Source organism: Phocoena phocoena, chromosome 16 (assembly GCF_963924675.1).
Source record: "Phocoena phocoena chromosome 16, mPhoPho1.1, whole genome shotgun sequence".
NCBI classification, from domain to species: domain Eukaryota; kingdom Metazoa; phylum Chordata; class Mammalia; order Artiodactyla; family Phocoenidae; genus Phocoena; species Phocoena phocoena.
In genome coordinates, this window is record NC_089234.1 from 7472915 (window position 1) to 7757520 (window position 284606).

Here is a 284606-nt window from a genome sequence, read left to right on the forward strand (position 1 = left end):
TCACGGCCCTTCTCGGCCTCCTGCTCAGGTTCAGTGGAGGGGGGGAGTCGGCCCACAGCGGCCTCCCTCCCTCAGTCGTATTCCGTGCCTTCTCTCCCAGGTCTCCCACTTGGGGCCTGGGCGGGGTCGGGAGAGGCTTCCTTCCGTGGTGACACCAGAACCGTTTAGCCTTAATGCCAAGTGCGGGGCACAGCAGCCCTGGGCTGCCGGGCGGCCTCCACATCTGGACTCTCAGGGTCCAGGGAACAACTCGGGGCGCTCGTTAGAGGCCGTCTAGTTGGGGAGACATTTGGTGGCTCTGTTGTCCGCAAAGGCAGAGCCACGAGCCCCTCCTGCGGCGTGGACGGCCTGGCCCCGGGCTCCCTGCTGCTCTGGGGGCTGCTCTGGCAGGGTCGGCAGTTGGCAGCCATTCTCCGTGACCAGCCTGTCATGGAGTGTCAGGCGAGTGGAGCGATGTCACCATAGAAGGGCGACCTCTTGAAAACGTCCTCAGGAAGCAGGACTTCTGTGCAGGCGCACAGCCCCAGGCCCTGCGCTCGTTTCGGGACGGAGGGCGTCTGCTGGCCGCTCTGGGGCCCCGCGGCCTTCACGCGCAGGCTCGTCTTCGGTGGGCCAGGTGGGCCAGGGAGCAGAGGGTGGTGAGTGCCTCTCCCCGCCGCAGGCGTAGAGCGAGACGCGCGCGTACCCTCCCCGGCTCCGGGCCCCCCCCCGTCCCCCGCCCCCCGGGGTTGCCGAGGAGCCCCACCCCGCGACATCTCCCTCCCAGACAGCTCCTCTCCAGCCCCGCTTGCACACATGCCACCTGGGCTCTGCTGCCTTGGAATCTGGCTTTTCGCAGCTTGGCACCTTCCTCAGACGATAGCAGTTGGGTCGGCTTGTGAGCGAGTGGGTCTTTTTCCCGTGAGGCTAAACACATCTGTGCGTTCTCTGGAGCTCGCTGCCGCGACAGAGGCTCTCTCGGAGTCACTTTGCCCCTGCTCATGTGTTCACGGCGGATGCCTCACCGCTGCAGGTCGAGTACAAGTGGCTCTCGCTTTCTTTCCACTGAGGAGACAGACAATATTTGGGAAACTTTACTTAAACCTTTACTTTTTTACATCAAAAGCGAGGGGGCTCAAGTTCTCATTTATACTTGGCTTTTCTTAAAAGTCAGCCATAAGATGCTTGCAGAAAACCCCAACTCCGTGGCCCCCCAAGATTGTGCCGAAAGCCTCAGGTTGTAGAGCGTAACGGGTGTGCGGGCGCTGGGCAGGTCCCTCCAAAGGCACGTTCCCCTGGGGAGTCGGACGAGGCAGCCAGCGGCTCTGGGTGGGGAAGGACGTCTCACCTGGTCCCTGCTTGGTGGCTCGTCGTCTTAGAGCTGATCCAGAGGAGGCTGGGGCAGCTGTTCGGTGGCGTCCAGCGACCAACGTATGAATTCACAGAGTACATGCTGGCGCCTCTCGGCCTCAGAAAGCCTGGGGTGGGAGGTGTTGACACCTGGCCCGCACCAAGAGTGGCCATAGAGGGCGCATGCAGGACAGCAGTCCTTCCTGGGGAAGGACAAGCAGGATCCCGCCTCCCTCACCCACCGAGAGGGGCGAGACTCAGCCAGGATGGGCCTCTCCTCGGGGCTGAGAGGGAGGGCACATGGCGGTGGGTGGGTGTCACGGGCCTGTGGCACAGGTGACACCCTTGGACCCTGCCGGTCACCTCCCCCCTTCCCAGGCCTGGTGGCAGGGAAGGACAAGCAGTGGCCCCATCGTCCCCACCTCCCCGCAGGCTGGTCCTGTCAACCCAAAAGGCAGAAGGGATCCCAGCCCAAGGCAGGGTTTGGCCCTTTCCAGCCACCTCAGGCCTCTCTTGGCTGTTCTGCCCCAACCGAAGCTCCTCGCCAAAGCCCACGACAGCAGCAGGGAGGGGAGAGGATGGCCAGTGACCCCTCTCAGAGAAAGAGACGGCCTTCCGGTGGCTTCATGTCGGTCTTAATTGAAGGCAGCAGGCCTCATCTAGAAGGTGCTGCCACGCCGCCAGAGGCCATCTGTGCTCTGCTTCTCTGGCACCGGGAATTTGGTCTTGGAGGGAGGCTGCCTCTGACCCCAGCGGGCTGCCCCTGGGGGGCAGCAGGCGGCCTGGTGGGCTCCCCGCAAGCCTCACTTCTGCTGGGGCCCTGCCTCTTGCAGCCCATGAACTCCTGCCTCTGAGGAAGTTCAGAGCCGGGAGGGAGGGCCGTGCCAGGCCGTCCGCCGGCCCCGGGGGCCCTGAAGGACTAGAACGGGGTCGTGGGTGGGGTGGGGTGGGGGCTTCCTGTCCCGGGGCATCCCTGCTCACTCCAGAGGGAGCGCCTGCTAGAGCCGCTGGACTGACGGGCTGCTCCCTGTGAGGGCCGGGCCGGGCCGGGGGCCGGGGCCACAGCCTCGCCGTTTACATTACCGCAAACCCTCTTGCCTTACGGTGGAGGCCGGGGTCCAGCCCAGGGCCCACAGGCAGACACGACATCCAGGCCACAGGAGAGCTTGTTCTGATCATGCATATGAATTTTCATTCTCAGAAAGCCTTACTTTTCAGCAAAATTTTTGTAGCAGGAAAGTCTTGTGAATTTGTACGCGGAAAGAAAATTTAAATAAAGGAGAAGTCCACCTTAGAAAAAAAGCAAACCCAACATCCAAATGGGTCTCCAGGCAGGGTTGGCGTGTTCGTTTCCGCGCTCCGGCTGGCACTGCCGGGGGCCTCAGAGCAAGCCCTGGGTGCCCCACCGCAAGCCCTGGGTGCCCCACCACGGGCTCAAGTCGCGTGTGCTCTGGCCTCGGGGCCGGTCACCCGAACGATGACCGCTTCAGGCCCCGCGGCCTGGGGCGCGAGCGGTAACCCCCCCACCCCGGCGCTGGGGCGGCAGCCCGGCCAGGGCGGTGCCTCCGCGTAGGCAGTTGTGCCGCGTCTTGCCACGGCCACACAGTTGGCCAGACCCCTCCCACTGGTGCCAGAAAAAACCATTCCTCTTCAAAGAGAAAAGAAGAGAAAAAGATTTAAAAAAAAAAAAAAAAGAAAATCCCAGACCGCAGCGGAGATCTTGTAGCCTAGGTAGGATAGTCTGACCTTCTAGCATAGTCTCTTTGGCAAAGAAATTGTGTTTCAGTGCGGGGGTGGGCGATGCCCCGGGGCGCGGGGACGGCGAGTCGGCGGTTTCTGGGGCCGTGTGCGCTTTCCCAGCTGTACCTCGTGGGCACTGGGGAGCCTCAGGAAGTGTGGCGGCCAGGACGGGCAGTGTTGGGCCAGGCCCCTGCCCAGGGCGAAGCGCTGGGTGCAGAGGCGCTGGGTCTGTCCCCCACCTCCACCCACCGCAGCCTGTCCTCCGCACGGGCCGTGACTGTCTTGCACTAGAGCCGCTCTAGTCTCTCAGGAATTTGCTTGTTACTTTTACTGTGTAAATAAAGCTTCCTGGTTCAATACCCAGCTGCTGGGAGCCGGCTGTGTGCTTTCTGTTGGGTGTGGCAGATCGGAGGGTCCCCCCTCTGCCTATGGGACCCTTCGCTCTGGACTGGCATGGGCAGAGCCTGGGCCCTTCTATCCCCTCCGAGCCTCAGGGTCAGGTCTGTAAGACGGGGAGAGTGGACATCTCAGAGCTGTCGAGAGGCTCAGGTGCAGGAGGCTGTGAGCGACCACGATGGGGGTGCTGGCCACTGCCACGGCTGTGATCCCGGGGGCCCCCAGCACCGGGACAGTTAGTACCTGTGTGCTCCGGATGGAGATGCCTGCCATGCAAGGCCACGCAGCAGTTGCTCCGGGATGCACTGCTGCAGGGCGCCTGGCCTGGAGCCCTGTGGGCCTGCGGAGCCCCCTGCCCACCAGGGTCACCAGGGAGGGGGCGCAGGCTGGGACCCCACGCTCCTCGGAGGGCAGCACGGCTCAGATCTGTGCTGCTCGGGCCGAGGGGTCGCCAGCACTCACGGCGTAGCTCAGAGTGGGCTCCAGGGCACACGGTCCCTGTGCCTGGCCCCCAAGTCAGGGACCCCTCGCTAACCAAGCTCAGGAGACCAGGATGTTTGCAGCCTCGAGGACAGGCTGAGGGAGGCTTCTGTCACTTCTATAACCCAAGGTTGGCCCACATCATCTGACCGCAGAGGTTCTGCCTGGAGATCTGTTAGGTCCTGAGGGGATGCCCCCTCTGCGAACGAGACACAGGGGCACCCCGTGCAGACTGTTCTTGTTTCCTCTTTAGCAGCCGTTCCTTTTTCAAACAAAATGGTCCGTGAACGTCTAGTTTACGAAGCAGGTGAAGCAAGGCTGCTGTGGCAGAGGCTGGGGGTGTGAGGTGCAGCCTTGCAGCCCCAAAGCCCAGGGGCCCCGGCACCCAGCCTTGCGTCCCCCACGACTGGCAGGGGAGGCTTCCACAGAGTGGCCCTGGATGGACCTACAGCCCTGATAGCTCCTTACCAGCCCCGCTCAGGTGACAGCCCTGGCTGTGCTCGGGTCTGGATCTGGGGTTGGCGCCAGCCCTTCTGTCAGGGCACGGCCCGGGTGGAGCGTTATCTCCCTGGCTCAGCCCACCCAGTGGTGCCTCCCCTGTGGCAGGGGGAGGACACCGTCTTGGGCACAGGCTCTGGGGCTCACTGGGCAGCAGCTCAAACGCCCTGCCGTTGGGTCCAGCTGCAGGTCTCTGGGCCTGGCCCCGCTGTGGACCGCCTGCAGCTGACACGGGCCACCAGGAAATACGCTGACTCCAGGCAGCCTCCTCATATGCAGACAGGGCTTGTGACTCTCGGGGCTTAAATGAGAGAATCAACACCAAAACCCCCAGTACCACACTAGACAGACAGTCCAGTCCAGACTGTGTTAAAACATTTATCTCCATGTGGAAAGAGGGGTGAAAGGAAATGCATCCAGATATTAACAGTGGTCAGGCTCTGAGTGACCCGTGTGGCTCCTTTGTAAACTTTTCTGTTCATGTTCCTATAGTAACACATTGCTTTTAAAATCTTATTTAAAAAAAATCAAAACAAGAAAAAATGAGATGATACAAAGTGTTCAGTTTGTTTCTCATCTAAAGCGGGACAGTTCTGAGCGGGAAGGCGGGACCTAGTGGATACTCAGGCTGGGTGGAGGTGGCACCGTGAGCGCCCAGCAGGCACCCACGCGTGTCCCTCCCAGCGTCCCCACCCCTGTGCCCCTTCCTCCTGCCGCTGCCCGCCCGCTCCCCTGAGAGGTGCAGGTGTGGCCCAGCGTGTAGGCCAGGGCTTTGCAGGGACCTCGTTCACCTGATCTGAGGAGGAGAGAAGCGCCGCAGCTGTCTGGGCCCCATAGTGGGCACACACCTGCCGGCGAGGACTCGGACCCCTCAGCCTGGCTCCCAGCTCCCTGCAGGGCAACGAGAGGATGGTGTGGATGCCCTCCTGGTGCCACGCCCCCCTCCTCTCCCTTGCGAATTTGGCTGGAGCCGCCATTGCCCTGCCCCAGGGTCAGCCTGGGACTTTCTTGGGACCCGGATCCAGCCAGGCCTGGATTTGGAAGCCTCGTAGATGATGATAAACTCCTGCTGGATTAACCCAGTTTGGATCGGGTTTTCACGCAGGGCTGGTACCATGTGGACGCTTGAGTTGGGAGATCTGGGGGTAGGTGAGGCCCTTGTGCCCCCGTCCTGCCCTCTCCTTTGCCCCACCCGTCCCTCCCCCTTCCAGCAGCTCTGCTGGGTGGCCCCAGAGCCTGGAGTGTCTGCTGGCCCTGTGGCAGATCTGGGGCGCATCTCCTGACCACAGACAGGTCCTCAGGCCACTGCCAGCTCTGAACTCCAGCCCTACCTGTGGCCTGTGGCTCCGTCTATCTCTGGCCTGAGAACTGTCCTGCTTGGGGGTGGGGAAGGAGGGTGGGCATCAGGCCAGGGCCCGACAGCTGGAAGGACCCAGGGGTGAGGCAGGTCATCCTCACTTCTAGGCAGCCCCCGGCGCCGCAGCAGGAGAGGGGTCAGCATCCCCAGTGGGGCGACGGGGCACCCTGGCCTGGCCGGGCCTGGTCCCCGGCAGGGCTCAGGGAAGGATGAGATAGCTGAGGCTCGGGGGTACGTGGCGCCCCCAGAGTAGGGCTGGACCTCAATCCCGAGGCACGTTTCATCTCCACTGGGAGGATGCCAAGGTGCTCCTCGCCTGGAAAGACAGCCACCGGGGCCACCGCAGGTCATCCCCTGTGGAGGGATCGTGGACGGGACTAGAAAGGGCATGGAACGCAGGGTCAGACCTTGATTTGAGCCTCGGCTCTTATCCTTGCCAGCTGTCAGCCCGTAGGCAAGTCAGTTTCTCTGCACCTCAGTTTCCTTATCTGTAAAATGGGGAGATGACAGTGTCCACTTCACAGAACCCACAGCTCGGGGGGGGGGGCAGCGTGTTCTCCACCCAAAGCAGGGGTCTACGCCTGCCGCCCCTCTGAGTCCCTCTCCGTCCTCACTCGCGGGCAGCAGCTCGCAAGGGGAGGCTCCACTTGTCCATGGAGAGCGGGGCCCCCCCAGCCTCCTTCCTCCAGAACCATACTGCCCTGCCTGCAAGCCCCTGCTGAGGACAGCAGGCAAGGGCAGCCCACGAAAAAGGAAAGAAAGAAAAGAGGGAACAAACCCAACAGAAGGCTGCAGGCCCGTCCCCGCACAGTCGCCTTCCGAGCCCCGGTGCCTGCTGCCCACACTGCGCTGGTCACCTAACGAGCTGGAATTAGGGGACTCCGTCCAGGAGCAGGCCATCTGCATATCTGCCAGCTAACAGGCCAAACGCCCCTCCTCCCCTGCAAGCCAATGACCCGAGCGTGGCCGGTGGCCTCTCATCTTGATGAAGAGACTCAGCCACCACCATTTCTTCCTAATCCTGATTAAATGGTGGCCGGCCTGGCGGGCAAGGCCTGGGGAACCGCACAGACCCCCGCCGGCCCTGGGCTCCCGTGCTGGGGACTCAGGTTCAGGGCGAAGCGTTCTGTCACCATCTGCCTTCGTTTAATGGAAATCCTGTTACGGAAGACTCACGACTTCTTTCGTGAGGGGTCTCCCAAGATTTGTCAGTGGGTTCTGGATGGATGTGGGGAGAAACAGAGCATTCAAGTTATCTGTTCTGCTGATTGATGCTGAAATTTGGGCCGTGAGTGACTCTGGGCAGCCCGCGGCTCACTGCCCGCCACCTCGGGCTGCTGCGTGAGGGAAGGCCCACGCTTGCCCTGTGCACCCGGTCCCCTTGGGGCCTCAGTTTCCCCCTCTGTTAAACAAAGGGTTTGAGGCAGGTGAGGTGTCTCAGGGCCCTGGCCCCCTGACGTGCAGGGGCTCAAGTCCAGGGCAGGATCAGGGACGGTGCCTCCTCCCTGCCGCCCGCCCCGCGCAGTCAGAGCCGGAGTCGCCGCGGGTCAGGGCAGACAGTTGATTTAACCGTTAGTTTCCTGGGTGTGACACATTCAAGTCTATCGACTTAAGGCTCCAGAAGGTACCCTCCACCTGCCACCTGGATTCCAGAGCTCACAATTCTCACTCTGAAGGACGGCAGTCTTTAAAGTGCCCCTGGGAGCCGCTCCATTTGGGTTCCAGAGGTGACTTGGGATAGGAAAGGCGGGCTGCATTGTCTGGGGGGTTCGTGGGGAGCGCTGAGCGGTCCCGCTGACACCAGGTGAGGGCAGGGGCCGCTGGGCAGTCCCGGGGAGGCTGGCTCAGCTCTGGCCGCAAGGACTCTGCTTGGGAGTCCCCGCTTTCTCCAGGTGCCTCCCCAAAACTCAAGTGCTGTTTGAAAAGAGGCAGTGGGCAAACGCCAGAGTCCAATTCGGTAGCGCATTGAAAGGACTGGCCGACTGGAGAGAGAATGGGTTTGGGGATTCGACAGATGTGCCCCACCTCTTGAGTTCCACTAGGGGAGCACAGGCAGGGGATGGGCCAGCAGGTGGGGATCAAACTTCACCTAGGAGGCTGGGAGATGTGACCGGAGAGGAGGAGGGAAGGGGGGTCGGCAGAGGGAGACAGAGGAGGGGCTGGTGGCTCAGGGGCAGGGCAGCCCAGAACTGCCTGGCTGGCACCCTCTCGTTTGCCCGTCCAGGCCAGGGGGCAGTGCCTCGGATGGTGTGGGCACAGGGGAGGGCGGCAGGAGGCTAGGGGCCCTCCCAGAAGGCCTGTCACTTGTCCGCGTGCTGCAGCAGCAGGTCCACAGCCTCCGCCAGGTTGTCCACATACCCATCAGCCTTTACTTCCGGGTGGTGCTCGTCACTGGGCCTGCGGAGAGCAGGACCGTAGGTTAGTGGATCAGTAACCCCAAGGTGACCCCTGCGAAGCCACTGCCTCCCAGCATCTGGCACGGGCCCGGCCTTGCCCTCGGGAGACCTGCAGGCCCTCCTGTGCCCCATCGGGCAGGCTGGTCTTGGCCAACAGCTGTCCCTGTCCGCCCCAGGCCCGGCCGCCGCAACTCAAGAGCACACACACGTCCCTCCTGACTGTCGGTCCACCTCGACTCCTCCCTGTGCCCCTCCCGTTGGAAGCTTGCTCGGAGCCCCGTGGCGGTGACCCCTGGCCCCTGCTCCGTCCGTGCTGCCAGCAGAAGGATCACACCTCTGAGAGCGGGGCCCTGAGTTCGGTCCTTCTCTGAGTTTCCTGCCCAAACCCCAGGGGGCTCATGTACCGTCTGCTCAGCGCCCACAGAGGCTGCTCCCACCCAGCAGAGGAAGGCTCCTGGCAAAGCTGCTCTCTGGCTGAGATCTCGGGGGCTAGAAGCTCCCAAAGGCTTCATCCAGGCCCCGCTGTATTCCCTGAGGTCCTGCTCGATGCTGAGGACAAGGGGAGCGAGACCACACGGCGCGCGTGGGGGCCTGTGGGGTCCGTGCAGCACCAAGGGGACCCCGTGTGGGTGCTCCATGGTGGGGGCTGCGGGCTGGGCTCCAGGCCACGTCCCCCGGAGTCTTGACAATTGCGGGAGGAAATGGGACCTCATCTCGGGGGCTGGGGGCAGCCTGGAGGGCTGTGAACCGGAGCGTGGGGTCCTGGCGACAGGAAGGGCCGTCCCGCTGCTCGCGGGCTGGAGCTCGGCGGGGGTAGGGGCCACTCCGACTACCCCAAGGTCTGACCCAAGTGCCCTGGGAAAGCACACGGCGCCCTCCCAGCACCGGGCCCTCACCTCGGAAGCCCCGACCCTGGCCTGGAAGGAAGTGGTTGAAGTTGGCTCTGACACCATCATTAAAGTCAAGTTGCCCCTTTGAAGGGTTTGGCATCTATGAAGCACGTGACCCTAAAATGCTGTCCTGGGCAACGGCACCTTTCCTTTTAAAGAGCTTTCAGCCCAGGAGCCTAGAGGCCCCCTCCCCAGGGGCTGCTGAGGCCTGGGACCTGGGCAGGGGTGCAGGGGGAGGGAAGTGCGGACACTCCTTATGACTGAGGAGGGCCCACCTTTGACTCTGCGCGGTCCCCCTTCCTGCTGTAGTCCTCAGGCACGGCCCTCCCACGTCTCCCATCATTTTCTCCTTCCATCCTCGGGGAGGAGGCAGGTGCCCCCCTCTGACAGGTGAGGAAATGGGGGCTCAGCGAGGTTCAGAGACTTGCTCGAGGCCATGCCGCAGGGGGAGCAGAGCCGGGCATCTGACCCGGTTCCTCTGATTCCCAGCGGTACTCTGGGTGCCAGAGCCTCCAAGGGCATGCGCTGCCACTGGGCACTCCCACCCCCTCCAGGAAGGTCACAGTGGGCAGCGCCCACTCCACGCAGAGGCCACCTACAGACGCCAGGGCCGGCAGGCATCGCTCCTCTGGTCTTCTCGAGCGGGGCCACCCTGCGGCTCAGGGATCGACACACTCACAGACAGGTGCCGCGGAGGGCACACGACTCCCCCAGAGGTGAGGCCCCAAACATGAGCCTTGGGGACAAGACAAGGGGACGAGTGCACAGGGACCCTCACCACCACCCACAGGATCAGCAGCTCTCTCGTGGCAGTGGAGGTATTTTAAGGGATCATTATTTCGTTCTTGCCAGATCCAGACAGCCTACAGTGAACATGGGAATTAAGATCCACGTTGTTCTGCATCAGTGCTGAAACACTCCCTTGTTAATAGCGAAAGGTTGTATGTGGCACACACTCGGGAACACCATGTGGGGACCTACTTGTGACACACAATTCCACTCCTAGGTATGCAACACAGAGGGTGGTACGCGCACACGTCAGAGCAGCACGGGACAGCACCACCCGCAGTGAATCACCCGCCACACGCTGCAGCGTCTCCCCACCCCCACCCCCCCACAGACGTCACGACGGGCAGGAGAACCAGGCGCGAAGAACCCAAACCAGACCACCTGTCTGTATCAGGTTCGGGAACGGGTACGACCAGCCTCCCGTGCAGAGGCCAGAAGACGGTTCCTTCCTGGGGGAACGGGGTGGGGGTGCTGGCAGTGTTCTAGATCTTGACCTGGGTGGTGATTACAGGGGTGGCACATGGCGGAAAATGCATCACATTTTCCACTTTCAGTGCACTTTATATGCACATCAACATGCATACGGAACACACACTTGAGGTATATGTTATACCTCGAGAATTTAATTAAAAAGGTCGCATATAATCTCACATATATAAGGTGTCTATCTCCCATCACTGCGGCTATTCTCTATGGCCTATGGGTCACATTCCTCCGGCAGCCTGTTTTCGTACAACCCTTGAGCTAAGAATGGTTTTCATATTTTTAAAACTTTGTAAAAAGAAGAAAATGTGCGACAGAGACCACAGGTGGCCTGCGAGCCTCAACCAGCTGCCTCTTGGGCCTCTGCGGCAAAGGCTTGGGGAGCCCTGGTCCCGGCTGTCCACCCTCCGTGGGCCCCTTCCTTTCGGTCCTCCCCGCGGCGGGCGCTCACGGCCTCCCGGCCACCCAGGTGCTCGGTGGACAGCCCTTCCTGCGGGAGGGTCTTCCTCCTTGGGAACCCAGGCCTTCCTGGTGTGCAGACAACTCCTCCCCTGTACAGACTGAGGGGTGCCCCCTCCCTCAGGTCTTTCCAAAGCAGGTGGGGGAGGGGATAATTCTCTGGGCGGCTCCACCTGAGAGGGGCCGGCCTGGCCCAGGGCACAGCGAGCTGGGCTGGCAGGTGGGCAGGAGGCGCCCTCTGAGAAATGGAGACGGAGCACCTGAATGGGCAAACCATCTCTCTGCCTCAGTTTGCTCATCTGTGCCCTGAGCGTAACAGGCTCCACCCCTCACCCACCTGGTGACCTTGGGTGAGCACACACACCTCCATGCCGCGGCATCCCTGTCTCTAGATGAAGGTAACCCCGGGAGAAGCGCGGGAGACACGCGATGCTGGAGGGGCCCCGCAGGCCTCGTGCGGGCATTCAGCACGGTGATCACAACCAGTGAGGACGCAGTCAGCCGTCGGGAGGGCACTGTGTGCCGGGCAGGGAGACTGGCCAGGACCCGGCCTTGGGCCCTGCCCTGGGCACACAAGCTGCTGGGGGGACAGACAGAGGGACACGCGGATCCACATCAGCATCCGAGGCGCAGGGAGGACAGTGAGTTTGGTGGGTGGGGGGTGGGGTGGACGAGTGTAACCACGGGCATTGCCAGCAGGAGGGGCAGGGAGGCCGGGACCCTAGGGGACGTCCCAGTGGCGGTACCAGCGAGCGCCCTGGCCCCCTGGCCCGCGGTCTTGCCTCGTGCTGGCCTGTGTGCGTGAGGTTGCAGCCCTGCATGGCCCGGGATGCGCCCTTATGGGTCTCCCTCAGCTGCCCCTGGGGCTGGAGGGCAGCCCCGAGGCCCGGCTCCCCGACGGGGCAGTGCCCCAGCCACCACTCAGGAGGGGGTTGTCAGGGGAGGGGGACATCTTCAGGCTGCACCTTCCCAGGCGCTGACACCCCTTGTCCCCGCTCTGTGCCCCCTCCCACCAGTTCCCATCAGATTCCTGACTTTTCTCTCCTGGACAGTGAGGCCAGTGGCTGCTCAAAGAACCGGAACTTCTCCCAGCAAACACCCCCACCCCAACCCCGATTCGTCATCTCCGTCATCCCCTGGGCGGCTGGCCCAGGACTGTCCTCCTCGGACCTTCACTGGCCCTTGGGCCAGGTTTACTGTCCAGTCAAACGAACTCCACCCCAAGAAGGAAGAAAAAATCCACCCATAAAGTATGCTTCATAGGGCTTCCCTGGTGGCACAAGTGGTTGGGAGTGCGCCTGCCGATGCAGGGGACGCGGGTTCGTGCCCCGGTCCGGGAGGATCCCACATGCCGTGGAGCGGCTGGGCCCGTGAGCCATGGCCGCTGAGCCTGCGCGTCCGGAGCCTGTGCTCCGCAACGGGGGAGGCCACAACAGTGAGAGGGCTGCGTACAGCAAAAAAAAAAAAAAAGAAAAAGAAAAAGAAGATGCTTCATAATGAGATTCAAGGCGGCCCCAGCGTACGGTACCAAGCCGAATGGGTACGTGGCTAATTACGTTTAATTACATATCATTTAAACTCAAGAATCCATTAAAAAAGAAAGGATTGCATTAGCAGCCGGCCGCTGTTTGCCAACAGAGGAAATCGTGGACTTTCATGTCTTAATTACGTGATGCTGCTGTGGGCTGTGGCTCTCAGGGAGCCGGGGTACATGGAGGGGACTCATCCTGGGCCCGCCCCCCTCGAAGCCCCTGAGACAGCTATGCATGGCCTAACTGGGCAGGAGAGGCCTCCACTGCACGCTGGCCAGTGACCTGCAACCCACGGGGCCTCAAAGATGTCACACTACAGAAGCTGAACCAAGAAACCCAGCAAAGACACGCCCTTTGGCAGTGGGAACAGAAACAGAGGATAATGGACAAAGGGGCCAAGAGACGCCCCTAGCTTTGAGCAGGCCCTGCCAGGACAGGGCTGCCCGCGTGGGGAAGGAAGGGGAGAGGCGGGCACGGCTGGGCCGGGAGGGCTGAGACGGGAGTGGGGAAGAGACAGGCAGACAGAGGACACAGAGAGACACACAACTCAGGAAGAGAGACGGAGGGAGGGAGGGAAGAGAGAGGGTCAGACAGGCAGACAGAGGGGGAGAAAACACAGCAGCAGAGGAAAGAAGGTGGGAGAGCAGGGGGCAGAGAGACGCACGGAGGGAGAGGAGCAGAGAGAGGGATGGAGGGAAGGAAGCGAGATAGAGAAACAGAAAGTGGGCACATAAAGGTGGGGAGCAGAGAGCGGGCTGTGCCCTGATTGCCCCTCCGCCCCACTGGGACTTAGGAGAAGCCCCCTCTCCCTGCACCCACAGGCTCAGCTCAGGCTCGGCCAGGGCCCCCATGGGGGTCATGGCTGCGCCTCCCCTGCCCAAGGCCCACACAGGGTGGGCTCCCTGCTCTGTCCCCAGCCAGCTGTCTCTTCACTTCCCTGAGCCTCATCTTCCCCATCTGTAAGGTGGACATATGGCCTGGCTCTCAGGGTCACTCAGAGAATGAAGCACCTGGCACCTCGCCTGCACGTGCCAGCCCTCGAGCTGACGCCAGGCTCGGCCTCCTGCCCTCGGCCCTCCCAGGGCTCACTGTCCAGCCCCACACAGTCGTGACCAGGGCTGGGAAGGGAAGAAAAAGGTGCGGGGTCTGAGGGAATTTATGGGGGGATGTGCGGGGGTCAGGGAAGCTTCTGGAAAAGGGGGCACGAGGCTGGATCCCTGCCCCCGCCATCCATTTGAGCATGGCCCTCAGGTCCCTCCCCAAAGTTGGAGGCAGAGGCAGGTTCCCTGGGTGCTTGTATGGCTGAGGGGCAGCGGGTGCCTCTGCTCTCCTGGGCTCCTGTGTGGGGGCGGTGTCCAGGTGTCTCCGGCCGAGTCTGAGCCTGGGGACCTGTGTGGCTCCTCCCCGTCTTGTCAACAGCTCCCACCTCTCCCTGTGTAAGCTCTGCTGTGGCTCCCTATCACCCATGTCACAGCCCAGCTCCTCAGCAGAGCAGACAAATCCGTCCCAACTGGGTGTCCTCCCAGTAACCCAGTGTCCAGGGCCCACTGCTCTTCAGACATTCCACGCTACGTCCTGGAATGGCATGACCACTAGGGCCTGCTCCACCTGCAAACTCCTATTCATCCTTCAAAGCCTCACCCACTTGTTCCCATCTCCAACTCTATGCTCCGTGGCGAGCTGCTCTCTTTTCTGAGCACCCAGAACTTGCCTGCCCCCGCCAAACCCTCGTACCATTCTGGCTGGGCACCAACTGACCTGGGCTGCCTAGAGGGAGGGGCCAGGCTTCCTGCACCAGTGGCTACCCACACAGGCCTGGCCCACACAGGCACCCAGGAAGTGTCTGCCAACCAGTAAATGAACAAAGGCCCCCACCCAGCAGGGCGCCGCCTGTCATTAGTTATTCCGCCCCCTCACGCCCCTTGAGCCGGGGGAAGGAGGGAATGACAGAGGCAGAGAACAAGGCCAATCTGTGTCGGCCTGGACAGCCTCACAGGGACGATCTTTGTAGCAGCCCAAGGAAAATGGCAGCTGGACGCCCAGCAAGGACCGTCTCCGTGCCCACCTGGTTCCGCCGACCGAGGGGACAGAGGTGCAGCCTCTCCCCGTGAAGTTCTCGAGGAGACAGCGCCGCCCACCACCAGCTCCCCACCTGGTGTGCTCCAGGGCAGGGCCGGGCAGGGGCTCCTGAGACCGGAGGCCACTGCACTGCCCGCACAGGGGGGGGCATGCGGCCTTGTCCCAACTGTTATCCAAGGGCCGGCCACACCCCTGGTGGCTGAGGGCCGGGCACTGGGGCGGGCTGGCCACGTGGATTCAGGGAACCGGGCCGTGGCTCTGGGAGGGTGACGCCACCGAGACTGACGCCAACTCCGGGCTGTGCTGACGAAGTTGGAGAAAAAGGACAGAGGGCTTGGATTCACATGGGGCCGGAGGTGACCTCGGCTGGGCCGAGGGCATCTTTCCATCTGAGCCCCAGGAGTCCCAGAGCCAGGGCCAGGGTGCTTGTTTCTAAGACGGTACAGGCCTCCAGCAAACGCCCGGGAGAGGGTGCCTGGGATCTGCCGCCTCCCGCCCTCATCCACGCTTTTCTGAAGGCTGATTATGGGATTCCTGCCACCAGCCGTGGCCCAAACATGAGACCTGTGGCACGGGGCTTCCTGCCATCCACCTGCTGGCCCAGGACGCTCACCGTCAAGACGGCAGCTTGCTGGGACCCAATGGGGCAGCCAGCGATCCCTGGCCTGAGCTGGCTGCTGGCAGGTGCCACGTCGCAGTGGGGTGGCCAGGAGGGTGCTCACTGCCACAGATCTCAGAGGCGGAGCAGGGAGGGCGGGGCAGGCCCAGGCCTGGGCAGACACCCCGGGCACCTCCGGGAACCGCTATGCCTGCTGCTGACGCAGAAACCTACGCAGGACCTGCTCCCCGCGGAGCCGCACCCCATTCTGCCAAGGTCCGCCGAGCCCTGCTTCGCGAGGGGACTCTGACCCATCCCTGCTTGCAGGGAGGCCACCCCGGAGATGAGGACCCAGGCCCTGTGCCATCCTGCCTGGACCGGTCATCAGCTCCAGCCTCAGATCCCTGTCCTCCAGAAACCTGCTCAGGCCTCAGGCCTGTGTCCCCCCAGCCCCACCCACCAGACCCTCGGCTCCCACCGCCCACCCTCAGACCACGTGCCTGGTCTGAGCCCCAGACTCGGCCCAACACCTGGTTCAGGCCAGCCTGGAGCCCCCGAGCCCCACCTGGGGACCCTGCAGCCCGGGGGCCCCTCCTGCCACTGATGGGAGAGACCTGCCCTCCCCCCGCCCAACCGGCTCAGGCAGACGGGCACTTCTTGGGATGCTTTAAAATCACAGAGGGGGAAAAATACTGAGATAAAAACCCAGGCCTAGGGCAGTCCTCGCCTCGGGCCCCTCTGAGGACCACGGCTCCCTGGCCTGGAAAGGGGATGGGGACACGCTTCTGTCGCCTGGGATCCCCCTTGAGGTCAGAGCTCTGCCAGGGGAGGTGGCCGCGCCCCAGAGCTCCCTTTCCTGGTGGGCACCTGGGCCTCTCCCGTCCGTCTGGCTGTCTGCTCATCTGTAACGGGCAGGGGTGGGGAAGGGGGAGAGGTAAGCTTCCCCCAGAGCACCCCCTACCCCTGGGAGTCTTTGTGCAAATGAGAAAGAGGCGTGCCCTGGTGAGCCAGGCCCCTCACCGAACTAACAGTGGACATCAGCCGGGGAGGGGACAGGGCATTGCAGGTTGGCTGCCTCCCCCTCCCCCTCCCTCCAGCCTCTGATGGGAGGGGGATCTAAAGATGGGGGAGGGTTCCTGTGCCCCCACCTGGGAGACACACTCTCCTTGCAAGTGCACATGGGGGCCTGGGGTGGGCCAGGGGTGCTACCCAGAGAGAGGGGAGGCCCACGTCTGTGTGTTCCACCTCGCGGCCTGGGCGGGCCCGGGATGCCCCTTTCCTTCAGGCAGGTGGCGCCCCAGGGCCCAGAACCCCACCCTGGCTGACCCATCCTCCAGCTGGGGAGGACCAGGAGTCTCTCCCACCAGAAGGAGGCACTTGCTGGACCAGTCCCAGAGGCTCTGAACCCTGGTGTGTAACCCGAGGCAGGGGAAGGAACCTGCCGCAGACTAGAGGTCCCACCCAGCCAGCAGGCAGGCTCTGGGATGCGGGCAGAGCTCACCTGGCTTGGGGGATGGGTGAGCCACAGACACTGCACCAGAAGCACAAGGGGGACAACTGGGCACTGGCCCCCACAGCTGCTGAGGGAGGGCTTTGAGGAGCATTTCCCATGTACCCTGTACAACGCCCCATGATGGGCACCATGACCGGCCTGTTCTAGAGGTGATGACACAGACCCAAGATGGGGAGGAACTTGCCCAAAGTCCCACAGGCAGTAAACGGCAGCGCTGGGACTTCAATCCTCTGTGTCTGGATTTAAATCCGGGCTCATTTTAGGGATTCTTCCCTTGGCACGCAGGACATATTCTGCATCTGGGAATCACTGATGTTCTGGTCAACCTCCGGCCAGGCCGAGAGCCCTGCGGGCAGGGGTGCACCTCACCTTTGGGTCAGCTCCAGGCCAGAGGCGGGCCCTTGCAAGTGTTTGCCAGCTCTGACTAACGCCCAGAGGACAGCGCGGTGTTTGTGAAAAACCAGTGAGGAAAATGAAAGAGGAAATGAACGAGGAAACGGTCCACACTGGAGCTGCACAGCCTCCCGTGGCTGGGCGTGCCCGGGCAGAACGGCGGAGAAGCCAGAACTCCTTACCTGGGCCTCGGGGTCGCCAGCACCCAGCGCCAGGCCTGCTCCGGCCGGGAGCAGCCGGGCAGAGGGCACTGGGGGCCTGAGCCCAGCGGGGAGGGATTTCACCGTGGACCCTGGCACCCGTCCTGGGGCCCCTCTGCCCGCAGGGAGGAAACGGGCCTGTTTACGGCGTGTTTCAGCCTGGTGACACCCTGTTAACCAGAACTGACCGGACGCACCAGCTGCTTCCTGCACGGCTCTCACTGCCCATCGGCTGCAGGCACCTGAGGTGCCGAGAACAAAGGTGGGACACGCAGAGATGCGTGGGTGGTGCCGCACGGCCGCCCACCAGCACGTCGGCGGACTCGAGAAACTCCCTCACACTGACAAACGAGGTCCCTTGAACCCCCAGCCCTGGCTGGAGCCCCTGCCTCAGCCTTTGCCCAAGTCCTATGCACAGTGAGGCCAGAGCCACAAACCGGGGGCCCCTGGACATGTGTGGTTGGGCCCACACAGTGTTTTTAAAGAACAGGAGCTGGAAATTTCGCTTCTTCTGAAAATCTGAAAGATTCAGTAACAATGGGCCGGGATTCCGCAGGCAAAACTGAGCTGCTGCGGTGTGGTAGCCGCTCCCCTGAGCGCGGCTTCTAGTTTACCACACGCCCAGCACTCTCTATTGCCTCCCGATTCTTAGACCAGGACCAGTCAGTCCCCTGCATTTCCTGCCTGCCCCTGCGGGCCTCTGAATTTGCTGCCCTGCACCGACCACTGGTTCTCTGGGACTCATTTCCCAAGGAACGAGTCACCTCCTCTAGGAAGCCTTTCCCCAGCCCTCACCTCGGTTAGGTGCCCATTCTGTGCTCCATGGCACCCGTGTCGACCCCATCGGAGCATCTGTCACTCTACTGTAGTTGTCTGGTTACCTGTGTGACGCTCCCTCCAGACTGTGAGCCCCCTGAGGTCAGGGGCATCCCTGTGGTGGCCTTATGCTGGGAGCTGGCAGGACAGGAAGTCAGCCAACTGCCTGAGCAGACGAGCAAGTGGCCTCCTTCCTTCTGACCGTCCGGAAGCTGTGTGCCATCACCAGGCATCTGGCTCCCTGTGAGCCCGAGCTGTCCTAGAAATCTAGGCGGGGGTGGGGCCGGTCCGTCCCCATAGCCAAAGGGCGATGGGAGAAAGGCGGGTGTCTGAGGCTCAGGGCCAGGGAGCCCCCGCCTGGCCTCACGATCCTGTTCCTGCCTAGAGCCCAGGCCCCAGCCTGCAGGGCACATGCAGTCTGGATCCTCACCTCCCTGGGGAGGCCCCGCTGCCCAGCCCCCAAGAGCCGGAGCTCTCAGTCTGGGTAGCAGCGCCAGGCCACAGAGAACCTTCTGGAGAACCACTTACCAGAATGAAAAACGCCCTCTCCCCCAAACCCAGACTCTTAGAAGCATGAAAATGTCAACAGCCAGCCTGGGCCGGCCCTGTTCGTGGCCAGTGTAACTGAACTCTAAGAGGCGAGCCTCCTCCCCACACCCCAGGCCTGCGGGGCTCTGCGTCTTCGCGCTAAGCGGGCTCCAGTGTCCGAGGACAGCGTCCTAAGCAGACCTGAGGTGCGGGTGTCGGAAGCAGAAGCGCGTGGCAGCTGGGGCTGCACAAAACCAGCCGCGAGGGGTCTGAGGGGGTCTGGGCAGGGTGCCCGTCACCCTGCGGTTCCCCACCGTCACCAAGACTAAATGCCGTCTCCCTAACATGGCCCATGAACTGGCTCCAGAGCCCGCCAGCACCGCCCCCTTCGCCCCTCCCCACGACCCCCCGGCTCTTGTGTTCGTCCTGTCGTGTTCCCCGAGCCGCCCGTGCCACGGCCTGGAACATCCTCTCACTCCCACTCCCCTCAGCAAGGCCCGACGCAGAAAGAACCAGCCCCACCATGGTCTCCAGGACCCGTCCTACCCCCTGAATGAATGAATGAATGAACACCCCCATGGCCTCAGGGACGCTGGGAATCCAGTTGGGACCTTCCAGTATCATGGGAAGAGCACCCCAAAGTGGGTGGCTCTGTCCATGGAGCAGACATAGCTCCCTGGGAGGCAGGGAACCCCCGGGGCACCCCAGGTCAGGCCTGAGTGGTCAGCCATCACACATCCCCGTGGCTCCCACAGGCTGTCGAATAGCGAGGGCGGTCTCTCCCTTCTTGCCCCTTTCCCATTCCCAGAAGGCATGTCGGGCCTGACCCCAGAGGTCCCTGATGACAGCCACACCCGGGCCAGGGCGCGGGAAGGAGCGCTGCGGAGGGCGGTGGGCTGGCTGCTGGGCGTGGCGGGGATGCCTGACCAGGGGTTCGGACTGGGCTGGCCCTGACTGCTGTGTGACCTTGAGCAAACACTTGGAGACTTGAGTCTCCTGTCTGTAAGTGGGGCTGAAAAGACCCCCCTCCCAGGGCTGTGGTGGAGACGCAGGGAGATGACGCATGCTGGGGCCCACCGCAGATGCGCGGCAGGCGCTGGACAGGGCTGGATGAAGAGCCCTCGTGGGCCTCTCTGGCCAGAGGGAAGGGGCAGGGCCTCATCTGTGCACGGGAAGTTCACCTCGGGCTCGGTGTCCGGAGAGCACGTACCACCTGCAGAGAAGGTCCTGAGGTCCTCAGGACCACGAATCTCAGGGAGGCCTTCCCCAGGGGACGGCCAGGCCCCGGGACAAGTGCTGTGCGCCTGCTCGGCGGGGGAGGGGTGAGCGGGCAGCAGGTGATGCGAGACCTGCAGAGACGCCGCATGGCTGGGCCCAGGGACTCTGGACTCCTCTGAGAGGGAAGGGGCAGCCTCTGGGGGACGCTGATCCATCCTTGCGGCCCGCTTCTCCAAGCTGACGGGATGCTCTATTCATGATATTATTCATAGTAGTGGCAGTCACTGAGCGCCCCCCCCTCAGGGACCTGGTGAGGGGACATACGTGCTACAGCTGCTCTGGTTTGTGCAACAACCCAGGAGACAGGTGCCACTGCCCCCATCTCACAGCTGACAAAACAGGTTCAGAGAGGGTAAGTGGCCTGCCCGGGGTCACAGAGCAGGGCTGGCAGGCCTGTCTGCCTTCCCAACCTGCCGGAAGCACTGTCCAAACCCCACCGGGAGCCAGAGGGCTGGGCTAGCAGGCGGCGGGCAGGGGTCCACCTAAAAAGCTCACTTAGGCAGAGGGACGGGCCTGCTGGGGGCTGGGCATCTGGCCTCGCAGCAGAGGAGCCCCTGACAGCTGTTCAGAATATTTTGATAAAAACATGTTGAACACCTGGTGTGTGTTTAGACTAAAACAAGCTGGCCCAGACCCTTTCGATGTGCTCTCCAATGGCCAAATCCCCCGAGAGGTCCACCTGCACCCCGACCTGGGCCCACAGGGGCACAAGGCGGGGCACTCTCCCCCGCCTCCTCCACAAATGCCACACATCCCCCTCCTCTGGAGGCTAGACCAGGTCAGGGAGACCCCGCGGTTAGTTAGCGCAGCCAGCCCTGGGCCTGCACACCCAAGCTCTGGTTCTCACGAGGTGGCCCCGGAGAGAGGGAGGGCATGGAGAGGTGGTGCCCCTCCCAGTCCTGGGGATGGGGGTTCGGACCGTCCCACTCATTGGAGGCCTGGTGTCATCTCCACCAGGCGCAGACCTGGGTGTCCAGGCCGGGGGAGTTTGTGGACGACGGGGGTTCCTATACGTGGGGCACCACGCTGGCACCGCCCAAGCTGTCCTGGGAGGTGGCACCCATACCCCGCTCCCAATAGGTGAAGAAACCAAGGCTCAGGACGGGTGAGGAACCTGCCCAGAGCTCATGGCAGAGCAGGGCTCGCACCCAGAACCTCTGTCAGCTCGGGAGGGATGTCTCCTAAGGCGATGCGCCAGGCTGCGCCTCCTGGTGTGTTTGGGGACCAGCGTGTGGAGCTCTCATCCCGGGGGCTCACGTGGGACTTCTGGTCTACCAGCCTTTACCTACTTCGCTACGCATGTGCCACTTAAAAAGGGTCAACATCGGCACTTCACAAACCAGGAGGTCCCGTGGCCACAGGGAGCTCAAAGGTGCTCAGTATCAAGAGCCACTGGGGATAGGCAAGTTCAGAGCAGTACACCCCGCACACCCACCCGCACGGCCAGAGGTACAGCACCGAGGGCCGGCAGGACATGAGCAATGGGAACTCTCACCACAGGGTGGCGGGGGGCGTGTGAGAGGGTGCAGCGTTCCAGAAAACGTTTGGCAGATACAGTATCTCCTAATGCTAAACACATGAATACGCGTGACCCAGGGATTCCACCCTGGTGTGTGTCTGAGAGAAGTGAGGCCATGTCCACCAAGAGACGTGGACAGGAATGTTCCACCAGCTCTGTTCATAGTGACCCTGAACAAGAAACAAGGCAAGTGTCCATCAATAGCAGAGTGAACAATAATTGTGATCCAGTCATACAATGAAACAACACACACCAACGAAAAAGACCAGGCTCCTGCAACGTAGAACGACATGGATGAAATAAAGAGTTGGGTTTTTTTAATGACCCAGGTAGCCTAGAAAGGCACACAGTGACGTTTAGGACAGTGCCAGAGGCCCAGGAGTTTAAACAGCAACAACAACAAAAACGTAGCTTTGAGTTCCCTGGCAGCCAAAGCAAAGAGGGAAACTCTGTAGGTTACAGAGAAGCAGATGACTGTTCATGAGGGACAACCTTCCCAGCAGCACAGACCAGGAAGGTCTTGCCCCTGCCCATGTGAGGGTATGCATGGCTCATGCATGGCGAGGACCCGGCAGGGGGTCTCAGAAGCTCAGAAGGTGTTCTTCCCTTACAAGCAGACCTCGGGCCCTCTCACCCCAAGGTAGCTATTGCGTGGCTCCAAGACTGGCTTGACCCACTCCCCTGACTCCCTAAGGTCTGGCTCAGTGGGTCACTGGCTTATTCAGCCAAGGTTTTCCTAAACTAGCTCCCACTTGCTCCCAAGCTCCCGCCTGGACAGGCCAAGGTCAGAGAAGTCCCCTCTCCTCTTTGGACTTCAGATTCTCCACTCATAAACCCGGGGGCTTCAGCTGACCTTCCTGGCTCTCCTGCTCCCTCCTCCCATCTGGGGGTGGACATTCCCACCTCAGGGGCCAACAGAAGACCTAGGCGGACGCTGACCCCGGACAGATGGTATGCGGGGTAGGGATGGGGGCGGGGATGGGTGGGCCGGTGCAGTGCACATAGTGGCAAAGGTCCCAGGAGCCAAGTGAAGTCTTAGAGCCTGTGTTTAACGAGCCCCACAGAGGGATTTTACTGCTCAGTTCCAACCCTGCAACATCACAGGTCTCAGAGGGCACCTGCATGGTGGGGTGGCAGTCCCTCCCTCCCTGACAGCCTGCTATGCGCCCCCCTCCTTCTCTCAGCCCCCCCGGGGCCCCTGCAGGAAAAGGACCCGCAGCCAGATGGCTCAGGACCTGCTCCTGGTGTCAGCTGCCCCCTGGCACCTCTGCCTGGTCCCCACATGCCACTGAGCTCGGAGCATGGGCTCCTCCCATGCAAAGGGAGGGAAGGAGACCCTCCCGGCCCCTCGGGGGTCAGCAGGGGCCACAGTGGGGCGGGCCTGGAGGGAGCACTTGGCACAGGGGCCCTGGGCTGGTGTAGCTGGGGTGCAAATCCCGCTGGAGCAGGTGACTTCCCCTTGTCCCCGTGAGGAATGAACAGGACAGTGTGCACTGGTCGGGCTGGTGATGAGGTGACAGTGCTGACGGCTATCACAGACCAGAGGCCGGCAGTACAGAAAGGGCCAAATCGTGCCAAGTGGGCATCAAGAAGGCTTCCCAGGGGCTGCTCACTGAGACTGATGCACCTGTTCACGAGGACTGTTCCCCCACGGCGGGGGGGTCTCGTTGGCAGCACCCCTGCCTCCGGGACAGCCTTCCCGACCCCTGCATGTGACTGCAGCAGCCGTGCGGCTTCTCCGTTTGCCAGGATGTACCATGCCTGGGGCGCAGACACACCCTGCTGTCCTCCTCCCCAGGGATGCAAACACTCGGTTGGGGGGTAATGTGGCTGCAGATGTTAAGATGCATTAAAAGAATCAAGTTTTTCAGCCCCATTCCTGGAAATCTGTCCTAAAGACTTCATTCTAAAGAGACCTCATACAGAGCCTGGCATGTGGGAGGTTTTCAACAAAAGTGAGCTGAACGGAAGGACAAAAGCTACAGGTACGATACAGATGCTCACGACAGCAAAGGAACCAGTCCAAACCAGTCCAACCACAGGGGAGTATGGTTTATCTGCTCCATAAAATAAGATGCGGCTATGAACAACGACCAGGGGGAGACAAGAGTTATACATGCACGTGACCATGGCTACAGAGGGGGGCTGGCAGGAACCCAGAGGAGATAAACGGCGGTCTAAGCGAGGTGGGATAATGAGTAAGACCGTTCCTCCAAGTTCCCTTGGAGGCTGCAGTAAAGCTGTCTTAATAATGTACACAATAAAAGCAGCAAAGTTTCTAGCTTGGCTTTGCCACCACTTCACCGGAGGTATTAAGGAAAGTCAAGGTTATGCTCCAGCCCAGCCAGATAAACAAGAGGCGCAGCGGTTCCACCTTGGTCCCGCAGCTCACCAGCCGGGGGAGGGACAGTCCAGGCCAGCCCAGACCTTGGGGCCAGAGACCCAGCCGGGCATGGCAAATGCCATCTGCTCTGCAGAGCATATCCGTTAATTACAGAGCACCCCCAGGTGAGCCGAGGTAACCTTGGGGCCGGTGGTACCTGCCACGTCCAACGAATGCCACCTGGAGACCACCCAGGGCTGGCCTTCACCCCGTCCCCTCTGCCCACCTACCCACAGTGCCAGATAGGCCTGAGGGACAGAGAACACTGGGGGTCCACCCCCAGTTTACCCGAGGGACAGAGAACACTGGGGGTCCACCCAGCACGTCCTTGGTGGCACCTCCTTCAGGTCCACCTGGACAAGGCTTTGCATCTCAGCCCCTGGAGTGGGGAACACAGGAGTGGCGGTTTGCTTCGGGCCACCTGGCCAGCACGTGGTGGGGCTGGGACTCCAATGCTGGCATCTTCCCTGTACCCACCGGCTGGAACAAGCCCCAAACATGGTAAACGAGCCCCCAAACCCAGGAGCTGGAGGGACTTTAGGGTACAACCCCTCATTTCTCAGGTGAGAAAACTGAGGCCCAGGGAGGGCAGATGCTGGCCCGAGGCAGCCCACAGAGGCTGCACAGAGATGGGACGAGTCTGTCCTTCCAGAGAGCTGAGCCGGCCACCTGCCGGGCACAGGCCCGCGCAGATGGGGTTCCTGGGCTCCCTTCTTGCCAGGACTCTCACCACCTGCACTTACAACACAGGGCCGGGCATCGGGGAGTGGGCGCAGACGGGGAAACTGAGGCACGGTCTGGAGGGCCTGGAGAGAACCAGCGGGGAGACCAGCGCCCCTCCCCCATATTTACTTGGCACCTTCCACCCCGGCTGGGTTCCCCGAAAAGCTGACGGATGCCACCTCATTCATCACAGCCCAGACAGCACCTCGTAAATGGTCAAAGCCGCCCAGTGAGGGGCCATTCATCCCGGCGGCGTGCCCCACACTGGGCCGATTGTGTGTGCAGGGACCCCGTCCAAGCTGCCCTGGCTCCTGGCGGGCCGCCGCGCCCTGGACGATTCCTAGACGGAACCTTGTTTTCTTCGGTTTCGTCTCCAGCCCAGGAGGACCAGCTGCTCCTCCAGAACATTCACTCAACACTGCTCTGATTTTCCTCAGACCCTGGTCCTGCCCCACGACTCACTGGGAAGCCATAAACCAGCCCTGAACAGTCTGGCCCTCTGGCCTCCAGAAAGCCCTGGAAGCAGCTCCCATCTGGCTGCGGGTGGGGATGGTGGCAGCAACCCTCAGATGCATTCGCTCAGTGATCCTCAGGGGGGCGCTGTCTTCTTTACAGATGGGGAAGCAGGAGCAGAAGCGGGAACCTGGCTGATGGCAGTGGTTTAGGCTCAGGAATCAGGGGTCAGGACATTCCCCAAGTTCGGGGAAGCCCCAGTGACTCATCTTCTCTCTCAACCCGCTCAGCCTTGGCTCCCCTCCAGTGACCTTTGGGACTTGAGCCCTAGGCTCAGTGTATTTGAAGGGCTCAGGTTGCCAGGACTGGAGAATGGGCAGGCTGGTCTGGCGATGGGTAGAAGGAAGCTGTGTAGGTTGAGGATCCCGTGGAAAGTAGGGCCCCAGGTGCCGTCTGAAATGCTATTCCTTCCTGGGCACCCGATTCTGGGCACAGGGCCTGGCACTGCAGGAACACCGTCCCTCACTGGTCCCTCAGCCCAGGTGTGTGTCAGGACTATACAGTTCCAGGGACTGAGGCTTTACACTATACTTAACATCTGATAGGGCCCCTCTCCCTCCTGCCCCCCTCCCCCTCCTTCCCACCTCCCCCCGCCCCCCGGTTTCCTAATTACTTGCTTATTGCCATACAAACTTAAGAATTAACTTTTCCAGTGTGCATTACAAGGCCGGAGGAAGGTGTCTTAAGTTCCCCCTAAACAAGGTTCTTCAGCAGGAAAAGCCTAACTTCTTCCTCAGAACGCTAGGGAGTTGACTGGGAAGTGCTGTCAGCTCCATTTCCAGAGGCCCACGATCAGACAGGAGATGAGAATGCTGGTTCTCAGGTCCAGCTGCTTATCGGAACCACCTGCGGAGCTTAGAACAATGACTCGTGTGCGGTATCAAAGCTGTGGGATGCAGCTAGAGCAGGAACCAGAGGGAAATTTATAGCACTAAAAACACTTACGTAGGGGACTTCCCTGGTGGTGCAGTGGTTAAGAATCCGCCTGACGATGCAGGGGACGTGGGTTCGAGCCCTCATCCGCGAAGATCCCACATGCCGTGGCGTAACTAAGCCCATGCGCCACAACTACCGAGCCTGCGCTCTACAGCCCGCGAGTCACAACTACTGAGCCCATGCACCAGAACTACTGAAGCCCACGCCCCTACAGCCCGTGCTCCGCAACAAGAGAAGCCACCACAATGAGAAGCCCACGCACAGCAACGGAGACCCAACTCAGCCAAAAATAAATAAATTAATTTTTTTAAAAAATGCTTACATAGGAGGAAAGTTCTCAACTCCATCATCTAAGCTCCCACCTTAAGAAATCAGAAAAAGAAGAGCCAAACAAGCCCAAGGCAAGCAGAGGAAGGAAATAATAAAGATCAGAGCAGAAAACAATGAAATCGAAGACAGAAAAACAACAGAGAAAAATCACCGAAACAAAGGGCTAGTCTTTGAAAAGATCAATTAGGGATGCTGATGCCTGAACCCACCCCCCGCCCAGAGATCTCCCTTAGTTGGTCTGGGGTTGGCCCAGGGGCTGGCTGGTCTCATGGGCAGTGAGGGCCACCTTGCTGCTACATGCAGACCACTTGGGGGCTGCCCAGCAGGAAGAAAGAGCAACCTGCACAAATGCTGCCTCAGTTTCCACCCCTGTAAAACGAGGGAGGCAGCACAGTGCCAGCCACGGGCCATGTTGTTCTGGGCAAGTCTGCTTCCCACTCTGGGCCTGTTTCCACCCCAGACTCTGTGCTAGACCTGACATTCTCCGTCTGCGCTGCTTGGAGCCCCGGCTCCCGGGAGGGCCCTGGGGGCAGCAGGGTGGGAGTCAGGAGCCCTGCCTCCTCCCATCTTCCACCAGGGGTGGGATGGACCCCACCCTGTGCCCCGGGCCCCGGGTCTGTGAATGAGGCCCCCCAGCTCTGCCCCACTGTCAGGCGCCTCCACCTGGTGCTGTGGTGGCCTAAATGGCCCTGATCACCTGGTGGTGGCCAAATCCATCTCCTGCCACAATCCTGCATGGACCTTCCCCGTGCACATTCCTTCCTCCCTGTAAGCCGCTGCCCCGGCTGGACACTCAGGACACATTTGTACACCAGGACACTAACCGGATGCTTGCTGGCAGGCAGGCCATCCTTCCTGCCCTGCCTCCCCTTTAATTAACAAGTCCAGACCCCGAAATAGCACTGAACACAACACCCACCTCGACCTCCCTTTGGAGGCCTTGTATTCTGCAAGCGCCACATCCTCCTTTAGCGGCTGCTGTGTCCCCACGCAGGGAGCCGTGGAGACCGGATGGCCTCACGCTCAGGTCAGGTGGAAACTTCGCAAAAGAACAGTGATCTTGGGCCTCAGGACAGGAGAGATCTTTTCTGTCTGGGACAGGGAATCCCGTTTCCTGCAAAGAGGTGGGCGACGGTGTTTGCTAAAAACCACAGGGCCTTCTTGGACGTTACAGGGCACAGCCAATATCACAAGCCCACTCTGCCCCTCAATTTGTGCAGGATTATGATCTGGCCTTTGATCTGTGGATGAGGAAGCAGGCTCAGAAAGGGGCTGTGAACCCCTTGGTCCCAGAGCAGGTAAGTGGCAGTGCTGGGCCATGGACCAACTCTGTCTCCCTTTCCAGCTGAGTCACTGGGTGCATCCCGTGGGACAGGCCCCCTGGGCAGATGGGACGGATGCTACCCCGCCCTCCTACAGCTCCCAGCCTGGGGCTACATCCCAGTCTCAGCACAGTGGCAAAGGGGTGGGAGTGGCTGTCTGAGGAAGGCCTGGAGATGCTCGCCTTTGCCAAGGCCCATGTCACACCTTGATTCAGAATTCTGGGCCAGGAAAAGTTCTCTTGGCTCTGATGGTGCCCTCGGAGCACAAGAAAGACCCCTCTGACTGTGTGTGCCCTCGCCACCAGGAAAGGCAAGGCCAAGTCCAGAGCCTGCAGGGCGCCGTCCCTCCCACCGTGGGGAAGAGGCGGGAGTATAAATATATAGATGGATTATTAACTAGGTCAGGTTTTTAAGACATCACAGGCATTAAGAGGGATGCCAACAGGCACATCCAGCTGCCGCAAAGCCCTCATGGAAGGTTCCAGCATTTCCCCGTGGCCACCCATGAGTACCTCCATTTCCTGGCAGCCAAGGGCTCTTTCTTTCGCACAGACCACAGCTAGCACTTGCTCTGCCGCCCCCATCCCGAAATGCTCAGAGTCCATACTCTCCCAGTTCCATCTCATGTGCATTTGGGAGGAGAGAGACAGAGAGACAGAGACGGAGAGAGAGAGAGTTATGTGTGTGAACGAATGAGCGGTTCGCGCTGTTCTTCGGAAAGAATGACGGATTAAAAACTTGCACAGCCAGTCAACTGTACATCTATTTTTCTAAGGGGGGTGGGGTGGGCATGGAGAGAACTTTCCTGAAAGAACTTGGCCTTGAAACATTAAGTCAAACAACTGGATTTGGCAGTGGCCAGCTCCCGAGCACTGCCAGCCTGGAGAAACTGGCGGCCCAGCACGCTGCGTCAGGCTTGGGAATAATGAGCTCATTCAAAGCCGAGCGCAGGGGCTGGAGAGCCAGTGCACGCAGGGGGCCTGCAGATCAGAGGGGCTGTGGCACCAGGGACCCCCGGGTCTGAACCGAGAGCCTGACCTCAGCTCTGCAGCCGCCGGCCAAGGCTGCCCAGTGGGGAACCCCATAGATCTGACCCCACAGATGCAGGAGAGCCAATGGGTCTGTTGGGATGGAGAGGAGAAGCCATCGTTCTGTGCTGTTAACACAGGAAGGAAGTACCAGTGGACGAAAATTACAGGGGCCAATCCCTAACTGGTGATTAACATTAGAGGGGTGGGCCCCCCAGCACCGTGGCCTTCCTTGGAGGGGGTCTCGTGTGCCTTAGCGGTCCAGCTCCTTTGACCCTGGACAAAGGGGACATGCTGAGCCCACGTGGCTACTGCCCACACCTTCTCTCGTCTGCCATCCTGCGTGGGCCCATGGGATGGTGACGCTGTGGCTTGAGCCCACGTCACCATTTTGAAACTGAATTTTAATTTTTGCTGACTGGCCTTTGTCTTTGGAGGTGGCTTAGGAGCCAGAAGGGTGGGCCCAGCTCGATCCAGCAGTTGGCAGCTTTTGGAACAGATAAAAAATTAGGACCTGCGATGCATGCTCTGAACAAGTCTGGCCACCGCCACAGAGGCGCCGTCTTTAAGCTCCGGGCCGCCTTCCTCAGGCGGGGGAAGGCGCCACCACACACAACCCACCCATCCGACCGCCTGCGAGGAGCGGCCCTGGTTAAGGCCGGACAGACACTCCTGCACACAGCGTCCCGGAGGCTGTGCAGAAACCCAGCAGCGCAGGGACGAGGTTTTGCCCAGGTCTGTATGAGGCTCGGGAGAAGCCTGGGTCCTTGCGGGTGACGCCCCGTTTTCTCTCCAGTGGTTCAGCAGAGGGGGCACCACGAGATCATTTCAGAGCCCTCACCAGCTGCGCTGCTGGGGGAAGCCTTGATGTGTGCACGCTCCACCGTCTCATAAATAACCGCCCTGCTGGCACCACAGCCGGTCCAGAAAGCGACGTCTGGCTTTCCCTAACCTTTGCTCCTGCATCCTCGGCTCCCAGAGAACAACGCAAGCTGTGGGCTGGGCCCTGGGTGGGGGCTGCCCCCTGATGCCCGGCCCGGCAGGCCTCGGTGTGTCTCCCCCCGCCTCGGAAGGCAGATTTAGCCCCTGCGAGCTATTGTCACGGCGGGTCCTGAGGAGCAAGAACCCACCAATACGGATGTTTCTGTGCAGACATTTATAAAAACTTCTCTTTTAAAAAATTAAACAGCCTAGGGCTTCCCTGGTGGCGCAGTGGTTAAGAATCTGCCTGCCAATGCAGGGGACACAGGTTCGAGCCCTGGTTTGGGAAGGTCCCACATGCTGCGGAGGAACTAAGCCCGTGTGCCACAACTACTGAGCCTACGCTCTAGATCCTGCGTGCCACAACTACTGAGCCCGCACGCCTAGAGCCCGTGCTCCGCAACAAGAGAAGCCACCGCAATGAGAAGCCCGTGCACCTCAACGAAGAGTAGCCCCCGCTTGCCGCAACTAGAGAAAGCCCACGCGCAGCAACGAAGACCCAACACAGACAAAAATAAATTCAAAAAAAAAAAAATTAAACAGCCTAGCTTGCTGCCCTAGAGAGCAATGCTTCAGGTTGGCTGGGGATGTGGTCACCTTGGAGGCGAAGGGACAGGTGCCGTGTCCCTGGCTGCTCTGGGCTGGGAATGCAGAGTCCCTGAACTCTAACACACGCCCGTCCAGAGGCTCGTATTTTCTCAGCCTTTGACTCTCCCCACACGAAGCAGTTGCGGTGTGGCTCACTGAGGGGGAGGTGGGGGGTGGGGGCAGGGCTTCCCCTCAAGACTGGCAGGCTGAGTGGCATTGTTGGTGTGGGACCTGTAGGTCTGGGAGGCCCATCACTACAGAGCCTGGCAGCCCTGCCCCCAACCCGCACCTGTGCTCAGCCAGGGCTTCGACTGTGCAAGGTCAGCACCAGACCCCGAGGTGTCTCTGGGATTTTCTTTTTTTAACTCAGTGTGGGTTCCGCCCTCTAGAGAACAAACAGCTAGAGCAAAGGCCCTGGAAGCAGAGTGGGGGACAGTGGTGACGGTGGAGGAAGGGGCAGAGCAGGGCCCAGTGGGGCTGGGGCACATCTCGTGCCACAGGGGCACCAGCTGGGGCACTGGCTGCTACATGAGCAGGGTCACCCTGCATCAGGCTTAAAGGAAGGGATGGAGAAGAAAAGCTGGTCAGAAAGGGAGAAACAAACATGCAGACCGAACTCAGGAGCAGAAGGTGAAGTTACTGGGGCTGCTGTGAAAGAAAGAAGATGGCTGTGGCCAACACAACAGGGCGGGGGTGCCCCCGGGGAAAGTCTCCCCCTGCCACGACGTGTTGAGTGAGGGGAGCCTCACTCTTCTGGGGGGGTCCGTCCCCTGCCACCCAGGGGCCCACACCCCATCCCTGGCTCCCACACATTCTGGACCTACCTCCCCATTCTGAATCCCGCGTGGCCGACACTCGGGAAGGACCGAGGCGAGGGCTGCCTGGGAGCCCTCGTAAAGCCACCAAGGTACTGACAGGGGCCACTTCAGGGCCCTCTGCGCCTAGGCTCGAGGACAGACAGCGGAAATGGGCACTCTGCATGCCAGCTCCGATGCGGGCTCCAGCTGGAGCTATGTCTTAGGGGCACTGCTGGCTGGGACCGGGGTCCAGACATCAGCAGCAGAGGTGCGTGGCTGTTCTCCAGATACCTGGCTCCCCCTCTGAGTGCTGCCCAGAGTATCAGACTTGGATGGTGCAGGGGTCAGAGCCCAGCAAATGCTCTTGCTGGGCAGCATTTCTTACAGAATTGGGAATTCTTAGCTCTTTCTCCTCCCCTCCCCTCCCTTCTCGACAACTCCCCCCAAACCCCTTTGCTCTGTTCACTGCTGGCTGCTCTGTGCTCTGCAAAGGTGAGACATACATTCTCCTCTCTGTGTAATCCCCATCCATCCATCCATCCATCCATCCATCCATCCATCCATCCATCCTCTCTCCTGGGGCTACAACAACACAACCATAACGGCACACTGGGGATGAAATCAGCTGATGTCTCCATTGCTGATACTGGTTTCACCCCAGAGAGAGTCGTGGGGTCCCATTTTCTTTACGAGAACATAAATTAAGTGAGTTGCACACAGCCGTGTGCTGCCCTGGTCTATGCTGACCGTGCACGTGTCTCTCCAACTCCATGTTCAGTGACATCATGCTGGTGGCTCAAAATCAGCCATGATGGGAGAATTTACACCATGGCAAGTGGCAAGTGCTACCAATCAGGACTTCTCCCCACCACTACAGAGCTAGTTGTTACATTTAAAGCACTTGAACTTGTTAATTCTCCAAGTTAACTATGTTTCCTCATAGTTAAAAACAACAGCATGAGATAATGATTTATACGCTTATATATAAATAAGCCAGGGTTCACAGATGCATGGTAGGGCAATTCCCAAGGTAATGACAATAAAACTTAATTACTGTTAACCCTGGGAAGGTCTTTTGAGATGAGAAAACCTTTAGTTTACAACATTTTTTGAGTCATTTAATATTATATTAGCGAGGCGGGGGCCACAGGAGAGCTGTGGCCTCTTTCTCACCTGTGGACCTCCATGTAGATCTTTTCCTCTGCTGGAAAGACTTAACCTCTCTGCCTGCCAGAGAATCTGCCTTTCCTTCAAGATTAGGCTCAAATGTCATCTCCTCCAGGAAGGCTTCCTGGACTTTCACAGACATTGCTGGCTGTGCCCTTCACAAGCAAACTCAGTCCTTGGCAGTGTGGTGTCCCCAAGGCAGCCTTACCATTCTGTGTTGAGTTTGTGTCTCTCTTCCTCACAAACCTGGGGGGATCCTCCAGGGCAGGGGCCTGTCTCACTCACATTCATAACTGACCACAGTCCTCACCAGATCAGGTTTAGATGGTGAGGGCAATCTCCCCTGACCTTCTACTCCCCTGCCAGGAGAGATGAATACCGAGGGAATATTTTGGGCCTTTCTCTCCATCAGCCCCACCTCTGGAGAGAGGACTGATTAATCTCATTGATTTCCCCCCTCCCCCCGCCTCTCATTTAGACAGAAAGGAAGCAAGGCAGAGACCCAGCCACAACATCTGGAACAGCTGCTGGGCTAGGAGGGGGAGGGGCAAGATCCTTCAGGACTTACCTGCTTCACCACCTGGGACTTTTAGCATGTCAGCCTTCAGCTTAAGAAAAATTTACTCTAAAATGCTGTCTTAAAAACACATCTAGGGCTTCCCTGGTGGCACAGTGGTTGAGAGTCCGCCTGCCGATGCAGGGGACACGGGTTCGTGCCCCGGTCCGGGAAGATCCCACATGCCGCAGAGCGGCTGGGCCCCGTGAGCCATGGCCGCTGAGCCTGCGCGTCCGGAGCCTGTGCTCCGCAACGGGAGAGGCCACAACAGTGAGAGGCCCGCGTACCGCAAAAAACCAAACAAACAAAAAAACCCACATCTAACAGGAATGCAATTCCAATTACAGGAGTATCAAAAAGAATAAAATATTTAGGAATAAATGTAACAACAGAAATGCAAAACTTATACTCTGAAAACTACAAAATATTGTTAAAGGAATTAAAGATCTAAATAAATGGAAAAGTATCCCACGTTCATGGAATGGAAGACTTAACATGGTTAAGATGGCAAAGTCCCCAGAACTAGACTCAAGGCAAAATCGCTATCAGATCCCAGCTGACTTCTTTGTAGAAACTGATAAGTTGACTCTAAAATTCACACAGAATTGTGAAGGACCCATAATAGCCAAAAACAATCTTGAAAAAGAGAACAAAGTAGGATTCACACTTCCCTTTCTCAAAACTTACCACAACGCAACAGTGATCAAGTCAGTGTGGTACACGATGGATATAAAACTCAATGGAATAGAACTGAAGGTTCTAACAGAAATAAAACTGTGTGTGTAGGTTAACTGATTTTCAACGAGGGGGCCAGGACCATTCAAAGGGGAAAGAATAATCTTTTCAGCAAATCGTGCTGGGACAACTGGATAGCCACGTGTAAAAGAATAAAGGTGTACCCTTATCTCACGTCACAGGCAAAAAATGAACTCGATCAAAATGGCTCAAAGGCAAGAGTTAAAAATAGAAAACTCACAGAAGTAAACATAGGGGTACATCTCCATGGCCTCAGATTTGTCAAAGGATTCTTAGATATGACACCAAGAGTATGAGCAACAAAAGAAAAAATAGGTAGTTTAGACTTCATCCAAAGTAAGCTTTTGTGCCTCACAGGACACCATCAAGAAAATGCAAAGACAACCCACAGATGAGAGAAAACATCTGCAAATCATATATCTGATAAGGGCCTTATATCCAGAATAAAGAACTCTTACAACTCAATGATAAAAAGACAACCCAATCTAAATACAGGCAACAGATCTGATATATATCTCTCCAAGGAAGATACGCAAATGGCAAGTACATGAAAAGACTCCTGACGTCGTTAGTCACCAGGGAACTGCAAATCAAGACAATAATGACTACTTCATCACCCGCTGAGATGGCCAGAATCTAAAAGTCAGATAATAACAAGTGTAGGAGAGGATGTGGAAGAACCAACGCTCACACGATGCTGGTGGGAATGTAAAATGGTACAGCTGCTTTGGAAAAGAGTCTGCCAGTTCCTCAAATGATTAAAACTAGTTACCATATGACCCAGCAATTCCACTCATAGGTATATACCCGAGTGAAAAAAGCCAGTCACAAAAGAGCACATATTATATGGTTTCATTCATGTATTTCCAGAATAGGGGAATCTGTATAGAGAGAAAGTCGGTTAGGGGCTGCTCAGGGCTGGGGAGATGCGGGGAGGGTAGCTAAATGGTGAGGGAGGTACACGGTCTCTTCTAGAGGAGATGCAAATGTTCTCAAATTGACTGATGGTGATGGTGTGTGAATACACTAAAACCCCTTGAATTGTACACTTTAAATGGGTGAATTGTACGGTTGTGGATTATATCTCAGGAAAGCTGCTTTTTAAAGACCACATTTAAAGAGAGTGATAAAAGCTAATATGGAAAGCTGACATATGACAGAGGTGGCATTACAGATCAGAGGGGAAAGGGTGGGCTATTAAAAGATGGTGTTGGAACAGCTGGCTATCCACACAGAAAATAAAATTAAATCCCCCGCCTCACGCCATGCACACACAGCAAATGTGTGTGTATTTAGAATCTGAATGTGCAAACCACAACTTTAAAACTTCTGGAGAACAATGTAGAAGACCAGTTTTCTAACCATGGGGAGGGGAGGATGTCTTAAACAAGATACAAAGTGCACAAACCATAACAAAATGAAAAGGAAAATGGATCAGATTAATAAATCTGATTATAATTCAATTTAAAACTTTTGTTCAACAAGGCACCATAAACAAGGTGAAAAGACAGACCACAGACTGGAAATAAATGTCTGCAATACAGGTAACTGACAAAGAAGCAGGAGCAGAATGTACAAAAGATCATTACAAACTACTTTTAGATAGACAAGCATCCCATGGTAAAGAGAACAGAGGATATGAATAGGTAATTCACAAAAAGGAAACTTGAATGGTCATTAAACACTGAAAAAGCACTCAACCACACTGAAAGTACAGGGAACGCAAATTATATTAAAACAAGATATTATTACACACTTTTCAGGTTTGGAAAAAGTTTTTTTAAAATAAATACCTCATGGTACAAAGAACTGGCAAGGATGTGGGAAAATGGGATTCTTTTCCACTGCTGGAGGGGACAGAGCTGGGCGCATCCACTTCGGCGTGATTGGCATATCTAATTAGTAAACTGTGAACCACGTTTGCTGAGCCAGTTCTCCTGCTTTGGAATCAGGGCTTGGCTAAACTTCCCTGATGACAGTAATCACTGAAATCCTGTTGAAAGAACGAAAAGATTCCCCGGGTCTAAACCTCAGACCCACCAGGGACAGACCTGGTAATATGTATATTTAACAAGCTCTCCAAGGTGATGCTTATTACCCAGCAAGTGTGGGGAAAATTGTTCTAAAGAAAACCTAGCCCGTTTTCACAGGAGGCATGCCAACACGGCTCACCACAGTATGACTTATAATCGTGAAAAAACCGGAAACCATTTACACGTCCATCAACAGGAGACTGGAATACAAATTGTGGGACAGCCATACATTGAAATGCTCCCACGTAACTCCAGCCTCTTTCCTGGCCAGCCCTGAAATGCTCATTTCCAGAGGCTGGCCAGGACTCTAAATAAATATGTCCTACGTGTGATTTTCCCTGTCGGTGCCATGTTGCATGAACACGGCTGAGGGAAACGGGCAGGATTTCAGTGCTGGGATTCTTCTACCTTTCCAGTAGCTGACTCTTTCCATCAAGAGGCGGAGGGACTCACCCTCGCCAGCTCCAAGATGGCGGCGGGCCGCCTAGAGCAGGAGGGGCCCCAAACCCTGGTGCGTAAGATGCTCCTACAAGAAGGGTTCTGTGGTCAGATGTGTCTGGAGATGCGGGCTGCCCCGCCCTCCTCAGCTTCACAATGCCTGTCTCCTTACTGCAGGCACCGGGAGACCCGCCTTACAGAGACTCAGACGCAGCGACAGCGTCGGGACACCTTCGGGGATGCGGCTGGAATCGTGGGTATATTAGCCTAAAGCAGCCCAGCTTCTCCCAGATTACTCGCCTGCAGAACCCTTTCCACGGGACCGCCTTTCCTAGAAATCCCTCTGGCCCTCGATGGGGCCTCCAAGCAGCCAGACGTGGGTGGGACCAAATATAAGTGATGCCTTTTTCCAAAGGCCAGAACCTAAGCGCGTGCGCCATGAGCAGGTGGCGCTGGCGGCCGGGCCGCCTGGCTGGTGGAGGCGCTGGGAGCGCCAGGGCGGAGGGCAGAGGCCCAGCCCTCCGGGCGCTCAGAGCTGCAGCGCAGGTCGCGCCAGCTTCAGACACGCAGCCGAGCGTGAAGCTCCTGCGGCCGGCAGCCCTACCTGGGTCCCCCGGGGTGTATGCCCCCTCAGCACCTGAGCGCAGTTCATACATGGCACACAGGAGGTGTCCTTCCTGACCCCCTCTCTCCTCACCCCTGCCCGGGACCCCAGGCCACGACTGCGCCCCGCGGCTCACCTGCCAGGGGAGGGCCTGGCAGAACGTGCGTGAGGCCCTCGGCCCCCGCTCAGCACACAGCCGGCAGCCCCGTGTGGAGGTGCGCCCCAGGAACCAGGGCGGGTGACGGGGACGGGTCTGCCAAGGATTCCTGGGGTGACACACCTGGTCGCAGGGGCAGGGGTGATGGAAGGGGAAAGGAAACTGGATGCACGGCCCAGTGTGCGAGCATCAGCTCCTGCCCCGAGGCCTGGGGCCTGGGGGCTGGGGGCCGGGCAGTAAGGCCTTCAGGCACCTCAGCTCCCCCCAGGGGGCACCGGGGATGGCTTCGTCCAGCCTCTGGAAAGAGCACTGGGGCAGAGACAAGCGGCCTGACCCTCTGAATCCTGCTGTCATCACTCCCTCAGCCGGCTTCTCCAGCTGGACCGGTGCTGGGGACCTCGGCGACAACGATGACGTGGCCTCGCCTAGGGAGCTCATGCATGGGTAGGGGGGAGACACGCATGAACGGACCGTCACAGGAGCTCGAGTAGCTAATCCCAGCATGAGGGGCCGTGAGAGGGGAAGTGCCGACTGCTGCGAAGAGGATGAGTGAAGGAAGGCGTGTGCATGTAAATGTGTCCGTGTGTGCATGTGTGCACGTGTGTGTGTGTACGCGCGTGTGTGGGCATGTGTGTGGGTGTGTGCATGCACGTGCACCTGTGTAGGGTGGGAAGGAGCCCGTCACAGCCTCACCGTGGAGGGGGGGAGAGAGGTGACCCCAGCACCATGTCTCGAGGTGGGTACGGCAGGGCCAGGCCCAGCCTTGAAGGCCACCTGGTGTTGCCTGAAGAGGGAGGGACGAGGGTCAGACGTAGGCACTCGGGCTCCCCGGGGCCCTGGAAATCAGAGGTGGCCCCCGGAGAGTGTCAAGAGTGACCGTTTATGAACCTAATTCAGTTTTTTCTTTGGATCAATAAAGTTTCCAGGTGGGCTCATTCCAGAGGACGTCTTGCTTTAAAGAAAAGGTTGGACGGAGCACAAAGCCGCGTGGGTGGGCTGGGGTGGGAGTGCACCCCCCTGCCCAGGGCGCTGGGGTGTGGCCAAGGGGCCAGGCCCGTCTCCGGCTAGAGCTTGGGTGAGCCACCCTGGCCTTGGGCCTCAGGGCCCAAGGGGGCCAGGAGCAGCCAGCCCACCTGGCTCATCTCCTGGTCAACCACAAACCGGGCAGGCACCTCTCTGGTCCTCGTTCCCCCAGCTCTAAAGTGGGGAGGATAACGGTTCCTACTTCTTACGCACTCAAAGGGGACTATTATTATTATTCAATGTCCCGATCATTAGAATGCAAATAATAGTGCCTGCTTTGTCTCCTTTAGTGGTCGAAAGGACACGCACGCACGTGAGAGCTCAGGATGACAAATGCTGGCCGTCACCTTGACACGGGCAGATGGAGAGTTGGCCTTGGTCTGGCGTTCCGCAGCCCACCTGGGGCACAGGCCAGATTGGGGGGTACGGGCAGGCAGAGCCTGGGGGCTCGTCGGCTGTGGAAGGAGAGAGTGGGGGATGGCAGGGCTCTCCCCAGGCCGCACAGACGCTAGCCATGGGTGCCCCGTCTGGGACAGGCCTTCCTGGGACCGGCACCCCAGCCTGGAGAAGCTCTCCCCGGACCTCTGGCCATGCCCTGCTCAGGCAGGAAGGAGGTTTATGTGTGCATGTGCAGGGGGGCCCGGGAGACCCCTGCACCCACGTTCCTGGCAGGCCTGGGGGCAGGCTGTTGGCGGGGGGGCTGGCCTCCTGCATCTCCTCGCTGCCTCACACTTCGTACCAGCACTTTATGTTCTGCCGGTTCTTAACATTTTTTTCTTTAAATATATTTCTGGAAAAGCTGTATTTTCACTCTTGTCCTGCCAGGTTTGTGTGCACTCCTTTAGGCAGTAAAATCTCACACGAAGTCATCCTCAGCAGCTCATAATCAAAACGCTGGGTGTTCAGATAACAAAGCGATTAAGAAAACCAGGCCTGAGTGCTCTGGACAACGTGGAAATGACCAGTGCAGGTGGGATCCACGTTTTCCTTTGGCTCGTACCTCCGTTTTACGAACGGCTGATGGCTGAACATCGCGGCAGACGCACAAGGGCTGTGAGCCTCTCCGTGGGCCAGGAGGCTGCCTGGAGTCCCTGTCCAGCCCTGGGCCCTGCTGTCCAAATGCGTCTCCCCTCCTCTGCTCACACCCCTACTACACCAACAGGATGGAACACCTACTACTGGGAGAATTTTACTCACTCATCCACACGCATGACGGCTTTGGAGGCCAGGCTGTGGACAAAGAAGACACAGCCCCCGCCCGCCCCCCCGCAGAGCAGGTGACGCAGGTGGCAGTGAGTCTGGGGGAAGCCGGTGCAGGGGGAGGAGAGGACAAAGGGGACCAGGGACTCAGGGGAAAGAGGAACACAAGAGCCGGCACCTCCTTAATCATTCTTCCTACGGATGCAACACCTCGATCTTGGCTTTCCAGCCTCCGGAACTGTGAGAAGATGCATGTCTGTTATGTAAGCACCCCAGTCTGTCCGGCCCGAGCAGACTAAGACATGGCATCTGAGTAGAGGAAGGGAGGGAGGCCACGTGGCACGCCCCTGGGAGAACAGTGACCATTGTGTAGAACATCCCTCGATTTTTTTGTTTTTTTAAACAGATGTATTCACATACCACATCAATCACCTATTTAAAGTGTACAAATCAATGGGTTTCGGTGTATTGCATTTCTAATTTTTCTAAATCGTGGTAAAATATGTAGAACATAAAATCTGCTATTCTACATAGCAACTTACATTTCGAACAGCACAGTTCAGTGGCAATGTTGTGCAACCATCACCACTATCCAGCGCCCACAGGTTTAAAAACACCCCAACAGAAACCGTGCTCCCATTAAGCAATAACTCTCCATCCCCACCCTCCCCCAGCCCCTGGCAACCACCATGTGACTTTCTGTCTCTGTGAATTTGCCCCTTCTGGGAATTTCACGTAAGTAGAATCATAGAGTATTTGTCCTTTTCTGTCCGCTTACTTCACTGAGTGTAATGTCTCAAAGGTTCATCCATGTTGTAACATGTGCCAGAAATTCATTCCTTTTTATGGCTGAATAATACCATCATAAGGTGTGACCAACAAGGGATCAGTCTCCAAAATTTACAAACAGCTCAATGCAGCTTAATATCATCAAAACAAACAACCCAATCAAAAAATGGACAGAAGACCTAAATAGACGTTTCTCCGAAGAAGACACACAGACGGCCAAGAGGCTTGTGAAAAGCTGTGCAACGCTGCTAATTATTAGAGAAATGCATATCAAAACTACAATGAGATATCACCTCAGACCAGTCAGAATGGCCATCATCAAAAAAATCTACAAACAATAAATGCTGGAGAGGGTGTGGAGAGAAGGGAACCCTCCTACACTGTTGGTGGGAATATACATTGGTACAGCTACCATGGAGAACAGTTTGGAGGTTCCTTATAAAACTAAAAATAGAGCTACCTTATGATCCTACAATCCCACTCCTGGGCATATAGCTGGAGAAAAACATGGTCTGCAAGGATACATGCACCCCAATGTTCACCGCAGCGCTGCTTACAACAGGCAAGACGTGGAAGCAACCTAAATGTCCACTGACAGAGGAATGGATAAAGAAGATGTGGTACATATATATAATACAACGGAATGTTACTCAGCCATTAAAATGAATGAAATAATGCCATTTGCAGCAACATGCATGGACCTAGAGATTGTCATAGTGAGTAAAGTAAGTCAGACGGAGAAAGGGAATGCAGAATCTAAAAAAAAGAGATACAAATGAACTTATTTACAGAACAGAAACAGACTCACAGACTTAGAGAACGAACTTAATGGTTACCAGAGGGGAAGGGTGGGAGGAAAGGATACTTAGGGAGTTTGGGATTGACATGTATACACTCCTATATTTAAAATGGATAACCAACAAGGACCTACTGTATAGCACAGGGGACTCTGCTCAATATTATGTAACAACTGAAATGAGAAAAGAATTTGAAAAAGAATAGATACATGTGTACATATAACTGCATCACTTTGCTGTACACCTGAAATTAACACAACATTGTTAATCAACTATACTCCAGTATAAAATAAAAAGTTAAGAAAAAAAAATTCCATCATAAAGAAAGACCACATTTTTTTTACCCATTCACTGGCTGATGGACATTTATTTGGGGTTGCTTCTGCCTTTCAGCCATTGTGAAGAACGGTGTGCTATGAACATTCGTGCACAGGATCTGTTCACTTCCCTGCTTTCAACTCCCTCCTCACTGTGGTACAACAGAGTCTCCCCATGTTTATGGGGAAGGGCACCCAGGGCTGCGGTGCCCTCCTCAGCGCAGTGTCAGGAGTGCGTGATGTCTTACTGCAGCTGACATCCACTTTCCTCACCTGGCTAAGGTTGAGTCTACCAGAATCCTCCACTGTAAACTCCCCATTTCCCCCTTTATAATTGCTGAATATTCGGTGAGGGGTAGTTTAAGGCTATGCAAATATCCCGTTTATGCTTAAACTTCCAAAGGGCTCTGTTTTGAACCTGCCAGGTTGGAGATGTTGAATGATGGGCTAGGGCAGAGGTCACAAGGCTACTGACGTCAGAGGCAGGGAGGGCCGGCTGCGGGCCGAGGTTGGGGGAGCATCCCTGGCTGGGTTTATGGCCACAGGCCTGGGCGGGTTGCCTGGGGGGAGAATGAAGGAGAGCAAGCGGCCTCAGCCAAGCCGGCCTGCAGCCTGCGGCATCTGAAGACCAAGGAGAGGGGCTGAGAAGGAGCCCCAGGGATGACCGTGTGCTGAGGGCCGAAAGGACAGCGTAGCCTCAGCGCCGAGACCCTGGAATCCGTCCTTAGTTCTTCAAGATGACAGGCCCGCAGTTTCTCCCCCCAGCCCTGCACCTCTGCCCGCCTCCCTCCCTCCCAACCTCCAACTCAGACGCTGCATCAGGTGCCCAGTGGGATGTGACCACTCCCTTCCCTTGGCCCAGACTCCTCAGGACTTTGGTTGTGCCCTTGGGACAGCTCAGAGGCCAGGTATCGCTCGCCGTGAACTTGGACCTCGGATGCAGGTCCCGTGTCTGATCTTCCACAGTCCTGATGCCCCCACCACTTCTGCACACAGGACACCTCGTGAAGTTTAAAGCCAAAGGTATGCCCCCAACAGCCCCGAGTCAGGCTCTGCGTGTGTGGAGTTCTGGGGATCCGAGGTGACTATGACAAAGTCCCCTGGGGCGCGCTGCTCTGGGGGAGGGAACCAATCCCAAGGGCACTTTCCCGCAGGGAGATGAGCCGGCGTGGTTCCCGACTCCCACTTTCCGGGGAACCTGTAACCCTCGGCACCGTTCTGCTGGTTTGGTGTAGCTGTGTGTTGAGAGCCATATGTCAAAAAAGACTTTCTATTCTGTGCAACAACAAATACTTGGGCAGGAGGGTCTCATCTGCTTGTCTTGCAGGTTTCACACACGTGCACACAGAGAACACACGCTGTCCGACGGAAGATGTAACTCACAGAGGAGCCAGCACTGGGGTGTTGAGTCACCTGCTCCGAACCAGGTGCGACCACGGACACAGCTCCCAGGGCACCGGGGCCGGGGGTGGCGGACCTGAGCCTGGTGTGTGCACGGTCACAGCATGACGACCCCAGGCTCAGGGCAGCTGCACCGCCGCACCCGGGCCTGTGTGCCTGCAGGCTGTGAGGGTGGCTTTTCGTTTCCCATGTCTCAGATGTGAACCTGGACCTGTCCAAGTCTCAGGCGTATGAAATCACTGTTTGGGAAGGTAGAATCTTCGGTGTTTCGGGCTAGGAGTGCGAAGCTGCCCCGCTCCATCCTGGCTCTGAGACTCAACGCTCCATAACTGGGAGCAGGGACCTTCCCTCTCGGGGCCTCGCTTTCCTCGTCTACAAAACGACCGAGATGACACAGGCGACCCAGAGTCCAGAGCTGCATGCTCTCACCCTGGTGACAACACAATGGGACCCTCCTCCACTCCGCGGGATGACGACCAGCATCATCTTTCCTGGAAGCAATGAGGCAGGACTTAAACGACACGTTCCCTCTGGCCCGGCCATTCCACTTCTGGAAACTTACTGTATTTTATTTTTACTTCTTTTACTTTTTGGCTATGGCACGCAGCATGTGGGATCTCAACTCCCTGACCAGGGACCAAACCCACGCCCCCTGCAGTGGACGCGCAGAGTCTTAACTGCTGGACAGCCAGGGAAGTCCCTGGGAATTTATTTTAAAGTACTAATCAAACAAGTATACAGAAATATATGTTTGTGGTGAAATCCAGACCAAGTTTGGAGTTTAGTTAACAATGTATGTACCAAATTCGGTTTCTTAGTTGTGACAAGTGGACCGTGAAATGTAAGTTCCTAACAAGAGAGGAACCTGGGTGGAGAGAGGACAGGAAGCCTCTGTGCCATCTCGGCAACTTTTCTGTGCCTGTGAAATTATTCCAACATGAAAAGTTTATTTATTTATTTATTTTTGGCTGCCCTGGGTCTTTGTTGCGGTGCACGGGCTTCTCATTGCGGTGGCCTCTCCCGCTGCAGAGCACGGGCTCCAGGAGCCCGGGCTTCGGTAGTTGTGGTGCACGGGCCCAGCTGCTCTGCGGCATGTGGGATCTTCCCGCACCAGGGCTCCAACCCCTGTCCCCTGCATTGGCAGGCGGATTCTTGACCACTGCGCCACCAGGGAAGTCCCCAGAAGTTTATTTTTAGAAACATCCACACATATGTCTATATAAGAATTTTCACCTCAACATTGTTTAAAATAGTGAAAAAGTAGAAACAGCAATGTCTTCGAGTCTGGGAATTATTAAATACATAACAGCCCAACTGTGTCATATGTGCCTCGCAGCTGCAAAAGGACGGTGGCTCCATATACATCGACACAGACACCCAGGGTGTATTAAGGGGGAAAACAAGATTACTGAACTTTATACTTACGGTATAATCCCATTAAAGTAAAAAAGTGTGTGTTTATATACACGTAAAAGAGTCCAGGGGGACCCATGTCAAACGGCAACAGTGATGATTATCTCCAGAGCACAACGACGATCCAGTGGACGTATTTCCGTGTTATTGGAACAGGTATTTTCTTTACACTGTGCTTCCACTACATGGAAAAGGGACCACCACCTCTCAGTGGACTTCTGCAGAAGCCTCCTAACCGGTCTCCCTGCTCCTGCCCTCACCCCCCAGTAATCTCTCAACACAGCGGCCAGAGGGACCCCTTCCAAACCTGAAGTCAGCTCTGTCCTCTGTGCAAACCCCACCATGGGCCACCCTGGCAGAATAAAAGTAGAAGCCCCGATGCCTCTCACTCCCTGTACCGCTGCACCTGCAGCCACGGCAGACGGCATCCCTGCACACTGCTCACGGTCTAGAGCCCCTCTTGTCTTCTCGCATAGAATATAACCTGCCAATTTACCCTCGCCATCGCCCATCCTCCCCTGCTAGCCCGCGAGCCCACGCAGCAGGGACTTCAGTCTCCCCAGCATGCTGACGGCTCCCGAACACCCATCCCACGAGAGCTGGTTAAAGGAGTGAACTCAGAGGAAAAACCATGAAAATACTTCCATTTATGAGTTTCTTTGATCTCACTGATGGGCTGGACTCTGTTACCACCAACACCACGACGGCCCCTCTACCTTCCGAGGTCCTCCTCCCAGGCACGTGGGGACACGGCTCCCAGGTAATGCGTGTGGACCTTTGGGGATGTTTGGGCCGAGGCTCAAAAGGTTCTCACATTTACCATATGTTATGTTAAGTTTCTTGAATGGAAGTGGATACATTTGGTCTTCTCCTTACACAGGCTTATCCAATCTTTAAAAATGACTGCTTGTTCCTCAAAAAGTTAAACATGGAATCACCATTTGACCCAGAAATTCCACAAGTAGGTATATATCCAAGACAATGGAAAATATATGTCTACAAAAACTTGTACCTGGAATTTCAGAGCAGCCTTATTTACAATAGCCAAGAAGTGGAAACAACCCGAGTGTCCATTACTTGATGCATGCATGTGATGAAACAGCCAGTCACAATAAGGAATTAAGTTCTCAAACGTGCTACAACTGTGCTTTCAGGCTGCCCTGCCCTCCACATTCCCGCCTGCTCTGGAAACCCAGGCTCTCACCTGGCAGGTGTGTCCCCCTCACCGGACTCTGATGACGAACAGCAGCAGACGCAGGGCTCCCAGTGCCAAGCACACACCCAGCAGAAATGCATCTCACGTGTGCACAGGACGCATAGGAATATTCCGGTGCCCCATTCCAAATGGCCCCCAATGCCCACATCAGTATAATGGAGAACCAGCAGAAACTGAACAGCAATGAATGGACCACCCACGCCTACACACAGTCACGGGAGGATGTCAGAGTCGGTGCCGAGCAGAAGAAGCCAGGACACAAGAGAGAGCTCACTGCGTGGGTCCATCTCATAAAGTAAACACGTGGAGTCAGGAAAGTGGTCGTCCTGGTAACGGGGGAGTGACAGGAAGGGGGAACGTGGGGACTTCTGGGGGCCTGGAAATGTCCTGATTCTCGGCCTGGGGCTGGTTACTGAGATGTGTTTCACTCTGTGAAAATACATCAAGTTGTGCACTTAGGATATGTGCACTTCTCTCCACTGTTATTTTCCAATAAGGTTAATTTAAAGGAACTTTAGGAAGAACCATGGAACATTATACAGCTACTGAAACCATGTGTTAGAGGTTACAGGGAGCAGCTGTGTGCATGTTGACATGTGTGTACACAGGTGTGCAAGGGCATCCACACGTGTGTGCATGTGTGAGTGTGCTTGTACATGGTGTGCCTGAATGCGTGCATGCGTGTGCACGGGTGTGCGCACAGGTGTCTAACCCAGGAGAATATCACTCCTTCAACCACAGGAGACCACGAGCCACAGCTAGTAACACGAGTAGCCACGTGAGGCTGCCCCGGAATATTAACCAACAGTACTGTCCTGTGTCACCAAGACTGCTGCTTTGTGGTCATCCGGGGATATTAAAAGACTCAAAACTGCCCACAGAGGAGACTATAAAGGACGTTTTCATTAATAACAATAATACTAGTTACTACATATTAAGCACTGCTAGGAGACAGGCAGTAGACCAAGAACTTTACTTGTGTCTTCTATCCTATTATTTTACACCCATTTATGAGCAGAAGAGACCAAGGCTGAGGAGGACAGCCAAAGGCACACAGAGGGCGGCAAGTGGCTGGGCTGGGATCTGACCCATCTGTGCCTCCGGTCACCACGAGCACATGCTAACTCCCTGGTGCGTGTCCTCTCCCTCATTTAAGGAACATTTATTGCGTCCTGCTCTACCCAGGCCTGTGGACACAGAGCTGACCAAGGCAGGACTGGCCCACAGGGAGCTTGCAGTCCACTGTGAGGACAGACCCAAGCACACTTAGCCCCAACAGAGATTGGGACAAAGGGCTGGGGTGTCCAGAGGGTGGAGGTGCAGGGTCCACGCCCTTTGGGACTCTGAGACCAGGGCAGGAGCCCCAGCTCGAGCTTCCGGAGTCGCAGCGAACTGCCCTCTCCCCTTCCCCTCCCCTGCTGGGAGCTCTGCCTGGAGGATAAGGCAGTGTAGCCTGGGGGCCCTCACTCCTAGAACTGGGGGTCGTGAGGTAGGGCACTGCTCCAGGGCAAAGCGAGGCTGCCTGGGGGCATCCACCAGAAAGGGTATGGGGGCCCAGATGAACAAACCGCCCTCCAGGCACAGCTGCGGACCCTCAGACCCTTGGCCTCCTTGCCGAGGTGAAGAGCTCGGCTGCCCACCCACCCCTCACCCTAACAGCCTCACGGTGACCCGGCCAAGCTTCTGCTGGATCCCATTAACTCTGCACAAAAGACCCCAAAAGGTAGAGGCGGCTGGTAAACTGGCTCCTGGTGGGGTCGGGGATTATCCCTACTTTGCAGCATTGCTGACTGTCCATACTTCCAGCACGGCTGATTCAAGCTACCGACACGACACGGCTGGCCAGGGCCAGGGAGATGCGCACAACTGACTTTTATTTTTTTTAAAGATAGACCCACCTTATTGATTGATTGATTGCCGTGTTGGGTCTTCGGTGCTGCGCAGGGGCTTTCTCTAGTTGCGGCCAGCGGGGACTACTCTTTGTTGCGGTGGCTTCTCTTGTTGTGGCTCACGGGTTCTAGGCGCGCAGGCTCAGTAGTTGTGGCTCGCGGGCTCAGTTGCTCCGCGGCACGTGTGATCTTCCGGGACCAGGGATTGAACCCGTGTCCCCTGCATTGGCAGGTGGATTCTTAACCACTGCGCCACCAGGGAAGTCCCCTGACTCTTGCAAGCTGGGCCCAGCTGCTCCAGCGCTCCAAAGGCCTACATTATAGTTATGCCAGCAACACACATCACCTAAGCCAAACAGCTTAGTGTCAATGTTGGGAAAACCGGGGAAAAGCGGCCCCGAAGTGGTGGCTGGCACCCAAGGTCTCCCAGCTTACTGCCCCACCAGGAAACAAGTAGCAGTGTGCCCCTGGGGTGCAAGGACAACGCTTCCGAGAGTGCTGTCCCGGGGGACCCAATGACGCTAACTAGACTCCGGGTGCTGGGAGGGCACCTGGGCGTGCAGAGGGGATATGATGACATGTCCTGTCTCCAGGATCTGGCCCCTAAGAGACACTGGTGAAGGTGCCACCCCGGGCCAGGTGTGCTGGGGAACCACCGGGCTCAGCGCACCTGTCCCTGGGCCTCACCCGCTGAGTGTAGCATGGTGACTGCCCACAACCAATAGTGCATGGTGGCCAGGCCCAGCTTTGCGGCCACCCAGGGGCTGAGCGGGCCGCACTGAGCCCACCCCCGCAGAGGCCCTCTGAGGACAGCAGGGGTTCTCTCCACCTGGTACCTTTGTTTTGTCAGGTTTCTGAAGGTATAAAGTCCAATTTTCTCCACCACACACAAACGCAGAGGGGCAGCAGTGGTCCTCCGAGCCAGCTGGACCCGCTGTAACACAGTCCCTGGGCTGGAGCAGGGAGCTGGCAGGCACAGTCCAGGCTCTGTTTGCCAACCTCTTCAGCTGCTGCCCGGTGACTTTGAGCAAGGCCAGATGCCCCCAGGTCTGTGACTGCATGCGCGGACAGTGGGAGCTGGGCTTCCTCCCCGCCCGACGGACCCAGACGTGCCAAGAACTGATACCAGAAAAGACCTTGAAATTCTTGGATGAAGGTGGCCACCCAGGAAGCAAGGCAAGGGGCCGCCTCACTTCCATGTCAGGTCTCTGAGCACTGGGCCGCTTCCCAGTGCTGACTCTGAAGGACAGATGGAGACTCAGCTGGCGGTTCTCAATTTAAAAATAGTGCCCTTTCTAAAAATAGGTGCAAAACCCAGAAACCCAGCTTGATGGGTCCCACTCCCCCCAAGCTAAACCGTAACCCTAAATCTAAATGCATGTCAGCAGAGAAAGGCCAACAAGGGACTTCTTGGGGACAGTGACCTACAAAGCCGGCCAGCAGGACCTGTGCTCTTTACTGACTTTCAGTAAAGGATGCAAGGCCTTACTTACTAGGTCTTACTTCTGCACTCGGTCCAAGAACAAGCAAACAAACAAAACCCTCTACCTCAACCAAAAAGTATTTCCAAGGGAAGAAAAATGCCCTCCTTATCCACACTTGCCTCTCAGTGCCATGGGATGGTGCAGGCAGGGGCAGCTCGCCCAGAGGAGGCCTTGAGCATCTCAGGTGGGCCTCGCCCGTCACCCGGTGTGCCGTTTGTGCACATCTGAGCAGAGTGTGCTTTAAGAATGCGTGGAGCTTCCAACGCCAAGCAATTCTCCCACACCAGCTGGCTGTCCTACAATCCAAGTCAGTTCTGACACTGTCTACCTGGAGAGAGTGTCAGCTCCCACGGTTAAGGGCTCAGTCCCACAAGACTGTCCCCCACCCAACTTCAGATACCAAGGTCCAAGTGCTCCCTGTGCCTCTGATCTACCCGCTATAAATCAGAGGTGTACACAACCACCTCCTCAGGGTCAATTAATTAATTCACCAGGGCCGCTCACAGAACTCAGAGGAACATTGGCCTACGTTTACGAGTTTATTTTAAAGGGTATTACAAAGGATACAGAGTGAGGTAGGAAAAAAGGGGCAAGGAGCTTCCACGGCCTCTCCCAGCACACCGTTCTCCCAGCTCCTCCACGTGTTCACCAACTCAGAAGCTTCCAGAAGCCCATCCTTCTGGGTTTCTACAGAGTCTTCATTACGTAGGCATGAATGACTAAATCATCGGCCACTGGTGACTGACCGCACCCCCCAGCTCCTCTCCCCTCCACTGGGGTGTTAGGGGGAAATGAAAGTACCAGCCCCCTAATCACAACGTTGGTTCCCCTGGCAACCAGACCCATCCTTGGGACTTTCCAAAAGTCACCGTATTAACATAAACTCAGAGGTGGTTGAAAGGAGTTTGTTATGAACATGAGATACCTTTATTGCTCTTTATCAGTTAGGAAGTTCCAAAGGTTTTAGGGGCTCTGTGCCAGAAACAGAGAGGAAGACCAAATATATGTTTCTTATTATAAACCTCAATATCACAGAACCTAGCATGGGACATGTTTGGGTGAGGACATCACCGCTGAACGGAGACGTGGGCTCCTGTGACAGCCGCTGCCCCACTGCTGCCTGGGAATTTCCTTCTGCTTTATGGCTTTGTGGGAGAACAGTCTAGAACAGGGGTGTCTGGCCTGTGAGGCCCACCACCAGCCATCTGGTTCTGGGATGCGCTTGTGTCAGGGAAGTGCAGGGGAAAGCCCTAGCCGCAAAGGGCTCAGAGCAAATTCCACCCCACCCCGCGAGTCCCTGGAAACCAGAGCTGTTGTCAGACGACTGTGCAGTGACCCGTGCACCCTATGAGCTCCCCCAAGAACGGCTAGAAGAAAGGCCTTACTTTGCTCGTGTGGTTTCCTTTTTTAATATATAACTTCCTCCATCATAAAAAATTAACATAGCCATATCACGTTTGGAACTTGGAGATAAGAAGAAAACATAACCCATAATTCCACGCATAGTGCACAGACCCACCCCAGACTCAGCACCCTACACTGCAACCACCCTCTTCCTCATCCGTCTCCCACTGGAGAACCAAGAAGGACCGAAGGAGACCAGTGTTCAGACAGACAGACAGACAGACAGACCAATAAATAACAGGTTGATTTCAATCCTCTGACTTGTACGTTGCCTTCCAGTCTCTCTCCCCCAACAAGCATGCTTATTCCTGAATTGTCATCACTCTGAAACAAGAAAGTCTGTCATCGGCTCCTGTCACTTCAGGTTATATCATAGGCATTTTTCTGGGTTGCTACATACAAAGGGGTTTCCCCCACCCCGCCCCAGTTTCATTGTTTTTTCAGTAAACTTTTATTTTGAGATAACTGTAGATTCACATGTGGTTTCCCCTAATAATAACATCTTGCAAAACGACAGAACAATATCAAAACCAAAGTACTGATACACTTACAGTCAAAATATAGAGGATTTTCATCACCACCAGGATCCCTCATGCTGCCCTTTATAACCACACCCACCTCCCTCCTACCCCATCACACACCTTAATCCTTGCCAGCCACTAATCCGTTTCCATCACTATAATTTTATCATTTTAATAATGTTACATACAATGGATTAGACAGCACATAATCTTTGGGGATAGGCTTTGTTCACTGGAGATCTATTTACTGTATCAATACTTTCTTTTCCTTGCTGAATGGTATTCTGTGCAATGGATATATAGTTTAACTATTCATCCACTGATGAACATCTGAGCTGCTTCCAGTTTGGGGCTTGGAGAAAAACTGCTATGAACATTCATGTACAGGTTTTTGTGTGAACGTAAGTTTTCATTTCTCTGTGATAAATGCCCAGGAGTGCCACGGCCAAGTCCTGTGACAGTTGCATGTTTATTTATTTATTTAGGCCATGCCACGTGGCTTGTGGGATCTTAGTTCCTCAACCAGGGATTGAACCGGTGCCCTTGGCAGTGAAAACACAGAATCCTAACCATCGGACTGACAGGGGATTCCTGATAGTTGCGTGTTTAGATTTTTAAGAAACTGCCCAACTCTTTTTCCAAGTGGCTGCACCATTTCATATTCCCACCAACAACGTCTAGGTGATCAGATTCTCAGCATCCTCGTCAGCGTTAGCTGTTGTCATTATTATTTTAGCCATTCTGATAGGTATGTAGTGACAGCTCATTGTGGTGTTTTGCATTTCCCTAATGACTAATAACATTGAACATCTTTTTTGCAGCGGTCCCCAACCTTTTTGGCACCAGGGACTGGTTCTGTGGAAGACAATTTTTCCACCCACCAGGGGAGGGGGGCGGGATGGTTCAGGCAGTTAACGCAAGCGACGGGGAGCGAAGGGGAGCGAAGGGGAGCGACGGGGAGCGACGGGGAGCGACGGGAGCAGTGGGGAGCGACGGAGAGCGACGGGGAGCGACGGGGAGCGGTGGGGAGCGACGGGGAGCGACGGGGAGCGGTGGGGAACGACGGGGAGCGACGGGGAGCGACGGGGAGCGACGGGGAGGGACGGGGAGCGACGGGGAGCGACGGGGAGGGACGGGGAGCGACGGGGAGCGGTGGGGAACGACGGGGAGCGACGGGAGCAGTGGGGAGCGACGGGGAGCGGTGGGGAGCGACGGGGAGCGGTGGGGAACGACGGGGAGCGATGGGGAGCGGTGGGGAGCGACGGGGAGCGACGGGAGCAGTGGGGAGCGACGGGGAGCGGTGGGGAGCGACGGGGAGCGACGGGGAGGGACGGGGAGCGACGGGGAGCGACGGGGAACGACGGGGAGCGACGGGGAGCGACGGGGAGCGGTGGGGAGCGATGGGGAGCGACGGGGAGCGACGGGAGCAGTGGGGAGCGACGGGGAGCGGTGGGGAGCGACGGGGAGCGACGGGGAGGGACGGGGAGCGACGGGGAGCGACGGGGAGCGACGGGGAACGACGGGGAGCGACGGGGAGCGACGGGGAGTGGTGGGGAACGACGGGGAGCGACGGGGAGCGGTGGGGAGCGACGGGGAGCGACGGGGAGCGACGGGGAGCGGTGGGGAGCGGTGGGGAGCGACGGGGAGGGACGGGGAGCGACGGGGAGCGACGGGAGCAGTGGGGAGCGACGGGGAGCGACGGGGAGCGATGGGGAGCGGTGGGGAGCGGTGGGGAGCGACGGGGAGCGGTGGGGAACGACGGGGAGCGACGGGGAGCGACGGGGAGCGACGGGGAGCGGTGGGGAGCGACGGGGAGCGATGGGGAGCGGTGGGAAGCGGCAGATGAAGCTTCGCTTGTCCACCCGCCGCTCACCGCCTTCTGTGCAGCCCAGTTCCTAACAGGCCATGGACCGGTACCGGTCCACAGTTTGGGGGTTGGGGACCCCCGTTGTTATGTGTTTATTTGCTATCTGTCTACTTGGTGAAATGTCTATTCATTTTTTTTCAGTCTATTTTTTTCTCTTCTCACTGTGTAACCTCTATTTTTCTATCTTCATGTTCACCGATGTTTCCTCTGTCCCCTCCAAGGGGCTATCAAGCCCACTCAAGAGTTTTTTATTTTGGCTACTGTACTTTTCAGTTCTAAAATTTTCGTTGGTTCTTCTTTGTATCTTCTATCTGCTGAGACTTTCTACATTTTTGTTGAAATTTTCTACTTGGTCATTTGTTTCAAGCATATTTGCAATTGCTTGTTGAAGCACTTTTAAAGCAGCTGCTTTAAAATCTTTGTCCTGGGCTTCCCTGGTGGCGCAGCGGTTGAGAGTCCGCCTGCCGACGTGGGGGACACGGGTTCGTGCCCCGGTCCGGGAAGATCCCACATGACATGGAGCGGCTGGGCCCGTGAGCCATGGCCGCTGAGCCTGCGCGTCCAGAGCCTGTGCTCCGCAACGGGAGAGGCCACAACAGTGAGAGGCCTGTGTACCGCCAAAAAAAAAAACAAAAAAATCTTTTTCCTAACATCTGTGTCATCTCATTGCTGGTGTCTACTGATTGACTTTTCTCATTCAGGTTGAGATTTTCTTGGTTCTTGGTATGACAAGTGATGTTGTATTGAAATGTGGACATTTTGGGTATTATGGTATGAGACTCTGGATCTTATTTAAACCTTCTCTTTAGGCTGGCTTTTTGGGGAACACACAACTCCAGCAGTTGAAAGAGGGTAGAGCTGCCAGTTGGGGTAGAAATCCAGGTTCCCCACTGGGACTCTGTTGACACTGAAGTGAGGGTGGGGCACTGGTTGCTGCTGGTCCAGGGTGGAAGTTCCACCCTGGCTGGAAGGACCAGGAATGCCTCATGATTGCTTCCCATATGGCCTCCACCGACACTGTGAGTGGCAGTGGGTGGGGGTGGTCTTTTTACTGCTGGTTGGGGTAGAAGCACAGGATCTCCATGTGGTCACCACTGACCCCCCAGCTGAGGAGCCCTCTTTTATCACCCTGGCTCCCTACCTACCTGGCCTCCTCTGACACCCCCCCACCCCAGTGGTGAGGGGCTCATTACAGCCTCAAGAAGGTGGAAGTCGGGCTTCCCTGGTGGGGCAGTGGTTAAGAATCTGCCTGCCAATGCAGGGGACACGGGTTCGATCTCTGGTCTGGGAAGATCCCACATGCCGCGGAGCAACTAAGCCCGTGTGCCACAACTACTGAGCCCACGTGCCACAACTGCTGAAGCCCACGCACCTAGAGCCCAGCCTCCGCAACAAGAGGAGCCACTGCAATGAGAAGCCCGTGCACCGCAATGAGGAGTGGTCCCCGCTCACAACGACTAGAGAAAGCCCGCACGCAGCAAAGACCCAACGCAGCCAAAAATAAAATAAAATAAAAAAGGTGGGAGTCTAGGCTCCCCACTGGGCCCTTGCTGGCATGGATGGGAGGAGACCACAGTTGATTCTATGGTATTTGGCTGGTGTAGAGTGGCTATGGTCTGTAAGTTTCTGTCTTGCTAGGCTGCCTGAGAGGGCAGGCTTCTGTGGGGGCTTTTCCTCTGTGCCCACTGGTGTTTCCGGGTTGCTGGCCTCTTCACTTCCAAGTCTGGGGTCTACGAAGCAAAGAGGAAACCCAGGGAACCCACCGTGGTTTCATTCCTTGGGTCCCGCGGTACCTGGCCGGCCTGCCCTCTGCTCTCCACCTTTCAGAGTCTTCTATTGTTTGTTTCACAGCTAATGTCCAGGGTTTCAGTTGCACTGAGCTGGAGGAATAGGGAAAGGACTTCTACTCCATCTTGTCAGAAGCAGAAGTCCCTCCAAGTGCTTTTCGTGGTTTACATTGTTTTCTCTTGTAACCAGGGTGGGTCTAGGGCGAAGAAGTAGTGGGTGTCTGGCAGAAGACCCCTCAGCTCCCTGTAAAGTGTTTGCTTTCCAGAAGACCCTGGAGAGCTCTCGAGGAGCTCCTCAGGAAGGGGCTGAGCTTGGCATTCCCCCCGTGGCAGCCCCTTCCTCGTCTATGGTCTCGACCGAGAGCACAGCACGCAACTCTGTGAGCGTTATCACCAAGCGCCCATCGGGGAGGGGATCACTCTTAGTGGCTAATTCGGCCTTTATTTTACTAGAAGGAAAACATGAGGCCGTGGTGCTCCTTGTGCAAAGCCAATGAGAAGGATATTTTTGGATTTCCTTCTTCCACAGCTTCGGCTAAACCTCAGCAATCTGGTCTTCTCCCTGCAGCCCATATAGAACATGCAGATGAGCCTATCTCAAGGCTGCCAAGTACAGGCTGTAAGACCGTACGTAAAACACAATCTCAATTATGCTTAAAAATACTAAAAAGAGGAGGGGGCTGGAAGGAAATATGCCATAATGTTAATTGATGTTATCGGCGGATTACAAAAGGAATTTTTTTTTAAGCTGCTTCTTTCGGATTGTTCATAATTTCCAAATTTTCCAATGTGAACATATTACATTTATAAAATTAAAAACAAATTTTTAAACCAAAATAAAATCTCTCCCATGAAAAACTAACTAGTGAGTATACGAAGCCATCACTGGCTGCTTGTCTCATGCGGACCTGGGTTTATACCTTGAGATCATAAGCTGGGGCCACTGCACGAGACACCAACCAGATCCAGGACCTGGAAAGTGGAAATTACGCCTCCTCCCTGCGTGCCTGAAGCTGCCGCATTGCCAGCCTCGAGGCTTCCGGTTTTGGTGGCCCCTCGGGTGGCAACACCACTGCAGGGAGTCACTCTGCAGCCTCCTACTCTCCACAGGCCCCGGAGCCAGCACTACGCACCCCACACAGGCACCCTCGGGCCCCACAACAGACAGTCAGTGCCACCAAAGGACCAAAAGTGCAGTAAAACCCAGCACTGCCAAGAACCAACCTCTCCGCACCACAGGCTAGACCAGACTTGCCGAAGGAAGTCCTCCAGCACGAAGGCAAAAGAACGGCTCGTTATCCTGTGTGAAATAACTCCACAGCAAGGTGGCCTCCAGCCCGGGCAGACCGGGGCCCACGTGTGCCATCTTTACCAGCAGATACACCTTCAGCCCCACCATCACACCCCCTCTGTGGCCTTGGTGGGTGGCCTTCGTGTCGGCAGGCAACTCAGGTCCTGGCTTCCCTGGAAGGATGTGGGCTCTGGGGAAGCCAGCTAGCCCCCCGGCCAGGAGCCTGGGACCCACAGCCAGGAGAGTGCAGGAGAGCGAATGCTGTCAGAGCCAGCTGGGATGCATGGCCAGCAGGTGCCCTCGGACCCACCCAGACTCCTGCAGCAGATGGTCAGTGCTGCCGGAGAACCAGAGGGCAGTAAAGAACCGACACTTCCAAACTCCGGGACAGACTGAGCAAACATTCTCAGACGCACCTTCCGATGGTGCCGTCTAGGGGAAGCCCACCCCTTGGGCCTCCTGGGCGCTGTCCTCTGCCGCCTCCCCTCTTTAGGCCTCCCCTCTTCGCTACTGTGGAAGCCTTGCCCTTGGTCCCTCTGCTGTCTGGAAATGATCGTTAACTTCCTCTCATGGAGGCAGGGCCACCGCGGGACCCCTGTGCTTGGTAACAGCTGCAGAGAAACCATCAGTGGCCAGTCGGGAGAGCAGGCCAGGCCTGGCCATTGGCTGCGTCTTTATTTATAACTTCTTTTACTTCCAGTGTTAAGGCCCCGCAATTTCAACCGAAAAGGTCGAGAGAAAAATGAATGCCTTGACATTTTCCCAAACATCCTCCCCAAGAGCGCCTGGCGAGAGAACTTGGCTTTGCTGAGTGCATGAGAACGCCTGCGGCCGCAGAGCCCTCCTTGCAGCGGATCTATTTTTGTTTGGTGAGACATCTGTGCTCCGCTAGGCTCGACACTTGGGACTATAAAGGAAGAACAAAACATGTAAATGGGGACTAAAAGCTCTACCAAAATAAAAGTGGGTCGTGAGCCGTTCTGTCACATGTTGGGCGGCGAGCGGCGGGGAGCAGCGGCAGCGTGGCGAGTGCCCCCTGCCTGCTCCCCCCGGCCCCGCCCAGCGTCGGGCTCTGCCCCGATGTCCTCCAGCGAGCCTTCCCAGGAGGTTCCGCATCTGAACCGGGCAAACCCCAGCCAAGCGCCGCCCCCCACGGGAGAGGCTGGGGCCCCCCACAACTGAGAGGGAGGCGAGACGAGTGGCTCAGAGCACAGACGGCCTCAGAGTCACACTGCCGAGGGCTAGGCCCCGTCCGACCCCCCGTGGGACCTGGGGCAAGTGGCTTACGCCTCCCACCGCCCTTGACCTTCTCTAGAAAGTGGGCTGTGCAGAGCACAAGGCATGAGCTGCATGTAGGCGCTGTGAGTGCAGGGCGGACGGCAGCTCCCTGGGGATGAGGAGGCCCAACAGCCCTGGGAGGAAGCCTTCCAGCCGCTCCCTGACTTGGGGCTCAGATTCCAGAAGGGTCACTGTGCCTCCCTCCCCCAGAAAGGCTCTGAGAACACTCCCAGGAAGCTGCTGGGCCCGTTCCCCGGGCCAGGTGGCCCGGCAGCTGCAGGGCGGCCCCCAAGGCAGCTGATGCAGTTGTCCGTCCAGCTGCGGCGTGAGAACTAAGGGCCACGTGGCTGCTTCTCTCACAGCCTCGTGCGCCCTCGACTGTCACCCAGAGTCGTCAGGGCACCTCTCTCCTGTGACTCTGCAGCGTCAGGCAGACAGGACAGGAAGGACAAGGGAAGAAGCAGGTGCAAGAGGACAAGCTGAATGTGAACATCCGAGGTGTCAGGACACACTGATGGGACGGGGCCGAGGTCACACCCCTCAGCTACCTCTGTGCTTCCCCTCCCCGACTCCTGCACTCTCCCCAGGCTCCCTGGACTCCCCAAGGTCTCACGTGTTCCATCTGTGTGCCACGTCGCTCAGCCCCTGCCCAGCACATGGGCCCCACCACCGATCACCCACAGTCCACTCCTGCATAGCTTCCCCGACCCAGTGCCCTCTGTGCCCCCTTCCCTGGTCAGCCTGGCCTAGCACCTCTGCAAGGTAGGGATGACACCTGGCCCACAACGGCCTCCCCAGGGGTGAGCCCACCAGCTGGGTGATGACAAAGTTACATGAGGCTTCAGCCCTACCCCAAGACCAGCACCCCAACCCTCCTCTAGGAAATGGATTTTACTAATGGACTGCAACTTACTCCAAGACAGCCATCATTTAGTTAGACAACCTTGTCTCTCCCATTCCTGGGGACACAGAGGTCTGAGTACAAAGCAAACTACATGAAGCTACCTGTTGGCCTGAATTTCAAACACAAACGAGGGGGCTGGTACGCATGTGTTCCGAGGTGCATCCAGCGTGCTTCTGGGGCTGCAGCACGTGCAGGTCCCCTGGGCCACCACCCCTGATCCAGCCGGCATTTGCCGAGCACTGCTGAGCACCCCCGAGGCCCGGATCTGCCGACCACTCGCTTGTACGTCCGTTCGTTCATTCATTCATCAACTCAGAATCAGGTCTGGAGTGGAGGCCAGCCCAGAGGACAGAGAAATGAAGGCGCCCTGGTCTGGGAGTCCAGGTGCTCTTGGGCTAGTGCAGAGAGGGACCTGTCACGAGAACTGTGATGAAGAAAAGAATGAGGTGTCTTGGGGGATCAGATGAGGAAATGCCTAAATTTCCCCCGTGGCACCGGGGAAGGCTTCTTGGAGGAGGCTGCACTCACAGGAACAGTAAGTGTGGAATCAGGGACAGGAAGAGCGCATTCCAGGCAAGGGAGGCCTGGCGTAGCCTAGCTGTGGTTTGCCTGCCTGGAATTCAGGGTGTGCGGTAAGGAGAACGGACAATGAGACCAGAATGTTTGGGGGGGCAGTTCCAGGAGGATCTCAAATGCCAGGCCCAAGAGTTCAGGCTCTGCCCTTTGCAGATGGTGTGGCAGATCCAGGATGAGTGGCCTCACCTTATAGTGGGACCAAAGGCCCCCTGGGTGAAGGCCACAGTCTCATCATGTCCACTGAATCAGACTCTGCACAACGCCCGACGTGGTCTCAGAGCTGCCTCTGCACCTTCCTCCCTCTCCAGTCTGATGCGGTCTGACCCACAGTGCACACACTTAGCACGAGAAGCAGGTCGGGGAGGCACTTGCTGGGCACAGACCTCAAAGACCCTTCACCCAGGGCCACATCGAGAAGGAGCCATAGTCCCGGCTGGGCCACTCCCCAGCTGTGCTGTCTTGGGCAAGCTGTTTTCCTCTCTGTGCCTCAGTCCCCTCATCTGCAGAATGGGGATAAGGCAGCATTTACCTTAATGCTCAATAAACATTAGCGATTATGAGGAGACCACCGGCGGCAAACTGCAACACCCACTCTGCCCATCACTCAGCTGCAGGGTTTCTCTAGTTTTCCCTCTCCTTGCCTCGGCCTTGGCGCATCCAAGGGCCCTGCTGGCTTTTTTATCACTGCTGATCTAATCAGCAGTGCGGGGTGGGGTGGGGGGGCGCCCAGCTGGTCTGAGACAAGTTATTTAAGCACTTCACCCTTCCTTCACTTGCCCGGCCTCTTACAGCATCAGGAGCGAGTCCTGACCCAGGACCAGCGACAGCTGAACCCCCCTCTCCCCTCCTAGGTGTCAGGCACAGCACCAGGCCCATCACATCCACCCAGACCTCACGTAAACCGCACGGCAACCGCAGCGGTCCTCATTCTACAGCCCAGAAAGTGAAGGTTTTCAGGGGCTGAGGAGCATTCCCAGGTCACAGGGCTCGAAAGTAGCCGAGTGGGGATTGCAACCCTGGTCAGTGTGACACCGAGTGGCCTCACAACTTTGAGTAACTGGGATTAAAATGTAGTCTTCTCGGCTAGGATCCTTATACACACCGACAGTCTCACACGCAGAAATTAATTTGCCAAAATCTTGTAGTCTCAGTATCTGATTGGATTAGAGGAACAAAAAAGAAGCATCTTCTCTGGAGAATAAATGAGCCATAGACTCTGCATTCCGTCTTTGATGAAATGCATATTTCTTATTAAAGAAAAGCCTTGGTTTTTAAAATACACAATAAAGAATAAGAAAGGATATAAATATTCAATTTATATTTAAATCAATTCAATTTACAGAAGGAGAAAAAAATCAGTGACCAAGGAAGATGAAAACAAACTTGAGTCTCCTTAGCAATCAAAGATGGTAGCTTTCTTCTATCAGTGGAGATGATGTTTTTAAAATATATTTATTTGTTTATTTATTTTGGCTGCACCGGGTCTTAGTTGTGGCCTGTGGGATTTTTAGTTGTGACATGCGGACTCAGTTGAGGCATGCGTGCAGGATCTAGTTACCCCAGCAGGGATCAAACCTGGGCCCCCTGCACCGGGAGCGCAGAATCTTAACCCACTGGACCACCAGGGAAGTCCTGGAGACAGTATTTTTAAATGATGGTATTATTTGTTGGCAAGAATGTAAAGAAACAGAGCACTGCCTGTACTGGGAGCACGACTGATATTGGGAGGGAGAATTCGGCAGAAGTACCACAACCCTCAGAATTTTGCATGTCCCCTGACCCAGCAAGGCCACATGTGAGAATCTGTCTTAATGCAAAAAATCACTAATAAGTGCAAGGCCCTGCTCCAAGAATGTTCAGTGCAGCCCTGTTTACGCTAAGGAAGAGCTGGAAACAATGGAATGTCTGGCAACGGCGTGTCCACGTGGAGTAGGATGCAGCCACTGAAACGGGGATACAGGAGGATGCTACTGAGGTGGGACGGTGTTTGCGAACTGGTCGCTGAAGAGAGGAATTTCAAAAGCAGCACGTGCTGGGACTTCCCTGGTGGCGCAGTGGTTAAGAATCTGCCTGCCAGTGCAGGGGACACAGGTTCAAGCCCTGGTCTGGGAAGATCCCACATGCCACGGAGCAGCTAAGCCCGTGCGCCACAACTACTGAGCCCATATGCCACAACTACTGAGCCCGCGTACCACAACTACTGAAGCCTGCGCTCCTAGAGCCTATGCTCCGCAACAAGAGAAGCCACCGCAATGAGAAGCCTGTGCACCACAACCAAGAGCAGCCCCCGCTCGCCGCAACTAGAGAAAGCCTGCGCACAGCAATGAGGCCCAACGCAGCCAAAAATAAATAAATAAATAAAACATTAATTTTTTTTAATCACCTAAAAAAAAAAATACAGCATGTGCTCCTAATCTCATTTTTGGACGGAACACGTAACCCACATACTCTGCGCAGAAGGTGGACCTCCAGATGTTATCAGAAATCACCTCTGGATGGTGGGCTGGTCCGAGGTTTACTTTCTTTTTTTTTCACTTTTCAGGTTTTCCTAAATTTTCAACAGTGAACATGAGCACAGGTTAGGGAGCTGGACGGCCTGAGTTTGAATTCTGCTGCTGTCACCTCATAGCTATGGCCTTTGAAGGTGGTAGGGATCAAAGGAGCCAGTGCCTGTAAGCAGTGGGGTCAGCATCCCCACAACGTCCCAGCAGTGTGACCCCAGGCAAACGGCTTGACTCATCTCTAAGGGGGATAATGACAGCACCCACACTGTGGGCTTGGCACGAGGGCTCAGCGAGGCAACACATGCGAACAGCTCAGGGCAGAGCTGGGCCTGGAACTCAGGAGCTCAGGAATGCCCACAGTTTTATCAATCAACAAGAGAAAATACAAATTATTATACTGAATTTAAAAAAACGGCTAACGGTCATGATAGAGACCCCGGGCAGGGTCTCCAGGGTACAGTTCTCATCCCCCTGGAGAGGGCGGCTGCCCCCAGCATCCTGCAGGCTCCTCCATCTGGCCCCCTCCCTCCCCCAGCCCCACTGGCCCACCCACAAGAGACAGCGGGTAGGGGGCTCCCCTTGGGAGGGAGAGAGCACAGTGGTGATGAGAATGGCTGGGTTCAAACCCTGGCCCAGGCACCCCCTGACTGGATGAATTCGGGCCAACGACTCAACCACCCTGAACCTCAACTTCCTCATCCATGAAATGGACTAAAATGCCAGCTACATCCAGCTGCTGCTGGAATCCGCGAATGAGTCTGTGCGGCGCTTAGCCCAGAAGCTGGCATACAGCAGGCGCTCGACTGTCGCTAGGATTTTCATCTTCTCCCCCGACGTGCGTGTGCTGCCCCTGAACTACCACCTGGTCCCGGTGGAGGAGTCCCCCACGCTCGTTTGTCTCATTCCTCCATTAAAGAAACTGGTCCCACCTGGCCATTTCTGCCAGGTTCAGAGTCTCTGGGCAGAGACAGGAGAGTGTGCAGAAATGAAGGGAGAAGAGCCAGTGCTGGGCCCCCAGGTTTACCAGACCCAGAGACGCAAGGTGGGGAAAGCAGAGACGCGGCCCCGCTAACAGCCCACCTGGTGCGCCACGCCCGCCCCAGTGCCCTGCTTCTCCACTGCTCCTGTCAGCGACCGTGACGACAGCAACGGCAGCAGCAGCGCTGGCCGAGCGCTGTGTGCCAGGCACTACGCTAAGCTTTCGTGCACGTTACGGAATTCAGTCATCATCTCTCCATTATGTAAAACAGAGTCTTAAAGTGGTTAAGTAACTTCTACCGGGCCAAGGTCATACCAGCTCCAAGCGGCAGAGGCAGGGCCTGCAGCCAGGCTGCCCAGGCTAATCCACACTCCCCGCTACCTACGCCAGCACCCCTCCCAAAGGATGCACGTGGTGCTGTCTAAAGAGCACCTGGTTCCCGGAGGATGGGACTGCAGGGACAATGGGACGCCCCCGCGCCCGCCCCCGGCACCCCCCCCCCCCCCCCCCCCCCCGAGTGCCACTGCCTTCCTGAGCAGGAAAGCGGCAGGTTCCAAAGAGATTAGCCTGCGATTATCCTGCCGCGGACTCCGCCTGCTGGGGCTGCCGCTTATCTGCTGCTCCAGACGGGGTCGGGGGCCGGCGGGTGGGCCTCTGTGGGGCTCACCAAGCTGCAAACATGACCAGGAACCAGGCAACACACAGGAACAGGGGCAGTCCTGGCCCTAGCATGCAGCTGCTGGACTCTTCCTGGGGTCGGGCAGGGGTGGCCAGAGGAGAGGGTTGCGGACTGGAACATTCTGCATCAGAAAGGGTTCCTTTTTCCTGGACACACAGATCTGGAGGCCGTGCAGAAGCTGTGGGCGATCACGGGCGTGCGGATTTCCGGGCTGGCTCCCCTGAGCACCGGCCCACGACGCAGCCCCTGGGCACTGGCTGTGCCTCCCTGGTCCTTGCACAGCCTCCTCACCCCGCCCCACCGCCTGCAGCCCCACACCCACCAGGCCCAACTCCCCCTCACTGGATGGACCTGGGGAGGGAGGGCCCATGGGGACAGAACGCGGGCACAGCCAGGCCAGCATTGGGGCAGTCTCGTTCCCACCCCACTTCCGGCCCCAGGGCAGCGGAGGGAGCACAGGCGTAGCCCAGCTGCAGGTGCGGGGCGTGGGGCAGGAAGAAAGCCCGGAGGTGGACCCTCTGAACCTTGCGAGGCTCATCGCCACCACGGGATGAGCTAGGGGAGGAAGCTCCCGATGCCCCGGAGTCTGGTCTTGCCTCTACTTCAGCACGCAGATTTCTCGTTCTCTTTTCTCGAAGAACTGCTTTCTCAGGCTGAGTCCGCTGAGCCAGAGCAAAAGGTGAGCGCTAGGGACAGCCGAGTCACAAGGATCTGGCTCCCCTGGTGCTACCGCCACCAGCCGGGTGCCTGTCACAGAGCCCGGGGGTGGTAACGGCGGGTGCCGACCCCACCCCGGTGAGGTAAGGCGCATACCGGAGGCCCGGTGTGCCAAGTCAGAGCCCTAGGAGGCCACGGAGCGCTGAGCCCAGTCTCATTATCAACTCAGAAGGCCAGCTTAAAGGATATTCCAGTAATTGCAAGGTTTTTTGTAAATGTTGACTACGGCTGCCTTAATTAGCACTGAACCCACTGACCTATGGATTATATTAGGTTTATAAGTGTAATTACCTTAACAGGCATATGGATTACAGTTATGCTCCAATTAAACCCCGAGCGCATAGCGTACAAATCAGCAGAGGGGGCCCTCCTAACACTCAGGGTCAGGCTGTTAAAACGCTGGTGCTTTAAGGGCCCTACATGGGGCTGGCCCTTCACAGGCTTGGGAGCACTTGGGAGGCGGGAGGCGGGAGGCGGGGAGGGAGGGCAGTCCACGCGGTCTCTGGTGTTTTCCAAAGGACGGCAGCCACACGTCCAGTCCATCTAGGCGTGAGATGACCGCAGGACGGGCTTGGGGGGGACGGCGGGATGGCAGGGCCTGGCCTGCGAGGCAGCGACTGCAGGATTAAGAGCTGTGCCCAGCTTGTGCTCCTCCGTGAGGACAGCCGGGAGCCCCCGCTCTTCCCCCAAGGAAATCAGGACACTCATGAGCTCGTTAATTATGACTCTCAGCCCCTCCAGGCTGGAGATGCTTTTATCTCCTTATCTCCAGAGAGAGGGGGTGAATGTTACTGGCCCACTTTCCACGGTGCGGAGTGCGAGGCTGCAGGGCCAGCGGGGAGCGGGAAGGCGGGGCCCCCTCTTCCGAGGGAGCGTGGAGAACCCCCACTGACAGCCTGGAGGATGGACGGGGCGATGAGGAGGACGGCAAGGGAAGGTTCGAGAAGACAGCCCAGCGGAGCAGGGGGCGAGGACAGGAAGTGCCTGCAGGGGGTGGAGGGGATGCGGAGTGTCCCGGGGCCTGAGGACGCCGGACCCGCTCACAGAGTCCGTCGGAAAACCCGCTGTCGGGACGCCGGCCGCGAGACCGCAGTGCTGCCGGCCCGCACGCTCCCTGGACATCCTCCGTGCGTCCTAGCAGCGTGCAGGGGCCCCCTCGCTGGGGTGGAGGGGCTGTGGCCCCCTCGCAGCCGTGGAGCCCAGCCCGGCGCGAGGGACCACGGGCATCAGAACTCCGGAGGCTGCAGCTCTCTGCCACCCCAGGGCCCCAGGAGCCCTTGCCGCCTTGGTTCCCGCGGCTGTGATGTCCCACTCGGGACGGTGTCGCACCACCTGGCCCTTACCCTCACGTGGTCAGGACGAGAGAGGACCGCCCCCGGCGAGGCTGTGTGGGGAGAGGGCTAGCTGGGCATCCGCGCACCTGGCCTCCCCCTCCGCCTGGTCTCAGACGCAGGCGAGTGTTGAGGCTTGGGGGGGGGCTGCCCCCTCAGGCACCCCAGAGGGCAGGTGGGCGCTGCTGGGCACGACAGTGATGACAGAAGGCGCCATCTCTGGGAAGAGAAGATTTCACGGAGGCAGTGGCTCCTTGTGGCCCCATTTGAGAGCTGGGTTATTAGAAATGGAGGCCCAGCAGGGCTCACACAGAGAAGGTTATTCAATGGTGAACCGGGCATCTGCACCCAGGCTGTCCAGCTCCAGAGCTGGGTTCCAGATCCCACCGAGACCAGCCCTCTCTCTGGGGCAGCCCCGGCTCCGAGCACGGACGTTACCCTCGGGGCACAGGGAGGGCAGCAGGGCTATGGGAGAGGGGCTCGGCCATCTCAGGCCTCTGTGGGCCGGCGGGCCACTCCCCACTGCCCTGGCTCCCCTCTCCCGCAGCTGGCATTCGAGAACCCCTTTCCCAGAATTGCGGCCTGGAGAGGGGAAGCACGACTTCTCCATGATCAGTCGCTGTGGAGAGAAGTCGGGCACACGCCCCTGTGCGCACACATCCTCACCAGGACGGAAGGGCCCTGTGCATGTAAACACGCTGAGGCTGAGCCACGGCAGCCGGACCACCTCCTGCACATGCAGCACACGACGCCCCTCCCCCCACCCGCACACGCTTCCAGGGATCGTACGAAGGAGCAAAAGCAGCGGCACAGTCTGGGCACAAGAACTACAGAGACGGTGGAGGTGGGGCCTCTCACCTGATGGCACAGAAAGGGGTGTGTCGTGGTGGAGGGGGTCATTCTCAAGCAAGGGCCCAACCACCAAGACCAGGGTCACCCAGGAGCCCCCTGCTCCACAGCTGCCTGAGGGCAGAGGCCACAGGCACAGGTCGGGAGACGGTACAGGGAGACCAGACTCCCTCTGCCAGGAATGAGCCCCCAGTCACTGGGGGTGTTCAAGCCCAGCTTGCAGGCAGGAAGAAGGAGAGGAGTCTGTCCAAGCCCCAGGCCTCCGAGGGGCTGGGAGCTGGGCCATCAGCCTCGCACGCCAAGGTTAGGACATCTGGGCCACCCTGCAAGGCAGCACGGTCCTTGTGGTCAGCAGTTACCCTTCCAGATGCTTTACAGACACAGCGCAATTTGATTTGCTCCTCGTGACGCCTGACAAAGTAGGCATTAGCATCCCCGCTTACAGACAAGAAAGTCAAGGCTCACAGGGTTTGTCACTTGCCCCAAACTGCCCGGGTAGGCAGTGACTGAGCCAGGATGCAAACCCGGGCCTCCTGATTCCAGAGACCACATCCCTCTAGGCAGCGGAGGCCGGCCTGCCTGGCCGACTACTCCACGCACGGAAGGTCCCATTCCTGCAAATCACACCACTGGTCACCACCGGAATCCATACCCTGTGCCCCAATTAAAGGAAAAGAGTACCAATGGTTTCTTCTATGAATTTATAAGGCTTTACAAATAAGATTAGCACTAAAAAAGAGAAAGGCTTTTTTTCAGAACTAGGGCTTAGGAACTGAGTTCCTTCCTTTCCCTTAAACTTCTGAATTTAGCTAGTCATTCATGAAGGAGCTTTCATGTCCACGATGCATTGCTGGGAAATTGTTTTGTAGGAAAAATCTAATTAGACTAGATTTTCATATTAGAAATATCACTTCCCATTCAGGCCTAAACACCACTGCTACTTAGAAGTTGAGAGAAGCCATGTGTTTAAAAATGCACATTTTCATTCTAAAATGTCCCCCTTCTCTGTTCTCTTCAGGGAGGCTTCAAGCCACCGACCTTGGCCCATGGGAAGGCCACGGCCGAAAGAGCCGACCTCGCCGTCCAGGGCCCAGGTTCCGGCCCAGGCTTTGCTGCATGAGATTCATGGCTCATCTCAGCCCGGGCCTGTCTCTCGGAGCTCCAGACTTGAAAACCCATCGTCCGCCAGGGTTCTCCACCTGGAGGTCCAACACGCCTCTCCATCATAAGGAGGCGAAGGCAGGACTACCCACAGCCCCCAGCTGCCGCGAGGGCCCAACCCCTCACCCTAACCCCCACCAGCTGTCCAGGCCCCAAACCCGCAGTCTCCCTGACCCGCCTCCCCACCCCTCCCCAGCCTGTCAGTCTCCAGCTCTGGACTGAAATGTCGTCCGACTACATGGCACGACGTCTGATATTTGCTTCAATGAGTCTAGACAAGACTGGCTAATACTAACTGTTACAAAGTACCACAAACTAGGGGACTTCAGGCAACATGAATTTCTTCTCTCACAGTTGTGGAGGCCAGGAGTCCAAAATCAAGGTGTTGGCAAGGCCGCACTGCCTCCAAAGGCTCATTCCTTGTTTCTTCCAGCTTCTGGGGCCCCAGGCATTCTTTGGCTTGTGGCCGCATCACTCCCATCTCTGCCTCGCCTTCACATGGCTGACCTTTCTGTGGCTTCTCTTCTTAAAGGACACCAGTCACATTGTGTTAAGTGCCCACCCTACTCCAGTGTGGCTTCAGCTTAACTAATTAAATCTGCAGGACTTCCCTGGTGGCGCAGCGGTTAAGAACCGCCTGCCAATGCGGGGGACACAGGTTGGAGCCCCGGGCCGTGAAGATCCCACATGTCGCGGAGCAACTACTGAGGCCACAACTACTGGGCCCGCGCGCTGCAACTACTTAGGCCACGTGCTGCAACTACTGACGCCCGTGCACCTGTGCTCCGCAACCAGAGAAGCCACCGCAGTGAGAAGCCTGCGCGCAGCAACGAAGACCCGACCCGGCCAAAACTAAAATAAAATAAAAAATTAAAAATAAATAAATAAATCTGCAACGACCCTATTTCCAAACAAGCTCAGGTTGACAGAGCTGTGAGCACCTCCCCAGGGTGCGCAGCACCTCCCCAGGGTCCTTCCCCTGGAACTGCTTCTTCTGGGGGCAGCCCGGCAGCCCCGAGCTCTCCCTCACAGCCAGGGAACTCTGTCCTCTGAGGTGATGCTAGCTGGAGCCACGTCGGGGGTCTCGGGGGCCGAGGGGACTCTTCATGCACTCAGCACAGGCCAAGGGGAGAGCCGGCGTGGAAACCTCACCCAAGAGACTGGGGACAGAGGCTGCCCACTTCTGCTCCTCAAACCTCCACCTGCGGACACCATGAACCGGGACAAGATGCGGACTTCTCCAGAACTTTGCCTTTCCTCCACAAACACATTAACAGAACTGTTAGAATCATTAATCGAATCTAAAGTCCAAACCATTAAGTGAGAAAATGGAAACAGTTTTAAAATATGAAAACAGCTCAAGAAAGCACATTTTCTTGTTTGTAACGGGAAGAAAGGAAATATCCCAAATGTCTATTAACAAGGGGGCTGGAGGAGTCACCAGGAGCACCCACACCCAGGACCCACACGAATCACCACAACACTTGGCTCGTGAAGGGCGTGAGTTAGCACTGCTGCTGTGGACTGGGCGGGTGCCCTGGATGTGAAGTGAGAAAAGCAGCGTGCAAAGAAAAACAGTATGATTCCATTTTTAAAACAACAAACAGGACGGCCCCCACCCCTCATGACGTGTGTGTGTGTGTGTGTGTGTGTGTGTGTCTGTGTGTGTGTGTGTACAGTTGGGCAGAGACAGAGCATGGCAGGTTGTTAACACAGATTATTCTGGGATGGAGGTGGGAATAGGAGAGAGGAGGGAGGGTCCATACAGAAAACATTTCAAGACCATAGGAAAATAGAATAATACGCATGGTGTGATGTTAAGTGAAAATGTAGAGTACCTGATTCTAACCATAATATTATAAGTGTCTAAAAACTGATATAAAGGAGACCTGGATGTGCACATGGAGGGAGAATGGAGTGACAGGTTCGGGGGACTTCTGGGAAAAGTGATGATGGAGGTGAGGCTGGAGGCAAGCAGGACGCGTAAAGACCCGAATACTCCACGGGCCACGGGAACCCCACAGGGTGTTCAAGCCAGGAGGTGCTTCATCGAATTTGCATGTTGGCTCCTTCTGGCTCCCAGGGAAGATGGACTGGAGGATGGGGGTGGGATGGAGACAGGGGGCCAACCAGCCACCATTGCCGACGTCAGTGTGACTGAGCTTGGTGCACGGGTCGCGGTACATAGGAGGGACGAACTCAGTGTCCCAGGAGGGTCACTGCAGGACGTGGTCTGGGTGAGCAGTGGCACCGACAAAGGCGCCAGGGTAGGGGGAGGAGGCAGAAGGGGCCATGCGCTCAACGACAGGCGCGTCTCCCGTGAGGAGCCCCAGGTGGAAAGGGGCAGGGAAGCGCAATCCTGGATGAGGTGCAGGAGGTGGGGGAAGGCTTCGGGGTCCAGGGGGCGGCATGGCCACCTCCCCAGCGTGGGCACCCGCAGGGCCAGCTGGGCAGGGGCCCTTCCCTGCCGCAAACTCCAGCCTCCGGTTTGCAGCAAGGTTTTCCGGAACAACACGGCCAGAGAGGGTGGGTCTGAACCCCACCCCTCGGCCCCTTAGCTCTGGGACCTTGGACAGCACGCTGCGCCTCTCAGAACTGCCCCCGACATTCAAGCGAGAAGAGCAACGGCCCCACTGGGTGGTTTATGATGATTGGGTGACCCAGCAGAGCAGTGCCCGTAGCCCGTAGCCTGGCCCAGGCCAAGCTCTCAGAAAACGGGAGCTGTGACTCTCACTGTCGTCAGCACCCTCACCCACACGGGAGCAAGGCGGCCTGGGCGGGCACCTGTACTGTCGCTGCTAGCCACGTGACTGCACAAGCTGCTCAACCCAGGTGCCCAGGTCCCTCATCTGTAAGACGGGGGTGAAGACATCGCCTGACTGTGGCCTTTAAGTGAGGTAGAGACACAGAAGCACCCCGACCAGTGGAAGCGCTCCCTCCGTGCCGGCGGCTGTCACAGTCACCACTGTCGACAACATCCCTGTGAAGGCCCACAGCCAGACAAGAGGAGGCGGGTGGGAATTCCAGGTTCCGTGTGGAGAGGGGACTGGCCAGAGCTAAGGCTGGACTGGCAGAGGCCAGCCAAGGAGAGTCTAGTGGACGATGGAGCAAATGAGTTTTGCGTGGTTTGGAAGGCAGCAGGAGGCGTGGGGTAGCTCTAGGCGGGGGGTGAACTGTAGATCTGAACATAGAGAAGGCAAGCCTGGCTGCTGTTTGTCTGAAGGATGGGGTGGGCGCGGGTGTCACGGAGGCAGAAGGGCTAGCTTCCTGGCTACCCTAAACCCAGTCTTGTTTGAGGCAGCCATGGGCCATTCTTAGGCAGAGAATCATGGCTGCCTAAGCCAGCTGTGACAATTCCACTGCCTTTTGCCAGGTACTTCCTTCCCGAGAAGCCCTCGTCAGGCATGGTCACGTGATCCAGTTCCAAAGATACATCTGAAAGTTAGAAAAGGGACACTCATGGGGGGAATGCTCACTAGCACTGCCTTGAAGGTGACCATGACACCCAGTGCCATGGCAGCCATCTTATGACCATGAGGTAACAAACAGAATGAAAAGCCAACATGCTAAGCAGGGGTGGACTTACCACAGAGTTAATGACTCTTCAGTTTCAGGCCCCACGATGGCATAGGCACCTTCTAGGGTCCCAGAAATTTGTCCACATAAATAAATAGTCATTTCTTAATTGAAGTAAAATTCACATAACATGAAACTCACCATTTTAAAGTGTACATTTCAGTAGCTTTTAGTGCATTCACAGTGTTTCACAACCATCACCTCTTTCTAATTTCAGATCATTTCATCACCCCAAAAAGAAACTCTAAACACATGAGGTAATCTCTCACCATTCCTGGCTACCCTGCAGCCCCTGGCAACCACGAATGTACCTTCTATCTCTTACAGACTCTCCTGTGCTGGACATTTCCTATAAATGGAACCACACAATATGCGGTTTCTGTGTCTCTGGCTTCTTTGATTCAGCATAACATTTCCAGGGCTCATCCGTGTCGCAGCACGAGTCAGTACCTCATTCTCTCCTGTGGCTGAATAACATTCCACTGGCTGCATAGGCCACATTTCGCTGTCCATTCATCAGCTCAGGGACATCTGGGTTGTTTCCACTTTGGGGATATTATGAATAATCCTGCCCTGAACATTCGTGTACACACTTGTGCGTGGACATATGTTTTCAATTCTTTCCAAACTAATTTTATATTCATTAAACCTAATGTATTCTTTTTCTTAAAAAGCCCCTCTCCTGCAAGTTGCCTAAACTTCAGGCCTCAGAAAGCCTGGATTTACCCTGATATTAAGGCTGGTGGATCAAAAAAGACAGACGAGACAGCCCCTGTTGAAGTGCAGTGCCAACCCTGAGTCTGAGAGTCACCAACTGCTTTCTTCGGTAAACAGCTACCCCAATGGCTGAAGCCACTGTTAGTGCTCTTTGGCAGCTGAGGCCAAAGCGGTCCTGACAGGTACTGGAGGTGACTGCAGGACACGGGAGAGGAAGCCTTCAGGATGACTCTGGACTCCTCTCGGTGACTTCTCGGGCACGAGTATGATAGAGTCGTTCACTGTCTTACTATTTAGCTAATAATACGAGTGAATACTTGGCAGGTACATCCCAGCGCGTGGCAGGGGGCTCACACAGAGCAGACCTTTGATAAATAACATGTGAGGGGCTGACTGCCATCAAGTGGCCTGACGTGTACGGCACCCAGCACAGCTCCGGGCACAGCTGGCATGAAGCGATCCTCCCCGCCCTGTCTGTTAGCCACCACCCAAGGTCAGCATAGGGTGGCGGTCCAGCAGAGCGTCCCTCCCACCCCACACTGCTCCTACAGAGATGCCCCCTATGCCCCCTACGGATCCCGAGCCCCTCAGGAAGTCGTGCACACCTCGGACCTTCCCACCAACTTGGCTGGGAGGACCGCCTGGCGAAGCCCGGTTCCATCAGCATGCTCTGAAACAGACGCCGCATCAAAGTCCCTCCCCACCTCCTGCCTCGTCCTGAAGCGCAGTCAGAGCTCAGACGCCGCATCAAAGTCCCTCCCACCTCCTGCCTCGTCCTGAAGCGCAGTCAGAGCTGTGATCATTAGTGTCCAGAGCTGGACTTAATGAACGCCTACTGACAGCAGGGGCGGTTGCACTTTCTCCCCGACTGAGCTTCCCATCTCACTTGAAGCAGAATGCCAATGTCAGCCTTAGAGACCCAAATTGCACCTGAAGATTTTGTATTGATTTTCAGAAACATAAGAAAATCGAACACCACAGGAGATACGTTTGAAAAAAATATTTCTTTATCCTCCAAGTGCACACTTACACATACACTTATGCACTCCCGCACACACACTCACACACATACATATACATGCCCCCTCACACACAGGCGTACACACGCACACACACACACACACACACACACACGAGTGTGCGCCCTGCTGCGTCTTTCATGCTGCCTGTGGACTTCGGCCCTTCCTCTTGGTGACCTGGGAGCAGCTGCTTACATTTCCAGGCTCCAGAAAGACCCAGCAACTCCCTACCCATGAACTAATGATCAGAGCATCAGGAATAGACGAGTGGCCTGGCCACTAAGGGCCTTAGAGTGGGCGGTGGGCTGCCAGGGTCACCGGTGGTGAGCCACAGAGGGGAGAGGCAGGGCCCCACCTGGAGGCTGAGAAGGTCCCTCAGCCCCCCAGGAGGAGAAGAGCTGGAGGCTGACACAGGACTGCAAGATGGCCCCGAACAGGTGAGTTGAAACAACTATCTGTTTGGAGGCAGCAGTGGCCGCCTGTGGCGCTTCCACCTCGGGCCAGGCAGGACTCTTCACTGCGGCAGGAGCATTCTCTCATTCAATCCTGATGCCCCGTGAAGTCCGAACAATCCTCTATCCCCATTTCCAGAGGAGGAAACAGATGCCGAGGGAGAAGAAGGGCCAGGTTCACACCTGGCTCATTCACCTGCCCATCCCCAGAGCTTCCCGCAGGTACGGGAGCCACGCAGGGGCTGAGGGCTTCTCTCTGCCCTGGGAGGGGGTCCCTGAGGGGAGGCTGCTGGCAGAGCTCCCCCGGGAGAAGCTCCATCATTAACTCGCTCTAGGTGCCCACATCCCTGGGGGAGGGACGCGGCTGGGAGCCACAGCCACGCAGGGGCTGAGGGCTTCTCTCTGCCCTGGGAGGGGGTCCCTGAGGGGAGGCTGCTGGCAGAGCTCCCCCGGGAGAAGCTCCATCATTAACTCGCTCTAGGTGCCCACATCCCTGGGGGAGGGACGCGGCTGGGAGCCACATTGCAGCACAGCGGTGCACACTGATTGCACCTCCGTGGATGCAGCCAACCCACGGGGCCCAACTCCACGGATGCGTGAAACAGTTGGCTCCCATGTACTGGTATCTGTGCCAAGAGGGACGGCCACACCCTGACCGAAGGTCTGCTGGGCACCGGATGCATCACACCTGCGATCTCATTTACCTGGGAGGGCCTGGGAGGTGGCACGCTTCTCCCCACTTCAGAGGCCCAGCCAGCCGTAGAGCTGAGGTGTGCGCTCAGAGCTCTGGCCACCCTCTTCCCCTCACCCCACACAACCTCATGGTGATAGAGCATAAAATCAGGTGCCGGGTCTCCTGCAGTGAGGGGCTGCCAGCCAGCAGATGAATTGGGGTCTGTTGGCCAATCAACCGCTGTGTTGGCCTCAACAGACTGGGCCAGCCTGATGCCAGCATCCCAAAGCAGGTCCTGGGAGGAGGCTGGGCCCGCCCAGCTCCCCAGAGACGCTGGAGGGGGAATGAGGAGGGGGCTCCTCTCTCAAACAAGGACAAGATCAGTGGCCCCCTCAGAGCGTGAACCTGTCTCGACTCGGTGGCACTCCTTACATGTGCCCTGGCCTCTGCCAAGGTCACCACCCATCCAGAGCAAAAGTGCAAATGGGCCACTGGCCCCTCCTGCCCCACCGCCTGCAGAGCAGAGCCTGTAATTCCAAGAACACAGCGATTCCGACGACAGCCCCTCCCACAGACCCCTACCCCAGGACCGAGCCCACCTACGCCGCCTCTGCACTCGGTCCCCTGAAGCCCAGCCACGGCCCCAGGTGACAGCTGTGCCCCAGCCCCAGCTCTGCCCCCCAGTCTTTCCTGTGTGCCCACTGTCCCTGCCCACCCACATTCAGGCACCCATGCCTTGCAAGGGACGCTGCCCTCCCGCTCAAGCACTCACTGCAGGAGACGAATCCTCAGTCATTCACACCACACGTCTAATCAGGGGGTGGCAGAGGAGGAATGGACCTCAGAGACCCCTCCACCCAACTCCTGCTTCTTCCGGTCACAGCAGGGCCGTGGAACCCCATCCCCCGCCTGCCGTCCTGTACTAGGCTGTCCCTTCGTAGAAGCATCTGCCCTAAGCCCTACATCTCAAGGTGGAAGAAAGAAGATGGGGAGATGTTTCTGATCAGCAGTTTCTTTCTCTTTCAAGGGCTAGGTGGGCAGTGAGGACCACTCCGGCCCCTGGCTTGACTTGGTATGTGATTTCCTGATCCCAGTCTCAACGGGGACCAGGCAGGGCATGTGGCCAGGTCCGCGTGAGCCAGGGTCCCCCTGGGAAAACAAACATGCCCTGCCTTCTTCTGGCCTTGCCCTTCCCCCAGCTCTGTCCCTCTGGCAAACTCTCCTTCATCCTTCAGAGTCTCACTCAGGCTCCACCTCTTCCAGGGAGACCCCGATCTCCCTCCGGGCTAGTTCTGAATCCCATGGGCTCGGCCCCAGAAGGAGAAGCTGTCCCTGCCTCATGGCCTGAGAGTTTCTGCAAAGCCAGAACTTGGTGTCCCTCACGCTGAGCCGGCATCTTCAGGAGCACCACACATGGAGTGACCGAACAAGCCCGCGGCCGGAAGTGGCGTCACTGCCCACCACAGATGCCAGGATGACAACGCACGGCCCAGCCACCGCCCAGCAGAACCTTTAAGAAGAGCATGATTCCATTTATAGAGTTCCAGAACAGGCAAACCAACCTCTGCTGTTAGAGGTGGTCAGCGTGGTGGTTATCTCAGGGGTCAGGGTGACTGGAAGAGACCCAGTGGGGTTTCTGGGGGGCTGGGAATGTTCTGCTTACACAGGTGGGTTCACGCAATAGGAACTGAAGCTGTGCACGTAAGTTCTGGGCAACTCCCTGTATGTCGTGAATCAGTAATAGGTTTAAAAAAAAGACCCCTGACCACAGGAAACGAACGCCCCGCCCAGGGGCTGCTCACCACTCCTGTCAGCCCAGCCGACTCTACGACTCAGGGGTGGCCGGTTCTCTGTCCCCTGCCACTGCTGCCCACGGGGGTGCGGGTGCAGGCCACCCCAGAGGAGGGTAAGTCCAGGCACATGCCGACCCTCCCCCGGATCTCCACGCCCACCCCGGACAGACACTCACTCCTTGGACGATGTGGGGACGTGGACACTGGAGCCTGCCTCTCACCACCCGCCTCGCGTCCATTCCACTGTGCCCCCAGCCGGCCTGCTCCTGGCCCCCAGACACCCAGGGCTGGCAGGCTTGCCCAGAGCCATGGAATGTTCATGGCGGTCGGTCACAGTCCCCCCACGAACTGTGGGGTTCCCACTCCGTTCCCAGGAGACACGATGGGGCGTGCAGCTTTCCTCTGCACCCGGGGGAGGGGGAGGGGGAGGGACGTGCTTGACCCAGACCTTCTCTCTCAGGTTAGCCCGGGGCAGGGGCGGGGGGTGCCTCCAGCCTGCCCTCCTGCCCTGCTGGGCTGGTGGCCTCCTAAGCAGGATCCACCCTGGGGGGCTTGGCTGGGCAGCCAGTGGGTCACAGCCATGCCCGAGGGGGGAACACACTCAGATGTCAGTGACTCTTGGTCCGTTCTTAAACCCCAAACCATGCGCTATAAATAACTGCATTTAATGCGACTTTTTAAAAAAGAAACAGGCAGAACAAAATGCTAATAGCGGTTCCCTCTGGAAGGTGGGATTATAGATTATTTTCTTATTTGTGCTTTTCTGTATTTTCCAAAGAGGGCACTTATTGTTTATATAATTAGAAAAATTACATTAATTTTTGAAAAGAAAAAAAAAACCATTGGAGGCATAGTCAAAAACATAAAAATGAGGAGGACTGACAGGAGTTCTTCAGGGTAAAAATGGCTTTTCATGGGCTACTGTGCTCGGGCCCAGACAGGCCCCACTAAGCCCATCCCACGGCAGATGAGAAGCGTGAGAAAAACCCCAGCGTGCGCGCCACCAGCGGCGGCATTCTGTGCTGTGAGTGGCCCTGGCAACCAGGATGCTCCATCTTGAGAGAAAGGCCCCGAGCCCAGAAAGACTCCGTGTTCCCAAGCTCCTAAGTCTTGGCCCTCGTGGGGCCCCCAGACTTTGCCTTGCGGGGGTATCTCTGCAGACACAGCCGCTGGGCCCCTGCTTGTCCCATGGGGGTAACTATTCCAGGATGGAGGTCGGGTGACGGGACCTCAGGCTGGCCTGGGCCGGCTGGGGGCAGCCAGGGGCTGGAGGACGGGCAGTGTCTCCCCCAGGTGGGTCATGAGTTCGGGACCCTCTGGGGCATGCATTAGCCAGGGAGACAGCGGACCCCAGTGCCGAAATGCAGGCACCCCACGAAAGTGAGGGGAGGTCAGACGAGACGCAGGGTGGGCACAAGCACGGAGGCCGTCAGGAAAGTAGCCTGCAGGACAGCGAGAGCACGAGGAATGGGCACGGAGGTTGGCTTCTAGGAAAGATGGGCCTCCAGCGAGGCTCAGCCCCAGAAGGGCAGGGGGCAGGGTGGGGGCCAGGGGAAGACCTGTTCCCCCTGACCATCAGCTCCCCCAGGCTGGACCTGTCCTGCCCCTCTCTCTGGTCCCCACGTGCAGAGGCAGGAGAACTTCCACGAGGGTGGGAGCCCCTGGGAGCCCCTAGATCCCCCTCGGTACCATGTGCCATGGAGAGCCCCAGCCTCAGCACACAGACTGGAAGCAGAATGTCAGGGTTTAGATCCCACTAGCTCCTGGGTGTCCTTGGACGGGTCCAACCACTCTGCCTTAGTTTCCTCACCTGTAAAATGGGGATATATTCGTACTTGGCTCTTGGGCTACTGTGAACATACTTGTAAACATGTCAGTAAATCAACAGAAGTCACCCTGCAGCTGAGCCCCACTGACAGCCCCATTCAGGGTCGCAGTCTGGTGCTGTGGAAGCCACAGGCACCCCTGGGCCACAGAAGGCATCCAGACCTCCCTGCTGGCCCCAGCACCAGCCCTGGGCTCCGACCGCCCATCAGGTCTAAATGCGGGTCACAGGTACCAAGAGAAGGTTCGGAGGGCAAATGTGTGACGATGGCCTTTGGTGACTCAGCCCTCGGGACTGCAGGGCCTTCCGGTTCCAGTAGTGTCCACTGGAGATGTGTCTCAGGAGAGCCCCTCAAAGGCCCCTCGCTGCTTCCGTTGCATCTCGGCAGGGACCAAGTGGGGGTACAGGCTACCCTGCCACCGAGCAGATGGCAGCATCTCCCCAGCCCCCTGGGGAGGTGGCACCCCTTCAAGATGGGAAGGTGGGGTGAAGGGGACCACCTCGCTCTGCCCTCCAGCATCACAAATTTGTGCAGATAACATTAGAATCCCCCTGGTCCCCAGTGTGTTCTAGGAAGCCCTTGCAACGTGTTTTGAGGGATGAGGTCACAGGAGCTCTGAGTTGACAGGACCATGATGCCCCCCAAGAGGCCTTGGTGCCCCTCGCAGGCCCAGCACGTCCCCATCCTGGGTCCCCACTGCTGTTGTGCAAACAGGCAGGAGACTCGTGAACGTGTCTGCCATTGGAGCTGCTGCGTGGACCCCACCAAGGTGCCCGTGGTCCCCCCTCCATCAGGTCAAGGGCTAGCTGGGGCTGGCTCCTCCATGAGCCTTGGGGTTCAGAATTTCCATCACAGGTGGCCACTTGGAGCCAAAAGCAACATTCCTGCAGGCCGGAGAGCCCCGTCCCTAGTCTCTCCACAAAGCAGCTCTGGATAAAAGTTCACTTGATGGAGTTAAGCTCAGACCTAAACTACCATCTGGGCCCCGAGGGCCTGGTGGGCTGTCCCCTCCCCGTGGCTCGGAGCTCTCACTTCACAGCGGATGCACCCTAATCCATGGCACTCAGGCCCACTGAGTGGGCGTGGAGGCTCTCACACAGCAGGGCACGCCTGGTGCTTCATGACTCTAGGGGCCCCCTTTTCCATAAAAAGAATTTAAATAATTTAACAAATTTCCGTGAGCCTCAAAAGTATCATGTATTTCTGATATGAGAAAAAATTTTAAAACATTTTCTTTGACCTTAAAAGTTTGGGTTTTTTTTTTTTCCTTCTAATTTTAAAAGAAATTAAAACACCTTCATGAGCCCCTTAAGGTAGCCGTGGCCCCAGGCACTGCAACCCCTGGCTCCAATTCCTGGGAGGGTCTGGAGCCCCACCGGTGGCCAGAACCTGGGAGTGGGCTCAGGGGCCGGGAGAGGGTATGAGTGTCCACTATAAACCACCAGGCACTCTGACCCACTGGTCTTGGTACCCCACCTGTGCAGACCCTCGGGGCTGCTGGAGAAGACGCTTGTGTTCCCACAGCCCTCGGGCCCCTAGCGAAAAATCCACTCAACTTGCCAACAGCAGGACGGAGTAAGCAGAACAGGCTGCGCGGGGGGCCATGTCCACGGAGTCTGGGGCGCCCGGTGGAAGAAGCCAGCTGTCCGAGGCTCCGTGCTCTGTGTTGGCAGCTTCCCTCAGAATACTGTGTGAGCAGCTCCAGAGGTCAGAGAGCAGGGGCTCCAGACTACAGTGAAAGGCCCCTCCTGCGGGGGGCCTGGAGGGACAGGGTGGGGCCACATGCCTGGGCTGCAGGTCCCTGCTCGGGAGTGGGGGTGGGGTCCCTGTCTCTGGAGGCCTGACAGCACAGGCACACCTGCTGCCCACCCAGAGCACCTCCCCAGACACCACGGAGGCTCCCACAGCCACAGAAGTACAGTCACGCCACAGGGACAGTGGGCCCAAGGGCCTGGGAAGTCAGGGGTAACCCGGGGCCTCCTTCCCAGATGCTCGCACAGATGGAACACCAACAAAAAGAACAACAGCTGGTATTTGCCGAGGAGCACTCTATGTGCCGGGAAACGCGCTGAATGCTTCAGCGTAACACGCCTTTCTGTCCTCCCTCCACCTGGGGCGTCGGCGCTCTTATTATCCCCATTTTAAAGATAAAGAAACTGAGGCCTGAAGTGACTGGAGCAGGACATGAAGTCAGGCAAGTGGCTCTGACTGAAGATGCTTTGCTGCCTCCCCTTGAGGCACTCAGGGGATGTGGCGGGGCGGGGGGGCGGGGGGGGCATTTCAGTTTCAACATGGCTGATGAGGCACAGGGAACACTTGGGGGGCCCGGCAGGCCTCGGGGGCACCCCACACTTCCTCCAGCCATCCCACTCCCCCCAGAAAGAGGCCCTGAATAACCGTCCTATGCTTCAAGCTGCAGCAAGCGTACCCCCTGCTCCCATGAAGGCAGGTTAAAAATAATTCAATGCCTACAATGTTCTGAGAAATAAAGTGCCGGGAAATATCACGGGAAGGAAGTGCCTCCTTCCTTCACCATGTTTCCTTGCAGGAATAAGAGGCAGTAAGAGCCCGTGTTGTTAGCAGACCCAGGCTCTTTCTCTGGAAGCTTGAGTCAGCTTCCAAAGAGCTGTGTCACCTGGGCAAGTCAGAAGCCGCTCTGGGCTTACTTTTCCGCAGGACAGAGCGGGAGGGGAGAACCTAGACAACTCCTAAGGGTTCCTAGACCTGCGAGTCTCTCAAGAAATGGAATGTCTGCACGCAACCTCATCATCACTGGTCTCTTCCGGGTCCGAGTAGCAAACTCCTCGTGGTCACCAGCATGGTTCAGCGCGGACGTGTGCGGACTCTGTCTCAGGGGAAGTAGGCCTGTCCACCACCTCCCCTCCGGCCAGAGCAGCAGCTGCTCTCCTGAAGCTGCTGGATGTGAGCAGACAAGAGCCTCTCCTGTCCTCCCAGAGAACGCCCTGATGCGTCGAGAAGAGAGGGCAGCCAGGAGGCCACGCGGCCGGGAGGTAGGAAGGCAGCGCCGTGCTGAGAGCTGGGACGGCCCACAGAGCGGAGACCTGCAGATGGCGGGGAGCCCCTGCAGACGGCCGCACCCTGTGTGCTGAGTCCCGCCCTGGGCACCAAGGTGGGAGGTTCTGGCGGGTCACCCAGGATGGGGGAACCGGAATGGCGGTGCCCAGAAGAGGACTCAGTCAGAGAAGAGTCCAGGACCTCTGGAGTCCTAAGAGTGTCTTTCATCCACCATGGCTCCTGGGCCACACCTGCCCATATCATGTCTCTGCTCTGTGGTGGTACAAACCCACACACACTTATCCGAGGGCTAAAGAAGACGCAGCCTGAATTACTCACACCTGGCTGATACCGCCAAAGTCTTGGGTAATCTCGGCCTCCACTCTCCTCAGGGCAGTGGGCACAGAAACGGGGTCCACAGGAGCAGCAGATGGGGAGCCCGGCTCTTGGGGCAGGCCCTCACGCTGGCCACCTGGCTCTCTGGCCTTGGTTTCCTCATCTGTGAAGTGGGCGCAGTGTGTTGGGTGAGATGAGGCCCAGCTATTATCTCTAATGGGAACGGCCTTTAGATGCATCTCTTGATGGACCAGTGGAAGGGTTTAGGGGGGCTCTGGGCTCCTGGCCTGGGGCTGGGCCGGGAGGCAGAAGAGACTCTGAGCCCTGGTGCCAACAGCCGTCAACAGGTCCCGGCCTCCCCACCTCACCCAACTGCACAACCGGCTCCGGGCTGGCATGCCTGCCACCCACTCCCTGCGGCCCGATTCATGCCACCCGGAGCCTCCCACCTGGGTCCCCACTTCCAGCAACAACGAGGAGCCCTGCCACATGGGCAGAGCTCTGACACCCCAGCATCTCCCTGGGCCCCGTGATACCCTGAGCACCATGTTCCCGGGACCTCTCACGGGAGCAGGGAGACGGAGAGGGCAGGTGGGGAAACTGAGTCTGGGCAAGCTGAGTGAGGGCCGCGAGCAGGGCTCTGGAGTCAGACCTACCTGGTTCGACTCCCGGGCCCACCAGGTTGTCACTATACGTCTCTGATGCTCAAAACGCCGAGACACATATTTACCCTACAGGCTTGCTGCACAGAGGAAAAGTGCTCGTCCTGCACCAGGTAAGTGTTGGTTTATTCTAAAAAGATGGGGACTTCCCTGGTGGCGCAGTGGTTAAGAATCTGCCTGCCAATGCAGGGGGACGTAGGATCAACCCCTGGTCCAGGAAGATTCCACATGCTGCAGAGCAACTAAGCCTCTGCGCCACAACTACTGAAGCCCGCGTGCCTAGAGCCCGTGCTCCGCAACAAGAGAAGCCGCCGCAACGAGAAGCCCGTGCACCGCAATGAAGAGTAGCCCCCGCTCGCCACAACTAGAGAAAGCCCGCGCACAGCAACGAAGACCCAATGCAGCCATAAATTAATTAATTAAAAAAAATAATAAAATAAATTAAAAGATAGCTCTTATTTTTATTATCACAGAGGACAAGAGGCCTGCGCCACCACTGGGTGGTCCATAGCAGAGCCAGGACCACAGTCCAGGTGCCCAGACCCTCACAGCTCAGTCCATCCATCTCTCAGCAGCAAAAGGAGGGCTGACAGCTTCCAGCATGACCCATCAAGGGCCGCTGTCCTAACCCAGTCCTTGCCTGATTCTCCCAGGCTTGGAGCTGCCGCACAGGACCTGTTCTGAAATAACTCAGGTTCCCAGTGGTCTTCAGTCAAATGGGGCCCTGGCCTGCTTCCTGCCTTCAGAAAGCCACTTCCGAAGTGGCAAAGAAGCTTTCCCTGCCCTTCTCGCCTCCCCTCCCTCAGCCTCACCAGCCCTGGGCTCACAGGACCTCCGGGAGACTGCTATGGGGGCTCTGGGACACACCAGCTGGTCCCACCACCGGCCCCTGAGCTCACTCAGGCCGGCAGAGAGGAGCTGGGACACTAGGAGGCGCTCATGAGCTGCCATCCTGCCCTGGCAAGAGCTGTCTGGGGCAGCCTCGCTGGGGCTGGACAAGAGTTTATTTTAAACCATTTCAGGTGGAAACACGGATGGTTCGTCTTTACTGGCAGGTTCCAAAGAAGGTTAACTCCTTCTTCTCCCTCTTGGCTGACGCTGGCCAGAACAAAACAAGGAACATCTCAGACATGTCGCCTGGATCCTACCAGGCCCCAGTCACAGCCTCCGTGAGACCGATGAGGCCTGGGGGTGAAACACCCAGAAACGAGCAGAGGGACAGGCCTGAGCCCATTCGGCTGCGAGGCGGGGGCCCTGGGGCCAGAGCCAGTGGCAGCCCCCGACTCGGCCAGCCTCAGCCTACTCACCTGTAAAAGGGCCCAGGGGTTGGGGGGCACGGGGGCGTAGTCGGGAGAGCCACACTCCTCGAGTTTTAAATGCTTTTAAAGTAAAACTTCCACCCCAGCCCAGCGGAATTTGCAAGGAACCCCGATACAGACAAGGGAGCTGCTCGGGCTGAACCAGGGCAGGGTCTGGAAGCCCCACTTGGTCCCCCTAATTCCCTGAGGGACCAGAGCAGAACTGGGGCTTGGGCCCCGGCCTATGGACAGACCCCGAGCCAGCCGTTCTCTCAGCCCTGGGCTCTGAGCTCCTCTGGCAGCAGGGAGCAGCTCCTCTTGGTGCCGGCCCCCCCGCCCAGCAGGACTTCACAGCAGGCACCCCTGGAAGCCAACGCGATTTAAAAATCTACTGGACTAACCTAGAACGCTCCAGAAACAAAAGAGCAGTACTCATAGGTAACGCTGCACACGGTGGAGGGTTCAGAGCACCGGCTATAGAGTAGACTCCTAGGGTTCAAAGACGGGCTCTCATCAGCTCTGTGACCTTAGGGGAGTTACTCAACCTCTCTGATATAATAGGTTAACCATCCCATATCATTGTTTTGAGGGTAAACGAATGGAACAATCTCTGATGAAGTAGGTCCTGTGTCTGTCACTGTCACAATTAGTGTTTTCCCAAAAAACTTAGGAAGGAAACACATCTACAGTGAGGAAGCTGAGGCACAGAGAGGTTTAGTAACCAGCCCACAGCCACACAGCTGAGCATACGGGGGCAGCAGGTCCCAGAGGCTCCAAGGACCAAGGCACACGAGACAATACCCAGATCTCGTGAACATCTTTATGTGGAACTATGTGCGAGTCCTGACTGCTACTTTCCACAGCCAGATCAGCGAGCTCTTCCCAGCCCTGTGTGAGCCAGAGCCAGGCTACTGACAGAAGCCATGAGAGACGTCTGCTCAGGAACCAGAGAGGAAGGGGACAGGGCTCCTCACAGCCTCACCCGCACCTGCCCAGCTCACCTGTATCTCACCTGTCATTCCTGTGGGATCTCACAGCACCCCGCAAAAGCAGCAGCATGTTTTTCACAGGTGGGAATGGAGCACGGAGAGGTAATGTAGCCCGTGCAGGGTCACACGCCGGCTAGGCGGTGGCTCAGAGATGTCATCCCCTGCCACAGACCCCAGAACCCACGCCCTTCCCCCTCCCCCCGCCCAGGCCCCACCCAGGCCGGGGCTGCTCAGGCTGAGCCCTGCACCCAGGCCTCCTCCCCACGCTGCTGCAGCTTCCCACGAGCCAGCGCTGCCCACTCCCTGCCACTGGATCTCTGCAATCTCACATACAGGAGGCTCCCAAAACTGAAAGAAAGGGCGACAGGGCTGAGGTGGAGGAAGAAATCCAGGCAGATCCAGCACCTGAGCTCCCAGCACCGGGGCAAAGACGGTGATGCCAATCTGAAACTCAGGGCCACGCAGCCTGCCCCACCCCCTCCGGCTCAGCACGCCCTGGGGCCTGGAGGGCAATCCTGCCACGGCAGGGGGCTCTGCTCCGGCGCCCAGCACCCCCGGGCTCTTACCCATCCCCACACTCTTGCCGCTCAGAGCCTGCCGTCCTGTGACCACCCGAGATAGGACATCAACCGGGGCAGACGCTGTCCCTGCTGAGCAGGCGATCCCCAGAGTGCCACGTCCCCCTTCCGCCTGCACTCCGCTCCTCACGGAGTCCTCCTTGGGCACCCCAAGTCCCCAGGACACACACTCCGTGCCCAGCGCTGGGCTGGGGACCCTCCAGGCCACTCAGTGCCCGTGCCTGCGAAGCTGAGCGCCTCCTGGGTGCCCTCTGGGTGGCAGGAGCAGGCGGCCTGGCAAGGGTGGGATGCGTCTCCCTGCATGTGGGGGGGGGAGCAGCGGCCCCTCCTCCCCTTGCGGTAAGCCAACTGCGCCCTATTAACAGAAAGGTCAACTTTGCTAATCCAGCATCTATCATCTCGGAGTGGCCGGCCCCAGGACATGCCACGCTCTGCCCGGCTGCCACAAGGTCGTGAGCAGCAAGAAAAATCTCACGTGGTTGCACCTGCATGTTTCCCTCCCCCCATCCGACTACGTAAACTTGTGAGCTCTGCCAACAATTCTGCCACAAAAGGGGAGGCTGGGAGCACATCTGGGAGAATGGGTTGGAAATCTGAGGACGTGGGCGTGAATTTTCAAAGCGGTGTCCTGAACGCCCCGGTTCGTGATACCCTGTGATTCGACCCAGGAGCGCGGGCCTGGCCAAGCCTGCCCCCAGGAATGCCCGGGCATCTGGAGGGTCAGGCCAGCAGCCTCGGTTCTCTGCGCTCTGCACACATGTGGTTTCACAGACCTACCTGCCTCCTGCACCTGTATATTCCTTCAGCTCCTCCTGCACCGAGGTGCTGGATACTTCCCCCAAGTCTCCATTTTACAGATGAGAAAACTGAGGCTCAACGGGTAGGTGGCGGAGCCAGGATTTGAGCCTGAGGTCTTCTGTCTTCGGAGCACACGATCGCCACAGGAGAACCAGTCCAGGTGATACTCTTACACCACGTAGCTAGGCTTTCATGGGGGCAAAGGGACAACCTTGACACACATGCTGGCAACTGCCCCGGAACACCTTTACCCTGGGCACGGTGGGCGGCTGCTCCCACCCCTCTCACCCCCATGCAGGCGAGGCAAGCCTGGGCGAGTCAGCATCTTCCCCGGAAAACAGAAGACTTTCCCTGCCTACCTAGGAGGCTTGGGTGAGAACCACAGACGTGAAAATGGTGTGGGAAGCTGAAAGGCCTCTCCCGATGGGGAGTGTCCACCACATGCGAGGCACTGGGGCCGGGGTGTTGGGGGACAACGAAATTGGCAAAAACCCAGTCCTCTCACTCAAGGAACAGGAAGGGTGAGAGGAGGGAGACAGATCAGCCAGCAAGGTCTGGGGTCTTCCTCCCTTGCGGAAGGCAGCCCGGCGCCCTGGCATGGGAGGGGGCAGTGAGAGGGATGGCAGGCCAGCAGGGCCAGAGACTGGCCACATACAGGGGGACTGAGCAATTAGGAAAACAGAGAGAGAATAACGGAAGCAGTCTTCTCCCCGTTGGCGGACAAAGGTACAAATGTGCAAAGGCACAAGGCTGGGATGAGCCCTGTGGTGCTGGACCAGAATCAGAGGCATCGGTGTGAACCCATGGTTTTCTATGGGTACCGACAGAAACGGAGACACAGGGGGATGGACGTGTGAATTACACATGCATGTTTCCCACCTCTGTCCACAGAGAGGCTCTGAGAGAAGAGACATCCAGAGGCAAGAGAACATCTAGCGCCCTGGTCTTTCATTCTAAATATCACTTTCCACTCAAAGGAACGGGGTCTCCTTGGAGAAATGGCTGACTCCAGGGCTGATACAGAGACAGAACACGATGAGCCTGAAACATCTTTTGTGCCAGAAAGTAAGGAAGGGCTGGAGAATCGGTTGGGGCGGTGGGCGGGGGGGGGGGGGGGGGGGGGGGGGGATGTTGTCAGAAGTACACAGATCCAGCTTCGAGAGGCTGCCACTGGCCACACCAGGGACCGTCTGAGCATCAAAATCGATTATGGTAGTAACAGATTATAACCCACTGGGTTAAATAGGAATCCATGAGTCTGCACTGGTATAAATGAGTAAGCGGGGAGAAGAAAACATTCTTCCCTACAGTGGAACATCAATAACAAATGTAAGAACAAATGATGGAATTACTTGGTAACCATCATAGAAATAAATAACTCAAGAAGCAGCAACAGACATTAAAACTAGTGGATGAAAGTACGATGAGGCATGCGATTTTTACTCAAAGTATCTCCCCACGAGCAGTTATTAATTACAAAGGGAAGAAAACCCATAACTTTATGTAACTCTATGGCAGCCACCATCTTAATCAAACCACGTTAACATCATCGTCATTTGGGGCAAACTGACACCGCAAGCCTCCTAATATGCTGCAGTGAGATGTACGCAGCATCACGTCTGGGATATTCTGGCCCCGAATGCGTAACCTGGGTCATTTCACAAGGAAGCATCAGACAAAATGACTGTCCTGAAATCTTCAAAATGCTGGGACTTCCCTGGCGGTCCAGTGGTTAAGACTCTGCGCGTCTACCGCAGCGGGCACGGGTTCGATCCCTGGTCGGGGAACTAGGAGGATAGGATCCCACATGCTGTGCAGCGAGGCCACACACACACACGAGAGACAGCAACACGGTCAACACGATGATAGTCGAGGCAAGGCCTTAGTGTCCCAGATCAGAGTCTAGAGACAGGACCACGGAGCTGCTTGCCCCCGGACTGGATCCCCCTGTCTATAGAGGAGTTAGTGGAATAACCGGCGAGACCTGGACCTGGGTCTGGCTCTGGGAGAAGGATACATGGAATCTGTCTTCTTTGGAAATCTCAAAAAGGGTTTGGAAATAAGAAGACTGTGGGAACTCAAGAGAGGGCCAGATAATTCCACCGGAGGCGAGGTGTGTTTGGGGTACAACAGAAACGACGCTGGAGTGGGAACCCACACAGACCCCAGACTGCCACAGGATCCCCTTGACCTTGAGACAGCCCCTCTGCCACACTCAGCTGCCCATACAGAGCCGGGGGTCCCCTAAGGCCCTTCTAGCTAGGAAGACCCTGGGAATTCCATCATCAGAGAAGACCTTAAGGACAGCAGGATTCAGGCCAGCCAAGGATGGGGGTGTGGGGACGGACAGGAGGGGAGCCTGAGGGGCTGGGAGGCCCAGTCTCCCCAGTGCCCACAGGGGTGCTAGGAGGCCCCTGGCCAGGAACACTGGAAGTTCTCAGGCCCCCCTCCCCTGGGCCGGTGCCAGGGGAGCTGGAAAAGGAAAAAGACCCTGGAGAGGATGGTGGGGGGTGGCTCCACCTGCCTCGGGCCTGGGATCCCGCTGCCAGGAGGGTCTCGCCACAGCTGCAGGAAACCCCCAGGCCCAGCACCTCCATGTTCTCCGTGAGGGGTGGCAGGGGAGGGGGGAGGGCTGGGGAGGCCTGGCTCCCGTGTGTGCAGGGGGCCTGGGTGTGAGTGTGCTTGAGTGTGCAGGTGTGAGCGGGTGTGCATCCCGGCCCTGGCATCGAGGCGCCCTCTAGCGGCCCCAGCGGAAAGTGGCGTGAGGAAGAAGGGAAAATGAGCGCTGACCCTGAAGGATCTGGAAAGAGGCAGCAAAGCCAGGGGCGCAGACGATGGACAGGAGTGGGGACAGGAGGAAGGACACAGAGGGGAGAGGCTGGAGGAGAAAACAAGCCCTGTGCACGCTCCCCTGGCATCCTCCTCAGGGCACAGCGCGTCTTGGAGGCTGACCCCCTGCCCAACCCTCTCAGGTCTTCACCAGGCCCCTCCCTCCCCGGGTCATAGGACGCTCCCAGATGACGAGGGGCAGGTGGGCTTGGACTGGACACATCCGGGCGGACCTGGGCCTGCAGCAAGGGGAGTCCTGAGTCCACCTTCTGAGCCCCTCTGTCCAGCGAGGGCTGACTCAGGCCCCTCTACCCGGACACACCCTCACCCACCACCCCCAGCCTGGGGCCCACCGTGCGCGAGTCCAGACACGACGGCCCTGGACGCCCATCCCGTGCTGGGGCGGCTGGGATCCCGCCCTCGGGTGGCCACCCTCCCGCAAGTCCAAGTGCGTGCGTGCGTGTGCATGCGTGCGTGTGTGCGTGTGTGTGTGTAAGCCAGGGCATGGGACCTGAGCGTGTAGGGTTACGCTGTGGGGAGGAGGTCACAGACGGCTGCGTATGCGTGGTGGCCCAGAGAAGGTGCTGATTTCAGTCGCAGGGACCGGAGCCCTCACCCTGATCCCTTCCGGATGAAACACCTCAGAGGGTGTCCTTGCACCATGCAGGGAGGCAGGAGGGGCTGGAGCGCCCACTTACAGGCCAGGGATGGGACTGCACTACAAGGACACCTGTGTCCAGAGGCTCACGGTCCTGCGTGTGAGCGGGGAGCCCGGCTGGGCCTCGGGGGTCAGGGCAGAGCTGTGCGCGGGCTCAGGGGCCTCAGGGTACTTGGGTTGGTTTCTGTTCTTAAAGGAACAGTGCTGTACTTTCAGGTGGTCTTTCTTCTAAAAAATTCCCCAAATTCACAAAACTATGGGGGTGTGGGTGGCACAAGCGTACTTTAAAAGATAACTGTTGTTCTGATGGGAGCGCTATACTTTCATCATACAATATTTGGGAGACACCCGGTGATGCAAAGATATAACCAAATCCTGCGTAACAAGCAGCTGTCTTTCCTTCCCATCTCTGCTACTCGTGCACCTATACACCTGCATCTACACTTGTGGTTTTAACCGCTGGGCTCCAGCTCTGATGCTAACAGCCCAGGACCTAGAGGGGGAAGTCAGGCTTGAACGGCAGGCCCAGCTGGAATAACCGAGTACAAGTGCCCCTGCCCTGCCTGGGCCACAGTTTCCGCAACTGCGAGCAGGAGGTGGCGACACTGACATTTCAGGGTCTGTCAATGGGGAAATGGCACCAGAGGTACAGAAACGACCTGGTGCCCACAAGTGCCCATTAAATGTCAGCAGACTCAGAATGGGTGTGCGGCTTTATTTAGCCCTGGCCTCTGGCCACTGCAGTGCCGTCTTCGGCCTCCCCAGCCGGAGGTCTGCCAGCCTCCCCGGGTCATCTCTAGTGACGAGGACTCACCCCTCTCCAGGCAACCCGTTCTATTTCGGGACAGCTCTGACGCACCTTCATGGGCAGCTTCCTCTGAGGTTAAATGAGGTTCCTTCCAGCACCTTCCAGTACCCCTTCCCCCACCCCACCCCCACACAAGAGGCGAGGGGAGAGCTCAGGGTTAGCTGGCTTTAACCACAAAGCCAGCGAACATGTGACTGCTGGGGCTGCCACCTGTCACCCCCCGCAGCCAGGCCCTCGGGTGTGGTCACATGACCGACTTCGGGGCCAGACCAGCTCAAGTCACAGCTCATCCTCACGAGGCCCCTTTCCTCGAGCGGGGCTGAGTGCAGAGTGTCGTGAGAGAGAACAAGGACAGGAGGGACCCACTCGGTCCTGAGAGCCCCACGGCGGCCACTCTTGGTCGGTGAGACCCAGCGCGGGCTCGGAGCTCCCGCGAGACTGGGCTAACTGGGGGCAGGGTGCGAGAGTGCTCAGGACACAGGACCTGGAGTCAGGCAGAGCTGTGTTCGAATCCCGACTCCCACACTGGTGGGCTGTGTGGCCTCGGGCAAGTTACTCTACCTCTCTGGGCTTCCATTTCCACACGTATAAAGTGGAGTGAGAAGAGAGGCAGCCTCCAGGGCGGTTGTGAGCTTTAGATAAGCTGAAGCAAGATGAATGTGAGCACCTGTCACAGGCTCTGGCATGTGAGACACCCTCTGGGAGGCACTGCCCTGTTCTCACGTCTTCCTCGCCAGCTTGTGGCCGAGTGGGGACCGTGACCCCGGCCTCCTTCTCAGGGTGTCACACGGTTGAGGAGCAAGTGCGAGCGGCAGGTCCAGAGCACACACCTCCCGAGGTTTGTTGAGGGGCTCCTGGAACGTACTAGCTGGGCTCAGGGGGACTAGAGAACCTGCTGGGCCTTCCTCCAACCCCGTCCGCCCCGTGAGCCGTCCAGGACCCCCCGAGTACCTGCAGGTTCCTAGGAAGCAAGTTCCTCGGGCTAGGAGGCTGCTGACGGGGTCCTAACTGGGCCCCCCACAGGGCCTCGTGGCCTCACTCTGCAGCCACCTCCTGGCTTCCACCTGGGATGCCCCCCTCAGCCTGGAGCCCCCCGCCTCAGCCGGCTGGTTTCTCCAAGCAGGGTGAGGAGTCCAGCAGGGCTGTATACAGTTTGGAAACCTTTCCCCTCTTGCCCTGGGCATGAAGCAGCCTTGGTCAGGGACCAAGAAGGATAATGAGAGTCAGGGACCAGAAAGTGCTACTAGTTCTGTCCCCCAGCGAGCAGCGAGTCAGAGGGCAGGGAAGCCAAACCAGTGCAGAGGAAGCAACTCAACCCAGGAAAGCGGTGGGTGGGAGGGGATGGGGAGACGAGTGGGTTGGCCCTGCCGATCCCACCCTGACCCCCACTGACCCCACCACCGGTGCCTACCTCTGCCTGCCCAATGCCCTCCCACCCCAGGCCCCCAGGGGTCCCTCCTCAGTCTCCCACAGGGCCCAGGGTCTAGGCAGACTGAACCGCTGGGGGCTGGCATTGCCCCCCGCAAAGCCCTAGGATGCAGGGGATGTGGGAAGGATGGCTAAAGGGTTCAGAATGATGGAGTGGCGTCTGCCCAACTGCGGTGACGGCTGCCCAGCTCTGTGAACATTTGAAAAACTACTGAATTGTACAACATACGAGTTATTTCTCAATAAAGCAGTTAGCAAAAATCCCAAAAGGAGGCATATAGGCTCAAATCTGGGTGTGCCCCCCTTCACTGTGTGACCCCCAGTGAGCTAAGGGACCTCTCAAAGCCCAGGGGTGCCTCCCACAACCTCTACCCCCGTGCAAGACCGAGGCTGCCTGCTGGGCTGACCGGCTGGCCCACCAACGTTCCACAATCGATTTCCCCGAAGATTGGTTCCCGGAGCCCTCCCCCAACTGGCAGCCAGGACTGGAGTCCGAGGGACCCAGGGGGGAGCCCCCACGCCCAGCATTAAGCCGTTCTCCCCAGCTGGGCAGGCTGCAGCCAGGCAGTAGCTGGTCACCTCCTGTTTCCCTGAAGCTACGTGGAGCCTCCTCCCCAGCTGGGAGCGTCTTCCAGAGGCCTGAGGCTCGGGAGTGTTCATCTACTCGGGCAGGAGCTCCCTCCTGGTGCACACGTGGCAATGCTCCTCGGCGGGACGGAGGGCTACCACCCACAACCCCAGCCTGCAATAGCCTCACGGTGACAACGGTGACTGCTGAAAAATTAACACCCAGGATCACTCACTTCCCTCAAATACTACCTGGCACTAGAAGAAAAATCCATTTCCTTCCGAAGGGAAACCAGAGCCTCCTCTTAAGGAAACTCTTTGAAGTCACTGGCTGCAGAGTGACGAGAGACGGGGTCAAGGGCCACACTTTGGCGGCAGCTGTGTCACGAGTGCAGCCCTGTCGGGCTCTGGGTAGCTCCACTCCAGCGTCTGGTTCCACCATCACATTCTCTGTACCCCGCATCCTTCAGCCTTGTGCAGCGTGCCTGGAACCTCAGACCCGCCAGCCCCGCTGTCCACGGGCACCCCAGCCCAAGCTGAGCTTCGGTGCGGGCGGAGCGCCAGTCCCAGCCCAGGGACACCTGGAATCCAGGCCCACTCCCTCGTGAGTCCAAAACGGCAAACTGCTCGTCAGGAACGTTCTGGACTCAGAAAACATCTCCCACCCGTGAGTAAATAACAAATAAGAGGATACCCAAAGCAGGCTCCACGTAGCCGGATTATTTACACAGCATGACCAGCGTGGGCCTTGGGCAGTGACGCCTGCCACCGTGCTTGAGAACCAGGCGCCAGCTGTGCCTTGCAGCGTGGAACGGAGGACAGGGTGACGGGGGAAGCGTTCAGGGTGTCCTCGCTCCACTTCTGGCATGTCTCCAGGAGGGGGGTCAGGTGGGGACACAAGCAGGTATGAAGGGACAGCGAGATGTCCCGACCGCTTCCTCCTCCACTGGGGACACGCAGGGCATCGGGCTCCTGAGAAGGACGTCCCTCACCTGAATTTGCCAGAATGGGGGTACACAGGGCCTGGCCCCAGCCCCCATGGAAGATGAGGCCTGTCCTTAGGAGAGAAGGAGGGGGGCTATGGTGCCTGGGGGTGGGGACAGCAGTCCTCCCAGACGAGCCTCCCGTTATTCAGACACTGAGCCCTGCCTGTGCCCTGAAGTGAGCCTGGGACCGTGACTCCTGCAGCTCCTCAGAAGCTGAGCCCCAAGGGCTGGATGTTCCCAGCAGGAAAGCAGTGGCAAAAGCACCCACCTGGGGTAAGAGAAGGCTCCAGCCCAGCCTCTGCCTAACCTCGCTAGGTGGCCTTGGGCGAGGCTTTAGCCGTCTCAACGGGAAAGGCCTCTGGCAGCGGGGCAGCCAGCACCCTCTGGGTCTCCGGGACTCACTGTGACCGTGAGGATGTGCCAGCGATGGTCACAGGGCCCTTGGAGTCGGGATGGCATCTTGAGGAGACTGGAGGAACAGCAGCCTCCTGGCCTCAGGCTGGAAGGTTCTGCCAGCAGGCCCAGTGCGTCAGACATGCCAGGAAGGGGCAGGTGGGGAAAACGCCCGAAAGGCCTTTACCTGCCAGCCAGGTGAGGGCCACACCCTGGCTGGGCTGGACATTCACGTAGAGCAGGTATGAAAAGAAAACCTTGTATGGCTCTGTCTACAGCTCGGCTGCCCGGCTGGGCGGGGGTGTGTTTGCAAGCTGTCTGCCTCGGGAGCCTCTCTGGCTCCAAACACTGGGGTTGCTGGAAGGGATCCAGCCTCCTTCCTGCAAGGGGCCTGAGCCTCCCGCTGGTCCTGGTGGGGCAGGCCCTGTGAAGCCCTCCTTCCAAAGCTCAGGGGCCGCTGTAACCTCTCCCCACTCTGAGACTTCACACTTTTCTCTTTGGGCCATTTTCTGATAAAAGTAGAAAGAAGCGGGCTTCCCTGGTGGCGCAGTGGTTGAGAATCCGCCTGCCAATGCAGGGGACACGGGTTCGAACCCTGGTCCGGGAAGATCCCCCATGCCACAGAGCAACTAAGCCTGTGCGCCACAACTACTGAGCCTGCGCTCTAGAGCCTGCGAGCCACAACTACTAAGCCTGTGCGTCTAGAGCCCGTGCTCCGCGACGAGAGAAGCCATCGCAGTGAGAAGCCCGTGCACCGCAACCAAGAGCAGCCCCCGCTCACCACAACTAGTGAAAGGCCGCATGCAGCAAAGAAGACCCAACGCAGACAAAAATAAATAAATTAAAAAAGAAAAAATAGAAAGAAGTGAGGGGAATGAAGATATGGAAGGTCACAGGGAGATCTCACAGCCATGGGAAAGTCCAAATCCCACACCCCCAGCAATGCCGTGGCCTCAGACAACCTCACGTGTGTGTGTGTGTGTGTGTGTGTGTGTGTGTGTGTGTGTGCGCGCGCGCACAAACGACTAGAAGACGCTGGCCTGAGGGGCACCTGCAGCGGGGCTGTCCAGAGGCCCTACACGGCCCCCTCCAGCCTCCCTCCCTTTCCCGTGCCAGGACGGGCAGGACATCCCGGTTTCACTTGCCTCAGCCTCCCCATCCGGCCCTTGGCCTCAAGCCAGTGGAGAAGCCATGTGGCCAGGTATGAGCGCCAAGCTCCCTCACCGCACGGCTCTCTGCCACCCGTGCCCAGTGACAAGGTCATCCTCCACCCGCCTCACTCCTCCAATTCAGTCAAGGCTGGACCAAGGCCACCAACAGGGGACACGGTGCACAGGGCTGATGCCCTGCTGACCCATCCAGTGCCCCTTGGCTCCTGTGAGGCCACTCAGGGCCACTCAGAGGGAGGCCCAGCACAGTAAGGACGCAGACCCTGCCCCTGCCCGGCTCACGTCTGGTGCAGACATGGGCCACAGTGAGCTTCAAACCTAGTGCCGCCGGCTCACAGAGGTGGCCAGAGGGGTGGAGAGCTACAGGGGCAGGCAGGGCAGCCCCAGAGGGAGGAGCTAGGTGCTGCTGGGTGACGCTGGCCCAGTCACCAGGGTACCAAAGTGCCAAGGCTGCTCACTGGCCCCAAGCCGGCTACGTCTACAGAGAGGCCCGTGCAAGGTGCCATGGAGATCTCATGCACCGAGACTGCCATCTGCAGGGAGCAGGGGGCGGTGCAGGGGCCCCGCTGCCCACCAGAAATGCACTAAGCGCCGATGGATGCGAGCCGTGGAGGCAAGCTAGGACCTTCTAGTGGCCACGTGAACAAAAACAAGAACAAGCAGGTGAAATTAACACAAGGCATCAGGATTGCAACACGCAGTCAGTGTGAGATATCACGAATGAGTCTGTCACATTCTTTTTCTCCCGCTAAGTCTGAACTCTTGTGTACATGCACTTTTAACACGTCTCAATCTGGAACAGCCACATTTCAAGTGCTCCCCAGGCACCTGTGGCTCGTGGCTTCCGCACTAGACAGTGAGGCTCTAGAGATCGGCCAGGGGCAGAGAGGTCCTCCGCCTGCTTTGACGGCACGGAGCCCAGCCTCCTGTCCCGCCACGCGGCCTCCCCCTCGGGTGGCTCCATCACCACCTAACCTGCACTGAGGCTCTTCTCCCTCCGCCCTGCCTGCTAACAAAGGCAGATTTACAACCCCACAACATACAAATCAAAGGGTCTGAAATCTTAAATACCTCCACGAAAAGAGACGCTAAGCCCCACCCTCTCCACGCAGAGCCAGGTGGGGCTGCACCGGGAAGCAACAGATGTCACCAACAGCACCGGCATCACGTCCCCGTTGCTGAGGGCTCCCTGTGCACCACGCGCTAAACAGTACTTACCTACAGCATTTCCTCAGCAATTTAAAATGATGAAGAACGGTCACGGGCAGATGCCACAAAACATTGTTCAAGAAAAGGGCAGGTTGTGAAATAATATAATACCGTTTTTATAAAGAGAAAAAAACAAAGTACTATCCTTACATTATCTACACAGAGAAGGCAGTCTGGAATGATCTGGCCAACTGCTGATGGGGTTTGTCTCTCTGGGAGACGGGGTGATGGGGGACTCAGAAAAGTGCCAACCCCGGTGGTGTACGGTAGGACACAGCCGCCTGCACGCCCACCTGCCCATTCGAGGGCTTCCCGACTGTGTGTGCGGACCTTCCTCAGTGACCCAGCGACCTAGTGGCACGCTTGGGGCCTGGGGCAGGGGCAGTACCTTCTCAGTTTATAGGGCCATGGCTTAGGCTGGGCCAGAAAGACCCCAGCTGTGGCTACATTTAATCGAGACAGACATGTTTTTCTCCCTAAGAAACCAGAAGAAGCAGCCCAGCGCAAAAAGCTACATGGCTCTCACTCTTCACCTCTGCCTCACCACCGTGCTCTCAGTTACGGAGGTGCCACTCCTGTGCTCATGGGTCAAAGGTGCTCACTGAGCTAGGCTGGCTACTGACGGGGCGGCACCAGGGGCCGGGCGGCACCGCACAGCAGAGCATCAACCACAGGGCGCTAAGTCCCACTGCTCCACAGCTTCGGGGGAAGCGGGCGCTGGGACCTCAGGCTTCCAGGCTGGCCTCTGGGAGAGAATGCTGATGCGGTTTCGGGTGGGGTCTCCCTCACTCCCTTAGGCCGGAGAGAGCCCAGGAAACCCAGGAAACCCTCGTTTGAGGACCTGGGGAAGAAAGGAGGTCCATATTTCGGGTGTGCTGGGGGCTTCAAGGTGGCCTCTGGCACCCTGGGAGGTCCAAGAGGTGGATGGAAGGGCCTTTCTGGCCCTGGACCTTAGGAGTACTGAGACTTCCTCACTCACCTTGTATCCACCTACGTGACCCAAACCCAAAGGCCGCGTGTGTCTCTCACACAGGAGCGGGCCTCGGAGTGAGGGTCAGGCCCTCTAATCTATTCCTCTGACCCCGTCTAAGCAGACCACCCAGGACTGATGTAATCCATCCCTCCCCCGACATCCAGACACCCCAAGGTGACCATGTTTTAACTAAGCCTCTCCAGCATACACAAAATGGTACTTTCTCTGAATGGCGACAATCAAAACCATCTAGAATAAGCCAAGACAACACTGATGTCTGAGATACTCTCAGGCTAAGCAAGCCAGGCCCAGACACCGCAGGGCACATCCACACGCCCCCGACGGGTGCCCGTCAGCAACCTGCCCGAGGCTAGGCTGACTTCTGACCCAGCAAAGAAGACACTCTGGAGACAGAGGTTCAACTCCAAAGTGTCGTTGACTCATCCCTGACCACAGACCCGTCATCTACAGGTGAGAGATGGATACGGTGGAGGAATAGGAGCGAGAAGGTGACCAGAGGAGCTGGGCGCCCAGGAGCTGTCCCCTCCAGGCACAGTGAAGCATCAGCCACGTTGAGGAGAGGAGTGTGGCTCAAGTTCAAGCCGGCTCTCTGTGGGAAGCAGGCTCGACGGCTGGCCAGAGCCTTCCATTTGCTGTCTCCGCGCTACACCCTATTCAAATCTCGGTTCTGAAACTCAGACCCTTTTTATCTACCACTCTCTGCTACAAAAAGGCATCCAGGCCCGTCCGTAGGGGACAGTTAAAAAAAGTCATCAGATGCCCACATACTGCTCTTCCACTTGGGAAAAAGTAACCCCCTTCATTTTGGAGAAGAAAACAAATGAAAACCTGGTCACCCCAGGAATCCACGAGGCAGGCAGGCAGACGGCGGGCAGGCTGGCGCGGGGCACTTACCTGAACTTCCCAGTCCGCACCTGCAGCGCTCTCATCCCACACCGCTGGGCACCGCTGACGTCACCCACGATGTCGTCCCCGATCATGATGGCCTATCATGCAGTGAGTGAAAGGCACTCAGAAGTGATGTCAAGACAGTTTTCTTCCTGTGCTGCCTCATCTTTTTTGACATAATAAACCTCTTGACTTCAATGCTTAAAACCACCACCATACAAAGGAAACGAGGTAGTATCGTCATCATATCGATTAAAAGTCAATGTACTTGAATATATCTCCCACTGCCCATCATGGGCTGCGGCTCTGAACGGTGCATATCTGGGCAATTTAAAATCAATCAGCGGGTATTAAAGTGATATAGTGCCACCAGGACACACGGCGAGGCTGACGCTATCTCACCTCTAGTCGAGCACAGGCTGAATTTTACCTTCAGCTAAATACTCTGTAACCAGGTTATTTTGCCAACCGTTGGTTCTGTGAAAACTAAGTAAATTTCTGGCAAATCTTTGCAGTCCAAGTTTAGGTTTTGCTTTCCATGCTGAATTTACTACCTATAAAAAGCAACAACAACAACAAAAAAAACAAAAAGAAGAAAGAGCAAACAAAAATACACACTCTAACACACACACACACACACACACACACACGAAATGCTCACAGCCTGGATATCATTTCAAAAGGCAGCCCCTCCCGCCTGAAACAACTAGAGAACCAGACAAACCAAATGCAATAACAGTTTTCAAGACACTGGACATCAGGCAATGAAGGAGGATTCCTGAGACACAGGAAACCAATGACATGGATCCTACAAATGCCGCAGCTCACTGCCTTCAGAGTTTCCAGACTGTGAGCACGGACAGGAAGAACTAGGTACAGCCCAGACTCCCTGAATTGAAGACACGGAGCTAAGAGCTGGGAGATTAAGGCGGGGCGTCCGAGAAGAGAGGGCTACCCGGAGAACTGTGGAGCTCTACAGAGGGTCCCCCCGAATGATGCAGTGTTGGGTAGACTTCTAATGAGCACAGGCAAGTGAGGAAACCACCCGAGGCCAGGGAAAGAATCACACCAAAGATTAAAACAGTGCCGGGACCTCACACAGGGCTGGGTTTAGTGTCTGTTCCCACCAGCCAGACTGGAAAATCTCATAATTCACAGGGCACTGAGTAGCATTCTCAGAAGCGTCTTGCCTCAGCAGTGAGGAAGAATTAGCCCTGGACTAAACGCTGCTCTGCCTCCCAAACCTTCAAAGCAAGATCTGGAAGGATCAAATTGTTTCCAAGTGATTTAACTGCATCCCAGAACAAAACACAAAAATATTTATTGGCGTATAAAAATATCTTGCACTCACAAAAGGTACAATTCACAGTGTCTGGCATCCAATTAAAAAAATAATCAGACGTGCAAAGATGACAGATATCACACGCAGCGAAGAGGAAAATCAACCAAAACAGACCTGGAACGGACACACATGTGGGAATTAGCAGACAAGGGCATTAAATCCGTTACTGTAACTGTATTCCACACGTTCCCAAAGTTAAGTAGAGAGACATGGAAGGTAAAAGAAAAGATCCAAACCAAGCTTCTAGAGGTGAAAACTACAATGTCTGGACTGAAAACAACAACAACAACAACACTGGATGAGATTAAATCCAGATTAGACAATGCGGAAAAAAGATTTATGAACTTGAAGACACAGCAATAAAAACTATCCAAAATGAAACACAGGGAGAAAAAATAACTTTGTGTGTGTGTGTGTGTGGTACGCGGGCCTCTCACTGTTGTGGCCTCTCCCGTTGCGGAGCACAGTCTCCGGACGCGCAGGCTCAGCGGCCATGGCTCAAGGGCCCAGCCGCTCTGCGGCACATGGGATCTTCCCGGACCGGATGGCTCAAGGGCCCAGCCGCTCTGCGGCACGTGGGATCTTCCCGGACCGGGGCACGAACCCGTGTCCCCTGCATCGGCAGGCGGACTCTCAACCACTGCGCCATCAGGGAAGCCCCCAGAAAAAATAATTTTTAAAAAATGAACAGAGAAACAGTGAGCTATGACAAAACTTCCAACAGCCTGGTGTAACTGGAGTCCCAGGAAGCAAGATGAGAGAGGGGGAGACAGAAACAATATTTGAAGAAATAATGGCTGAAAAATTTCCAAAGTCAACAAAAATGACAAATCCGCAGCTCCGAGATCCCAATCAGTACCAAGCACAAGAAACATGAAGAAAACGGTATCAAGGCACAACATAATCAAACTGCTCAAAGTCAGCGACAAGGAGGAAATCTTTAAAAACAACTGGAGGGGAAAAAAAGGCATGTACAAAGAGAAACAAGGATAAGACATCAGATTTCTCGTTGAAAACATGCAAATGAGCAAACAGTGGAACACCACCTTGGTACTGAAAAGGGGGGAAATGCTTACCTAGGATTCTATATGCAGCAAAATTATCTTTCAGAGCAAAGATGAAATAAAGACATTCCAGATATCTGAAGCTAAAAGACTTCATCACCAACAGATCCACACACAAGAAATGTAAAAGGAAGTTCTTTAGGCAAAAGGAAAACGGTACTTAAATAGAAATACGGATCTACACAAAACGGAATGGACAGCACCAGAAAGGGTACCCATGGGCACAGGGTGACCTTTCTGCCGCTTCCCTCTGTTCTTCTACTGGCCAACTCCTAACAGTCTGTCTGGACTCAGCTCAGGTGACCACCACCTTTCAACCCCCGGCTGGGTTTGGGGAGTCCCCAAAACATTCTGTGATTACCCCCTTGAATTGTATACACCTCCTGTGTTATAATGTTCCCTTCACTTATCTCTCTCCTCCAAAACTGTGTGAGTTCCTTGAGGGCAGGCTCTGTGCTGATCCTGGAGCTCAGCTGATGACCAACACGAGTTTGTTGAGTGAGTCAGTGCTCTGAAATAAGGCATGGCTGTCCATGTCTGGAGACACTTAGGAGGTCCAGCCAACAGAACTGCTCAGTGTTCGCCAACCAAACGAGCGGGAGTGGGTGGCATAGTCCGCATCCGTGTTGCCAAAACTTTAGTCACCAGTGGGTGCCCATTCGACATATCAACCTGTATTAATATTACTGTTTAAATTGATTCATAATCTTTACATAAATAAATGTGCTTCTTTTAAGAAAAAAGGAGCAGCCTCCCTGACTCAACTGCCACACTGATTAAAAGAAAAGCTTCAAAATATTTTCAGGAAACGATCCTGCTAGCGGAAGAAAAGTCTAATGCCTCAGACACCAAATGCATTCCAGATACGCTCCCAAGTCCGATCAGAAATGTCCTTGGTGGGAGGTCAGACAGGCCTGACAAACCGGGCTCCCCGTAGCAGGGTGAGTGTCCTGATGTTGATGGGATAGAAATTTTGAAACTGACAGTTATTCCACAACTTTCCTCTGGAATTCAGACGCTAGGTAGGGCTAACCAATGAATAAATACATAAACCGAAACCAAGAAAACTAAAAATGGTGACCATGGACTTCCCGGGTAGCACAGTGGTTAAGAATCTGCCTGCCAATGCAGGGGACACGGGTTCGATCCCTGGTCTGGGAAGATCCCACATGCCACAGAGCAACTAAGCCTGTGCGCCACAACTAGTGAGCCTGTGCTCTACTGCCCGCGTGCCCCAACTACTGAAGCCCGCACGCTTAGAGCCTGTGCTCCGCAACAAGAGAAGCCACCACGATAAGAAGCCCATGCGCAGCAACAAAGAGTAGCCCCTGCTTGCCACAACTAGAGAAAGCCCACATGCAGCAACAAAGACCCCATGCAGCCAAAAAAAGAATGAATGAATTAATTTTTTTTAAAAAAAGTGATGACTGTGAAGCATTTGCAAACCAGGGGACTCTTACACATTAATTTGGACTCTGCCTGTGAGGAGAGGAGTCCAGATGGAATTTGCCTTCCAGCTCGGAGTGGGAGGGGTGGGGGGCAGTGAATCCAGAGGCAGGCCCTATGCGACCAGCAGAATGGACAGACTGAGCTCAAGTCGCAGACGCGGCCAGAGCAACTGGGCCTGAATCCCAGCTCTGCTATTTGCTAGCCCTGTGATCTTGTGATCCACTTCAGTCTGTAAAATGGGTACAATTGGTGTGGTGTTTAAACAAAATCACGTAAGTTAAGCATCAAGGACAGTGCCTGGACGTAATAAGTTATCTATACATGTTTAAAAGGAAAAAATATTAGGAAATGTTCTGCTGAGGAAACTCCTAATCTAACCCTATTGGAGACAGTCCACAGTCTTTACGACAGGGCTCCAGTGCCTCAGCTCCTTTGTATCAGGTCCTCTATAGGCCAGGCAGTGGGGACACAGTGAGTCAGAAACACAGTCTCCACCTTTGTGAAGCTCCCAGTGGAAGGCAGAAGACGGATGTTCATGAGGTAATTTCACAAACACAGAGCCGGGACCTGTGATAAAGCACAGGGAGGAAAAGTGCAGGAGGCTGTCACGTCTAACCTTGTGGGGCTGGTGGTGGTCAGGGAAGCCTTCCTAGAGGAGGTGAGGTTTTGAGCTTGGATCTGAAGAGCAAGAGGGGTCAACCAGGTTAGGGGGTATAGGGGAAGGGGTGAGAGCCTTCTCCGAAGAAGACACCCCATGTGTGTTAATCCTCTACCAGGGCAGGCCACACACGAATTCCCCAAAGCACAGACATTAAGCCTGAAGCACATGTCCTCGGAAACATCTCCCAAACAGGACTTCAAATAACGAGGAATCACGAGGAGCTTATGGACGAGGACAGAGACTGAGCTGGTGCGGCCCCAGATGCCAGGGAGGTAGTTTCAGGCAAACACGAGGCTTTTCTAACAATAAGCATGGGCTGCCTCGGAGGTACCAGGCCCCTGTCACTTAATCACATTCCAGCAGAGGAGCTACTGGGGGACACTGGCCCCCGGGGGAGCTTGAGCAGGTGGCTGATGACCACCAGGGCTGAGAATTCTGCCAACTGCTGGGAGCCACCGCCCCTGAGAGACATACGAGGTACCTGAAATAAACTGTACTCTGTCCCCGTGAATCTTCTAAACTTCATACTTCTCACCAATTTCCTCTGGCCTTTCCTCCACCTAAACCCATGTTTCCCAATGTGTGTTATGCATACTGGTGATATGCTATCTGATTTTAGGTAGAACAGGATATAACTTTTTTTTTTTTAACATCTTCATCGGAGTATAGTTGCTTTACAATGTTGTGTTAGTTTCTGCTGTATAACCAAGTGAACCAGCTATATATATATACATATATCCTCATATCCCCTCCCTCTTGGGTCTCCCGCCCACCCTCCCTATCCCTCCCCTCTAGGTGGTCACAAAGCACCGAGCTGATCTCCCCGTGTGATATAGCTGCTTCTCACTAGCTATCTATTTTACATTTGGTAGTATATATAAGGACAAACATTTTTTTTTTTTTTTTTTGCAGTACGCGGGCCTCTCACCGCTGGGGCCCCTCCCATCGCGGAGCACAGGCTCCGGACGCGCAGGCTCAGCAGCCATGGCCCACGGGCCCAGCCGCTCCGTGGCATGTGGGATCCTCCCGGACCGGGGCACGAACCCGTGTCCCCTGCATCGGCAGGTGGACTCTCAACCACTGCGCCACCAGGGAAGCCCAAGGACATACATTTTTAATGTAATCCTTTGTATTTATTTTTAGAGTAATCTATTTACGGTGAGTGATTCTGGTCTTCCATTTATAGTAGAGATCCAAAGTTTTTTTAAAAATACATTTAAGTTTATAAAATGAATCAATTTAAAGAAACATTAAGTAAATAATAGTGCCAGGGGCAAGTACCCAGATATGGTAAAATTGGAATTTTTTTTCCTAGAATGAGTGATGCTGGGGAAAACACTGCCAAATCCAAATGGGTTTAATTTTCGTGTCTACAAGCTCCCATGCAGCTGTGTGGAAATCATCAGTCACCCAAGAGAAAGAGCCAGTGGCGACGCATGTTCCTTGAAGTGGGACCCGCCATGAGACTGCTGCACGCACACGTGAGTCTAAGGGTATCTGCAAAGCCAGGGTCACCTGGGCAACCACACAGCTCACCTGGGAGGAGAGGGCTGGGGCAGGTGGGCACCTGGCTTAGGCAGCCGGACCAGCCACAAGCCCCAGTGTGAGACCCTACTTTGCCCTTCTCAAAGAGTTGTCCTGACACTGTTAGGTCAGCCTCTAAACGTCCACAGCATTCCAGCTTAGGACCCTGTCCATTGCTGCCAGGGGTTCCGGGGGCCACCTTTCTAGAAGGTTCCTTGGAAATGGAACCGTCTTCCTATGATTAAATGTCATGCCTGGCATCTTCCACGCTCTGAGGAAAATAAAATTTTGTGCATGCGCACTTGTGCATGAAGCAGAGATTCCTCCCCCCTCAGAACAGAGACTGCTGGGTCTGCCTGGGCGAGGGCATTTTTCGGTGTGGCCCACGGAAGTGGAACCAGAGAAATCTGGGCCATCGGAGGAAGAACACCAGAAGCAGCAGCTATGGTTCTGCACGATAAGCCACTGGTCAAGCCCAGGCAGAGCCCAGAGCCGCGTGTGAGGGCAGGGGCAGGGTGCGGGGACCCGGTGGGTGTGCGGCCGCCCGCCGCAGTGAAGCCTGTCTGGGCCAGCCTGTGGGCTCCGCATACCAAAACGCGTTCCAGCCCCTGGGGATTTCACAGATTTACTATCGGTGAAGGGCAATAACCACGAAAGGAGGAGCAATTATTGCCAAATCATTTAGGATTTAAAAAATCACTGGCAAGAAGATAGAGGTCAAGAGGTGCGCCGTCAGGGGAAATAAAAAAACCCTACCTGTCAGGTCTGGGTTGCACTTCCTTTCTGACTGCAATATGGTTCAGGGAAGCCGGGGATGCACACCAAGAGGTCGGACTCCAACAGAACAGAGATCCAAGAGCCAGAGGCGGCACCAGAGCCCTTTAGGCAGGTTTTCTGGTTTGGGTTCAAAATGCAGATTCATTCATCCTTCTTAAATATTCGTCTGCCCGCCATGGTCTCCTCTTCGCCATCCTAGGTGCCAGGGGCAGAACCCATTCCAACAGGCGGTGACGTCTGGAACGCAACTTCCAACGCCAAAGAGCTTTCCCAAGAAAGCCCACGTTTCACGAAATTTCTGATTATTCCCAGGGCTCTGCCAGGAGGAACACTTCTGCCCCCATGGGGCAACGAACAGCAGGGCTGGTGGTGAAAGAGCAGTGGGCTTGGCCTGCACTTCAGCCCCGAGGGACAGACACCCCCACTTGGAGAGGCCTCGAGATGACACCTAGCATTGGGAAGAGCCCTAGACCCTCAGCCTGCAGGCTCAGAGCAACCGGGCCCCCTCCGACACCCAGAGGTGGCTCGTCACTAAGGAATTTCCCCCACCGTCTGACACATTCGTAAGGAATAATACCAACACAGCAAAACTCGAGGAAACTATTTTATAAAAAGTAAGAAGCAATGGTGTTGGTGAGGCTGTTGGAAAATGAGCACCTGCTGGTACGGCTGGTAAGGAAGCTGAATTGACACGGCGTTCCTGAAATAGAAACGAACGCTGTGCATCGTGGCCTGACAACTATACCTCTAGGATTTCTAAGAAAATAATTTAAAATATACAAAAGGACATATACATACAAGGGTGTTCACTAGGGTTAATGTACAAGAGGGAAATTGGAAGTAATCTAAATGTCCAACAACAGCGGACTGGGGAAGCACATTACGGTAGCGAGGGGATGAAAGGTAGCCTCGGCTAAAGAACATTACGGTGGTCCCTATGACAGAATGCTCTGTAGCCACAAAAATTACTTTGTGGAGGTGCCTGAATTCGCACAAAGGAAATGGTTCCCAATATTAAGCCGGGGCGGCGGGGGAGGGGAACGGGAATTGGGTTTCAAATAGCAGATACGGGATTATCCAATTTTGTGTTAAAAACGTGTATACACAGGGACTCCCCTGGTGATCCAGTGGATAAGACTCCGGCTCCCAGCACAGGGGGCTCGGGTTTGGTCCCTGGTCAGGGAACTAGATCCCACATGCCACAACAAAGAGCCCTCATGCCACAACTAAAAAGATCCTGCATGCCGCAACTAAAGACCCTGCACGCAGAAACGAAGATCCCGCGTGCAGCGACTAAGACCCAGCACAGCCAAATAAATAAATAATTTTCTTTTTAAATGTACATATACAGGAATTCCCTGGCAGTCCAGTGGTTAGGACTTGGCGCTTTCACTGCTGGGCCTGGGTTCGATCCCTGGTCAGGGAACTAAGATCCCGCAAGTCGAGCAGTGCAGCCAAAAAAAAAAAGTATATGTAGACACCAACAAATTGGAAGGGCTAAGCGTGAGTTGTGTCATCGCAGGTTAGTGGAAGGATGAACATTTTTTTCCCTTGTACTTTCTGAACTTTATTCATCCCCTTAACAAACATGAGCTACTTCACAATCAGATTAAAAAACTGTGTTTTGAGGAGAAGAAAATAAAATCTTTAAGGCTTTAGGGGAGGAAGTATCTTAGGGAAAACTAAGACATGAGGCTCTAAAGCTCCCTTATGACCGAGACGGGGCACAAGGCAGCCCCAGAGCTGGCATTTCCTGGAAACCCCCGCCCGTGGCTGGTTGAGGCACCACTCAGGTTCTCTCTGTCCCGGGGCTCACACCGTCCCAGCAAGTGGTCCCTGAACTGACACCCAAAGACCATGCACACCGCTGTGGGAAAGATGGGCCAGGCGGAGGGCCCAGCCCACGAAGGGGAGAAGACAGGCCTTCCACGCACAGACCTGAGGGAGAGGAGGTCCCCACGCAGACGTTCACTCCCCACCCACAAGGCCTCCCCACTGAGGGTACAGACTGTCCCCATAACCCCATAGCTATAATTAATGCCCTGAGAACCAGGGAGCAAAATGATGGGGCAAAGTCCATGTTTTATGCCCGGCCCTCTTTGGATAAACCCACAAACCTCGCCCCCTTTTTTGATAGGCTGTCCTGAGAGTCCTCACCTTCACCACCCAAGATCTTGCTTAACTTTACTTTCTATATTGGGCCAACAAGACAGATTTTAATGTTTTTCACAACAGAAAATGATATTGCACTGCTAACTACGCTTTTTCTAACCTAAGCATTCTGCTGTGTTGCTGGCCTCTCCTTGAGAACTGGGGAGCAGCAGAGACCTGGAGGGGGCTGGGTCCTGGCCTCACCCCACAGCGGCAGAGTAACCCTGGCTTCAGCAGGAGACGTTCCTGTGACTACTCCTCAGTGCCCTGGTTCTCAACTGGGGGCGATTTTGCTCCCCTGGGACATTTGGCAACGTCTGGGGACATCTGTGGTTTCACAGCTGGGGGAGGAGGGCAGTACCCCCCACCACAAATAATGATCTGACCCCAAAATGTCAGTAGTGCCGAGGCTGAGAAATCCTTAACCTTAACCTTAAGACGGGAATGAAAGTACCTACGACAGCGGATTGGAGTGAGGATTTCACGAAGTAAATGGGTATGTGACAGATCCTGGGTGTGCCCAGCACAAGTGCTCAAAGTATTCAAGGTCCTTCCTCTCGAAGCCTCGGGTTCCTCATCTGTGAAATGGGCACCCCCAGCTTCCAGGCTGCCTGCACGCTGGCTTCTGGTGCTGACTAAACACTCTGGTCTGAGCAGACCCAATTTCCACTAAACCTGCACAATTCGTAACTGATGGAATTTCTTATGATTATGGAAAACTGCCAAAACCTTCACATCATTCGGGCTTTAGTATGAAGCTGTAAAACCACCCACCGATTCGGAAGCCTTAAACCATGAGAATTAGGTATTTCTTGAAGTAGCCTTTAAGGTATGTTATTCTTTGCCTTATTACTGAATCCTAGAAAGGGCCTGGTTACCGCTAAGAGGTTTGAATTTCCAATCTATTAGAGTAATACCAGCAATCTGTTATTTCTAGGCTATTGAGGAAAGGTTAAAATGAAAATTGGATTTGGGGAGTTATATCCATTCTGAGCGCAGGTGGAAAACTCCTCAGCAGCAAGAAGCAAGTCTGGATCTGGGAAGAAGCAGTTACCGAGGGAAATGACTGGTGATAACTTTATTGATTAAAGCAGCTTGAAAATTTTAAGGTTTGCCACAGCCCGGCACTTCAGCAGCAAGACAGCCCCTCAAAGCCATTTTTCGTTAAAAAGAGAGAAGCAGGAGCAGAGAATTATTACCTTGTGCATAACACACAGTTCGTTCAAAATGGCCTTATTTTGAAATACTGCTTTAAAATGTCTACACATCCCGAGGCTCAAGCAGTATTTCAAAATGTTCTAAATTAACATTTTAGAAAAACGGTGAGGTGGGGTGTTAAGAACATGCAACCACCGCTCAACTGTGTGTCAAGAGGGGAGACAGAGACAGCGTGATAATGTGGCAGGTAAATAAGATTCAGCTCTGCCACGTGGGCTCAGAGCCGCCAGAGAAAACAATTCCTTAGCGACCCAGGGCCACAGATGCTCGCGATGCCTGGACAGCACAGGGACCCCAGCCTCAGCCGACACGCCAGGAATCCAAGCTCCTGACCCGCCACCAGAGACTGCACGGCCCGGCATCCGCCAAATGAGAAGCCTGATCAACCTGACCCCCAGAAGGGCCTCAGCTCCTCTTTGGGGTGTGGGGAGCGCAGTTTCTCTTTCAGAATGTAAAAGACACTGACCGTGAAAGTAACTGGAAAACACCAAACAAATAAGCAAACAAACAAAAGGGGGGGAGGGGATTAACCAAGGTCAACTCTACAAAGACAACCAAAGATAAGCTCTTAATATTCAGTTCCTCTGGTCTTAATTTCTAGGCAGTGACAGCTTTTTGTTTTGTTGATTGGGGACGGCAGGGGGTTGGGGGGGCGCCGGGGGATGGTTGTGGCCACAGTGCGTGACAGCTTTTTGTTTTGTTGATTGGGGACGGCAGGGGGTTGGGGGGGGCGCCGGGAGATGGTTGTGGCCACAGTGCTTAAGTAATTCTAAATACTCAGATTTTTATCTCAGATTACAACAGTGGCGTTCCTCCCACTCTATAACAAATGATCTTAAGAATTTACTCTCTCAGGGACGTCCCTGGCGGTCCAGTGGCTAAGACTTCGCCTTCCAATGAAGGGAGTGAAGGTTCGATCCCTGGTCGGGGAGCCAAGATCCCACATGCCTTGCAGCCAAAAAACCAACATACAAAACAGAAGCAATATCGTAACAAGTCCGATAAAGACTTGAAGAATGGTCCACATCAAAAAAAAAATCTTTGAAAAAAAAAAGAATTTGCTCTCGCAAATTCACCCTGTAAGTAGGATACAAATGTATACATAGTGGGTCATATTTTAAAAATGGAAAGATAAGCCATGATATTTATAAAAATGGCTACGATGAGAGATGGGTGGGAAGACAATAGAAGGAAAAGGACAGGAGCCAGACTTCCTTGAATGTATCTTGTTCCGTGGATTTAATTTCAGAACCACATGAATTTTTACATAACTACGAAACAAGTTTAAATGTTGAAAAACCAACTCCTTAAAAACTGGAAGTAAAGTGACTTCAAGGAGGGTCCTGTTGGTGACACACTTACCCAGCGGAATGATGGTAGCTTTAAAAACAGTATTTTGGCTGTAAATCTCTAGAGGGATATATTCTAAGCCAAAAAAGAACTGTCAAAAAAAGAAATCTTGAACAGCACCGGTAATCAGCCTTATCATATTCAGGAATCAGCAGCCACAGTGATGCTGTGTCTCACAGTCCAGTCCACGGCAATCACAACCCTGACCCAGCCTTGGTGGCACTGGTAGAACTGGTGGTGGCACCCACTCTTTTGTGCCTGGCTTCTCTCACACAGCATAATGTTTTTGAGATTCAAGATTCTTGTGTGTATTATGGGCTAAAACAAATGATTATGTCGGCATTCTCGTGAGCCAGGATTTTTGACATGGCAAAAAGGAAATACAGACACAAGATGGGTGATCCAGTAAAAACCCACAGGCCTAAATCTGGATCAGAAGTTTCAGTATGAACTCATTATGCACTTCATCTTTCTTTTTTTTTTTTTGCGGTACACGGGCCTCTCACTGTTGTGGCCCCTCCCGTTGCGGAGCGCAGGCTCCGGACGCGCAGGCTCAGCAGCCATGGCTCACGGGCCCAGCCGCTCCGCGGCATGTGGGATCTTCCCGGACCGGGGCACGAACCCGCGTCCCCTGCATCGGCAGGCGGACTCCCAACCACTGTGCCACCAGGGAAGCCCTGCACTTCATCTTTAAAGATACATATTTTTTCAACCCTTGTAGACTAAGTCTTGGAAATGATGACCAACCCAATAACAGTAAGAACGGTTAATATCCCGACTATGGTTTCTGAATACTATTTTCCACTAAAGGTAAGCGTGGCTCCTTGGAAGGATGGCAGACTCTAGGCCTAGGGCAGGAAGTGTGCAAGGCAGGTGTTATCCTGTCATAACAGGAGTAAAGCACCTCAGAGACCTCTGGGGTCAGGACAACAGGACTCAGAGGGCAGCTGGAAGAGGCTCCCACTGGTCAAAGATGCAGTACTTTGAATACGAATAACTGCAATGGATTGGAACACGTCAAATATGCTTTTGTCTATTTATAGTCATATATGTAGTTTTAAACCTCCAAGGTATTGGGAGGGTGTTAGAGAATCAATCATTCTGAAAACTAATAAATAACAAGAAAGAAATAGGCATTTATCTGTAGTTTCCTATATGAACTGTACTTCAGGGGAACGCATAGTTCGTGGGGCGTTTTCCTATACAGAGGTAATCCAGAGAAGAAATGGAGAAGGAATGACAGAATTCAAATATCACCATTTTGCAGCCCTTAATGAATGAATGGGGTTAACGCACCAATCACCAATGGCTGCTAACGCCACCGAAGGAGACACCCGGACATTCTGAACCTCCTAAGGGAGGCCACAACACCACCCAGAAAGCAGTCATCAAAAAAACTGAAACAGATTCTGCCTAAGCTTCTAGATCTAACTATCAACATTCAGGAAGCAGGGAGAACAGGGGAGCACGAGACAGGACACCACTGAGGCGCAATCAACAAAATCCTCACTGTGGGAAATTCTACAGGACAAACAAGCCAGCTTCTTCTCCATAAAGCTGCAAGAAGTACAAAAGGGAGACGGGGGTGGGGTTGGCGCGGGTGGGTGGGAATGGATAGATTAGAAGACACTTAAAATCACACCGGCCAATCACAATGCGAGGACCTCATGTGGATCCTGATTCAAAGAAACTGCAAGCGACGACGTAAACACTTGTAAGACAATCAGGGAAATGTGAGTAATGGCTGGATATTTGATGATATTAAGGAATTATTGTTAGTATTACTTAGTTGTGATAATGGCATCATCCATGTTTTTAAAAAGAATTCCTATCTTTTAGAGACACTTAGAAATACTTACAGATGAAATGATATGATTTCTGGGAGATGATTCAAAATAATCTAGGTGAGAGGAGCAGGTGGGAGCACAGATTAAACAAGGGGTTATTAATCTTCAAAGTGGTCCCAATGGCCAAATAGGGGACAATCTGGGCAACAAAGTAACAACAGGAATGGATTGTGACTCGTGGAATAAAACAAATATCCTTAAGTACATGTTGGAATAAATAAAAAAGTAAATGGGAGAAAAAGGAAAGCTCTCTCTTACAGTAAATGCTAATCAATAAATATAGAGGGAACAATGGAAGTAGAAAACCGCCATTTGGCACCATGGTGACAACTGTTGCAGGTAAGAGGATGCTGCAATTAGGAGGGGAAAAGAATGTCGGGAGAGCGAATATTTACACAGTGTCAAAGTATTCCCACATAAGATACTTATTAGTCACAAAGGGACAACAGTAACTCTGCAGTGCAGAAATGGGAACCTCCGACAGGCATCAAAGTGACCACAGCCTATAATGCGCAGGGCGCCCGCACGTGCCTCCTGATGGGACACACCAGAGGGCACGGCACTGTCTGTGAAATGTATAACCAGAATTACATATGCCAGAAATGCATAACCTGAAATTAAATCATGAGGGAACATCAGGGACATTCTACGAAAGAACTGGCTAGTACTCTTGAAAACTGCCACAGTCCTGAAAGACAAAGACAGACTGAGGAACTGCTCAGAATAAAAGGTGCTAGGGGGCGTGACACCAAATATAACGTGTCCAAAAACAGAGGGTCCCTGGGCTAGTCAACATCTGCATCAAGGCTAACTTCCTGAGTTTATAATTGTCCTGTGGTTGTTACATAAGATGTTAGCCTTTGGGGAAGCTGCAGTAAGGACACAGGGGAATTCTCTGTACTATTTTTGCAACCTCTTTGTACGTGGGAAATTGCTTCAGAATGAACAGTTAAAAACAATTTTTAAAAGTGCTTATTAGTTGATAATTACTGAAGCTCAGTGATGGGTACCTGGGGGCTTATGAGGTTACTCTCGCAATTTGCACAGATATTTGAAATGTTCCATGATAAAAACGTTAAAGAGGTTTAAAACACAAAACCACCTTATTTGGATTTGATTTTTTTTTAAATCTACATTAAAGACATTTCTGAGACAGCCAGGAAAATTTAAATATGGACTGGTATTAGATAATACTAAGGAATTACTATTGATTTTGTTAGGTAGAGTTTTTTTGGTTTGGTTTTTTTTTCAATGTGATAAAATAACATAAAATTTACCAATGTAACCATTTTGAAGTATACAGATCAGTGGCATTAAGTACATTCCCAATGTTGTACAACCATCACCACCAGCTAGTTCCAGACATTTTTTATCAACCCAAAATGAGACCTCATACCCACGGGCAGTCACTCCCCATTCCCCCATACTCCCAGCCCCTGGCAACCTCTAATCTATTTTATGTCTCTGTGGATTTGCCTATTCTGGACATTTCATATAAATGTTAAATATATAAAATGTGACCTTTTGCAACTGGCTTCTTTCACTTACCATAATGTTTTCAAGGTTCATACACATGGTAGGATTTATCAGTATTTCATTCTTTTTATAGCTGAAATATTCCACGGTGACAATAAACCACATTTTGTTCACCCATTCATTTGTTGATGAACATCTGCATTATTTCCACCTTTTGGCTATTGTGAATAGTGCTGCTATGAATACTCACGTGTAAGTTTTGTTTGAACACCCGTTCTCAATTCTTTTGGATATACACCTAGGAGTGGAATTGCAGGGTCATACAATAATTCTACATTTAATTATCACAGAACTGTTTTTCATACTGGCTGTTTTTCATAGTGGGTGCTCCACTTTACATTCCTACCAGTATTCCTATATGAGGGTTCCAGTTTCTCCATATCCCTGCCAATGCTTGTTATTTTCCTTTTTCTTTTAAAATTTTCGTGGCCATCCAAGTGGGTGTGAGGTGGGATCTCACTGTGGTTTTGATTTGCATGTCCTGAATGAGTGATGAGGCTGAACAGCTTTTTTGTGTGGTTTTTTTTTTGCCACGGTTAGATGTCTTAATGCATTGTCAAAAATGCATTAATGATGGGCAAAAACAACCATCTTTTTTTGAAAGGCACACTATAATTTGAAAGGATAAGATAACATTAAGAATGGGATTTGCGGGCTTCCCTGGTGGCGCAGTGGTTGAGCGTCTGCCTGCCGATGCAGGGGACGCGGGTTCGTGCCCTGGTCCGGGAAGATCCCACATGCCGCCGAGCGGCTGGGCCCGTGAGCCATGGCCCCTAAGCCTGCGCGTCCGGAGCCTGTGCTCCGCAACGGGAGAGGCCACAGCAGTGAGAGGCCCATGTACGGCAAAAAAAAAAAAAAAAAGAATGGGATTTGCTTTAAAATACAACAGAAAAAAAAAGTAAATTTTTCAAGAGAAAGAAATGGGATAGAAGAAGGGAATGTGACAAAATCTTTTAACTGTTGAATCTGGGTGATGGATATATGAGGAGAATCACTGTTTCCTTGTCTCTGCTTTTGTATATATTTGGAATTTGTCACAATAAAACAAATTTAAAAAACTGTCACTGTGAAATGAAGTCATGAAAACCGAGTTATTTATTCCTGTAGTCTTCACACGTTCAAAACACAAGCCTCTCCTCTCTACCAGCCTCACAGGGCATTTTCTAGGTGTTTCCTGGGTACCCCCGAGAACTGTATTTTCTGGCATCTGTGAATCTCAGGGGAGGTTTGGGCGCAGAGGTTCCAGACTTCCATGGCTTTGTGCTGTCTTTCTCTAAGCACCGTGAGAGACCAGTGCTCTAGACCGGAACACACATGGGAAATTCCGGTCCCAGAATAAGGGAGCAGCACGGCGATCCTGGGGGCACCAGCCTCACCACAGGGTGCTGACACTGTCCCCTGGTGCCACGTCCAAAACAGACAGCAGGACAGCCCTGACCGCCGGCAGACACGTGCCCACTGTTTCTTCAACAATGCCATCAGGAACCCGCCAGCCGGAGGGGACCAACTCACTCTACCTGGGAAGGGGAGGTGGGAGGATGGGCACTGGGGACACTAAAACCATAACTGCCTTTTTTCCTTTTAAGATGTATGTTTGGAAGGCAACGTGTCTCAAAAACAGTTACAATGTTAAGGTGGCCAGATGTATGATTCTACTCCAACATGTTCTGTTCGTCTTGCTGTGCACTGTCTTTCCATGAAATATTTTTAATACATTGATAGGACTTGTCAATCCTCATCCTTCCAGAGAAGAAACAAAAGTCGCTTGAAAAGAGCCACAGGCATTTCTTTTTCTCACTCTTATACTGATACTAATTAACCAGGTGGAAAACATTCAATGGGCCTCCTTTGCTGTCTTTTTCCCTCTTTCCAGTCAGATCAGCTCTCACGGGGGGCGAGAGGGAACCTTCGCAGGCTGCCTGAGCCCTCAAACCCATCTCCGGCGCCGAGGCCGCCCCGGGAGCACTCTGGGCCTCCCTCAATAGCTGCCCCCACACACGTGCTTCAGGACCCACTGGCTTACCTGGTGGGCTTCCACCCTCATCTCCCGCAGAGCAGACTTGAAAAACTCAGGGGAAGGTTTCCCCACCAGCTCAGCTTCGATACCACAGGCATACTGGGGAAAGACAGAAGGACATGGCATGGGTTTGGGAGCAAGTACAGGTGAACACCTGCTCTGCAGTGAAATCCTCCCTCCGGGGAATCAAGGAGAGATGCCCCAAATGTGCACCTGCAGGCCAGGGACCTCCAAGAGGCAAGACACATGGGCCGAGAGGCACACCTCGTAGGCAAGTGTCACAACTCCACATCGGGCTGCCCGGGATGCTGGGGGCACCCACCACCAGGCACCCTGCCACCTGCCCCAGTGCCGGACCTCAGCAGCAGGCGGTCCACAGCAGGCCACCCCGACAGTGCTCTCATCTGCATTCTTGTTTCTCCTCCCTTCCCTTCTCCCCCGACCACCCCCAGCTCTGTCATAGGCCCTCCAGGGGAAAAGGTCCAGGGCCCCATCCACCAGCCTGTCCGTCCCTCCCACCTGAGTGCAAGTAGGCAGGGACCAATGTAGCGGTGAGTACGGGACATGACATGGGCTGACCTGGGCCGGGAGCCCGGGCTGGGGCAGCTGGCTAGGCGTGAGTCAGAGCGGGAGCCCCATCTGAGCCCAGACTTGGAAACTCGAGGAGGGAACTGGGAAGGAGTCTAATCAGGACACATCAAGCTCAGGGTGCTGCAGAGGAGGGTCAGGAATGAAGCAGGTTCACACACATCCAGAAGCCAAGAATCCGAGAGGAGAGCTACAGAGCGTGCTGGGAGGGCCAGCGGGGTCAGCGGCAGGCAGTACGGGCTGTGGGGAGGAGAGGGAGAGACTGGGGGGCAGAGTGATGACCAGGGCAGCCGAGAGGCCAAGCTCCAGAGGAGGGGGAGAGCCGGGCTTGGAGCCTCAAATGGGGTGGGGTGGGGGTCGAGCTGGAAAACATAGAAGGCACTCAGAACACTGAGCACACCCTCTTCTCCAGAAAGGCCAGAAACATCCCCGAGGGCCCTGAGACGTGAAGAGGGCTCGGGCAGACCCAGGGCAGGTACCTCAAGCGCCTTCGTGTAGGGACCAACATCCAGCATCAGGCCAGAGGTCTCCTTGTAGTAGCGTCTAGAAAACAGCAAAAGGGGACGAGGGGAGCTGAGCCCAGGGGCCTGGGAAGTGCCAAGAGAAACTGCCCTGTCCCGGTTCTGGAGCTCAAGAGAGCTGAGTCACCGGCCAGGGTCAGTCCAGACACCACGCTGAGAGTGACCGACGGAGGTCAGCTCGACAGAGCCCAGGGGTGGCCACCATGCCTGGACGAGAGGGGGAGAGACGGTGAGTCAGCAACTCTCAGTCAGAACGGCCCCCTGCTGCCAGCCTCGTGGGGACCTCGCCACAGTGGGGGACCCCAGGGGCAGCTGGATCCAGTTGCTAACACAGAGAAACACAAGTGACCTGTGTTCTCAAAAGGACAGCTGGTCCACAGAGCATGTGGTGAACCCCTGATTGCTAATAATTAACCCCTAATTGCCGCCTGGAGAAGAAAACTCCATTAGTTCCACAGCAACCTGCCGCATCTCCTAGTAGCTGGAGGTCAGGAGAGGGGCCAGGTCTTCCAGGCGCCAGATGCTTTTAGGACAAGACAACTATCTGTTCCCCGTCTCACTGGGGCCAAGACGGCTTGGCTCACAGCAGGGCCTCCCAAGACGGTTTCACATCTTCCCTCCTGTGAGCGCTGTGCTAAGGCCCAGCTGCCACTGCCTGGCCACCCAAGGCCACACGCAGACCCCTTGGGACACACGGTGACCAAGCCCAGTTCTCTCTGAGCAAAGCCATTCGATTATAAAGTGAGAAGGCAGTTGACTCTGTGCTGCTCTGAAGACAGGGTTAACGGAAACCCAGGACTGTCACCATGTTTTCAGACCCGTCACATCAGCTACCCTTCTCCCTCCCCTCAACCTTCAAATTTGGGAGACGTTAAATAACATGTATGTGACCTAAATGTCCACAGACATGAATGGATAAAAAAGATGTGATATATATACACACACATACATATATAGGTACACACACAAACACAAAATGGAGTACTACTCAGCCATAAAAAAAGAAACAATGCCACGTGCAGCAACATGGATGGACCTAGAGATGATCATACCAAGTGAAGGAAGTCAGACAGAGAAAGACAAATATCATATGATACCACTTATATGTGGAATCTAAAAAAACGATACAAATAAACAACATGTATGTGGAAAAGCAAAGAGAAGGCTAGTGAAGCACGCTGACCTCAGGGTTTCAAATCCTCTTTCCACTTCTTTTTAACTGTGGGACTTTGGGTTGCTTAAGCCCTCTGGGCCTCGGTTTCCTAATCTGTAAAATGGGCAAAAAGAAACTCCAGTATCTACCCTTATGGGCTGCTGTGAGGCTTGAGCAAAATAATGTACGCGAAGTCCCTAACATGATGCCTGGCACGCAGAGACTGCTCCAAAAATGTTAGACAATATTGTTATAAATAACTGCTCACCCAGACTGAGATGGGTAATAAGATATGAGCTGGGGGGACTTCCCTGGTGGCGCAGTGGTTAAGAATCCGCCTGCCGACGCAGCGGACACGGGTTCCATCCCTGGTCCGGGAAGATCCCACATGCCACGGAGCAACTAAGCCCACGTGCCACAACTACTGAAGCCCACACACCTAGAACCCATGCTCCACAACGAGAGAAGCCATCGCAATGAGGAGCTCGCGCACCGCAACGAAAAGTAGCCCCCGCTCGCCACAACTAGAGAAAGCTGGGACACAACAACGAAGACCCAACGCAGCCAAAAATAATAAATAAATGAATAATAAATACATAATTTTTTTAAAAAAGAGATATGAGCTGGAGAAGAAAGGATGAACACAGGTCTTTCCAGTTTGTGGGAGCTGAAGCCTGCTGTGTGACTACTGGAAATGGTAGCACAGCTCGGGAGCTGCCCCAGGGCTGTGCCTTTCCTCCAGCTCTGCGGCTCCCAGGGACTCTGCCTGTCCCTCTCTGGCCCACCTGAGGCCTCCAGGGCTGCAGGAGCCTTGCTGTCCGCAGCGTTCACCCGGTGCTCAGGTGGGACTAGCGCTCTCCCACCCTGAATCCTCCACTGTCCACCTTGGAAGCTTCCGTCTGGACGCAGGCTGGGCTGCAGGGCTGTAGCCAAACCCTTGACCTTGGCAAGGGCTGGTCCCCTGCTACTCACTCCTGTCGGGTGGATTAGAGCCTGGAGCCCGACTGTTGACGCCATGAGGGCATCTCCCATCACGACAGGACTCGGTCTCCAAGTGACCCTGGGCCTCTCAGCCAGGTTCCGAGGCTCTGTGCTCTTGGGGCCGTGCCACGAGGATGTGGCTCGGCTGGGATACCACACACATGCAGGAAGGTACCTGGTAGCCAAGAGAGAACCGCCGCTGCTTACCAAGCTAGGACCTGCCAATGCTCCCATTTTTAAAGAGTGACCCTAAATCACAGGCTTAGAGGTCCCTAATCTCATTTATCTTAAATCTGGAATCTGGACATCTATTTTGCATTTATACAGCCTCAAAATAGTGCTTCCTTTTCTTTTTCCACGATCAACTACTTTGGTATGACGCTTTCCTCAGGTCATGGGTCCAGGGTTTCCTAGGTCCAGGGTTTGAAGGAATGGCCAAGTAAAGCAAAATTTGCCCAAGAGGCAGAGGGAGATGCCGGGTGCTGAGGCCTGGGCTTGCCGGGGGGCAGTGACATCCGCTAACTCAGTCCCCCAAAACATTTAGGACGCAGCTGCCCCACACCCTTTGCAGGGGACGCTCTCAGACCCAGGCTGCTCCCCAGGGACTCTCGGTCTCGGGGGGGAAGCAGACAAGTCCACAGACAAATATAAAAGGGCAGGACATGGGTGACAATAGGTGGAACCCCATGCTCTGTGCACTCTGCTTGAGGAGGGCTGGACAGGCTGGGGACAGGAAGGCGGGGAGGTGGCCCAGAGGACACGTCAAAGCTGAGACCTGAAGGTCAAGGGGGAGGAATGCAAGAGCCCAGGCCTGGAGCCTCCTGGACTCGGCACCCTGCTGAGGGCCCCAAGGGCCGGACGCTGCTCTAGGCGCACAGGGGTCTGTCAGGCTCTCAGGGAGCCACCGCCTCGTCCCCTGGCCCCCCATGAGATGCCCGCTGCGGGAGGGGCCGGACTGGGACGGCCTCCCCGAGGACAGGCATGTTGAAGCAAGCCAGGCACGGAGGATGGAGCTGAGGAAAAGAATGTGGCCGGCATAGGAGAGGCTTAGCCAGGCACCAAGGAAACAATTATAAAACAGGCCACTCTGTCGCGATAGACACAGCTCTGTTTGGAGCTGAGGGCTCCAGGGTCCTCTGGCCCAGCGCAGCCTCAGCTCGGAGCGGCGTGGAGGCGGCAGGAGCTGGGGGCCCCTTCCCTCGGTAAGGCCTCCCGAGGACACCCACGCGGCACCCCTTCTGCCCGCCTCAGCCTCCCCCCAAATCTTTTTTCCAGAGTGACAGATACCTGCGCTTTCTTAAATTTAAATTTAGTTCTGGTGGGAAGAACTGAACATGCAGCAGAAAATACGCAATTAAAACCCTGTCTTTGCTACACTGACTTTTAGAACCTAAAGGAAAAACTGACTTCCATAAATCAAAATTGGAGAGCTTAGTATTTGTGGGGGTTTTTTTTTTGGCTGTGTTGGGTCTTTGTTGCTGCGTGTGGGCTTTCTCGAGTTGCGGCGAGCGGGGGCTACTCTTCGTTGAGTGCGCGGACTTCTCATTGTGGTGGCTTTTCTTGTTGCGGAGCACGGGCTCTAGGCGCGCAGGCTCAGTAGCTGTGGCGCATGGGCTCCAGAGCTCAGCTCAGGCTCGGTAGTTGTGGCTCACGGGCTTAGTTGCTCCGCGGCATGTGGGATCTTCCCGGACCAGGGCTCGAACCTGTGTCTCCGGCATTGGCAGGCAGATTCTTAACCACTGCGCCACCAGGGAAGCCCTGGCCTTGTTTTTATAGTGCCCAGAATTTGTCTTTATTTCTTCTTCATCCAGGAAAACAAAAAGGCACCTTGGGGGCTTCCCTGGTGGCGCAGTGGTTGAGAGTCTGCCTGCCGATGCAGGGGACATGGGTTCGGGCCCTGGTCTGGGAGGATCCCGCATGCCGCGGAGCGGCTGGCCCCATGAGCCACAATTACTGAGCCTGCGTGTCTGGAGCCTGTGCTCCGCAACGAGAGAGGCCGCGATAGTGAGAGGCCCACGCACCGCGATGAGGAGTGGCCCCCACTTGCCGCAACTAGAGAAAGCCTTCACACAGAAACGAAGACCCAACACAGTCAAAAATAAATTAAAAAAATAAATAAAATTTAAAAAAAAAAAAGTCACCTTGAAGGCCATCTGTTAGCTGAAAACATTTTTAGAGATACAGTAAATACTAGCACCTAAGTTAACTTTTTTTTTTATTATTATAAAGGCCCAGGTTATTCCTGAAACACAAGAGATCTGATATATTTATCTTTTGTTACTGGCATAATAAAAGCAACAGCAGGTCTGGTGAGAACCTAAGTGTTCTGGCCACAAAGAAGAAACTGTGGATTCTGGAAAGACAGGGAAAAGCCGGAGAGAAGCAGTCAGATAGATTTTATGCTTTATTTCTTCTGCCCTTCCGATTACGCAGCACAAACTCCCTTCAAAATGACCACTTGACCTTTCCCACAAGAGCCATTAACCTTCCATAGGCTGTCGCGTAAACAGCTTAATTTTCTGAGGGCAGCATGACAGAAGAAATTACAAAGGCAATTCCCACTCTCGGTCCAAACAGATGCCAAATGTAAATCACACCGTTTCTAGAAGGACACTGTGCCCCAGTGCCCCCGCCACCCTGCCTCCTTGGGGACTCCGCACAGCCCCACTCCAGTGGAGGACAGCCCCTCACCATCAATGACCCCCACGTGGATGTGACAGCAGCTCTTCATGGTTCCTTGGGCTGTCCCAGGAAGCTATGACCTAGGCCCAGAAGCTGTTGGTCCCTTTCTCTGATTTTTGAGTACCCAACCCATAGCCTAAGCCAGAATCCCCAGCAGCTAGAGACCCCACTAATTGCTTATTTGGAAAACAGACACTTGCCTACTGTTGAATTTGTTACAGAATTACAAAGCTAAAAGAAACTGATCTCATTTTTTTTTCGTTTTCAACAACATACCTATTTTGACTACTACCCCTTATCTGGAATAGTAACTTTTAATAATTAGAGACAATTTTAAAGAAAAAAATTTTAACATAAATGAGTTATAACAGAGTTTCTTTTTTTTTTTTGGCCCCGCCGTGTGGCAGGCAGGATCTTAGCTCCCCAACCAGAGTCCGAACCTGTGCCTGCTGTGTTGGGGGTGTGGAGTCTTAACCACTGGACCACCAGGGAAGTCACTAAAACAGAGCTCCTTAATTGTGTTGTTCTCTAGTGAGGGGTTGGTAACTTCAGGGATGCCTACAGGACCAAGCCAGGAGTGTAAAAGAATTAAGCAGGCCAGGTTCTGTGGTTTGCAATGACCTAAACTGAAGAAGGTAAGGTTTGGAAGGGACTGTGACAGTTCATTTTATGTCAGCTTGGCTGGGCCAAGCTCCCCAGATATTTGGTCTAACAGTATTCTGGATGCTTCTGTGAAGATGTCTCTTGGGTGAGATTAACATTTAAATCAGTGGACCTGAGCAAAGCAGACTGCCCTCCAGAGCGTGGCGGGCTTCGTTCAGTCAGTTGAAGGCACAACCAGAACGAAGTCTGAGCTCTCTGAGCAAGAAGGAACCTGCCAGCAGACAGCCTGGCATTCAGACTGCAACTCTCTCCTGCATCTCCAGCCTGCCGGCCTATGCTGCAAATTCTGGACATACCTAGACTCCACAATCAACTTCTCTTTATATACACATCTTCCTCAACTTACCATGGGGTTACGTCCTGATAAACCCATCATAAGTTGAAAATATTGTAAGTCAAAAATGCATTTAGGGCTTCCCTGATGGCGCAGTGGTTGACAGTCTGCCTGCCGATGCAGGGGACACGGGTTCGTGCCCCGGTCCGGGAAGATCCCACATGCCGTGGAGCGGCTGGGCCCGTGAGCCATGGTCACTGAGCCTGCGCGTCCGGAGCCTGTGCTCCGCAACGGGAGAGGCCACAACAGTGAGAGGCCGGCGTACCACAAAAAAAAAAAAAAAAAAAAAAATGCATTTAATAAGCCCAAGCTACCAAATACTATAGCTTAGCCCAGCCTACCTTAAATGTGCTCAGAACACTATATTAGCCTACAGCTGGGCAGCATCATCTAATGCAAAGTCTATTTTATAATAAAGCATTGAATATCTCATGTATTTTATTGAATGTTGTACTGAAAAACAGAATGGCGATCTGGGTACAGAATGGTCGTAAAGTGTATCCGTTGTTTGCCCTCGTGGTCGAGTGGCTGCCTGGGAGCTGCCACCTGCTGCTACCGCCCAGCATCACACGAGAGCATCATACTGCATGCGGGAGAAGATCAAAATTCAAAATTCGAAGTCTGATTTTTACTGAATGTGCGGAGCTTTCACACCGTCACAAAGTCGAAAAATCATAATCCGAACCATCGCTAAGTCAGGGACTGTCTGTATATACATCTCCACATCCTGTTGGTTTTGTTTCTCTGGAGAGCACTGACTAATACAGGACACATTTTATTTTCATCATAAACACACTAGAGTATTTGTAGCTCCGAAAAGAAGTATATCCTCTCTTCTCTTTCTTTAAATCTTTCATTTGCCTATTTTGAAAGAGACATAGCCATGAAAAGATATTTCTCTCCTATGAGAAAAACAACAATTGGTACAAGATGAACGGCAACCAACTCTGACACTCGGAGAAGGGGCAGGAGGACATGGTCAGGTCCGTGGTGCACCGGAACTAACGGACCAGTGGTTCCAGCCAAGCTGCGGTGCCCTCGGGAATGTGGGGCCAGGACTGCCAGATCTTCTGATTTCTCAAGAGGATCCAGAAATCTGGTTATTTTACGTAAAATCTCCCAATTTTTAAAACATCCTCAAAAAAATTTAAGATCTGTGCGGACCAAATGTCTGCTCTTGACTGTAGCCTAGAGGCGACAGAGCACAGGCTCTGGAGGGCACTCCTGGCCATGCTGGCACTTACAGACGGGGGGACCATGGCTTACTTCACCTCCCTATGCCTCAATATGCCCATCTGTAAAATGGCAATGACACTGCCTACAGCTCACAGTGTTGTGGTCAGAATTAAACATGGAACTACATAAAGTACTTAGCAATGGCTGGCGGCCAGATAAAAAGCCCCCTGGTGTCACCTGGAATAGCTGCCCTGCTCAGCAGGCAGAGAAAGGAAGTTCCCAATCACCAGAAGCACCTAAACTGAGAAAGGCTCCCCCAGAGACGGCCACAGAATTCCTGCCCCGCACGAGAAGCTGGGATAGAGCTCCACAGCATCCTCATGGTTCTAAAATCCTAGTGTTGCTTCCATTGAGGGCAGAATAAATCTGCACAGCTTTCTGGAAAGCAGCTTGGCAACATACATTAAGAACCTCAAAAATACACATCAAAGATACTGATCACAGCCTTCCTTTGGTAGAAAACTAGAAACAACACAAATGTCCATCAGCAGGCGTTGGTTACAATAACTATAGGAGAGTTATTTTTTAAAAAATAACTGTAGGGGCTTCCCTGGTGGCGCAGTGGTTGAGAGTCTGCCTGCCGATGCGGGGGACACGGGTTCGCGCCCCGGTTCGTGCCCCAGTCCGGGAGGATCCCACGTGCCGCGGAGCGGCTGGGCCCATGAGCCATGGCCGCTGAGACTGCGCGTCCGGAGCCTGTGCTCCACGACGGGAGAGGCCACAGCAGTGAGAGGCCCGCGTACCACAGAAAAAAAAACCCAAAAAACTGTAAAAACAATTGATAGGAATAACCTCACCACAGAGACATCTACTTATTGTATGGAAAGTGGTTCACAAAATGTTTGGTGAACAACTAAAAATGGGTGACAGAAGTAGGTCAAGTTTGACACCGATGTAAATACACGCATGTGTAATGATCTCTCTGCACAGGAAACCACTTGGAAGGACGTATATCAATACGTTGACAGTTGTTTTCTCATGCGGTGGGACTGGAAATCCTTTTTGTTTTCTTCTTTTTGCTCATCTGTATTCTCTAATTTTTCTTCAGTGAATATGTGCTGTCTTGGTGTTAAAAGATGGTAAGAAAAATAACCAACATGGTTTTTTAAACGAGACAGTGAGGCTCAGGCTGAAGACTCGGACAAAAACGTTGGTCACAAAATCACAACTTTACACAGACTGTGCTGTGCGGCCAGAGATATGGGGCCCGGACAAGAGCATCCCACAGGCCCTCGAGCCTATTTTCTACTACTTAGGTGCCCCCTTGGCCCAATCCATCCAAGTCTTGTGCTGTATCCTGTGAAAATGCACCTAAAGTCAGGACAGTCAACACAGGCCCCTGAGATCTCCAGGGGTCTCCTCTGCAGTGACCCTCCCCTGCCCCTGGCCTCTTCCAGCCTCGGACCCGCAGGGAAGCTTGACCAACCAGCTCCTAAAGACAGGGAATTTCCTCAAAAATTATCAAAAGATAGAAATGAAGGGGAAAAAAAAGCAAGAAAAGGGGAGGGAAGGAAGAAGGAGTCACCCTGCATCCACCCCACACCCACTTTTCCCATCTTCTCTGCTGATTCTGTTAAGTCAGAGACGCACAGAGCATGACCCAAAGTGGCCATAAACGACTCTCCCTGCAGCTGACTCACCCTTTTCCCAGTGAGAAGAGCACAGGATTCTCCAGCTCCATGAGCACCTGGAAAGCTTTATTCATGTTTTGATAAGAAAAGCCTTCTCCTGCATCTGCAATTACGACACAGTTTGGGTTGGACGTGTCGATCTGATCAAATTCCGAGCGGACTCCTGGTGAGACAGAGAGAGAGAGAGAAGGATAAAGCCCTGGCTGACATGGTCCACCTCGCATCTCCTTCCAGGAACACCTGTGTCTGCCTCATCTGCCCGGCCCTTTCTCAGATGCTCTTTCTGATCGTCAAGCTGACATGAGAGGTGGGCAAGGAAGGGGTGCTATTCCCATTTTACAGATGAAGGAATTCTGGCTCCACACAGAGTGTGTGTTAGGATCCTGAAAGATGATGGGCCCGCCCCTGGCACCCCCACTCCAACACCAGCATTACCCCAGAAGTTCCCTTAGTTCAAAACCATAGGCAGGGGACTTCCCTGGTCATGCAGTGGTTAAGAATTCACCTGCCAATGCAGGGGACACGGGTTCGATCCCTGGTCAGGGAAGATCCCACATGTCGCGGAGCAACTAAGCCCGTGAGCCACAACTACCGAGCCTGCACTCTAGAGCCCTCGAGCCACAACTACTGAGCCTGCATTCCAGAACTACTTAAGTCCATGCGCCTAGAGCCCGTGCTGTGCAACAAGAGAAGCCACGGCAAGGAGAAGCCCGCGCACCGCAACAAAGAGTAGTCCCTGCTTGCCGCAACTAGAGAAAGCCCATGCACAGCAACAAAGACCCAGCGCAGCCAAAAATTAAATAAATAAATTTAAAAAAACCCAAAACTCAGGTATCTATCAACAGGGGAACGGATAAACAAACCATGGGATGTTCACTCAATAGAATGCCACTCCCCAATCAAGAGGAAAAGACCTACTGACACATGCAACCAAACAGTATGTTGGGTGAAAGAAGCCCTGCACACAAGGAACGGTTAACTCAGTAGGCCTGGGCTGCTCAAACCCTGCACATCCAAAGAAAGGCTGTCTTCAGATCAGGCCCACCACCACCTCCCGGGAGATCACCTCTGAGCCCTTGGAATATCCTGCCTGGAAAGAGTGCTTTCGTGTGTCTGGGGCCCTGGGCCATGCTGCATCCGTTTGACACCTGGGGGCCTGGAGACAGAGTAGCCAAGGTCAGTCACACGGGCGCTGCATGCCTACCTGACTGACCCTTAATAAAAAGCCTGGGCACAAGGCTGCAGTGAGCTTCTCTGGGTGACCACACCTCAGGCGTACTGTCACGCATCGCGCTGCCGGGAGAATGAAGTGCATCCCAGCACAACGCCCCCGGAAGTTCGCGCCTGGATTCTCCTGGTCTCTGCCCACGCATCTCTTCCCTTCGCTGAGTTTAATCTGTATTCTTTCGCTGTAATAAACCATAACTGTGAGTAGGACAGCTTTTCTGAGTCCTGTGAGTCCTTCTAGCAAATCATCAAGCCTGAGGGTGGTCTTGGGAACCCCAAAAACTAGATGCTGTGTGATTCTATTTATATGAAATTCTAGACACAGTAATCTGATTTATAATGGAAAAAAATCCAAACAGTGGGTGCCTCTATAGGGGTTGGGGATGGGGACTAATAGGGAAGGGCCTTAGGGAACTTTTGGGGTGATGGTAATGTTCTAGGTCTTTTTTTTAATATATATATATAATATATATATTTTTTGCGGGGGGCTGCATTGGGTCTCAGTTGCGGCATGCGGACTCTTAGTCGCGGCATGCACGCGGGATCTAGTTCCCCAACCAGGGGTCGAACCCGGGTCCCCTGCATTGGGAGCGTGGAGTCTTACCCACTGGACCACCAGGGAAGTCCCAGTAATGTTCTAGGTCTTGATAGGGGTTTGAGTTACACAGATGTGTGCAGTTTTCAAAACTCAGCAAGAGTACACTTGAGATTTTTGTATTTCGTTGCATGTAAATTTTACATGAAAAGAAAAAACTAAACAGATTGAACTCTAGTTAACGATGTGAAGTGTTTAGGGGAAGTGTACCAATGCCTGCAAGTTACTTTGAGATGCATCAAAAAGATAAAGATGGATAGATGGCTGGAGGGATGGGTAGATATATAATGAAGAAAATATAGCAAAATGTCACTGGTAAAAATCAAGGTTAAGGGCACACAGATATTCCAAGTAAAATTCTTCCAGCTTTGCTGTACATTTGAAAATTCTCGTAATAAAATGTTGGGGGGAAGATTTATCGACAATAAAACTTGAAAAAGATTCAAAGTCTGAAAAGTCAGGTACACCTATGGAAAACACAGACGCAGGATTACAGGTGAGGAAGGGCACCTGGCTTGCCCTTCAGCCTCTCAAGCTCTAACATCTGCCTGTTGGACTCACTGATGAACGATGCCTTCAAGGCAAACTCTGAGTTTCCCTCTCCCCTTCACCCTGGGGAGGGGAGGATTTTCTTTCTTAAGTTTTTCTGTTTCTTTAAGGACCTGTTCTAAAGACACTGGCAGGGATCCTAGATCACAGTGGAAGCATTTGGAGAAACATGATTTCTAAAGGCTGGGCATGTCGCCCTCGACTGGCGCCAGAGTCGTGGACTGGACACCCGGACCTCCAGGGAGCTCCCTCCATCTCTTGGGAGGCCCACCCCTGTCCGGAGGCGGAAGAGCATTCTTGTCTCTGCCAGAGGTTGGTAAATCAAAACACCAAGTGCAAAGGAGGGAAGAAGGCTCAGTGCAACTAAAGAAAAGTGTCCTGAATTCTGAAGCGTTGCTATGTCTCTTCTTTTTATCTTTCTGGCCGCACCACGCAGCATGTGGGATCATAGTCCCCCGACCAGGGATTGAACCCGCGCTCCATGCATCGGGAGTGCAGAGTCTTAACCAGTGGACTGCCAGGGAAGTCCCTCTTCTTTTTAAATATTCAGAAGGCACCAGGTAATACTGCTCCTTCCTCTCTGTCCCAGCAAAACTCCCCGCTGAGGGTCCAAGGGGCTCTTTTCCTTCATTCAGACCAATATCAGGAAGGAAACCTATGCAGTTTGCCAGACAGCAGGGCTGGTTTTCACAAATATAGTTCAGAAATCTGTGGACCTCAGTCTAGCTTTTCATCCCCCCCATCTGTCTCTCTCTGTCTGTGTGTGTGTGTGTGTGTGTGTGTGTGTGTGTGTCTCTCTCTCTCTCTCTCTCTCTCACACACACACACACACACACACACACACACACACACACACACACCCCAGAGGCTAAAATCTTGCCCCGTTGACAATTCCTTGCCACCGTGCTTCATCCTAGATCACAGAAAGCAAATTCAGGGTTTTCCTCTGAGGAGCCACCTGGAACCTGCCTCCAAACACCCTCCGGTATGAGGCCGGGATGGATGGGCCAGGTCCCCAGCAGGGAGCCCACAGGTGTCAACAGGAGCCACGTGCTACCTCTGTGTCCTGCCCAGTGGTCTGGCTCAGGCGAGAAGGAGCCCCTCCCCAGCCCCCACCTGGAAAGGAGGCGCCTTCACCCCAACCAGGTCCCAGGGCCCGGCAGGCCTACCGTCGTGGATGAGCAGGTGTGGCCGCAGGCCTCGCTCCTTCAGGATCAGGCAGGTGGCAGGGGCCGGGGCGGTCACCTCGTCCTCTGAGATGTCGAAGCCCAGACGCCGAAGCAACCCCACCAGGTCCCCCCGGGACTTCTGCGACTCATTGGTGCAGAACCTCACCTTCAGCTGGGACCGCTTCAGTCTGGAAGTGGGGAGACAGGTGGAGGGGCTGTCAGCAGGCAGTGTGGCCTGCTGCGGAGGGGGCTGGACAGGCGCTTCTCCGAGGGCGCAGGCCAGGTCGCCACGGGCCCCTGAGCTGGGCCTCGACTGACCCCGGGGGTTTTGGAGCTGGAGCAGACCATTCTCACCCTCACTGTGCTTGGCACAGCTGAGGCTCCCCAAGGTCCCCGCCTGGCCTCTGCCCACACCTCCCCTTCTGCCTGGGACACGTCCCCACCCTCCCCTGGGACACACTGCCCACGCACATGCCAGCTCTCCCGCACTCGACACCTCCTCCACCATACCATGCCGCTCAGCCTCGCAGGGGTCACCTCCGAGCATCCTGGCCACCCCTCTGGACCTCCCATCACAACGAGCATTTCCACTTAGCAACTGAGCTGACTCTGTACCCACACTTTCCCAAATACAAAGGTCAAGGGGCCAAGCTGAGGTGTGTCTCCTCATCACTGTCACCAAACAAAGGTTTGCCAGACAGAGTCACCAGGCACACGGGCGAGTTAACGTGAGGTGAGCCTGGGATGCGTGCAGAGTGTCAGCGGCACCGACATCCTTCCCGTCTGAGCTCACAGGAGGCTCCGTATCCCAGTTGCACCTGGGCAGGCTCACCGAATGCAAAGCCACAAAGCTGATGCCTGAAGAAACGCCAATGAAATAACATTCAACCCGTCTACAGGCAGCTACTGAGCACCTACTAAATGCCTGGCTGGGGTGGGTGCACAGAAACGCCACGGTGTCCGCAGGCAGGCTCTCTGACTCCCAGAGCCCTCGGTCGGCAGGTGGGGCGGAGACCACGCAAAGGAAGGGGGAATCGGGGATTGAGAACAGAGAGGTGCTGGGAAGGACCAAACAGGTGAAGAGACAGAGTGGCCAGGGAGGGTGGGAAGGTCGGGGAGGCCTCCCTGGGGAGGAGAGAGCTCCGGAGCTGAGACCCGAAGGGAAGCAAAGAGGCAAAGGCAGAGCGGCCGGCAGAAGGAAGGGGGGACCTGGTAAGCGTCAGCACTGCAGGTGTGGCCGGGCAGGAGAGGAGGCCGGCGTGGGGGCCGAGCAAGGGGGCCAGTGGGCCGGGGGGAGTGAGAAGAGGTGGGCTGGCCACACCTCTGGCCTGGCCCAGAGCGCACAGCCCTCCCTGGATGAACCCCGGGCCACAGCGAGGGAGCCTTCATATTTGGCGTCTGCAGAGAGCGCGGTGGGGGGCCATGGAAGACACCAGGCTGCAAGTCAAGAGGCCCGAGAAACCCTAGGGAAAAGGTGGAGGGTCTGTATGTCCCTGTCTCCAACCATCCTGTGGGACGCTGCCCCTACCCTGTCTCTATCCAGGTTTTTCTTTCTAACACTAATCAGTATCTCCAGGCGTCTCATTTCTGTATCTGTTCACCGTCTCTCTCCTGGACCCATGTGCTCCATGCGGTCAGGAATGGGGCCTGCTGGGCGCTCCTCAGCACCCCCAGCGCTTCACACAGGGCTTGGCACACGGCAGGCCCCCGATAAGTGTTTGCTGAATGACTGAGGTATGGAAAGTCCAGATGACAGCTGGTGAGGGGGACCCTTCCTTAGGACCACGCCTACTGCTTCCCCCAAGGGTGCCCTGACGGAAACAGACAGGATTCAGTGGTGAAGACATGCATTCCCACGCTACAGTGAGCTTTCAGACCCTCTGAGCACTGGAGTGGACAGGTGCGATTTGGAAAAAAATTGGCAGATCTACTGACAAGGCGAACGCAGAGAGGCTGACAATGTCGTAATCAATTCTTTCTTAGTATTTGTCTTTCCTAATCAGGGGGTTATGAATTATCAATTACATTTAGTGGTTAATTGCCCTTCATAAAGACAGCTTTTGTATTTTTAAATTAGGCAGTTAATACATTGTAACTAATAGCATCACCTTGTACATTACGGGCAGATCTTCACTGATTGGCACCCGGGATGTGCGATTGCACCCAAGTTAATGGAGCAGTTGAGAGAAGAAGGCAGGGGGTGCCGGGGGACTACTTATTCCTAATGGATTATGATGTGACCTTCTCAGAACAGTGAGCGATCGGTGTGACAGTGAGGTGACAGTGCCTCACATCTGCTATTCCAAACACGACTTCGATGCCCATAAAAAAACGAGTAAATAACAGAACTCACTTCAGGACACTTCAGCCACTGTTCTCCTTTGAAATACAACATAAGTTCATCCAAAACACATGTTTTAAAATCAAAGTACTAGTTTTAGGATTGAATCAGTCCCTGGAAAGTGGCGGGAAATGCTTGGGGAAGGCCCCTCCCTGTGGGTCTGTCCCTTCGTGCCCCTGACCGCACCCCCTTTTGACTTTCTGGCACAAGTCCCAGGTCCTCTCTCTTCATTTTTCTTAGTTACTAAAAATAACAGAAGTAGGGCTTCCCTGGTGGCGCAGTGGTTGAGCGTCTGCCTGCCGATGCAGGGGACACGGGTTCGTGCCCCGGTCCAGGAAGATCCCACATGCCGCGGAGCGGCTAGGCCCGTGAGCTATGGCCACTGAGCCTGCGCGTCCGGAGGCTGTGCTCCGCAAGGGGAGAGGCCACAGCAGTGAGAGGCCCGCGTACCGCAAAAAAAAAAAACACAGAAGTATTCATTATTATTATTAAAATAGTAAAGCATGAATACAACATTACACTGGACCTTGCCTTGGGGCTCAGTATCCATGATCTGATTTCATCCTCACCCCCTAAGGGAAGAGCCCCCTACAAACACCCTGTGTCCCCTACATGCACCCCCCAGGGCCCGGTGCCTGGAGCACAGGGGGCCCTAAGCACATGTTGAGAAAACAAGCTGAGGAGGCAAGAGCCACGGTCCCCGTTCCAGAGACAACAGAACAGAGGCTCCGGGGCGGGGGGTGGGGGGGGGGGGGCAGAGACCCGAGAAGGTTGCTTGGCTTATAAGCAGCGGAGCCCACGGGCCCGCAGCTGGCCACAAGGTGGCGGCCCAGGCTCTGGTCCAGGGGGTGAAGGTGCTGGTGCTTCCCCAGTAAGGGAGGCACCTGCCGGGGCAGGCCCAGCTCAGCCCTGCTGGGCAGGACACTGAAACCTTCCCAGCGTGCGGAAGGGTGTGCATGGGGCACACATGTGCGTGCACAGGGGACAGAGTGTGAGAAGGTGGGTCAGCACTGAAGGGGAGGCCCTGAATGGCCAGGGCTATGAGCTGAACTGTGTCCCTCCCACAAAATCATATGTCGACTCCCTCAGGAGGTAATGAAGGTTGTTAAGTGAGGACAGAAGGGTGGGGCCCTGATATGACAGGATTAGTGTGCTTATAGCAAGAGACACCAGAGATCTCCCTGCAAGCACAGAGAACAGGCCGTGTCAGGACACGGCAGAAGGTGGCCACCGAACAAGCCAGTAAGAGGACTCTCGCCAGAGACCCACCCTGCCGGCCCCTTGGTCTTGGATGCCTAGGCTTCAGAACTGTGGGAAGCTAAACCTCCGTGCTTAAGCCCCCAGGCCGTGGTATTCTGTTATGGCAGACTAAGACAGCCAAGGAACCAAAGCCTCGGCATCTCTTGGAGGGGTCTGCTGCCAGAGGTCAGATTCAGACTTGGGAGGCCTGGAACACGCGAATCCAATGTCAGGAAAGCCGGAGCCAGGCGTGGCTTCAGGGCCACGGCACAGTCTGCAAAGGGCCTCCCGAGGGGAGTGAATCCAAAGGATTTCAACATCGGACTGGGCCCAGCTCCAGAACATGACATGTCACCCCATCCCCTGACACCCAAGAACCCTGGGCACAGGGGGCCTACTGCAGGGTCCTGGCAGCCCAGAGCCGGGCTCTGGCCAGACGGCCCCTCTGAGACCACGGCCTCAGTCCACCGCACCCTCCCCAGACCCCCTGAGAGGGTGGGTACTTGCCCCTACTTCCCGTGGCCGCAACGGCTCTTTGAACTGACCTTTACCTCATCCCGGAGGCCAGGACAAGCTCTGAGTGACGACGTCGCCTGATGCAATTACCAAGCATCACATGAACTGGTCCCTTGCAAATCACCTCAGACCTCACACATCTGCTGGCTGTCGGCATCTGCCAGGGGCGCTCATCCGAAAATAATGGAGACCTTCTCATTATCGCTCGTAGCAGGTAGAGTGCTAGGACGATTATTGGACATCCTGACTGACCTTGGCATTGCTCCACAGCCTGATGCCCTCTGGGCTCGCCAAAGAGGGGCTGGGCAGGGGGCGAGGAGGCTGCCCTGGATAAGGCCCCTCCTAGCTCGGTCCCCACCCCACCCCACCCCAGCCATCTGTCACCTTCATCTGACCCGGAAGGCCCTCTCATCACCCTGAGTCTTTGCGTTCACCCTCCTCTATGGCCAAATCCTACCCATCCGTCAAAGCCTGGCTCGTATGTCCCCTCCTCCAGGAAGCCCCCCAGACCCCGGCCCCTGCCCGGGCAGAGCCCGTCCTCTTTCCACTTGGCTTTCACAGTCCTTGAAGCACAGCAGTGCTTTTCTATGAGAAGCACTTAACTGATCCAAACTCTGGATCTGATGGGCCCACCTGGTAATGCAACCAAGTCATTCTGCTTTCCAGAGAACTTCAGGAAGAAACCCCACGCTCACTGCTGATCCCGCCTGTGGACGGCACTGCTCCAGCGCCCGTCTCTAATCCTTCCTGGGACAAGGTTGTTAAAGGGTTCCAGAAGAGAAAGCACAGTGGAGCCGGAGGATGGGCCTAGGCACAAGGGTGAGGAGTGAGTCACGCCTTCTGCAGGCGGAGGAACAAATGCCTAAGAAAGATGCTCTAATACTGAGCGGGAGGCCAGGTGGCCGAGAGGCGACCAGGAAGTGCTTCCGAGTCTGATGCCTGTGGGCTGGTCCCGGTTCTGCCACTTAATGGCTGTGGGACCTCCACAAGCTGTTTCTTCTCTCTGTGGCTCAGTTTCCTCATCTGGAAAATGGGGATGATAACAGCCTCACATTGTGAGGATCCAGTGAGATCTGCAGTGCACTTGCTCGGGCCTGGCCCACAGTAAGTGCTCACGGAACGTAAGCCGAGAACATCGGCCAGTGGCTGGCAGGCAGGCTCCCCCAACCTAGTTCCCTCCCCGCTCTACCTGACCCAACTGCCCAGAGCAGGCAGGGCACTCACCCACCTCGCCCCAGCCACCCTGTGACCAAGCAGCGAGGCGCATGGCAGCTGCCACAACCTCCCCTCCCCCGCTCTCACCACCTGCGCCCACGTGGGGCTCCGAGAGGCACGGGCTGGGTCCTACAGAGGGGGCACGTGTGGAGGGTCTGGGAGGCCGGGCTGATGGCGACTCCCAATCTCACCCCCGCCCCAGGGGAGGGAACCCAACAGGACGGCGACGGGGAGGAACCCTCAGGCTGGGTGGGTTCCTGGGTGGGAAGGTGAGGCTGCAGGCTGGCAGGTCAAACGTGAAGTGACGAATGAGGTTAGCACCCAGAGGGGATGCGTGACTTCTCCCCCATCGGAGAGGAAGCAGGGTTTGTGTTTTTTGATTTTGCTCATCACAGGCCCACCCTGGGCTGAAATTCTGGTCTCCTACCAGAGCCACCTCTATGTCAAGTAGCCTGGAATCCTCTCCTGAGACAGAAGAAACTCATACCAGGAGGGAAGGGAGGTGTAGGGGAGGAGAGGGGCGTCTCCCCTCATTCCTGCCTCCCTGACCCAGGCCCGCTCTGCCCCTGGGGCTACAACTCAAGACGCTACCTGATGGGGAAGAGGCCCCTGTTACTACTGAAATGGCCACAGCTGCAGATATGCTTCAGTTTCTCAGAGAAGGAAAGAACACCCACAACACCTCGGGGGGACATTATGAACCGAAACTCGGGCAGCAGCGCCCAGCCGAGACCTTCAGAGAACATCAGTCTCAGCTTCCCCATCCACCAGCATCAAGATCTCGTTACCTAGCAGAGCTCCACGGCAGCGCCGGCCACTGTCTGATTTTGAGGTCTGTGGCTGCTTTCCTTTTAGAAAGCCACAGAGATTGAAAACACACATTTGGAAAATTGAAACTCGCAAAGTGCATATTTGTTCTAAGAACCCAATTTTTTAAAAATAGAAGGTCAAACAGGAGCCCATGAACAGAGCAGGGGCAGTTCTGCAGTAGAAAAATACAGTCATAAAGGAAGGGATGGAGGGAGGGAGGGAAGGAGGAAAGAAAGAAAGAGAAATATAGTCACACACACACCAAGGGGCACCCACGTTGATTCTGAGAGGAACCAGGTCCAGCTCCCCATGTGCCCTGATGTAGGGCCTCAGCTTCGGGGCAGGGAGATGCCTTCTGGCTGGAGCAGCAACAGAAGGGCTTTTCCCCCATGAGAATGGGGTCTGGCTCCCCAGTTGGGGTCCGGCACCTGCACCTTGCACATGCCCTTGGCCAGGCATCCATAGGCCAGACTCTTGGGAGTCTTGAGTCCCAACCATGAAATGGGGTAACAGTAGCGTCTAGCCTTCTGGCTCTCCAGGGTGGGGCACAGAGGACGCGCCATGAGCCCTATCATGTGCCGGCATCACCACGGGGCCACGAATGCTGAGGGACACCGGTAAGGCCTCTGCCAGTAGCTCTGGCTGGGCCTGCTGCATCTCCCCCTTCTTTCCACCAACCCACCAGAGTAGACATTTTGGCCAGGCTGACAGCCAGCTGCTAGGTCCCTGGAGGTCCCTCCCACTCTCCATCAGACACTCTGCTGGGCAGACTGTGTCGTCAGAGTCCAGGCAAGAAACAGAGTGCAAAGTCTGGACAGAGAGAAGAGAACAAGAGCAGTGGTGACGCATGGAGGTGGCCCTGGCTGAGCCTCTCAGGCCGGGCTAGCCAGCCAGCGACCTCAGGGGGACAGCAACGAGGTCAAACAGACATCGGGCAAGCCTGAAGCCAGGGCCCTTACGAAACACGTGGCACACCTTCCACACCCGTGGCTACCTCACCCGCCACCCAGTATGTTCTCTCTGACCTGCCTGGGCCTCTGAGCTCAGATCAAAGGGACACGCGGAGCCCGCAACATCACCTTACTAGTTACTAATAAATTCCATTTAGAATGAAGTGCATGGGAGCCTAGAAGCCAGAGGAGACCCTGGAGATTATCCAACCTAGTGGCTCCTTTCGCAGAGGGGGAGACTGAGGCCCAGAGGGATACAAGGAACCTAAGGGCACATTTCTGGGAGCCATGGGTTTTTTGGTCCACTCCCCACCAGCTAGCCCTCCCCTGACGTGGTCACAGGCTGGTCAAGTGCTGGGCGCTGCAGGGGACGGAGCCAGGCATTCTCAGGTAAGGTGGGAGCCTGGCTCGGGAAGCAGACACACCCTCAGCACCTCTGCCACCTTGTCCCTGTGTGACCAAGGCTTGTCACCTAACCTTCTCCAACCTCAGTTTCCACATCTGTAAAATGGGGCACCAGCAGTAGCTACTTGACAGGACTGTCCTGAAGCAGCTGGCATGTTGCAAATACTCAGTGAATGACAGTGAAGACGATGGTGGTGACAATGACAACCACACCTCTAGCAGGCTCGGGGCTGGGTGCTGGGGACATCTGGGCCCTTGAGGCAGGTAGTCGGACAAGAAGACAGATGCCCAGGGAACTGGGACAGCCGGAGGAGCCAGCTGGTGAGGGAGGCCTGCTGGATGGAGCCCAGAGAGCTTCGCCCAGGGCCACCATTAAGAAAGAGGGCAAAGTTCAACCCAGCAAATGGAACCTGGGGTAAACTGGTGCTGGCTCATCCTAGCAGACATCCCAGAGTGCCCAGGACAGAGGGAGCCCCAAGAGCAGTTACAACAGCTCCCCACAAGAGGAAACTGAGGCACAAAAAGGCTAAGGAACTTGCCCAAGACCACATGACAACCACAGGGCAGAGCTGGGACTCGAAACCCAGGTCCTCGCCCACAAGAGCTGACACCTACCTTCCTTTAGGGGCAGCACCTGCCCTGCTAAGGGTCTGGCCCCCACTCTCCTTCCTCCTGAGGTGGCTTTGAGCAAGCCCTATTCCTCCTCTATAAACAGGGCTGCATCCTGCCAGCCCCAGGGTGGCGGGAAGTCACCCTGCACAGCGCTACAGGCAGGGGCCGGGCAGGGCTTTGCCAGTACGGCTTCTCTGTATACCCTTGGGGGGCTGGGGGATCAGGACTCCACCTGTGGGCCCCATGAGTGACCCGTGCCATGCTCACCTCCTAATCAGCCAAGGCCTTCCTACCAGAGGCAGCATCTTTGGCATAAACCGTTAACTCTGCTCCAGAACCCCCAGCCTGGCTGCCCTTGATTTCCATAGGGTGGCTCCTGCCCAGCGAGGCTGAGATCAGAAACCCAGAAACAGCCCTTGTCGTGACAGTGGAGCCGTGGGTGGCTTCACAACAATGTCCCTCGGTTTCCCTCCACGCAAGTCAGGGTCACAGTTCTATTACTGCTCTACCTGAGGGCGGTTGTGTCTCCTTTAAGTCTCAGAACAAAAATGGTATTTCACACATTACTCTGTAACTTTTTCACCGGCTATATGCAACATTCACCTCATATAAACTAATGTCAACACCAAACAGAGCTACCTCACGCTTTTTAACTGCTGGGGAATATTCCGCAGTCTGGATAAACCATAATTTATTCCCTTGTCCCCTCTTGATAGACACGCAGGTTGTTTCCAGCCACAAATATAAAATTATTCACATATGTACTGTTGAGCTGTCCACTGCCCCAGACTTTAGTACTGTTATTTTTTTTTAACATCTTTATTGGAGTATAATTGCTTTACAATGGTGTGTTAGTTTCTGCTTTATAACAAAGTCAATCAGCTGTACATATACATATGTTCCCATATCTCTTTCCTCTTGCGTCTCCCTCCCTCCCACCCTCCCTGTCCCACCCCTCTAGGTGGTCACAAAGCACCGAGCTGATCACCCTGTGCTATACGGGGAGGGCGAAGGGTAAGCTGGGACAAAGTGAGAGAGTGGCATAGACATATAAACACTGCCAAATGTAAAATAGATAGCTAGTGAGAAGCAGCCGCAGTGGTTAAGACTCCGCCTTCCACTGCAGGGGGCGCGGGTTTGATCCCTGGTGGAGATCCCGCCTGCCGTGGGGTGTGGCCAAAAAAAAATTAAAAAGACACTTTCATCATTTTCACGGACTGACCTCATAATCGGTATTACAGATTTGAACAGAGAAAATACACACCATTCAAACATTGCTCTTTTATTTGTTTTTAAAATTGGGGGGATTCTACCTCAGATTTCATTTAGGAGATAAATGCTCTGAGGCGACATAAGTTTGAGACCACTGGCTCGGGATCTGCGGGGAACTCCAGCCTCCAGTGACCTGTGAACCAACAGAACATGTTTTTTGAGCATCAGTGCTGCCCCAAGGAGTGGAGGGTCGTGGGGGGTGTGATGGGGAGACCATGGAACTGGACGAGAGCCAGCCAGGGGAGGGGCGGCTTCTTAAAATTCCCTGCGCTTTGGGGGAAACACAGAGGAAAATGCGTGGAAGGAGCTACAGGGTCCCCCTGGGGGGATGACGAGGATGGGGCTGGTGACGATTTGGACTTTTTACTTAGTACATTCCTGCGCTAGTGGGATGGTTTACAAGAAGGAAGCCACGTCTGCCTTGGGAAGCCTAAACTGTGGATGTTATGAAACCAGTAATCGGTCTGGGAAGAGAGCATCGTTCTCTCACCTGGCCCCCAACTCTGAAGTCAGCCTCGTTCACCTGCAGAGAGGAAACGGCAGCACAAGTGACAGGGCATTTTCAACAAACACACCTTGTCCAAGGTCCAGGGTGAGTCAGGAAAGCTGTTGTTGGCCTAAACGAACTCAAACAAACGGCCCGCCCCCTCTGATAGCCTTAAGAGCTCCCTCTGGCAGGTGCTGGGCCACACGGGGGATGGGACGAGGCAACGCAGGGAGGCTCCCAGCTCTCTCACAGTCCTGGTAGCTACTATTATTACCGCCACTCCTGGGCCCGATGGAGCCAGGGTGGCCGAGCATCAAGGAGGGCCTTGGTCCTAGGCCGCACTTCAGACAAGTTCCCGGGCCCTGTTCCTCTGGCTCTAAGACCTGCTGGGAGGGGCCTGGGTTTTCACAGGGTCCCGGGGCTCCTGGCGCACACTGGAGGGATGGGTCGCGGGTCCGTTAGTCCTGGGTGGGAATTGCTTTATGAGGCTGCCCTGGGCCGAGGCCCAGCCTGCTTCCTTCCGCCGGCCGCAAAAAGGCTGGGCCGCGGTGGGCCCAGCAGATGTGCTTTAGTGGCCCGAGACAGGATGCAGTAAATGCCCACCCGCCTTTCACATGCAGATGTCTCTGGGGCTCCCCTTTGTGCTGACCGGCCTGGGGGCCGGTCCCTGCAGCCCCCGCTGTGCCCAGCCCTGCCTCTGAATGGCTCCCCTCGGGGAGCCCAACTGCCCAAGAATGGACTCCAATAAAGGGCCTGATGGGGGGACCCAGGCCGGTTACAGATGTCCCATGACCACGCCCACCCACAAGTCCTAGCACAGTAAGAGGGCTCCACCTGGCCAGCACTGTGCCCAGCGGCTCCAGGAAGCCTGGACCTCCTGTTCTCCAATCTGGGACGTTCCTGGCCCAGATGACAGCTTCAGAGCCCAGCTCACACATCACGGGCTCCCCATCTCCCTGGCGGCTCAGTCTCTCTCCACCTGACACTAGCCTTTCCGGGTGCTATTTACGCTGCTCTCCCCATACTGGACGGTCAGCTTCCCGAGAGTAGGGACTTCCATCTGCCGCACTCACTGCCCCTTGTCCCAATGCCTACAGCGGTGTTTTTAGTATAAAAGAAGCGCTCGATAAATATTTGTTGGGCGAGTGGATGAATGAACAAGTGCATCTTTAATGAGAAGCAGTGTGCTACTGCGGGGAAACTGGGGCTTGGAGTCAGGAGGACCGGGGCAGGGCGGGGGACAGTGGGCAGGAAGGGAGGGAACCCTGGCCCAGCCACTTTCTCCACTTTGGCCACTTCCCAAATCTCTCTGAGCCTCTGTTCCGGCTTTGAAAAGGGCTGGTTTTGAAGGTAGCTTGATCATCAGTGACTGCTATTACGGTGGTCGGTATTGTTTTAAAAAGCAGAGCTAATACTCCCCATGTGCTCTGTGTCCCCAAACAGGTGGGAAACTTTCCAAAAACCTGAGGACACCTGTCACCACAGAAAGTCTAGGAAGAGAAGTGGTGAGTCACCCCCTCCGGGGTTCCCAGAACAGAAGGTGCTGTTTGGGAACCCACGGCAGCTGGGGAGATGCCATGGAGGCAAACGCCCCCCTGGGCCCCGGGAACCCCATCAAGCTGCCCCTCTGCAGCGCTGCTCTCACCCTGGGAACTTCCTCTGAGCTCCCTTGTGACTTCAAAGCCAGCCTTGCATATCAAGGAGGCCACAGAGTGGCTGCAAAAACTACACAAAGTGGTGGAAGCCTGGCGTTATTCACGTTGGCCAGCAGGGCCTGGCCCGGGAAAGGGCCGTGTCCCCAAGTCTGACATCCCCAGGGAAACTCCAAAAGCAGGCGGATTTTACTGGGGGAAGTTGCCCACATACACTCACTGCCAGGAGGGTCTGGATCCTGGGCTCCGGGGGCCCCACAGGAGGGCATGGGCGGCTTCCTTGGGCCTGAGTGTGATCAGCTGGCCACTGGAGGCCGGGCCTGGGCGGAGGGGCCTAGCCTTTAAAGAGCCAGCACAAGAGCTGAAGAGAGAAAAGGGACGTGGGTGAGAGCCAGAGGCTGCTGCAGCGTGGAGGGCCCAGGCACTGCGGGTGCTGGGCTGCTAAGGGGCTGGTCAGTGAAAAGCCCCCGAAAGTCTGTATAACTGGAAGCAAGGGGGAGAAGTGGGCAGAGGGAGAGAAGGGGCCACAAGGGTCACTCGGGAAGGCCTGGTGGAGCAGGAAAATGCATGGGGACGTGGTCCTGTGGCATGGAGTCCCAGGGAGGGTTCAGAGGGGCCAGGCCTCATCCTCCAGGACGATCAACTCCCCTGATATAATGAGAACTACGTCCCCTCACTGGAAACAGTGACACACACTATGGGGAAGGCACTTCTCCCCTCCCTCAGCTACAAAACTGGCTGGGATGTATTTTAGGACTGTCAGTATATCCGGTTATCATACCGCTGCTAGATTTATACAGTGTAGTTGCTACCAAAGACACTCCAGCTAGATAAACCAGTTGAATTAAAGCAAATCAAGACAAACAACTCCTGGGGATCTGTTGGAAGATGCCAGCGCCAAACCCACAGAGGTTAAAGGACCAGGGATCACCCTCCTTCGAGTCACAGCCTGGAATCTGTGCAGGTGTTAGTTGGACAGTGTATCGGGGGGAGCATCACCCAGGGGAGACTGCTAGAAAGAAGCCCCTGACCTTTTCCAATGCCCGCTTCTCCCTCAAAGGACTCTAAGTCCAGCACAGCGGTTAGGAGTCGCGCAGACCTGGGTTCCCATGGTCCCTGGGCCATCCCAGCTGAGACCCTAGCAAGCCCTGAGCCTCAGTGGCTTCAGCTGATTGAGGGAGATAACCTCCTCCCACCCCGACGCTGTTAGGGGGACTACATGACATAAACAGGGACGCCCAGCATAGAGGAAGCACTCTCTGAGAGCAGCCAGCTTTGCTGGTGCTGGGAGACGCCTGGAGCCTCACTGGCCCAGGATGGGTGCACACCAGACCCACATTGCTGACTGGAAACAAGGGCTCACAATCAGCCCTACCTATTCCAAAGCCACTGCTGAATCCATTTTGTGCACCTCAGCAGAAGGCAGACAGGGAGGGACCGAGGCTCTGTCCATATCCTTGACCTACTTTATTTCTCAGGTTTTTGAGGCAAAAATGACCCCGCTAAAATGCAAAGGACTTCGGAACTTCCCTGGTGGTTAAGAGTCTGCCTGCTAACGTAGGGAACACGGGTTCGAGCCCTGGTCCGGGAAGATCCCATATGCCGCAGAGCAACTAAGCCCGTGCCCCACAACTACTGAGCCTGCGCTCTAGAGCCCACAAGCCACAACTAATGAAGCCCATGCACCTACAGCCTGTGCTCTGCAACAAGAGAAGCCACGGCAATGAGAAGCCCGCGCACCACAAGGAAGAATAGCCCCCGCTCGCCGCAACTAGAGAAAGCCTGCATGCAATGAAGACCCAAAGCAGCCAAAAATAAAATTAATTAATTAACTTTTTAAAAAATTTAAGAATTAAAATGTAAATTAGTTTAAATAAATAAATAAAATGCAAAGGACTGACAAACCCACGTGTTGGTGAGGACACAGAGCCACGGGGACTCTCACATATACCACTTTGGGAAACGATTTGACAGCATCTTCTAGCAATGAACATATGCCTATCTTATGACCAGCAATTCCACTCCTAGGCCTGTACCCAGCAGAAATGCATCCATGCATTCACCAGACATGTTCTAGAATGTTCATGGCAGCATTATTCAAAATAACTGAAAACAGGAAACTACACCCCCTCAACAGAAGAACAGATGTGTACTTTAATATAAAGTTGTTTTTTTTTAAGTGGCCCTGATTTAAAAAAAATTAAATGCACGTGTAACAGGAATTCCTATATTAACATGGGACGTGCTCTTTCGGCCGCACTCCTCAGCAGACTGCTGCCATGGGCCGCGGGATCTGTGGGCAGAGGAAGGGCACCAGCTCCACGTTCCGCGTGCACGTGAAGCACCGAAAGACGCCGCGTCTCTGCACACCATGGACTTTGCCAAGCAACACAGCTACATCAAGGGTATCGTGAAGGACACTATCCACGACCCGGGCTGCAGCGTGCCCCTTGCCAAGGTGGTCTTCCGGGATCCATACCGTTTTAAGAAGCGGACAGAGATGTTCATCACCACCGAGGGCATCCACACCAGCCAGTTCATGTACTGTGGCAAGCAGGCCCAGCTCAGCATCGGCAATGTGCTCCCGGTGGGTACCGTACCTGGGGGCACCATCGTGTGTTGTCTGGAGGAGAAGCCTGGTGACTGGGGCAAGCTGGCCAGAGCCTCTGGGAACTATGTGACTGTCATCTCCCACAACCCTGAGACAAAGAAGACCAGAGTGAAGCTGCCCTTGGGCTCCAAGAAGGTCATCTCCTCCACCAACAGAGCTGTGGTCGGTGTGGTGGCTAGAGGTGGCCACGTTGACAAACCCATTCTGAAGGCCAGCCGTGCCTACCACAAGTATAAGGCAAAGAGGAATTGCTGGCCATGTGTGCAGGGGGTGGCCATGAACCCTGCTGAGCATCCCTTTGGAGGTGGCAACCACCACCATATCGGCAAAGCCTCTACCATCCTCAGAGATGCCTCTGCTGGCCAGAAAGTGGGTCTCACTGCTGCCCACTGGACTGGGTGTCTCCGGGGAACCAAAACTGTGCAGGAGAAAAAGAATTAGGGCTGAGGGCTCAATAAAGTTTGTCTCTTTCACAAAAACAAACAAACAAACATGGGATGTGACGTTTAACTGTCATACTTATGGGGTGTATAGTGTGCCAAGCACTGTGTCAAGGGCCATCATGGCACCTGCCTGCACCCTTCTGCGCCCCTCTCCATCCCCTCAGGTGCTCCAGTCCAACACCGGAGCCATTCTTTATTTCATCTTCTCCCTGTTCCCCACAATATCCAATACATAGGCAGGTCCCATTGGTCCTACTCCCAAAACATCTAATTCACCCCCTTCTGTTCATCTCCATTGCCACCCCCTAGTCCACGCCCTATCATGTCTCCCTGGACCACACAAGGGTCTCCCAACTGGCTGTTCCCCTGTTTCCTCTGGAGCCCGGCCATCTGCCCCACTGCCAGCTCATTCTCCACTTTGCAGCCAGAGATCTTCTTAAAATATTTTGTTTTCTGGTGCAGTATTTTTTTCCAGCACTTTCTGAGACAAAATTGACAAAATATTTGAAATTTGATATCTTGAATGGGAAATACATCCACATGGTTCAAAACTTTAAAAAATGTTTATATACAAAGTTACCGAGGGAAGAGCCTTGCTCCCATCCCTACCCCCAACCACCTACTTCTCCCCAATCACTTGCCTTCCAGCTCTTCACAGGTTGAAGCTCTTCCCTCCGGTTTCCTTATACAAACACACCAGCAAGAATACACACTTGCATTTCTGCCTTTTCCACCCAAAAGATGGCACAGTGCACATCCTGTCTTCACTGACAGCACGTCTACATGGCAGGCATGCTCTTTCTTTTTTATGCAGCATGGAATTCCACTGTGTAGAAGGATAGACTGTAATACTCCCCTAGCGATGGACAGTTGAGCTGTTTCCAGTCTTTCGCTATTTCTCAAGGCACTGCCATGAATGACCTCCCACCTATGCCATTTCTCATGTATGAGGCAGTACGCTGATAGATCATGCCAAATGCATCTTCCACAAGCAATATAAGACAGCGTCTGCTTCCACAAACTCTCACCAAGAGAATGCGTTCCCAAAGTTGTGGATTTTGGCCAATTTTCTCAAATTGATGGAAAAAGGCATCTCAGGATAGTTTTAATTTGCACTTCTCTTATTCGAGTAAGGCTGAGCATCTTTCCTATGCTTTTCCTTTGTGTTTCTATTTGTTTTCCTTTCCCATGAATTGTTTATATCCTTTGTGCGTCTTTCTATTGGGCTGTTGATTTGTTGCTGTTGTCGATTTCTAGATTTTGAGGCATAGCTACAAAGGTATTCTCCTACTCCAAGATTTCAAAGGGAATCTCTCCTGTTTTCATTTACTTATATGGTTTCACTTTCTACGTTTAAATGTCTTGAAAACATAAATCAGATCACACGACACTCCTGCCTAATCTTCAGTGATTTCTCATTGCACCCAGTATGGAATCCAGACAGCTCTCTGTGACCCTCAGGTTCCTGCCTGCTGTAGCCTTGAGCACCCTCGCTAGTCCCCACTCTCTCTTCAGTTCCGTGAGTACATGCGATCTGCTGAGTTCTCCCGAGCTCTCCTCCGAGCTCTCCTCCACCTCAGGCTTTGCAGCCACTGTTCCCTTCAGATGCAAGGCACTTCCTCCTCCACTTCACCCCATGCCCCCTCTTACCCTCTGGTTCTGCGATGCCAGTGGCAATTACAAAGCCCAGGGCCCAGTGGTGCCAACAGTGGTCCTGGTAGTGTCCTCTGTGCACAAGACTTGGTGGGCAAGACGCCCTCCTACCGTCTAAGCAGACAGTCAAGGCAGTCCAACTGAATTACAATGCCAGCCACGTATGTAATTTAAAGTTTTCTGGTGACCACATTAACAAAGGTTAAAAGAAGGTGGAATTAATTTAATATATTTTATTTAAGCTAACATATTCAAATTACTATCGTTTCAATATGTAACCAATATAAAACAATATAATGAACTTTATACATTTTTTCTCACTAAGTCTTCGAAATCCAGTGTGGGTTGTACACTTACACCACATCTAAATTCAGACTTGCCACATTCCAAGCGCTCAAAGGCAAGGAATGGGGCTGCGCTGCTGGACAGGGGCGCAACTCTAACCAGCAGTGTCCCGGTGCTCATCCAGGGACGCCGTTTTGCCTGTCACACCCGGCGGCTGCAGCGCGATCCTCCCGGGACCAGCCCTCCGCTCGCCGGGCGGGGCGGGGCCAGAGCAGCAGCCCCGCCCCGCCCCCCGGTAGCGGCCCACAGGACCCGGCTGAGCACAGCGCCGGGCGCTCCAGGCGGCCTGCGCGGCCCACTCACCTCGCCAGCGCCTCCACAGAGCCTACGATCGGCGCGCCGCCGCCCTCACCGCCGTCGTACAGCACGCCTGAGATGTCGAGCAGCACCCCGCGCACGCCGGCCAGCCGCTCGCCCCACGCAGCCATTGCGTCCCGCCTGCGCCTCGGCCCCCGCGTCCCAACAGGCTGCTGGAAGCTGCGGCCGCGCTCGCCGCGCAGGGTTGCCTGGGAAGTGTAGTCCCGCGGGCGGGGCGGGGCAGAGCAGAGCTGGGCCGGTGGGGCGTGGCCGGGCGCAAACCCGGCAAGACGGGCGCTGCTTCCCGACTCCCGAGTCACGCGCTCCCAAAATGGGAGCCTTTTCACCTGGAGATCAGTGGATAAAGGGTCAACCTCCCTAAAATTGGAGCAAGGCAGATTGGGACGAGGAGGCAACCGGAAAAGTAACAAAAATTAAAGAGAACAGGCAAGACCTTCATTGGTGTTTTCCTGTGGCCCGATGACACTCCTAACAGCAATGGAGATAGTTGGGCCCACAGACTGGACGATGCTGCGCGCCTGAGAAGCAATGATAAGGTAACGAATCTCTAAAGACATGTCTGAAGTGTAAGCTATGATGCCAGAACAAGGTGGAAGAAAAATAAATGTTCAGGGACCGGAATTGTTCAAGAAGTGACAAGATGGCTACTGACAGAAATATTATGCCATGAAAAAAGGAAGACTAGGTTACAACATGAAAAACGCTCACGATATAACATTGTGTGAAAAAGCAGAGGGACTTCCCTAGCTGTCCGGTGGTTAAGACTCGGCTTCCAATGCAGGGGGCGTGGGTTCCATCCCTCGTTGAGGAACTAAGATCCCACACGCGGAGTGGTGCAGCCAAAAAAAAAAAAAAGCAGAATGCAAAATTGTATGTAGACCTCTGCCTACAAAAATAAGGCATAGGGGGGCTTCCCTGGTGGCGCAGTGGTTGAGAGTCCGCCTGCCGATGCAGGGGACACAGGTTCGTGCCCCGGTCCGGGAAGATCCCACATGCCGCGGAGCGGCTGGGCGCATGAGCCATGGCCGCTGAGCCTGCGCTCCGCAACAGGAAAAAAAAAAAAAAAAAAAAAAATAAGGCATAGGAATGGCTGAGAAGAAAATGGGAATATTTCAACGTGTTAGCCCAGTGAGATTTTGGATGAATTTTTACATTCTATTTAATGTTACATCATTTTTGTAATAAATAAAAGTTGGTAGAAAAGGGGAAGAGTTTCCTTAACTGCCCTTCTGACCCTTTCAAGTGTTTAAACTGAAACTTCAAAAAATTTGACTTCTGGGACTTCCCTGGTGGCACAGGGGTTAAGAATCCGCCTGCCAAAGCAGGGGACACGGGTTCAAGCCCTGGTCCCGGAAGATCCCACATGCGCGGAGCAACTAAGCCCATGCGCCACAACTACTGAGGCTGCGTTCTAGAGCCCGCGAGCCACAACTACTGAGCCCATGTGCCACAACTACCGAAGCCTGTGCACCTAGAGCCCATGCTCCGCAACAAGAGAAGCCACCACAATGAGATGCCCGTGCACTGCAATGAAGAGTAGCCCCGCTCGCCGCAACTAGAGAAAGCCTGCGCACAGCAACAAAGACCCCATGCAGCCAAAAATAAATAAATTTATTTTTTTAAAAATTGACTTCTCTTAGCCTGACTTAACTTTAAGTTTTCAAAAAAAGACCATATTAGGGTGGCCATTTTGTTTCAGGCTCTTGATTCACAGATGGGATGAAGAATTCATCAGAATATTAGAACTTTAACCCAGTTCAATGAATCGTGCGTGTCATGTTGATAAGTTTACTAGGAAAACTGTGTACTCCGCTGATTTTACAGGAGAAATATAAAATATAGTTCCTGCCCTTTGGGGATTTACAATCTGGTTGGGGGAGAAATGAATATGAGACCTCATATTAATCATGGTTCTTGGGCTTCCGTGGTGGCGCAGTGGTTAAGAATCTGCCTGCCAATGCAGGGGTCATGGGTTCAAGCCCTGGTCTGGGAAGATCCCACATGCTGTGGAGCAACTAAGCCCATGCGCCGCAGCTACTGAGCCTGCGCTCTACAGCCTGTGAGCCACAACTACTGAGCCAGTGTGCCACAACTACTGAAGCCCGCGCGCCTAGAGCCTGAGCTCCGCAACAAGAGAAGCCACCGCAATGAGAAGCCAAAGCACCACAATGAAGAGTAGCCCCTGCTCGCTGCAACTAGAGAAAGCCCACACACAGCAAAAAAGGCCCAATGCAGCCAAAAGTAAATAAATAAAATTTTAAAAAAATCGTGGTTCTTAGTTGCAGACAATAGAAACGTCTCCAGCTAGAGGGGTATGTTTATACAAGGCATCAAGGAGCTTACAGATTTCCAGGGGGACTGGGTAACCAAGCTCAAGTACCACACAGCAAAGAGCCGTGCAGCTCTGAGAAATGCCCAATTTCATTGTTCCACTGAGACCACTCCCCATCACTTGGCTCTTAAGATGACAGGGACCTGATACTACTGCCCCGAAAGAACCAAATCCACCTACCATACCTTCAGAGAATTCTCCCTCTCCACCTATGGTCACCAACTCACTTTCACCATGTCTGGCTTGCTGGAACCTAGTGCAACCTGCAAGGGAGTCTGGGAAATGCAGTGTTTGCATTCCAGATTCTGTGGTACGGGAACTGAGTGAGTCAGTCTGGCTAATCTACCACGACCATCACCCATGTATAGAACTTCAACGCTGTGGGCTCAGTGGGTCCCAGGGTCCAAAAAGGTTTAAAGTGTGATCTTTGCCTTTGAGTCAAGACTGGGCAGAGAACAAGATGTACACGTTTAAGATTACTGATCAAACGTGTGCAGAGTGCCAGTGAGTGACAGACAAAGCCAAGACGATGGACTCTGTGGGCTGTGGAGGGCAGCTGTGGTTTCTGAGCAGAGGGGCAGCCTGAAATGGACCTTGAAGCATGGCTGGGTTTTAGCTTCATGCCAAAGAGGAAGAGGAGAAAGGGCACTTCTGCCTGTGGTGGTGAGTCCACGCGTAGTTCTCCCTCTCCCATTAGCTGGGCATGACCTTGGGCAAATCACTTTCTATATCTAAGATTATGGAGACAGAATAATGGCTCCTTGAAGATGCCCACGTCCTACTTCCCAGGACCTGTGAGTGTGTTACCTCACATGGCAAAGGGGACTTTGCAGGTGTGATTAAGCTAAAGATCTGGAAATGGGAGATTATCCGGGATGACCCACATGGGCTCGATCTAATCACAAGAGTCCTTATAAAGGAAAGACGGAGGCAGGAGAAGAGTCAGAGGAGACATGATAACACGTCATGCCGAGGTGAGAGAGAGATTTGAAAATGCTACGCTGCTGGGCTTGAATACGAAGGAGCCACGAGCCACGAGATGCAGGCAGCCTCTAGAAGCTGGAAAAGGCGAAGAAATGGATTCTCCCCTACAGCCTCCAGAGGAACACAGCCCTGAGAACACCTTGATTTTAGGACTTCTTGCCTCTAGAACTGTAAGAGAACAAATTTGTGTTTTTTAAGCCACTAAGTTTGCAGTAATTTGTTACAGCAATAATAGGAAATGAATACAGGGACCCGAGTCTCTCACCTGAAGAATGACATGTTGGTCCAAGGCAACAGACCTCTTGAAGTGTGGGCTCAGACCTAACCCAAAAGTCCATGACCTTTCTTTGGATGTAACAGAAGAGCACTGTATAAGTTAGAGCTGTTTTGGCTGCATGTAACAGAAATCCACCTGTAGTTGCTCAACCAGATAGACTTACTCTTTCTCATATATCAAGAAGCCAAGAGGACAGGAGAACGGACTTGAGGATATGGGGATGGAGAAGGGTGAGCTGTGACAGGGCGAGAGAGAGTCATGGACATATATACACTAACAAACGTAAGGTAGATAGCTAGTGGGAAGCAGCCGCATGGCCCAAGCTCGGTGCTTTGTGACCGCCTGGAGGGGTGGGATAGGGAGAGTGGGAGGGAGGGAGACGCAAGAGGGAAGAGATATGGGAACATATGTATGTGTATAACTGATTCACTTTGTTATAAAGCAGAACACACCATTTTAAAGCAATTATACCCCAATAAAGATGTTAAAAAAAAAAAAAATAAAGAAGCCAAGAGGAAGTCAGCCCTGGGCAGGTACAGCAGTTCCCAGGAACATCAGGAAATAGTCTACCTCCAACTTTCTGCTTCACCATCCTTAGGCTTTCACCCTCATGCTGTCAAGATGTCTGCTGTACCCCCAGGCATCATGTCTGCATTTCAAGAAAGAAAGGAAAGGAAAAGGGAAAAGGGCCTCTGACAACTGAGTCTTGCCCTTTATACCAGGAAAAACAAAAGCTGCCCCAGAATCCAGACCCAACAGATTCTTGTTTATAACTTTTGGGCCACAGCTAGTCAAGTGGCACATTAACACTCCAGTGTGCAGGGATGTAAGAGCTTGGCCTCTTACATTTCCAATAACAAATCTACAAATCATGTCTGAATTTCAGCTTAAATATGAATCCTTCCAATCCTCTTTTGCTGTAGTAGATGTGTGTATAATCCTTCCAGACTTGCTTGTATTAGCTAGGACTCTTTGGTTGCCAGTGACAGAAACCCAACGGCAAATGGCTTAAATTTAAAAGGAATTTACTGGCTCTTGTAACCAGTCTAGCAATTGATGGCTTCAGATGTAGCTGGTTCTAAGGCTCGAATGGTGGTGTTCTGGGCTCTCTGACTCTCCATTTCTTGGCTCTGCCCCCTTCTCTGGGTTCACTTCCTTCTCTCCGTGTGGCCAGGCTCTCTCTAGGCAGTGGGGAGGGAGGGCTGTGGCAGTTCCAGGCCACAGAGCCCTGGGTAAACCATATGGTAAAGAACATTTTCCTTAATTTGGCCTGATAGTTGCAGAAAGAACTCTGACTGGCCCTCATGTCTGTGTTCAGGGGGAAGAGGTACTGTGATGATGCAGCCTGACTTAGGTGCCGAGGAGGGGCACTTGAGTAGAGCCTCACCACGGCCACATAGAATGGGGGAGGAATGCCCCCAGCAAAAGGCAGGGCGCTGTAACAAGAGTGTTATGGTCTGAAAGTTTATGTTCTCACAGAATCATGTGTTGAAATCCTAACCCCTAAGGTGATGGTATTAGGAGGTGGGGCTTTTGGGAGGTGATTAGGTCATGAGGTTGGAGCCCTCATGATTGGGACTGGTGCCCTCATATAAGAGACCCCCGGGACTTCCCTGGTGGTGCAGTGGTTAGGAATCCACCTGCCAGGGCTTCCCTGGTGGTGCAGTGGTTAAGAATCCGCCTGCCAATGCAGGGTACACGGGTTCGAGCCCTGGCCCGGGAAGATCCCACGTGCCGTGGAGCAACTAAGCCCATGTGCCACAACTGCTGAGCCTGCATGCCACAACTACTAAAGCCCGTGCACCTAGAGCCCGTGCTCTGCAACAAGCCACTGCAATGAGAAGCCGGCGCACTGCAACACAGAGTAGCCGCCGCTCACCGCAACTAGAGAAGCCCGCACACAGCAACGAAGACCTAATGCAGCCAAAAATAAATTAAAAAAAAAAAAGAATCCACCTGCCAATGCAGGGGACACGGGTTCGAGCTATGGTCCGGAAAGATCCCACATGCCGCGGGGCAACTAAGGCTGCATGCCACAACTACTGAAGCCTGCGTGCCTAGAGCCTGTGCTCTGCAACAAAAGAAGCCACTGCAATGAGAAGCCCACGCACCGCAACGAAGGGTAGCCCCTGCTTGCCGCAACTAGAGAAAGCCCATGCGCAGCAATGAAGACCCAATGCAGCCAGAAATAAAAATAAATAAAAAGAGAGACCCGAGAGAGCTAGCTCATTCCTTCCACCATGTGAGGACACAGTAAGAAGTCAGCTGTTTGCAACCTGGAAGAGGGTTCCCCCCAGAACCCGAACATGCTGGCACCCTGATCTTGGACTGCCAGCCTCTAGAACTGTGAGCAATACATTTCTGTTGTATATAAGCCACTCAGCCTGTGGTATTTTGTTTTAGCAGCCCAAACAGACTAAGAGGAAGAAAGCAGGAAGAGACACTGTGCAGGCAAGATTAGCAGGTGTCTACTACCCACAGAGACCCTTCATTCTGACCAAAGTCTGTTTTCCCTGGAAAGTGAAACCAGACCAAGGGAGGCCTACCTGAGCCAAGCAGTTCTGTCTTATCACGGTGGGCCTCAGTGAAAGAAAAAAGTAGAGATCCATTGATCCAGAAGTGTCTCTCCAGCTTTAGTGTGCATTAGAAGATTCCTGCGGGAGAGGGCCTGATTGGTCCTGCAGGAGGCCACTCCCACCCTGGGGCCCTTGATTGGCGATCCCACCACTACCACATGTAAAGGGGGATATCTGAGCAAAGTCAAATTACCAGTACCAGAAAAGGGGATGAGGATGCTGATCCCGAAAAGCAAGAGATGTCCACCCGGGCTGGATGGAAGCCCACTGCCCACTCGCCAGGACCCAAGGGCTGGCCAGAGTCTCTGAGAAGGTAGCATGCATGGGCAGGGGACCCATACACATCTTACCCAGAACCTAGCTTGTCCAGGGACCAAGGCTGCACAAGCAGCTGGAACAGATAGTGAAGAGCCTGGCATTCAGTGCAGAGGCCTTTAGTCTTCACCCCACGAACCACAGGAGCCATGGAAACACCCAAACAGTGAAGGTGGGGTCACTTGACGTATGCATGGCTGGAGTGGCAAACTTGTGACCCACAGACCTGTTTCTGATGGCCTGATTTTCAACACTGTGAACTGATTACCAGCATTGGAGATGTCACATAATAGTTCAGATTTCCAGGCTTCCCTGGTGGCGCAGTGGTTGAGAGTCCGCCTGCCGATGCAGGGGACACGGGTTCATGCCCTGGTCCGGGAAGATCCCACATGCCACGGAGCGGCTGGGCCCGTGAGCCATGGCCGCTGAGCCTGCGCGTCCAGAGCCTGTGCTCCGCAACGGGAGAGGCCACAACAGCGAGAGGCCCGCGTACTGCAAAAAAAAAAAAAAAAAAGAGTTCAGATTTCCAGTTTCTCTGAGGCAATGTGGAGATCTGGGCAGCACTGATCAGCCTTCCGGCAAGGGCACACCCACCAGCTGGAGCAGCAGCCCTTCAACGTGAGTTGCAGGTACTCCAGCCAGCCAGGGTCCTCGGCCAGCTGGCTTGCTCACGGAGGCCAGGGCTGGCCCTCCAAGGGCTGGAGTTAGCGTAGCCATGTGAGGTGAACAGCCTGCTGGGGCAGCAAGGCTGCAGGCAGGGAGGCCAGGAAAAGAAGATTAAAGGCATGAATAACAAAGGACGAAATAATGCCATTTACAGCAACATGGATGGACCTGGAGATTATCATACTAAGTCAGTCAGACGGAGACAGACAAATATCATATGATATCACTTGCATGTGGCATCTAAAATATGATACAGGTCTTCCCTGGCGGTCCAGTGGTCGACTCCGCACTTCCACTGCAGGAGGAGCGGGTTCAATCCCTGGTCAGGGAACTAAGATCCCACACGCCGCTTGGTGTGGCCAAAAGTTTTAAAAAATAAAAAATAAAATAAAATAAAATAGGATACAAATGAACTTATTTACAAAACAGAAACAGACCCACAGACATAGAAAACTAACTTATGGTTACCAGAGGGGAAATGAGGTGGGGGAGGGATAGACTAGGAATTTGGCATTAGCAGATACAAACTACTATATATAAAATAAATAAACAACAAGGTCCTACTGTATAGTACAGGGAATTATGTTCAGTATCCTGTAATAAACCATAATGGAAAGGAATACGAAAAAAATATATATATCTGAATCACTTTGCTGTATACCAGACAAAAACACAGCATTGTAAATCAACTATACTTCAATTAAAAAAAAAAAAGATTGAAGGCATGAAATTTGGGCACAGAGGTGGGGAACAGACGACTTTGTCCCCTGCCTTGCAGGAAATCACCCAAGAATGATAGATTATACAGATCTCCATTCAACCGGGAAGCAAGTGCTTCATATACTTGCCAAGCCCTACCTTTCTCCCTTGTCTATATTCTGCCTGTGCCTCTCTTTGTACGGTATGAACATGGCGTGCGATGCTCACAGAAAGAGCCTGCATTGTGTCCCTGTTCCTTCTACCTCTGTCCTTCCCCAAGTCTCTCCTCATGTGTCCTCAGCTTGTCACTTGGCATTTTTCCCCCATTCTTTTTCTCCCAATGACATGTCTCTACTTTTCCAGGTGCCCAGAGCAATTTGGTTTGCCTGGCAATTCCCTTCTCTTGGGTTTCTCCTGGGAATATCTTAAAACGTTAGAAAACACTGAATGTAAGAGCTTCCAAAACTGCATCCCAAAACCTGCACCACGGTATCCTCCCAGGCAGTGCCAGGGCTCTAGTCATTTTCTCAGAGGTCATTTTCCATATCCCATTTCTGTGTGTAACTTTGAAGGAAAGCCGTTCGATAAATGTCTACAATTGGACTTCACCCTGGGGCAGGAATGTGACTTCCTATAAGAGAAGAACTTTACCGAACCAGGCTCTGAAATCTCACTTCCCTGGTTCAAATCTCAACTTCACCACTTCCTAGCTCTGGGGTCGTGGGCAAACTTGCTCTCAAGCTTGGTTTTCTCGACTGTAAATTGAGGATATAATAGTGCCTGCTTCATGGGGTCGTGCATGGGGAGGGTTAAATGAAATAACCCCAAATAAGCAAAAGCTTAGCCAAGTGCCTGGTCCAGAGCAAGTGCCCAAGAAAGAAGAGCAATTACTGTTAATACTAATTGTCGCTTTCAGGACAATACCCACTCCCATTGTTTTCTCACCTTCTTTGATGCTTCCTCCAAATTTCTGAAATAAAGAAATAGATTGTTTTTTTAACCTGTTGATTTCCAAAAAGAAATACCGATTTCTTAAAGCAAGATATATTAAGTAAACATTTTTATTTGGATTGCAGACTGGGGACAGGTGGGAAGGCTACACTTTAAGCTTTCACAAATCAAAGCCTCCGAAGTAGGTTTTTAAGAGGAATACTTGCTCTGCTTGGCAGTCAGAGTTCAAAGCCCTGGGGGGAAATGGTAAACTAGCCTTTAACTGTAAATGAACTCTCCAGCAACAAGAGATACAGAGTCAAGTAAACATTTAACAACTGATTCTGCTGCTCCCAGTAGTTTCTTTTGAACATCCAGTGCCTCGCGCCCCTCCCATTCTGCAGCCAGACTTCAGTTAAAGAAGCACGCAGTTCACTACTCTCCCTTTGTCACCGAGATATGCCTTATGAAGCTGTCTCTTGGCATTAATGTCCTACCCCGTGGGCTGGCCCAAACTGCAGGGTTTTACCTAGAGAATTTAAGTTGTATTTTATTTCAGGAACATAAGATTTTATCTAAGGTGCTTTAACACAGCTCCTAAGACTGCTCTCCCTCTGCATGTACTGCAAATTCTCTCCATTGTTAACGCTGTTCACGGCTCTGGCAGCAGCTTCTCAAGGCTGTGCTGGAATTATAGGCCACTTTGTTTGTGGAATAGCTCGGGAAGCTTGGCACCATTGATTTGCATCAGTGCCTCCAGAATAGACTTTGCCTTCTCCTTAAAGATACTATCTAAACTGTGAAATTCATTAAATAGCCCCAGAAATGGATCAGGTTATTTAACACGACATCCCTAATGGCGCAATATCTCAGCTGTCTGCACTGATAGTGAACATTGTCTTGGATAGTGTTATCAGCCCAGGACACCCGCTATGAATATTGATCCCGAGCTTGTTACAGCCATCACTTGCCATCAGGACAGGTCAGGGATGGAACCCACCTAGCATCAAAGCAATTTAAAGACAGCACTCAGGCGGAATTTTAATGCCCACGCTGAAAACACAAATCAACTCCATGCACAGGGGGAAAGTGGCTTGCTGGCTATGGATATCCTTATTATATAGGAACACCTTGTGTATAAATACACGCATGAGGACGTTAGCAAGTCAACACATCTCCAAATTGTTCCTATATGAAGTCTCACTGCCTTCTAGTCATTTACAAAGCAGGTGGCCAGAAACACAATTCCCCAAGGCACGCTCTCCCCTCACCAAGTTGAAGAATTTAACCTGTTCTTTGGGTGGGGTGCTTCTCTTTAAGCTGTGGGTGAATAAGAGGGAGGATTTTCTATTCCTGCAATGTCGATGGGAGACACTGCTTCTTGTGGCATCTGTCTCCAGATGCCAAGTCCTGAGTGCAAGGGTTCACATAACCTTGTGCTGCACTGAACACACATATCAGAAATAAAGGACAAGGAAAAAAGAAAGACAACTAACAGGAGTTCTTAAAGATTCACAGTCTTAAAGCACATGGCCTTTATGTGTTCTTGACTTTCCAATTTGTTGCTTCTACTCTCTCTGCTCCTTTTCTGTATTTAACACCTGTGGACCTCAAAGGAAAAATGATTCATATCATTTGAACAAAATTTTTGGAGACAATTGATAAAGTGAAATGAAAATGACCCAGGTTTGGCCTGCCCTGGCTTCTGCGCCTTACATGTCCCTCTGCTTGGGGGCATTCGGTGCCCTCTGGAATGCCAGCCCACCTTCCTGTGAAAGTGGTTTCAATATTTCTTACAGAACAGATAAGAAGAGGGACCATGGGATGCCAGAAACGTCCATTCTGGAGCTCCCTTAAAGAGATCTATTTCTAGCTACCTTGAAGAACCGAAATATGAAAAACTATGAATGTGGGTGGAAAAATGTAAAAGGGGACTGGGATCAGTGGGGAGGGAGAAAGAAAAGAAAGATTAAAAAAAATTTTTATTTTATTGAAGTATACTTGATTTACAATGTTGTGTTAGTTTCTGCTGTACAGCAAAGTGACTCAGCTATACATATATACATTATTTTTCATATTCTTTTCCATTATGGTTTATCACACGATATTGAACACAGTCCCCTGTGCTATACAGTAGGATCTTGTTGTTTAAGAAGGTTTTTTTTTGTTTTTTTTTTTTAATCAAGTGAGAACTGGGTGAGAAAGACTTGTCAAAACAAAAAACAAAGTACCCTATCTGTGATCTGGAAGGTTCTGTGATTGGCAATCCATGTTCCTGGGCACCACGGTTTAGTGCCATGGCCACCTGCTTTGGTTTTCCCAAGGCCCACATTCCCTCTGATGGGAGGTGGTCCATTGGGCTTGGCCAGGGCACTTCCTGTTCTGATTTCCTTTTAAAAGCACAATCCATCTCTGCTTTAGGACTGAAGCTGGCTTGAATTTCGGCAGGGCTTTAAAGTCCCCAGGGAATACAGTGGCCGCCTCTGGGAGGGGCCACGAAGTTTGAATGAGAAAAGCTCCTAGAAGCTGGCCTGTAAGACCTTCTCTACAATAACGGAGGGGATTAGCAGCACACACCCCTCCCTCCTCCCCCACGCACTTCAGTGAGAAGGTTTCTCCTCCCCTTCCTACTCCTACCTGACCGGACAATCTTAATTGCCAAGTCATTGTTTGGAAACCCCATGGGGCAGGGAAGAAAGGGACAACAGCCTTAGAGGTAGTTCTGGGCAGAGGGGTAGAAGCCTCAGAATCTGCCGCTGAGATAAATGCTTAGCGCTCAGACTTCTCCCCAAACAACAAAAGGGAACAAAAGAATGTTAAGAAGGGCCTGGCTGGTGGAAGCTTCCCCGAGGACTGATGTACACCATCCCACGGGACTTGGTGGGGCAAATGGAAGCTTTTACAATTGTCTCTGTTCTTTGACCTTAAATCCAAACCAGGCAAACACCTTTTAACCTTTTTCTTCTTGGGGCTAGGGGGAGGATGAGGGTCAAAGATGCAGCCTGATTCCCAGAGACCCAATATCTGTGCACGTGATCAAACCTGTGACTCTGAAGAAAGCCTGAAGGGCATCAGGCATTGTGCTTGGCGTCCCTGCACGCCAGGGCAGCCACCCTCACCTGGCTCACCTGCCCTCACCAGGGCATCTCACCTGGCTCTGAGACCGCAACCCGCAAGGTTTCCAAAGCGGCAAGTCCTCTTGGTGGGGGTTCAGACATCTCTCCAAAACCCCTGCTGCCCTCTGACCTCCAGAGTGGAAGGGAAAACCTCTGACACAGTGCAGGACTTTCTTTCGTTATTTCCTAGCGAGCAGGACGTACTGAAAAGAATAATGGTCCGGGAAAGAAGCCCTGGGTTCGAATCCGGACTCTGTCACCAACTAACAGTGACCCTGGGCAACGTCACTTCTCATCTTTGAACCTTAATTTCCTCATCTTAAAGCTGGGATAATAGTCTTGCCAGGCCACGCCCACCGCACAGGGATGCTCAGAGGATCAAACGAGATGGCGCAAGTCTAAGGGCTTTGTAAACTGTAAACTGTGAGAACATGAGGGCTTTTAAATCTGAGGTGATCAGGTCTGAGGCCATTGCTGTGATTCACTGGCGAGGCAGGAGATGTGCTGAGCGTTGCCTTGAAGTTATCAGTGCTGGCCTCAATTGCATTTCCAATTCAAAGGCGGGTGCACTGGGGGAAGGGTGCAAATCGTAGCCCAAGTCAGGGTGGGTGTATTGGGAGGATCTCCGGGACGAAAGCGTCCGGACTTCCCTCCCTCGCGCACCCCGAGTTTCCGCAGGTTGGGCGGAGGAGCGCTGAGCCGGCGGCGCTGTCCCGGCGGGAGCGCGCATCAGACTCACCAAGGCGCCCCTCGCCGAGGCTAGAGGTCCCCGAGCCTTAGTCTTGGGGCTGCTGCTGCGAGCGCGCCCTGCACTTGGCGGGGGCCTGGGCAGCCCAAGTGCCAATCCGCGCTCAGCCCCCCGCGGCTCTCTCCACGCCCCCCCTCCACAGCTTCTCTTGGCCGTCCCGACCCTCCTACCGGCTGAGAACTGCGGCCGAGCCACAGCCGAAGGCAAGCCCGAGCGCGGCCATCCCGGACTCCGCGCCGCCGGCCTCCGGCCCGCGGGCGGCGGGCATGCTGGCATGGCAGGACGGCGGGGCCAAGGCGGCTCCCTCCCACCACAAAATCTCCTTCTCGGTTCTGGACATCCTGGACCCTCAGAAATTCACCCGCGCTGCGCTCCCAGCCGTGCGCCCTGCTCCCCGGGAAGCCAAGAAAAGTTTGGCAGAGGCCGAAGCAAGGAAGGACTCCAGCCGAGACCCGGCCCGGCAGCGAGAGACGCCTGGTAAGGATGCGAGGCGGCCTCCGGCCCCGGAAAGCCCCAGCTTACATGATACGATGGGAAGGTGGGAGGGAGAGCCGTGGATCGGGTGAGTAGCCCTTAGCGGCGTCTTCCCCAAGGGGAGAAGGCGCACAGGACCAGGCGCATAATTAAATTGACGCAGAAAGGGGGCCTCCAGCATCCTGGGTCAGGGATTTGCCACCGAAGCCTGTCCCTGCTTACCCGCCAAGCAAGCAAGCACCCCAGCTCTGATTTACTCGCAGAGGAAACTCTTACCCAGCGCCCACCTCGTCCAGGCTCATTCATTTATTGGGCATTTAATTGCCCCCTATGTGCCAGGACCTGGGCTAGAGACTGAGATAAAAGTCAGCAAAAACTTCGAAACCTGCGAGGTAGACAGCATCCTTAACGAGGTAGACAGCATCATCTCTCCATTTTCTGGATGAGGAAGCTGAGGCTGAATCACGTGTCCGAAGTCTTAGTAGGCAGTGAGGTCCGGTTTTCGCACCCAGGGCCCACTTCCAACCATCCAGAGACAGCTGCAGAGACCCCGCTGCCCCGCACGCTCACTCTCCCCAGATCCAATCGTTGACTGGGCTGGGGCCGGAGTGGGGTGGGGTGACGGGAGGCTGTTGGTCTTTTCTCCCCAAAACCCTTTTTGATTTAACCCCTAACTCTGGGAATTCCTTGGCGGTGCAGTGATTAGGACTCCACCTTCCACTGCAGGGGACACGGGTTCGATCCCTGGTGGGGGAACTGGGATCCCACAAGCCGCGTGCGGCAAAAACAAACAAACAAACAAAATAACTCCTGACTCTGGAGGACACCTGACGAGGGGTCCAGGAAAGTTTGTGTCTGAAAGGAAAGACAAAAAACAGCAGGGCCCAAGCTGGGTGAGGCGCGGGCACGAGGTTCCCTGGAGGGACGCCAAAGATCGGGGGCTCAGGTCAGGGAGAGAGGCTTGAAGTCTCGGCAGCTCCCCCGCTTCCCTTCCCCAAGTTTAGCGGTGATTGTCTGGGGGCTCTGGGCGCCTCTGGCGGCTGCGCTTGGGCCTGGGCGGTCTGCCTGGTAATTGTTCGGATCGCCCCTCACAGGGGCCGCTCTCCCCTTTCCCCACCCCCATGATCGATATTCTATTACTGGCGCCTGCATATCTCCTGCCCGCAGCTTGCAGATACCGACTTCAAACCCCCTTTTCCCTGTCTGATCCTAATATTGTTCGATTAAAACTTACCTTTAATAGATGACATCTATCGATCCGGCCCCGCACAAATCTGAAACTCTATTAACACGGCAGGAGAGAGAAGATGGGAAAGAGGGAATTTCACTTTAAAAGGGAGGAGGGGGCGCTTAATAACTTCTTTTTTAATTGCTGGCAGTTCCAGGCCAAAATAGGCTTCTAGGGACTGGGGAGACAGCCCCAAACGCACTTGACATATAGATGTCTTAATGTACAGCGATAAGGTTGTCCAATAAGGTCGTTATTCTTTCTTAATGCGGAGTGCCACTCATTCATTCGAAATACACTTCTCGGACGCCTACTAGGTAGTAGGTGGGTGAAGAGAAAGCGGGCACTACAACGCTAACTCCCACCTCCTGGAAAGGGCTTGCAACTAAGAGCGGTCGTGGGGGTGAGGGCAGGGAGCGCGATTCCGGAGAGGGGCAGGGCTGGGCTCAGGGTTGGGCAGAGAGAGCTGCCTGCTCTGGGGAGGACGAGGGCCAGGTCTAGGGACCAGGACCGGCCGGGTAGTTCCGGGCTTCTGATCACCGTCCCCTTCTCCCCTAGATGCTGCGGGCCGAGGCGCCGGCTTGGCGTCTCCCCTGGAGGGCTCTGAGGCGGAGGAGGCGGAGGACGAGGACTTGGAGGACGCAGGGCGGCGGCAGCTGCGGGAGCGGACTGCGCGCCTGCAGGAGGCCCGGACGCGCTCCCCCGAGGCCCGGGCCGCGGCATCGGCGGCGGGAGAGAGCAGCGCGGGCGTTCTCGCGGGCTCCCCGGGCTCCCCGCGGCCCCGGCGCCGGCGCTCAGAGCCCAGCTGCTCCAAGCCGCGGCGCGCGCGCACCGCCTTCACGTACGAGCAGCTGGTGGCCTTGGAGAACAAGTTCCGGGCCACGCGCTACCTGTCTGTGTGCGAGCGCCTGAACCTCGCGCTATCGCTTAGCCTCACTGAGACGCAGGTCAAAATTTGGTTCCAGAACCGCAGGACCAAGTGGAAGAAGCAGAACCCCGGCGCTGAAGGCGCGGCGCAGGCGGGAGTTGGCGCGCCCCAGCCTGGGACTTCGGCGGGGGCGGGCGGCGGCGGCGGCGGCAGCGGCGGCGCGGGGGCCAGCCCGGGTCAGCTGGGCCCGGCCGCGCATCCTTTCCAGACTTTCCCCTCCTACTCGGCGGCCAACGTCCTCTTCCCGGCCGCCGCCTCCTTCCCGCTGACGGCCGCCGCCGCCAGGGGCTCCTTTGCGCCCTTCCTCGGGCCCTCCTACTTGACCCCTTTCTACGCCCCACATCTATGAACCCGGAGCTCCTCGGGCCCCACTTCGTCCAGATTCACGAGTGATTGGCGTGGACTTGTGGTCCCCACCCCACGGAGGGGCGCCAACGCGCAGGGACTGCCCCCTCCTGGTGCGCGGGTGTCTGCGCGCCCCCTTCCCTTCCCGCTGCCGCGAGGCGCCGCCAGAGGGCAGGGAGAGGCCGCCTGCCGACTCCCCGCCGCGCGCCTCCCCGCCTAGCTGAACCCTGGAATTCACGCGGTCCACTAAAGGGGGGGTCAAGGATCTGCCATCTTTAAAAGTGTCCGGAGACGGAGGCTGTCCTTAAACCTTCCCGTTTCTGGACCTTGTTCTTCACTTTCGGTCAGGCTTAATTCAGTTCAAGGGTTCTTTCTGAGGGTCTGGATGTTCGGCGGCGCGGGGCTAACCCAGAGGCGGGGATGGTGTCCAGAGGGAGACAAGACCCGCCCTCCAGCTGCTCACACCTAGGATGGAATCTTCAAAGGCTGTGGCTCACTCGGAGGGTAAGGAGCTTTCCCTTTTCACAGCTGATTGTTTCCCATTTCATACTCGATTACTGGCCCAAACCCAGCGATTCCTTCCAAATACCGAACAAAGTTGGAGAAAGCTGAGTCTGTGAGCGCACACTACCGCCGTGAAATGGACTATTTTTTAAATGCGTAATACTCTACATTTTTAGGTCTTCGTTTAAGGTTAGGACTTGAGCGCAGCTCTCATTCCAAACAGTCTCTCCACAGGCTATTCCTGATAAAATGTGTACCTGATTTTTCGGAGAAGACCGGAAGTTCTTTTGGGAAATGCAACAGCTTTATTTCTAGACTTGTCAGCTGAAGTAGACGCACTTCCACATCATTGCAAGTTTTTTTCTCTTTTTTTGCGGCACGCGGGCCTTTCACTGCTGTGGCCTCTCCCGTTGCGGAGCACAGGCTCAGCGGCCATGGCTCACGGGCCCAGCCGCTCCGCGGCATGTGGGATGATCTTCCCGGACCGGGGCACGAACCCGTGTGCCCTGCATCGGCAGGCGGACTCTCAACCACTGCGCCACCAGGGAAACCCCCACTGCAAGTTTTGAGAACAGCTTTGATAAACCACGGCTATGGCCCCAAAGGCATAAAGATAACAAAGAGACAAATGGCTCAACTAAAATCTTGAGGTCTATGCATGAGACTGCCCATTTGGGTATGCAGTATTTGATACTGTAAAACTTCAGTCTTGGCTAATATGTTTGTCCCAGCAAATCATAGGCTCCCAGTAGTGATCGAACCTGGGGGAGAGTTCGCGCCTCCAGCACACGCTGCAGTCATGAATTGGACCATATATATATATATATATATATATATATATATATATATATATATATATATATATTTGCAGTACGCGGGCTCAGCGGCCATGGCCCACGGGCCCAGCCGCTCCACGGCATGTGGGATCTTCCCGGACCGGGGCACGAACCCGTGTCCCCTGCATCGGCAGGCGGACTCTCAACCACTGCGCCACCAGGGAAGCCCTGGACTACTTTTTAAAAGCACAAACTCAACGTTTTTAGAGCTTCATCTAAGATTCTGACTTAAAAGATACTCTGTTCCACACAGACTCTCCAAGATGGCATGGTGAACAAGCAAAAGGTCGTTAGGAGCTGTAAAAGAAGTAATTTTGGGGTGTAAAAAGCTACCATGGAAGCAAAAAGCATATTTATGATGGATTCAACTGCAGTAACTTAATATATGGATGAGCATTCTAACTGCTGCTTTTGTTATCTCCCTTAAGAATTAGTTCTGTAAAATTCTCTTGCCAGCTTTGTTTGGAATACCCTTCCTTTAGTTTTTTATGTGATATGATTTGTAGCCCGTATCTCAGAAAACCAGACCTCCCCAACTAGGTCATGTATGTTTCACTCTCACCTTTTTTCAAGGACTTTAGGCCCGGTGATATCTATATGGATACCATTCCTTGCTATTTCTTGATAGCCTGTGTCATTAATAATTAAATTTAATGATCAATGGCTTCTTGTAAAGTAAGAGCATGCTGTTTGGTATTATGAACACATGATATTATTATAATATTGAAATGTCTACTTCAGTTATTATCGGGAATGAGAAAATATTCCTTTCTTCCAAATTAAATGAAGACTTCACATTCGTGGGACTCTCATAAGATTTGAGAATATGTATTATTTAATTATAATTTGTTAATTAGACTCTTTTCCTTTTATTCTGAAGGAGAAAAGTGTCCCCAAACAATGCATTATGACTTTCTAAAAGACAACTGATGCCAAATGAGATTCAAAATGCAGTTACTATAGTAGAGAATATTATTTTATTCACTTTACATTTCGATAAACATTCCTTCAGTAACTATTTCTCAGTTTCTCAAAAGCAACATTCCATGTATCCCAGTAGGCAATTCAAATACACAGAGGCAAGTGCTGTAACAAAGAAGCTGAATTTCCGTAAGACTCGGGAAACATCCTATTCCTCTCAGGTACCAGAATCACAGGAGACTCCATTTGGAGAGAGGGACTGGGGAGGGAGGTGGGAGGCTTATCTGTCTATGGACTAGCATGGAGTGCTATACTTCCTGACGTTTCTTGTTTCTTCGGATTTTAACAGAGTAATGCTCGAAGTGTGTGACTTTGGACTTCTGCTGCTTTAAAAGGCCCAGTGGCTTTCCAACCAAATTCTTAGACTCAATCTATTGATGTGTTTGTCTAATAAATTTTGTTTGTAATAATTTCTTGTTTAATTATTTCTTGTTCTTTATTAGCAAAGCTTTTAAATAATTTTATAATTATCAGAGGTTGTATATATATATTCCCATTCCCATACCCCACCAACTAGCATTCATCAGTAGAGGGTATCTTTACCCTAACACGACTTTTTCTTTTTTGAAAATCAATTTCAGGGGCTTCCCTCGTGGCACAGTAGTTAAGAATCCGCCTGCCAATGCAGGGGACATGGGTTTGATCCCTGGTCCAGGAAGATCCCACATGCCGTGGAGCAACTAAGCCCGTGCGCCACAACTACTGAGCCTACACTCTAGAGCCCACGAGCCACAACTACTGAGCCCTCGTGCCACAACTACTGAAGCCGGCACGCCTAGAGCCTGTGCTCCTCAACAAGAGAAGCCACTGCAATGAGAAGCCTGTGCACCGCAATGAAGAGTAGCCCCCGCTGGATGCAACTAGAGAAAGCCCATGTGCAGCAACGAAGACCCAACACAACCCCCTCAAAATAAATAAATAAATAAATAAATATTTTAAAAAAAGAAAAGAAAATCAATTTCAAAGCCCCAAAGACAGCCGGTGCAGAAGGTCACCGAACACTAACAGTTGCTTTGTGGCTTTGGAATCTTTTTTTTTTTTTTTTTTTTAAGACTTTTTTGATGTGGACCATTTTTAAAGTCTTTATTGAATTTGTTACAATATTGCTTCTATTTTATGTTTCAGCTTTTTGGCTGCGAGGCATATGGGAGCTTAGCTCCCCAACCAGGGATTGAACCTGTACCCCCTGCACTGGAAGGCAAAGTCTTAACCACTGGACCGCCAGGGAAGTCCCCCTAACACGACTTTCTTAAGTCATCTTTTTCAGATCCTTGCTAGATACACACATAGTAGCTCCATTTGTAGGCAGTATACACAAAAACACATTTAAGGCCATTTCCATAGTGAAAGCAAAGCATCTTTACAGAATTTTAATTAGTGGCTACAAATTAAATCAACACCAGGTTTCCAGGACATTAACTTCCTAGCCTTACTTTACAAGTTCTGAATACCCCATATAGAGTCTGGTAGATAACTTTTCAGACTTGGGCCATCCACTGGTCATAAATTTCTGATGTTAAAAATGATCATTTTAAAATCAACTTGTTTACAAGCCAGAAACAGACCCACAGGGGTGGGAGAGGGATAAAGTAGGAATTTGAGATTACCATATACAAACTACTATGTATAAGAAAACATAAACAACAAGGTCCTACTGTATATCACAGGGAAATATATTCAATATCCTGTGATAAACCATTAAGGAAAAGAATATGAAAAAGCATATATATATGTATATATATATATCTCTCTCTCTCTGAATCACTTTGTTGTATACCAGAAATTAACACAACATTGTAAATCAACTATACTTAAAAAAAATTACCATTTCAGATTCCCACTTGAAAACATGTAGCCAGGGAGCCTTATTTAAAGGAGTGATTAGAGAGCATTTTTGCATTGAGAGACCCCCAACCATTTTATGGGCACAGGTCAGCTTAGCGTATTTGTTCTTTTAGGAATGACTCTTAAGAACCTATTTAACTAGGTTTTTAAAGTTATGAGTAGGCTAGCATAGAAATTCTTCAATACATAATAAATACATTTCAAAACATAATTCCATATGGTCAATTGAAGGGAAGCATCTAAGAGCCTAAGGGGAGGTGGGAAGACACAGATTCAGAGAAAGAGAAACAGGGAAAGAAAGGCCCCCTTCTCCCTCCAGCAGAAGGAAAGCTCGGGAGGAGCCGGGCTGTGGAGACAAAGGGGGAGACGCCCAGTGGGAGACTCCCAGGAGGGTTGCCCTTGCTGCACCTGACTCCTCCTGGTTCCCTTGGGCTGTGGTTTTCAAGGACGAGGTGAAGGCCTCTGGCCTCTGAGTGGTTGGGTTCAAAGCCACCTCCACCCCTCAGTCGACAGATGAACTTGGCAAGCTCCCCATGTCTCTGGGCCTCAGTTTCCTCACCATAGTTCCTGGCTCGGAGGACTGCACAAGAGTCTACGTGGAAGGCACTTAGTTCAGTGCCTGACACAATGAGGTAGTTATTATCCCAGTTGAAGCTGGAAAGGACATTAAAGATGCTGAACCTAGGCCAACCCCCTCCTTTACAAAATTTTATTGCAGTAGAATAAACACAGAAAACTGAATATATCGGATGGGTACAGCTTGGTGCATCTTCACAAACAGAACATCTTCACAAATAGAACACCTGTGTAATCAGCGCCCAGATCAAGAGCAGAACACCAGGGAAGCCCGGATAAGGCGTATTTAAAAGGATAAGATAGGACACAGTGGCGCAGTGGTTAAGACTCCGTACTCCCAGGCTTCCCTGGTGGCGCAGTGGTTGAGAGTCCGCCTGTCGATGCAGGGGACATGGGTTCGTGTCCTGGTCCGGGAAGATCCCACATGCTGCAGAGCGGCTGGGCCCGTAAGCCATGGCCGCTGAGCCTGCGCGTCCGGAGCCTGCGCTCCGCAATGGGAGAGGCCACAACAGTGAGAGGCCCGCGTACCACAAAAAAAAAACAAAAAAACTCCATACTCCCAATGCAGTGGGCCCGGGGGTTCGATCTAGATCCCACATGCATACCGCAAGTAAGAGTTCCCGTGCCACAACTAAGGAGCCCTGGAGCCGCAACTAAGGAGGTCGTCTGCCACAACCAAAGACGCAGCACAACCAAATAAATAAATAAATATTTTAAAAAACAATAAAAGGATGAGATAATAAAATTAAATAGAATTTATAACATTTTCTTCCTGCATATCTCTATTTCATCTTACATCTCCTTCCCACTTTTTGGAGATTGGTGTCCTGGCAGACAGGATGATTCCTGATACACTGCTTTTCTGCCTGGGTGGCCAGATGATTTTGTAAAAAGGTGAGGCCTCACCGTGTCACTTGGCACCTACTACATTTTATATTGTATCATTATCTACTTGTTTCATCTGGGAGACCCTCCCCCCTGCACCCGCCAGCCCCTGTCTCTGGCAGTTCGTCCACATATTTTGTAGGTCTTATATCTCTCACATCGGAATCTGCTGGTATTCTACCAATTCTGTAGGCAGATAGGGTAGGGGGTCCCCAGAGGAAAAGAACCAGATACAGCTTTTTGACATAAGAGAAGCCATTCTGACCTAAACCGTTTTGTCACCTAAGCCTGGCCACAATGCTTCTCCTTGAACAGGTCTTAGTAATTAATGATCTTAAGGGAACAAAGGAAAGCAAGAACAGAAGAAAAGCAGTCAAGAAACAATAGTGCAGTAATAAAACAGAGTCCTAGTTCCTCCTCAAGGGATATACATAACAATCTAATACATATCTTTGAGTTGTTCTATGGGAATCAAGGCCGCCATCCAGGTGGAGGATGGTTAACTACTTGCTAAGACCCCAGACTGGTCGGAAGCCAGGGAATGATGATGTTGACCTTTCTTGACCCTCAGGACTAAAGTTTAGACTGTAGACCTTTGCCCCAATTGTAAGCTGAATCCTCCTCTACTCGAGCCCCTTCATGAATATGCATGTCCCCTTAGCTTAAAACCCCCAATTTTGCTGTTCAGGAAGACACTGATTTGGGAAAGATGCCCAGTGTTCTCACTTGCTGCAAGTAATAAATCCTTCCTTCTCCCGATCTTCAGCTTCGGTAGGTCTTTGGGCTCAACACGCCCTAAGAGGTGAACCCAGTTTTTGGGTAGAACTGCTGTTAAATGACTGAGCTATGTTTTCACTTCTTGTTTAGTCTAATTTTGTTTTACTCTTTCATGTTTAGGGGTAGTCCTATTTTTCAACTTTTTCAGAAGTTTGGATAATAAACTTTCCTGAATTTAAAATGATTTGAAAGGAAATCTCATAATAAAGAAGCTACTGGTGATTTTGCATAGTCACAGAAGTCATGTTTTCTTTCCAGTCATCACAGACGGATAAAATCGGTAAAACTCAACTACTTAGAAAAATGATTATGCACTTGGATGACACGGCAACGGAAAATTGCTCTAAGTTTTCTCACTTCTCGCAATTTCTGCACCATTTCATTGCAGAGACTGGCGCCAGTCCACAGGCACAAACTGAGTAGTCTGCTTTATTTGCTCTCGCCCGAGCCCTGGATTTAGAAGTCTTAGCCTTGAAACTGGAAATGTAGGCCAGTCCTCTGAGCCAGCAATCTCACTCCCAGGACTTTATCTTATAAAGTCACGAAATGTCAGAGATAAGGTTCTCTATTGTGACACTGTTTGCAATCCCAAAAGACTGGAAATAATCCAAGTGTCCAGTAATATGGGGCTATTAATGCAGGTATAAACAAAAGAATGAGGGTGATCTCTCCATATTGACACAGAGAGAGCTCCAGGGCATATTAAGAGGCAAGGTACAAAGAGTACATACAACCTGCTGTCTCAGTTGTTATAAAGTAGAGGAAATAATGACATGTTTTTATTTTTTATTATTTTTATTTTTTTTTATATTTATTTGGCTGTGTCGGGTCTTAGTTGTGGGTCTTAGTTCCCCCTCAGCATGCGGGCTCTTAGATCGAACCAGTGTCCCCTGCATTGGAAGGCGGATTCTTAACCACTGGACCACCAGGGAAGTCCCATGTTTTTATATTTACTTCTATTGCATGAAGAATCATTGGAAAGATAAACAAGATGCTAATGTGAAGGGCTGCCCTTGGTGGCGACAAAAGCTAGATGGGCTTGGGGTAGGAAGAAGCCTTCTCAGTGTGTACTTTTTAATTTGTTTTGATTTGTAAATGAAGTAAATGTATTAACTATTTACAAAACAAAAAGAAGTTGCTTGGGGGAGAAAATGTCAGAGAGGAAAGTAGTTCTACAGATACTTGTAATTCAGATGTTTCCAAAGTTCCTTCTAGTATCAATCTTTGGATATTAAAGGGAGAATGGCAACTCTCTTTTGACCATCTGCCCAGTGGGGCACCGGGCTACTTACTATCCTGGATTTATCTCAAGCTTTCTTTTAGAAAATTAACACATGTGGGAAGGTGTTACCAAAGTTTGTTTATCGACCAGAAGAAGGCCAGTTCAGAGTGAAGTTCATCACATATAATCTAGCCCAACAGGGCTTCCCAAACTCCAGGGAGAGGCATAGGGCCAGAATGGGAACAGGTAGCAGTAAAAAAATAGTTGCCTTTTCTAAGTAAAATTTACTTCAGTAGATCCCAGTGATAAAATATTCTTGCATTTTCAATCAACACTTTTCTAGCCTTCTAAGTGTAATATATGATTTACTCAGATTTCAATAGGAATCTGTAGAAGAGGGAAGATTCAAGGCCAGATGATGATCACGATGACTTGGAAAAGAACCTTTACTCCTTATTGTAAATAAAAATAATAATGCTACGAGACACTGAGCTGCCATGTGGCTTAGAAGTGGCTGGATGTTTTAGAGTGCCACGTCTATCAGTGATCCTCTAGATAAGCCATTTTACAAGGTGAGTAAGTGAGCCACAGGGTCTCCGGTTACCCAGGTAAGGATCAGTGGAGTTAGGAATGACTTCTGGGTTGTCCGATTCCAACGCCTGCATCTTAGCCACTATATGGTCTGGATGCTAGGTGCTCTAACAAGTTCATTAGAACATTGATCACAGTCAGAGTCACACCCCCTGAAGTCAGGAGCTACATTTTATTGAATCTCTTGATTCTCTCGGAACTCTGCACAGTGTTTTGGAATTAGGAGGCACTACATAAATAGTTCAAATTAAATTAAAAATGGGGAGACCAAGATCGTAGACATCTTCTGGTGCTTTAATCTATATTTAAATTAATACAGATATCAGAAAACAAAAGTAATTTGTTCAGTCAATGAACTAAGTCAAACTTGAGGTGTCAGGGCAAAATATAATCTCTCATCCCTAATTTAAAGACTTAATTCATCTTTATCACTACAGTCCTTTTGGAGGAGAATCCAGGTCAAAAGAGAAGGGAAGGACCATATACCACTATTAAGAATGTGACAGCCACAAACACAAAGCATACTGGTAACTCAAATACCTGACTGGCATTGCTGTCTGTGACTTGACTTTCCAATATGTGAACAACTCTTGGCAGAATTCAGAGCAAAACAAAGTGTCTTCGACAAAGATGAAATGATTTTATAATATATTCTCATATATTTATTTAATAACATTTAACTCTGAAATTTAAAAAATCTTACAATTACATTTATTTACGTCAACAATGTTAGGAGAAAAGTTTAAATTATTTTCAATTAATACATCAGGTTTTCTGCAGGGGTGGGAGTTGTTGTTGTTTTCTTTCTTTTTTAAAAAAATAGATGTGGTACATATACACAATGGAATATTACTCAGCCATAAAAAGGAACAAAATTGGGTCATTTGTAGAGATGTGGATGGATCTACAGACTGTCATACAGAGTGAAGTAAGTCAGAAAGAGAAAAACAAATATTGTATATTAATGCATATATGTGGAACCTAGAAAAATGGTACAGATGAACCGGTTTGCAGGGCAGCAATAGAGACACAGATGTAGAGGACAAATGTATGGACACCAAGTGGGGAAAGTGGCGGGGGTGGTGGTGGTGGGATGAATTGGGAGATTGAGATTGACGTGTATACACTGATGTGTATAAAACTGATGACTAATAAGGACCTGCTGTATAAAAAATAAATAAGATTAAATTTTAAAATATAAATAAAATAAAAAATATTCTTGTGGCATGAGGGATCTAGTTCCCGGACCAGGGATTGAACCCAGGCCCCTTGCATTGGGAGCATGAAGTCTTAACCACTAGACCACCAGGGAAGTCCCACTGTTGTTGTTTTCTATAGTCCAACTAAAAAGAGTCAAATTTAAAGTTTTCAAAAGAGAAGTAATAAAAGTTATCAAAGCTCACACCTAGTTGGCCTCCGTGGAATCAATAAAAAAGAAAAATTGCAAAATACACTGAACTTCTTAGTATCTGGATAGATAAGGATGTAAATGTTTAGCTAATACTTGAGGTTTCTATTATTTTATTTTTTTAATTAATGAGCAATGTATTTTCCAAATAAACGCTGCTGCTAATTCACTACTTAATATTTTGTCAAAAATTTTTACTTTAACTTTTTTTATTCTTAGTTAAAATTCTTACTTCTGATTAAGTGTCAAACACAACACATGATGGGGTGAACACTTGGCTTCTTGGCTGTCCCATCACCTATGTCGCAACTGGCTGGGGCCCTTTACCTTGGAATCTTGGATTTCTCTGTCCTTAAAAGTGCTAGATTAGATCTTTAAGACTCTTCAGTTCTGGGCTTCCCTGGTGGCGCAGTGGTTGAGAATCTGCCTGCCAATGCTGTGAACACGGGTTCGAGCCCTGGTCCGGGAAGATCCCGTATGCCATGGAGCAACTATGCCTGTGCGCCACAACTACTGAGCCTGCGCTCTAGATCCCGTGAGCCACAACTACTGAAGCCTGCGCGCCTAGAGCCCGTGCTCCGCAACAAGAGAAGCCACCAGAATGAGAAGCCCGCGCACCGCAATGAAGAGTAGGCCCCACTCGCCGCAACCAGAGAAAGCCCGCGTGCAGCAACGAAGACTCAACGCAGCCAAAAATAAATAAATACATTTATTTAAAAAAAAAAACTCTTCAGCTCTATTTTGCACTTATATCTCTAATTCGTATCTTCAAAATAACTTACTTATTATGTCTCAGTATTGATAATTAGCTGACTTTTTAGCCCCGTGAATTGAGTCTCTTTTAAAATATTTGCTACTGAGTTGATTTGAATAGCCTTCACCGAGTTGACCTGGTTCACCCAAATCCCTCTTCTGGTATTTTCTGTTCTCTTTCCCTGCTTAGGCTCCCAGGCATGCAGTATCCTCCATCTGCAGCCACTAACCCCAAAGATCCTCTCAGAGCCTCCCCTTCTGAATTCAGCTCTGTTCCCAATCTCATGCCTCGCGCTAAGACTTGGTCCATCCCCTTTTCTCTAGCACATAACTTTATAAACTTATCAGGCCCAGGTGACAATCCTTCAGCGCTTGGACAAGTAGCAAGGTGTTAATGGACAATAATGGTTTGAAGTATCCTTCTTTCAATCCAAGCTTCTGGGGTTTTGAATGGCTGTTATTATTCTAAGAGTGGGAAGGGCTTTGCCATCTAGGCTTTTAGAATCTCAGGATTGTAGGCCTGCCTCTACTCTGCCTCTAATTCCTGCCCCGGGGAATAAAGATGAGTTGGGGCAAGTGTAGAATAATAGTTCCTACTAAAAGCAACATGGAGATGGGTTCTGGAAGGCTCTAAAAGTCCTGCAAGACATGCTGCAAGGTAGCTTCAAGAATTTATAGTCTGGGGACTTCCTCGGTGGCCCAGTGGTTAGACTCCACGCTTCCATTGCAGGGGCCATGGGTTGGCTCCCTGGTTGAGAAACTAAGATCCTGCATGCCACGTGGCATGGCCAAAAAAAAAAAAAAAAGAATTTATAGTCTGGGTGGGAAGATAAAACATAGAGCTAGAAATATACAGTAGTCAAACAATGACTGCAGGCAGCTCTGTGACAGGTGGACAGGCAGTGCTGAGGGTGAGGGGGGACTCTTTTGACCTGGGGAGTCAGGGAAGGTATCATATGGGGATAGATGGAAACTGCAGCTGGAGGTCTTCGGTGGAATTCAGCTACGGACGAGAGAAAATAAGTGCCCCTAGCAGGCATATCCTCGCAGCAGAACCAGTATTGTAACTGCACAATTTCTGAATCTCTGCCTATTGTCCCCAGTTCAGATTTAACTTCAGAACATTTACCAGGTATATCCTTCTTTAACTTTCCTCACTATTTTGCTTACCCTGCTCCTGCCAGATTCCTGCTATTCTGGATGTAAGGAGGTTTACTCTCCTCCAGATTTTTTTTTTTAAGATTGTTTTGTTGTTGTTGTGGACCATTTTGAAAGTCTTTATTGAATTTGTTACAATATTGCTTCTGTTTTATGTTTTGGTTTTTTGGCTCTGAGGCATGTGGGATCTTAGCTCCCTGACCAGGAATCGAACCCACACCCTCTGCATTGGAAGGGGAAGTCTTAACCACTGGACCGCCAGGGAAGTCCCTCTCCTCCAGATTTAAATGCCTGCCTTGGCTCAGTGCAGCAACAGCAGGAGGCATGAGCTATGTATATTGCCAAGTATTCTGTTGGAAGACCTCTTTTAGGGTGAATATAATCTGGGGAAAAATGTTTCTTCTGCTGGGTAAAAATCACCAAACATCTTCTGAGTCTCATCACAAGACTTTCTCCTTGATGGTCAGTGTGGATTTTCCTTTTTAATCATTTCGAGTCCACCTACACTTAGGCTATGCTAATGACAAGTAAAAACAAATTGGGCAATAGAGGAAGTGATGGAAAGCAAGAGGCTGGCATAATCCATAAATTGCTTTTCTGGTCACTGAATAATTGAGAGTTGCCTGTATAAGAAAATGAATTCTTTCCTTTTTTGTGTAGTTGCAGTTTTTCAGATGGTCAAAGTTGCAAGACTTCAGCTCACACCTGTTGAAGGAGCATTTCCTGAACTTCTCCCTCCTACTAAAGAGACCCACATACTCTTGCCTGATGTGAAACCCCTTGCAGGGTCAGGCATGTAGGCACTCAAGGAACATTTATTGAATGAACTAAATAAACTAATTTAGGTGTTGGATATCTGTGATGGGGTCAGTCTTCATATCATCCAGTATTATTGTTCCCATATAATTAATAACTTGAATCTATAAGTGGTTTTAGAGGCTCAAAAATCTTTGTAATGTATGCTCTGTCTTTACGTGTTTCTAGACTATAAATAAAATGCATACAAACAGAGCAGCTCTGTTTCTTGTTTGAAAACAAGCTGCTTTCAAGTCTAGGTCTCCAAGGGCACATTAAGCTGAAAAACAACTGATAGTTATTTTTCAACCAGCTAGAAAAACCGTAAAGTATTTCATGCTGTCTGTACCTCTGTTTTTCTGATAAGAGATAAAACCCAGACATTCTAAGCAGTTTCTGGCCTATGAAAAGGTTTTAGTTAAAGAGCACCTTATCTGTAAGTCCAAAAGGCATTGCAACACATTTTGATGTTACTCAGATCTTGGGTGTCATGTCCCCTTCATGAATTCAGAAGCACCTGTTCCTACTTGCCAAGGCCAAACTGGGGATTCCTGGGCTCTCTGTAAGTGTTCCAAGAGCTGGGCTTGGCTTGACACACCTGCCCAGATTTGTAAGGCAGGACCATGAAGAAACAATTCCTCTCTGATCCTGTGAGCACAAGGACCTAACTTCCAAGAAATTAATCACATTGTATTCAGGGTTATGGAGGCACATCAAAAAACTAAAAGGCAAAGTCCTACTCTCAATGAGCTCTAGAGAGGGCATGGCCATAGCAATCAGAATAACTGACCTTGGTCTAAGGCAGATGGAGCCACAGAGGACTGAATCCCTTTTGGTGTGTTGCTCTAGACATCTGTAGACATGGGCTCTGATGTTTACAGCTTGGCCTTGTGCCCACACATTTTCCAGCCCTTACCATATAGCTTTGACTTTCCTTTCTACTTGGCTAAGGCTTATCTTAGCTGGTTCTCTGTGTTGAATGAGTTCCATTTGTCCTCCTACCCCATCTACTCCCCACCCTTCCCTACCCTGCCTGCATCCCAGGAGGCTGCCCTGCAGGGACTGCCCTCACAGGGCTCCTTAGGTCTCTGGCTTCCTAATGGGCTCAGTCCATAGAGAACCCTGGCAGGAGATGGGAGGTCAGGATCTTCCTCACCCCAGCTCCCGTTCCTGGAGGTCACTGATGACCATTGCCCAGGCAGGTGGTCTTTCCTTTCTTTTTGTCTTTGGGTTCTGAAAACAGCTCCCTGTAAGCCTAGGGTTGACAATGGTCTTCCCTGGTGCACTAGCCCCGGGTTACTTCTCTACCTCTTGTGGTTTACACTTAAATAATTCCTGTAACAAATACACCTCAATTTTCCATTTTGGAGTGTGCCACCTGTTTCCAGTTGGGACCCTGATTGATCAGGACAGTCTAATGGAACACGGTGCTGATGTGCAGTTCTGTCCCTGCAGCTGTCTGTGATCACCCTCAGAGAAGGGGGGTGGCACACAGGACTGGGCTGCCCCTCACCTGTGGGATAACCCTGGGTAAGTCATTTTCTCACTCCCAGCTCTGTTTCCAATATTTAACAAAAATGCTGTAGACTGGGGCTTCCCTGGTGGCGCAGTGGTTAAGAATCCATCTGCCAATGCAGAGGACACGGGTTCGAGCCCTGGTCCAGGAAGATCCCACATGCCGCGGAGCAACTCAGCCCATGTGCCACAACTACTGAGCCTGCGCTCTAGAGCCCACGAGCCACAACTACTGAGCCCGCGTGCCACAACTACTGAAGCCCACGCGCTTAGAGCCCGTGCTCCACAACAAGAGAAGCCACCAGAATGAGAAGCCTGTGTGCTCGCTGCAACTAGAGAAAGCCCACGAGTGGCAGCGAAGACCCAACACAGCCAAAAATAAATAAATTTTAAATAAATAAAGTTAAAAAATTTTTTTTAATGGTGTAGACTTCACGGTGTCCAGGTCTCTTACGATTCTTTAAAAAAAATAAATTTATTTATTTTTGGCTGCATTGGGTCTTCAGGCAAGCAGGGGCTCCTCTTTGTTGCGGTGCCCACGGACTTCTCATTGCTGTGGCTTCTCTTGCTGTGGAGCACGGGCTCTTGAGCACAGGCTCAGTAGTTGTGGTATATGGGCTTAGTTGTTCCGAGGTAGGTGGGATCTTCCCTGACCAGGGTTTGAACCCATGTCCCTTGCATTGGTAGGCGATTCTTAAACACCGCGCCACCAGGGACGCCCTCTCTCATAATTCTAAAATGAGTTTATCCTGGCCTATCCATTCTCAGTTCTGCGTTTCTAACGGGTTGTGGAGGGCGCCGCAGACAAACTTACAGTGTGTTGCCATCATTTCAGTATCTGCCAGCAACCACGAGGAGGTGGACAGTGCATTTTCCACTGCAGTGATGACTTATGCAGATGGCTTCAGAAGCGCAACAGCATTACAGCACACCAGGGTTCAAGGACATGGTGGGCGCGACTTTGCCTGGGGCCGGGATGGGCTGGCGCCGCACACACGTAAGGCTCGGCGAGGCAAAGGCCTGGGAGCGCGGCCGGGGAACGCAGGGCTGGAAGTCCAGCCTGCCGTCCAGCCCCGCGAGGCGGGGGCCCAACCAACGTTTCATCCCTTCGGACCTTGTTTTTCCGCCAACAAAGGGAGGGCAGTGAGCGACCGAAGGAAAAGCACTGGCTAGTCAGGCGCCCAAACGCAGTGAGCCGATGGCGGCCCGGAACAGCTCGGCCCTGAAGGCGCGGGAGGGGCTCGAACCTGCGATTCCAGTCGGAGTCTGGGATGCGCAGCGGCGGGGCGGAGGGCGGGCCCACGGCGATTGGTGCTCAGCTCTCCGCCGCTAGCCAATGGGAAGCGAGGGCGTCCCGGGGGCGGGGCAAAAGCTTCATCTTAAGGTCTGTGACGCCTTACCGTCGCGCAGTTGCTCAGTTGACGCCGCGTGTCCCGGTCTGGCTTCCGAGATACCGCCAGGTATCCGCGCAGGCGCCGCGGGGCCGGGCCTCGGGTGGGTCCCCGGCGCCCCGGGCCGCGGCGGGTCGGGGGTCTGGCGTGGGCGGCTCCGGTCCCGGGTTCGGGGGGAGCCGGCTGAGGGGGCGTGCTGGGCCTTGACCGGCAGGCAGGCTCCGCATCCGCAGCGGGTTTGCGCTGCCGGCAGTGGGCACCGGGATACCGGGGGTCGGAGAGCAGCCGGCCCGCGCGCAATCCGGGCGGGCAGGGGTGCGGCGCATCCCGGCAGGGAGCAGCGGGCGAGGGAGGCAGAAAGAGAGAGGCTGTGGATGTGGCACCTCCGCCTGCCCGAGCGGGCGGAGCCGGGCCGGCCCCTCGGCGCGCGGCCCATGGGGGCGGGCGCTCTGCCCTCCCGGCCCGCAGTCCACGAACCCGTGCCGCGGCCCCAGGGGCCCCGGGGTCTCTGCGCCTTGACGCTGAGCCTCTCGGGCGCCTCCGGGTTTCCGGGGAGGAAGCCTTTAGGGCGCCGGCGCGTGGGACCGGGGCTGTGGGCCCCGCGAGCACACTGGGTTCCTGACGTCGGCCAGGAGAGCGCATTCTGGACACGCGGGACTGCTCAGTAAACGGTGAATTTTTGCCTCTGGGGGCGGTGCCGACTATCGAGACTGGGTCCGAGTCCTTCCGGGCAGCTCCTTGGCCCTGCAGCCTACCTGCTCATCTCTCCCCTCCCCCAACCTATCTTTTCCCTTCCAGCCTTTGTCCAAATAAAAAAGTCAGAAGTAGAGCCTTACCTTACAGTAAGTGCAGGTTTAATTACATGGTGTCAGGGGATTGGGGTCAACAGGGCTTTCAGCACGAACACTTCCTCGAATTCCTTTGCCAACAGTGCTGAGCATGAATAAATTCTGGTTGATTTCACTGGGACACTTGTGCTCGGTGACCCACAGCCTCCTCCCTTTGTCACTGTATCTCTTGGTGTTCAGTTTTACCTCTTTGATAAGGTGATAAATTAAGGCGGAAAAGACGGAGGAGTGACTTTGGAATGAAGTGGCTTTAATAAATTACTAAACTCCAGGTTCTCAATTCTAAATCTCCGGATTTCTAAGAGTAAGAGTTTCTGTAGGTAAACTAGTGCTCTCAATTTGAATTTGGAGCTGTTCTTTAGATACGTAATCCAAATTCTTCATCTTACTCATCTGAAAGAAACAATAGACTTCTTTCATTAAAATATCCTGGTAAAAAAAAAAAAAAATCCTGGTACCGTCTTCAGAGAATCTAGTTCCTGACTATGAAAAAGATCCAAGTAGGAAAGTAAAATCGTTTAATAAGGACAAGATTTAAACAATAAAGCTTATTGTTTTGGGTTTGCAGTTTTTCCATGGTGTTCAAGATAAGTTTTGAATCTGCTCCCCCCAAAACCCAGTATAACTTAAAGTTATTTATTTATTTTTGGCTGCATTGGGTCTTTGTTCCTGCATGCCGGCTTTCTCTAGTTGCGGCGAGCAGGGGCTACTCTTCATTGTGGTGTGCAGGCTTCTCATTTCGGTGGCTTCTCTTGTTGCGGAGCACGGGCTCTAGGTGCGCGGGCTTCAGTAGTTGTGGCACATGGGCTCAGTAGTTGTGGCATGCAGGCTCTAGAATACAGGCTCAGTAGCTGTGGCGCACATTAGTTGCTCCGCGGCATGTGGGATCTTCCCGGACCAGGGAGTGAACCCGGGTCCTCTGCAACGGCAGGCGGATTCTTAACCACTGCGCCACCAGGGAAGTCCCAGACCCAGTATAACTTTGAATGGTAAAAATTCTTGAAAAGACTTTTTTTTCCTCAAAGAGACTGTATTACCACCCCCACTCTCTGCCTTTATTACAGTTACTTGGCATATTTTATGCCCTTTCCTGAGTTCCTGGGGATGGGTGAAATCTACATTTAAAAATAGTGATGAATGGATTTTGGAGGTGTGTGGAGGGAATGATCTAATGGAGCCAATCCTTTTTCAGTAGTAATGCTAACGGTGTTTGCCAGTGGCGCACTTGAGCTGACTTTGAGCCAGATTATGTAAAAAAAAAAAAAAAAAAAAAAAAAAGGGCCAAAAAACTTTTGTTGGCAGAACTTTCCAAAAAAGACTGTACTTTTGAATGGTTGCCTCAAGAAAGGTAAATATTTGACAGATGTAGTAAAACCAAATTTATTCCTCAAGTGGAATATTTTAAGTGGCTTTTTGATGAATTTAATGCTGGTTTTTCTTTTAGAGTGATTTTAAAAAATAGTATTTCATAAGTGCATGCTAAATTAACTCTTCAAAACGCAGCGTTTTATGGAATTCTATTTTAGGTATGTTCTAGTATAGATAAGATGGATTAGATTGGCCAATAGTAGCTTGAAGAAGGACCTTGTCAATTGTATTACTGAAAACATTTAGTGTTAAAATTTTTGCTGTCAATGACAATTTGTCCTCTTCTCCAGGACCTGAGTGTGGGCCTAAGTTAAATGCACACAGCCTGGAGTGAAATGATCTAATGAAGTGAACTCTTTTTTTTTTTTTTTTTAATGGAAGTGAACTCTTGATAGAAAGATCGTTCTTGTTGACATCTTGCTAGCCTCCTGTTAGAGTTAGACTCAGCTCTGTCTGTTAGGAGTGGGTGATTTAATCATCTCTCTGGATGGCCTTGCTATTTGTCACTGCCTTGACTCCCTCGCAAGTCCTAAGTCTGTTTAGGAATGACCTCGTTTATTTGACACACAAGGAATCCCCAAACGTGGGCTAGGTTCTGGGGATGCAAAGTGAATTTTAAGACATAGTTACTGTCCTTTTAAGGAGCCTAGTAGCATTCTAGTAAGGGGACAGGTGTGAAAACAAGAGTCCTGAAGTGTTAGGACCTGTGACAAAAATCTGTGCAAGGGTCCTGGGAGCCTTCAGAAGGTCTAATGTGGTAAATTCCCTAGGGAAGGGTGAAAAGCTAATGTGTATAGTATTTATGCATAGAAAAAAGTTAAAAGTTAATGGTTACCTCCTAAATATGGAACTGCAGGTCATTTTCTTGTGTTTCTAATTTTTTTTTCAATAGAAAAAAATTTTTAGAAGAGCAAAAGCTGCAGTTTAAAAAAGAAACCCTGGCACTGTTTTCTTTTTATATTGCAGAACTTGGCTAATTCCCTTATGAATTTAAGAGGGAACTAACTGAGTGGCTATTTTGTGCTAAGTTTGGTGCTTTAAAACAATCTCATTTAATCCTCAGTAATGGCCTTGAATGGCTTCAACTTCACTTTGCAAATGGGGACATTGAAGCTAAAAAAAAAAATGGACAAAATCATCCAAATAGTTACTCTTAATAGCCTCAGCTAGAATTTACATCCTAGTCTCCAAACGCTGAGGAACTTACGCTCTCCTCTCCTGGTTTTCCAGGCCTTTCTGGAAGGGGAAGTTGTTGAAGTTGGCTGGTTTAAGCCCTCCTTGATTCTGTTCTAGTATTTCTTGTGTTGTGCCAGGCACAGTAACTTGAACCCAGAAGGTTTTTGAATAGAAATGTGCCTACAGGGCCCTAGTGCATCTGATGGATCGGACCACAGGACCCCTCGAATTAAATATTCAGAGTTCACCTTAAAAACCTTAATTAAGCACGAGTATTAGTAATGTTTTGGATGTTACTCTTTTGTTAGTAAGTTGTAGTTATATATGTATATTTTTAATTTATTTTATTTCTGGCTGCGTTGGGTCTTCGTTGCTCTGCGCGGGCTTTCTCTAGTTGCGATGAGTGGGGGCTACTCTTCTATGCTGTACGCATTCTTCTCTTTACGGTGGCTTCTCTTGTTGCAGAGCACAGGCTCCAGGCATGCGGGCTTCAGTAGCTGTGGCACGTGGGCGCAGCAGTTGTGGCTCATGGGTTCTAGAGTGCAGGCTCAGTAGCTGTGGCGCGCAGGCTCGGTAGTTGTGGCTCGCGGGCTCTAGAGCGCAGGCTCAGTAGTTGTGGCGCACGGGCCCAGTGGCTCCGCTCCGCGGCATGTGGGATCCTCCCGGACCAGGGCTCGAACCTGTGTCCCCTGCATTGGCAGGCGGATTCTCAACCATTGCGCCACCAGGGAAGTCCACACTGTAGTTATATTTTAATAAGACTGCCTGAACTCAGCATATAAATGGATATGTTGTCCCATTTCTTTTGTGAATGAGCTGAGCAAGTGTGTAAAATGAAAATGTTGAATTTAGATAATTTCAAAGATTCCTTTCACTCACAATATTGTGTCAACCTGTTAATTAGAAGATGCTGTTTAGAGAGTTTCTAGTGTATTTTTAATACCTCTCTTTTTTAATTAAAAAAAATTTTTTTAGTGCCTCTCTACCAGGTTCTAATGAAGTCACAGAGCTGTAGACCCTGATAGCAAAATCATAGAGAATAGTTTTTATTTTAGAATTTGACCCTGCCCCCTAGAAAGAGACGAGTTTTTTTTGTTGTTGTTTTGTTTTTTTGCGATACGCGGGCCTCTCACTGTTGTGGCCTCTCCCGTTGCGGAGCACAGGCTCCAGACGTGCAGGCTCAGCGGCCATGGCTCACGGGCCCAGCCGCTCCGCGGCATGTGGGATCTTCCCGGACCCGGGCACAAACCTGTGTCCCCTGCATCGGCAGGCGGACTCTCAACCACTGTGCCACCAGGGAAGCCCTAAATACAATTTTTAAAGGTTACTTTCCATTTACAGTTATCACCTTAGTTCTCTCTTTATTTTTCTGATTCTTTGGTAAATGTTGAACACATAGTTCATGAGTTGACATTTGTCTGCTCTGGGAAGGTTCTTATTCTCTACGCCTTCTCTTTTCTTTGGACAGGTTGGTGATATTCCTACTTGAAGGACATCATGTTTTCCAAACTAGCACGTTTGCAGACTGTTGCTGTCCTTCGTGGATTTCATTCTTCAGTGGCTTCTGCTACATCTGTTGCAACTAAAAAAACAGTCCAAGGCCCTCCATCCTCTGATTACATTTTTGAACGGGAATCTAAATATGGTGCCCACAACTACCACCCTTTACCTGTAGCCCTGGAGAGAGGGAAAGGTATGTTCCAACCCTTCCCACCCCCACCCCTTTTACTTGCTTTACATTTTTGTAAAAGTTGCTTTTATATTTTCTCACTATACATTTTTCCAGATGCATTTAATTTCTGTATTGCAGATACGATTAATTCAACATTTTTGAGTGTCTGTTGCTTGCTGTGTTAGGTACTGTAGGGACTACAAAGTCATGATGGACCTTGCCAGGAGGGAATGTACGATACATAAATAAAGCACTGTAATATTGCTGTCATTTTTTCCTTTAACTTTTATTTTGGCATAATTTTAAACTTAAAAGCTGCAACAGTAGTATCTAAATTTTTCTTTTACTCTTCACCCAGATTTCTCAAGCGCTAACCGTTTTACCACATTTGCTTAATCTTCTTTTTCTCTCCAGACACACATACACAATACATTTTTTTTCTTGAACTTGTTTGAGAGGAAGTTGCAGACATGATGCCTCCTCACCCCTAAATAGTGTGCCTTTCCTGAAATACAAGGACTTTTTCTTACATAAGAAAGTGTAAGTATCAAAATCAGGAAATTAACATTGACACTGCACTATTCTCTAATCTACAGCCCTGATCCGCATTTCACTTGTTGTCCTGAGTAGCAAAAGAAAATCTCAGATCATGGGTTGCATTCAGTTTTCAGGTCTGTTTAGTCTAATCCAGAACCATTCCTCAGTCTTTGTCTTCTTGACCTTGGTATTTTTGAAGAGTACGGGCCAATAATTTTTCGTATAAACCTCAATTTGGGGTTAACTGGTAAGGTAGTGTCTGCCAGGCTTCTCCATTGTAAAGTTCTATTTTTCCCTTTTAAATGTCTTGTGGAGACATGATTTGAGACTGCAAATATCCTGTTACTCATCAAATTTTTGCTCCCACTTTTAGCATCCATTAGTGATTCTTACCTGAATAAATGATTACTGATTGTTGCCAAATGGTGATTTAATCCACATTTTGAAATAACAGCCCTAGCCAAATAAAGCCAAAGTTTATTACTTAGCTTTTGGCCAGAAGATGATGCATAAGAGTATTAAACATTTTAATCATTTGCCTGTATTTTTTATTTGGGACCAGTACTGTAGTGTAGATAAAGCTCCTTCTGAACAAATGAAAATCTAGGTTTATGTATTACAAAATTGGAAGCGGTTTGGTTTGCAAAAGTATTCTTTACTTACAGCAGCAGAGTGCACTCTAGAATCTGACTGCCTGGGTTCGAGTCCTGGTTGCATGTGTGCCAGCTGGGGCTAGTTATAATCTAAGCATCTACTCTGTACTATAGGGATGGTAACACTCATAGGGGTTTTTTGATGAGATAAGGGACAAAAGCACCTACCACAGTATGTTAGGTACATGGTAAAAATTAGGTGTTAGGCCCCTAATACATTTTAATATCTATGATCAACTTAAAAACATTGCTGTAAAATGTACATGACATAAAATTTGCCATTTTAACCATGCAGTTCAGTGGCATTAAGTACATTTACAATGTTGTACAACTATCACCTCTAGCTCGTTCTGGAAGATTTTTATTATCCCAAAAGGAAGCCCCATACACATTAAACAGTCACTCCCCATTCCTTCCTTCCCCTAGAACCTGGCAGCTACTAATCCGTTCTCTGTTTCTACAGATTTGCCTGTTCTGGATATTTCATATGAATGGAACCAGACCACATGTGACCTCTTGTGTCTGGCTTCTTTCACTGAGCACAGTGTTTTCAAGGTTTATCCATGTTGTAGCATGCGTTAGTACTTCATTGCTATTTATGGTTGAATTATATTCATTTTATGGATACGCCACATGTTCGTCCACTCATCAGTTGATGAATGTTTGGGTTATTTCCACCTTTTGGCTATTTCGAATACTGCTGCTGTGAGCATTGGTGTACACATTTCTGTTTGAACACCTGCTTTCCACTTCTTTTTTCTTCCCCTTCTTCCTAGGAGTGGGATTGCTGGGTCATATGGTAGTTTATGTTTAACTTGTTGAGGAACCACCAAGCTGTTTTCAACAGCTCTTGCACCATTTACATTCCAACTAGTGATATATGAGAGTTTCAGTTTCTCCACATCCTTGTCAATTCTCGTTTTCCTTTTTAAGAAAATAACCATCCTAGTGGGCGTAAAATGCTATCATTGTGGTTTTGGTTTGCATTTCTCGAATGACTAATGATATTCAGCATCTTTTCATGTGCTTGTTGGTCATTTGTATATCTTCTTTGGAGAAATGTCCATTCCAGTTCTTTGCCCATTTTTTAATTGGGTTGTACGTCTTGTTGAGTTGTAGGAGCTCTGGATACTAGATCCTTATTAGATAGATATATGATTTGGAAATATTTTTTCCCATTCTGTTGGTTTTTACAGTCAACCAGTTGATTTTTATGTTATGCATAACTTCTTCCTTTAAATTCCAAACTTCAGTTTTCCAGGAATCAAGGTTCCAGTTTTCCAGGAATAAAGGTTTCACTCCAGAGTTATAAAATCTCTTCTTGTTATGTGGGTTTTTTTTTAAATGGTGTGTTTTTGTTTTTATATTTATTTATTTAATTAATTTATTTGGTTGCGCTGGGTCTTTGTTGCGGCAGGCGGGCTCCTTAGTTGCAGCTCGCGGGCTTACTTAGTTGTGGCATGGGAACTCTGAATTGTGGCATGCGTGTGGGATCAAGTTCCCTGACCAGGGATTGAGCCCCGGCCCCCTGCATTGGGAGCTCGGAGTCTTAACCCCTGTGCCACCAGGGAAGTTCCTTGTTATGCTGTTTTTGTTAAATGTGTAATTTGAAGCTGGACAGATAAAATATAATTCCTTATAAACCAAGGTTTATTATGCTTGAGCTAAAACATGCCTTAACCACAATTCTATGTTAACGAAAGGTTCATATGTAGGTATTCAGAGGGCTGGCTAGCAGTCTTAGTCTGTTTTTTTTTTTTTTTTTTGTTCCCAGACCAGGAATCTAACCCGTGCCCCCTGCAGTGGAAGCGCAGAGTCTTAACTACTGGACCTCCAGGGAAGTCCCTGGCTAGCAGCCTTAGTCTTTATGTAATGTGGTGATTTTTTCTAGAGTTACTTTCCTTATCTATTTTAGGTATTTATGTATGGGATTTAGAAGGCAGAAAATATTTTGACTTTCTGAGTGCCTACAGTGCTGTCAACCAAGGGCATTGTCATCCAAAGATTGTGAATGCTTTGAAAAGTCAGGCGGACAAATTGACCTTAACATCCAGGGCCTTCTACAATAACGTGCTCGGTGAATACGAAGAGTATGTTACTAAACTTTTCAACTACCACAAAGTTCTTCCTATGAATACAGGTAAAATACTTCCTTTTTTTTGTTGTTAAATAGCTGAGAAAATCTTATAATTTTCTGATAGTTTAAAACATTTTTTAAAACTGAGAGGTGTTCTCTTTTGGTAGGAGTGGAGGCTGGAGAGACTGCTTGCAAACTTGCTCGTAGATGGGGATATACCGTGAAGGGGATCCCGAAATACAAAGCAAAGATTGTTTTTGCAGGTATGTGAGATTCACCATTAACTGCTGTGATCGAAACGTACAGTATCAGTTACCATTTTAATTTACTGATGAAATATTTCAGATGTGTTTGCCTCATGAATCATATGTTAATTGTTGAATGTTTCATAAAAATGGAAGGATTTCCTTTTCTTGGGTTTATTTCCACGTATTTCTTCATATGTGGGATTTTTCTCTCTGAAATAACTCCCTACTCCTCCCTCCCTAAAATGAGTGACTATATGACTTGTTTTCCATCTGCTTATCTGAGTTTTTTCATAGCAGTTTTCTGGTTAATTAGACCGTCTTGCCGATGGAGCACTTTTTTGTGAGGTTGTTGATGTTGGGTTGTGTTCAGGTGGGGCCATGCCTTAGGTATGATCCGGTGATTGAATCTTAGTATTTGAGGATTACTGTATCGTGTCATTAGAAGCTGCTGGAAGAGGAGGGCTGGAGTTGCCCTGGGTATATTTCTGTGAATGGTTGAGAGGAATGACTTGCATCCTGACTGGGGAGACCAACAGTTAATCCAGATTATCCATATAGACTGACTTTGGGGATCTTGATAATGATGTCAGTGGATAGGTTCTGACTTTTTTTTTTTTAAGGCTCTGATTTTAATTTTTTAAACCATAAAGTGTGGGTAAATTTGTCACTGCGCATGGTCAAGATTCATTTTTGTGATGGTTGGAATCATTAAATATTTTGCCTTGTGGACACACGCAGTTAAATTATAAACCCCATAATATAACAGAATCCGGAGTTCATCTAATGGCCAGCCGTAGCTGGTGTTTGGGGGTGGGAGCGACAGATACCTGTTTCCGAAGTCTCTGCACAGCTCTGTGGTCTGCCATTTTGGAATCTTGGACCTTAGTTGTAGGACAGCAGAACTGTCTCTTGCAAACAAAAATGGCATTTCTGGTGATTTCGTTCTTACAGACTGTGTCCAGTCTCTCTCACATTAGCACAGGGTGCAAAGGTGTTTCACCCAGGTGTTGAAAGAAGCTGGTGAGTCAGTGGGTGGAGACAGAAGACTGTCCCCAGCTGCACGTCCCTTATACTGCAGGGTAAGCTGTGGGGCGTGAGACTCCTGAGGCCGATGCAGGAGAGCAAGCAGGCTTATGGTCTAGTGTGCGTTTTGTCTTAAGTCTGAGCAGAATCAATACGCTGTTGCTTGTGGACAAGTCAAGTGGGGATTATTCATAGTACTCATAGCTGAGAGAGGCTTTGCAAGGGTAGTATTTATGGATGCTTTGAAGCCAACTTAGAATAATTCAGTACTGGGTTAATTGAGTTGCAGCTGGCAGAAGTGGTGGGAAGATACTAAAAAACAAAACAAAACACAACAGGTGGGAGACCCTCCAAGCCGCTCTTATTCTACTGTTTCTTTTCTTCCTTGGGTTTAACCACATTGAAATTATGTTGTGCATTTGCTTCACTAGTTTACGTTGAGGTGTTTCTTCCCTATTAGCATAGAAGCTCCTTGAGGGCAGGGAGCTTGCCAGTCATCATTCTATGCCTGACACCTAGAACAGTGCCTGACATTATTATTATTTTTTTAAATTAATTAATTTTATTTATTTTTGGCTGCATTGGGTCTTCGTTGCTGCGCGCGGGCTTTCTCTAGTGGCGGTGAGCAGGGGCTACTCTTCATTGCAATGTGCAGGCTTCTCATTGCGGTGGCCTCTCTCGTTGCAGAGCACGGGCTATAGGGTGCGCAGGCTTCAGTAGTTGTGGCACACGGGCTCAGCAGTTGTGGCTCGCGGGCTCCAGAGCGCAGGCTCAGCAGTTGTGGTGCATGGGCTCAGTTGCTCCACAGCATGTGGGACCCTCCCGGACCAGGGCTCGAACCCGTGCCTCCTGCATTGGCAGGCGGACTCCCAACCACTGTGCCACCAGGGAAGCCCCGTGCCTGACATTAATCAGTCCTAAAATTATTAATGAAATAAATTAATGGGTAAAAATTGTTCCTGAACAAAGGCAGATGTCTGTCTTTTAGCATATAAAAAACTTACAACAGCAAGGAAGGCAAATTGAAAGTGTTCGGACTGCTTGAGGATATTCTATCCAAATGAAAATTTAAAATTCATTCTATTGAATAGTTAGCCTGTAGTGTTGGATTTTTAAAAGGAAAACTGCTAATTCTCTATGAAGGGTAGTCTCTTTCTCATATCACTATAATAAATGTGTCTAGAAAAACCGTCTCTAGAAACACAAGCATCGAATGCTTCACTTGTTAGGGCTTGGGATTATTGAAAGAAAAGAAAAATACCTATCCTTAGGGGCTATATATTACACTTCGGACGCTCAGTAGAGAAGTGCCTAAAATAGTAATTGCAAGGCCAGACCTCAGTCATATGAACCAGGGTGTTTACTATCAGATTTTGTTTAAACAAATGAGCTCACTGGAGGCTCTCTAAAGCAAACCCTTGCTTTTTTGAAAATCAAGCTTCCTAAGGCATTTTGGGGGGAACAGTGCTTATTACATTAGGGAGGTTTGATTGAAATAATGACTGTTTATTTCTTCTTTCTAGCTGGAAACTTTTGGGGTAGAACATTGTCTGCTATCTCCAGTTCCACAGACCCAACCAGTTACGATGGTTTTGGACCATTTATGCCGGGTTTCGAAATCATTCCATATAACGATCTGCCTGCTCTTGAGGTACTTCATTTAGCATCATGGTGCTTTAGTTCATAGTAAATAGGACTTAAATTTGTTGAATGTATGAATTAAAAACAGATACATGATTGTACTGAGAATCTGTTGTATTAAAGTTAGGCCAAGATTCACCCTTGTTCTCTGTAATGGTCAGTTAGTTTCCAACACGGGGAAACCAGGTTCTGTGGTCTAATCCTGACAACCAACTAACCACTTCAGATTTATCTCCTGCGTAAGTATTAACTTGGGTATTACCTGTTAATTACTTTAATAGACAAAATTAGTCAGTTTTCAGCCATTCAGCCAGCTTTTTAAAATTATGAAGTGGAAGAATTGTAAAGTAAAAAGATACACTTTTAATGTATCTATTTAATTTTTTTTGTTCTTTGGCTGCGGGGCTTGTGAGATCTTACTTCCCTGACCAGGGATCAAACCTGTGCCCCCCTGCAGTGGGAGCAAAGAGTCTTAACCCCTGGACCACCAGGGAATTCCCTTTAATGGCGTTTTAAAAGGCCACTTTCATTATTTTTTTTTTTTTTTTATTTTATAAATTTATTTATTTATTTTTGGCTGCGTTGGGTCTTCGTTGCTGTGCGCAGGCTTTCTCTAGTTGTAGTGAGCAGGGGCTACTCTTCGTTGCGGTGTGTGGGCTTCTCATTGCGGTGACTTCTCTTGTTGCGGAGCACAGGCTCTAGGTGCACAGGCTTCAGTAGTTGTGGCACGCGGGCTCAGTAGTCATGGCTCACGGGCTCTAGAGTGCAGGCTCAGTAGTTGTGGCGCACAGGCTTAGTTGCTCCGCGGCATGTGGGATCTTCCCGGACCAGGGCTCGAACCCGTGTCCCCTGCACTGGCAGGAGGATTCTTAACCACTGTGCCACCAGGGAAGTCCCTCATTCGTTTTTATTTACAGTACATTTAAGTATATATTAGAAAATAAAGGATGGAGTAGCTTAAAGCTGAGGTATTTAGAGCTTTTGGTAATTGAATGTCAGTCAGAAAAGTTATACTTAAAAGTCAGAATATAAGTTAGTGTGAAAACTTAATTTGCACACTTGTTCTTAACGGGAAAATATGCACATTATGTGATTTCAGATTTCCAAATAGGTTTGAAAGGAAGTTACTAAAAACATTTTCATGCTGTTTTTGTAGCGTGCACTTCAGGACCCAAACGTTGCCGCGTTCATGGTGGAACCAATTCAGGGTGAAGCAGGCGTTGTTGTTCCAGACCCAGGCTACCTTGTGGGCGTGCGAGAGCTCTGCACCCAGCACCAGGTCAGCCACCTGCCCACCTGCCCACCTGCCTGCCTCTCAGTAGGGTTTGGCCGATAGGATAAATGCAAAGATTACATCACCTCTCCACTAGAGGGAGACTTCATTCTGAGAGCTGCAGAACTTTCTAGTGGTGATAGAACTTTCTAGCAGCAGGCTGCAAAGAAGCTGACTTTCTACTGGCTGGGCCCTGGCAGAGCTGCAGACTTCTGGGCGCTAACCACGGTTCCTTCCTCTCTGCTCCGGCAGCCTGTACTCTGGTCCTTCTCAAACCCTCTGTCGTATCCCTTTGCTCCAGAATTTAAGCTCTCTCTCCCTCTTTACTAATAAATGTTGTGGAATAAACAAGGGAATTTAGTCCCAGACAGTAGTTATGTTCAGAACCCCCCCACAAAACCCTTTGTCTAAGTGCCTTACCACTTTGTAGAACAGTGCAGAATGGGCCTCTGGGGACTGAGTGGCCTGACACAGAAATAACTGTGTGTCTACAGGGTTTTCACAGGTCACTCTTGAAGTTGTGTGGGTAATTAAAATGTTTTCACAAATCTGAGGGGATGTCAGAATGACAGATTTGTGTAGGGAAGAGTAAAATAAAGATCCCTATTTCCCTATGGAAATGAAAATGATAATTGATGCTGTTTTGTTGTTTTCCAATAGGTTCTGTTTATTGCTGATGAAATACAGACAGGATTGGCCAGAACTGGTAGATGGCTGGCTATTGATCACGAAAATGTCAGACCTGATATGGTCCTGTTAGGAAAGGCACTTTCTGGTGGTTTATACCCTGTAAGTCCAATGTTCAACCTCTCTTTCTCTTCCCTATTCTCATGAATCCTTAAGATATTTTTACATTAGCCGACTGTGACAATAGTGCCTTTCTGATGGTTTGGTTTTACTTAGTGATATCTATATCTATATCGGTCACCTGGAATATGTGTAATAAAAACATTTCAGAGTTCCATGGGGTGACCCACTTAGTTATTTTAACTGAAGAATTGAGTGTGCCTTGGGATTTGCTCTGCTGCATTTGTTTTGGATGGAAACATTTTATCCCAAAAGTACTCCTGTAGACCTTTATGCTTTTTTCTGAGACATAGTATTACTAATTGTTTAAAACCATAACCGACCAATTAATGTAGAGATTGGAAAAATTAATGTTTAACTGTAATTCTTTTCTTGGGTTTGCTATTCAGAGCCAACAATTGGTATGGACTAAAGGGCTCTGAATATATAGTGCAGAACGTTGTTTTCTAAACAGTTAAACAAAGCATTTCACCTTGAGAGTGGAAAGAATTCTAAATTTTATCACTGCAGAAGTAGCTTTCTTCTTTTGGTTCCAAAGTGCTATTCTGTGCCATTGAAGTGTGCCTGATGTGCTTGGAACGTGTTAGGGCATCACTCAGTTTGTCACTGCTAGTTAAGGTGGCAGATGTGTAGCACTTGTTGGTTGAAAGTTTATGTCAAATTTAGTATCAGCTTCATAAATATTTGTGTTCCTGGTAAGAATAAGAAGAGTTCATCTGAGAAAAGACTTGGTCAGCGCTGAAGTCTCTGTCTTTCAGGTATCCGCAGTGTTGTGTGACGATGAAATAATGCTGACCATTAAACCAGGGGAACATGGTTCAACGTATGGTGGCAATCCACTAGGCTGCCGAGTGGCCATCGCGGCCCTGGAGGTAAAAACTGATCACAGCTGTACAGTAGCTAGTCCTGGAGGTAGTGTTGAAGTGCTTTTTAGGTTTGAGCCCACCGGTGTGATAAGAAATGTGATAAGATTGCCGAGTATTACAGAATATGAAGTACAGAGGAAAGGGTTTAGGGGCAAGGCATTCTCAAAAAGTAATTTAACCTTGGCCTAGTAGACGGGAATCCTCCAGGGGCTTCCCAAGTTTGCAGTCTCCTGGGACTTTTGGCCTGTAGGCCCTGGCCTGTCCACATCGAACTCTCACTCTGTGACCGGGCCTGGCCTGTGAAGCCTCTGACGTAGCACATGTGGCTTTTTGTTTTTGTTGTTGTTAAAGTGTGGATTTGAATGCTTTTAGACTTATTCCTCAAGTGCCTACAAAAGGCATAAAATTATTATCTCTGAGGATGGACTTTTTAGTGAAAAAAACAAAGGGAACTCTATTGCAGTTAAAAAGTTAAAGTATATTTAGTCCATTGATTTATTCACCTAAGAAGAAAATATATCAGTTGCATTAAACAAATTTTAGTCCTTATTTTGTCACAGAATCAGATTGCTTATGGGTTTATGACTAAAGCAAGGCTCTGTCTGAGCTAGCGTATGTTAGATGATTAGAAATCAGACTGGTACAGGCTTTGGAAAGTAGCAATGGAAGGTACGTTACTCTGGTCTGTATCTGATCATGTTCTTCCTGTGCTTACGGTCCGCATTCCCCTCCAAAGAACAATGTAAAAGAAAACGCAATCTTAATATTTGTGTAATTTCTTTTCAAACATAGGTTTTGGAAGAAGAAAACCTTGCTGAAAATGCAGAGAAGATGGGTATCATCTTGAGAAATGAGCTCATGAAGCTACCTTCTGATATTGTAACGGCTGTAAGAGGAAAAGGATTATTAAATGCTATTGTTATTAGAGAAACCAAAGGTACGGAGACAAAATATTTTACAAGATATTACTGTTATAGGAAGAGCTCAGAACACGTTTGCTATTTTATCTGGTCGTTGGTTTCCTCTGTTTGAAACTGTTGACTGGCCTCCTATTGACCAAGTCTTTTAGGCTCTGCCTAATACTCTTATTACCTGATTTATATTAATGGTCTTAAAAATATGGCTCTTTCCGGGCTTCCCTGGTGGCGCAGTGGTTGAGAGTCCGCCTGCCGATGCAGGGGACACGGGTTCGTGCCCCGGTCCGGGAAGATCCCACATGCCGCGGAGCGGCTGGGCCCGTGAGCCATGGCCGCTGAGCCTGCGCGTCCGGAGCCTGTGCTCCGCAGCGGGAGAGGCCACAGCAGTGAGAGGCCCGCGTACCGCAAAAAAAAAAGTATATATATATATAGCTCTTTCCTACATGAAGGCACATATAACTAATTTCACCTGTTTTCATTTCTTTCAGTCATTTGTTATTCTGCCTTAGGTTATTTATGCAGTACTTGGAGATTTCAGTTTATCTTCTGTTAGGAAGTCTGCACAGAGCACTCTGTAGTCCCATTTCCTCTTCGCTCTCCTTTCCTCACTCACTTTCATACTTCGCATATCAGTAGAGGTAGTAGGAGCAGTAGTGATAATAGGAATGGTGATGATGATGTTGACGATAAAAACAACCCCCGCTGCCACTTAACTGAGTGTGTGTGTCTAACACATCATTTCTAATCCTTAAGCGTTCCTTGCTGGATTTTCTTGCCCTAACCCTTCCTTTTAAAGCAGTGATTTTTTAACCTTGACTGCATTTTAGAATCACCTGGGGAGCTTTTTAACAAATTAATCCAAGCCTAGCCTCGCTGCAGAGGTACGGATTTGATGGGTCTGGAGTGGGGCCCAGACATTGGCCGCGACCCTTTCGGTGATTCTGATGCAGCCAGGGTTGAGGGTCGTGAGAGTGAAAATGATGAGAGTCTAGTTGTGCCAGCTCAGGAAGCAAATCCAGGTTAGGAATGTGTAGCGTTCACTACGTTTTGAGTATTGCTTGTTCTATGCCAGTTAGTTATCTGTATCATATCCCAGTTCTTTTTGTATTGGTTCCTTGCGTAATTAATTACATCTGCCTTAGCATGTAAGTTTTTTGCTTGGTCTTTTTCACTTACGAAAAACTAACAAAAAACCATTTCTAATCATACCATTCAAACCACTGCTGAAAAATAACTTCATTTTTAAGGGTAAGAACAAAGCAAGCTTGCAACTCAGAGCTGCGTTTCTTGAGCTAGGTCCTGGGAATTCTGTTTTGCCAGGCTGCCCTGGCCCATGCACGCTGCAAGGGAATGTTTAAACGTTTATCTTGGATCAGCATACAAGTCTGACGGTTTTTCTTTAGATTATGATGCTTGGAAGGTGTGCCTGCGACTTCGAGATAATGGACTTCTGGCCAAGCCAACCCACGGCGACATCATCAGGTTTGCACCTCCACTTGTGATCAAGGAGGATGAGATTCTGGAGGCCGTGGAAATCATTAACAAGACCATCTTGTCTTTCTGAGGGTGACAGTTTTCAGTGGTGCCTGGGAGCCAGCTGGAGACGGGCAGTTCGTAAAGCTCTGAGTTTCTGCACTTAAAGCCGGCATATTCCACTCCCCCATGTCAAGGGCTTTTAAAAAGTATATGCTTTTCAGTTCATACATAATAGAATGACATTTATAAACGTGCAGTTTGCTGTGTAACATAATTAAGAGAATGTCCTGGCATCTTATTTTCGATTAAGAGAGAGAGAGAGAGAGAGAGAGAGAGAGAGAGTGTGTGTGTGTGTGTGCACGCGTGTGCTTTCTAAGGTGAGATGCATCTCTCTATATAGACAGCCTTTTAATCAAGCCCCTCAGCATAATTTATATATGCTTTAATAATTTCCTCGCTGGTATAAATTGTATTTGAAAAAGTTATAGGAGAGTATTGCATAGAAGATTAGCTTAACCTCATAAAGTTGAGTGATAGACATTGAATTTTAGGAAGGATTAATGGTTAAGCTTATAAAAAATACTAGATTTAAGTAAACTCCATATTGGCTAGCACCAAGATGTAGCCTATGAATGTCATTACTTTGAATTAAGAATTATTGTTACAAAAAAAGAGAATTATTGTTTAACATTCCTAGATTATGTTTTATGTTTTAAGTGTTTGATATAATTTGTAAAAAGTGTTTATTTTCAGTGTTTCTTTAAATTTAAAATAAAGCTCATATTTAAAATGTCTGCGTTGGGACCAGTGTGTGATTACTGCAGTGTTATCAATTACCTCACATTTTTTTTTTTTTTTTTTTTTTTTTTTTTTTTACCTCACATTTTAAAGCCCTCTGAGAATGTTCTTAACCTGATTTATTTCATGTGTTTTCTAAGAACATTTTGGTTTCTTTGGTAATCTCTAGAAAAACAAATTATAAAAAGTCTCCTTTAGTGTACTACCTTTTCCGCTTTCAAAATAACTGCTTTTTCCCCATGTGTATACTAGTATTTACCATTTTTATTAAAGTATCCTTGTCATGCATGGTATTGTTTCTGTTTCTTAGTTTGTTTGTTTTTACACGAACAGAGTATTTTGGATGCTTTTCTATGTCAGTAGTCACAAGTTTATGTCCTTCTCTTTTTGATGAAAAAATTAATCAGTCTATCTAAGAAAGAAATGGAAAATTTTATTTGGGCCAAATTGAGGATTATAACGCGGGAACAGCTTCTCAGAAAGCTCTGAGAACTGTTTCGCCGCCTGTTAGAAGTCAAAACAGGGACATAAATATTGCTCTTTATGGTTGGCACAGTGGTTAAGAATCCGCCTGCCAATGCAGGGGACACGGGTTTGAGCCCTGGTCCAGGAAGATCCCACATGCGGCAGAGCAACTAAGCCCGTGCGCCACAACTACTGAGCCTGCGCTCAAGAGCCCGCAAGCCACAGCTACTGAGCCCGCGTGCCACAACTACTGAAGCCTGAGCGTCTAGAGCCCGTGCTCCGCAACAAGAGAAGCCACCCCAATGAGAAGCCCACACACCACAACGAAGAGTAGCCCCCGCTCTCTGCAACTAGAGAAAGCTGGCGTGCAGCAATGAAGACCAAAACACAGCCAAAAAAAAAAAGTCAAAACAGTTTTACATAAGTTTTTTGAGAGGGCTGTACACTGGATGATGTATTATTGACAGCTTACAGGATCTGTCGAGTAGTGGGTCATGGGTCATCTTGGCCCCTTACAAGATTAGGAAGGGATGCAGGACTTCCCTGGCGGTCCAGTGATTAAGGCTCTGCCCTTCCACTGCACGGGGCATGGGTTCCATCCCCGGTCAGGAACTAAGATCCCGTGTGCTGAGTGGTGTGCTGCTCCCCGCCCCCCATCCACCGCCAAAAAAAAGCGGGAATGTTATCTTTAAGGAGTTGTCTTGGTGGTGCTAGAAAATATTGCTCTTTATGGGTGAGCAGTTATTTCTGCCGATGGGGAGGTCTGGTTGCTGCTTGATGCAGATACACGATGCACAGTAGAGAGGAGAGAGGAGGCCAAAGGGCAGAGAGAATGTATGTTTAAATTTTTCTTGTCTTGCCATAAAATGTGAACTTTATTTCACACTCTGATGACTATAGTATTTTATCTGAAGTGGGTATATTATAATTTCATATCAGGAAACATTTGAGTTGTCTCCAGTTTTTCACTCATTTTTTCTTTTAGAAGTGGAACGAATTTTAATAGCATTTTTTCCAGTTTTATTGAGAAATAACACATTAGACATACATCACTGTATAAGTCTAAGGTGTACAGCGTGATGGTGTGATTTCCGTACGTTAAGAACACTTTTTCACTCTTTAAATAGCTGGACGTGACCACTTTGTATCTTACGTGTGTCTCTGTGGAGTGGATCCCTAGAGATGGATCACAGTGTCAAAGGGAACAAATTAATTAGTGCCTCATTGCACCCTGCCCCCACCAGGTTCTAACGAGTCACCTCGTAGCAGCATGGGAGTTAGTGACCAAATTTGTGAGCCACAGGTTACAGGAGGGTCTGCTTATACCAATGGCAACACGTATTGGTCCGGGTGGGAGGTTCTGGCTTAGGCCTGCCTGGCCCCTGAACGTGAGGTCCCTCGTCAAACACCACAGGCTGCCAGTACTCACCGCTGGTTGGGACTGCGGGACAGGGGTTCCCAATCACATCACCTCGTGCATGTTAGAATCACCAGGGCTTTCTCAGGCCTTACTCCAGAGCGGAATCTCGGGGGTGTCACCAGGCATCAGTAACGTTAAGCTCCCCAGGTGATTCTGGTGTGCACTCAGGGCTGAGAACCTGTCTTAGGAATCTCACCTAAATGCAGATTCTGGTTCAGCGTGTGTGGCTGACGGGAGATTCCGCCTCTCCTGTAAGCTCCCGGTAGACGGAGGTGCTGATGCTGCCTTAAGGCACAACATCATTATCAGGAGTAAGTTTTTGTGGTTTTTTTTTTTTTTGCGGTACGCGGGCCTCTCACTGTTGCAGCCTCTCCCGCTGCGGGGCACAGGCTCCGGACGCGCAGGCCCAGCGGCCATGGCTCATGGGCCCAGCTGCTCCGCGGCACATGGGATCTTCCCGGACCAGGGCACGAACCCGTGTCCCCTGCATCGGCAGGCGGACTCTCAACCACTACGCCACTAGGGAAGCCCCAGGAGGTACGTTTAATTTGCATTCAGCAATTCTCACCCATCAGAGAAGGCCTCAAGGCAGGTGAATTTAACAAATCAACAAGCTTCCTGCTAAATTCTTTGAGGGCCTTAATGGTTTGAGGAAGGCCCTGTAGAAAGCATAGTTAGAACCTGGGGTGCAATAAGGTGGCTGAGGGTGTTGGAGAGTCTGGAATCCTGGGCAAGCAGCTGGGGCTTTAATTGGTCAGCAATGGGATCCCTGAGGGGAGGGAGTGAAGTGGGGAAGTAGGATGATCCCAAATGAGTTAGGAAAGCCCACCAGCTGCACAGCTGCTCACCCAGTGTATGCTTACTGTTTTTTTTTTTTTAATTTATTTATTTTACTTATTTATTTTTGGCTGTGTTGGGTCTTTGTGGCCGTGCGGGGTCTTTCTCTAGTTGCGGCGAGTGGGGGCTACTCTTCCTTGTGTTGTGCGGGCTTCTCATTGTGGTGGCTTCTCTTGTAGCAGAGCACAGGCTCTAGGCGCGTGGGCTTCAGTAGTTGTGGCACGCGGGCTCTAGAACACAGGCTCAGTAGTTGTGGCGCTGGGGCTTAGTTGTTCCGTGGCATGTGGGATCTTCCTGGACCAGGGCTCGAACCTGTGTCGCCTGCATTGGCAGGTGGATTCTTAACCACAGCGCCACCAGGGAAGCCCATGCTTACTGGTTTGCCAGCCATGTTTGGGGCTGTGGGTGTGTGGACAGCGAACAAGGCAGGAAGGCCCTCACTCTTCTGAGTCCCCCTGGGGATGAAGCAGGGGAGCCTGGGTGGTGGGGAGGCAGGGAGGAGGTAGAGGCTTTGGAATTGGACCTGGTGTGGAATGTCAGAGCTATTGCCACATCTTAGAGCCTCACTCCTCATTTGAGGAGGTGGGATAATACCCACCTTTCAGGAGAGGTCTGAGGACCAAGATGGTGTAGGCAAAGCCCTGGCACAGCACCTGGCAGAGCTCTAGATCAGTGAATGAGATGCTCACCTTTGTGGTGCAGATGCTACCTTATGGCATATGATCATTAGCAGGGGGCCCCAGCACACAAATTCAGGTGGGGGAGGACCTCTGGAAGGGTGACAGCCAGAGGAGGGGAGACGGGACTGGCTGGGCCCTGAAGGAGAAGAGTGGCCCAAAGTAGAGGACCCACAGTGAGAACGGGATGCCCAGATACAGGCCCTGGGTTAGAGTCATCCAAAGAAATAATCCAGGAGCTCTTTTGTATATACACACAAACCCTGTGTTAATTTGCTAGGGCTGCCATAACAAAGCACCACAGACTGGTGTCTTTAATGACAGAAGTTTACCTTCTCACAATTCTGGAGGCTAGAATTCTGAGATCAGGGTGACTGCAGAGTTGGTTTCTTCTGAGACCTCTCACATGATCTGTGTGTCTGTGTCCTAACCTCTCATAAGGACACCAGTCATATTGGCTTAGGGCCCCACCCTAACGACCTCATTTTAGCTTCATTATCAACTTAAAGACCTGATCTCCAAATGCAGTCACATCCTGAGGTCCTGGGGGTTAGTTCTTCACCGAAAGCGTGTGGGAGGGCGACATAATTCAGCTCATAACAAACTCCAGTGATGACTTGTTCTTTGGATTCTGACCATCTCGGACACCTCATCTAAATGAATCATTGCACACCTAAGAAAACTGAGGTTGGGACAAGATGTCTGATTTACCCAGGATAATACACGAGGAGGAATTACAAAGGTGAAATTACAGTGTGTTTCAGGCACTAGGAATTTAAAGATCCCGGCTTCCTCCTGACAGGAAGGGGACACACCACGTGGGAACCACTTGTAGGTTTAGATTTGTTTCTCACACTGGCTGCCTATCAGGGTCACCTGGAGCGCTTAAAAATTAATATCAATGTCCAGGTCTCACCTCAAATAAATTCCATCAGAATCTCAGTATATTAAATGCTCCCTAGGGGAGTCTGGTGTGCAGCCTTTGCAAAGTGGACATTGAATGTGGATGCACGAGTGGATATTGACTGTAAAGCAGCGTGTCATTCACTAAACCTACCATTCCATGCACTGGGCTTGCACTAGGGTCTACTAGTGAAAGAGAGGGACGTAGTCCTTGACCTCATGGGGCTTTTTAGTCAGTATGTTACCGAGTCCAAGCTCGTGTTGCTCGCTGCACAACAGGCCAGTAAATGGAGAGAGGAATCGATGGGGCAAGGAATAGCGACTTTATTTGGAAAGCCAGCAGACAGAGAAGACTGTGGATTAGCGTCCCAAAGAAGCATCTCACCACAGCCCCTTCCCTTTCAGTATAAAAGAAGCTAGAGTTCAGGCTGCTTTTATACTAGAAGGGGAGGGGGCGTGGCTGGTTGCTGCAAACTTCTTGGTGTTGGAATCCTTCGTTCTTGCAGCTGTCCATGTAGGTCAGGTCACGATGTTCCTGTAAACCTCTAACAAGAAAAACGTTATTCTCCATTCTGCAACTTTTTACCTCTATGTGATTGAAAGCGTTACATACTTTTAAAGGTCAGAGCCTTGACAGTGAGCTATCCTGTCTATCTCAGGATATAGGTAACATTCTTCACTTGTAGCAAAAGCAATAGCATGCAAAGTTTAAAGAAACAGACCCAGCATGGGGTCAGATTTGTTCTTCCCTATTACGAGTACATTTATTTGAAAAATATTATGTACTGCGTGGCTAGCCCCAGAGGAGAGGCAGTGCTTCCAAGAAATAGCATTAAACGGTATGTGCCAGGTGCCATTCCAAATGTGTTAGGTTTCATCACAGGTACTAACATCCCCATTATTTTACGGACGAGGAAACCAAGGCTTAGAGAGACAAACTTGTCTTGGGTCATTGGAATAGTAAGCGGTGGAGCCCTGGAGCCCTGGGTGGGCTGGACCAGGCTTCTGCAGGGAGGCAAGAGGTAGTCCAGGTGCTCCAGCGGCTGGGGGCACAGGGGACAGCTCCTCCACTTGGCTCAGGAGCATGGCTGAGGGGCCCTAGGTGTGTGTAAAAGCATTTCAATTTGTTTCTGACTTGGGGGATGGATTCTGAAAAGTACAAGCAGGAGCCGTTCAAATGAATAATAGATACACGAAAGAAGCTTAGTCCTTTTAGGAAAAACTCTTTAAAATCTACTTCGGGACTTACTCTCCTGTTCCCTGCATGTACAATAGCTTAGAGGAGTTTATTAGCTCCCCAGCCTTTGTTTTGATTGCCTTGGAAACGAGATTTCTCCCTCGATGCATTGGTCCAGTCACTCAAGTCGTTAATGAAATATCTGAGCTAGTACGGTTTTTATAATTTGTATCACAATACTTAAGTGCAGAGCAGATGGTAGCTAAAGATAAATGGGAGTAAGGCAGAACCTGGCTCAGAGCATCCTGTCCCACTGGACTGTTTATGACTCTGGCTCCTGCATACATGGGCCGTGGAGGGCCTGGGCCCCTTCTGATCTTCGTGGCCTTCCCCCCAGGCCATCGGGGTGCATATTCCTCTCTGAGATAGAAAGTGGAGGATGCTACTAAGTTCTGCCAGTCCTCAATTTCTTCTGCCTTCCTTTTTATCACAAAGCACTTAAATTTGGTGGTTCCCGAGGGCGGAGCCATGTACTTATTAATGATCTGGAAGTAATTACTCTTGGGAGTAATTTAAAAATACATACGCAAAGAGCACACAAAGCTGCAGGACCTCACATGGTGACCTAGGAGCTCAAACCTGGGTGAGGGTCTGTCTCTGCTCCAGGAATTCTAGAATCATGGAGGGGACGGCCACTGCCCATCATTTCATGCTAGAACACAGACCTGGGAGACTTGGAGAGGGGAAGGGACTTGCTACAGTCCACACAGTGGTAGCAGAGCTGGGACTGAAGCTGGTGACAGCCTCCTGGTTTCTCTAACTGTGGGATGGAGGTGGGGTGGTAGACATGCTGCCAGAGCTTCCGTTTTGCACTTCCCTCTGAGGAGCTGTGTGATCTTAGGCAAGTCACTGCCTATCTGTCCTTTCTGAAATGAGGGGGTCAAATTAAGGCAATATTTCTTAAAGAGTGGTCCTGGCTGAGTTGGTGTCTGGAGGTGGGCCCTGGGACTGATCCTGCTGGCCTGAACCCCCAGCCACTGAGCACACGATTCAGGTGGTCCCTTAGCACGCCTCGTGAACCCACAGTGGAGCCGGGGTCTGTGACCCCAGGAATTAGATTTCAAACGGGGACGGCCCAAGACAGCCACCTAGTTTTGTGCATTCCCTATATCCTCTAGTGACTTAGTTTCCCCCAAAGTCAGTTCCTCGGTCGTAGACAAGGGGCTTCAGGCTCTGGGTGGAGGAAAGAGCCGTCCCCTCGCCTCCAAGATCGAGCCCCTCCAGGGCAGCTCACCAGGAGTAACTAGGAGTCGGGTTTGGCGGCAGCCGCTCGCAGGAGCTGGGCGCCTCAGGACGGCAGGGGGCGCTGTCCGAAAAGCTTTGGTCTCGCACGAGCGGGGCGCCGCGCGTGCGCAGGGGCCGGGGGGCTCTGACGGCCGAGGCGGGGCGGGGCGGGGCCTGGTCCCGAGCCTCGCAACCGCGCGCCGAATGCAGTGTACTTTTGCAAAAGTTGTTTCATTATTAAATGGGCTCCTGGTAGGAAAATCGGAACTGTAGACACAGATCTCCCACGGCCACTCCCCGCAGAGACGGGCGCTGCTGCGTGGGGCCCCGGTTCGACCTCTGTCGCCTACAAGGGGGTCTGTGTGTCGCTTGCACCCTCTGAGAGCCCAGGCGCCGTCCGCTGCCCCCCTCTGGAGCCCCTTTCAGTTCACTGTGCAGGGCAGCGGGAGAATCAACCACCGCTCCGGGATGGTGAGTTTTAAAGAGTCTCGTGGCCAACCTGACAAGTGATGGTCGCCTGTGAGTCCACCCGGAAGGGGGCAGGGGGCGCTCTGACCCCGTGGGAAGGGCCTCCCGGGACCTCTTGGGAGCTCCTTGGACGGCTGCCGTGGCCTCCGAGGGATTTGCAGCTTGAGGTCCTGCAAGGACAGGGGCTTTGGACTGGAGGGCGGGGAGAGGAGTGGAAGGAGGGGGAGAGGGGGGAGAGGAGGTGGGGTTAGTAGTAGTCGCCCTGGTTGGGGGAGGGGAGTTGTGCAACGAGTGTGAGGATGTGGGGCCCGGTGCTCACCTGGCTGTGGCTGGATGACACTGGCACCTGGGCACTGAGATACTGACAGTCCTGCCCGCCAGCGAGGTCTGGCAGCCCTGGGTTGTATGAGTGCCAGGGGCATGGCCAGTGCCTGGGCCCAGAGCTGGACTCAACTGAAGTCTTCCTTGGCGGGAGGTGGGAGGGAGTGGCCCACCCCGACTGCCCCTCCTTGCTCCTGCGTCCTTCGTCCAGTTCTGCAACCTCTGCAGTCTCGGTGTCCTCATTTAGGAATCGGGAGCAGGGTGCTGGTGGGGCAGTGTTGGGTCCTTGGTCCTGCCTGTCTCCTCCTCTGCCCCCTGACCTTGTCCTCTGGGAGTTCGCAAACTCCAGAGGGTGCTGGCGTTACCCGAGACCTCATAAACGTCCTGGTGCCCAGGGCTCTGCTCTGACAGATGGTTGCTGTAGGTCTGGGTGGCGCAAGGAACCCCCCTGGGAACACTTCTCCTGGGGTCTGGTTGTGGACCCCATCGGCCCCAGCACTGGGAATGGAGGTGCCAGGGTAGTGGGCTGTGGGCGGTACCCACCCCAGACTCATTAACCTGCAAGGCTCTGTGGAGAGTGAGGGATTTTAGTGGTTTCTGTGGGGAACATTGGGCAGGACCCTGAGTTGATATTTCACTTAGGTGTCATTGCTCCCAGGAGGTGAGGACACCCCTGGACTTGGACAGCCCAGGGGGCCGGGTCCTAACCCTGACTTCACTTGCGCAAGGCCTGGGGTCTGACCTGGGCTCGCTTGTCTGGTGCCTGCCTCTTCCCACGGGTCTTAGCTTGATGAGTGAATAGTGATAGCCATCATATCCTTCCTTCCCAGTTGAGGACCAGTTCATGCTTTAGTTCATTAATCCCCACAGCAACCCTGCAAAGTTGGTAGCTCACAGGCCGAGTCCGAGGGACGCCAGACAGCTTGTAGAGTCTTCAGGTGGGAGGTGAGGCTTCACCCCCCATGGAGCCTGGTGCCCAGACAGCCCCATCCGTGCTGTGGAAGTAACTGAAACTCCAGACCCTGCCCTCATGACCACGGTGGCCCTGAGTTCTCCAGCCTGGGAGACTGGGGCTGGTTTGGTAAGCGGAGCTCAGGTGGGTCTGGGTTCAGCCAGTTCTAGAGGCCAGGGCTGGGGGTGGTAGCTTCCTCCCCTGGCTCCCATGCCCCTGCCTGTTCCTGCTGCTTGGCCCAGCCCGGCCTCACCCTGCCACAGCCTGGCCCTCTCTGGAGGGGCTCCGCCAGCTTGCCCTTTATTATAACCAGGGCTCTCTGCTGAGGTGGGGAGGGACTGTGCCCCATCTGGAGGGATGTGAGCCTCAGTGGAGCCTTCTTTGGGCTGCCTCAAGGAGGGGGGCTCTGCATCCCTGGGTTGCAGAGGGGGGCTTGGGGAGCGCTCGGCGGCAGGAGCTGTGGCCGGCCCCACTGGTCGGAACTCTGTCTCCCAGGCTTGGGCTGTTTGCGCTTCTCAACTCCAGAGCGTGGAGTCGTGGCTCCTGACGGCCCTGCAGCCAGCCAGCCCAAGGTCCGTGTGTGTCACCAGGCGTCCCCCGTGGGCAGCCGCTTTCCCAGAGGACACTGCAGCCCCACGGGAGGCCACACACTGCCCCATCACGGCTTTGACGGTGGGAGCCAGGCGCAGAATCAAAATTGCATGGAGAGTGAACAGCTGAGGACCCAGTTTGGCCTGGTCAGGAGGATGGCCGGCCACAAAGGGACACTGTGAGGGATGCCCGGGGAGCAGAAGGGACCCATTCAGTTCTCCCAGAACGGGATTTGCCTGCTAATTAGGTGGGGAGGACCCTAGCAGTGGGTGGGCTGCAGGAAAGGGTGGGATGGGTGGGGGAGTGAGTGATCCCATTGGGGAAGAGCCTGCTGGCTCTGATCAGCTAGAACGGAAAGTCCAAACCTGGCCCTGCACACCTGCTGCTGCAGAACTGTGCAAGGCGCTGGTTAAAAAATGGTGATGTGCCAGCCCTGTCCCAGACCGCCCTGGTGAGACAAGAAAATCCTGCACTGGGTGGGGGGCTTACACACAGCAGAACCCTGTCTGGTGCTTGTCGGGGATCAGGCCTTCGGCACGCTGCCCCTCAGCGTCCTGCTGTCTGTGAGGTGGGGGCCCTTTCAGCTCTATGGTGGCCGGTGAGGCTCAGGGTCAGGAGGAATCCTGCAAGCAGCCTTGTTCCTTTACTCAGTGGGCTTCCACGTTCTCCGTGTGCTCTGTCAAGAGAGGTTGGGAAGCACCAGATTCTGTGATTTCATCTCATAGCAGAATGGTGCTGTATTATCCCCACTCCACAGATGAGAAAACTGAGGCTCCAGGAGCATAATGACTTGCCCAAGGTCACACTGTGCTAGGGCTGGGCCTTTCCCTATGATTCTGCCTTCTGGGGGTGGATGGAGCCTGGGCACGTGATGTTGACTTCAGGGTGCAGCCTGGTCGGGAGCCACAGTCCCGATAACTTCTTGGTTACCACTCCATGTGGCCTCACTGTACGTGGGACGCACTTCAGGGCCACCCAGGGCTCTGGATAGGGGAGGTAAGGGAGAATCCCCTGCAAGTGCTGATGGACAGCATGAAGACAGGCCCAGGGAGGGTCCTGGGCTTCCTGGGAAAGGGGCCCACCTCTCTTGGGGGATGCCCACCCACGCACCCACGCCCACTTCTGTTGTCCCAGGTGGCAGTGGTGGCAGCCGAGAGTCATCTCTAACCCTTCTGGAGATGCTGCTGTTCCTGTCACAGCACCAACCTGTTTGCTTAAAAATGGCCTGAATGACTCTTGGTGGGCCTCTGGTGGGTCATTCGGGGTCACCTGGCTTTGTGCCCACCCTCTATGCCAAGGGCACTCGTTTTCAGGGCTCGTTAGGGGTGCGGTTAATGGATCCCAAGGGCGGGACTGAGTGGGGTGTGAGCAGGGGCATGGTAGTCCCGCCAGAGGTAAGAGTATGAGTGGATCAAACAGGGCCGAGGAGTCCTGGGTGGCTCCCTGCCATACACTCGGGTCCGGGTGTGGGGCAGTGATGGATGGACCGTGGATGGGGCTCAGATAGCTGGGGCGGCCCTGGCAGTACTTGGTCTTTGGTGCTCCCTGACTGCACAGCTGCACCCCAAGCCTCCACCCCTCCCTGCTGCGTTGCTGATGGGGTCAGCCGGGGAGTCTTGGGGACGTCCCTGCCATAGGCTTCTCATCCTCCTGGGCAGAGCCCTGCCCAGAAGCCATGGGCTCAGTGAATTCCTGTGTGAATTATTCCTTGGTGGGAGTGAAGGAGAGCTGCGATTTCCATTGTCTTCTCTCCAGGCTCAGAACAATGTGCTCAGACAGGAGAAAAATGGGAGAGGTTTGCTTAGCTAGCAGGTTGTTCCCAGAGCATTTCACAATTTGGATTGAAAACCGGGTTGCTGTTTCTTAGGCCATCTCTTGAGGCCTGATGGGTTTTCCATTCCAGCTTGAGGCAGGAGAGGGAACTTGAGTGGGGGCTGGGAGGCTGGATGGAGCCCAGGAAAGCCCCCCAGGTGTCCGAGTCTTTGGGGAAGCTGACTTCTGCGTTTTTCCCCCTACCCTCTGCTCTGGTTTCCTTCTTTCTTTTTTAAAATATTTATTTATTTATTTTGGCTGCGCTGGGTCTTAGTTGTGGCACTCGGGATCTTTAGTTGTGGCATGCGGGCTTCTTAGTTGTGGCATGCGGGATCTAGTTCCCTGATCAGGGATCGAACCCGGGCCTCCTGCATTGGGACTGCGGAGTCTTACCCACTGCACCACCAGGGAAGTCCCTGTGCTCTGGTTTTGAATGAAGGCTCTGTGGGCGGACGGAATTGAAGATGAGAGAATCTGGAAGTAACTGTGACCTCCTTAACCCCTAAGATCTTACTCTTGAAACTAGAGTCTCCGGGTTTCAGAGCTAGAAGACCCTACAGAGCACCAGGCAGCTGACACTTGCTCAAGGACACACAACAGCTTAGCAGCAGGAGCTGAACTTGAACCCAGATCTTTGAACTTTCAACTTTCTGGAGTTGGGAATCAGAGCAAAGGGTCCTGGTTTGTGTCTGCTCCCTTTTACACCCAGACCCTCATGTGCTACCTGACATATTCCACTCAACATGACAAAATAGGAAAGAATTGAATTTGTTTTCTATTGCCAAGTAACAAATTACCACAAAATTAGCAGATTAAAACACATGCATTGATAGTCTCACAATTTCTGTGGGTCTGGAGTCTGGGAGGGCTTAGCTGGGTCCTCTGCTCAGGGTATCCCAGGCTGTAGGTCAGGTGTCACCTGGGCTGTGTTCCTTTCAAGACCTGGGAGTGGGGGGGCCTCCTCCAAGAAAATGGGGTTGTTGGCAGAATTCAGCTCCTGCCAATTGTAGGACTGAGGTCTTGCTTTCTTGCCGACAGTGGGCCGGGGGCTGCTCTTGGCTCCTGGAGGCCTGCAGTACCTTGCCACGCAGCACCCACACGGCCCCTCACACAGTCTGGCGGCTCACTTCCTCAAGGCCAGAGGAGGGTATCCCTCTCCAGTCTGCTAAGACAGCGTCTCATACAACGTGATGTAATCAGGCGAACCAGCTGAGTGACTAGCCCATACCTGTGGCTATTCTACTGACCAGAAGCAAATTACAGGTCTGTACTCAGGGATTTAGACAAGGGTGTGACCCATGGGTGGGTGTCTGCCATAGAAGTGGAAGTCTGGACGAAGTAAACACACAAGAAAGAGCGAGAGTGTTTCTAAGCGGTGCATCGACTCAAGGCATCCTCTCCCCACCCCCGCTCCTGCCGGCCCAAGCTTGAAATGTGAGCTGTGCTTTATCTGACTGACACGGGTGCTGATACGGCCAGTGGCTTTGCCGGGATATAACGCTGGACTACGGGAGACTGTAAATAATGCAAAGGTTGATTTCCGCTCTGTCGGCCCCTCTTTTTGGCTCTGTGTCCCGAGTTGGCTTCCTTGGGCCAGGAGGTAGATGAGCAGTTTCTTTGTATTTCCAGGGCCACCCTAAAGACAGGCCCCCTCAGCCTTTCTTTGGGTCTACGGAGGGGGAGGCTTTGTGGGCATTGGGGAGGGAGGCCTTGCGTGCTTTGGGGGAAGGGCTGGGGTTTGGTTTCTGGGATTGACAGACACTGGTGCCCTGATGCCCCCCCAGATGGGAGAGTGGCTGCATGGATGTTGGCGGCGGGCAGGGGGCTGGATACCAGGAGCAGCAGCTACAGGCCCCGTGGCCAAGCTCATGGTCAATATAGCAAAGGTACAGTGGGGGTGAGTGGTCCACAGCGGACCAAGGACAGGGCCTCTCTGCTGTGGCCCTGGGTTCATGCACAGCTGAGTCTTTGTGGGGGCAGAAGGAGGGCCCAGTGCTACTAATTTTGGGGGTCTGTTCAACCCTGGTGAGTGAGGTGTTGGAAAAAACCCCAGCCCTCGTGAGTTTGAATGCTGAGTGGCAATGTTTTACTGTCAAGTGGGGAACAGTCTAGCCCAGAGACCAGGTGCTGGGGGCTGAGGTTTGGGAGAGGAAAAGTAAGGTAGGTTTTCCAAAGCCCAAACACCTTGAACTGTGTCTGTCCCTTATCAGGATCGCAGGATCGCAGGGTCGCAGGGTGATGGCCAGTGATACCACGGGCCGGCTAGAGGGGGCTTGCTGCGTGTGCGAGGTGTGGGATGGGATTACAGCGTCCAGCTAACTCAGCTGTTCATGGGACGTACCTGAGTTGGGACTGTGACACTCAGCCAGGTCTGCCCTGGGCTGGGCAGGCTAGGTGGCCAGGTCTGGGTTTGTCACGGGCCCCATCTAGGTTTAATTTTATGTAGAAAAATTATCAAATGAGATGTTTCTCAAATCTGAGTGTCATGGAGCAAAGCCATGCTTGTTAACATAAATAATATTCTAGCAGGCAGCTGCTTTATAAGGTCAGCAGAGTGGGTCCCTGTACCTTGGTGGGCCTATGTGGTTAGAGGGGCACAGGGTTTTATTACATCTGTTTTAGAGATGAGGAAGCTGAGATTCTGAAAAGAGATTCTATGAAGTACCCAGCATCAACTCCAGAAGATTCCAGTGGCAACTGGGGGAGTGTCCCCTCACCCCCACCCCACAGCCCTTCTGCGAACCCAGTGGTCCTCTGTCTTTGGAGGCTTCTCGGGACACACGGGAGGAGCTTTTACAGCCCCCGTACCCAGTCTGGGTGGGTCCACCGCATGCATCTTTGTAACAGACTTCCAGGTGCCTCTGATGCCGCGGCTGGGTTGAGATCCCTTGGAACAAAGTTTCGATGATCAGACCCAGAAGTTTTGGTCAGTGATGAGATGCAGAGAAGCATCGTCCACCCACTGAATAATGAATGATTTCATGCCCGACAGCTGCTGACACATTTCTTTTCCTGGGACTGAATCAGACCATGCGGTTGTGATTATGTGTTCTGTTGCTGACCCACTGCCAGCACTGGGAGTTTAGAATCTGTAATTTGGCAGACTTTATTGAGTACCTACTGTGAGCGTGGCAGGGGATGCTGAGCCGGGTACCACAGAAAGCACCCCCCCAGAGGCGGGGACGCTCCCCTTGGCTTTGCACCGTTTATCTGTTCTGCTTAGAGGTGCCCAGCAGGGGTAGACAGCGGATTAAGAATTCTGGTTCTTTGAAGGACACAGAGAGAGTGACAGGCTTGGGGGTTGCTGGGAGGGTGGGGCATGTGTTGCCGCCTGCAGTTCTGACCTCAGGTGGAGCTGATCTTCACCCTTGGGCGCCTGTCCTGCTCTGACACCGCTGGCTGGACGTGTGACCCGCAGTATTTTTAGGTCTCTCCAATCTGCATTCATCACAGCCCTAATCCCTAATGAACGCAGTGCATCAATTAAACAGGATCCTCAGTAGAAAGAGCTCTGAGTTCCCTGTGGGCTCTGACGGGTGGCGGTATGGGTGTCGCTGACTTTCCGACAGTGCTTGAGAAAGCAGTTCCCGCCCTCCACCGCGAGGGGCGTCTCTCGTTTCTAGTGATTTATTGTGCTTACAACATGGATGTTCACAAGCAAATGCATGTTTATCCAGGCTCGGAAGTCTGCTCCCCCGAGCATGTACACGTGTGAAGGAAGAACAGAAGAATCAGTCTGGAAGGTTTTTAGAGGAAGGGGAGAGGCCGGATCCCTTGATTTCCTCTGCGCACCTGCCGCCGCCCCAGCCGGGCACCTTGAATCAATTTACCGACAACTGCCAAGAAAAGCTTGAGTTGGACTAATTTAAGAAATCGATCAACAATTTCACTTTCAACCAGAGTTTGTAGGGTGCTTATGGTGCCAGGAACAGTGCCAGGGGCTAGCGGGCAAGGACTAAGAGAAGACAGATGGCATCTCACGGTCATGGGGAGGGAGAGGCCGAAACAATAAAATTCACGCAAGTCAGGGGACTTCCCTGGTGGTCCAGTGGTTGGGACTCCGTGCTTGCAATGCAGGGGGGCGCAGGTTCGATCTCTGGTCGAGGAACTAGGATCCCGCATGCTGCATGGCGTGGCCAAAAAATAAAAAACTCACGCAAGTCAGGATGGAAGAGCAGCTGGGGCATAGAGGAGCACAGAGGGAAGGAGCATAGAGGAAGGCGCATAGAGGAGCTGTGATGTCAGGAGAGGAGTTGCTGCATCAGGGCAGGTGCCTGGAGGAGCTGTGATGTCAGGAGAGGAGACTGGAGCCGCTGGGGCACTGGGGCAGGTGCATGGAGAAGGTGGCATTTAAATGGGGCCCTGTAGCCTGGGCAGGAGTGTGCTTGGTGAAGGAAAGGGGGTCAGGCCCATAGGCTTGCTGGTGGGATGTGGGTGCTTCCTCTTGGCCACAGAGCAGGCAGAGCTCATTAAAGGGCACACCAGCTGACAACTGCCCGGGCCACGCATCTAGAGGGTACAACAGTGTCCCAGAAAATAAACCTAACTGGTAAAATGTAAACTTGGGTTTGGGAGTTAGAAGTGAGCAGCCTTTCAGCTGCCTCCGAGGCAGTGTCTCGGTTGGAAAGTCACATGCAGTGACGGCTCTGTTTTGCACACAGTGTACGAAGTGTTGGTTCCTTCCCTGCACTCAACAAATAGATGTGAACACGTGTATCAAGGATGCCAATCAGAAGACACTAAGTCATCAGCCTTCCGGGTACCTGCTGCTTCTCCGGCCCTTAGAGTTGAGCACATGCTCTGAGCTATAGGAAACCAAGCTGGGTCCCCGACCGTCGGGTGCACGTTCCCATGTGGCTCCGTATCCATGAAGTGAGGTGGTCCAGCACTGCTCTCCCAGGTGGTGATTTGGAATTGAAGGGACCGGGAGAGAAGCTGCATCGAACCAGTGATGCTTTTGACCGAGTATCTGGCTCCTTGGGAGAGCCCGTCGCTTTCTGCAAGGCTTTCTCATCAGCTTTCTTTCCTTTGAGACAGTCTTTGTGTTGGGCTAGGACTCCTACCACCCTTGGAGTGGCCAGGGAGCTGATTACACACGCAGCACCTGGGATGTTTGATACTTAAAGGGGGCAAGTCCCTCTCTCCTTGCCCCTTGGCGAATCTCGCCTGCGTTAGGATACGGGTCCGCCGCCAGCTTCCTACCCTGTGGTTTCTGCTGACAGTTGGCAAACTGTCGAGGAGACCAGAGATGGATGACTAAACCTGGTTAGTTTCATGCTTCAGCTACGCCATTGGTGTCTGAAAGGCTAAGTGGCCTTGCTCGGCCGTGGAATGTTTCTGTGATGCCTGGCGGGCGGCATGCATGCGTGCGGCTCAGCTCTGCCCCGAGCTCTCCCTGGCGGTCTCACCTGTTAAGTAAGTGGTTCTCCTCTGAGTGGACGAGGGAGGGAAAACCTGACTATGTTATATTTGTTCTTCTTTATTATAAAGGTCCCATATGCTCACTGAAAAGCAATATAGGAAAAAAGAAAAAACACCCCAGGAGGGCGGAAGAATCATCCATACTCCCACCTCTCAGAGAAAGCTCCTGATGACGTGTTAGCACCTTTCCTTATAGGTTTTCTGTCTATACACTCACATAACTCTTCTTTCCAAAATTGAAACACCGTATCTGGGAAGGCAGAAGTTCGTTTGCTGTGTTTACCTGGCGAGTCCCATCCATGGTCGCCCTTAGTTATGCAGATGTAGAGCAGGCTGGCACCCAGCTGGGGCATGAATCTTTTTTTTTTTATTTTTTAACATCTTTATTGCAGTATAATTGCTTTACAGTGGTGTGTTCGTTTATGCTTTATAACAAAGTGAATCAGTTATACATATACATATGTTCCCATGTCTCTTCCCTCTTGCGTCTCCCTCCCACCCTCCCTATCCCACCCCTCTAGCTGGTCACAAAGCACCCAGCTGATCTCCCTGTGCTGTGCGGCTGCTTCCCACTAGGTATCTATTTTACATTTGGTAGTGTATATATGTCCATGCCACTCTCTCACTTTGTCACAGCTTACCCTTCCCCCTCCCCATATCCTCAAGTCCATTCTCAAGTAGGTCTGTATCTTTATTCTCATCTTACCCCTAGGTTCTTCATGACCTTTTTTTTTTCCTTAGATTCCATATATATGTGTTAGCATACGGTATTTGTTTTTCTCTTTCTGACTTACTTCACTCTGTATGACAGACTCTAGGTCCATCCACCTCACTACAAATATCTCAATTTCGTTTCTTTTTATGGCTGAGTAATATTGCATTGTATATATGTGCCACATCTTCTTTATCCATTCATCTGATGATGGACACTTAGGTTGCTTCCATGTCCTGGCTATTGTAAATAGAGCTGCAATGAACATTAGAGAAATACAAATCAAAACTACAATGAGATATCATCTCACACCGGTCAGAATGGCCATCATCAAAAAATGCTGGAGAGGGTGTGGAGAAAAGGGAACACTTGCACTGTTGGTGGGAATGTAGATTGATACAGCCACTATGGAGAACAGTATGGAGGTTCCTTAAAAAACTAAAAATAGAACTACCATATGACCCAGCAATCTCACTACGGGGCATATACCCTGAGAAAACCATAATTCAAAAAGAGTCATGTACCACAGTGTTCATTGGGGCACGAATCTTGAGCCTCCCGGAGAGGAGGCATATAAGGAGACAGGGACCTCTGGGAGGAGGCTGGACACCAAGGTCCCAATCCCAGATGCCCAAGATTACAAGTTGGGGAGAACTGTTGGGGGGCTCAATGTAGCCCTAATATGGTTCTAGGCTTGGGGTAGGTTCATTATGTCTCTAAAGAAAACCTATCTTGAGGAAAGGGGGTATGTAGCCTGGAGAGCTAGCCTCCACCCTGGGGCAGAGTGTCCCTGTGGCCCACTTCTGGTCACTCTTGTCCATTAGGACAGTGCCACAGTGTCCCAGGTGACCTGAGGTCTCCGGGGGGTAGTGGACATCTGTGTGCGGTGGATGCGTTAGCTAGAATTGCCTTCCCTACATAGTTCCAGGTTCATGTGGGCCGCAAGCGATGCTTTGCATGAGATTTTGAAGGCGGAAATGAAATAGCAGCCGTATTCCTTTCCATCTGGGAGACTGGAGCACAAGGCCCCCTGGCAGCTCGCAAACTTCGTTGCTCACCTCCAGGCTCACCTGGCTGGCAGGGGCTGCCAGCTCTCCTCCTTCAGCCTCCGCAGCTTCTGGGCCCGGGGTGTGTTTAGCTCTGTGATGAATGGCACCAGAGTGCAGGACACCCCCATCATCCAAGCTTGTTCTAGTCCATCCTGTGGGCTCTGCTCATTCTGTTTTCCTTGACCTTCCCCACCTCACATCCACCTTCCCTTCTTGATGGCTGACTTCAGACTGTGGCACCAGATGTACAAGGGACAGCTTCCCAGAGACGGTTTAATCAGCTCCCACAACTGGGCAACAACAAATCCCTATCATATATATATAATATATACGTATCTGATATGTACTTATATGATAATCATGTAATCTTATGATAATAAATCATATATTTGTATTTATCATATAATTCTTGTGTTCACTTTAAAGATGTAGAAGCAGACGCCTGGGAAACTACCAGGCCAACATCACGCCTGTCCGACGCCCACTCAGCACTGGCCGCGAGGGGCCCACAGTCTGCCGGCGAGGATGTTCTCCTTCTCTGGCTGGGAGTCTCCAGCCTCTTCAGGAAAGAAGCCGGAGAGGTAGGGTGCTCCCCAGCACTGTCTTCTTACCCACCCCCCTTCTCCATTTCCTCAGAGCTGTCAGCTCCCAGAGCCGGAGCTGGGCCTTGGGCCATCCGCCATGAACACTCATGAGACTCAGGAAAAGGCAGGAGGGTGGTGCTGGGGAGGAAGCACAGGGAGAAAAGAGCTCAGAAAGGAAAGGCAGTCGCGGGGGGGAGGCCCCAAAGACCAGAGGGTGCCCCCCACGTGTGGTCTTCACCTCGAAAGAGGGCACAGCATTGGGGTGCTACTTGGTGCCAGCTGCCAGGCCCTCTGAGATAAGCACACAGCCTGGCAGGGAGCCCCTTCTCTGTCCCAGGAGAGCCAGAGCCACCCCAGAGAGAGGGACAGAGACACAGTCTTCCCAGAGAGGGGGGCGGAGCCACAGTCTTCCCAGAGAAGGGGGCAGAGCCATAGGCTCCCAGGGTCGGTCTCTAGGGGCTTTGTGCTTGAGAGAAAACTCAGGTGTAGCCTCTGTGAAGAACGCCTGCAGGGGTTTGGGGGGCTGGGAAAGACACCCACCTCCAAACCCTCAAGAGTGGGTGGGGGCTGGAGCACGAGGAATAAAAACAAACAAACCAACCAACAAACCTTTATAGCTAGGTTCACAAGTCTGTAACATCACATGGGATAACCAGTAGGGGGAGAAAGACTGGGGTCTCACTTTCCATTTTCTAAGCCAGGAAGGGGCATACAGAGATGCTGAGTGGCCAAAAAGAATTATATAAATATGTATGTGTTATATATATATGCTATATATATATTTGCTCTCCTATGGGTACTGTAACAAGCTATCACAAACTGGGTGGCTTAGGACAACAGAAATTTCTTTTCTCGCAGTTCTGGTTGGGCAGAAGTCCAAATTCAAGGTGTCAGGCAAGCTTTCTTTTCTGGTTTCTGGCGACTGCTGGTAATGCTTGGTGCTCCTTGGCTTGCAGCTACGTCATTGTAATCTCTGCCTCTGTCTTCATGTGCTGTCCTCCGTCTGTGTGTCTGTGCCTTCCCATTGTATTCTTCTTTCTGTGTGTGTCTCTGCATCTCTTCTCCTTCTGAGGACTCCAGTCATGTGGGATTAAGGGCGCATGTTATTGCAGTGTGTCCTCCTCTTAATTTACAACTAAATTACATGTAAAGACCTTTTCCCTTCATTACAAATACCCCATTTCCAAATAAGGTCACATTTATAGATACCAGGGATTAGAACTTCAACATATTGTTTTGGAGGACATAATTCAACCCATAGCACTCTGGCTTTCCCCATATCTTCCCTGTGCTTCCTGGGACCACCTCCAAAATAAGCCACCTGCATCCAAGGCCTTCTCTCTGGGCTGTCTTTGGGGTCCTAAAACAAGATAGAGGGTAGAGATCTGAAAAGAAAAGAGAAAGGGGAGCTAAGCTCAGGGAAGGAGAGAGTTAAGATTAAATGATCCATTGGCCCTAATATCAAGAAATGAGGTCAAGTTCAAGGAGACCTCTGGGAGATGGGGGAGCAATGGGAAAGGAGCTTCTTTTTTTAGAACTTGGCAGATGCTCTGGCTGGAGCTGGGCCACATCTGGGAAGGCAGTGGGAGAGTGAAGCTGAAGATGGAGCCAGACTTGAGCCTGAGGACCTGGATGAGGAGGCCAGGGCCCTCAGACTGGGTCCTCTAGTCCAGCCAGCTCTGGCTCTGGCTGGGGAATCTGAGGCCCAGAGATGGGCAGCAGCTCTCCTTGGCTCCCGGCAGAGACTAGAAGCTCTGGTCCTCTGGTCTGTCTCTAGTCCTCCTGTTTTGGCCTCTCTTCCATGGTAGGGTTGGTGGGCGGCAGGATGCAGTCAGAACTGTCTGGGCTCTGCTGACCCAGGCCATCTCTGCTTGGGCCAGAGTGGAGGAGGGCAGACTCCACAGCAAAGGACCGATGCCCACCCTGGTCCAGGACCATCCACCGACTCTGTTTTGTATTGTGTGGGAGTTGGGGCAGCATCTCTGTGGCTCTGCCTTCCCCCCACTCCCATGCATTTTCATTAGGCTTATTAATAAATTGTGGCCATATCCCCCTGCCCACAAAGTCGACTTGTTATATTCATAGCTCTTGGAAATCTCCCTGCCTAAAACCTCCACCCCTCCAACTCTGCCAGGGCCTCTGCTTGGTCAGAAATGTGCCTTTTCTCAGCACTGTTATTTCAGCCTGGCTCTGATGGGCCGTGGTATCCACGGGCAGAGGAGCTTACTCGGTGACAGGCAGCGGACACCATCCAAACAGGTCTGGTTTTGTCAGAAAACACCTTAGGGCTTCCCTGGTGGTGCAGTGGTTGAGAGTCCGCCTGCCGATGCAGGGGACACGGGTTCGTGCCCCGGTCCGGGAAGATCCCACAAGCCGCGGAACGGCTGGGCCAGTGAGCCATGGCCGCTGAGCCTGCGCGTCCGGAGCCTGTGCTCCGCAACGGGAGAGGCCACAACAGTGAGAGGCCTGCGTACCGCAAAAAAAAAAAAAAAAAAAAAAAAAAGAAAACACCTTAGAATCACCCTTGGAGAAGAAAATGTATTTCATTTGGGGGCAGTAGGAAGACACTGGTGCTGTTTAATGTAATTATATATCTTTCAGCTCCTTTAAAACATTTTTTATTTTAACTCTCCACGGGAAGTTGAATGGAATTATCTGAAGCCTGTTTTCTAACTCAAGGAACAGCAGTTGGAATCATTTTTTTCTGACCAAAGGAGACACTTGTGTAAAATTTTCTGGGTGCGGAGTCCAAGCTGGAATCACTCCCGAGTGAGTGGGATATGAGGTCTGGTGTATCAGTTTCTTCTTGCTGCTGTAACAAATGACCACAAACTCTGTGGCTTAGCACAACACAAATTTATTAAGTTACAGTTTTGTAGTTCAGAAGACCGAAGGGGACCTCAGTGTGTTAAAAGCTGGGTGCCGGCAGGCTGATTCCTTACTGGAGGTTCTAGGCGGGCATCCATTACTTTGCCCTTTCCAGCTTCTTGAGGCCGCCTGCATCCCTTGGATGGTGGCTCTTTTTCCCCTGTTTTCAAAGCCTGTCACTCTGACCTCTGCTCCTGTCATACCTTCTCTGACTCTGACCCTCCTGCCTCCCTCTGATATGGACCTTTGTGATTTCATTTAGCCCATCGGATAATCCAGGATAATCTCCCATCTCTAGATTATTAATTAATTGCATCTGTAAAGTCCCTTTTACCATGGAAAGGGACAAATTCACCATTCTGGGGAATAGGATTGAAGACCCTTGGGGCTGTAATTTGGCCTATCATAGCCGGAAAATCGTTTCCATGGCCTGGCTTCTCCAATCCTTCCACTGCCCTGGGAGGCAGAAGGAGAGGGGGTTGTGGGCCCCCTTTCATGGAGATGCCCAGAGGTGAAGTCATTGCCCAGGATTGAGAAGTGAGTGCCAGAGCTGAGAGTGGAAGCAGGGTCTCCCCATGGCGATGCCAACACTGTTCCTGTCAGCTCCCGTGAGCCCCTGTCAAAACAGGCTCTCTGCGTGGAGACTGAGTGTGTGGATTCTGTCTGCAAATGGAACCTGCGCCGTGGACCTGGCTCCATGATTCACCTGAGATCACAAAGTCCGTGAGTTTCTTAATGTCCCTGGGTCTCAGTCTTCTGGGGAAAGTAGTCATTTTTCTATAAAGCTCATAATAAGTGTTGGCTATGTGGTAGCCGTTACTAATAACAACAGGGCAGAACCTCAAAGCTTAGACCCTCCAAGGACGTGCGCTGAGGTGCCAGGACGCCTCTGGTTCTTGCCTGCTGTGCTCGGGGCCCTATACATGCTCGCTCTTCTCTTTGTTCCTCTCTGTTGGCCAAACTCTACTCATCATTCTAAACCCTGGATATCACCTCCTCCAGGAAGCTCTCTTTGGTTGCGCCAGGTGGAGTTGGCTGCTCCTTCCCAATGTTGGAACCATGGTTGCCTCTCAGGAGGGGTGAACCTGGACAGGGAGATGGAAGGATTCCAGTGTTACCCTCTGCAGATCCGGGTTGGAATTCCAGGCCTGTCACTTACCGGTATATGTTTTCAGGCTCTTCTGAACCTGATTCCTTACCCGTGACATGGGATGGAGGATGACAGGCTTACTTCCCAAGATGTTGTGAGGCCTGAATGAGACCATTCATGTGAAGCCCTTCCCTCGAGTCTTGCACATGTTAAGTTCTCAGTAAATGGTAGCTACATACAAGGAAAGCATGGAAATCCCACAGTTACTTGAGACAGAGGAACCCAGGTACAAATTCGCTCTGCTTTTGGCTGGCATCACATCAGCGTGAGGGCTTAGCTCCTGCACACTGGACCCTTGTTATGGCCATCTTTTATTTATTTTCTTTAACTTTTTATTTTATATTGAAGTATAGCCGACTAACAATGTTCTGATAGTTTCAGGTGCATAGCAAAGCGACCCAGCCATATATATATCCATGTATCCATTCTCCCCCAAAGTCCCCTCCCATCCAGGCTGGTTATGGCCATCTTCGATTAGCAAAAATGGAATATCAGGGGCTTCCCTGGTGGCGCAGTGGTTGAGAGTCCGCCTGCCGATGCAGGGGACGTGGGTTCGTGCCCCGGTCCGGGAAGATCCCACATGCCGCGGAGCGGCTGGGCCCGTGAGCCATGGCCGCTGAGCCTGTGCGTCCCCAGCCTGTGCTCCGCAGCGGGAGAGGCCACGGCAGTGAGAGGCCCGCGTAATGCAAAAAAAATAATAAAATGGAATATCAGATTAATTGCTGTGAAGCGTGTGGGCTGATTGAAGCAATGGGGTGGGCTGTGGGAACCCAAGATATTTCCAGGGACTTTGATGCTGTTGCGGGGGCAGTGACTCAGAGGCCCTGCCCCCAGGGGTTTTTGTGTTTACTGGGGCTACATTTAAACACTGGTGATGGTGGGCTTCCCAGACCCCAGGAATCTGGTTACGATGTTGTGTGCCTCACCCACAGTGTATGGAGGTGAAGGTCCCTCGCAGGGCTGAGCAGCAGTGGAGTGGGGAGTGGGAGGGAGGCTGCAAGATAACAGAGTGGGGGCCCCAGTCCTGCAGAGGGGGGATGGGCCTCAGTTCCCCTGGCCCTGTTCCCGTCATCCCCGGGCCCTGTGCTGACTCGCCTCTTTGCCTTCATTGTCTGGGCAGCTGCCCCATAAGCCGAGTGTTAGCCTGATGTTGTCCTGGGGCCATAAACACCTTGTAAAAGTTGCTGGAACAAGATACTTTATGTTGGTGGCGACTCCACCCCAGGCCATTAAGTCTGTCCTGACATGGGGCTGGGGCTTGCGGTGGCCTGACTCACAGGTTTTGTGTAAGCCCCTAATTAGGGCCTCTGTGCCGCCACCCCTCTCCAGTCTTACTGGGCTCTGCCCTGAGTCCTGGCAGGACTTTCGGGCTCCCAGGGCCAAGGGCTCTGATTTACACTGTTTAATACCTTTTACCCCTTTTCCTTGCCCTTGGCTTAATGCTCTCCTGTTGCTGTTTTAAAATTCTTAGTCATTTGGAACAATGACTGTATTTTCATTTTGCACTGAGCCCTGCAAATTATGTAGCTGCTCCCAGCTAAGAGGATGCTTTGTGGACTGCAGGGTGCTCTCTGGACGAAGGGCCAGGCTGGCTGGAGGGGAGTGAGGGAGGGGCACAGTAGTCAGAGACCAAGTCTGAGCAGTGATGCCAGAGTGTGTATGCGGAGAGTGTAGGGCCCTGGGGGCCATTGTGAGAGCTTTGGCTCCCCTCTGAGAGAAATAGGGAGGTACAGGAAGGTTAGGACAGAAGAGTGACATTATCCGATCTAAAGTACAGAAAGATCAACTTGGCTGCTGTTGGGAAGAGAGTCCAAGGGTACAAACAGGGAGACCACTCAGGAGGCTGGTGAGGAAATAGGATAAAGATGCTGGTGACTCAGGTGAGGCTGGGAGCAGTGGTGCTGGAGGGAAGCGGTGATTCTGGATATATTCTTAGGATGAAGCCGTCAGGTTTTGTGAAGGAGTAGATGTCATCCAGGGGGTCTGGCTTGTCCTGGTAGAAAGTCTCCAAAGAGACTTTCCCTTCTGTCCCCCATGCCACTTGGCCATCATTTCTCTCCCCACTCCCCGTCCTGGAATTAGGGCCGGTTTTGTAACTTGCTTTGATCAGTAGAGTGTGGGGAAATGATGGCTGTGTCCGTTCCTGGCCTCACGTTGAAGAGGCCCAGCAGCTTCTGCTTTTGCTCTCTGGGAACCCAGTTGCTGTGCTGTAAGGAGGCTGGGAGGGACCCTGGAGGAGAAGCCCATGGACAGCTGGCCGACAAGCAGCACCAACTTCCAGACCTGTGAGAAGGACCTTCTTCCACGTCCCAGCCCCAAATGAGTTCCCAGATTAATGTGGGCGTGGAAGTGACTCCAGCTGACATCACATGGGACAGAAGAACCACCCAGATGAGCCCTGCCCAAGTTCCTGACCAAAAGAATCATGGGAAACAAGACATTGTTCTTTTGGGCTGCTTGTTATGCATCAGTCTCTAACTGCCGTAGATATCTCTTAGACATCCAAGCAGAAGTGTATTGAGTAGGCAGCTGGATACATGAGTTCAGGAAAGAGATCCAGGCTGGGAATTTTCGATATGCAGATGTCATTAAAGTCTTGAAACTGAATGAAATTGACAAGATTGAGTGTGGAGGGAGAAGAGAAGAGGACCAAGAACTAAGTCCCCTGACACTTGGATCTTTAAGTGGTCAGGGAGATGGGGAGGGGCCGGCAAAGGGGAGCGATGGGGAGGCCACCGGGCACCCATGTGCTGGCCTCTCCTCGCCAAGCGACCAGCTCCGGGCACCCAGCCCTCCCTCCCACTCTCTCACTTTTTCCTGGTGATGGTCTTTCTAATGTGACTTCCCTTGCTCCTGTCTCCTGTGAACACAGCCGAGAGTCCGACAATCCTCGGCCATGTCCATTCCTGTCTCCTCTGAGCTGAGGTCCCAGTCAGCAGCCTCACTCATCCTACCCCGTCAGCTAGGGCTTGTGCTCAGCTCACTCCATATTTTGATGAAATGGGTTTATTTCACAACCAGACGCGTGCATGAAACATACTGTGTTGTCAGAGGGCCTTGCTCAGGGGGTGTGCCTTCGAGACCGGCTTTGTTTGTACTCCTGTGTGATCGCTCCTCCTTCCTTCCTTCCAACCATCATTCCTTCCATCCATTTATTATCCTTCCCCTCCCTCCCTCCCTTCCATCCATCATTCCCGTCTTTCTGTCATGGATTCATGGGCGCTTCCTCAGCAGGTGTGCCCTGGGAGGTACCCCACCCCTGTCCGAAGACCCTCACTGTTCAGACTGTCATCCTCAAAAAGTTAATAATCGCAGGGATGGTAAACCAATGCCACCCCCTGACAGTGTCCCTTTCCACAAGGTTCTGCGTTTTTTTTGTGTGTGTGTGTGTGGTACGCGGGCCTCTCACTGTTGTGACCTCTCCCGTTGTGGAGCACAGGCTCCGGACGCGCAGGCTCAGCAGCCATGGTTCACGGGCCCAGCCGCTCCGCAGCATGTGGGATCTTCCCGGACCGGGGCACGAACCCACGTCCCCTGCATCGGCAGGCGGACTCTCAACCACTGCACCACCAGGGAAGCCCGGTTCTGGCGTTTTGTTGCTGCTGCTACTGCTGCAGGGGGTCTATGTCCATCCCTCCCCGTCCAAGTGCCCTTGGGAATCTGTGAAATAGAGGACAGTCATTCCTGTTCTCTACAGTTATCAAGGCTGACATCTAGTTACGAAGAAATCACACTCAGCAGTGTTCAGACAGCAGCTGAGACTGGCTGTCACCAGGGTGCTATCTGGGCCATCTTTCTTGGACTCTGTGGCCCCAGAAGTGTGCAGGACCCACCCTCAGTGTGTGCTGGACTCTTTGGGGGCTTTGCTGTGAGGCGGCATGGGAAGAGCCCAGAACCCCTGTACCCCAGGTCAGGGGCCACCGTCGTGGTGTTGGAAGTTAGCTCACCTTCTGGCCTCTGTCGCCTTACTTGGGTTGGCGTCTCTGGCTGAGGGGCAGAGGGTTGGGTCGCTGGGCCAGAGGGCAGAGGCCTCAGAGGCGGTTGGAGAATGCAGGTGCTCTTGGCTGAAGCAGGGGCCCTGCGGTCTGAGCTGTGACTGTTGAGGAAGGGCCGAGGGTGCTGGCCTGGGGCTGGTGGAGAGGAGAAGGATGGAAGGGGGTGTCTAGGAAGGTCCTGCAACTTGTACCTGACTTCAAGTAAGATCCAGACTTCCTCTGTCCCTCTGCAGACCCCACTCCTGTGGTGGAGAAAGGCCCCCAGCACTGTCCTCATACACATGTCCAGTACTGACGTGTCCCAGAACCCAGCTGAGGTCTTGGCTCACTTTGCCGGTGGCCTATGCCGGGCTGTGCTTGGTTTCATTTCCTTTATTATTTCCCCCTTTCATCTTCCCTCCTCACTCCTATTTCCCTCCTCCCAATACTACCCACTTTAGTGCATTTAATTTACATCCTCCCAATCCACTTTCAATACATTATACATTTATTTAAATATAAGTGACTCTTTGAAATAGGTAGAGTGCCATTTTGCATGTGTTTTAAAATCTCCATAAATACTATTGGCCCGTAAATCTCATTGTCTTTCTTATTTTTTTATTTTTGGCCAGACATTAAGTTTTTGAGATCAGTCCTTGTTGCTATATGTAAGTCTGGTTCAGTACATTAGATGACTGTATGGAATTTTCATTATGTGAGTATACTTATGCTATAGGCTGAATGTTTGTGGGCCCCCCCACCCCTGGCAAAGAAAAGGCCTCACATCTTAAAATTCTAATGCCCAAGGTGATGGTATTTGGAGGTGGGTCTTTGGGAGGTGAATAGGTCATGAGGGTGGAGCCCTCATGAATGGGATTAGTGCCCTTGTAAAAGGGGCCCCAGAGAGCTCCATCATGCCTTCTGCCATGTGAGGTCACACCCAGAAAATAGTGGGAAGTGGGCTTTCACTCGACAGTGAATCTGCTGGCACCTTGATCTTGGACTTCCCAGCCTCCAGGACTGTGAGAGGTAAATGTCTGTTGTTTTATGAGCTGCCCAGTCTTTGGTGTTCTGTTATAGCAGCCTGAGCCAACTCTGTCTCTCTCTCTCTCCCTCTCTCTCTCTCCCTCTCTCTCTCTCTCTCTCTCACACACACACACACACACACACCCCTTTTCCATTCCTGAGCAATGGGCCCTACCCCTCTTTGTGATGAGAATAATGCTGTGCTGAAAGCCCTTCTCTGTGTCTCCTGGTGGCCCTGCGGCATGTCTCTGGGATGCATCTGCAGGAGCCCCACGTCTGTCCTGGGCTGCTGCATGCCACCATGTACACACTGCCTGGCTGTCCACAGTCCTGCAGCAGCCTGGCCTCCCAACTGGACGGGGCCCCATTTCTGCAAGCTCACAGCTGCCCTTGCTGTCACTTGACCTTCTATTTTTGGAGAATCAGTTGGCTGGAGGTGATGTCTCCTTGTTCGCGAGTCTCTGGCAGAGGTCTCCTCATTTCCTCAGCAGACGCTGTCTCCCCCCTGTTAACCATCTGCTTATACTTCGCTCATTTTCCTGAGGGGCTGACTCTCTCTCACTCGCTGATTTGTAGGAGTTACTTGTATAATTTACATAATAATTTTTATCAGTTTCAGACTTTGAAGAAAAAGTTCCCCCAGTCTGTCACTCATCTGTTCAGTTTGTCGGTGGTATTCTTTATTGAACAGAAATCTTTAATTGTGATGAAGTTGAGTCTGTCATTTTTTTTCGCATAGTTCATTCTTTTGGCATCTTGTTTAAGAAACTGTTCCCAACGTTGAGACCATGAAGCTTTTTCTCTTTTTTAAAAAATTAGCTTTAAATTTAAAGCTAATATTTCAGTCCTTAAACTATTTGGAATATGTGTGTGTGTCCATGTTATATTATATTGTATTATATTATCATGTGATATTACATTATATATATAACATTTTCCATTTTTACAGTCTTGTCTTTATGTACAATATGAAGACTTTCCAAATACCATTGATGGTTGCATCTAAAGAGCTTTAGTGTTTATTTTCTTTCTTCATAACCTGTACCGAGAATCTGAACTATCACTAGTTCTAGAGGAAGTAAATATCCAGGGCAAATACTTTTCTTATACTTCCTTTGTTTCTTCCTTCCTGGATTCTAATGTGTTGGCACCAATGGCAGTTGTTCATCTTGGGTTGTTGCATTTTGAGCAGCAGAATGCTCCACTAGCTTATCTTCCCTTTGAAGCAGCCTGATTATTTGCTTCCTTAATTCAGTGTGAGGATTTCAAGAATCTGCTTTTCATTTAGAACTTGCTTCTTTCAACCGCTGTTCCTTGCAGGAAAAGTTCGGATTGCATAACAGCTTAATATGCATTAAACGTTAAAAAATACCACAAATGGGGACTTCCCTGGTGGTCCAGTGGTTAAGACTCCGCGCTTTCAGTGCAGGGGGCGTGGGTTCAATCCCTGGTCGGGGAACTAAGATCCCACATGCTGCGTGGCCAAAAAAAAAAAAAAAATCGCAAATGTATGTTGAAATTATAAGACGCGCTGTGATTCCCATACTAATGACTGTCAAATAGGCAACACGATATTTAGGTGATAAATGTGGCCAGTGAGTCAAGGTGCTGAAGGAATGTTGGACCCAGGGCTCTCCATGTGAAGTATAGTCTGTATGTGGTAGGAGCCCAAATCTTCCTCACGTGGCGGGTTAATATCTCCAGCATCATTTCCTAAATAATTCATCTTTTCCTCTCTGAGTTGTGATGCCATTGACATGATTTTGTTATGATTCTGGAATTTCTATTCTGTTTCTTTGATTGTCTCATCTGTTCCCTTGCCAGTACCACATCTTTGATCTCTAGCCATTCATGAATCTTTATTTTTCATATGAATTTTCAGGTCAACCCGTAAAGTTCCTGAAAATGTGTTGCTGTGACTTTGATTGGATTATCTTTAATTTTCAGATGAGCTTGAGGAGAATCAACCTTGGTGATGTGGAGTTGTGCCGTCCATGAATGGGACACACTTCCCTATTTCCTCACATATCCTTTTGTGCCTTTACTAGATTCAAAATTTTCTCCATAGAGATTTTGTGTATTCTCTAATAGGCTAATTCATAGATGCTTTCTATTTTTTATTGCTATGATAAGTGCTAATATATTTTGGCTACATTTTTCCAGCTAGTTTTGGCTGGAACAGAGAAACACTGCTGCTTTCTGTATGTTGATTATTATCTGGCAGCTGTACTGAACTCTCCCATTTCTTCTTTTTTTTTTTTTTAACATCTTTATTGGAGTGTAATTGCTTTACAATGGTGTGTTAGTTTCTGCTTTATAACAAAGTGAATCAGCTCTACATATACATATGTTCCCATTTCTCCTCCCTCCTGCGTCTGCCTCCCATCCTCCCTATCCCACCCCTCTAGGTGGTCACAAAGCACCGAGCTGATCTCCCTGTGCAATGTGGCTGCTTCCCACTAGCTATCTATTTTACATTTGGTAGTGTATATATGTCCATGCCACTCTCACTTCGTCTCAGCTAACCCTTCCCCCTCCTTGTGTCCTCAAGTCCACTCTCTATGTCTTTATTCCAGTCCTGCCCCTAGGTTCTTCAGAACCACTTTTTTTTTTTTTTTAGATTCCATATATATGTGTTAGCATACGGTATTTGTTTTTCTCTTTCTGACTTACTTCACTCTGTATGACAGCCTCTATGTCCATCCACCTCACTACAAATAACTCAATTTCGTTTCTTTTTGTGGCTAACATTCCATTGTATATATGTGCCACATCTTCTTTATCCATTCATCTGTCAATGGACACTGAGGTTGTTTCCAGGTCCTGGTGATTGTAAATAGAGCTGCAATGAACATTGTGGTACATGACTTGTTTTGAATTATGGTTTTCTCAGGGCATATGCCCAGTAACGGGATTGCTGGGTCGTATGGTAGCTCAATTTTTAGTTTTTTTTTTTTTTTTTTTTTTAAGGAGCCTCCATACTGTTCTCCATAGTGGCTGTAAAAATTTACATTCCCACCAACAGTGCAAGAGGGTTCCCTTTTCTCCACACCCTCTCCAGCATTTATTGTTTGTAGATTTTTTGATGATGGCCATTCTGACTGGTGTGAGGTGATACCTCATTGTAGTTTTGATTTGCATTTCTCTAATGATTAGTGATGCTGAGCATCCTTTCATGTGTTTGTTGGCAACCTGTATATCTTCTTTGGAGAAATGTCTATTTAGGTCTTCTGCCCATCTTTGGATTGGGTTGTTTGTTTTTTTGATATTGAGCTGTATGAGCTGCTTGTAAATTTTGGAGATTAATCCTTTGTCAGTTGCTTCATTTCCAAATATTTTCTCCCATTCTGAGGGTTGTCTTTTCGTCTTGTTTATGGTTTCCTTTGCTGTGCAAAAGATTTTGTTTCATTAGGTCCCATTTGTTTATTTTTGTTTTTATTTCCATTTCTCTAGGAGGTGGGTCAAAAAGGATCTTGCTGTGATTTATGTCATAGAGTATTCTGCCTATGTTTTCCTCTAAGAGTTTTATAGCGTCTAGCCTTAAATTTAGGTCTTTAATCCATTTTGAGTTTATTTTTGTGTATGGTGTTCGGGAGTGTTCTAATTTCATTCTTTTACATGTAGCAGTCCAGTTTTCCTAGCACCACTCATTGAAGAGGCTGTCTTTTCTCCATTGTATATTCTTACCTCCTTTATCAAAAATAAGGTGACCATATGTGCATGGGTTTATCTCTGGGCTTTCTATCCTGTTCCATTGATCTATATTTCTGTTTTTGTGCCAGTACCATACCGTCTTGATTACTGTAGCTTTGTAGTATAGTCTGAAGTCCGGGAGCCTGATTCCTCCAGCTCCATTTTTTCCCTCAAGATTGCTTTGGCTATTCGGGGTCTTTTGTGTTTCCACAGAAATTGTGAAATTTTTTGTTCTAGTTCTGTGAAAAATGCCATTGGTAGTTTGAAAGGGATTGCATTGAATCTGTAGATTGCTTTGGGTAGTATAGTCATTTTCACAATGTTGATTCTTCCAATCCAAGAACATGGTATATCTCTCCATCTGTTTGTATCATCTATAATTTCTTTCATCAGTGTCTTATAGTTTTCTGCATACAGGTCTTTTGTCTCCTTAGGTAGGTTTATTCCTAGGTATTTTATTCTTTTTGTTGCAATGGTAAATGGGAGTGTTTCCTTAATTTCTCTTTCAGATTTTTCATCATTAGTGTATAGGAATGCAAGAGATTTCTGTTCATTAATTTTGTTAATGCACAAAATTTAATTAATTTTGGTAAATCCTGCTACTTTACCAAATTCATTGATTAGATCTAGTAGTTTTCTGGTAGCATCTTTAGGATTCTCACTATGTATCTGCATACAGTGACAGCTTTACTTCTTCTTTTCCAATTTGGATTCCTTTTATTTCTTTTTCTTCTCTGATTGCTGCGGCTGAAACTTCCAAAACTATGTTGAATAATAGTGGTGAGAGTGGACAACCTTGTCTTGTTCCTGATCTTAGAGGAAATGGTTTCAGTTTTTCACTATTGAGAAAGATGCTGGCTTTGGGTTTGTCATATATGGCCTTTATTATGTTGAGGTAACTTCCCTCTATGTCTACTCTCTGGAGGGTTTTTGTCATTAATGGGTGTTGAATTTTGTTGAAAGCTTTTTCTGCATCTATTGAGATGATCATGTAGTTTTTCTCTTTCACTTTGTTAATATGGTTTATCACATTGATTGATTTGCATATATTGAAGAATCCTTGCATTCCTGGGATAAACCCCACTTGATCATGGTGTATGATCCTTTTAATGTGCTGTTGGATTCTGTTTGCTAGTATTTTGTTGAGGTTTTTTGCATCTATGCTCATCAGTGATATTGGCCTGTAGTTTTCTTTCTTTGTGACATCTTTGTCTGGTTTTGGTATCAGGGTGATGGTGGCCTTGTAGAATGAGTTTGGGAGTGTTCCTCCCTCTGCTATATTTTGGAAGAGTTTGAGAAGGATAGGTGTTAGCTTTTCTCTAAATGTTTGATAGTATTCGCCTGTGAAGCAATCTGGTCCTGGGCTTTTGTCTGTTGGAAGGTTTTTAATTACAGTTTCAATTTCAGTGCTTGTGATCGGTCTGTTTATATTTTCTATTTCTTCCTGGTTCAGTCTCGGAAGGTTGTACTTTTCAAAGAATCTGTCCATTTCTTCCAGGTTGTCCATTTTATTGGCATAGAGTTGCTTGTAGTAGTCTCTGAGGATGCTTTGTATTTCTGTGGTGTCTGTTGTAACTTCTCCTTTTTCATTTCTAATTTTATTGATTTGAGTCCTCTCCCTCTTTTTCTTGATGAGTCTGGCTAATGGTTTATCAATTTTGTTTATCTTCTCAAAGAACCAGCTTTAAGTTTTATTGATCTTTGCTATCATTTCCTTCATTTCTTTTTCATTTATTTCTGATCTGATCTTTATGATTTCTTTCCTTCTGCTAACTTTGGGGGTTTTTGTTCTTCTTTGTCTAATTGCTTTAGGTGTAAGATTGGGTTGTTTATTTGAGATGTTTTTTGTTTCTTGAGGTAGGATTGTATTGCTGTAAACTTCTTTCTTAGAACTGCTTTTGCTGTATCCCATAGGTTTTGGGTCGTCGTGTTTTCATTGTCATTTGTTTCTGGGTATTTTTTGTTTTCCTCGTTGAGTTCTTCAATGATCTTTTGGTTATTTAGTAGTGTATTGTTTAGCCTCCACGTACTTGTATTTTTTACATATTTTTTCCTGTAATTGATATCTAGTCTCATAGCATTGTGGTCGGAAAAGATACTTGATATGATTTCAATTTTCTTAAATTTACCAAGGCTTGATTTGTGACCCACGATATGATCTATCCTGGAGAATGTTCCATGAGCACTTGAGAAGAAAGTGTATTCTGTTGTTTTCGGATGGAATGTCCTATAAATATCAATTCAGTCCATCTTGTTTAATGTGTCATTTAAAGCTTGTGTTTCCTTATTTATTTTCATTCTGGATAATCTGTCCATTGGTGAAAGTGGGGTGTTGAATTCCCCTACTATGGTTGTGTTGCTGTTGATTTCCCCTTTTATGGCTGTTAGCATTTGCCTTATGTATTGAGGCGCTCCTATGTTGGATGCATAAATATTTACAATTGTTATATCTTCTTCTTGGATTGATCCCTTGATCATTATGTAGTGTCCTTCTTTGTCTCTTGTAATAGTCTTTATTTTAAAGTCTATTTGTCTGATATGAGAATTGCTACTCCAGCTCTCTTTTGATTTCCATTTGCCTGGACTACCTTTTTCCATCCCCTTTCAGTCTGTATGTGTCCCTAGGTCTGAAGTGGTCTCTTGTAGACAGCATATATATGGGTCTCATTTTTGTATCCAGTCAGCCAGTCTATGTCTTTTGGTTGCAGCATTTAATTCATTTACATTTAAGGTAATTATCGATATGTATGTTCCTATCACCATTTTCTTAATTGTTTTGAGTTTGTTATTGTAGGTCTTTTCCTTCTCTTGTATTTCCTGCCTGGAGAAGTTCCTTTAGCATTTGTTGTAAAGCTGGTTTGGTGGTGCTGAATTCTCTTAGCTTTTGTTTTTCTGTAAAGCTTTTGATTTCTCTGTCAAATCTGAATGAGATCCTTGCTGGGTAGAGTAATCTTGGTTGTAGGTTTTTCCCTTTCATCACTTTAAATATGTCCTGCCACTCCCTTCTGGCTTGCAGAGTTTGTGCTGAAAGACCAGCTGTTAACCTTATGGGGATTCCCTTGTATGTTATTTGTTGCTTTTCCCTTGCTGCTTTTAATATGTTTTCTTTGCATTTAATTTTTGATAGTTTGATTAATATGTGTCTTGGCGTGTTTCTCCTTGGATTTATCCTGTATAGGACTCTCTGCACTTCCTGGACTTGATTGACTATTTCCTTTCCCATGTTAGGGAAGTTTTCAACTATAATCTCTTCAAATATTTTCTCAGACCCTTTCTTTTTCTCTTCTTCTTCTGGGAATTCAAATGTTGGTGTGTTTAATATTTTCCCAGAGGTCTGAGACTGTCCTCAATTCTTTTCATTCTTTTTTTTCTTTATTCTGTTCTGTGGTCATTATTTCCACTATTTTATCTTCCAGGTCACTTATCCGTTCTTCTGCCTCTGGTATTCTGCTATTGATTCCCTCTAGAGAATTTTTAATTTCATTTATTGTGTTGTTTATCATTGTTTGTTTGCTCTTTAGTTCTTCTAGGTCCTTGTTAAACGTTTCTTGTATTTTCTCCATTCTACTAACAAGATTTTGGATCATCTTTACTATCATTACTCTGAATTCTTTTTCAGGTAGACTGCCTATTTCCTCTTCATTTGTTTGGTCTGGTGGGTTTTTACCTTGCTTCTTCATCTGCTGTGTGTTTCTCTGTCTTCTCATTTTGCTTATCTTACTGTGTTTGGGGTCTCCTATTCGCAGGCTGCAGGTTCATATTTCCCATTGTTTTTGGTGTCTGCTTCCAGTGGCTAAGGTTTGTTTAGTGGGTTGTGTAGGCTTCCTGGTGGAGGGGACTGGTGTCTGTGTTCTGGTGGATGAGGCTGGATCTTGTGTTTCTGGTGGGCAGGACCACGTCCAGTGTGTGTTTTGGGGTGTGTGTGACCTTATTATGATTTTAGGCAGCCTCTCTGCTAATGGGTGGGGTTGTGTTCTTGTCTTGTTAGTTGTTTGGCATAGGGTGTCCAGCACTGTAACTTGCTGGTCGTTGAGTGGAGCTGGGTCTTAACATTGAGATGGAGATCTCTGGGAGAACTTTCGCCATTTGATATTACATGGAGCCGGGGGGTCTCTGGTGGACCAATGTCTTGGACTTGGCTCTCTCAATTCAGAGGCACAGGCCTGACCCCCGGCGGAGCATGAAAACCCTGTCAGCCACACGGCTATTATATCTGCAGGGATGCTGGGAAGTCTCAATGAACAACTTCAGAAAAATGCCACCTGTACGAGGAGGAGCTCCTTGATGAGATGCAAAAACCACAGGCCAGCTGTGAACTCAAGAGTCTGCTTCCCAGTTTACTGCTCTGCCTCCTCACAGATACCTCTGTCTCTCTTTCTGTGGCCCTCTCCCATTTTTTCTAATAGTCTGTCTGTTGGTTCTCTTGGGTTTTTACTTCCTTTCATGGCTATTGATCTAGTCAACTTTTCTATTTCCTCTTGAGCCCGTTTTGGCCCTTATATTTTTTTTCCAGAAATATTTCCATTTAATCTGTTTTAAAGTATTGGCTTGTGGTTGTGAATAATATCCCTTAAATATTTAATATCAAATACAATATTTGTTATATCTGAGTTGTTCCCTGTTTTCATGTTGTATTTTATATATTGGTATTTTGATTGCGCTCATCATTTCTGTTTTGTTCTCGATTTTTGAATTCTTTTTGAATTCTGCCTGTTACTTATTTTCTTAGGTCCTTCTTGTTAGCTTGAATTGACTGTTGTTCTTTTTCTAGTCCTGTGAGCTACACTCATTTGTTTTCCTTTTTTCTTGTTTTCTAATTAATATAGTAAAGGTTTTGAAAAATAGAAAAAAAAAAAAAAGGGACTTCCCTGGTGGTCCAGTGGTTAAGACACCGCTCTTCCACTGCAGGGGGCATGGGTTCGATCCCTGGTTGGGGAACTGAGATTCCCCATGCCATGCAGCGCAGCCAAAAAATAGAAAAAAAAAGGTTTGAATTTTCCTCTAAGAATGACATTAGCCACAATCCATGAATTTTTCCATGTGTCATCTTCATTAGTATTCGCTTGTTGGGGGGTAATTTCAGCTATTCAGTATTCTGTATTCTGAATGATTATTATTTCCTCTATCCTTGTTAACTCTAATTTTTATAGTGATTAAAGAAACCTTTTAGAGTTTAAAAAAAGTTGTCTTTAATTTGAAAATGACGTAACAGAAGATATAACCAACGTAGAGGTAAGCAAGGCCGGGAGAGGAGGTGTGAGCAGGTGCGCTGATGGCCTCTCAGATGCCCTGAATCCTGACAGTGAAGTTACCTCCCGCATTACCCAGTTTGTGGAGGATTTTCTGTCACTTGCAACAGAAAATCTGCACAGCCTGGGCTTGGGGAAAGGCTGCAGACACTGAGTCTGCATGAGCCTGGACTACCAGGTGGGGCCCAGGGTGGCCTACCAGGTCAGGTTCAGGGCCAGGCAGGGTGGAGTCTGCAGGGAGGGGGGGCGCATGCAGCACAGGCCACAGGGTTCTTCCACATGTGAGGAGGAGTCTGGAGGATGACAAACCTCCAGAGTGAAACTCATCCAGGGAGGGCTTTTGTATTAACAACAACAACAGCAACAGTAGCAGCTGTAATCTCTCAGTGAGGCCAGTTCCGTGCCAAGCACTGTCCTAAGGACTTTTCAGATACTACCTCGTAGTCTTCACAACAGCCCATGTTGTTGGCACTGTTTTTATCTTCAGGTGCAGAGGCTGAGGCCCAGAGCAGTTAAGAAAGTTGCCCAAGGTGGTCAGCTGGTTAGGGATAGAGCTGGCATCAAGCCCAGGAGGCAGAGCCAGTTGGCCCTGGGTCCCTGCTGGTAACCACTGTGCTGTCCCAAAAGGGGCTGAGCAGACTTGACACCTTTGGCAAAATAGCGGGCTCCCCTGCTGCGCCTGTGATGAGTCCAGGTTCCTGGTTGTCTATTCCTTTCCCTTTAGCAGAGGCTGACACTTTGATTCCCAACTGAATGGAGGAAGCTGGCTGTCTTCTCCTTACACGGCCCTGAAAGAAGCAGGAATGGTACTCCTGGTTCTTAATATGCTGCATGCTGTTTAGGAATCCAGCTTGTATCCGAAAGCCTAACCCAGACTGCCTTCAGAAAAACATGGGATTTTATTGGTGCCTGTAACTCAGCTGTGTCAGGAATGGTTTGATCCAGGTCTCAAGTGATGTAACCAGGACCTAGCTTCTCTCTCTTCCTTTCTTGCCTCTGCTTCCTCGATGTTAGCATATTTTCAGGCAGATTCTTTCCTCCTAGGCACAGAATGGGTGCCAAAGCACTTGGGGCTGCATCCTTCCTTATTTGTGTTTAGAGGGAAAGGTTGAGACTCTTCTAATTGCTTTCTTATGGAAGAAGAGGCCTCGTTGATTTTGATTGGCTTGGCTACCCATTCCTGAACCAATTATTGAGGCCAGGGGAAGTGGAATTTGCTGATTGCCTTGTGAAAATAAACCCCTGGGTCAGAAGAACAGGAAGTAATCCTCTGGAGTGGGGTCTGTCTCGGCCTGGCTAATTAACGTCCATACTAAAGACACGTTGTCAGTGTGCTCTAGTTTACATGTATGTTTCCGGGGTTGGAGTTTTTGTCCTGAGTTGGTGCATTTGTTTGTCTGGTTTGCTTATAGCCCTGGTTTTTACTTCTTTATTCTTTCAGCTGCAAAACTGTTTTGAAGCTGGATTTAGATGGGAGTCCAACACAAAGCAGCTGTGATCAAGACAGATGAGATATTAGTGTTTCGTGCTCTTGGATTTTCCCTCGCCTGTTCTAGAGGGCCTCAGGCTGCTGTGTCCTCTTGCTTCGGGGCCACTTGTTGCCTGAGGACCATGCCTGTCCCTGGCCTCTTGTTTAGCTCATTGAAGGGACTGGGGGGGTTCTCCCAGAGGGAGGCCCGGGATGAAGGGTGGCGACCGTGAGAGGAGGGGCTGGGAGAGTCCTTTCCACTGAGGGGCACTGTGCTGCGTGCCCTCCATTTGCCCTCTGTGCCCATCCCATCTGCTCTGGGCCGCTGGAAGGGGACCCTTGGGGACTGCCTCAGTGGGCTCCCTGGCTTCCAGTTGGTTTGGCCAGTGGGAAGCACCAGTAGGAGATATGGGAGGGAGGAGAGGCTGGGTGGTTATTTCCAGATCGCTCCCTCAGGGGTCTCTAGGGTCTCAGTGTCTGTTCAGCAGCCCCTTTCCGAGTCTCTGTGCCCAGCTTCTGGAAGGGACTGCCTCCCCTCATACCATCAGTAGCCCTGGGTCTGCACTGGTTTCTCTACACATGGTCCATGGCTTTGTAAATGGTCACTTTGATGGGCCAGTGGTCTCCTGCCAGACCCCTGACTCATACAGGGATGGCTTATGGGGTCCTGACAGCAGTGGGCACCTAGGCCCCATGCCCGTAGTGTCCTGAGAGGTGGCAAGGCTTTGCAGGGGGTGACCAACTACTATCCCTGGTCACCAGGTGCTTAGTCTTGGCAAAGATGTCCCCCGCTGCCCTGCCCCATTTAGTATGGGGACAGGAAAGCTCCCTGCCCCTGGCGAACCCGCAACTCAGAGGCCTGGGGCCTCCCCACCTATTCTGCTGTACGTACCCTCCTTGGGCCTTTGCAGAACCCTTAGGAGACAGAGCTAGGGTTGTCAGAACAAACAAAGGACACCCAGTTAAATTTGCATTTCAGATAAAAAATGAATAATATTTTAAGATAAGTGTATCAAATATTTCATAGGATATACTTATGCTAATTTTGTTTGTTTATTTAATCTGGGCATCCTGTATTTTTATTTGCTAAACCTAGCAACCTAGTCTGAGAAGGGGCCCTAATATAATGACAGAGTGAGTTTGCCATCACCCCAAGGGTGGGAGCATAGGGCGGGAATATAAGGTCAGGTTTAATTTGCTTGTAAAAATACAAAGTGCCATTTCTTGGCACATTGATCAGTGGAGTAAAATCCATGCTGAGCCCAGTAAAGCAGGGCTGCCTGGTAGAAGCAGGATGTGACTATGATGCCCTGTCCGCCGAGGTCTCCTCTCCCTTTCCCTCCTCGGGGTCCATGAGGATCTCAGGAGCCCCCCCCAGCCCCCCCCCAAGCTGTCAATTACTTTATGATATTTGATCTTACTGTCACTAGACCCTTTTCTCTCCCTGATTTCTGAAGTAACACATAGTCATATTGAAAACTAGAAAATACAGAGAAAGATAAAGAAGAAATTACAAACTGTGGATTACCCTGCCATTTTGCGTGTCCTTACATTGCATTTCCACATATTTTATATACGTACATGCTGTATCTTGAAGATAAAGCTTGGATCCTACTCTACACACTGTTTTTTTTGTTTTTTTTTTGCCGCACCACGAGGCATGTGGGATCTTAGTTCCCCAACCAGGGATCGAACCCACGCCCCCTGCAGTGGAATCGCGGAGTCTTAACCACTGGACCGCCAGGGAAGTCCCATCTACACGCTGCTTTATCATTTGCTTTTCACTTAATAATAGAAGGGGATACTTTCCCATTATTGTTAAATATTCTCCCAAACATTAAGTTTATGGCTCTATCGTATTCTACCTTATTAATGGGCCGCATTATTTTAATTTAATTATTTTAAATTAAATAATTTAATTATTTTTAATTTAATTTAATTCAATGCAATTATTTTAATTTCCTTGGCCAAACAGAAGGTTTTTGTGGAATCAGTTCATTCATTCATTCATAACACCCCCCCCCCCCCCCCCCCCCCCCCGCCCCGCATTGTGCACATGGAAGAACTGGAAGGTCCCAGGTGCCGACCTCTCTCCTTCCCCTGGTCCTTTCTTGGACAGATGCTTTCTCTGGCCCTGCAGTGGATGTGGTGCTTGGTGATCAGCATCTGCCTTCCCCCCGAGCCCCGCCCAACTGGAGGTTGTTTCAGCAATGCCTTAGCCTTTTGAACTCTACCCCAGTCATCACCAATAATGCGAGCGATGAGCCTTTCTCCTCTGTGTGTTTTTGGAAAACCATAAAAACTTCACTGTAAAAATGTTAATAAAAAGCAATGCGATGATTCATCCACCACAGAGTTTACACTTCCGACTTTTATCCCATAGCTGCCTCCCCTGAGAAAATAAAATATACTTCTGATTAGCTGGGCTTTAAAGTGAAAAGCTGAGTGCTGGGCAGTTTGAGATAAGGCGCTGTTCGGTGTAGGGAAGGGACTGGACTGTTTGTGTTCCTGGGCCGTCGAGCCACATGGGGGCCTGTCCCGGGGAGGGGCCAGGACAGAACACTGACCGTCCTGCCCGTTGACCACCTTCTCATCAACGTCATGGACCTGATGGGACCGTATTGCCTTCATGCTCCACTTCTGGGGGCACACTGTTTCTTCTAGCTCTGCATCCCCTTCCTGGAAGCACCGTGGTCCAGGGCCCGGGACCTGGCCTTAATCCCAGGAGCCCAGGTTTGAATCCCAGCTCCACCTATTCCTGGTTGGGGACCTGGGGCATGTCTGAGCCTCAGTCTCTGCATCTGGGAAATGGGCATAATAACAGCTACCCCAAAGGACCAGACTGAGAATTAAATGACATGCAGGTGCCCTGAGATCCTTATTCCTTCCCACCACCCTTCTTTCTTTCCTGAAGAACAACACTTCTTTGAGTGAGTCCTTCCTTTTCCAACCTCTGAGCCTCCGCCCTCTGTCCTGGTTTGTCTTCCCCCATTCCCCCTCCTCCCCTGCCTCTGAGAAGCAGATCCTGAGTCCAGGATTGGAGGAAGGTTGCATATCTGGGAGACTATCCCAGACCAAACCAACATGAATGGAGACTTGAGCTGGGAAGGAAGTTGCTGCTGGGGAGTCTCTGGGAGACTCAGCCTGAGATATCCCACCCGAAGAGCGAGGCGCCGGGGCTTTACGTGCCCACCCCTGTCAGTCACTGAGCAGTGCCCCCAGGGACTCCCAATTCCCACGGTGCTCTGGGCTTTCAGTGCTTGTGGCCGTGGCTGCAGGCGTGCCCAGTGGCCTGCACTGCCATGTTGTGGAGGTTAGTCCCTCTACTGGCTCAGGGAGGGCTCCAATCTTTGCATCTTTGCTTGGTTTAGCAAAGAAAGGGAAGAAAGAGTTAAGAAAGACCTGGAACAATGTCAGGGACCCCAGGACCTGGGTGGGAGGAGACTCATAGAATTCGAGGCCTGCTCTCTTACTAAGCCCTGGGATTAGGTTTCCTTCCACTGTCCTCAGCAATTCTTTGATAATTTGCCTGTCTCAGCAGAGCTCAGGAGCACAGGGAAAACGATTCTCCTTCCTGGGGCTGGAGGGTTGGCAGCGGTGGGGAGAGTTGGGTGGGTCTGTGGCTGACCTGGTTTCTCCAGGCTGCAGGGAACCTGAGACCACTTGCTGGGGACGCAGTGGGGGAAATGGGGGCTCCTGCCCCGGGGGGACATTCGGGACTCCGAGTCTCACCCTGGGTGAGGCCTGGAGCCTCCTTTGCCTCAGCTGGTCTCTGGCTGCCCCGAGGAGCTTTAGGGGCTGGCATATGGTTTGAAGCCCAGAGGAAGTGTACCCTGTGGTCCAGGGTGCTGGGAGGGCCTCCCTCCTGCACCTCTAAACACACCTGCATGGTCGGAGGGTACCCGTGCAGGGGATCCTGCAGGAGGCTGCACTGAGGGCCTGGGGCTGTGGGGGGCAGTGCTTTACCGACCTCTGAGGGTCAGCTGACACTGGACGTGGCCTCAGTTGGCCAGCGCCGTCCAAACCCCAGGGCTTGGGCGTAGAGGACTAACCGCAGCTGTCTGAATGATGGGTGTGGTGCTGGGAGTCTTGAGCTCCTGGCAGCCCTGACCCCAGGTCCAGCAGCCGCCTGACCCAGAAGGGGAACTGGATGAGGGTGGGCAGCCATGGGCCTAGAAGGAGTGAGCTGGCAGGGGAGCTGAGAGCACCCGGCCTGGGACTGAGACTGCTACCGAGATGGACTTCCAGCCCCCAGGGTGGTCTTGTGGGAGGAGACCCTCAGGTGTCAGTGACCCTTGCCCAGGACAGGCACCCCGGACCTCAGGCCAAATCGGGAAGGCAGCTGTGGTCTTCTCTTAGGTCCGGTGACCTGCTCCTGGTCACGCCTACCCACGATCCATCTCGGCTGTTCAGCTGCATCTTAACAGCCTCCTGGTCTTCCTGAGCCGGTTGAGGAAGAGACGCTGGTGTCCTAATGGTAATGAAAATCATATTAACAATTCTGAAATAATAACTACACAATAATGGTGATAATGACAACTCCCTTTTATTTACATGAACTTTAATCATTTGTAGAATTCTTTCTCATGAATTCTCATTTAATCCTCATAAAACCTTAAGAAGTTGGTATTCTTTTCTCTGTTTTTATAAATGTAGAAACTGAGACTCAGAGAGGTTGAGTAATTTGCTCAAGGTCACAGAGCATGAAAATGGCAGAGCTGGTTCTTCCTTGTTGGCATGTTTGTGCCTCTCCTTGAAGTGTGTGTGTGTGTGTGTGTGTGTGTGTGTGTGTGTGTGTGAGAGAGACCATTGCAGCTCACTGCTCCAGTCCACTCTGGATCCTCTGAGGCCCCAGCTCCCCCGGACACATCCTGGTCGAGGTGGCACTGAGAATATGGCTGCCAGATAAGGGCACTGAAGTCCCTGTTGCCTGACCTAGAGACTCACTTGGGCTGGACCCTGCTAAGGGACTGTCTCTAGCCGCAAAGTATGAAGGTTTGGGCTGTCTGGGAAATGTGAGGGGCTGGGTGTCCGACCGTGCATTGGCTTTAGTGCCAGATCCAGACCACAGCCCAGTTCAACGATCACCTGTCACCTGACTGAGGGTAAATGTCTTCCCCTTGTTCAGTCTGTTTTCTCACCTGTAAAATGGAGACTCATCTCTGGGAGGGAGTTGCAAGGAGTCCCCAAGGTAACAAATATGACAGTATTTGCTGTATAGGAGACCTGCATGCAGGAAGGTGTTGTCATCATTATAAAGTTAGACCTTATGACCATCTCGTGGAAAGTATAAACTTCGGGGTGGTTCTGCCCACCTGGGGAAGACAGGCTCTGAGCTGCCAGGTGCCTTTAGTCACTGGGGTGGAGGAAGGTGTGAGGTTCCTGAGAGGGTGGGGAGGGGAGGGGAGGTCAAAGCAGCTGGTGGAGGTGTGAGTCTGGTGGAAAACTAATTTCATCCAAAGAGATAGTCTCTGAATTTTGTCTTAACCTCAGTTGGGACAGCAAAGGGGACAGTGTTAAAGAAGGTGCACAGGGTGCAGACAGGGGACCTGAAATCCATTCCTGGGTGTGTCCAGTATCAGAAAACCTCAGTGTAAATAGCCATTAAATTAAAGTGTGTGTGCTTGCTTTACAAGAGTCTTTCTTTCTAGATGAATTTAAAATGTGGTTCCATTTTGAAAAGCATTTGACAGATGACTTTCTCAGAACACACCTAGTGGGTTAAGTTAGATCTGTCTACCTATTGACCCATCTATCCATCCATCCAGCAAGCTACCTAGGCAGCTGCAAATATTCCTACATAAAAATATGTGGATAGATGTGTAAAAGCAGAATCTTTGCCTGTAAATGGCTGCGTCAGCGGCCTGAGTAATCTTATTCACATGACAAATGTAGTCTTAATACATTTTAAAATTTAGCTATTTAGGCATCATTTGATTCCAGAAGGAATTTGAGGGAGGTAAATGCAGAAGCCATGATCCGGTGCTCACAGCGTGGGGTCCTTAGAAGGTGAATCTGGCAGCCCCGACGGTGGAGAGGGAGAGATGTGAGGATAGAGGAGATTGTCCCATCTGTCCCCGGGGCTGGGGGTGCACCAGCGGGACCCCAGACTGGACCCGCACCTAGAGTTTCAGGCCTCGCCACAGTGGGGAGCAGGGAGTCAGAAATCCCTCGTGGCGTGTGCAGTCTATGGCTCAGGCCTGTGTGGGTGGGTACTTGGACGAGAGCCTGTCGACCTGGGAATTTATCACTACATGATGACAGCTCCCGGTGAGGACCAACAGAAGGTTCCAAAGCCACCGTGGCACCAACAGGGGGACAGTGGGTGGCCTGGCGAGGGTGAGGACCTCGGGGGTGGGGCTCTCAGCCTTCCTTGAGGCTCAGGCCTCCCTTTCTGGCCTGCTTTTGGGGGTGGAGGTCAAGGACTGAGACGGAAGAAATCTCTGTGGGCGTTGGGGGTGGGCGTCTGTAGGTCCGTGGTTCCCGAGTCTTTCAGAGGAGGTCCCGCCAGTCATCGCCAGAGCCAAGTCCAGAGCGGAGCCGGCAGCTGAGGGGTGAATAGGGTCCGCAGCCCAGAGGGGGCTGGAGACACAGATGGGGGTTCCTGAAGCTGGGTGCCGAAGACGGCCCAGGGAGAGGGCGCACTCTGTAGAGGGTCGAGGATGGACCATGAGGGAACCGCAACATTTAAGGGGCAGGTGCTGGAGAGGCTGCAGAAGAGGCTGGGAAGGAGCAGCTGGAGGGGAGGGAGATGAAGGAGGATGCAAAGCCCTGCAAACCCAGGAGGAGGAATTTCCAGAACGGGGGCAGTAAGCGTCCCTCAAACTGTGGATTGAAGCTTTGCAGGGGTGCTGGGGACCAGCCAGCATGCTTCTCATTCCTGGGCTCTGCAGGACCTGCCCAGAGAGACACAAGGAAGTATTTTCTTGGCTTGAAGCAGCAGTGGCAGGGGCGTTCCCCTCTCTTCTGTCCTGAGCGCCTATGAGCAGCCTGTCTGCCCGCCGCGTCTGTCCTGCACATGTGCATTGCCAGTAGGGAGCCCGGATTGGCTGTCTAGGCATCTCTGGGGGATGCTCAAGGTCAGGAGGAGGGTAGGAGAGGGGCCATCCTCAGCGCCCAGAGGCAGGCAAAGCCAGGCTGGGGGTGCGGACCCCCTGGAGGCAGGGAATTCCAGAGCGGGGAGAACTGGGGGGAGGGAGCTGTCCGGATGCAGCCTGTCCCGGGGCGCCGCTGCTGACAGCTGTTTTAGCACCATGCTGGCTGCAGGCCGACTGGCCCAGGAACCCAGAGCCAGCTGTGTCCTGGGCCCAGCCTCTTCCCTGGCTGAGGCTGGTGGTTTCCGCGCTGGTGATCCCTGTCATTGTCTGGGACTGGGACCTCCTTCTCACCCTGGCTCTCAGGAGCTTTGAAGTCCAGGGCAGCCTACCAAGGCCTGGTTCTGGGTGGTTGCCTTGTGGCCCTGGCACTGCTCTAGACAACCCCTGAGGCTGTGCGCGCGTGTGTGTGCGTGTTGTGGGGACAGAGGTAGACCCAGCCTGGCTCTGGGGTGGGGAGGCGGCTCCCCTGCAGAAGCAGGACTGGGTCAGGTCCTCGCGTCACCCCACGAAGCCCCGTGCCTGGCTAGCATCCAGCTCTTCTCCGTGTCTCTGGCGTGGACTGTTATGAATGTGCCACGTGTGTCCCAGCCACTGACAGGTAGCAGTGCATGCCCAAGGGGGACCCAGGTGGCACGAATGTCCTCTGGGCCCTAGAAAAGGCCACGGTTTACCTTTCCCTGCCAATGACAAAGGGCACGCATAAACATTTCTTAGCACACGTTGGCGACATTTGGGGGAAATGTCCCTTTATAGAGCAATTCTATGGCTATTTCTTCATTGATCATCCCCATTGTACAGATGAGGGAACTGAGACAAAGAGAGGTTAAGCACCCTGCCCTGGGACACACAGCCAGGAAGAGTTTGAGCTGGGAGTCAACCTGAGCGGTTGGGAGCCATCCCGCCTGCCCAAGAGAGATTCAGCCCCATCCTAGCCACACGGCCGCTCGGCTCTGCAGCCAGTGTACAAGGTCCGATCTTGTCCCCACTTGGTGCCCTGAGCTCAGGAGCAATTTTCAGGAGTAGTTGAACTCTGTCTTCAGACTCCAGAGCTCAGGCTCTGCTCCGAGCTGCCCGGTTGGCCTCAGTGCTGAGCTAAAGGGCCGGCAGAGCCATTCCTGGGCCGAGGGTGCCCCTGGACAGGGACCAGACGTGGGCACCGCCCGTGGAGCCAGATCACTCAGGTTCAAATCCATGTTCTACCACTTCCAGTTGCATGATCTTGGGCAAGTCACTTAACTGGTCTGTGCCTCAGTTTCCCCATCTGTGAAGTGTAACTGTAGTAGCTTAGGGTTTTGGAGAGAAATACACCACCTGTGAAGCCTGGGACCGGTGCCTGGTGTAGGTAAGAGCTCACTCAGTCTTAGCTGTGATCCCACCTTGAGCCTTGGCACACCCACGCTTCTGTGGTTGGAACAGCTCTGGCCCTGCCCTCAGCCAGGCGGGTCCTGGCTCCGCATCTTTTCAGGGAGGTCTTCGCGAGAGAGGCTGTTCTGTTATTTTCTTCCTCAGCACATCCTCTCCGTTTCTTTCGGGACACTTATCACAGCTGATAAGTATCTCGTTTGGTGGTCTGTTTGATTTGTGTCTGTCTCTAAGCTCCAGAGGGTAGGGGTCTCATTGGTGTCTTTCCCAGCTGAGTCCCCGGCGTTGGGACAAAATCAACCTTTGTGGAGTGAGTGAGCCTGGCAAGAGCCTGGGGAGGCCCTGCCCCGGGCCCAGGTCTGCAAGCTGCCTGGATGTCCTGGGAAAATGCTGCCGTTAGGATTGCCCTTCTCTCCCAGAAAAGCCCATCTCATTCCTTTGGCTCCCAGCAGCGAGCATTTTGACCCCAGGACTCATCTTCCTCTGAATGTCCCAGGGGCTGCTGTGCTCTGGACTCAGAGCAGGGAGGGGCCCGGGGGCCTTGTGGGTTTTCCGAGAAGATTGCTGCCCCGTGAGGCCCAGCTCCTACAGACCCAAGTCCACACTCGGGGCCTCTGCTTGTTCTACATGATCTGGGGAGGGGTCCTGGAGTACAAAGTTTTCCCAGGCACTTGGATCTCCCCTGTCTGGAGCCTCCATGCTGGCAGCCTCTGGCCTCGCAGGGCATGAGTGTTAGCGAACGGGGGTTCCCAGGTTCCCGAGGCTGTTAAGATGAGCACCGTTTTCTCCAGCATTTTCCTGGTGCTGAGGCAAGGTGCTGAGGAGTGAGGAACCAACCTTTACTGTAGGCCTGCTGAGCCTGGCCCAGGACAGGGTGTGGCCACGCCATGTCTCTAAGCTTCTGGAGGCTGGGCTGAGCTTGCTGGAGGGGTGGGTGTTATCCTCCCATTTTGAGGAGGGCGCTGAGGCTCAGAGAGGGTAAGTAACTCGCCCAGGGTCACAGAGGCAGATGAAGAGGCAAAACTGTAACACAGGCCTGACAGCAAGAGCCATCCTCCTGTGCTCCCTGACCCCCAGGGCACCTGGAAACTCAGACAGAGAACCCGCTTCCTCAGGCCTCGAGGACCAGGGAGTAGGTGGTGTTGGCATTACAAAGTACACAGCACTCCCTCTCCGGCCGGTGCTTCTGCTGGAAGCCTGCTGGTGGGCGAGACTATTCGGGGTTTTTGCAAAGGAGTTGGCTCCAAAGGCCTCCTTGGGGGCAAAGGCCAGGTCTTGTTGGCTGTCTTGTTCGAGAGGAAATGATCCCTGGGAGCAGAGGTCCGTGAGTGGGGAAACGCACGTCCTACCCAGTGGGACGGTGGAGGAAGACAGAGGGACTGGAGGCTTTCTAGGTCGTCGTGCTCCTGGACCTGGCTGTGCTTACTAAGCTGTTGGTGAGGAACTCCTTCCAGAGTTGACTCTAAAAATAGATCTATAAAAATTTCTGGGCACTGTTTAGAGTCGAAGCCCCAAGGGAGCCGCATAAAGCTGTCACGCTGACAGCACGTGCAGGGGATCTGCAGCTGCTGGGGCACACGCCGGCCTCACGGGTCTGGAGACGTTTAAGTGGCGGCGGGGATTCTGGAGGGTCACTGGGCACGCATGGATTTGCTGAAAATATTTTCTCCGCTGCCATTGCCTGGATCCAGAAAACTCTCACGATGCACCAGTGGTAAGGTTGTGACCTAGTAATGCTGTGATGTGGGGACACTGCGACTCCGGAGGTTGTGACTCCCCTGAGTCAGACCCGCAAGGTCTGCCAGGCCTGTGGGCTCGAGCCGGAAGGAAATCCTGGCTCCTGGCCAGTCTCACTTTTTGTATTGTTCCCCATCAGTTGCCAACCTGCCCGAGGACAGCTCACCTCGGTGGGCACCTGGCACTCCTTGTCCTCAGGGCCACCCTCCTTAATGCCTTGGACCACCAGGGTCCTGGTGGGGGCAGTGTTTGCTTCTGCCTTGGCTTCTTCCTCCTAATTTTTTCCAGGTGACCGTGTAGGAAGCAGACTGTTCTCCTGCTGATAATGGCCACCTCTCACTGGCATGCGGATGTGTTGCCTTTATGAAATCCCAGTGCCTTTGCTCTCTGACTTACCTGTTGGGGTGAGGCTGGCTGGGGGCTGCGGTGGAGGAAGGAGGGTGTAGGGGAGGAGATTGTGCAGCCCCTCGGTGCTGACCCCAGCGCCCTGGGCAAGGCACCTCCAGCGCCCCCACAGGTGCGGCCTCCGCTCCGAGCTCCTGACTTTTGAGTCCAGGCTTTGAAGCTGGTGAGCATTTTGGCATCTACATTGCCTCTGGTCCAGGGCGAGCTTCCTCACCTTCCTTGGGCCACATCCTGTGGGGTCTCTGACTACCTCAAGGGATGCCATAGAGGCTGCCTCAGTTTCCCCATCCACCTGTTGGACTTTACAGTAGTGCCCACCCTCAGTGCCCTTGGGAGGTGAAATGTGATAAAGAACGCTCAGTGCGGGGGAAGCTCTGATCCCAGCAGCCACCGGGCATCATGTCCTCACCCCAAGCTCAGACTGATGCCCTTTAATGATGTGTCTGTGATCTGAGATCAGCTTGAAGCCGTGGAGGCCCAGATCGGGAGGGGTATGGGCATCCCCCGTGGCTTGGTGAGCACTGTCTCTGGGCACGTCTGCCACACAGAGCGTGGGGTATTTCTGTGTCATTCCAGCTGGATTCGAAGACTCTTAATGAACCTCAAGTATTATTTAGCTACATTAATTCAGCGGTCGGTGCAGGGGTTGGTGAGCCCTGTACAACATGCATGTTTCTAACCTTAGTGGTGACCAGGGCTAGCATTTTTTTTTTTTTTTTTTTGTGGTATGCGGGCCTCTCACTGTTGTGGCCTCTCCCGTTGTGGAGCACAGGCTCCGGACGCGCAGGCTCAGCGGCCATGGCTCACGGGCCCAGCCGCTCCGTGGCATGTGGGAACTTCCCGGACCGGGGCACAAACCCATGTCCCCTGCATCGGCAGGCGGACTCTCAACCACTGCGCCACCAGGGAAGCCCCAGGGCTAGCATTTAACAGGCATTGATCATTTTGGCAGTGCTGTGAGCGGTGTCGGGTTAGTACTGGCCTAAGTTCTCAGGACATGGAGCTTCAGGGACCACATGGCTTGCTGAGCTCTCCTAGCACGTGCTCCCTGCAGCCTTTCCAGGCTGCCTCCTTGAGAGGGCTTGTCACCTGGGCGTGGAGTTTGGAGACCCGGACAGCCCCTCCCCTGGACTTGGCTCTGTCTCAAAGCCTGCAGGGGGCAGGTGAGGGTTTTCCTTCCTGTTGCTCTGAATCCATTCACTGTGGGCCACTCAGCCACAATGGCCTCAGTGGGGGACTGGACCGTCCTCACTGGGGAAGGTGGTAGGGGTCAGGGGGTCATTCTGGGGTGGCCTCAGACCACACCCAGCATGGTCACGATGGGACCTTCATAGACACCCTCATGAGAGTTTTGGGCATCCTGGCGGCCCTGACGGCATCACTGCTCTGGGCTGGCTGCTGTGGCCTCAGCCTCCACCAGGTGTGACCCGAGGAGTGGGAGGCTTAGGAGAGCAGCTGTGGCCTGCAGCCTGCGTCTCCCTGGAAGCCTGGCAGCCTTGGGAGGGCATTTACACTAGTGAGCCTAGAGAAACAGAAATGTTTTGAAAGTCAACAACTTGATGCGGAAAGCACACTTGGTCAAGACGTGAGAAAGTGGCAGGTCACAGCATAAAAATGTCTTGTTTGTAAGTTGTACAAGGACAGGGCAAGATGCAAACACAGCTCTGCAGACCTTTGACCTTTCACCTTTGACCCTGAACTCCCATGAAAATGATCCGGCCTGCGGTCACAGGGGAACAAAGATTCCTGATGGGAAAATGGGAAATGACATGGGCAGAGCATGTGCGTTTCATGCAGTCCCCAGGCCCTGGGATTGGGACAGCTTCAGAGGCCAAGGTCAGGTCTCAACCTACCCACCATAGGACAAGTTACAGCCCGTCTCTGAGGCTCAGTTTCCTGATCTGAAGAATGGAGTGATAATTGTACCTTATAGGGTTGGCCCAAGGCTAGAGGTGAAGTTGCATGTGAAGTGTGTGCACAGTGCTGGCCCCGAAGGCCCCTGAATGTTGCTGTCACTGTCATTGTTTCCACCAGTCATGAGATCATTGCCATTTGGCATCCAGAGGCGATGTGTGAGGCAGGGGGACCCTGGGCCCATCATTCCACTGAGAAGCCACCCCAAGCCTTGTGCCGGCAAGTCTTGGTGCATGCCAGGGTATCCAAAACACAGGATGGTATCCGATGGGGGACCAGAGGGTCTTGGAGGCAGGAAGGGGTCCTTCTGTCTCTCTTGTTGCCCACAGCAGCCTGCCCAGTACTGGAGTAAGTGCTCAAGAACTGAGTGCTGGAGAAGGACTTCCCTGGTGGTCCAATGGTTAAGACTCCACACTTCCACTGCAGGGGACGTGGGTTTGATCCCTGGTCGGGGAACTAAGATCCCTCATGCCACATGGCCAAAAAATAATTTAAAAATCTGTATGCTGGAGAAATGAACAGATGCGGTGACAGACGTCCAGCAAACCCACGTGTGTCAATCGAGCCTTTTCACTGCCCTGGGTTGTCATCACCTCTCGTCTTCAGCCTGCTCCCATGACTCCAGCAGGCTTGCTCAGTAGGGAAGCTGTTGGCACACAGCTTTGCCAGCTCCTCACTTTCTGCACACCTCACATACTATGAGACTCGGGGGGTCACTGAACCCATTTAACAAAGAAGGGGTGTGTGGGCCTGTCTGAGTTAAAATAAGGAGGTTGTCTGCACAAGCCAGCCCAACTGGGTGGAAGAACTCAACTATCCCCAACGGTTGGAGCTGCTTGGTGTGGGGAAGGAGAGGCACAATGGCTCCTGGATGGGGGTGACACAGTCACAGTGACTGCTTTGGACTGCATTGTGTTCCCCCCAAATTCATATGTTGCATCCCTAACCCCCAGTGTGATGGTATTTGGAGATATCTTTGGATATCTTGCAGGGCTTGAGGGTGGAGCCCTCAGGAATGGGATTAGTGCCCTTGTAAGAAAAGACACAAGAGAGATGGCCTCTCTCTCTGTCATGTGAGGACACAGTGTGAAGGTGGCCATGTGCAAGCCAGGAAGAGGGCTCTCACCAGACATTGACCACACTGGAACCTTGATCCTGGACTTCCAGCCTCCTGTACTGTAAGGGATAAATTTCTGTTGTTTGAGCCACCCAGTCTCTGGCATTTTGTTCAGCAGCCTGAGCTGACTAAGATAGTGACCCTCCAGGAGAGAATGGGAATGGCTTCCGCTCTGGTGCTGGGGGCTGGTAGAGTTGCTTTGACTGTGCGATCTGAGACATCGTCTTCCTCACCTCTCAGAGGGACAGAGGGCCGTGCCCTCCAACAGACGTTGGCCTGCCCTTCCTGCCAGGTGTCCGACTAGTCTGTAAGGGGCTCTTGGTGATTGTGTCCACAGCAGGAAGTCCTTAGGGCCAGGCAGGGCAGGGACCTTGGTGAGGGGCGCCCTGGGCCACGGCAGAGGAGTACCATGATGGTTGTGACAACTAGGACAAAGGCTCCAGGAAGTCTGAGATGCTGGATGGGGGGCAGCATCAGGAAGGAAAGTGTGGCCTGGGAGGGGGGGTACAGTGGGGGAGGGGGGAGTACATGGATAGGGCCAATTGAGAAAGACCCCTGGGCACATGGTGGGAAGTACGGATCTGGGAGAAAGCTGCCTTCCTGTCAGTTAAACAGGGAGTTTAGACTTGGAGAAATAACAAAGAATATGCAAATATTTGTTTTAAAAATTATTATTTTACTATGAGATATTTAGACACGAAAAAGAGCTGGGGAGAGGAATATGGGAATAGAATAAGTTAAAATATGGCAGTGTACACTGTCGTTACCAACATTCATCCATTTTTGGAATAAATGCTCCCTAGATTGCTGGTAGCCTTTGGTTGATTTCCAGAGTTCTAAACAGTTTAATTCTGACAATTTCTGCCAGGGTCCTCATTGCCTTTATGGAGGAGGGGCTTTCAGACCTCCTTATTCTCTCATTTTCACTGATGTTACCCTCTCATTTTTGTTTCTGTATGAAGAATTTCCTTTAACATTTCTTGTAGTGCAGATCTGCTGGTAATGCATAATGAATTACCTCAGGTTTTGCATGCCTGAAATTTGCATGTGTTTATTTTACCTTCATTTTTTTAAAAAAGATTTTTGATTTGGACCATGTTTAAGGCCTTTATTAAATTTGTTACAATATTGCTTCTGTTTTTATGTTTTTGGTTTTGTGGCCGTGAGGCATGTGGAATCTTAGCTCCCTAACTAGGGATCAAACCCACACCCCCTGCACTGGAAGGTGAAGTCTTAACCACTGGACCGCCAGGGAAGTCCCTGCCTTCATTTTTTTTTTGCGGTACGCGGGCCTCTCACTGTTGTGACCTCTCCCGTTGCGGAGCACAGACTCGGGACGCGCAGGCTCAGCGGCCATGGCTCATGGGCCTAGCCGCTCCGTGGCATATGAGATCTTCCCGGACCGGGGCACAAACCCGTGTCCCCTGCATCGGCAGACGGACTCTCAACCACTGCACCACCAGGGAAGCCCCCTGCCTTCATTTTTGAAAGATATTTCACTGGACATAGAATTCTAGGTTGACAACGTCCCCTCCTCCCCCCCCACCCCAGTATTTAAATATATAATTCCATTGTCTGCTGTCATTTTAATTTTTGTTCCTCTGTACATTATGTGTCTTTTTCTCTGATGGCTTTTAAGACTTTACTCACCTCTTCTCAACAATTTGATTATGTTTTTGTCTTTCTGTGGTTTTCTTTATATTTATTCTGTTTATTGAGCTTGGATCTATGAGTTTATTTTTCATCAAATTTGGAAAAATTTCAGCCATTATTTCTTGAAATATTTTTTCTTCCCTCTGTCTGGGGCTCCAATTACATACATGTTGGGCCACTTGATGTTATTTCACAATGTTTTATCTCTCTGTGCTTTGCTTTAGATAATTTCTGTTGTTATGTCTTTAAGGTTACTGGCCATTTTTTCTGCAGTGTTTAATCTGTGTTATTCTCATTCAGTTTATTTTTCACTTGCATTTTTTTGTCTCTGGAAGTTTATTTCTTTTTTGTATCTTCCATTTTTCTTTTTATCATGTTCTTATTTTCCTTTTGAGTATTTGGAGTATATTTATAATAGTTTTTTAGAATCTTATTTAAAAATTAGTACACAATAAAACAAACTTTTGATATATTTCTATGAATTTGACACACATATAGATTTGTGTAACCCTCACTGCAATCAGAATACAAAACAGTTCTGTCACCCCCAAAATACTTCTTCATGCTATCCCTTTGTAATGATTCCCCACTGCTACCTTAAGCCCCCGGAGACCACTTATCTGTACTGTCACTAATTTTGTAACAAAGTCTTTGTTAGAATTTTGTCTTTCTGAGAATGTCATACAAATAGAATCATAGAGAATGTAACCTTTTAATATTGACTTCTTTCACAGTGTAATACCTTTATAATTCGTCCAAATTATTGCATGTATCAGTAATTTAAAAAAAAATATCGTTGAGTACTATTCCATTATATGGGTACACTAGAGTTTATCTATTCACCTGTTGAAGAACATTTGGGTTGTTTCCAGTGTTTGGCTACTACAAATAAAGACACTATGAACATTCACGTACAGGCTTTTGTGTGAACGTATGTTTCCATTTTTCTATGGTATATGTATCTAAGAGTGAGATTGCTGGGATGGGTAGTGCATGTTTAACTTTAAACAAAACTGTTTTCAAAGTGTCTGTACCATTTTGTATTCGTATCAGAAACATATGAGACTTCTCGTTCTGTACTCTCACTGGCATCTGGTATTGTCAATATTTTTTAATTTTGCCATTTTGATAGGTGTGTAGTAGTATCTCATCATGGTTTTAATCTGCATTTCCCTAACAGCTAATGATGCTAAACACCTTCTCATCTGAATATTTGCCTTCTGTATATCTTCTTTGGTGAAGTGACTGGTCGAGGTTTTGCCCATTTTTTATTTTGTTTTTCTTACTGTTGGATTTCGATTTATTTTGGCTAGAAGTTCTTTATTGGATGTGAGATTTGCATATTACTCCTCGTCTGCAGCTCGTCTCTTTATTCTTTTACCTGTGTGTGTTAAAGAGCAGAAGTTCTTAATTTTGATGAAGTCCAAGTTGTCATTATTTTCTTTTATGTATTTTGCATTTTGTGTCATGTCTAAAAACTCCTTACCTAATTCAGGTGATGAAGATTTTCTTCCATGTTTTCTTTAAAAAGTTTTGTGTTTTACATTTAGATCTATACTCCATTTTGTTTTGTTTTGTTTTTAATAAGGAGTATGTTTAGATCAACTTTAAAAAAATTGTTTTTTGCCCATGATGTCCAGTTGTTCCAACACCATTTGCTGAAAGGACTATACTTTATCCATTGAATTGCCTTTGCACTATGTCAAAAGTCTATTGGCCATACTCGTGAGAGTCTATTTCTAGATGCTGTATTCTGTTCCATTGATATATGTGTCTATCCCTTCACCAATATCATGCTGTCTTGATTAATGTAGCTTTTTAGAAAATCTAAAAATCAGGTAGTGTGACTCCTCCGATTTTATTTTCTTTTTCAAAATTTTGGCTTTGCCAGTTTCTTGGCCTTTCTATTAAAAATTTAGAATCAGTTTGTCTATAACTACCAAAAAATCATGCTGGGATTTTGATTGGAATTGTGTTAAATCTGTAGATCTATGTAGGGAGAATTGACATCTTTGTGAGTTTTCCAACTCACGACCATGCTGTCTCTTGATTTATTTAGGGCTTCTTTGGCTTCTTGCATCAGCTTTTACAGTTTCTAGCACACAGGTTGTATCCATGCTCTGTTATATATATGCGCCTGTGTGTGCTGAAGAGTCTAATGAGAAGCCTTCTGTGGGTATGATCCTTCCTTCCAAACAATCCAGGGCATGGCAGAGGGATCCCGCACTCACTCGGGTTCTGTGTGCCCTACTGTGAGCCTGGAACTGGAGGGTGCTGGGAACACCAGACGAGTGGGACTTGGTCCCCGTCCTTGAGGAGCTCAGTTATTCAACCCTTGTGTCAGATCCTTATTTTATGAGTCATCAGAGTGATTAGTTTTATGGAACATTGCTGTGGGTTGGCAGGACTCCCCTCTCTCTGCTCCTGAGGGAATATCTAAACCATGGGAGGGAAGTGGCACTCCTTCTGTCACGTCTTATCAATACGTTTAATTAACCACAGGCAACATTTGCCAACATGAATTCCAGACTGGGAGCACGGAGTGAAGTGTTCTGGCAAATTCTTGGCCACACGAGACTCTAACAGCTTGCTCTGGATGGCCCCAGATGGGAAGAGTCTGTCCCTTTGGGCTTTCCAACTGGTGAGGCGCTCCTGTCCACCATTCCTCACATAGGCTCACTGGTTTGCAGGAGAAAATGCTGTTGCAACTCACCCTTCTAGGGTCGTCACTGTGCCCTTCTGGGGGTCCTGGACATCTGACACTGCAAAGCAGTCCTGCTCAAGGGTTTCCAGCCTGAATCCTGGGCAGAAGCAGCGTCCTGCCTTCCTGTGCGTGACCGTGAGTGAGGGACAGTTTCCTCACTGGCAAGGCTCCGCCTGTGTTCCTCCTAGCTGCTCAGCCTGGATCGATGTATAAGGAGAGAGGAAAACAGTGCCCATGGTAACCCCTGAAGGTTGGCTACTGTTTCATCTCAAATTGAACCATTTCCAATAGTCTTTCAGCAGACTTGACTTGGTAGTTTTGGAATCTGTGGATTCCATCTGGGCAAAGTCAGAGAGCCCACGAGGGGTCCTGAGCTCTATGGAGTCAGCCTTGCTGGCAGGCCTGGGCCGCTGTCTTTGGGTGTGGCGAGTGCGGAAAAGTGATGAGCTGTATCCATGAGTGGGAACGAGCCCTCCGTGGTGGAGAGGCGGGGTCAGTGGTGAGGGGACTCATGACATGTGGGGGAGAGGGCCTCAACTGCACTCCGAGAGGGGAGTCCAGCCGTGAGTGATGGGAAGGGAAGGACTGTGCCTGGGGTCCAGCCGAGGCCTTGCAGGCTGCAGACCTGCTCCCCACCAGTGCATGACCCCTGCATCATCTAAGCCTCATCTGCAAGCAGACACCTGGTACCTGCCAGGGCTTCTGTTTGGGATCCAAACCAATGTGAGAATGAGTCCAGAGCTGGGGGTCCAGCAAAGAGTGAAGGCTGACTCCACTGAAGGCTGATTCAGGCAGAATCAGTTAGGACTTTTCATTTCAAGAACCCAAAAAGCCAGCTCAAACTGGTTTAAATGATGAATGAGTGAGTGAATGAAGGAATAAATGAATAAGGCCTGGGGGGCAGCAGGGCCAGCCTGCCCGGGCACCAGGCACATAGCCAACTCCCGTCGGAGGAGAGGCCGGGCCTGAGCAAGGGCCAGTTTCAGTGGGGCCAGTGGTCATGGAAGGCTCCAGTTCTGTGGGGCACTGGTCTGGAAGGTCTGGAAGCCCGGGAGTCAGGCTGAGGCCGGGCCCCACCCACTGCCAGGGCAGCTGGGACAGGAGAGAAGCGTGTGCCACTCAGGTGTTTAGGGCTCACCTCTGGAGCAACATGATCTGGGGTTTTGGGCGACACCGGTTCTTAGGGAGGATCGATGAGCCCAGCATTCATCCATTCACTGTATTCTTTTTATCTTTTCTCCCAGGCAGCAGATATTCATGAAGGTGGCATGTCAGGGGCTGTGACAGGCCGACCACATCCCAGACTGGCCCTGTGGAACTCGTAGCCTAGAGAGGGAAACAGAAAAACCAACAGGCTCTTCCCTCCCAGAGTGACAGGGGCAGCATGGGGGGCGCGAAATGCAAGGAGCTGAGAGAGAAGCGAGGGGCATCTGTCCCTGTCTGGCGGTGGTCAGAGAGGGCTGCCTGGAAGAAGTGATACCCAGGCTGAGACCTGAAAGGCCTATGGCAAAGAGCAATGTGAAGTAGGAGGGGAGGGGTGTCCGAGGTAGCGGGAGCGGCTTCTGCCAGGCCTAGAGGCAGGAGAGAGTGGGCGAGGATCTCGAAGAGCGGCGAGGAGCCCGGTGTCTTGCTGTGCTTTGGGTCCTGGCCCTCCTCCCCAGCCTGGGTGATGGAATTCTCTCCCTCCTGTCTCCATGGTCCTGCCTGCTGACAGTCTCCCTCCTGGTGCCCATAGCCTCGGGCCTGGGGGAGGCTCTGCTGTGGGGCTTGGGGCATCAGAAGCACGGCACCAAGGGGGCCCTGACTCTGGGACTGAAATCCCTGGTGTGTCCTGGAGGCCACCTCGGCCCAAGCATCAGCGGCCTCTGGACAGGGCCCGGTCTTGCAGAGCCTGGAAAAAACACGGCGCGTTTAGAGGCATGAAGGCAGGTTTCTGGGATTTACATTTGGGAACCCAGACATGACAGCTGTCCTGCCTTAATTCCAGGATGGCAGAGGGAGAGGGGAGATTCCAGCTGGGCATGCACGTGGGTGCCGGCTGGAGCAGGGGCCTGTCAGTGGCTGGCCCCACATGCCGGTGACTTGGGTGCGGAGGAAGAGCAATGGGGTTATTTCCCTCCTGACAGTCAGCTGGGGCGCCAGTCATTCCACCTGCCCCTCACTTGGCTGAGCACCTCGGTGCAGGTGAAAGAGGGCGATGCATCAAACAGTCACAAGCTGCACGGCCCGGAAGGGGGTGCGAGGGTGGCAGGCGTCCTGCCCACGGCTCCTGCCAGCCTCGCAGCCTCGCTGGCTGAGGATCAAACAGCACAGACGTGGCCCGGGAAGCAGAGTGGTGGGCAGGCGCCTCCTCGACGCGCGCGGCCCCCCAAACCTGAAAGCGAGCTCCGGGAGTACCAGAAACTGACCACAATGAACATTTCTCCGTGACGAGTGGCCTTGTGCCAGGGAGGTAAGAAGGTTCTCGTGAGCGCAGGTCCTTTCCCAAGCAGGAAGGAGTGGTTTTTACAGTTTTGCCCTCTTCCGCATCTCTCGAAGCTTAAGGCCTGCTGCGCGCCAGGCGGGGCGCAGAGGTGTCAATGTCTGTTTGACCATCTACAGCATTTAGGGAGCTGCCAGCAGGAAGGACGGGGACTTGGTGACGCTGGGCTTCATGCTGGGTCAGCTCGGAGGGTCCTGTTCCCGTCAGCCGTGCAGCCCCTGCATCTCCCCAGGGCACCTCCGTGGCCAGGCGTGTGGCTGGCCTTTGGCAACGCGAGCTCAGATTTGCTTTCTTTTGCTACGGCGCTTCTGGATGCTCCTCCGTGAGCCTGCCTGCTGCACCCGCCCGAAGAGGGAGGATTTGACAGGGGAGGTGACAGGGCTGCCTCTGCAGGTTGGGCGCTGGGAGGCTGTACACGTGGAGGGGCCACTGGCAATAAATCTTGGATGGAGTCAGCAGTGGACTCGCTTGGCAGGCAGGGCTGGGTGAAAGGAGACTGGGCAAGGAGACAAGGAGCAGGTCTCAGCCCAGGCTCTGCAGTATTTGTATTGAGAGCTGTTAGGTGGAGCTCCTTTAAAAGGATGTGGAGGGAGTTGGCGTCATCTGGCAGGTACCACAGGGCTTTACCGGCGAGAGGTCAGGGGAGGGAGGTCATGAGGTGTGAGCGGGGCACCGGCTCTCTGATCTTCTTTAGGCCGGAGCTGGGAGGTCAGAGGGCATCTCAGGGACGCCCTGGGCAGCTGGATGCAGTCTTGGTGTGAGTGCAGATCTGGCCCCTCCGCTTATTAACTGGGCAAGTGGCCCAGGTGACTTGAGACTGGGTTTCCCCATTGCAGGATTGTGTAAGGTAAACAATAACAGTGCCTCCCGTGTGCCAGGCCCTTTGCACGTCACATCGCACCTTATGCGATCATCGAGTTCATTAGCTCCCCGAGCCCAGAGACCAGGAATCTGGACCGAGTCTGTCTGGCTCTTTCCCCGGCACCATGTGGCTCTCATGTGTGACCACACCCACCTCTGCACTTTACATGCAGTAGGTGCCCAGAGATATTAGCAGGAACCATCGCCCTCCTTCCCTCCCCGGAGGCTCTCTTTCCTCCACCCTCTGTGTACGCTCAGTATAGCACACACCTGTCTCGGCCTCACCTGTGTGCAAGGCTGGGCTCCCTTCCCGCAGGGCAGCCCCGTTATGGGAAGCTGCTCCCCACACCCTGGCTGCAGCCCCCCAGGGTGTGGCCACGTAGTGAGCTCGTGCTAACAGAATGTGAGTGGAAGTGACACACGTCGGTAGCTGGCGGGGTTAACAAGTGGGTGTGCTGGGGGCGGGGAAGGGAGTCTTTTGATGGGTGCTGTTAGCTCTGCACATTGAAGAGGTTCTAGAGAACGATGGTGCAACAGTGGGGGAGGCACCTTTCGTGGAGATGGGGAGCCCAGGGAAGGAACAGCGGGCTGTTGGGTGAGACAGTCCCAGTTTGTTGACCCCAAGGTGGACAATGGCCCTTCCCATGGTCTGAGTCCATGTGCTGAGAATCAGCCCCTAGACTCTGCCCTTCTGTTTGAAGGGTCTGGAGCCTGTCACTGCCAGGGGTACCGCAGGGCCCCCCAGAACGCCTGTGACAGCCCCACCCCCATGTCACCTGTCGCATGGGTACCCGGCGGATGCTTCCTGGAGCTGGTGATGGTTTGGGTCAGGGCGACTGCAGTCTGAATGTGCAGGACCAGGAGGTAAAGCAAAGTGATGCTGTGAACGCACGTGCTCAGAGAACTTATGTAGACCTTGCGTTGCCTTGAAGATAAATCTATAGGAGTTGCTTTGCTTTGTGGCATTTATGAGAAATCTACCTTGCAAATGGGTTTCAAAAGTAACCTCTCACAGCTCTGCGTCATGCTCAGCTGTGGGGATGGGGTGTGGAAGTGTGTGCGTGGCCTGAGGGTCTGGGCCTGAGACCGGCTTGGGTCACAGCGGGAGGGACGTGGCAGGACTTGGAGGTGTCTGTGTGAGGGTCAAAGGCCAGGGGAGACAGGCATCTTTAGTGGGTGGAGGAGCTCCTCTGGCACAGCGAACCCTCAGCATCAGATGTGTCCCCGGCAGGGCTCCATCGTGGTCCCCTGACCCTGTTGCCCGGGGCCTCCTTGTTCATCAGTAACTATGGGGACTTCGTTTCCAGCATTCCCGTGGGGACGCTGGCCATTCCCCACAGCCTCAGCTGTAGAGGTGGGAAGTGGAGTCTGCCTGTCCTCCCAGCAAGCCCAGGGCAGGAGAAGTGATGGACAAGCCTCTCAGACTGAAAGAACCGTTTCAGACTGAGACCGGCTTCTTCCCAGACCCCTTCCTCCCACTGTGCCCTCTGACTGGGGCAACGGCCCCCATCTTCCCGAACATGAAGTCAACCCAACCCTCCATCCTCCCCACGCCCACATCCACTCGGTCACATGGCCTGCTGATGCCAACCTGGAAATGCTCCCTGAGTCTGTTCCATCCTCTCCTTCCCCCCAGCAGCTCTCCCCTGGGCTATGGAAATCTCTGAACTGGTCACCCATGTCCAGTCTCTCCTTCCTCCACCATCTCCAGGAGGATGGTCCTGAAACCCATCTGCATGCCTGGTCACCACACTGATGCTTAAAAAGTTCCCTTGACTCCTTAATATCTACAAGATGAATTTTAACGTTCCCACTTTATTCGTGGAATGTTGCACCTTTGTGGTGTCCCAGACCCATGTGCAACTCCGTGTGTCTTCACATGTCACCCTTTCTGCCAGGAATGCCTTCACCTCTCCCTCTCTCTTTGTCTGGGAGGGTGAATCAACTGGCCTGGCAATGGTTAGGGCAGCAACGCCAGAGTAGATGGCACCTTTGCGTGAGTGACACGGTGGCATGCCATTTGGTAAGGGGTTTGATAGGTGAGTGTGTGTTTGTGTGTGATGTGTACCCCTTGGCATGCCCAGCCTGGCTTCTGGGAGTGTCCTGCGGCAGGGCAATCTTCCTCCTGCACCCAGTCTGGGCTGTGGCCCCTGGAAAGTGCGTCATTCCTCCTTGGATGTCTAAGCTGCAAGCTGGGCCCACGCCCGGGCTCTGGCTCCCTGCGGAACGTCTAGTCACACCAGCAGCACCGCCCAGCACGAGCCTTTGAGAAATGCGTACGTAAGCACAACTTTATGGACCTGCTGGGCTGGCAGGTGCGGGAATCTGAGTGATTGCAATTTGCACAGGTTGACCCTCAGACAAGCATGGTACCAATTATTTCTTGATGAGCAGCTGTACCAGTCTTTTGTAGCATAATAATGGGGAGTTTGGGGAGCAAGCCTCTGGGAAGGCTTTGGCTGGGGAGCTTTTTCAGCTGGCTCTGTCTTTCCAGCCGCTGTCACTCAGTGGGCACGAAGAGACCTCAGCCAGCTTCCTGGGGCCTGATGACAGCCAAGCTGCAACTCTTCCGGCAGCACCGTGATGCTCCATGCCAGGCACCTGGCCTCATCTCATCCTCCCTGCAGCACTAAGAGGTAGATGCTTTTATCCCTTATGAAAGATGGGGACCTTAGTGGTTAGCAAGGGGCCTCCCAGGGGCTCATGTCCGAGCTGGGCGTGTCTGACTCCCAAACTCTTGCCCTTCTGCCACTGTGTCTGTCCCTGAGGAGTCAGGGGTGAATGCCTTTTGAACCTAGCTCCTTGCTTGTCTCTCCCACCTCATCCCCAGCCACCGCTCTCAGACACCCTGTGTTCTAGGTACATTGAGCTTACGTCCGGGGAGTGCAGAGCAGCACAAACTTTGTGTCTTTTATGTCACATGGACAGCCAACGTGTGCTAGAGGCTGTCTCTGTGTCAGAACGTGGCAGACTACAAAAAAGGCCATTGTTCTTTCCCTCCCCAGATTCACACCTCCTTGCCATGTTACTTTGGGAGCTCTCTCATTCTTTTTTTTTTTTTTTAAGTTACTGCATTATTTTAGTTTTGTTTTTTTATTGATGTATAGTTGACTTACAAATTTGTGCCAATCTCTGCTGTACAGCAAAGTGACTCAGTTATACACATATAGACATTCTTTTTTGTATTCTTTTCCATTATGGTTTATCACAGGATATTGAATATAGTTCCCTGTGTTCTACATTAGGACCATGTTGTTTATCCATTCTATATATACTAGTTTGCATCTACCAACCCCAAACTCCCAGTCCATCCCTCTCCCTCCTCCCCTTCCCCTTGGCAACCACAAGTCTGTTCTCTATGTCTATGAGTCTGTTTCTGGTTTGTAGATAAGTTCATTTGTGTCATATTTTAGATTCCACATATAAGTGATATCACATGGTATTTGTCTTTCTCTTTCTGACTTACTTCACTTAGTATGATAATCTGTAGTTTCATCCATGTTGCTGCAAATGGCATTATTTCATACTTTTTTATGGCTGAGTAGTATTCCATCGTGTATATGTACCACATCTTCTTTATCCATTCATCTGTCGATGGACATTTAGGTTGTTTCTATGTTTTGGCTGTTGTAAACAGTGCTGCTGTGAACATAAGGGTGCATGTATCTTTTTGAATTACAATTTTGTCTGGGTATATTCCCAGGAGTGAGATTGCTGGATCATATGGTAATTCTATTTTTAGTTTTCTGAGGAACTTCCATACTGTTTTCCATAGTGGGTGTACCAACTTAACATTCCCACCAGCAGTGCAGGGGGGTTCCCTTTTCTCTACACCCCCTCCAGCATTTGTTATTTATAGACTTTTTACTGATGGCCATTCTGACTGGTGGGACGTGGTACCTCGTAGTTTTGATTTGCATTTCTCTAATAATTAGTGATGTTGAGCATCTTTTCCTGTGCCTACTGGCCATCTGTATGTCTTCTTTGGACAAATGTTTATTAAGGTCTTCTGCCCATTTTTTGATTGGGTTGTTTGTTTTTTTGTTGTTGAGTTGTATGAGCTATTTGTATATTTTGGAGCTTAAGCCCTTGTCTGTGACATCATTTGCAAATATTTTCTCCCATTCCATAGGTTGTCTTTTCGTTTTCTCTTATGGTTTCCTTTGCTGTGAAAAAGCTTGTAAGTTTGATTAGGTCCCATTTGTTTATTTTTGTTTTTATTTCTATTGCCTTGGGAGACTGACATAAGAAAACATTGGTATGATTTATGTCATAGAATGTTTTGCCTATGCTCTCTTCTAGGAGTTTTATGTCTTATGTTTAAGTCTTTAAGCCATTTTGAGTTTATTTTTGTGCATGGTGTGAGGGTGTGTTCTAACTTCATTGATTTACATGCAGCTGTCCAACTTTCCCAGCACCACTTGTAAAGAGACTGTCTTTTTTCCATTTTATATTCTTGCCTCCTTTGTTGAAGATTAATTGGCTGTAGGTGTGTGGGTTTATTTTGGGGCTCTCTGTTCTGTTCCATTGATCCCTATGCCTATTTTTGTACCAGTACCACAATGTTTTGATTTTTTTTTTAAGGTCTCAGCTCAGGTTTAATAAAACTACAAAAGACCAAAAGTCACGCCCTACTACTATACAGAGCAGTTTGCTTGCCCGATAATACGTCTCAGGCCACTCGCTCCAGAGGAAGAAAGGCTGGCTTCCCCAGCCCCTGCAGGAAAGGCCTGTCCAGTCCCACACCACATCTTGGCTGAGTGCAAGGTCCTGTGTTTTAAGCATGACAATAGTACAAAAGAGGTTTTGTTCTCATGGCCACCTACTGCAGCCTGGCCCCAAAATGGCCCAGTGCTCACTTCTGCTTAGAGAAATATTCTTGGCTCTTCTGGACATCAGGCTTGATGGTATCACTGCCAGGCTTCCAGCCAGCTGGGCACACTTCCCCATGTTTGTCAGTAAACTGGAAGGCCTGAACTAGTCTCAGGGTCTCATCCACAGAACGGCCAACAGGAAGGTCATTTATGGTGATCTGTCGAAGGATACCTTTATCATCAATAATAAAAAGGCCCCTGAATGAGATGCCTTCATCAGCCTTTAAGACCCCATAGTCTGGGCTTCCCTGGTGGTGCAGTGGTTAAGAATCCGCCTGCCAAAGCAAGGGACACGGGTTTGAGCCCTGGCCCGGGAAGATCCCACATGCCGTGGAGCAACTAAGCCCGTGTGCCACAACTACTGAGCCTGAGCTCTAGAGCCCACAAACCACAACTACTGAGCCCACGTGCCACAACTGCTGAAGCCTGCATGCCTAGAGCCCATGCTCCACAACAAGAGAAGCTACCACAATGAGAAGCCCGCGTATCGCAACAAAGAGTAGCCCCCGCTCGCCGCAACTAGAGAAAGCCCGTGCACAGCAACGAAGACCCAACACAGCCATACACAAATAAATAAATAAATGTATTACAAAAAAAAAAAAAAGACCCCATAGTTCGGAGCAATGGTGCGCTTGGGGTCTGATATCAAGGGAATTTTCATGGGTCCCAGTCCTCCTTGTTTCTTGGGTGTGTTGATCCATGCCAGGTGACAGAAGTGAGAATCCACAGAAGCACCAATCACTTGGAAGTTGAGTTTCTTAAATTCTTCTTCCCTATCACTGAAAGCAGTGATCTCTGTGGGGCACACAAAGGTGAAGTCAAGAGGGTAAAAGAACACAACATATTTTCCTTTGTAGTCAGATAGGCTGATATCTTTTTTTTTTTTTTTTCCGGTACGCGGGCCTCTCACTGTTGTGGCCTCTCCCGTTGCGGAGCACAGGCTCCGGACGCGCGGGCTCAGCGGACATGGCTCACGGGCCCAGCCGCTCTGCGGCATGTGGGATCTTCCCAGACCGGGGCACGAACCCGTGTCCCTTGCAGCGGCAGGCGGACCCTCAACCACTGCGCCACCAGGGAAGCCCCAGGCTGATATCTTTGAACTGACCATCTGGCATTACAGCAGTTGCTTTTTTTTTAAATTTTTATTTTGGTTTTTTTTTGCGGTACGCGGGCCTCTCACTGCTGTGGCCTCTCCCGTTGCGAAGCACAGGCTCCGGACGCGCAGGCTCAGCGGCCATGGCTCACGGGCTTAGCCGCTCCACGGCATGTGGGATCCTCCCGGACCGGGGCACGAACCCGTGTCCCCTGTATCGGCAGGCGGACTCTCAACCACTGCGCCACCGGGGAAGCCCCCAGCAGTTGCTTTGAACTGGGGGGCACGGTGCCCAATTTTGGCATTTTCTGAAGACATATTGCTATCAGCATTTCTCACAGACAAACCACAGAGGACAGTCAGGAAGGAGACACACCATGGTTTTGATTTCTGTAGCTTTGTAGTATTGTCTGAAGTCTGGGAGATTTATGCCTCCTGCTTTGTTTGTGTTTTCTCAGGCTTGCTCTAGCCCTTCTGGGTCTTTTATAGTTCCGTGTAAATTTTTGAATTATTTGTTCTAGTTCTGTGAAAAATGTCATGAGTAATTTGATAGGGATTGCATTAAATCTGTAGATTGATTGGGGTAGTATTGCCATTTTAACAATATTAATTCTTCCAATCCAAGAGCATGGGATATCTTTCCATTTCTCTGAATCCTCTTTTATTTCCTTTATTAACATTTTATAATTCTCAGTGTATAAGTGTTGCACTTCCTTGGTCAGGTTTATTCTTAGGTATTTAAAAAATTTTTTTTTGGTGTGATTTTAAAAGGTATTGTTTTTACATTCCCTTTCTGATATTTCATTGTTAGTGTAAAGGATGCAACCGATTTCTGAATGTTAATCTTGTATCCTACTACTTTGCTGAATTCATTTATTAGATCTAGTAGCTTTTGTGTGGAGTCCTTAGGGTTTTCTATACGTAGTATCCTGTCACCTGCATATAGTGAACAATTTTACCTCTTCCCTTCCAGTTTGGATACCTTTTATTTCTTTTTCTTGTCTGATTGCTGAGACCAGGACTTCCAATACTATGTTGAAGAGAAGTGGTGAGAGTGGGCATCCTTGTTTTGTTCCAGATTTTAGTGGGGAGTCTTTCATTCTTACTTTAGACTTGGCCATGAACTTGCTTTGGCCAATGTAACATCTGCAAACATGCTGCAAGTAGAAACTTGAGGAGCCTACACAGAGGGCTGGTCCTCTCTTGCTGCTCCTGGAACCCTGCCTCCTTGTGAAGAAGCATAGGCCAGCCTCCTGGATGATGAGAGTCCTATGGCCCAGTTACATATCTGCTGCTTGCTTGACATTCAGCCAGCTGCCAGGCATGTAGGTGAGGCATTTTAGATCATCAGCCACCAGCCGACCACAATCTGAGCACAGACGCATGAGTGAGCCCAGGAGAGGTTGGCTGATGCTGCCCAAAGCACCAGAACTGCCCACTGACCCACAGAATTGTGAGCTAAATAAATGTGGGTTTATTTTTTAATTAAAAAAATTATTTCTTTTATTTATTTTTGGCTGCATTGGGTCTTCATTGCTGCATGCGGGCTTTCTCTAGTTGCGGTGAGTGGGGGCTACTCTTTGTTGCGGTGTGTGGGCTTCTCATTGCAGTGACTTGTTGCGGAGCATGGGCTCTAGGCACGCAGGCTTCAGTAGTTGTGGCATGTGGGCTCAGTAGTTGTAGCTCGTGGGCTCTAGAGTGCAGGCTTGGTGGCTGTGGCGCACGGGCTTTGTTGCTCCGCGGCATGTGGGATCTTCCCGGACCAGGGCTTGAACCTGTGTCCCCTGCATTGGCAGGCGGATTCTTAACCACTGTGCCACCAGGGAAGCCCCATGTGTGTTGTTTTAAACCACTGAATTTGGAGTGTTTTGTTATGCAGCAAGAGCTAACTGATACAAGACATTATGTTTTAGTTACTATTGCTTATAACAAACCGCCTCAAACTTAAGTGCTTAAAACAATCATTTTATCTTGCTTATGGATGTGAATTAGGGATTTGGACAGGGCATGGCAGGAATGACAGGTCTCTGCTCTCTGATATCTGGGGCCTCAACTGGAAAGACTCAAGGGCTAATGATCTGGAGTATTAAAAGATGGGGGCTGGAATCATCTGGAGGTGTCTTCACTCACTTCTGGTAGTTGATATCATCTGTTAGCTGGCATCTCAGCAGGGGCTGTCCGTTGGAGCAGCCACGTATGGCCTCCCCACATGGCCTGAGCTTCCCCACAGCATGGTGGCTTCCAGGTAGCTGGGCTTTAATGGAGGCCCAGGGTTCCAAGGGGGAGTATACCAGCTAACAAAGGGGAAGGGAACTGCTTTGTATGACCTTGCCTCAGAATTTACTCAGCATCACTTCTGCTACCTTCTCTTGGTCACAGGCCAGTCACAAGCTCTCTGCTCCCACCAGATTCAAGAGGAGGGAATTAGACTCCACCTTGATGGGGGAGTGGCAAGTTTTAGAGGAGCATATGGAGGAGGAAACGCACTGTGGTCACTTTAGGATAATATAATCTGCCACCTATCATCTCACCCAATTCTTACGACAACCCAGTAAGGTAGGTACTATCATTATCCCCCTTTTTCAGATGAAAAAGCCAAGGCTCAGATGGTTGGTGATGTGCTCAAGGGCCCGTGGTCAGGAATGTTGGAGCTGAGTCTAACCACTGCCCTCTACTGCCTTTCCTGGGCTGTCTTTTGGCACTGGATCTAGTGTCTCAGTCGACTTTTCACTTCTCTCTCTCAGCTTTGTGTTTTGTCTCCACTTGAATGGATACATCTAACAAGGAGCTGCACTTCTCAATGTCCCTCTCAACCTTGTTGGGGGTCCTCACCATTTCCTTAATGACTGTTTAGAGGCCAGGGGTCTGTTATTGTCGGGGGAGGTGGGTAAGGACACAACGTGCTTGACTGATCACCACCCGTCCTCCTTCTACAAAAACAGATGAAGGTACCTAGTAGGCAACTTGAATTTAAATCCTAACAGGATGGAAATAGGGGTCGTATCTCTGGTCTTTAAAAGATTAATGTTCTGCGTTACAAAAATTATTACCACGTGAGTATTTGCAGTCCTGTTTTCTACTCTGACCCCCTCCCAGCCCACTAAAAATTCCAACTTTGCCCACTGACATTTCCCTCCTCCATTCTTAGGGGAAAAAAATGGGAGGATCCATGTTGATCACAGTGTTCTGTGAAGTTTTAAAAATAACTTTTATTGGCATATAAAATACATGTATGATATGTGTTGATGGCCACAATGTCCATTAGCAGGAGGATGGCATAAGGCTGTCGGATAAAAGACAGAAGTCTGTTAAATTTGAACCTTGGATAAACAACAAATACTTTTTACTGTGAGCATTTTTTTTTACAGCATTCCAAACACTTTAATTGGTGACCGAGCCAAAACAAATAAAAGAATGATCAAAATATTCTTTTCATTGTAAAGAGTGATCATATTTGAGTTTGGTTTCTTTCCCCTGCAGGTATTGTGAACACCGATAATTTCTGAAACACGAATCGTGATCTGGATACTTGCAACAACCTTTTATAATCTCTGCCTGAATAAGAAGTGAATAAGAGACATACTTATAGAGTATGTTGACTATACAATGTGATACGAGCATGTCTCACAGTGTACAGTTCGATGAATCGTCACAGAGTGGACACATCTGTTTCTTGTGTTTCAGATCAAGAAACAGAACATTCAGGCTCCCCAAATGTCTCTTGTGTCCTCATCCAGGAGCTACCGATCCCCCCATTATCCTGACTTCTAATAGCAGGGGTGAGTTTGCCTGTTTTTGGATACCATATAAATCGAAATACCCAGTTTGGATTCTCTTAGGCTTTTGTTCATCGTTATGTCTGTGACATCATCCATGCTCAGCAGTAGAGCGTTTTGGGTAATACTACTGTGTAGGACATACTTATGCTAAAATATTATTTGTTGTGTATCTGAAATTCAGATTTTACTGGGTGTCCTGTATTTTACTGGGTAACCTTATTCCATTCTCCCGTTAACGGACATTTTGTAGTTTTCCGTTTGGGGCTATTATGAATAGAGCTGCTACGAATATTCTAGTACCTGACCTTCGGTGAACATATGGACTCATTTCTTTTGGGTATTTGCCTAGGAGCGGAATTTCTGGGTCATAGGGAATGCATATGCTCAGCGTGGTGTATACTGCCAAGAGGAGTTCCAAATGGTACCGATTTACACTCCAGCCAGCAGTGTGTGAAAGTTCCAGTTGCTCTGCATCCTCGCCAATACTTGGCATTTTCTGTCTTTTTCACTGTAGTCACTCTAGTGGGTGTGTTTGGTTTTAATTTCACCTGTTTTAATTTGCACATCCCTGAGGACTCCTAAAGCTGGATGCCTTCTCACCTGCCTAGTGGCCATTTGGGCCTCCTCCTTTGTGGGCATTTATTTATTTTTATTATTTTATTTTTTTGGCCACACTGCATGGCTTGTGGGATCTTAGTTCCCCGAGCAGGGATTGAACCCAGGCCCTAGGCAGTGAAAGCTCGGAGTCCTAACCACTGGACTGCCAGGGAATTCCCCCTGTGGGCATTTCTTATATCGCTGGAATACAAGTTATTTGTCAGATATATGTCAACTATCTTTTCTTGGGGAGTTTTAGGGAACAGTGAGAGAGGATTTCTGGCTAGCTGTGGGTCTTGTGGGTGACTTAGAAGAATGCGGTGGAAGGAGGAGTTTGATAAGAATTGCTCTGCGTAGTGAGCTGGATCTCCTCAAAAGGGCTTTGAGAAGCACGCGTGAAGACCACACTGTGCTTCTTTGAATCCTTACTCATTCTGAGACTGAGCAACTCTTAGCTATATTCAGATCTTGACATGAGAGTGCAGCTAACTTTCCATTGTATTGAGTTTATAACATGTCTTGGGAAACCTGGATGGTTAGAAGCATGTCTAAGAAATTTGTATATGTCCCAGGGTAGACTCTATTGAGCGGAGAGGTCATCCCTAAGAGAATGGAGGTCCTTATTTTTCATAGACGGATAAAACGCTCCCCCCACAGAACACACACTTGATAAGAATAAAATGCGTAGTATTTGAACGCTAGTGGCATCTAAAAGGTCCACTTAATTCATAGATCAAGGCTGCACAGCACACGATATTTATGGCAACTCTTGCTGGACGAAATATTAAGATTTGTAAGAATTGTAAATGCTGTCACACAAAATGCTACAGTCACCGGGCATAATTGATGACTTCGTCTTCGATCTATTGAATAAATTAATTTCATTGCTATACAGATGATATTAATATGCTTTTATAATTAATTTAGTTCTGAGAACTGCTTCGGGTGCCAAGATTTCACTGGGGGGAGAAAATGGCTCAAGGTAAAAGGCGACACATGAAGAGTAATTTGGAAATCAAATAAAGAATAACACTCTAATAGGAGACAGCAGGCTTGGAGGGATCTTGTCGTAAAGGGAACACACCAGGCAATTGAGGTGGATATTAAGCCAGAATTGTGTATTTCTGAAGTGGCCCATTTTCCTGGGGATTCATCGTGTCCCGAAGTGGTGGTTTAAGAATGGGGTAAGTGGAAAGCCTCCCTCTTCAGTGGGGTTCGTCAGGTGCTCTTGAGACTGGAGCCTTCCGCCTACAGAGCTGGTCTCAGAGCAGTGTTCTGAGGGGGTCCAGGGAGTGGCATCAAATTATCAAGGATGTCGATTACTCAGAAAGCAGGCTCCCTCCCAGCGGCTTCTTTACAACTAAACACCAAAAAACAAAACAAAACAAAACAGCAACCATTTACGGAGCCCTTTCTTCTTGCCAGGCATGGCGCTAAGTTCTTTGCATCTATTGTGTCAACAGGATTGTCTCTTTCCTCCTTGAAAAGATAACCTTTGACTTATTACAAAATAATGCATGTTTGGGGGTTATTCTTTAGAAAACATAGTTGAACAGATTCAGCCATGCTTTCACCCCCGGGGTGTGCCGTTCCCAGGGCTCCGCCGTTCCCAGGGCTCCGTTTGGGGTGGTGGCTGGAAGCTGCAGCCCGTAACGTGGTGGATGTTGAGCCATGGACTGTTTTCCCAATACTTTCCCCTTTCCTTAAAAGGATCCCCCCCAAACGTGGAGAAGTGCTTTGCTTGGAGAGAATCTTTTATATTTCCCCCTCACCCAAGTGCTTAAGTGAAGTATAAGACTTAGACATGGCCTGATTTAAAGAGTCATATTTCATGAAAAAAATCTCCTAAAGCATGGTCAGTTCAGATGCAATTGCGGGAAAGAGAAATGATCTTACTCTAATTTTTTTAAAAAAATTAATTATTTTTTTGGTTGCGTTGGGTCTTGGTTGCTGCGCGCGGGCTTTCTCTAGTTGCGGCGAGCGGGGGCTACTCTTCGTTGCAACGTGGGAGCTTCTCATTGCGGTTGGTGGCTTCTCTTGTTGCGGAGCATGGGCTTCTAGGCACGTGGGCTTCAGTAGTTGCGACACGCAGGCTCAGTAGTTGTGGCGCACGGGCTTAGTTGCTCCACAGCATGTGGGCTCTTCCCGGACCAGGGCTCGAACCTGTGTCCCCTGCATTGGCAGGCGGATTCTTTTTTTTTTTCTTTTTTTTTTTTGCGGTACGCGGGCCCCTCACTGCTGTGGCCTCTCCCGCTGCGGAGCACAGGCTCCGGACGCGCAGGCTCAGCGGCCATGGCTCACGGGCCCAGCCGCTCCGCAGCATGTGGGATCCTCCCGGACTGGGGCACGAACCCGTGTCCCCTGCATTGGCGGGCAGACTGCCAACCGCAGCGCCACCAGGGAAGCCCGGCAGGCGGATTCTTAACCACTGCGCCACCAGGGAAGTCCGATCTTTCTCTAATTTTGAGAAGCACGAGTTTAGGGCTCTGAACACACACAGCGAATTCCTAAGGAGCTGATGTTAAACAACTGGAAAGATTAATTGGAAAAAAGGATCCCCAAACACAATTTCCCTTGATTTAATGTTTCATCAATGCAGTCAACCCTGACTGAGCACCAGCCACATGCTAGGGCTGGGAGGGTGCTGGTGGGGCTGCGTGGTGTGTGTGTGTATCAGAGAGAGAGAGCACATGTGGATGCATGAGTAGTGATGTGTGAGTGTGCATTGTGGATGTGTGTGCAAGTATATGTGACTTGTGTATTGTGTGTCCATGCTTGTGGGCGATGGTGTATGTGTGTGGACACGTGTGTATGTGTTCGAGATTGTAACTGTATATGAGTGTGTGTGTATGCGTGTGAGTGTGGGTGGGTTGTGTCTATGTGACTGTGCTTGGCATGTGTGTGTGTGTGTATGTGGTGTGTGTGTGTGTGTGTGTATCAGAGAGAGAGCACATGTGGATGCATGAGTAGTGATGTGTGAGTGTGCATTGTGGATGTGTGTGCAAGTATATGTGACTTGTGTATTGTGTGTCTATGCTTGTGGGCGATGGTGTATGTGTGTGGACACGTGTGTATGTGTTCGAGATTGTAACTGTATATGAGTGTGTGTGTATGCGTGTGAGTGTGGGTGGGTTGTGTCTATGTGACTGTGCTTGGCATGTGTGTGTGTGTGTATGTGGTGTGTGTGTGTGTGTGTGTGTATCAGAGAGAGAGCACATGTGGATGCATGAGTAGTGATGTGTGAGTGTGCATTGTGGATGTGTGTGCAAGTATATGTGACTTGTGTATTGTGTGTCTATGCTTGTGGGCGATGGTGTATGTGTGTGGACACGTGTGTATGTGTTCGAGATTGTAACTCTATATGAGTGTGAGTGTGGGTGGGTTGTGTCTATGTGACTGTGATTGGCATGTGTGTGTGTGTATGTGGTGTGTCTCTGTGTGTGTGTGTCTCTGTGTGTGTGTGTATGTAGTGTGTCTGTGTGTGTGTGGTGTGTGCATGTGTGTGAGTGTGTGTGTGTATGTGGTGTGTCTCTGTGTGTGTGTGTATCTGTGTGTGTGTGTATGTGGTGTGTGTGTGCATGTGTGTGGTGTCTGTGTGTGTATGTGGTGTGTCTGTGTGTGTGTGTCTCTGTGTGAGTGTGTGTATGTGGTGTGTCTGTGTGTGTCTCTGTGTGTGTGTGTAGTCTGTGTGTGTGTGCATGTGTGTGAGTGTGTGTGTATGTGGTGTGTCTGTGTGTGTGTGTGTATGTGGTGTGTCTCTGTGTGTGTGTATGTGGTGTGTCTGTGTGTGTCTCTGTGTGTGTGTGTATGTGGTGTGTCTCTGTGCGTGTGTGTCTCTGTGTGTGTGTGTATGTGGTGTGTCTGCGTGTGTGTGTATGTGGTGTGTCTCTGTGTGTGTGTGTATGTGGTGTGTGTGTGCATGTGTGTGGTGTCTGTGTGTGTGTGTCTCTGTGTGTGTGTCTCTGTGTGAGTGTGTGTATGTGGTGTGTCTGTGTGTGTCTCTGTGTGTGTGTGTATGTGGTGTGTCTCTGTGTGTGTGTGTAGGTGGTGTGTCTGTGTGTGTGTGTATGTGGTGTGTCTGTGTGTGTGTGTATGTGGTGTGTGTGTGCATGTGTGTGGTGTCTGTGTGTGTATGTGGTGTGTCTGTGTGTGTGTGTATGTGGTGTGTGTGTGCATGTGTGTGGTGTCTGTGTGTGTATGTGGTGTGTCTGTGTGTGTGTGGTGTGTGCATGTGTGTGGTGTGTGTGTGTATGTGGTGTGTCTGTGTGTGTGTGTCTCTGTGTGTGTGTGGTGTGTGCATGTGTGTGGTGTATGTGTGTATGTGGTGTGTCTGTGTGTGTCTCTGTGTGTGTGTGTATGTGGTGTGTCTGTGTGTGTGTGTGTATGTGGTGTGTCTCTGTGTGTGTGTATGTGGTGTGTCTGTGTGTGTGTGTGTGTATGTGGTGTGTCTGTGTGTGTCTCTGTGTGTGTGTGTATGTGGTGTGTCTCTGTGTGTGTGTATGTGGTGTGTCTGTGTGTGTGTGTGTATGTGGTGTGTCTGTGTGTGTCTCTGTGTGTGTGTGTATGTGGTGTGTCTCTGTGTGTGTGTGTATGTGGTGTGTCTGTGTGTGTATGTGGTGTGTGTGTGCATGTGTGTGGTGTCTGTGTGTGTATGTGGTGTGTCTGTGTGTGTCTCTGTGTGTGTGTGTCTCTGTGTGAGTGTGTGTATGTGGTGTGTCTGTGTGGTGTGTGTATGTGGTGTGTCTGTGTGTGTGGTGTGTGCATGTGTGTGGTGTGTGTGTATGTGGTGTGTCTCTGTGTGTGTGTGTGTATGTGGTGTGTCTGTGTGTGTCTCTGTGTGTGTGTGTGTGTATGTGGTGTGTCTGTGTGTGTCTCTGTGTGTGTGTATGTGGTGTGTCTGTGCGTTTGTGTATGTGGTGTGTGTGTGCATGTGTGTGGTGTCTGTGTGTATGTGGTGTGTCTCTGTGTGTGTGTATGTGGTGTGTCTGTGTGTGTGTGTATGTGTGTGGTGTGTGTATGTGGTGTGTCTCTGTGTGTGTCTCTGTGTGTGTGTGTGTCTCTGTGTGTGTATGTGTATGTGGTGTGTCTGTATGTGTGTGTATGTGGTGTGTCTCTGTGTGTGTGTGTATGTGGTGTGTGTGTGTATGTGGTGTGTGTGTATGTGGTGTGTCTCTGTGTGTGTGTCTCTGTGTGTGTGTGTCTCTATGTGAGTGTGTGTGTGTCGTGTGTGTGTGTGTATGTGGTGTGTCTGTGTGTGTGTATGTGGTGTGTGTGTGTATGTGGTGTGTCTCTGTGTGTGTGTCTGTGTGTGTGTGTCTCTGTGTGAGTGTGTGTGTCGTGTGTGTGTGTGTGGTGAGTGTGTGTATGTGGTGTGTCTGTGTGTGTCTGTGTGTGTGTATGTGGTGTGTCTCTGTGTGTGTGTATGTGGTGTGTCTGTGTGTGTGTGTATGTGTGTGGTGTGTGTATGTGGTGTGTCTCTGTGTGTGTGTGTATGTGGTGTGTGTGTGTATGTGGTGTGTGTGTATGTGGTGTGTCTCTGTGTGTGTGTCTCTGTGTGTGTGTGTCTCTATGTGAGTGTGTGTGTGTCGTGTGTGTGTGTATGTGGTGTGTCTGTGTGTGTATGTGGTGTGTGTGTGTATGTGGTGTGTCTCTGTGTGTGTGTCTGTGTGTGTGTGTCTCTGTGTGAGTGTGTGTGTCGTGTGTGTGTGTGGTGTGTGTGTGTATGTGGTGTGTCTGTGTGTGTGTGTATGTGGTGTGTCTCTGTGTGTGTGTATGTGGTGTGTCTGTGTGTGTGTGTATGTGGTGTATGTGTGCATGTGTGTGGTGTCTGTGTGTGTATGTGGTGTGTCTGTGTGTGTGTCTCTGTGTGTGTGGTGTGTGCATGTGTGTGGTGTGTGTGTGTATGTGGTGTGTCTCTGTGTGTGTCTCTGTGTGTGTGTGTGTCTCTGTGTGAGTGTATGTGGTGTGTCTGTGTGTGTGGTGTGTGCATGTGTGTGGTGTGTGTGTGTATGTGGTGTGTGTGTGTGTATGTGGTGTGTCTCTGTGTGTGTGTATGTGGTGTGTCTCTGTGTGTGTGTGTATGTGGTGTGTCTGTGTGTGTGTGTATGTGGTGTGTGTGTGCATGTGTGTGGTGTGTGTGTGTATGTGGTGTGTCTCTGTGTGTGTGTATGTGGTGTGTCTGTGTGTGTGGTGTGTGCATGTGTGTGAGTGTGTGTATTGGTGTGTCTCTGTGTGTGTGTGTATGTGGTGTGTCTGTGTGTGTGTATGTGGTGTGTGTGTGCATGTGTGTGGTGTGTGTGTGTATGTGGTGTGTCTGTGTGTGTGTGTATGTGGTGTGTTTCTCTGTGTGTGTATGTGGTGTGTCTGTGTGTGTGTGTGTGTGTGTCGTGTGTGTGTGTGTGTGTGTGTGTGCGCGTGTGACGGGAGAGGGGGGCATGCAGAGATGAAGAGAATGCTGAGTCCTGCTCCCAGGAGCTTTGCCAGGAGAGACTAGGAGACCTGCACTCAGCACCCTGTTCCTTGTTATCCAAAGCACCCCCCAACCTCCCTCCCCACCTTCCCCTACTCTACTGCCCTAAAGGCCGGCCACCCTGGATTGCTTGGGGTTCCCACACCCCCATCCGTGACGGCTTTGCCTGGAGCACCTTACTCTTGGTTTCCTACCTGTCAGCCCGCCTGTCTGTGAGGGGACAGTCCTCAGTCATCTCAGACCCTGTGTTTCCTACACTGTCGCTTTACAGCGACTTTGAAATGGTTCCACCTGGGAAGCAGCGGGGTTGCTGTGAGCGTGGGCTGCTGTGTGAACATCAGGAAGGAGAAGCAGGTTGTCTGTCAGCATCTGAGATGAGGGTGACGTGTGTGTCCTGAAATGGTTAAGCAAACACCAGAGGTTGAGCTAGTGGAGGGAGGACTCATCTAGAGAACAAATGAAGACTATTGGCTGAGTTGGGGTCCAGAGTAAGGAAGATGCGTGGAGAAACCCCACGGAGAGGGGGAACCCCCACGTGGAGGTGATTTGCGCAGCTGGAGGCCTTGGTGAGGCTCCGGGTTATGACTTCACACACAAGGCTATGTGCCATTGGGGGAGAACAGCCTTGAGCTCACCGCCTGGAGCTGAACCAGCCTCCCGCACGGCTTCCGGCTCAGACTTTGCTGAGGAGCCGCCCAGAGAGCTGTGCAGACACGCCTGTTGTCGGTCGGCCTCCATCTTTTAGCCATGCTGGGCAGCCAGAGAGGCTGACGTGTTTTCTAGCCTTCCTACAGTCTCCCTAGAGATGAGGTAGGGTGAACTGCCTTTCCAGGGAGTTCTCAGTCTAGGTCCCTCCAGTGGGTTTGGAGAGAGAAGCTTACGGATTGTGGAAGGCTGCCTCCAAGATGGCTGCCTCCTGAGACCCTGCTCTTGTGAACCCTGTCCTGCTCTGGACTCACTGATTCTCTTCTAACAATAGAATATTGCAGACAAGATGGGATGTGACTTCTGAGATCAAATTATAAAAGACGGCAGCTTCTGTCTTGCTGTCTTGAGTCTCTCTTCTCTCTCTCTCTTCCCAATCTTGAATCACAAGCTTCCATGCTGTGGGGACCCTCAGGTGGAGACGCCCTGCCATCGGCTGAATGCTATTCCTTCAAAATTTATGTGTTGATGTCCTAACCCTCAAGACCTCAGAACATGACTGTATTTGGAGATGGAGTCTTTAAAGAGGTAATTAGGTTAAAATGAAGCTTTTAGGGTGGGCCCTGATCCAATATGACTGATCCAGTATCCTTATAAGAAGAGATTAGGATGCAGACCTAAAAACACAGAGGGAGGACTGTGTGAGGGCACAGGGAGAAGATGGCCGACTACAAGTCAAGGAGAGAGGCCTGAGGAGAAACAACCCTGCGGGCACCTCAATCCCAGACTTCCTGCCTCCAGAACCATTGTATAAGCTGCCAGTCTGTGGGTCTTGTTATAGCAGCCCGTACTGACTAATACAGGCCCACAACTGCACCGCAAGCCTGCAGGCACATCTTCTGAAGCCTGCTGACAGCCACACAAGTCGGCTTGGAAACGGATTTCCCAGCCTGGGTCAAGCCTTGAGATCTAACTGTAGGCCTGGCTGACAGCTTTACTGCTGCCTCACCAGGGACCCTGACCCAGAAGCATCCAGTTGAAGCACATCTAGATTCTTGAGCCACGTGGTATCCTCTCTCTACTGTGAGACAATAACCCTTGGCTGTTTCATGCGGTTAAGCTTTGGGGTAATGTGTTACACAGCAACAGAGAACTAGTATGCCTCCTTATCCTTCTTGGCTAGAGTGACCATATATTTTATTGATAACACCAAGTCAAGGCTTTTGAGGGGGAAAGGAGATTGTAAAATAATTAAAGGGACTTCCCTGGTGGCACAATGGTTAAGAATCTGCCTGCCAGTGCAGGGGACACGGGTTCGATCCCTGGTCGGGGAAGATCCCACATGCCATGGAGCAACTAAGCCCATGTGCCACAACTACTGAGCCCGTGAGCCACAACTACTGAAGTGCGCATGCCCTAGAGCCTGTGCGCTGCAATTACTGAGCCTACGCACCACAACTATTGAAGCCCGTGTGCTCTAGGGCCTGTGTGCCCCAACTATTGAGCCCGTGTGCTGCAGCTACTGAAGCCTGCATGCCTAGAGCCCGTGCTCAGCAACAAGAGAAGCCACCACAATGAGAAGCCTGCGCATCGCAACAAAGAGTAGCCTCCATTCGCTGCAACTAGAGAAAGCCCACACACAAAATGAAGACCCAATGCAGTCAAAATAAATAAATAAATAAAATAAAATTTTTTAGGTCTTGAAAATATTTATTTCTTGACTGACAGATTGGTTTTATTATGTTGGTACTATAAATAGTTCTATTAAAAACTATTTTCAATAATAAAGTTTTTTCTAAAACGAAAGTAACATATTTATGTACAATAGAGTAAAATTAAAAAACAGTTCTTTAGGGCTTCCCTGGTGGTGTAGTAGTTAAGAATTGCTTGCCAATGCAAGGGACACGGGTTCGAGCCCTGGTCTGGGAAGACCCCACATGCCACGGAACAACTAAGCCTGTGTGCCACAACTACTGAGCCTGTGCTCTAGAGCCCGCGAGCCACAACTACTGAGCCTGCGTGCGGCAACTACTGAAGCCCACGCGCCTGGAGCCCTTCCTCCACAACAGGAGAAGCCACTGCAATGAGAAGCCCGAGCACTGCAACGAAGAGTAGCCCCCGCTCGCAGCAACTAGAGAAAAGCGCGCATGCAGCAACAAAGACCCAACGCAGCTAAAAATAAATAAATAAATTTAAAAACCAAAGCAAAACAGTTCTTTATATTGATTATCTGAATATAAATAACAAAAAAATCAGAATAGTGTACTTTAATCAATTTCTTAAGGCATGTCTGTCTCTAACATGATGTCAATGGTATTCAATGTTTTTCCTGATATGGCCTCATCACTTTAATTTTTTTTCACAAAATTTCCCATAAATATTCTTCAAAGAAATATTTTGTGGTTAGTAAATTTGAAATTATTGACACCTTTAATCTACTCTTTATTGTAGACTATAATATTCTTAATTGGGAAAATATTCTCTCTATAGGTGTTAGGGTACCTAGTGGGCTTGGGAAAAATGAAGGATGTTCTCAATGCTACTTTTTGGCATTAAAATGTGAAAATCTTTCCGCCTAAATATTTTACCAGGTACTGTTTTTGTTTTTGTTTTTGCGCGGGCCTCTCACTGTTGTGGCCACTCCTGTTGCGGAGCACAGGCTCCGGACGTGCAGGCTCAGTGGCCATGGCTCACTGGCCCAGCTGCTCCGCGGCATGTGGGATCTTCCCGGACCGGGGCATGAACCCGCATCCCCTGCATCGGCAGGCGGACTCTCAACCACTGCGCCACCAGGGAAGTCGTACTGTCTTTTTTTTTTTTTGATCGCAGATGTTTTAATAGGGGCTCTTATGCACTATGTACAGGATTCTCTGCCAAAGGTGGTCTGGTCGCTAATGACCTGAATGACATCAAAAACCAAGGGCAGCTCAGGGGCCACGAAACAGTGACTGTCTTGGCCGGCTTCACATCTTCAGTCTCAGAAGACAGCCAGCAGTGTGTGCGGTGACGCCGCAGCACTTTGATGGCCTTGAGCTCCAGGGGCGTGGCCTGTATACCCAGGTCTTCCAAGCCAGGCAGGTGAGGCAGGGTCATGTCTGTGATGTGAACTCGCTCCACTTTATCCCTCGTGGTCCAGGGCTCAAACGGACTCATTTCAAAGAGTCGACCTAGCCATCGATATGCAAAATGTGGCAAAGGGTATGCCAGGAAGGGCCTGTGAGCCATGGCAAAGACATACTGTACCAGGTCAAAGAGGACGTACCAACTGGGCCCAACAAAGGCAAAAGTTTTCCCTCTGGCATCTGGATCCTTAACTGCATTAACAATTCCTTTGGTGACATCCACAATATATATTGGTTGTTTCACTGTCTTCTTGCCCAAGGAAAAAGAGGGGCAACGCCAAACCCTTGAATACTTGCAACATGATTGAGGAATCTATCCTCTCTTCCAAAGATGTCCGATGCCTTTATGATGGTAGCTTCTGGAAATGTGTCTCTCACTTCTTTCTCTCCAGCAGCCTTATTTCTCAGATATTTAGAAGGGCTTTGAATATCGGCATTCAGATGTGAAACGTGAATAAAATTTTCAACTCTAACTTGCTTGGACACTTGAGCGATTGCTTGGGGAATCTTTACAAACATCCTCAAAATCAAAGCTTTTGGTTTCCCATTCTCGCCCAACGAGATTGATGACCACGTTGCTGTGCTCCACAGCTCTTAGGATGGAGTCCATGTCTCTCCCTTTCCATTCCAGAAAGATAATCAGGCCCAGGTCACCCATGGGGCGAAGGTGCATTGTATCATATGGCTCACCCCGGTATGGGACGATCACTTGTCACATTGAGACGTGACATTGGCAGGGCACGGACAACTCGGGGGTGAACGGCGGCCGCCATCTTTTCCCACAATCCCCTGCCGCCAGCGCTTGGCCGACTTCGGCTCCCAGGTACTGTCTTTTTGCCTCTTTCCAGAATACTTTTCTTCAGCAAATATTTTTACAAGACAAAACTCATCAAATTGTCTTTATGATTCTTTTGAATGCTTCATTAAATCTAGATGCTGCAAGATGGTAGGCTTTTTCAATCTCCTGCCCTTCTGGGACAGAATGTAATTTCTTCTAATTAAAAATAGAAACTCCATCTAAAGATTCTTCTTACAAGTCAAGATATTCTGAAGTACCCTTATAGAATTTCAATATTGAGCTCTCATTAATTAATGTGTTCCCTTTCCCCCGTACTTTTTAGGGATAAATTCCCATGTCTTTTTATTTGCAAGCTTTGTTTTCAATTAATGTAATTCTTTCAGAGCTTCGGAAACTAAAAATCCAAGTGTTAAATAATCAAGGTTTTCTAATTTTTTTGAACAACATGCATCCAAAATTTAGAGAACTCATTTACAAAAAAGTTCAATATTGTTGTAGGGCACTGAGACTGACTTCAAAAGTTCCAACTATTCTAAAATCTGATAGATGGCAGGTAGCAGAGACAAAGCACATTAAGCCACGCTGAAGCATGTTTTTTCTTTTCGTTTTTTTAAACTTCATCAGCGTTGTCACAAAATGTTGGCAACTACAGCTTTTACTTATATTGGTAGAATACCAGCTTATTTGGATCCTCTATATTTGTATTTTCTTTGCGAAAACAAGTACTATTTAACTTAATGTCAATTACACAATTGTATTTATAATAGCCTCAGATGATGCTCAATTAATTAAGAGAACTTCCAAAAGCTTTTTTCTGAGTCCATGACTTGGATGAAAAAAAAAAGGAAACATGATTGGAATTAATTAATTTTTCTATTTGAGGAAATCTTATGACACTGAAATAAAACTTGCATTATTTTAACTATTTGTATAGTTTTCCTAATGAAGTCAACATGTGAACAATGATAGCGCCACTTTTTGTGCATGAATATGACAGTTTGGAATTGAAAATGAATAAGATTTGAGTCTCACATTTCTTAGGATGTAGAAAATGGTAATAGCCTATCTCTCTTGAGGAAATACTAAGAAATGACCGAATAAAAAAGTACATATTTTTAAAAAGCTATTGAAGACCTGGGGATGCCGGGAAGTCTATATTCCAGGGAGAGAGCCAATCCTTTCTAGCTGAGCAAAGAATTGGTGTCTGATTTTATACCTGGGAAATATTATCTAGACAGTATGTGGCTGGGTAGAGAAATGAGTTTGCAGTAGATAAAGATATTTTGCTGGAATAAAATACAGTAAGCTAAACTTTTAATTACTATGTAGTTTGGCATGCGCGATTGGAATTTGGAAGAGCCCCCGATGCAAAGCTAAGTCTATTCTGTTTTAGAATTCCCATTTAAAAAAATTCCGTGGATTACTTTTTTATTTGCTGGAGAATATCCTGAGAGAACGTTTTTCAAAACAGAATATTTGGTATATAAATTTTCTAAGTATTTTTATGTCTCAAAAGATTTATGTTGTCCCTACACTTATTAGTTTTTAAAAGAACAGTTAGCATTATAAGTTTAGAATTTTATTTCTTTAATAAGGATTCTGGGGTATCACTCTTGGTCTTCTAGTTTCCAGTGTTGCTAATGAAAAGTCACATGTCAAAGGTGACTATAATTCCTTTGCAGATAGTCTATTTTTCTTGTCTGGAAGCTTTTATAATCTTCTTGTTCCTCCTGGAGTTCCAGTTTTCAGGAGAATGTGTCCGGGAGTGGGTCTTTTTTCATTCATTCTTCTTGGTACCTGGTGTGTTCTATTGACCTGAAGACGTGCATGTTCCTTCAGTGCTTGGGGGTGTTATTCTATCATTTGTATAAGTTATATATTTTCTTCCTTTTATTTTTTTCCTAGAATTCTTAATAGGTTGATCTTTTTAGGTTGATCTTACGCATCTCATATATTTTCTCTCACATTATCCTCTGTCTTCTTGATACACATTCTGAGAGATTTCCTGAACTTCAGGTTTTTTCGTTCTAGCAATGACATTTCTAAGAACTTTCTTTTTTTAACTTTTTATCTTATATTGGAGTAGAGTTGATTAACAATGTTGTGTTAGTTTCAGGTGTACAGCAAAGTGATTCAGTTATGCATATACATGGATGTGTTCTTTTTCGAATTCTTTTCCCATTTGGGTTGTTATATAATATTGAGTAGAGTCCCCTGTGCTATGCAGTAGGTCCTTGTTGGTTATCCATTTTAAATATAGCAGAGTGTACATGTCAATCCTAAACTCCCTGACTATCCCTTCCCCCAGCTTTCCCCCCTGGTAACCATAAGTCTGCGAACTCTTTCTTGATCTCTAATTGCTCCATTTTAAGCACAACCTGTTCTCTTTTTAGGGCCACGTTATCTTCTTGAATTTCTCTAAGGACATTCATCTTTTAGAAGTTCCTTCCGTTCTTTGAATCTGTTTGCTCACCCTGGTTCTTGCCTTCTGTGCTCTGGGGTTCTCTGTGAAGGGAGAACCGGGGTGGTGAATGTCTGCAGGTTGTGAGTGTTTCTTTGCCTCTAGCACAGAGACATTCTGCTTGGATTTCTGCTTGGACAGTGGGGCCCGTCAACCTGAACATTTATATATTCCTTTAGCACTGGGGAATGTTATTCTAATACTCATATCATTTATACATTTTCTCCATTTTATTATTTTTTTTTCTAGAATTCCTAGTAAATCCTGACATTTCCCCCAGAGTCTTCTCCCCAGTGTGGGAGGGCTCCTGACAGGTCCAGCATGTTGACTGGTTGGTTTTACATCGGTGTGAATAGGTTCGGAGTAGTCAGGCCATTGGGGCCCCAACAGGCCAAGCACTTACGCACATACCCTACCACCCTCTGATGTAGGAAGGATGCACCGTCATCAGACAGGGAGCTGGGACTCAGAGCTGGGGGTGTAAAGCCTGAGCTGGAATTAGGACGCTTGTGATTCCGAAGCCCAGACTGTGGCATCATGAGAGAGAAGGACATGAGGCTGGAGAGAGTCTGGGACAGAAGGATGGGCAAGACTTGCGGGCCGGAGGGAGAAGGAGGCATCAGATTGTCAGAGGGGCCAACATAGAAACAGAGACGTGTGTGTGTGTGTGCGCGCTGGGGGAGAGCTGGACAGGGCAGAGGGGAGAATGCCTCCCGGATGTGTGGAGGCTGAGGTGAGAGGCGTGGCTGGAGGCCACTTTCTAGCTGGAGGGTAGAAATGCAGGCCTGGGTACCAGTGTCACAGCCAGGGAGGCTGGGGGCCCAGAGGACAACCAACCTCCCGAGAGAGGGTAGACGGAGGAGTAGAGTCTGAGCCCCACCCTCTCTGGGGCTGGGGGAGAAGGAGGGAGAGCACAGGGGTGTGTAGTATCTGCTTCATCCACCCCTCCCTGTCTCCCTCCATCACACAGACTGAATGGCTCTGCTGTCTCAGTCTGGCTGGGCACGGGGGGGGCACTGCAGGTGGACAGGCTGGACTTCCTCACCCCGAGTTGCCCGTTTTTCCATAACTGTGGCCCACGAGACACCCTCTGTGTCTAAAGCGAGCGGCAGCCACCTACCTTGGTGTCCCGCAGTAAAGGCTACGATGCCCCATCACACGGGTGAGCTGACGTGTTCCCGACACTTACTCCAAGCTGGACGTGGGCTTAGGCGTTCCCCAGACGTGGGGGTGACCTCAGCTTACTTAACCTCTCCAAGCCTCGATTTCCCCGTGTGTAAACCTGAGACAATAAGATTTTGGTCACTTCACTTTTCTAAGCCTCAGGTGCATCCACAAGAAGTGGGATCAGGACACTCCCTTTCCCAGGGGCTGGGAGGCTGTGCGGTGTCTGTGTGGTCATCGTTGCTCCCAGTTTACAGTTCAGGAAACGTACCCGAGTTTTGGTGTCTGCCCTCTGCGTCGTGGATGGATCCAGGCTCCGTGGCTGGGGGTGGAGGAACTGGGACCTCTGGATGTCGGTCTCCTGTTGAGCTGGACGGATCCGTGGCACAGCTCAGACCCCCCATGCTGTGCCATCTGAGCCCAGCACCTGTGCCCACGGGGCCTGTCTGCTTCCCGGAGAGAAGAGAGGAGAGTGTGAAATCGCCTTCCTAGGTGAGAATGCATGACCATGCAGCCGACACAGGCAAAGGCTCTCCGCTGTGTCCTCACTTCTCAGCTGAGTTCTCATGCTAGGGGACCAGCTCGTTCAGAGGAAATGGGTGACCAAGGATGGAACAGCTGGGCAGAAGAGCTGTCACCAGACATCCATTGTTGGGTGCTGGTTCCAAGATCTGCAGGTGCGGACGGCCGGTGGTCCCAGCACACGCAGCAGAACCCACCTTCTGTTGGCAGAGGCTCTGAGAGCAAGCTGCTTTTGACCTCTGGGCACACAGGCTGCAGACAGCGATGTTTGGTTTACGGCCTGACAGCCACTGGGAGAAACGTGGTACGGCGCTGAACTCGCTGGGTGACTAAAACAGTTCCGACTCTGGAAGGAAATGGATTTTTTGTTGTCCAAGCTCATCTAGAACCAAAATTAGCTCCCTGCTGTCCACTCCAGGCCGGAGACAGCTGTTCCTACAGCTCCACCCAGATGCTGGCTGTGCTCAGGTGCCTGCCTGCCTCTCTCCGGGGGGCATGACATCCCCAGTGGGCTCGGGAGTCACCGTTGACAACGCATTTCTACCACCTCCCTTGCGTGCGGTCCTCCCCCATCCTCAGGCAGGCAAGCCCAAGCGCGTTCTGCCCATGTCACGGCAGAGGCGGCTCAGAAGGGCCCGCGCTTGGCTTAATGCTCTTATGCTGCCATCTCGAAATTTGAATACCATTATCTTTTCAAAAGATATTTATTTATTTTTACTTATTTGGCTGGGTCTTAGTTGCGGCACGAGGGATCTTGGTTGCCGCGTGTGGGATCTTTTTAGTTGCGGCACGCGGGATCTAGTTCCCTGACCAGGGATGGAACCTGGGCCCCCTGCATTGGGAGCGTGGAGTCTTAACCACTGGACCACCAGGGAAGTCCCGAATACTATTATCTTTTTTTTTTCTTTTTTTTGCGGTACGCGGGCCTCTCACTGCTGTGGCCTCTCCCGTTGCGGAGCACAGGCTCCGGACGCGCAGGCTCAGCGGCCATGGCTCACGGGCCCAGCCGCTCCGCGGCATGTGGGGCACGAACCCGCGTCCCCTGCATCGGCAGGCGGACCCTCAACCACTGCACCACCAGGGAAGCCCCCAAATACTATTGTCTTTGAACTTACGTTTTGTTAATGAGATCTGATGGGACCACAGAGCACGTGCATGAGCAGAGCAGATCTGTGCAGGTTACGTGTCGTTCTTCCTCTCTGCCCACTTGCAGATAGCGTTCCTGAAGCCCCGTGAGCACACGTCACGGATTAGATGAGCGAGGGCGCTGACATCCCCATGAGGCCACACTCTCGGTTCACACCAGGACTTGCTTTGAATGCAGGAACACGAGCGACCAAGTGACCCTGTCTTATCCTTTCGTACTTAGATTATGTCCCTGTGTTAGTCAAGCGCTTACGCGAAGCTGATGGCACAGAGGAAAAGGGAGAGACAGGACAACTGCAGTCTCTTTCCTTTCCGTCCTTCCTTACTGAGCAGTAAGGCTGAGGCAGAGTGCGGGGCGAACATCAAGGAGTGAAAAACAGCCCGTTGAGTTTTGTGCAGTGTTTTCACCCTTCTGGTAGGGACACATCTACATATGTGTGTACAAAGTACAAAATACGGAGTATGTAATTTCAGTGATTCCGAATACGAGTCAGATGCTCTTCTGTTTGCATTTAACACTGACATTGCACCATGTAGCGATGAATGGTGGTGTTCATGTTAGTGATTAAAAATTATTAATTATTCTGTACTTAGAACAGCATTAAATAGCAAATAAAAAATGCCATGACAAGTCGAGAGACAAAGACAGAGAGAGGGATACGTGAAAGACAGGAGAAAACTTTGTATTTTCGTACCTATAATGGTGTTTTTTCCCTGGTTTTTGGACAAGGGGTCCCACGTTTTCATTTTAAACTAGGGGCTCCACAATTATGGAGCGCTGGGAGAGGGGAAGGGGACTGAGAGCAAGGGAGGCCCAGCAACATCCCAGAGTTATTCGGGGCTGAGCCAGGAGTAGAGGCTGGTCTCTGATGGGGTCTGGGTGCAGGATCCGTAACGATGATGATGATGGTGATGGTGATGAAGAGGATGATGGTGATAAACTAACGTTACTGGGCTGAGGAGTGTCTCATCTATCTTCACAGGAACCCTACCGGCTCTGGCATTTTGGCAGGCCATACCTGGGAGCAGCTCTTGCTTTGTGGAGGCCAAAGGTGCCTCCTTCTCAGGGCCCCATATCTGTGGCCTGGGCTCCCTGCCTAAGGCCCTCCCTCTGGGGGAGGCGGGCTGGCCCCATAGCTCATGAGGGTGCACATGGCTGTCTGGTTGGGATTCTCCTGCGAGGGAGATCTGGCAGCAGCTTTTAGAGGGGCATGCGACCCTCTCCTCCCCGTGAAGACCCTCTTTTGGTAGCAAGTGGGCTGCCCACAGCTCCCTGAGGCACTCACCTGGTAGTGGCTATTGGGGTCCAATCCAGGGAGCTGGTGATTTCCCCTGAGCTCCTCCCAGACAGAGACTGGATGGCCAAGCCCAAGGCCACATGCTGGGATCTGAGCCCAGTTTGCCTGGTTCCCAAATCTAAGCTTCTGAAAGACAGGAGACGTTGTTCCAGCATCAGGAGGAGGGCACTCTGGGTAACCTCGCCCTCTCAGACTTGTGCCAACAGCCCAGCGGGCAGTATCGCACCACTGCCACGGGGGCCAGTGCAGCTCTTCCGGTGCATCTGGGCCTGGGACCTGGAGAGGGGGCTACAAGGACTGGGGAGCCCTCCCCACAACTTGAAGCCAGCCTCCCCTTTCCCATAACCTTGCCTGAGACTTGCTCTCCCGGGCTCCCAGCCAGGCTGTGGCTCAGACTTAATGGGATCACCCGCAAGGGGAGGCAGAAATGGCACAGCCCTGGTAACCTCGGCTTCCTTTTCTGGAGAAGGCGAGCTGGACTTGAGTGTCTCCTAGACCCCGTGCCCGGATGAGCCTCACAAGGCTGTTTCCCACAGGCTGGACCAGGAGGCCAGGTTGCCAGTTTAATTCAGTGAGAAGCTGTTCAGAGTCTCACCCACATGCAGCCAGGCCCGTCTGGGGTAGGGCTGTGGGGACCACATGCCAGAGGCAGCCCCTGACTTCTCAGGGCCCTGGGGTGGGTGGGAGGGACACCCAAATGAGCCTGCTGGGAGGCGTCCGGGGCTTTCATCTCTCGGTGCCGAGCAGCCTTTGTTGGTGGCACGGGGGTGGGGTTCACCTCCCCAGTCACAGCTTTCTGGAGCATCGATTTACCAGGTACGTCAATCTACCAGACGGAAAGGAATTTAAAACACCACTTTACTGAAACAAAGATATTATGAATTAAACATAGAGTCTGCGTGAGCTCTGAAGATCAAACAGAGACACCGCAGACATTTCACATTTTCGGAGAGCTGCTCTGAGTTACTGCTCCCAGGAGCCCAGATTCAAGTTTACCCTCCTCAGCTGGGGCTCCCCCAGGGCCGGCGGGAGGGCCGCCAGTGATCACTAGCTCCCGCCAGCACTCTAGAGTTTGCACCAGCATATTTATTTTCGCTGCACGTGGAGGGGTCAGGAATTAATTACCTAATCCACGTCTCACAGGCACAGGGAGGCGAAGCCATCAGAGTCACCGTGGCAGGCCACGCTCAGCCCAGATGGAGCCCGTGTCTTCGGACACGTGCTGCTAACTATTCTCCTTCCCGTGTTCCTTCTGGGTTGTGTGCTCTGAGATGCCACATGGCTGCCTGGAGGTCTGGGGAAGCTGGCCTTGGCTGCTTCAGGAAAGTCATGATTTGCTGAACAGCTGCACTGCAGATAAAGGCTGATCTTGTCCACACAGTAGACTGGGAGAAGGTGGCCCTCTGGCTTTTGTTCAAGGACATTGCCACCTGGGTGCACACAGGTTGGTGGAGGATGCCACACTTCTATTTATTTTTTTGGCCACACCATGTGGCTTGCAGGATCTTAGTTCCCTAACCAGGGATCAAACCCGTGGCCCTGCAGTGGAAGTGCAGAGTCCTAACTACTGGACTGCCAGGGAAGTCCCGAGGATGCCACACTTTGCCAAAGAATGTTCTTTCTGTCTTCCCTTCTCTTACCTGTACCAGGACTCATGTGTGCATTTGGGAAGGAGTCTTGTGTCCAGGCAGGGCTGGAGGTGGCCTGGTCTGCGTCGCCCTGTCCTGGACACATGTTCCCACCTGGCCCACAGGTTGCTTCCGGGGCATGGGAGGAGAAGGCAGGGCCTGGGATGCTTCCAGAGGGAGGCTGCCTGCGGACTCTCACTCCCCCTCTAGGCTTGGTGCAATGAGATGTTTGTTTGCCGAGGTGGCCCAGGTTATAAGTGGGAAAAGGGCCTGTCATCCCACATGGGGGCCTGAGTTTGTCCTTCGCTCCAGCCTTGGTGGCGGCAGGTTATGCAAGGGCAGACACAGGCCTGTGACGTGCAGCTCCCCTCTCTGTCCACCTCCTGTGGATCATGTTTTTCCCCTGATTAGAAAACAGTTACATCAGAGTTCTGGTGGGGCCTGCGTTGGTGGGGGGAGTGCTTTTTGTAAGTCTCTAGGGTGCTGTCCGCACACAAACCATGACCGTACCCTTGCCAGGAGAAGAGTCAGCTCCTTATTATTATAAGAAATGGCAGTCATTAATAACCGTAGTACTAAAAAAGTGGAAATAATTCTGACAGCTAATACTGAGTGTTCAGCGCAAGCCAGTGACCGTGATTTGTCCTTCATGGCACTAGCACATCTCAGTGATCTTGTGATGAGTTCTGCTCTTGGACCCATTTTACAGATGCAAAAACTGAGTCTTACCAAGGTAAGCGACTTGCTCCAAGTGGCACAGTGACTAAGAGGCAGCCTGGGATCTGAGGGCTCAACCTCTGTGCTGTCACCTGTCAAATCCCGATCCCTTTTTCCACACAAGGCCTGGTGTTCAGGCTCTGTAGACATCACTCCATCTTCATCTCATAGTGACCTTTGGGGCGGGTACTACATCGATGTTGTTGTATAGGCGGGGAAACTGGAGCTCAGAGAGGCTCAGTGATTTGCCCTAGTCACACAGCTAATAGGTGGTGGACCAGGCACTGGAACCCTGGATGTCTGATTGAGATCTCTTCCTCTTTACCACTGGGCTGCAGCTCCATGCTGGTGGAGGGCTTTGGGGAAGAATATTCTCACCATTAAGGGGCCAAATCAGCTGAGGTCACAAGACAGGGGAGCTGCACAGGCCACGGTTCCACCATCCACCCTCCACCAGGCATGGAGCAGAGGCCACGGCCCCAGCGAGGGCTGCTTAGGAAAGGCTGCGCCACCGCATTGTGGGGGACAGTGCACGGAGCAGCGCTGGGCACCTGACCTGACTCCATGCGTGTCTGGGCTTTGAGCCTTTGGCTTCTTGTCAAGTTGAAAAGCCATGTCTGGGCTTCTCCCCAGGCCTCTAAAAAAGCACAATAACCAATAATTTTTCCATAATTAAATTGTAACATTGTCATCCTTTCAAATGCAAATGGCATATTTGCATTTCCCCTGTTCATCTAGTAATTCATGACACACCTAGAAAATAGAGAGACAGCCATAAACATTCAGGGCCCTTTTGCTTTGGGTGCAGAGTCATTGCTTCATTCATCAAATGTCCTTGCTTGGGGGCTGGGGTCCCAGGCCTGCCCTCAGGGAGCTCACAGTCTGGGGGGGGGTAGAAGTGTCCTGGACAGCTCTAAAACTAGGACTGTATTGATTGATTGACTGATTAATTCATTCAATGAATATTTATTGAGGATCTATTATGTGCACGAAGTTGACATTTAAATTATTCATATTTTGCATTCATTTATTGGTTTTAAAATTGGAAAGTGCCTCGTGATGTGTTCTATAAAAACTCAACAGACTGACCTTGTGCACTTCTAGGATAAAGATCATCTTATTAATTGAAAATTAGATGGAGGTTTTGAGCATATGCCCCATGATGTCATGCTGTGAATGAGAGCTAGAACCTGCCCCCCGTGTGTCTCCACCCTGGCTACATAATCATCTGGGGAGGTTTCATAAAGGACCCATTACGTTGTCTGGGCCCCACCCCTATAGATTCTGATTTGATAGCTTTGAGGTAGGGCCCTGGGGAAAAGGCATGCTTTTAAAAATCCCCAGATGATTTTCATATGCAGCCATATCGTGAGCCATCGGTCTATACAAGCAGTTCTTAACCGTAGCTGCACCCTAGAATCTTCTGGGGAGTTTAAAAGTCCCCATGCTCAGGCTGCACCCAGTCCACTAAATCAGCATGTCTGGCGGTGGCAGCCAGCTATCAATATATGTCAAAGCTCCCCGGGTGATTCCAGTGTGGAGCTAAGACTGGGAACCTTTGATCTGCACCCAATTATCATCATAAATCGGTTGGAGACGGCATCACAGAGGATATGAGGTTGGAGCTGGATTTTGAAGGATGAATAGGAGTTTGCTAGGATCCGCATAGGGGAAGAAGGGGCATTTCCCTGTAGAGAAACCAGCTTGTGTGAAGGTGGCAGAGCAGGAAGGCGAGTGGAAGGTTTGGAATGCAACGTGACTAGAGCAGAGACTGGGAGGCCATGAGGCTGGGAGAAAGGAATGCTGCGAGTCAGACCAGTGGCTCTGCCAGAGGAGACCGGGTAGGAAGCAACTGGATCTGTTTTTGTTATGGACATCCCTGCTGGTGATGGCTGGCCTGGAGGGCAAGGCTGGAGGTGGGGAGACCAACAACGAAGGTGTTTCAAAAGCCCTGATGGGAGACAGGGAGACCCCAGACCAAGGTGGAGGCTGTGGGGTGAAGGAGAGAATGCCTTCTGGAGACACATTTTATTCTATTTTATTTTATTATTTTTGGCTGTGCTGCATGGCTTGCTTGCAGGATCTTAGTTCCCTGACCAGGGATCCAAACTGTGCCCCCTGCAGTGGAAGTGCGGAGTCCTAACCACTGGACCGCCAGGGAAGTCCCTGGAGACCCTTGGTGGGTGGCTTTGAAACATGTCTGTGAGTTCTATGGCACTCTTCCCATGGAGGGCTGGCATTGATATCCCTGCCCTTGAATTGGGCTGATCTTCTAGGTGCCAGAATATGGTGGAAGTAACAGAGCGAGGTTCTCCGGGGAGCCCTGACATCTCTAGAAAAATCTGACTGCCCTGAGGCTGCCATGCTGGGAGGAAGCCCAGGCCACGTGAAGAGGCCACGTGTACATGTTGGGTTCTGTCCAACAGACGCAGCTGAGGCCCCAGCTGCTATTAGCACCAACTGCCGGATATGCGAGCGAAGATGCCGCAGGGTGATTCCAGACTCCAGTCCTGAGTCTTCCCAGCTACGGCTCCAGATACTGTGGAGCAGAGACAAGCTGTCCGGATGCCCTGCCTGAGCTCCCGGCCTGTAGAATCCAATCCATGAATACACTAAAATGATTGCTTTAGGCCACACAGCAGTAGTTGCTGGAATAGACCCACTTGGGGAGCAGTCAGGTGCAGGGCTGAGGAGGATGGAGGCGTGAGGCATGCCCGCCTGCTTCTGGATCGTTTTGTACTTGCTGGATCGGAGGGACCGGTGGATGCTGGCTGCAGGTGGAGGAGCTCCTGGTGGCCAATGTCTGCCTCCCTCCCCAAATCATCACAGCCTCTGGCCTCTCTTCAAAGAGCTCTGCATGTCCCTGCACAGTTGCAGTAATTCCCCCACTAAAGGGAGGATCCCTGCCCAGCAGCCTCAGTGTCGCCTGGGGCCTCGTTAGAGATGCAGACCTGGGGCCCCAGGTGCAGTGTAATAAGCTCTCCAGGTGTTTCTGACACTGCCAAGCGCTGGGGAGCCCCGGTTTCCCTTAGTGTGGTGCCTCAGGCTTCCTTGTGATTGGAGTCACCTGGGCTGCTTGTTAAACATCCACGTGCCAGGGCCTTACCTCAAACCCTCTGAGTGTCAGCGTGTGTGTGTGTGTGTGTGTGTGTGTGTGTCTCTAGGTGTCAGGGTGTGTGTGCACATGTGCGTAGCTTCTCTGAGCTCCCAGGGTGTCTGCCCACTGGTAAGAAGCCCTGTCTATCTGTTGTGTTGAGCTGCCAGCTGCCAGGCCCTGTGCTAAGTGCTTTAGTCGGTGATGACAGATGCTGTGAGGTCATTTTCATGGCAGCTTAGCGGTGGACAACAGAATCATCCCCATTACCCAGGCAGGTGAGTGGGGATCCTGGGCTCAGGCGCCCGCCAGCCTCTCTGACTAGTAGGGGGCTGATCCGGGATGACTCCAGGGCCCCATGCTTAGCTGTGCTCATGAACTCACAGTATCCCTGACCCAGCAACAATCCCCGGGTAATTGCTTAAGGTAAAGGGCAGGGCCCTTGGTTCACACACCGGTCCTGGAATCCTGCCTCGGCTGGCATCTCCACCCAAACCTCCCCGTCCCTCCTGAACACCCTACATCCATTCACAGACTGAACAGAGTGAAACCTCCTTGGGCGCCCTGCAACCGTAGAGGAACCGAGAGAGGCCGACCCCAGCAGGTCACCAGGCCTCGTGCTGGGGAGAGTTACTGCCCCTCGGAGCCAGGGACCAAAGCGGTTGGCAGTGTCTTGATGCTTGCAGAGGCCGGCAGCCTGGCACTGGGCCAGACCTCAGTGTCCCTTCACTGTGGACACAGGTGGGCCAACAGAGTGAGATGGAGCACACTGC

At 51.9% G+C, this 284606-nt stretch overlaps 4 protein-coding genes and 2 pseudogenes across 6 annotated transcripts; 3 read left to right on the top strand and 3 right to left on the bottom strand.

The window, feature by feature from the left end:
* Positions 1 to 7923: 7923 nt before the first annotated feature.
* On the bottom strand, positions 7924 to 142887 carry LHPP (phospholysine phosphohistidine inorganic pyrophosphate phosphatase). Of its 2 annotated transcripts, XM_065894509.1 has the most exons (7): positions 142743 to 142887; positions 125889 to 126076; positions 122358 to 122511; positions 113627 to 113690; positions 112566 to 112658; positions 95630 to 95721; positions 7924 to 8197 (listed from the first exon to the last, which is right to left on the bottom strand). In XM_065894509.1, the coding sequence occupies exons 1-7, from the start codon at positions 142865 to 142867 to the stop codon at positions 8101 to 8103; spliced, it is 813 nt and encodes a 270-aa protein (XP_065750581.1). In that variant the 5' UTR covers positions 142868 to 142887; the 3' UTR covers positions 7924 to 8100. The 2 variants fall into 2 exon arrangements, with proteins under 2 accessions (XP_065750581.1, XP_065750582.1); XM_065894510.1 differs by lacking the exons at positions 95630 to 95721; positions 112566 to 112658; positions 113627 to 113690 and having other exon boundaries at positions 8101 to 8197; positions 142743 to 142867.
* On the top strand, positions 139667 to 140439 carry LOC136136329 (large ribosomal subunit protein uL2-like; annotated as a pseudogene).
* Positions 142888 to 155666: 12779 nt separating the features above from the next.
* On the top strand, positions 155667 to 158379 carry NKX1-2 (NK1 homeobox 2). The gene is made up of 2 exons (XM_065894903.1): positions 155667 to 155877; positions 157661 to 158379. The coding sequence occupies exons 1-2, from the start codon at positions 155667 to 155669 to the stop codon at positions 158377 to 158379; spliced, it is 930 nt and encodes a 309-aa protein (XP_065750975.1).
* A 20085-nt stretch (positions 158380 to 178464) lies between these two features.
* Positions 178465 to 190361, top strand: OAT (ornithine aminotransferase). Of its 2 annotated transcripts, XM_065894338.1 has the most exons (9): positions 178465 to 178697; positions 181782 to 182006; positions 182111 to 182206; positions 184738 to 184865; positions 186012 to 186134; positions 186789 to 186917; positions 187694 to 187807; positions 188594 to 188738; positions 190122 to 190361. In XM_065894338.1, the coding sequence occupies exons 1-9, from the start codon at positions 178502 to 178504 to the stop codon at positions 190280 to 190282; spliced, it is 1317 nt and encodes a 438-aa protein (XP_065750410.1). In that variant the 5' UTR covers positions 178465 to 178501; the 3' UTR covers positions 190283 to 190361. The 2 variants fall into 2 exon arrangements, with proteins under 2 accessions (XP_065750410.1, XP_065750411.1); XM_065894339.1 differs by lacking the exons at positions 181782 to 182006; positions 182111 to 182206 and having other exon boundaries at positions 178502 to 178697; positions 190122 to 190282.
* A 64919-nt stretch (positions 190362 to 255280) lies between these two features.
* On the bottom strand, positions 255281 to 256710 carry LOC136136177 (peroxiredoxin-1-like). The gene is made up of 4 exons (XM_065894171.1): positions 256641 to 256710; positions 256371 to 256425; positions 255907 to 256165; positions 255281 to 255547 (listed from the first exon to the last, which is right to left on the bottom strand). The coding sequence occupies exons 1-4, from the start codon at positions 256708 to 256710 to the stop codon at positions 255281 to 255283; spliced, it is 651 nt and encodes a 216-aa protein (XP_065750243.1).
* Positions 256711 to 270729: 14019 nt separating this feature from the next.
* Positions 270730 to 284606, bottom strand: part of LOC136136591 (NADH dehydrogenase [ubiquinone] 1 alpha subcomplex subunit 9, mitochondrial pseudogene) — a 14349-nt pseudogene continuing 472 nt past the window's right edge.

Excerpts from the sequence above, each read along its gene's own strand:
- LHPP (XM_065894509.1), bottom strand. The coding sequence starts at position 142,867 with ATGGCTGCGTGGGGCGAGCGGCTGGCCGGCGTGCGCGGGGTGCTGCTC. Across the intron at positions 122,512-125,888 it reads ACACCTGCTCATCCACGACG|GAGTCCGCTCGGAATTTGAT; the intron begins GTAGGCCTGCCG and ends CTGTCTCACCAG. Across the intron at positions 8,198-95,629 it reads GTGCGGACTGGGAAGTTCAG|GCCCAGTGACGAGCACCACC; the intron begins GTAAGTGCCCCG and ends TGCTCTCCGCAG.
- OAT (XM_065894338.1), top strand. The coding sequence starts at position 178,502 with ATGTTTTCCAAACTAGCACGTTTGCAGACTGTTGCTGTCCTTCGTGGA. Across the intron at positions 186,918-187,693 it reads TTTCTGGTGGTTTATACCCT|GTATCCGCAGTGTTGTGTGA; the intron begins GTAAGTCCAATG and ends TCTGTCTTTCAG. Across the intron at positions 188,739-190,121 it reads TGTTATTAGAGAAACCAAAG|ATTATGATGCTTGGAAGGTG; the intron begins GTACGGAGACAA and ends GTTTTTCTTTAG.
- NKX1-2 (XM_065894903.1), top strand. The coding sequence starts at position 155,667 with ATGCTGGCATGGCAGGACGGCGGGGCCAAGGCGGCTCCCTCCCACCAC. Across the intron at positions 155,878-157,660 it reads CCGGCAGCGAGAGACGCCTG|ATGCTGCGGGCCGAGGCGCC; the intron begins GTAAGGATGCGA and ends CTTCTCCCCTAG.
- LOC136136177 (XM_065894171.1), bottom strand. The coding sequence starts at position 256,710 with ATGTCTTCAGAAAATGCCAAAATTGGGCACCGTGCCCCCCAGTTCAAA. Across the intron at positions 256,426-256,640 it reads AACTGCTGGGGGCTTCCCCG|CAACTGCTGTAATGCCAGAT; the intron begins GTGGCGCAGTGG and ends TTAAAAAAAAAG. Across the intron at positions 256,166-256,370 it reads ATCAGCCTGGGGCTTCCCTG|CCTATCTGACTACAAAGGAA; the intron begins GTGGCGCAGTGG and ends AAAAGATATCAG.